Source organism: Leuresthes tenuis, unplaced genomic scaffold (genome assembly GCF_036924035.1).
Source record: "Leuresthes tenuis unplaced genomic scaffold, fLeuTen1.0.hap1 SCAF_22, whole genome shotgun sequence".
Classification (NCBI taxonomy): Eukaryota; Metazoa; Chordata; class Actinopteri; order Atheriniformes; family Atherinopsidae; genus Leuresthes; species Leuresthes tenuis.
In genome coordinates this window covers 17,005,576-17,224,556 of record NW_027325376.1, presented here as the reverse complement: position 1 = coordinate 17,224,556, position 218,981 = coordinate 17,005,576, and the positions used below count along the sequence as shown (strand labels likewise).

Here is a 218,981-nt window from a genome sequence, read left to right as displayed (position 1 = left end):
AGTGGTTTAAGGGGAAATGTTGACATGTGTTGGAATGGCATAGCCCAGACCTAAAGAGAATACATATGAGTGCAACACTTTGTTTTTTCATTTCCTGAAATTTTACAACCAACAAGTTGAAATGCAAGTTGAATACTTTTGCCAACCATTGTATTTGTAAGATATTTCAGCATGTTGGCTTTCAGTTCCCTGAGTGGATGTTTTTCTGTATGCTTCCTCTGCTGCTCACATTTCTGTTGCCATTCTTAGCATCCAGCCAAAGGAACTTCAAAGGAAGCCGCTTTGTGAATGTGTACAAGAATCAAATGTGATTTTTGCTCTGCTCACAAGGGGATGCAAAACAGGACCGGAGCTGAGCAAAGCATGCGCCTGGTGATTTTCAAATGTTTAAAGACTGTGTTTGTGCATGTGTGAGTTTGTGTTCTCACACATGCACAGGGTCTTTAAAAATCAGCCCCTTTTGGTTTGTTATGAAACCACAACCCAGGAAACTGCCTCAATGATTTGCTTTCATTTCATAGCTTCACCTCAAAATACAAGTATTACCCATGAGTAATTTTATTGCCAGTGTGGTCTGTTTCTGATTTGAACATCTGCCAGTCTTGAACAGTCTCAAACCAATCAAACCGCTTAGGTCATAGTTCTATCAATTACAATGAATATTTCACAAAAATTATTAGCTGAAATCCAGGAAACTCACAGTGTCTGAAATAATGATCCCAAATGGCCATCTAAAAAGATGCAAGTCAATTGTACAGCCAGATTGTCACAACTATTTCTTATAGAGAAAAACCCAGAAGCAAGGGCGCTCTAAATATCAGTAATCATCACTGTAGAGGAAGACTGCAGATACAGGATAACAAGCACAGTCTATGTTGCAGCAAATCAAAATCTGTAATAAACAAAAACATTTGGTTCCTGTCTAATGTTTGCCTGCTATTCATTACATTGTTATAGCTTTTATGAACATGCCAAGATTTGTACTCTTTAAGCTAATTATTTGCTCATTAACATGCTAACTGAAAGCTTGGAATATGCTCACATTAGCATTTCAACATGCAAAATATCACTTACTGAACTAGTGTATCAAAAGTTGTGCTTTTGTACATGTTCTACAATTAAGCAGGATGCTGAGTTGAATGCAGTCCTTGTTGATACACCTAAACCTTTTTAAAAATCAAGATGTCTGCCATGAAAAAGGTCTGCTGTGATGCGCCTTAGAGCTAAAAGTTAAAAGCTGGTATTTCAGCTCGCTAACATAGCAGGCTCGTGATCGCAAGCTAACTTGCTTACTCATATATTTATTATAGCCATTTCGGCATGCTAATGTACTTGTGTTATAACATGCAGGGTTTTTATGCAAGCATATTTTATGCAAATGTTATGCATATTTACACAAATTTAATCTGAAAGTAAAGATACATCGGATGTTGCTATTCACATAAACACAGGACACAAACGATTGAAATGTTAGCTTACTAGCTGAGCAAATGACGAGTAGAGACCTCTCTCAAATATTCTTTCAAACAAAGAAAGACTGCAGCAACATGGTTTACCATATTACGTAGACCAGGTCCATGGAACTGGCCTGATGGAACAGTGACAAAGTGTAAAATTCCACAATATATTGTTAGCTCAAACCACTATAAAAAAATTTTAAGTTTGAGTTTTTTAACGTTGTGAAGAATGTGCCTTTCTGGTGGTCCAATCTCAGTAGCTTTTAGCTTTAATACTCCATCGGCTAGTGAGAGTACTTTGGACAACCCCAGTCAAAAAAAAACAACAAATATCCCTTTTTGAAATATATATTATATATAACTGGAAGAAAACTGATTTTAGCACTCAGCTAGCACATAGTAACAATGCTCAGTGTTTACATTGAAATGCATGAGCTTAAATTGTCATGTTAGCAACATGATAATTTAGCAATTTAAAGTTTTTATGCTTATTTGTCAAGATGCTTAATTTCACACAACAATGTTTACATGATAGGATACTTATGTACATACATGCCATTTAGTATTTCACCCTGTCTGCTTGTGGTTATCTAAATTATGTCAATTTCAGTTACTAAGGTGCATGGTTAAAATGGTATTTTGCCGCTATTTGATACTCAACTGGATTTATTTTATTTTTTTATCTTTTTTAAATACAAACTATTCACTGTTCTCACACACTATCTTTACTTGTGTCTGCTGGCAGTGATGGAGTACAGCACTGCTCAGGGTGTGGGAGAGCAGACGGTCATGGGTGTGAGCCATGCCTGAACACTCCGACTCCCATTGTCCTGCTGTGCCATGTGATAAAGAGGCAGGGTTAGAAATGAAAGTGTCGGTGGGAGGTGTGTGGATTTGATCCTTTGCTCTTTTGCTTTCACTGCTCTGACTCCCACACTCACACGTGAACGTGAGGGCCAGAACAGAAACGCAGAAGCTCACATGAGCACAGGAGAGCAGTGTGGGGGATCAGTGTTTTATCTGAGGAGATCAACAGGATATGACAGTAATTTGTGTGAAGCTTCTAATGGTTTGGTTGTGACTTAAAAGGGTCAGAATTATGTCTTACAAGAGGAGAAGTCATTCATTTTCCATAGTTAACCGTGTGAAATTCATTGAACAACAATCTGTTCCAGATTCTCAGAGCTAAACTAAAACCTATCAGATAAATTACAACTGAAGCTGAGATATTCAACTGCGAAGGACTATGAGACTATAACAAGCTACCAAAAGCATACCTATCACCAAATTGTGAAAACCAAAGATAACCTCTTTTATCTAATAAATTCAGTTGAAGTAATTGTGTTGTTTTAAACATATTGTTGTTCTGGATGAAGCAGGTGTCAAAGTCCCCATTTGATTCCTTCAGTCTAAACCCAGTATGTTTCAGTCCGGTACGCTGTTGCATTCAGTGTGGTTGGACATCTTTTACAATCAAAGTCCTGCTAGCACCAGAAGGGAGTTTCTATCCAATCAGATTCAGAAGGGATTTGAATTTTATACGGCGCAGCAGAGGCTAATAGTTTGTTTGCCTGCTCCAGACTTCGTTTATTCAGCTTTCTGGCACATAGTGTGGTGATTTTCCGTTAACTTGCAAATTAACACACGAATATCCAGATTTTGTTGTTGAGGCCTTTGAATAAGAAATTGCAGTAAAATATGACGGGTCATACTAACAACGATGAGAATTTGAAATAAAGGCCTGCGTCTAACAGAGGTGGTTGAGGTAAATAAAGGCCTCAACCTCTATTTGAGGACATACGGTATCTACGTTTTTTTCTGTCTACATACCTCACGTACCGATTTCCTTTTTTTATATTTTTGTTCGAGGACAAATATAGCTGTACAACAGATTTTAGACTTGGGTGACTGTTAGCCTTAAGCTAAGTTCATGCTAGCTCTTCTCAACCTCACAAATGGCAAAACTGATGTCACAATAATTGGTGAAACCGGCGCTTTTGGCTTAATTTCGGCCTGTTGTGCACAAGTGGTCCATTTGTAAAACAGGAAGAGCTCCGAGCTCCAAATTCTCCAGATCTGAGCCCGACTAATAAGTATCTGTTCGCAAACACCTTCAAGAGCGCTGGAGAAGTTCAATTCTTGACGGATTTGAATGGTTTTAGCTGCTGGTATTGTTAATAAAAGCTGGAATAAAATCTTCACTAAGTTTCCTAAAACTATGTTGTGTAGTTAATATGTAATAAATAGTACATATGCGCTGGAGCTTAACTTGTAAATGTTGTATAACTCCTTTCTTGCACATGAAATCGATTTCCCCAACCTTCACCTTGACACAGTTTTGAATAACTTCTTACTTAAATAATACTGTCAGGGTTTTTACTTAGTCTACAATCCCTAGGGACACTTGTTATACTTAATTAGATATGCATGTACAGGTTATTGGCAGGTTAGCGCTGACATGAGAATATTTTTTAGCAGTATTCATCTCTTTTAAGGTCCATCTGAATCTGCTGTATTTACAGACCAAACAAGTTTTAAAGTTTGGAGAATACTGATGGGTTTACTGTGTAAATTCTCACAGTCGGTGCACTAAATTTGTGCAGCACATTTCTAATCATGTTGACCGCACAACTCTTTGACAGGACAAGCCACATTCACACAGCATGGAGTGTGTTTTTCTGTTACACACTCACACACGGTGGTGTTGCCTGGCCAGGTTTCTGTGGCGCTCGAGCAGGCTGCATCCCAGCAGTCACCATATGGACGGACACTGAAGTCAGGACACACAGAGAATGTGGAGAGAGGGAGGGAAGGAGGAGGGGGTTGGAGCGTCACACGGGGGGATAAAGGAAGAGGAAGCAGATAGGGATCTGAATGAAAAGAATGAAAAGAGAATATTTACAGTAAATAATAGATGGAGAGAAGGAGAGAGAGGAGAAAGGTGACAAAAGGACAGGTTCGTGGGGGACAGATGGAGAGAATGGTTTATGATAAAGGAGAGAAAGTGGGAATTAGACTGGAAAATAAAACAGGAAGAGAAGTGGGTGGACTTGGATGGGAGCATAAACAGATGGATGGATATAAACCGCATACAGAGCACAAAAATGGAGGAATTTTCAGATAAAGATGAGGATTTTTTTTCCATTGTCAGCTATATATATAGATTTCTTGCCTGGTGTTAATGGGCTGAGGTGCATTTTTGATCCGATCGTCTGTCAGCTGTAGCAAAAGTTACCATTTTAGCATCTACCCGGTCCAAAGTTTAGACACACCTGCTGTCAGACATGCAAGCTGAGTGCGCTCACTTATCAGTCCCAACAGCTTTTCACATTCTAAAGAAATCAGGGAAGTCAGAGGGAGAAGGTTCCTAAACCCAATATTCCTGATTATTTCAGCATTTTTAGAAAGAAAGGCAATTCAGAGTTTCATGTTGGAGTATCAAAGTAATCCAGTTAGCTGTCGGAGTATCCAAAGAGTTCATGAACTCAGGTCACCCAAGCTTCTCTTTCAAGTGCCATAAATTTAGTAGAAATTTTAAGTTTGCCCACAAACTAGATGTCTTTATATAGACTATAAAATGTTTTGTTTCATTGGACGCATAATTGTTGACCTTATCAATTGCACTGGGGTTCAATAATTCAAGACCCTCTCCAACGTCTCCAGCTGCCCCTCGTGCTCCCAGTTTCAGCACAAACAACAACAACAACAGTGAGTGTTTTGTAAATAACAGTTTATTTGAAAACCAGGGGTCAGGCTGTCTTTTTCTGGCCGGTTTAGCTGCTGCCCTGTTTGGCGGCCAGCCTCTTGTCTCTCTCCTCGGCAATGGTCAGACGGATTCCCTTGCCTCTGGGCACGGACACCCATGGCTTGTTGCCCTGGAAACAAAAGGAGCAAAGATCAGACTGATTAGCAATGATAGAAGGGCTCATGTTTGAACACAAAAAAGGGTCAAAATGGAGCTTTTCAGTGAAATTATCTGTTCTGCTTTCACATATCCTCTCATTCCATTTAAAGATGTTGCCGGCTGCTCACATCCAACCTGATACTGTTAAATAAACCACATTTGTAGACACTGTATTCTAGAAAATTAAGAATGAAATATAATCTGTGTGTAACCTTTTCAGCACCTTTTTGCATTGGGTTTGTTATGGTGCACGTTTTCGCTGAGTTGGCTTTAATCCAGCTGGTGCAATAAATTACACGGCTTTAAATTTGTACAATTTTAAGGGGGGGGGGGGGGAGAGACTGTGGTCACGGAGCTCAGAACTTCTTAGAGGAGTTGGTCGTTTATTTTCATTGCTGATCATAACCAGTAACGTCATCATTGCTCCAAACGGGCCTGTTCTCTGGATCAGAGACTTCTTCCAACTCTAAGCTAAAGATAAAAAATATCAGGTGGTCTGACTTTCATCACTGATGGGTATATCTGGGAAGTGCTGCTCCAGATGGATGTTCTGTAAGCTCAGCCTCACGCTGTGCACCCACTGACCCTAAAGTAGGACAGTGCTGCTGGATTTATACTCCTAAAGCCTGTCCTCACCTTGCCAATGACGAAGATGTTGGAGAGCCTGGTAGCGAAGCTGTTGCCTGTGCTGTCCTTGACGTGCACCACGTCGAAGGAGCCAGGGTGACGCTCCCTGTTGGTGATGACACCGATACGCCCCAAGTTAGCGCCGCCGGTCACCATGCACAGGTTACCTGTGGGGGGGGGGAGGTTGCAGGTCAGAGTCGTTTTTCAGTAAAACGGGTATGACCAAGAACCTGAGGGACCTGTGCCGAGTTGAACCTACCAGTATCAAACTTGATAAAATCCGTGATCTTGCCGGTGTCCAGGTCGATGCGGACTGTGTCGTTGACCTTGATGAGGGGGTCGGGGTAGCGGATGGTGCGGGCGTCATGGGTCACCAGGTGGGGGATTCCCTTGGTGCCAACGAGGAGCTTCTTCACCTTACACAGCTTGTACTACAAAGGAAAAGGTGGGTCAGAAAATGCCATGGATGCCTGGATTTTACCTCATCAAAACACTTTAGTACTTCTAAATGAAGTCAATCGCACACAACCGTCAAAGTGACTAAGCACCGTGACTTTCTCCTCTTCTTTTCAAGTGAACCGTATATCAGCATCGGAGAGATACAGTGAGAGCAAATACATCTATAACATGTGCTGGAGCGGATCAGCTGGAAGGATGTACTGCAGCTTTGGAACAAAAGAGAAAGTTCTGCATGTGTTTAACTGTATCGTGTGGTAAAAAACAAGCAAAAATGTTTTAAAAACCCCTCATTAAACCAATATTCTGTTTTTTCCCCATAATAAAAGGTCAAGCTGCCAGATAACGATCATACAGTGCTGATTTCTGGGAGCATATAGCAAAGTATTCAAGACACTGTTCTTAAAGATGTCTTTTTAGTGTCTTTCTCAGAATTATTGTACAGAATCCACATAGAAATAAAAATGTGTTGTCATTCCAGCTCAATATCGTATTATCGTACAGTTTGCTGTCAGCGTTTTATTGTCTCTTCTGTTCAGACCAGCTGGAAGGAGCCGAACACTAACAAACTGAAACAGGTATTAAAAACACGACCCCCCCCTCCCCTGCACGCGTGTTGGACCCGGGACCATAAACGCTGCTCAGCTCAACTCAACTGTGAATGTTCAGAGCGTGATGCCTTCTGGCCTTTTAAAATGACCAAATCCACAGAATCCATCAAGTGAGGAAGAGAGGTGCAGCAGGACTGTTTAGTAAAGAAAATCATCGTCTTAGTAATCAACAGCACTAATCCCAGCGCTCACCTTGGCCTCCTCAGCGGTGATGCGGTGGACGGTGAAACGTCCCTTCACATCATAGATCAGACGGAAGTGCTCACCGGTCTTCTCGATGCTGATAACGTCTGTGAACAGAAACAGGAAACGTGTTACAGTCGCTTCAGTAAATGTGCACTTCAACCCGTTCATAATGTATTGAAAGACAGAAAACAGCAACACTATTTATATCATTCATAACTTTAGGAACAAACATTCAATTCATAAAAAGGGTTTCTGGTGTTCCATTTGACCACAATAAATCTACCAGCTCCCTGTAGTTTTACATAATAATGCCACCGGCATCTGATTCCAGTTATATTCCAGTGAGTCGGTGGAGATCTGGTCAACACAACACTGCTGCGCTGACAAAATCCACCTTCTCACAGTCGGACATCTTCACATGTTCAGGTGTGAAACTCATTCGAACAGCTCAGGTGTGGAGCTCAGCGACTAACAACAGATGTCCAACAAAGGGCCACGCAACGTTCTCTCCGAGTCGTGTCATTAATCAGTTCACAGAAAGCCGACGTGCTGCACCGAACCAAAGGGAAACGCTACCTTTCAACAGTCGCACACACTGACTGCTGGCAGAGCTTCCCAGTGTTCGGATATAAATACACAACTTCTGACCTGCGGCGAGGGCTTCCCTTGGACTTGTGAATTAAAAAGCCACACCTCCATATGAGGCTGCTGCGGCGGAGGGGAAACTGACAGCAGCGGAGGAGGCATGGTTGTTAGTGATGTTCTTTATCCAACTACACAGCTCTGCTTTGGCCGTCACCACTGACAAACAGACAATCAAACAACACATGACCCCAAGCTAAACATAAAGGCTGCCCTGAGGCATCCACACAAAAGTGACCGACTTCCACAGCTGGACACCTGCCAGAATGAAGGCATTAATGAAAAAAAAAAGGCCATGAAGCTATGAGTTATGGTTTGTTTTCTGAGCTGCATATCAACGCTGACACTGACCTTAATCTAAGTGTTTCCCAACCCTGTTCCTCCAGGAACACCTGATTCAGACGAATGAGCCTTTATCTGCAGAGCTTAAAGAGCCGACACATTCATTATGAATCAGGTGTGTTGGAGCAGGGAAACATGGAAAACATGCGGGGCCGTGTGCCTGAGGACCCGAGCTGGGAAACACTCGACTGACATCTCAACAGGAGATAAAAACATTAGTTTTACATCCAAAATCAGTCCCAGATTTGACTTCATGTGAATGAAGCAGATGTTGTCTCATCCAGTAAACCCTCCTTAAGATGCACAGACTGAGAAATTCTGGGTGGATGACGACGTTAACGGCCCCATGACGAGAGAGCTGACACCAGATATACAGTTTATAGTCCCTTTAATGCCATGGAAACCATTAACTCAACCGTTTTAAAGTATTACTTCACACCATCTTACAATGAGCACCAATTCATTCGCACAAATCTATTAAAAACTTTATTGCAGCCATTCATCCAAAGATCAAAACACCCCTTAAAAAAAACAACTTACAATTACCCTGACAACTGCTCACATGGCAACCAACAAACCAATAAATGCTGTCGGTTTCAGGGCAAAGTAAATGCCACATAAACATGACCCATCTGATAAATAAACATCCACCACTTCTATGGGTTCACATCAGTGCATTCCTAGGCCACCCTGCTCAAAATGGCTGCATCAAATAACAATCATGAACTTTCTAAGTAAGTGAACCCCATTCCGGCCTTGACTCAACTTGACACCTGAGGTCCCAGCAAAATGTTATCAAATAGTAGCTTTGCGAGAGAACTCTCCGCTTTCACACAAAACCAACAAGTTATGGTCTCAAAAAACCCCAAAATAAATTACAGACAATTCACAACTGGAGCTCAGAACTTCTTAGAGGAATTGCTTGTGTAGTTTCAGCTCATTGCTGATCAAAGCCACAAATTCATCACTGCTCCCGCCATCATGGTCAAACCCTTCCAAGCAATTTAAAGACCTCCTTGACCTCAAATCACGACCTAAACGCCCTTGTGGAGGCAGGACAACTACCCGGGAACACAGTAAACCCCCTCTAAACCATCAAACCCGTAAAACTCACCCATGAATCCAGCAGGATAAGTGATATCAGTGCGGACTTTGCCGTCGATCTTGATGAACCTCTGCATGCAGATCTTTTTCACCTCATCCCCTGTCAGGGCGTACTTCAGGCGGTTCCTCAGGAAGATGATGAGGGGCAGGCACTCCCTCAGCTTGTGGGGACCGGTGGAGGGACGAGGAGCCTGAGGAGGGAAGATAAGTTAAAAGCGAGGACAGTAAAACGACTCCGTAAGGCTGGCTGCGTGTCCATCCTATCCTGAGAGCAGTTTCTTTGTAGACAAATGTTCACCAACAGAGAGAACTGACATAGCATTAACCAAAAGTTTGGTGATAACCTGCTACCTCTGATCCATGGTATTAGCAGTACCTGGATCACATTATACTGTAAGGTGACAACCACAGATGTATTTAAATCCTGTTAACACTCTAATATAAAGTCCAATAAGCTTGTATTTATTGAACACCGTTTAAATATATGTTCAAACCAATAAAAATCATGACAGCGGGATAGATGCTAATGAGATGTCTACTTACAAAAACTCCAGTGAGCTTGTCCAGCATCCAGTGCTTTGGCGCTGCGACGCGCTTCAGGTGCTTCTTCGGTCCTCTTGCCTGGAGGAGAGCGGAAAAAGCCGGTGAGTGGAAGTGACAAAAAGTAAACTCAAATATGGTCTACGACACGAAATGAAGCAAGTTCTGTACATGCTGGACGGATAACATGCGGCTGTCCAACGAGGAGAAGTTGATACTGGCACAGTTTTGCTAGCATGGCGCCGCTTCAATGGCTTGCCAGAGCCGGCTGCGGCCTAGTGGCGCTACCGTTAGCACGTATTTCGCAGACTTTTGACGCGTAATTTTTCCGTATTAACGTCAAACTCTTCACTGTTATTTACATAAATAAAGCAACTCGTGTTCTTCGACAGCGTAACTACACAACTCCGCTTTCTCTGCGTGCTAACAGTGATAGCCACAGACAAGCTAGCAAGCCATGGGTGATAAAAACCAAAGCGGGGCTAGGTCAACTTAAATTATGATTTAAAATCAAGAATCGGTGAGTTGAACTCCAATATACACGCCTGTTGTTGAACAATATGTAGTATTTTAAAGTAGGACAGCTACGTGTTTGAAATTACAACTGTAAAACGTGATGTTTAGTGATTATTTCAGAGAAGAATTGCGAGGAAGAACAGCTCACCATGTTGGAGTCTGCGGGGAAAAGGACCTCTCGGCTTCCGGTAATGAATGATATCGCCTACGACGGCACTACAGGAGGGACATAACTAATGAAAGTCGCAACAACATTCGTAAAAGCTTAATAAATTCGCCCCTGCCATGGTCTGCAAATAAGTAATTTTATTGACTAGTTAACATTATACTTTAACTGGGTTGATACAAGAGCTACAAAGAATACATTTGTGGAGGTATAAGAAAATTAACATGGAAATATCTGAATTGTTAGACCAACTGTGTGGAAACAAAATAGTAACTGCTATTATTTCATATAAGTGAATACAGTTTGAAATGGGATTTTTTAGAAACATGCCTTTAGTTTTTATCCGCAAAACAGAAACAATCTACTGATCCGAGTATTTCTGCTTGAATTAATACAACTCAAAGGGGGAAAAGTTCAATTAAAAAAGTTGAGTGGACCAGCAATTTATGAAATTAATAAAGGATAATTAGCTACACTTCCATTACACACCTCTCTTATTTACACATTTGTGCATAGTTCTCAAAATATAATTCCAGCAAATCAGTCTACAAGGTTGTATGACATACAAGGGGGCATTTTTATGCATTTGAAGTATTGTCAGTGTGCCGTTTGGTACTTTATTATTCTGACTTTTATTACACACAGCTTATATCACAGTATACACACGGCCCTAAATGAAAAACAACACCGTGATATAAATGTGTCACGTTTTATATCTTACATATTTATACATTTAGTCATTTTCTTAGTGCTTCATGTGACCTCATCTGTCTCACTCTTTGTTTCAGACAGCTGATCCTAAAAAAGTAAATGTCATGTTTTACTTTTTTGGTCATGTTTTATGTTTCCTCCCTTTTCCTGTGTTTCATCCATTGTCATGTTGTTTCATGTCAGGTTTTTTCAGTCAGTTTAGGTTTTTTGGTATTCCGACTCAGCCGCGCTTTTTGTTTGGATCCTTGGAATAAATCCAGTTTTCATTTATAACTCTGCTTCTCTCCTCACCTCCACACCACATGGCTTGACAGTAAACAGCACAATAGTGGCTGCAGGAATGGCAATATTTTACCGTTATATTACAATGCATTTACTCACATTCATTAATCTAATATATTGATGCTTATATTTGTTTATATTTATACACCATCATTATTCATATTGTCAATTTATGGGTTGAAGTCAGCGTAAATGAATACCTCAAGAGTCAAATTTGCTCTGTGGATCATTTCTGCGGGGTATCGTCATCAATCCAGCAAAGTACCACATTCATGGTGTAAATGAGTGCCAGAAAATACTGTTTAATGCTGGTTAATGATCTATATTAATAATATATTGATATTATATATTAATAATAAGTTTTCCAGTCTTATTGTTAACTTGTGGTATTAACTGTTTACACTTCTATCACTACATAGAGTAAGAAGCTGTTGTATTTTCACCGTAAATCACACGGTAATTCATCAAATTGCAGGAAATGTTTGCGCTGCAGGCAGATCTCAGTCCTGTTCACACTTCCGGAGATAAAACTCCTCCTGGGACTGTGTCATCCTCTTCCAAAGGATCTTAATCATTGCACACATGCCAACTCTCTCTGAAAGTATCTCTGAATCCCTCAGGCTGCAGGAGCGAACCCCAAATTTCAAATGAATGAACCTCGACTCATTTCTGTGACTAATACAAATGCTCCAGTGTGTGTGCTCTTACAACTTACTTTGTGTTTTTGTTTCCTTTCCTTGGATAGATTGGTCTCTTATCCAGGTCAGTGTTGCAGGTTTTTCCAACAGAATTCACCCACAAACTGACATCTTAGTCTGTGAGTTATTATGGACAAAGACTTTCAGACTTTGCAGAATTCAGCAGCTTTGGGTGCAGCCAACAGCAAGTTTGGAACCCATCCTTTGCATTCCAGACCCCACTCTTCATAAAAAATGTGATAGAATCAACTTTTTTTTTTTACTTTCTAGGAGGAATAAACAAATTTCTACATGAATACAGAAATAAGATGTTAGTTTAAGAGTTATCCAAAGGCTAATTACTGTTTAACATGGGTGTGGAGCATTATTATCCAGTCAAGCTGGTGGATGTGCAGAAACACACACTGTGGCCACATAAATCGTATTCAAATGCTTTCACTTCTTAATTTGAAATGTCGCTGACAGATGAAGCATCCGGTGCTCTTGTTGTTGTGGAATTGTGTCCAGAGAACGTAGCTTGTGATGACATAAACACCACGAGGGCACCTAATCACCATCACAAATGGCAGTTTTATTATTTCCCCACAGACACCCAGAAACTGATCAGAGTTCAAGAGCTGATGTGATAAGTTGATCGGCCGTTTGAGAGAATATCAGTTATCCTAAGAACAGTTTTGCACAATTACAAAAAGGCCAAGTCAACATTTTATGTTTGCAACAAACAAAATGTTTTAACATTTTTTACCCATCGATCCATGGTCTTATGTCATCCAAAGGAGGCCGCAGTCAGAGCCCAGGGTCCCTCTCCCAGGCCACCTCCTACAAACCAGAGTGTCTTCAGGCACCAGAAGTGGATCCAAGTATTTAGAATGTTTGATTTGCAGGCTTTGTGCTTTCTATCAATCTGCTGATGAGTTTTAAAGGTCAAAGGGCAAACAGCGCAGCAGGTGGGGGGCCCTCAGGTATTCGGGCACCGAAGCAGACACAGTAATGTCCTTCTCTGAGTATCTGAAGAAGAAGCAGAACTTTTTTTCTGCTGAGTATGAATTTAGGACGGCAACAGCTGAACAGATACCTGCTATGAGTTTCATGAGATGTTTGTCCTGTTTTATACAATAGGTCAGTGAGGTGACCCTTGAGACCATACACTGATTTCTGTCTGAGCAGAGGATCCTTTCAAACTTATTGGCCCCAAAAAATTGTATCTTGCTCCCTTATTATTTGTACACCAACGTGGCATTCTACCTGCTGAAAAACCAGTAACCTGCTCTGGGTTACTTATTTATTTATTTTTTTGTTGCATATTACACAATAATCCCTCCATTTACTCAATAAAACCCACTAGAAAATGTTGTTTTGTTGCATGACCACCAGAGGGCAGCATGCTACTGTGAACACATGCAGAGAAAAACAAACGTTGGACAATATTTTGATATATGTCCTACGTAAATTTCAGTGCTTAGCAAAGACTGTTATTACAATAAATAAAGAAATAGTGTAAAAAACAACATCCATTTTCTATGGAGATTATTTATTCCCAGCAAGTTTTCTGTGTCTGACCACTTTGGCTGCATGGTTCTGATTGTCCTCTGGGGTGCTGTAATGCTGCAGACTGCCTGACATTTTCCTCCAACAGTGGTATTTTACGAGAATCATCTACGTACCAAGGATCAACGCAGGTCAATCTGACTGAATTTGGAAAAACTAGCACCAACAGCTATAAGCAGACATTCGAACAGACGCTGCACAAGGTTGAGCCCACTGGAGGCCAGTCAAGAAAGACTCATACAGGCAGGTATGCAAAAGCTCATCTGGCTTTTGAATCCATGGGAAAACTTCTCCCTCCATCAAGACAAAGGTCTGAAACATGCAGGAGAAGCGCTTAACAAAGAACACTGTCAACATTTTGGAGCATCCCATCCGGAACCTGTGGAGGAAAGATCAGAGTAGCTCAAAGACCGGGAGATTGGAGCAAAAGTTACGCTTTGTGACACCTTGCTGTAAACTGACAAAGAAAACCGACCATTTTGGACATGGTACCTTTAATAAAGAACTGAAAATGCTGTAAGTTTCTAAATTTCTAAGGTTCAGGCAAAAGGATGACCATTTCTTTTTCTACCTCAGTTAATCTGCGCTCATCCTATTGACATTTCATACTCCCTGTCCTCTATTTTACGCCTGCCTGCCTCAAATCAGATTAAAAAAACAACTATTGATATAAATCTGCACCTTCAGAAAATTCAAAGACGAGCGGGACAGGAGTAATAACACTTTCCTTTGAAATTTTCATTTAAATAAGTACTGATTTTACAGTACTCTGTCTCCATCTGCTGGCCAGAGATGGGAAGTGCACACATTCTCATTGTGTGACTGCTCGACAGTGTTGGACAAATTAATGCATGAGTTAATGTTCCAAAAAAGCAGACATTTATCTTATTTTTATAATATATGCAATAAGGCTGTCTTGTGGACCTTTTCTGTAACTATATTGTTCTATAGTTTGGAAATCTGCTTGAAAATGCTAATTAAAATGTGTTAATATCACATATGAGGTGTGTATGTCTTGTTTCTTAAACAAAAATTCCCTTTGACTCAGTTTTCACTTTCTTTATTTTCCCACAATCGTTAGAGCTGTAACAAAAATACAAGCATTTTTCTTCCAATATGATCTCAGACATTTACATATTCATATAGATGTACAAGTGAGAGCCAGTGAGCAAAAGTGCTTTAAAAATCATCTTTGAATAATAGTTATTTATTTATTACAAAGAAAATCGAGGAGAATAAACTTGCAACTGGAGCCAACAACATATAAAGATTTTAATCTACAGATTGAAAGGAAAAGTATGATGAAAGAGGCTGAAATCAGTGCAGAGTGTACTTCTGTCTCCAGAGTATACCTAGCAGCAGAGCAGTGGCAGAAGCTTTTCTTATTCGTTACTGTGGAGGAAAAAGCTCAAAACAGCAGCCTTTTTTAGCAGATGTATCACTGCTCGTGTCAAAGCTTTTCACAGCACTGGATGGGTTCGGGCATTCCCAATGATGCCGAGGCCCAGAGACAGCAGTCAAGTGTGTAAAAAAAAAACAAAAGAAAGAAAGAAAAAAGGAAGAGAAAAAAAATCCCACTGCTGACACGTAAAAACTGTAAATCTACTTCATCAATGGAGACCATGTCAGTTTCACTTCAGACGCTTCTAAAAACAACAAAAACATTAAGGATTTTGGTGGTACTTTCGGATAAGGCACCATTTATACACGTATTTATAAGCTGTCACTAGTTTACATTTACAGATACCTCATAGATCAGTTAGTGGTCATTCATGAGTACATGCCAGTGGCTCCTCCAATGAACTGTTGAAACAATTATGGGTCACTTATCTTCTGACCTTTCATGCACACTTTGTCGGTGGCTTACCAAGAATTTCCTGAAAAGGTCTTTTTTGACCCTAGCAGAACCCAATTGGATCACATTCGCAGGCAAACTTTTTTTTGACCGAAAGCAGGTTGGATCTGAGCCTAAAGCGAACCGTTTCTCTGCAAGAACAAAGATGGCGGATCTCAACAGGAATTATGAAACGATCAGCGGGCCGGGATCCCCGGTCACCCGAAGACCAGTTTTCAGTTTGGACATCTGCTCAGTTTGAGCAGAATCTTTAAGGTTCTACTTAGAAAAGCTACTGTGCGTAGAAAGTGGAACTGCTGTTGTGGATGAACTGTGCAGCTCTGTTGGAGGGCGACTGGTTGCGCAGCCCAGAATCCCCAAAAATCCGAAAAAAAAGAAACAAAAGTTAGAAAACAAGGGTTTATTGTGGAGAATATTTTGGTTTAAGATGGTCCCTCTTGGGGTTATTTTTGCACTGCATGGGGTGAAGTAAAAAGAGGAAATGAAAGCCCTCAGATGATTCAAGCAACTCCATCAGGCAACTTCTCAGGGGAGGAGAGGGAGAAACCTCTGGTCCACACAGCAAAACAACAAAAAAAAAGAAACATAAAACAACATCTGGGATTAAGACTTGACCGCGGCGCAACACACACACACACATACACACACACACACACGACAGAGGGCTGAAACAAACACAACGCTCCCTTCGATGAGAGGAATGTTGTTTTGACCCACATCAGCGACGAGACAGAGGAAGAGGAGAATCAGAGTGTCTGTCTGTTGGATTTGGAAGCAATGAGAAGCATCTTTATTTCTTTCTCTGTGTCAGAGAGGCGATTGTTAGAAAGGAAATGCCCAACAAATCCCTTTAAAGGGAAAAAAGGATTCCATCAAATTACCCCTTCAACAGGTTTTCATTAATCACTGCGTCTCTCGTTTCATTAAAAGAGAGAAAAGAAAGCTGGTGTGGTAACTGAGACCCTTATCAACTGCAAAAAGTGGTACTAGGCAGAGTGTGTGTGTGTGTGTGTGCAGGGAATTATCTGCAAAGGAGGAGAAGTATGTGGCTGAAGTAATGTGTGCAAGTAAGCTGAGCTGCCTATATCTAAATGAATAAATGAGGCTCACTGTGTGCTTTCCCTCTACAAGCAGGATTTATGTGGACAGAGCAGTGCATATTCAGAAAGAGCATTTTTTATTTTCATCACACACACACTCACCCACATGCACGATGCAAACCCAAAAGCCTCTGAAGTCTGTGTAACTACTGACATGTGCCTGTTTCATGGCCGCTACTCCCATTTCCCTGCTGTAATACCATCCCTGTGCCACTGCTACTGTGTGTGCATGAATGTGTGTGTGTGTGTTTGCAAGGATGCGAATGCACACGTAGGTGTGTGTGCAGGTGCAGGAATACAGGTGTGTCATTTTGTGTGGTCCGGCGAGAAACCCACAATGTGCCGACGACAGACGCGCCGACTCTAGGGTGAAAGGCCTTTGTTCCTGACGTGTAGTTTGAGCCCTCCGTCTCCTCTTACCACAACAGGTACATGTCAGTTCCCCCATGCCGACTGCGTCCGTCTACTGAAAGAAGCGGCCGGGTAAAGCCCCTTTAGGTGGCTGGAGGATCGGGTGTCAGTTTAAAGCCTTTTTCAATCCCGAAAGCTGCCAGAAATATATACCATGCTGTAAAAAAAAGGCCAGTAAATATTCCATTCACAATCATAGTGTGAGAAAGGTAAACCAGTGGCCACATCTGGTGACGCGTCAAGTGTGAAAAAACGTTATGGTCCTCTGAGCCGGAATGCTTGAAGGACTGTACCATGACAAGGGAAGCGCATGGCCAGCCATAATGCAAGATGAAAATATCAATTCATTGAAATTTGTGAGTTTTCTTTAGGTTTTCCAGCCAAATGATAGATTCCTCATGTAAATACTGGTCTGTTCTATCTCTAAAACATATTCAGACCTCACTGACAGCTATTTTTTTCACTGGTGATGAAGTCGTGTGATTTTCAAGCTCTGACGTCTAACTTAGTGTGAAAACGACCATTTAACCCTTAATATAAGATGCTAAAGAACGTCCTAAACAATGTCACCGTCAGGTCCGCTCACTGGTTTTTCCCACAGCTTTCAACCGTATCACATGGCACAGACGCCGATTCGATATCTAAGCTCGGGAGGTGTTATGATGTAACCCCACACTTTCAGGGACTTCTTCAAAGTAAAGAGCAAAAGTTCATCTGCGTGTCACAACTGAGAGCTCGCAGGAGGCAGTTTTCAGGGCTTTATCTGAACTCTATCGAGTCCCAGAAGGTGCGCAGGATCAGGTCAGATCTGTTAAAGTCTTCACAGGATTTAAAGCATCTGCTGCCAATACCTTAAAGTATGACACCACAGGATAACCCTTAAGATTTGCGTCTATCTCTCAATGCTTTGGTGATATCAGCTAGACCTATGCAACACGATACAAGCGGTTTTGATGCTCTTTAGCGTTGTATATTGCTACCAAAATAAAAATAATTAGATGATTACTGATTGTTGGCTTGGTAGCAAAGTGGGAGTGCATCCAAATGTCTAATTCATTATGATCAAGGACAAGTTTAAGAATGGAACTCCAGTGTTGCTGCCAGTGGGTTCATTGCAAGCTTGTGAAGATGTATTTTCTCTGCCTTCATAAGACCGGTGAGAAAATACAATCTGGTAAAAAAACATCTGCTAATATATCTTTGCAGCAAACATCTTTTATTAAGTTGATCCTGTCTGAGACTTCATTTTTTGCCTGATCCCAGACTTGCTGACACAGCTATCTGTAGACCTTTTCCTCATCAGGAACATGGTAGGGCAGTGATAATAAGGTCAGTCTGGGCTGGATCACCTGTTTTGACCTAAAGGTTAAAGTGGCAAAGCAGGAAAACCAAAAGGCGGGAGGTGTGTGAATCTGGTGAGATACCGTCCAGGATCACTGGCTGGATCACAGTTTGACGAAGCCAATATTGAGTCAAAAGACAAAACATACATGATCAAAAGGCTCTGGTTGTGTGGCTCTAACGACACCACACTCCACAACCAGACACAATTTACTGCATTCATGTCACATGCTCCAAAAGATTCCACAATTCTTAATCTAATCCATTATGTTCAGTAAAGTTGAAGTGACTATAGAAGCGCTACAGAAGTGCTCCTTGTCCAAGTCTCCTGATGGATATCAGCCACTGTCTTAAGTAACACGAATACGGCTGGTTGAACTAAATTCAAACAAAAAAAGAAAGAGAAGTACATTGAGATAACCAGTTCTCAAACAATCAGATCTTTGTGAAACCAAGAGACAGGAGTTTCTTTCCCATGAGACCAGAGTCTAATATTGTCTATTAAGAAAACAGGAAGCGTAGTGTTTGCCATCCTTTTGCAGATCTCCCATTATGTCATGGCTCCCATTTTCGTTTTTCTTTATGCACCAACTTGATCAACAGAGGACAGCTCTAAGAAAAGAGGGGATCCAAGTCCAACAGGTGCATCTCACATGTCTTTATAGTTTTGCTTCCAAGAGGCTGGCTCAAATGTCTCTTTGAACCCTTCTCACATCAATCAACTTGTTTTCATTAAGTCAGTGATGGAGTGGTGGAGGAAAAAGGACAGATTCGAGATATCCAGCTAATGCTTCGGCGTTTCTGTCTTTTAAAGGAACAAAAATCAGAGTGAAACCGTTACTGGTTTGATCGCAGGAAAGACAAATTCACTGATTAAATGAAAACCAACTCCATCGCAAATAAACAACAACAAAAAAAGCAAGCTGTCCTTTCCTTTGTCACCCGTCTGCAAATAGAGAGAATGAGAGCAAAAGAGAAACAAGAGTGTGCCTCAAATCCCTTTAAAACTTAGTCTCTTCTGTTTCCTCAATGTATCAAACAAGAAAGGGAAGAAAGAGAAAAATCAATGTTACTTGATTTGTTAATCAACTGGACTGCATCTGCATGTTTTAGTTTTTTCATAAGTCAGCATCCAGCTGGCACGTCTGACATGAAGTCAAACTCATTCTGTCCCAGCCACAACTCAGGCAGCTCATTGGCTCTGTCCAAACCCAGCTCCACCACCAGAGACATGAGAACTTCCTCGTCCACAGGGTCAAAGTCAATAATTCCACCTGCACCAGAACCCTGGCTTCCCATGCTGATCCCCACACCCATGCTGCCACCTCCAAGGCCTCCGGATGGTCCAAGGAGCTGGTTACCCGTGCCCAGCGGTGAGCCCCCGAAGCCTCTTTGAGCTCCGCTGGGTGCTGGATGTCCTGCGGAGGCGGCGCCAGCAAGGTTCTGGTAGTGCGAGTTGAGCTTCTGCAGTTGCATGCTGGCGATGAGATGCGGCCCCGTCTGCAGGCAGAAAGGCTGTGGTTTAGAGAGCGGCGCCGACGTCAGCGAAACCCCAGGTGAGGAGGTGGGACCGGTCGATGGAGAGAACGGCACAACTGAGGGTTTGGAGGATGGGTAGTGGAGAAGGGAAGTGAGAGGAGAAGAAGAAGAGGAGAGGTCCTTCATTGCAGCGTGGGCCTTGCCAGGGAACAGCAATGAGGTCATCACCAGGAAAACCCAGAGCCTGCAAGAGGAGGAGGAGGAAGAGGATGAGGAGCCAGAAGAAAAGGAGGATCATATGCAATTTAATCAAACTGGGACATTTTGGGAGGAAACTGTGAGGAAGAGATAAGCTGGATTGATAGAAAGTCCTGATCAGTTTGAGCAGATTATATTAATGATAAGACTTCTGTGTAAGAGAGACTCACTGAACACCAGGAGATGCTACATCTACACCTGCTGCAGAACAGCATCAATGTAAAGAAAAGAAAAACTACTCATCCCGTCACGGTTACCTCTTACCTGTAGAATTCTGTCATAATCCTGAGGAACAGCTTTTTCTTTTTCAATTCTTGCATGGAGTTAGTTGAGAAAACTGATACCTCTTTCGTTCCTCATGAGTCGTGTGTGAGCTGCAACGGCACCATTTCCCATCCCGTACCCCACATAGATATGGAAAACCTAGAAGCCAGTTATAACCTACTTTTTGATTTTCATTTTACAATGGGAGTAAAAAAAAGAAGAGGAATTTACTTTTCCACTGACTTAAACTTATTTGGCAATGGGAGACAAGCAACCTTGTTAAGGAGTGACAACAGTTTTCCATATCAGTGTCACCCAACCCAACTAAACTGGGTGCAGTGTGTGATCAGTGACTCACATCAGGCAACATTCACTGACAACCACATTTTCATGCCTAAATGTGTAATGAGAATTGTTATGCGAATGAAAGCGACAGGAAATGGTCAGCAAAGCTCTGTCCACATCTTTTTTAAAGACGCAATCTCAATAATTGGCACATTTAACCGAATTGGGCTGAATCAGTAGAAAAACATTATGAAACCGCCATAAGAGAGACAAGATTAGCTGTAGAGTTTCCAGTATTTTGGCTAAGCTAGGCTAAGCTAAACTAAGCTAAGCTAATTCTCTAGCAAAATAGTCTTTTTCTAAAGGACTTTTTCTGGCCTGCATTAAATATAGTTTCCATCACACTAATTTTCAACAAGACAACAAGCTATGTGTCGGATAGAAAATTTAGTATTAAGTCCTCATAATAAAAACTTATAGTACGTGACAATAAAAATACAAAAAACATGCAAGTATTTACTTTATTACTGTATTACCAGTATTAATCAAAGCCTCAAGAGGCCAGTTTAGCTTATTTTTAGCACAAATCTTAATGTCTGGATTGAAAATCGAACAAGAGCCAAGGTGCTAGTGGTTGGATTTTTTACATTAGGAGGGAGCCAAGCTTGTTTAGGTAATATGTTCAGAAAAGTCACACGATAGATAGTCTACAACTAGCCCACATAGTCAAAATGATTAATTTTGAGGACCAAAAACTGTTTTGCTATCAGTGAGTTTAACAACCTCTCTTGTCTGCCCTAATTCAAGCAGCTCAGACTCTCTCTGTGGGCCAATGGTAAACCCATACCACTGTGTTTTCATAAAGGATTGGCTTTGAGGCTTCCTCTGATTTGCCGTGACATTTGTTTGCACAGCATGAGAGTGCAGTCAAATGTCACGGCAAATCAGAGGCGTGAGAAAGAAAGAGACTAAAAGCAGGTCTCACGGCGAAAGCCTGAGAATTGGCAACCCTGATCAATTATATCTGGTGTATGACAGAATTAGGGGACAGATTTATTATTATGATGGTATCTCAAGTTCCAACTAAATGTAAGTGAAATAAAATGTAATCAATCAGATTTTCCGGATTATGCTAGATATTTTCCGATGCTTTCGATGTCTATGCTAAGCTATGCTTGGACAGAAATACAGAAAGACAATGAAAAGCAGCTGATTGAAAAAGTCCACGTCTGCTTATGGAAAAAGCTTGTGTGTAGCTTGTTCTTTCAGGCTACTCCAACTTCCTCCCACAGTCCAAAACATACACGTTAGGTCAATTGGTTATTATAAACTGACTGTAAGAGTGAGTGTTTTTTTTTTTCATTGTCTATGCGTTGGCCCGACGATGGACTGATGAATAATCCAGGGTCTACCCTGCCTCTTACCCAATGGCAGCAGCACTAGACTCCAGCCCCCCTGCAACCCTGAATAGGACAAAGCTGGTGTGGAAAATGAATAAATGAATGAAAATAGCTTTCTCAAAGTGAGGTGTTGTTGGAACAACGTGGATATATGAGAGAGTAAAGCTGAGACTAGCTGCAAAGCCCATTTTTATTAGCCCTCCCAACGAGAGAGTGTGTTAAAAAGTTTAAGAAGTTTAATGTCTGAATTTTCTATCTTAATGCAAAAAAAAAAAACTATTTTCAAAAGTTTCACACAGAAAAGCGAGGAAAGAACGAATGCGGCAGCTTTAGAATGCGACAACGAAGGAATTGTTGACTTTACTCATGTCCTTAGGTCCCAGTAAATGGCAAAGGCACATCTGTCTGGAAAATGAACAACAAGGTGACCCTGGTGCCTGGACAGCCTCATGACTCTGCATTTCAGACTAATTTTGCGTGTGCTCATTTGATGTCTGCTTTTCCTCTTGACCTATTGAGCAGCAAATTAACCGTGAAAAGGCTGTGGGGAGAAGGCTTGTGGGTACCAGTGGGTTTAGTGAGTGTTTATGGGTCTATGTATGTAGGCTATGTGTATGAATGGAATTCACAACACAACAGAGCCTTTGAGGATCTCAAAGAGAGATTGGGTCACATGGGAGGATAAATACATATGGACCCTGAGAACAGACCATATGTCGTGCTTTGTCTTTTCTGAGTGGGTGTGTGTGTGTGTGTGAAATGAGAAATGTTATTGTAGAGTGTGCGGTGGTAAAAAGGGCGAGTGAAACGTGTGTGTGTGTGTGCACAACAATACTCCTTGAGGCTCATATTATGGTCCCTGAGCCGTCTTATGTTACATTTAGTTCAAACAACATGTGTGCCTTAACTTCCACACACAGCACATCGTGCAGCTATCCTTTGAGTAAGGTAATCACTTTATAATGTGTACCAATACGCACACTCAGACACACACAGATGCACACATATGGCCACTCCTCCTGGTACTGGCTCTTATTTAGCACAAGCATAATTGGTCCAGGCAGACATGCAGCTGCACTCAACTGATAGAGTTAACACACAAACAAAGATTCCAAACAGCTGTCAGTGGCAGGTTTGTGCATGTGTGTGTTCATTATTCATTGACCGATTACTGTCAGGGCCACGTTGCACATGGTGTCTCTGCTCAATTGCTTTCCGCCACATGTGACCAGGAGATGCAAACACAAAACACTCCCAAAGCCCTCACTTTTTTTGAGATGTGCTGTCCTTTAAAGCTGCAACTCGGCAGTCAATTTGCATCTTTAAGGGGCAAAATTCAAGCAAATTGTAATTTTCAACTAGGTCCAGTCAGTGTGGCCAGATTTAGATTTAAATCTGGGTTCAAATGTAAATCTTTTATTATATGTTTCTTCAGAATGTAAACCAAGCCAGAACATTTAGAGGCTGAAATGGTTACCCTGGTTTAAGATGTCACCAGACGTGAAATGAAAATTCAGTCTGCGCATCAAGCTACTTAAAAAAACCTCCTGAAGGTTTGACATCTGTGATCAGCTTGGATTGCAAACATTTTGTGTAACCCTTCTTTTCTCAAAATTCTCTGCAATGGACACAAAGAGCGCAAAGTTAGTAATGAAAACTACAACAAGCTGAAATAAGCTTGCAATTAAGTCCGTTTAAAACGTATGGCAATCTGTTTACAGGAATCAGATGTAACTATGTTTTCATAGTCTAGAATTGTGTGTTTTCGTTAGCTTAGAACAAGGCTTCTCACAGTCTGCCATGTTGCAACACCATCGTTCCCAAACAGGCACTGAAAAGACAAACTAAACCAGTTCCAGCAAGTGCTTTCTGCATATTTTGTCGCCAGGTTGTGAAGGAAAGGGTGAGACGAGGTGACTTCACTTGGTTGCAATCTGCAACTTTGCCATTAGATGTCGCTACATCCTGCACAAGAAAACCAAAACGGAAAATATGTACAGTGGCCTTCTGAAATGTACGTAGTGATTTCACGTAAAAGTCTCAAAAACTGTACAACAGCTACATTTTCTCTCTGCAGTTTTCAGCTGTGATACACCTCCCATTGTGCTACTGGTGATACTTCCAGTTTTGTCACAGTGTGACATGTCGACACTTGTGAAGTAATGATGTTAACAGTTGCCAACATTCGAGGGATAAGTGGATTATTGTAAAACCTCAGCCTTCAAATTCATACTGGATCCCACCACATGACGAGACACGGCCCCACACAAAACAACTGTCAACTAATACATTATGTCACGTTTTTCAAGTCTGGATAGCTAAATTGCTATGCATTGGAAGTGTGGTTAAAAAAAAAAGATTAGTTTAATTATCATTATACAACCTGAGGCCATATAACAAAATTCAAGATGAAGTACCCTTGATGCTACCCACAAACCCCTGGTCCTACGCCTATGCCTGCTGTTGATACTTCTGAAACACTTGCTTGATGCTAGCAGGGTAAAAAGGCTGTGGCTGTGCAGGCACGTCACCTCCCTGATGTCTCTGAGGTTCAGGAGTTGAGTATCAGTGATGTCCAGAGAAGCGTTAATCACCCGCTACACAGGCTTAGCCCGTGCGCATCCCATGCCAGTTTGTGATATTTCCAGTTAGCATGCTCTCTGTTGCTTCTCTTTCAAAATTTACAAGAACTTGGCAAGCAAGTTGTGGGTTCTTATGTTTTTTTCAGGAAGTTCAGTAAGTTCTTGGAGCTTGGTTTGACTGCTAATCCAAATTGTTTAAGGTCTGTTTGAGGACAAGTTCAGAATCCAGAATGCAGAGTGTGGTATTGAAACTCTCTCCTCAAAGCACTTCATCAGTATATGGGTGTGTGCTTCAGGGCTGTAGTCACTTCGACTGGAGACACTGCAGACTTTGTAGGTCCAGGAACAATAGTGGCTGTCCTCAAACATGTGGGAACCCTCTCCTGTGCCAGCCACATGATAAGAATGCCAGCAAAAACATGATTGGCAAACGATTTTAGTACAAGGTTAAGTATGTCATCAGGATGTGCAGCTTTTCTTGTGTTCATTTTTTATTTTTTTTGTCATTTTGTGTTTGTTCCCCACTACATTTTTTTCAAATTAATCTAACATTCAAGAACTTCTTTGGCAAGCATACTCCTGTCAGAGTGAAATTAAAACCATTTGGGTTTAAATCAACAGACCACATGTTTTACAGATGTCACAAGTGAAGAAATATGGGTCTTTTAACTGCCTATGGAGGGCACCAATGTGCAAAAAAACGAACCGGTTGAAAATAAGATGAGGCTTCTTTTTCTTCCGAGTATGAAAGCCCCACATTCAGAACTCAGGAATGATATGAAAAGAGCACAAGAACAGTAAGCCTTTAGATGACAAGAAATCCATCAATAGGAATCAAATTGCTCAAAGAATAATCTATTCCCCCTCCAGGGAGAATAAAGTGTTCAGGAGAATCGTAGGTCTCCCTGTAGCTCAGACATGTAGCAACCTGCAGACGCTTTTTGTGTGAATTGAGGATGAAGCAGAGAGACTCTTTTTGTCTCCGGCAGCAGAGCACAAGGGCAGTTCAGCGGAGTTAGGAAGGATGCTGTGTGAAACTGCTGGAGGAGCGCCAGTGTTTTTTCCTGTTCACAGCTGACCCGACTTCATTCTGTTCCTCCACCACCTTTATGAGATTGTGAAATCAGCCCTGGCTTAGTTTCACCCTGTAAATGATTTCATTAGCAGTCTCGGCTGCTGTCTTGGCTGCCGTCTGGTCTCTAATTATCAGTAGTGAAAGTCAGCCAGGTTCGGTGCTCTGACAGAAAACAACAACAAGACAGACCAAAAGCTCAAATATCAACAGATATATCAAAACCAAAAATGCTCATTTTGTCCACTTATTTTAAATAATTTTGATAAAAATCAAAGAGATATCAGCAATGTTTTATCTTTCCCAGAGAAGAGCAAAGTGGTGGTGGCTAAACTCGCTTTAAAATCTTCACAATGGCCAAAAACAGCATTGGTAAAACGTGAATATTATCGTATAACAGAGCTTTCAACCCAAACATGTGTTCATTATCATCTCACATATGACAGAAAAATCTCCAGTTTTTATGAAATGGACCAAATGGACTGACACCAGCCATTGAAACACCGCCATAACATGAATGTTACAGGAACTAATGGTCCAATAAAAATTCATTTTAAGAACAGTCTGCTGTTGTGGAGAATTACAGCGGTGTTATATGAGCTCATGCACAGACACACAAACCGCCGACAACAGGGGTTTCAATTACACAGCTAAAGCCTGAAGAGCAAATTGAAACGTCAGTCTGTCTCTGACCCTTTCACGCACCATATGCTGCTCAAAGTGACACATTCACCACTTGCTTTAATTGCCTCCATATTGATGATGGTTAATGAGAAGCCAATTAAAAAAAAGGGAAAAAACAGGCGGATTTTACCTGCAATCCCCAAACTGTTTGTCAGAAAAGGATCAAACTTTCTTACTTTCTTTGAACACCAAAGCAATAATCCAGTGCTCTATTTGGATTGCTTTTGAGTTCAATAAAAGCTGCAAACACACAATCATATAAAAAATAACACAAAGAAAGTACATCAGCAGCTTCCATGATGTCTTTTGGAGTGCTAATGACATTTAATTTCAATAAGATAATAACTAACGGGTGCATTATTTGCTCAAAATGTAGACTTCAATGACTAATCATCAAGAACCCTTCAGGTGGAGAAAGAAAGGTGATGACCTCATTTATAACTTTATGTAAACCCTTGAGGAGTGAGAGAGCCCATTAAAACTTTCACTAGACATAAGATTTACAACACAAACCCTCACTGACAGCAACTGTCAGGATGTGAAAACATGTCAGTGATTGACCTACCTGTGAGAAAAGTCCAGTGCTGGGTTTAAACTGTCCAATCCAAAGAGGCTGTTGTGGAAATAAAAAAACGGTGAAGTGTTAATGTCAGAGAATCACAGGCTAAAGTCCGTTAGAATAGTGTTCACAGAGTGTCTGCAGAGGGTCTGTCAGCTCCTCCGTGAGCTTGTTGCTGAATAAAAAGCAGTTTGTGCCTCTCTCCTCCTTACTGAAAAGCCTTGTGTATGTGTGTGTGTGTGTGTGTGTGTGTGTGTGTGTGTGTCTACAGTCTGCCATGTAGAAACCACGGGCTGGAGTCTCCCTGGATCTGGATTGATGCAAAGTCTAAGAACAAATATGATAAATGATCTGAGTCAAACTGCAAAGCCAATCACAAAAAAATAAATAAATCAAGAGTTCATGAAGTAGCATTTTTATGCATTTAATTTACAGGATAGGTGCTACAATAGTTTGCTAAGTTTTTCTTTTTTTTCTGTCCAGCATTATGACAACAGAATTGTAATCTAAATACCATTTTATGCCAAACACATTTGCTTTGCCAAGGGAGGCTTTATGAATGTAAAGCTCCCCTTATTTCCCAAGTACTGCTTATCTATTTATTTTTGTTACAATACTTTGTATGTCCTGTATAGTGCCGAACCTGACAGGGGGACAGGGAAAGAGGGAGAGTAAAGAAAAAGAAACGGGAAAGAAATAGAAAGAAACGATCGAAGAAAACAACGATAAACCAGACAAGCAGACGCTACCACGGCAGAGACCAAACAGAAGACTTCCCACGACCTCTGTGGGAAATCCAGACGGAGAACCGCCAGGAGCACCTCGGCCAATAAACAAAGAGAAAAAAAAAAAAAAAAGCACAAGCAGCCACAACACCAGCAGCAAGCACATACAACACAACTGTGGACACGGATGGCTCGAACCCACAGCAACCATATCTCTAAGTTTCTTAAAAAAGAAGCACTAAAAGCACTCACAGGGCTCATTGTTGGTCTGATCTTATGGTGTGTCACTATCAGAATCCACTTTCTTATTGAATTTGAACAATTTTTTTCCCTTTTTACTACAGACCAGTTGACACCACACTGGATTAAAAGTGAGAACAGTGGCTAAAGCATTGTCCAGGCAGCAAACAGGATCAGTTGGGAAACCAGAAGTAAATCAATTGTCTGGTCACATGGGAGAAAGATCTGATAACAATTATCATGTGTTTTCATGTAAAATTTAAGGAACAGACCTGTTCCAGTTAAATGGGTGCAATGTCGGGAAGTAATATAACCAAAATAAATGATAAAAATAAGAATAAATACTGATAAAATATGATAAAGAGGACAGTGACTGCATATACATTTGTACAGAAAACTAAATTAAACGCACAAATGTGCATTTTTTGCTGAAGAAACTTTGAAGCCACAATATTTGACTCCACTCCTGAGTCTTCGAGGATTGTTCAACTGTCCCCCTCCCCAAAATGTGTCCATGGGGCTTTCATTCATGCAGGTAGGTATGGGTAACAACTGAAAATGTGATAAAAGTCATGTGAATGGTAAAAAGAATGTTTTTTAGCTCTAAACACAATCATTTCTGACCTGACCAAAGTAATGTTACTGTCTAAACCCAGCCAGAAAGTGATGTGTTGTTGTGTCATTGAGGGACCATTCGTTGGCCTTGATCTCATGTCACTGGCAGTGCATTTAACTGCTTCATCCACTCCCCTCCTTCCTCCATGAGGACTTTTTGAAAATGAAAGACTTGTGGATGATGTCTGCTCGGATGTGGAAATACTCATATGAGTCATATTGTCCTTCTGCCAATTGCAGGGGCCGTACCTTACAGGATGCCGTTAGGAGCCATGTTGAAGGGTGTGAACGAACAACCTGTCTGACAGTTTCAGTTGGAGAACTTGTTGCATTGTTCATTCAACGCTAAGTATACAGACAGTTTTTTTTCTTGGCAGGTAAACCCGCATTTAAAAACAAGAAAGAAGAGGAACACAATGTATTTTGCTGTTTATTTGTTGTCAGTATTTTTTTATTTTCCAGTGTAAAAACTCCAATGTCCAACCAAAAGTCCAGATATATGAATTATCAAAATGAGTGAAAAGTGAGTGCAAATCATCATTCTTTTAATCATGGAAGAAGTTTCCCAAAAAAGTCCATTTTCAGTTTATATTCTATGAAAAAAGAGAACCCAAACAAACCCATGTTTGAAAAAACCCCGAAGCTGCTAAACAGAGTCAATCCAACATTTATGTAATTCCCATCAACAACTGTGCATTTTCTACTGTAACACGTCAAAACGTGTTTTGTCGGAGAAAGTTCACCCAGATCCGAATCCGACCTCCGGAGTTTGGAAGCTGCTGCTCTGCAGGGCAGATGTTGCTCATTCTGAGGCAAACCCTATCAGGAATCAAATGGACCATTTCAGACCTCTCAGTCTTTGTCTGTGTCACTCACCCGGAGACAAGAGACCTTGGTGGTCTGTGGATTATTTGCATGACTATAAGTTCTCTCTTGAGGGGTCTTCATGTCACGAGAGACACCGATGAAAGATGGGCAGAAAGATTTATCAAGCAGGTTGAAACATGTTTCAGGAAAAAGAAAAGAAAAAGGATTTTAGGATAAGAATATAAATAAATAAAAAAGAGGAAGATTTTCAGTGTAAGCCTTTTCAAACCAATTTTGTAGGTTTACGGTCCTTTTATAAGAGGAAATTGTGTTTGGTTTTATTCCGTAATAAATCAAATTCCAAGAAACAATGAAAGCACAACATTTCTAGAGAGTGACTGGTGTATGAGGAAGGAGGCAAAACACACATGATGTAACAATCACACATCGTTTGTTTATTCGCCATTCCCCAAATTGAATAATGATTATTCCCAATTTCCTCAAATTGTGAGTCTACATTGTGCCAAACATTAAATATCAGAGCTGAACGCCGACTGTCTAGTCACAGGATACGGTTGTTGGGACTGGTAAAAAGTTTAAAAGTTGGTCTCCGGGAGCGGCTTGGACTCAACACCAGATCTGCTGACAAACCTGATTTTCCTCTCTGAGCTGATCCAGCGTCAAGGACAAAACAAAGCATGTTTTGTTTAAAACACGGGGGAAACCCTCCATAGAATAATTTAAAAATATCTCTCTCTCGCCAACGTCTTACTAAAAAAAAAAAAAAAGGACAAATCCATTTAACATTCACCATTCAACTCAATAGCCTTTGGAGGGAGGACATCATTAGGCGCCAACAACATGCTTCAACGCGGTCAAGTGCCACGCGCTCAGCCTCTCTTCCGTTAAGCAGATAAAAGGTGGCATCTGTCTATATTGTGCGAGTAAATCCCCTCACCATTGACCGCGGACTCTTCACATGTTGATGGGGAGGAGGATGTATAGACGGCGGCCCCCCCGCTGCTTTGTTCCTCTGGGTAAGGACGTTATGCAAATCAAACAAGCCGTTTCTGATTTCCATCTTAGCAGACAAATAATCATGTCATGTTAGTCAAACTGCTGGCGTGCAAGGTGGACTCTACTTTCAGGATTGGAAACTGATAAAACTGCACTGACATTTCAAAGATAATCAGGCTTGGCAAACGCTACTTTTTTCATATCAAGTCCACTGCATTGTGCTTTGATTTGGAGAGCATCCAAAGTGTAACTAGGAGACTTATGCAAATATCCAGTGCAGCTGGCAAACTTTTTAACAACCAGGACCCAGAAGACAGGATGGCAGGCCATCGACTTTATCTAAACTAATCAACAGCAAAGGTCAAATCACACTCTATTCAAAGCACAGGCTAAGTTGGGGCTTTGTGATGATTTGCATTGCATTTTTTTCTTTGTTTTTCCATGGAGCAGCAAAGGTGTGCTCGATACAACCCAGAGCAGGGACACATTCTGTAAATGAGATCCTCGTGGATCACAATTATTTACCCAGTAATAACTCTTTTAAAGAAATAATAGTACATGTTTTCCCAGATGTATCTAAAAAATGTATGACTTCATCAGACTCTGATTGAGTCCAACAAAATCCAAAGCCTTACCTCATATATTCCTTCCCCTTTCGTATTGGAAAAAAGAAAAAAAAGATCTTTGTGTATCCAGAGGAAGACAAAATTGAGCCAAAAAGAAATTACGAATAAATACTGGCAGAGAAACCTCTATCCTTTACTGGTGGTGAAAGATTTTTTTCCTTTATAGAACATGTTGCATTATATGGCTGGTTTATGTGGGATTCTAAAAACACAAATGATCTCCATAATCGTGCCTATTCAAATTCCACGCTTTAACAGGGCTGCAAGTAGACAATTAATATTTAACATTTACTGTGTGGCGACTTGGAATGTGAATTTTGAATCGCAGTGTATTTGGTACATTTATCTGTCAGTATAGGGTTGAGAATAATGAAATGACATTGTATGTGGAGGATGTTCTTTTTTGTGCAGGGGTGAGTCTAAAAAATACCATAAGGGCAATGAATGTGTCTTAAAAGATGTATGGAAAACAAGGGCTAATGTTGAACCTATATGTCAGCATGTAAGCCCTGTCTGGGTTTTTCATGGCCGGACCGTGTACGTGTCTCTTTCAGATGCTGAGCTATAAAGCTCAAAACAAGCCACGTTTTCCTAAACCTTATCAACTGGGTTTTAATGCCTAAACCTAACTGAACAACGGGTGAAAGCATGAGTCAAGTTGAAAGCAAAGTGTAAAAAGTACCGGGTGAGAGGCGAGACAAACTCAGATCTGAATCCACCTTTACACACTCCTGCCTCCAATTATCGCATTTGGAAATTTCAGCTCTTTTTTTCCCCGTTTCACAAAATTGTGGTAGTTTGTATTCTGCTGTATGTGATCATTTACGTACACAAAAATAAAACCAGAAGATAGTGCCCTCAACACGAATTAATTCATTGTTTTATCGCAGTTTTATTAACTTTAATGAGAGACTGTGTTGCACTTAAATAGGAAGAAATGGGTTAATCTGGCTAACTTTCACCCAATAAATCACATGATTCAAACAACAAACATCTCAAAATGTATGCCTTTGTAAAGACCCAGAACATTTCAGGACATAAAGTTGACCCTTCATTCTTAGTTTGAGTTGTCCTTTTGGTTTAATAAAAATGTGTTATGAACTCAACAGATTTCAAGCGAAGCGGACATCCAATTATGTCGAAAACTATTTGACAGTGCTGGAATTGTAGAGGCTGCGCAAGACAATTGGTGTTGGTTTTGGCCAAGGGAATGGAAGTGAACGATAAAACTAGATTTGAAATCATTTTCTTTTTAATTCTCCACACTGCTCTATAATCAAATCCACATTCAGCTCCCTCTGGGACAGACTGTTATGTCAAACCACAAAGACTCGAAATGGAGTTCTTCACAAGGAGGTGTAATACGAGTACATTGTAAACTTCCATTCAGCAGTCTGGGATGTCAAGTTTTTCATTATCAGCTGCTGCTCAATCTTATTTGTCGGAGGAGTCCGTGTACATACAAGTTTGTTTCCAGTGTAGTCAGACAGTCAAGGTACTATAGCTTTTCAGATCTATTGTCAAACTGAGTTTATAGAGCAGTCACAGTTGCCATGAAACTGATAGCAGAGTCCAAGCTACTTGCGCACATTTACATGTTAACTGTAAAAACGGAAGCCTCTGAAGTGGCCTGAGGAAGAACTCATTCTGCATTAGCTCTTCTAAAATTTGAGGAAACCAAATTTCGATTGACAGAATTAGTACAGGCCTCTGAAAGGAGGACGAGTAACCAACATTTTTGGATGCTTTTTCATATATTACAACTGAGACTATCTCCAAAAAAAACTTGTTATTGCAAAGAGAGATTTCACTGTACAGGTAACTTATTGTAGAAGATATTAAGTAATTAAACGTGGTATTTAATTTAAAAAAAGTCCGGAGAAGAGTCCATGATAGTGGTTGACTTTGATGATCTGGTGTTTTATGCCAGTATCGGTAATCTGAGGTCTAACTGGGGACAGCAACTCTTGTTTTCAGCAGCAAAGTTGGACTTGACACTGTCCTGTTACCCAGCCAGATCTACACTTACTTTCTGTTTACTTCGCCAAGCTGCAACAAACAACTTCCAGCCTTTGCATAGGAAGCATCAGATATCGCCAGATGAAACATGTCTCGGACTGAGTGTGTGGTGAAGCTGGGCTGTCCAATACACACACATGCAACAAACCATTAACACGAGCCAAAAAGATTAATTGCTTTTAAAAGTTGTTTTTTTTTTTTCCTGTTTTACTTGGCCTCGTTTTTAACCACAAACGACTTTCAGGTCCAGATCCTAAAATAAAATAAGAACCCAAACTTGGCGTTTTTGCTATTTGTGAAAATAAAGTCCAGCAGCTCCAGCGGTGCCATGAATCCTCTTGGGGGCCCCTGTTTTTTTTTTGTTTTTTTTTTTTTTTTCTTCTTCTTGCTCAACTGAACGGCGCACAGAAAACCACATAAACACACACATGTCTCTCATGTTTACAGCCCCTGGCCGGTACCGTAAGCCCCCCGTCATCCCCCTTTATGAGATAGAATTTCAATCGTCTCTCCTTTTCCGAGCTCGTAAACGGTGTAACGAGCTTCATTTGCTTCGGGTGCGTGGGGCTCAAACTGCCACAATGACCGCAGCAGTGTTCATAAAGATCACAGGGAATCCTCACACACACACACACACACATTTAGAGCTCACTTCTGTTCAGCACATGCCAGCTTAGACTGGGGACTCCTACATTTGGTGTGAATTTCCAGGCCATTAATTTAAGGAACATCACTTCTAAAGGAAGCTGCATGACATTTGTGGTTTCCCTTTCAAACGCTCTCCCTTAAAGCCTCCATTTACCAGCCCGCGCCGTATAAATCACAGCTTAAAACAGCACAGAGACACATGACAACAATATGTTCTCCTGTCTTTTATTTCAACAAACACCTGTGGTTTGTACATGGGAACATGCAAGTAGGTTAAGAAAAAAAAAAAAGTCTCTCAAAGTCTGTAAAATGCATATAAACACCAAACGTCCCCTTCCGAAATTTCAAAATTCTCAGACATGTCAAGTTTGTTTACAGTGGATTTGGAAAATATTGTGTGGGTTAAACATTTCTGGGGGGAAGTTGCCCTTAAAATTGCTGGTTGTATGGTCAGCAGCTTTTCAAATGACACGAGACAGTGGAAATAACCCAGTTTCACCACTTCTTCAGAAAGAGAAGCAAAAACATGAAAATACAACAAAGGCTATTTCACAAAATGATTCACATCTCTTATCCTATAAAGAAGCTGTTGATGTGTTTGACTTCCACAGAAGTATCCTGCAACAGAAGAAAAGATAGAAAAAAGCTTTCGATAAAAGCTAGTGAGCAGACTGAAAGTTTCTTTGTAAAACCGCACTTTTCAGTGGTCAGAAAAACTGTTTAAATGCAATTTTGGAGAATCTTTTCATAGACTGCGTTTAAACCGATTACCTGAAGCACTTTAAAATGTCAAATATATCCGTGATTAAACTTGCAGAGGTCAAATGTTTCCTAGACCTGTTTCTTTCAACTGGTTTAAAGTGATTGAACTGGGCTGGGTTTGCATAGTGTTGCCAGAGGGTGGTTGTAATTCAGTAGAAGAAGTAGTTATCCGAATCGGAAACAAACTCCCGAGGAGGAAAACACAGCAACAACCGCGGTGGACATCCAAAGGAGGGAAATAGACAAAGTTCTTCATCAGGAATTACTTTAATCTCTTGGAATATTTGGAATGTTATATCATATTTGGGTAGACACCAGTCAGTCCCAAGAGTTGGCCGTTTTCTGGCTCAGACTGGAAACGGCTGCTAGCGAGTTAATCTTTGCCAGGTTAGACGTGATTTGTAAAATCAAAGTTTTCCGGAAAATAAGTACCTCAAGGGAGTGTGGAACTTGTTTTAGAAGTTTTTGAGACTTTTATCATTTCAATGGACCTTTTCTCATTTGTATTTTATGGATGCACATCAAAGATTGAAACCTGTGCTAACGACAGGCAGATTATTAGCATCACAACTGTGGCCATTCAACAAGATGTTTTTGTTGTCCAAAACTTCTGCAGACGTGCAGTTTTCACACTTGAACAATGGAGATGTTCAAGGCAAATGTGGAGAGGCAATGTTGTGGTGATTTGCATTCTCACGTGCCGCTGGTGTGACTCCGGTGCATGTGTGAAAGCAGTTTAATAAATACGCAAATGCTGCTTGCTTCTCTCTACTTTAAGGTCTTAGCAAATGCAACAGCAACTTTACAGACTGCAAAATGTGTTCATGAGCTTTGTAGACACTTTTGAAAAACAAATACAGTGGATTTTGTGTTTATTTAAAACATTTTTTTAACAAAACAACTATTAATAAACCAAAATACAATCTCCCGACACTTCAGGTTATGTTTGGGGTGATATTCAATCAATCAGCCACAACATTAAAGCCACTGAGAGGTGAAGTGAGTCTCATCTTGTTACAGTTCCACCTTGGGTCCTACTTTTAAAGTGGATTTTACTTTGACATGTATCATAGTGCTTTCTATAAACCCCTACACATGTCAGTTCAATAGGACTCCCTGACGTCCTTCATCTATACCAGCGATTCCCAATCCTGATCCTCAAGGCACAACGCCCTGCGTGTTTTCCATGTTTTCCTGCTCCAGCACACCTGATTCAAATGAATGAGTCAGGTCTTTAAGCTCTGCAGAAGCCTGAGGACGACCCATTCATTTGAATCAGGTGTGCTGGAGCAGGGAAACATGGAAAACATGTGCCTTGAGGACCGGGATTGGGAAACACTGATCTATACCATCAAGACAAGGCCAAAGAAAGCCAAAGGCACCAATCTAGCCTGCGGATCCATGAAAGCCCCATCCTGCGTCCTACAGGGCGCAAAGATCTGTTTGGCTGGTGGTCTTAATGTTGTGGCTGACCAGTGTAAAGAGAACAATAAACTCTTAAACTATTAAAACTTCTATAAAAAGAAAAAAAAATCAAGATTTGTTCAAAGAACAAGGCAACACAAACTTAACTAAACATGTTGCTGGACAGCTTCTGGTGCTTTAGATTTAACTTGGCAACAAAACAGGACTGTAAATAATGTGGACAGGACTGTATTATGCCACACAGCCATGTGACAAAGCTGCATTTAATCTGGAAGCCAGATTCTGAAGAGAATATTTGACCTACTTCTCCAATTTGGGGCTGCTGTTCGTACCCAAATCCAATTTAAAGATGTTTTATACAAAAGTCTCGTCGCTATTAAAAATGACAAAAGTCCAGATGTTTTACGGATTCTGCCCAGGGCTAAAAACAATATGTGAGCACCTATTTTCCAGACGACTCTCTGCAGACTGTTTGTGAACTTTCTGAGCTTCCCCAGACATTTCACACACTTTTCAGGACTTTCCAAATCTGTTGTGAAACCAAGGTTTGAGGGCCTATGCGGGGAACTCGGCTGCTCTGTCTGTTTTAATGCTCATCTGTCCTTCAGGGGCTGAAATCACAGCAGGACTGGGGTGACCGTGAAACTGGAACCCTAAAAAAAAATAAATCTGCTTTTCCATTTATGCCTTTCTGGATACGCAGCATTCAGCATATTCTGTTGCCATCCAGTTTTACATAACCACACTCAACATTCTCCGAACTCTCATTCACACAAACATACATAACTTTTCCAAAACACAAGGAATTAAAAACAGGGAACATCACCCCTCCTCCCCCCCTCCCCATTTTAAACCGTTTACCCGTGGAAACACACAGCTAATGTTTTCCAAAACCCTCTTGTTCTCTCCTCTCCTGCCTCGCTCAATCTGTGCCTCAGGGCTGGAGGGGTCCACTCCATATTGTCTTCATTAAAGCGGCCGAGCGTCGATCCGGTTCGGAAACATGAGGTGTGTGTGTGTGTGTGTTCACCCGTGTGTTTGGAGGAGGCTCAGGGCTGCAGAGTCCTAAACCACATTCTTTAAATTCCCTGTAAACAACAGAGAGACAGAAATGAGAGGACTGAGTGAGGTTACCGAAGGTGAATGAAACGCACACGCATTCACACACACACACACACATTCACACACACACACACATTCACACACACACGCCAGCACACACAAGGTCGACGAAGGTCAATTTCATCTCATTAAACGGGACTAACATGGTTATTAGACACCAAGAGAAAACTAAGATGGAAGCAGAATGGAGGACACACACAGGCACAGTTGTGCCAATAAAAATGCAAAACAACATCTGGCTGAGGTAAGCCCCGTCACTCCTGAGGAAATACAAGCATGCAAAAAGGGATTCAGTATGGAAATGACAACGTAGAGAAACACTGCGAGCTCATTTGCATGAGGACTCAGGCTGGCTTCCATATCTCACACACACACACACACACACACACACACACAAGCCAGGCGAGTGCTGGGACACAACAACTGCATTATAAAGTGTAGTTGATGGTTCACTTTAGGGAAATAATGCTGCATTGTTCACCCTTTGTTATGCTAAATGGACGGATTGAGAAAAACAAACACGGTGCACGCGCAGCCCTGGGCTGAGTAATTGCCCTGACGCACTGAGGGAGGATGTCCTGTTTGTTGGCCATTGTGGAGCTGTCACTGAAGCCCTGTCATGTTCTGCCTACAGTAACAACAACAACAGTTTTATCCACGCTGAAATAAGAGCCTCTTCAAGCAGAATTACTCGTAACACACATGAAAATGGGCCTGTTTGCGAGGGTTTCTGTTGTGTTCAGCCCAACAGAATCTTCAAGGGGGGGGGGGGGGTCACTGCTTTTTGCAGATGATGTACCCCCCCCCCTGCATAAGGAAAACAAAACAAAGCAAAAATAGAAAGAAACACAACATATGCAGAGGGTCATTGGGCCAAAAAAATTCCCAGAAACACAATTAACTGCCAAAGCGCTTCTTGCTGTATGATGGCAGTGGCGAGTCTATTTATGTCATAGAGCATTGCATGTGAACTGATATTACACTGAAAGTTAGATATGTAGGAAAACATGAGAAAATAAGCAACAAAAATGTAACAACAACAACGGGAGCGATGATGCAAGTATTTGCACTGCTGTGCCTTCAAGCTCGCTGCTTTTGAGGTTCCCAGCATTCGTTTGACCAATATTCCCACACATCCCGATTTGACAGGCTCCAACACCCACTGAGACAGGATGGTTTCATGGAACTGATTTATAACTTGTCACCGCAGATAAAGCCCAGCGGCAGCGAGAATCTGTAGACAACAAAATGCTCATCCTGGCAGGCCTCGATGCCTTTTTTTTTTTTTCTTTCCCCTTCCTCAGCGTTCTATAAAGTTTGCATTCCTGCAGCTGCCAGAACCGCATGTCTGCCACACATGATGGCAGGAAACAAAAAATGCCAGTCTCATCTATTCAAAAGAAAGTTTCCATCGTCAAAAGCTCAATACGAGAGTTTAAAGGCATTTAATCCTAAACATTCAGTCTTTACTTAACTCAGGAAATGCATGTTATGTACTGCTGTTGTCACAATCACGACATGATTCATTTGATGTCAGTTATTTTTGGCTGATTGCAATCACTGTATAATGGTTAAATTGTCATTCATGCACTCATATAAAAACAGCAGAATTGGACCTAACAGAAATGTTTTTCTATCACTATTTCCATGTCATCTTTTTAAGTTGGTGCCGCATTCTCTCTCTTGGCGTCACGGATTTAGTTGCAAAGCCAACGACCGCAACGCAGCTGTTGGCACACGTTGGTTTTAAGCCAAATGAAAAGAGAGAGCCCGCAAAAATTGCAGGATCTGACTTTTTCCAGCAAATAATTGAACCTTGGACTCAGAAGGAGCAAAGCAGTTTTTGTCCTGGCCTTGGAACACCGGATCAGCTCTTTAGCGTCACAGGGATACTGGAGGCTGCGTGAAAGTTTTACCTCTTCGTGTGTTTTTTGTACTTCGAGAAGGCCTACAACTGCGTCCCTTGTTGTGTGCTGTGGGAAGAGTTTTGGGAGCAGAGGGAATTGTGCCCTTTGCTAAGGGCTGGATACCCTACACTCCCATAGATTCTATTCATTCCGTTACTGTACAGCTGGTGAGTCCTCGGTTTACATTACTGACAGAGACAACCTTTTGTCTAAGATTCTGTAACCTTTATTGGGACCTCTGACCTTTATTAAGAGAATTTCTTGGCACAGCAAAGGGGCAAGGGTCTGGTTGGCAGTGTTTATAGTGGTCCTATTGGCTTCCAGACCTCCAGCAGGCAGTGAGGTGGTTTGAAGCTGAGAATTAGCCAGAATGAGAATTAGCACCCTCAATAGCCCTTGAATCCATGGTCCTTAGTCAGATAAGGGATTAGACTGTCCTCTACAAGTTGGGAGTAAGTTGCACCCTCAAGTGGTGGAGTTTATCTTGAGGTCTGGTTCTTGAGTGGGTGTTGAATGAAGCGGGAGACTGACAGGGAGATTGTGCCGGTCGGCTGATCTACATTAGTTGACCTATACTCCAAAACTCACCAATTTTCATGAGCTACGCGTAGTGACAAAAGAATCCAGACAAGCGTGATCGCAAATATATCAGTAGCTGAAATGTACTTCCCTTAAAAGCTGTCTGAGCTCACCCTTTTGTGAGGAGGCAAGCCAGGTGGCAGAGGAGAAGGAAGTCTGGCGGATCTCTGCTTTGACTGTTGCCCAAACAACCTGTCCCCAGATTAGCCGCAGCAAATGAATGAATGTTGTATGTCTTGTTGGATTAGCAACAAAGAGTTGGAAGTCTGAGTTGCCAGTAGCCCTTAATGTGAACCATGTCATGGCACAAAAATGAACAGAAAAAGACAAGAAAATTGTCAATAGATTCAATTTGTACAACAATAAATTGTCAGCTACAATTGAATAATTATAGTGACTTTATTTGTTGTCACTGCCAGACTGCCCGTAAGGGATCTTAACTTTTAGTTTTTACTAACTCGGTTTGTGTATGTATTGTTCATAGTTTTATTTGCGTAAATATTTATAAGTAATTGTCTTTCAAATTATCTAAAAGAACCAGCTCCAGCAGCAGAGGAGCATGTCTGAATAACTTTCCCTCATTTAGTATGAGCTTCAGGGATGGTTAAAAGGAGTAAGCAATGACATTAACCTCATTTACTTTTTTAGAAGTCTGGAGGTAAGCCTGAAACAGAATCCAACCCAATCATACAAAACACCGTGAGGAATGAGTTTTAGTGATCAACCTCTGTGCTCTGTGGGAGGCTATCCAGGTCATGTATGTAAAAGTTCAAGTGAGAAGTGTTGATTCCAAAGAAAAGATTGCACAGTTTTTACTAGATATAAGGTATAGAAGACAAAGGTACAAAATAAAAGTTCAAACTATTTGTACTGAGACACTCATGTGATCTCAGAGCCTTGAATAGTTGTAACAGATGGAAGGTTCTGAGGTTCTGTAAGGCCACAGACGTTCGAAACGTTTTGTAGCAATCATCATCAAGGCAGTTTGTAATACTTTCTGTAATTTCCTCCTCCAGCCAATTCTTTTGACAAATTAGCCGGGCAATATTTTCTGGAACACTGTGAGAAGTGCTCAGTTACTTACTGTACAGGTGTTCCCCATTAGAAGACTCATTAGAGTTCCTCATTTCTGCATCACTCATGATTAACCTTTTGAATTGAATTTCCCAGTTGTCGCAGTCTGGGGCGGGCTGCTCGAAGGTTGTCCTTCGAGTTATCCACCAGGTCAAAAAGACATAAACAAACTTAAAGTATGGCATCATTTTTAGGACTTTCCCCTTTCCAGCTTAGATGATTTGTAAACGCCAACCGCAGACAGCGCTGACAGTGAATCACTACTTCGAAAAGCAATTACAGCTAGAGGTGAGTCATATTATTGCTGCACAGCGAAGTTCAGATACAGTGACTCTTGGCACACAGAACAATCTCTTCTGCCAAGTGTGACGAAGGGAAACTCAAAAATCATGACATATGCTAAAAACAGGAAAGGGGCATCAGAAAAGAGGGAACATCCGTCACGAGTGGGTCCAACAGGATATTTGCTGTACAACTTTACAAAATTGAGTATCTGCAACTTTCCGCTGTTTTCACATCTGTCTCATTTGTCTTATCTGTCGTGCCTCTCTTCCTTAATATGGTCGGGGATGGACAGTTCTTCAGACTCATTGAGATCACCCACCAGCTTACAAAACTTTAAAATAATGTGAACGCTCTAAAATAACGTCCTCCCCCCTCCCCGTTTGTTGCGATAGCTTCTTTTGCTACACCCATTTTTCCGTCACTCTTTGCTTTCTAGAAGTAAAAACTCAGGTGATAAGTGCTAATGGGGGGCCTCGAACATTCAACATCTGCAAAGAGGTACGTGTGTCATTTCTTAGGCGCGTACATGTGTATTTGTCGTGTTTTAGGTCAATTTCCGTGTGAATGTCAAGCATCTCTCCATCATCAGGGAAGAAATAACAAGCACAATCAGCACGATTTGAAGATGATGAAATATATCCTACAGATACACTGAAAAGCTGGTAGTTTACACACACACAGTAACTTTACACTAGTGACACTGGATAGGCGTCTGCAGCCTCTAGAGAAATACTGCTATCAATCTAGTAAACACAGAGCTGTGAATGTACAAAGACAGAGAGCTGCTGGCAGCCATGGACAAACACCTAATAAAAATCACAATTTAATGTACACAGTCTCAGTGTGCACTTGAGAAACATTAGGAAGGACTGACTAATTCTTTAAAGCTATAAACGCTATAAATACTTGTATCATTTTGTTATTTCTACTGTGTGTGAAAGCGTACCAACTGGGCTGATCATAAAAGCCGACAAGTTTCTGATGGCTGAAACAGGAACAATTAGGATTTTATTACTTTTATTGTTCCTGCAACTTTAACTGACTTGCTCATAAAGGCTTTTTAGAAACACTAGTGGTTTCGCTCTGGTGGTGCTCATATGTCTGCACACTGTCTGTCACAAATTAGAATAACAGTTAATTTTCTAAGAATTGCTCTCCACTGAATAGAATAAGTCTTGCTGACTGGAGTGATTCCTTGACTTTTCCTTAAACACTATCAACAGGCCGAAATTTAAGATGTAATTCTCAGCTAGCTTGTAGTAACTTGCTATAATTAGCATGTTAAAATTGTAGCTCTGCACGACAAGCCATCTGTCACAAATTAGAATTACAAACCATTTGCTGACACTTTGGACTCCACTGAATAAGTCTTGTTAACTGGAGTGATTCCTTGACTTTTCCTTACACACTATCAACAAGTCAAAATTTACAAAAGCTAAAATTGCTGCTCCTTTAGAGCAGTAGCTCTGCACGACAAGCCATCTGTCACAAATTAGAATTACAATCCATTTTAATCCATTTTCGGACACTTTGGACTCCACTGAATAAGACTTGCTGACTGTGGTAATTCCCTGGCTTTTCCATGAACATTATTTGAAAATTTAAAATAAATTCCCTGTTGGCTTGTGGTAACATAATTTGCATGCTTAAATTGCTGCTATTGTAGAACAGAAGCCTACTAAGTTATATAAATAATAACCCTTTTGTATGGTTACTGTAAACTGAGGCCTTGTTAGCATGCAACTTGAACTATCTAGTTTGCTTTATTTATATTGCACTTTTCTGATTGGAGTTTATAAAGTGATTGAAAAGAAGGCGGACGACTAAAAAGATGCATATGAGAAGAAAAGGAAGGGTGGTGATAGTATCAAAAATGTGCATCATTTTAAGATATATCTAAAAGTACAGAGAGGCTTGAAAACAACTGATAAGGTTGTGTTAGTTTGGGTGAGATACGTTCCAAGAACTGTACAGTGAATATGAGTATAAGAATATAAGACACCATGCCACAGTGGAGTGATTTATAATACAGTTCAATTTAATTCAATAACACTTAATGAAGGAAAATTATACCACTGCAGTGTAATTTATTGTTGAAGATATGCTATTGTTTTACATATAAAATATAAATCAGCTGACAAACCTTTAGAAAGAAGTGTTGCAGAAAGGAAAGTGTGGTAGAGTTCACCTTCAGTGGGTTGGAGTGTTTTCTTTGTAGCATGGCAACAACTTAGCAGGTGAATGCAAATGCAACATTGTCAGGTCACAGGTGACCTTCCTTCTCAATGACATGTCCAGGATTTCACCATCTGTCGTTAACAAGCACTGTAATCCTCCTTCTTCACTCTGCCGGCAGTCTGTCTACCTGTATTGTCTCACAGCTGAGCAGAGATGTATTAGAGTTGTTCCTGCAGCCAAGTTTCCATGAAAAGATCTTGATGTTCCTGCTGAGTCCTCATCAGGGGCCCAAGTTTGTTCATTTTATGAAGATCATAATGATGAAAGGAAGAAATGGTTCAAAATTCCTCCTCCTTTTTCTACATTTTTATTCCTGCTCTGCATCCCAGATGTCTCCTCTTCAACTCATGGTCTTAGGTTCTTATTCCAGGCATTACTTGGGTTTTGGAAAGCTCAGTTAGCTACTTTAAAAGGTAAACAACTCTCCTGTTGCCATGGTTATGCATCATCAACAGATGTTAAAAAAAAAAAAATGTCCAGATTTACCAGCAGAAGTCCTTCCAGTAGCACATCATCCAAACCAGCATAGATAAAGGTTTCAGAAGTCTACTGCAGCAGGCTGCCTGCCTCTAGGGCAACAACATTTTAAAATATATACGTAGTAATCAAATTGACTCGTGCTTTCGGAGCCCTTCACCATTTTGCTCGTGTTGTACAGAGAGTGAACCAATGGTTAAAGTTGTTACACTTCTGAGCTGGCAGTAAAGGTAGTCACATCATACATTTATAGATAAAAAAGTGGATATTGTGTATTTATCTGGAAAATATTTTCTATGTAACTAACCACAGTGGTTAGGCTGAGTGAAGTTCAAATGCTGTGGGCACAAACTTTTGACTGAGCAGAACTCACTGCCCTTGTCACTCGAGCACTTTGGCTTACTTGTCCACAATGCCTGTCTTTATAAGAGATTATGAGTTCGCTGGAGCTTCATCAAACTGTTGTGGTTGCTCCCCAAAGTCAGGTCAGTTTTTATATAGCTATAAGCTAAAGCTTTACATTAAGGCCTGAGTCTCACGGATGCAGTACTTTCACCGCTGATGGTAGGCGGACCTGACGTTTGGAACAATCAGTCACAAGATCAGACACATGAATAGTCAGGCTATTTGACTGGCCCATGCCTCCACTGCTGCTTGGAAAGTTGGACTGTTCCCAACTTTCCAATGCAAGCTATGCAAGCAAAGCAATGCAAGGGGCCAAGAATTCAATTTGGCAATGCAAGACGTCAGCCCATTGAAAAAGAATAGGAAATAAACCCGTTAGACACCTGAAATGCATACATGTACATCCTGTCTAACGGTTTCTCCTGATCTTAACACCGACATAGCGCAAAGTAACCACATGCATGCCAAACATTACCTCTAAATTCTATGAAATGGTGCTATCTGATGAGTTGTGCATGTGTTTAGTTTTAGTCAAATATGTGGGTTAGGAACATTACATATGCTGAATGAAGAGAGAAGAGATTCTTGAGATTATCACTTCAAGATTTAAATGTCTTTGGTCTGTTCGTGCCAGCAGGCAGCAGATGTGGGCACACGCTCTCACGCTGACCAGTTTCTCTGGGAAACCAGTGTTTATAAGCAGCACTTTGTTTCCAAACCAGAAAAACACTTATCCACCCCAATGATGTCATGTAGATATATTTGCCTAGAGGTAAGTGTGGGAGCATGTGTGTGGAAAAGCCAAATCCTGTTTAGTGTTTGTGTGTAAACATTAGTTCAGTGAGAAGACATGGAGGTCTTTTCTTTAACTAGAAACAGAAGGGGGGAAGAAGGCCAAAATTATGAAAAAGTATGAAAAAAACAGCTTGTCATTGAGACTGCGGAGTCTAGCGTGCTGTGCAGTACAACTTTTTTTGGGGCGAAGTTGCCTCTGACTAAATGTGAAATGACAGAGAGCAGAAGCCGTTCAAAGAGATGCGGAGAGAGACTGAAACGAGAGGGGACATAAAACAGATGTGACAGGTTGAAAGAAACGACTCTGAAATGCCAGCGGTAGGAGGAGAGGAAAGGGGGAGGAAAATCCAAATGATTCATTTGAAGAAATGGCTCAACTGCAGAAAATAAGAATGTGCAGAACGCAAATTTGAAAATTTCAGCTCTTAAATCCAACATTCGATCAAAAAAAAACAACAAAGGTTTATTTATTTTTACATTTTGAAAGTTTCTTTCTTCAGTTGGGGCTTTAAAAAGAGCACGGGATCAGATAAAAGGCCCCGAACACAAATGTCCCCCATTTCTCTCCATCTCCTGCTTGTCTGTGTTAAATTTTTCCACCCTTTGATTTACTCTATCCACCCGTTCATCCACCAGTTTCCTCTGTTGCCCTTAATAAAAGCCGTATGACTGAAAAGCAGCAATACTTTCGAACCCTCTCCATGTGATGATTTCATGCAAGCTAACGGACTAAGTGAATTTCAGCAGATAAACTGATCCCCTGATTTGACATGACCTGGAGAACTAAATGCTGTTTGGATTAACAGAATCTACATCCAACAAGCATCCTGTCTTATGCTACATTACGATGACCTGTTCTGTTCGAATGTATGAAGATTAAGCTGCTGATCGATACCATGTCCACCCTACTGTGTGTGAAATTTGAGAACACAAATTTGCCTCTTTCCCGACATTCGATTCACATTATTTTTGCATGCACAGATAAGTCGAGCCATGTTAAAGCTTGGTAGGTTGGTAGGTTCTCCATTGATGCGAAAATAAAATGCAATTACCTTCTAATTTACATTTCTAAAACAAATACCTGCACCAGTCTAAATGTGCAAATGAGTCTGCAGTTAAAAGGGTGTAGAGGCTGGTAGAGCTTGATATGCTGCTGCATCCTGCTGATCGGCAGGGAACATGACCCCAACGGCTGTCAGTGGAAACAATGGAAAGCATTTAAAAATAAGATAATTCAATGCAAAGTGTGGCAAAAGATGCAGGTTGTTCCCAGTCGGTGGGAGGGTGGTAAAAGGGAAACATACAGGTTGACCAAGAAAGGCATCAGAGCATCAGGGCAGAAAACTCAAAGGAATATGCCTGAAAATAGAAAATTCCCTACTAAAGCAATTCAGAATAAATGGGCAAAAACAGGAGTCAAAGTTTGTGACTGAATTGTAAGAGACCGGCTGAAGGAAAAGGAATTTACATCCAGAAAATTCAAATGTAAACCATTACAAAGACAAGATTACAGTGGGCTAAGAAGCAGCAGTCCTTAACTGTGATTGATGAAGTGATATTTAGGAATTAATCACCAGCTGGATGGAATTTGGTAGGGAGATGATGCCAAGACTTTTGTTTGGGGAAGTCCAATGAAGGAGGTTTGGTGATGCTGAGGTTCGTTTTCAGGAAGGGTCCATCCTGCATAACTCATCTGTCAACTGCTATACAAGAGAGTTTGAACCTGACTTATGAAGAACTCTGTTTTAAAGCCGTCATAAAAGCCAGAGTAGCTGAAATAAAGCTCTAACTGTGATTTTGTTTTGACTCCATAATTGTTTCCTCTACTTCGTCTGGAAGGAAAGGTTAAAAAAATGACGAAATGCATTATCATTTAATACTGTCATTTCTTTACTAAATAAAAACGATGTATGAGCACCCAACAAATGTGGTGAGTCATTCCATTTGGCCAGGGTTTGTAAGACTCTGCAGTGAAGCGGTGATATGCTCCCTTTCAGCTGCAATGTCACAGACCAAAGCAATTAGAAAACAATTTAGTTAATGAAAAATTGGAACCATTTTTTACCTGCTCCTTCAATTACTCCCATGAAAAATCCCGGGACAGGAACTGTGAAGCATGTGAAGTGAGGCCAGTTTGCATCCAACTGAATCTATACATTACGGTACAATTTCACTCTCAACTGCCTTGTCTGAGTGTTTTAGGCTCCCTTTAAAAAATCAATTCGAGTGGATTTTAGTTGGAAGGTGGAGGTCCTGTCAGTCTGTGGTTAACACATCTACAGATTGGCTTTTCAACAAGTTGGATTACTTTTTTCTCTAGATCTTGTAACTCAGCCTGTAGACATGCGTCATGGTCATTTTTGTTTTGGTGATTTCCTTACAGTAAGTCTCTTGCTGCTCAACTTTTCACCTAAGCTTCACCCTGGTGCAGGATTTCTCCTGAGAGCTGTGGGCTGTCAACACTGAGACCAAAGACCAAGCTTTAAGCTTCACCACAAGTCTGCAAACATACACAAATACACTCACACGGATGAACATACGGTTCAAACATAAAGGCATATAAAGATAGAGATGCAGAAAGAAAAAATACCACACGAATTAAGACCCAGACTCAGGATGAGAGGTTGTAGGTACAAAAAAAATGAGATCACACACACACACAAATACACAGAGGATGTTAAAAGCCACAGGGAGGAAAGAATAAAGAAGCCATAGTTTTATCAAAGACAGACACGTTTAGAAAACACACATTAAAAGAACCACACAGAGACAAAAGGCCCAGTGGTGAGTGAAGGTTCAACACAACAGAGACAAACGCACATCTGCTTATGCTCCACACCCAAACACACAGATGCACCTGTGCATCCACCAAACACAGAAACATTACACATACCTTTGATGGTGCTGATGACCTGGTCCAGGTGTTTGGTGTCGTTGCGGTCTGGTCGGCAGCTAGGGCTGATCTCCATCGAGTAGTCTGGTCCATATTCTGTAAAAAACTAACACACATGCATACAGTTTTTGTCAAATAAACTCTTTTTTTGGTTTGTCTGCAGCACACCGCAAAATTGCACGGCAATCTATTGGTCTTTCTTTTTTCCTTTTTTTTTTTTAAAGGGAATTCAGCTTCTTTTCTGGAAAGGTTCAAGCGTAGTTTGGACTTTAAATATTCATCGTCAATCAGCTTCACATTTCACTTCTTTAGAGAAACTCTCGGGGGTGACTTAGGGCACACAAAAAAGCTTTTCTTGCATATCCAACACAAGTGGGAACACACCTGTGCAATACTTGCATAACCTGAAGAGCAACACTTTGTAAGATAAACTGAAAGCTTTAGTTTCACAGCTCTAAAGACGCAAACCCCATAGTGAGAACTCGATTCAAAAAGTCTGCATGTGTGTCATTTACCAAATCAACTCACACAGACCCATATCATCACACTCCCACCTCTGTGTTTCACTGTCAAGTCTTCGCACAAACTGTGGTAGTCTTTGCCAGGCTCATAAACCCAAACATGCAGGACCCCATCTGAGCATAGAGGACTTCTCTGACTGAAGAATGAAGCTTCTTTTCATTTTCTTTCGCAACATCTAATCTAGCAGTTTTAACCAGAAGAACAAGCAAGGGGTTGTTTTCTTTCTAATCTGGAGGATTCCAGTGTTGTTTCACACTGTCTGAGCTGCCACAAAACCTGATTTCCATGGAAAAAATAACTTTATCATCACATTAAAGCAGTTTGGCAAGCGGAAATCACAGATGTAAGTTTGATGTTGATGATATTACATCAGGACGTTGCATATAATTGAGAAACCATGCAGTAAAAGCTCACACTAATTATATTTTCTCCCCTTTTAGACTGAAATCTGCCCACTAGTTTCAAAAGTAAAAAGTGTAGCTCAAGTTGATAGCAATGCTATTTTATTAGTAGCTTTTAGGTAACAAAAGTTAAAGCGGTGATAACATGAGATGATGATGATCATTATTGCAGTTTTCACAGATGTCTGAATCAAATTCATGACAATAGATCCGCTAGTTGGTAAAACTATTCAAACAACCACAAATATGAACATCCTGATAGCACTACAGGAACGTCTGGACATCTGCACAAAATTTCACGGCAATCTAAACAATATTTGTTGAAATATTTCAAGTGTTGGACATATTAAAATCCCCATCCCTGGAGCAAAGAAAAATATCAGATGGCTACATTATAAATACCAAAGTCTCCTGGCCTCTCATAGGGAGTTAGACACCACAGCAAACAGAAAAAAAGAAACAGGTGGAAATCCAGAGTGGGTTCAAACAAGTTAAAACAAGGGCAAGTCAGTTGAAATAAGGGGAAAAAAAATATTTCCAAGGATATCGTGAGGCTGTGACGCAGTAACATGAGAGCAAAACAAACTGTGAGGCCAGGCCTGACCACAGCGCGTCAGCCCGTTTGCTGCGATTGCTATGAAAGCCTTGGACTCAGTAGAACATGCCAAGTGAGTCAATGTGACTAAATACTAAAACAAAAGAGCAAGACTTGGAACATGGTCGGGGGTGAGGAGACATATAGAGTGGATCTTCCCTTAAAGGACCAAAGGACGGATTTTAATGAAGAGCAATCGAACCCCCCTGAAACATTAAATTCACCGTGACAGCAAATAAGTACAAGCTGCAAGCAAACGTGCATAACAAAGAGGCTGGAGCATGATGATGCTTGTCGTTTTTATGACATGGATATCTCGTGTTCAAATCCCAAGTGGGGTAGATGGAATCAGAAAAGGTCTGTTGGCAAAAAAAAAAAAAAGGCAAATGTACACATAACAGAAATCATTCATAAGCAACAACAGTATTCTTCTGCTTATTTGGAGACAAAAAGAACTCGATGTTTGTTTAATCGGCGCACTTTGTGAGTGAGACAGAGGGAATGCATGATCGTGTGTGTACTGCAATAAATGCAGGTGAAGGTCCGTGCATGTGTGTTGGCGTGATTATCCATTGACATATGCCTCTGTGCAAAGGAAAAAAACCTGTTTTAATGTGTGCGAGTCTGTTTTCAATTAGCTTCGATGAGTTTCTGTGTCTTACCTCCGGTCTAAACATGAGAGTGGTTACTTCACACACACATTCACTGTATTCCCATGAACCCAGTGCTCTGTCTCCTGCTGTCCAGTAACACACAAAAAAACACGCACACAGTCTCCTGCTGGCGGCTTGTTTGGTTTGGATGATTACGGAGAGGAGACAGAGAGGAGGCGAGGGAGAGGAAAGCACAGACCGTCCAAATATATCCATATTTTATTCCATATAAATAGGTGTCGAGGAGCAGGAAAAGATCAACATCAATGAAGTGAGCACGTGAGAGAGAACGCGATGGGGACAAAAGATAGACCACAGTGCGTGATCCAGTGACGCAGCACAGCTGGGCAAGGTCAAGAGACAGAAAATACTGACTGGCTCCGGTGTCTTGGGTAGAAACACACGGGGAGATGAATAGGGAAAGGTCTCTGGTTATTTACCATGGTCCTTCACATAGACCTATATGAGGTCCTTCACTACTCAGATGAACTCGTATGATGGCGCAAAAGAAAGTTGCGTGCGAGTGTTTATACGAAATGAATGCTTTTATCTAGCAGAAGAATTTCGCTTTTCAGTATGAGTACTGTAGGTACTTCTCGCTAAATTAACTCAATCTTCAGTCCACAGGAAACCGAGTTTGCTTTATTCTTTCTCCACTGAGGTGGACTTAATTTCATTTGGTAGCCCTACTTGGACTTCCACTTGAAGCTGTGATGCTTATTATGGCTCATTCAGTGCCAACTCACCCAACCCAACCAGATCATATCATGGAACTCCTTCAGGATAAATTCATCTAAAATTGGAATCTTTAGTTTTCAAAAAAGAATAACATCTCCACTGTCGGTGAACTGCACAGGTGTCTGGTGACTTGGCCTCCGGTGCTCTCCGGGTCGTCAGCTGGAGCCACATAAATACATAAATAATTGTCTGTAAAAACTAAATTGCCCTTTCGTTTTTTATATCACAATAAATCACTGTTATAGTACATGAATAAATGACATAACCTTTATAAAGATTAATAGTCAGAAAACTACAGAAAAAAAAAACTGTAAGTCATTTTGCTTTTAGGGCTTTCGAAGCATTTTATGTTATTATTCATTAGAGTTATAAAAAAAGCTTATGAAAACAGTCCTTTATTTTAAGTGGAATTGTATTAGTTTTCACTGGATACAATACAGTCAGTGGTCTTCTGTCACAGGCGTATATTTGTAGGCTACATGGTGGGAAAATATTATTTTGCAAAATGTACAATTCATTTGCAAGTCAATTTGCACAAGTTGTTTTGCTTGAAATTTACTGAAGCGTGCACAAAAGCACCAAAAATATGCAAAGCGTATCGAATCTCGTGTTACTAACATAACGAAAGGAGACGGTACAATAATTCCAAGAACGGTTGACTTTAAAATGTTCCGTCACTGCCAATTTCACTCAATATAACAGTAGGACTCGTTGTTCTAAGAACTCCAATAAGTAAGAACTTTGGTCTTATACCAATAGTTGGAATGCATGTGTTCACTGATCTTTTGTGAATGCCAATTGAAGTGTGTCTGAATGAAGTCATGAAGAACATTTGGGTTAAAGGGATCGATGTCTGAGCGACAGAATCTCAGTGCTGCAACAGGCTGATGTTCCAACTAATATCATGCATCCCATATCTGAAAAGGGCTTAATAAAGCTTTTCGTGTGTGCTGCCCTCGGGTGGCCAGCTCCCACTGGACCCCAGGTTAGTAACAATGGACTTAAGAGTGCAGCTTATGACTGTTTAACCAGGTATGTTAGTCGGTAAATTAAGGAACAGTTGGCACTAATCATTTTAAATTAAATGATCACAGAGGAGATCGACCCCAAGTTGTACAATGTGGGAGCGAGCTATGGCATTGGTTATTAAATTACTTTGTGTTTGATGAAGCATGAACAAGACAAGAAAGAAAGTTTTTAAAAAAACAACTAGACCTCCATGGAAAACTTCATCACTGAAAAGACAGCAAATAGGCTCCCGTTGCTATAGTTTACAGGTTTGCCGTGTCGTCGGTAAAAACATTGATTAAAAAACGGCCATCCATTCTTGTCAGGTGAAAAACATATTCATCTTAGGCTGAGTAAAGTTTGGCTTTGACTAACGGGAACATGCCTGAGAGAAAGTCTGGAGTATGTGCTGGTGCACACGAGCCCATCTGTGGACAGACGTGATGCGTGTGTGTGTGTGTGTGTTTGTTTTTACAGCGATCAGCAGGATCTCCTGCTATGAAGGATGCCGAGCTGCACAGCGGAGGGGAAAATGTCTCGGAAAACAAATGAACTGCGTCTGCTATCTAATAAATGTTTTTCGAGAAGGAAAACAGCTCGATGCCCAAAACCATGGTCACATCGCGCACGTACACCTCACTCACTCAACATCTGGACTATTACTCACCCGTCTACTTTTTCATCAATCCATCTTTTTTAGATCCATCTGACAGTTCTCCTTTAAAAGGGCATTGTGACCCAAAAATACCGTTGGCGTGCTTTTGAAAATCTGGCAAAGTTAAAAGCAAACATGGGATATCAGATTTTTGCCATGTTGCCATAGAGATACATTTTGTATCATGCTCCGACAGGCTTTCAAACCCCTGCTCTAGTCCTCCATATTACACATTACTAATATGTGGCCTGCAAGCACAATGCATCTAATGGTGTCCAAGAAATGTTTGGCAATCCATTTAAAATGCATGTCGTTGATCAAAAGAATCGTAAAACATCCGTTTCATCTCTCCTGCTGGGAATATGCGCTCATGAGTGCACATGGGTACAGCTTAACTGCCCGCTGTGGAGAATCATAGTCATGTCTAAAGGAATTAAAGAACCAAATTAGAAGAAAGAAAAACTCTAAAGTTCAAGTATTATGAAGACTGGCCAGCTGGCTTAGAAAAGCCTCTTGCCTGACAGGAAAATGAAACGTGAATCATGATCCTCTTGGATCGAGCCCGTCTGTGAACTTGAAAAACAAACAGGCATTAACAAAAAAGACAACCGTGAAAAAGGGCCAGGCTCCCAAAAGGGAGAATCTACGGGAAACTAAGCCCCTCAGATCATCTGATAGAATCTCAAAGTTCACTCATCACAATAGCACAGAACACTGTAATAATCAAATGATCGGCTTTATTATTTGTTATTTTCTAACGTGCAAATTCCCCTCGCGGCCTCCGTGTCCCTCTCACACACACACATACGCAAACTATAGCCTGATGACGTTTCCGGTGATTGAGCCCGTGACTCTGGGAGCCGCCGTGTCCCCGACGGCAGCGAGGGGCAGGAGGGGAAGTGGATGCAGACAGGAAAAGAGGAAGTAGGAAGTAAAGAGGCGGGACGCTTCCCTGCTGCCAATCTGGGACCAGAGACGTCCTCCCTTCCTGTGTGGCTCTGAGACAGACACACATTTGTATTTATTTCTGCTGCTCTCACCAGAGATGAGGGGAACTCAGATAAGCTGTTGGGCAGTTCCTGATAAAGTTTTGGCCGGGTTTTATCACTCTGTGTATTTTAGCAGTTATTTATCTTGTATATTTGTAGCAACCTAGGTGACAGCGTAGCTTATTCCCAGGTGTCTGAATCTATGCCGGCACAGGTTTTCCAAGTGAAAGAGAAGCGATAATAACCTTCTCTTTCTCCAGATTTCACCGTCCGCTGCCCAGATGAGCAATTATTGCTTCTGGAATTAAATTTAAATCAAATTGAATAGGAAAGTAAAAGAGAAACAAAACCTGTGATCCAAAAAACAGAGGTTGTCGGTTACAGTTTGATTTACACACACCGGGAGGCGAAAGTCATTAACCCTCTCCGTCGACTTGTATTATTGTGTTTTCCCATATCTAATCACTGGGATTTTGTCCTATTTTCTCAAGGCAACACTGCTCCAACTGCCAATATGAACATCGCCACAGCATGATGCTACCACCACCATGCCTCACTGTGGGGATGGCGGTCTGGAGACAATGAAGGAGTTTGGGTTTGCCACCCGTCTGACTTTGGGTCATTTCAAGCCGTTTTCCTGACCGCTGCAGCCATACAGTCGCACTCTGTGGAGTTTAAAGCACAAAGTGGTCTGCTGCTGAGCTTTGCAGTAATGGCTACGTTCGGCCTTCTCGTTACTGCACCGATTAACGGCCTTCTGGCCCGGTCCACGGGTTTTGGTAGTCTGAGCTGTCTTAGCAGGTTCCATTTTCTAAAAAGTGAATTTAGGCTCACTCGGATATTCAGTTTAGATGTTTTGATCATTTAAAAGAAAGTCTGCAATCGTATGCTTTGGTCTACCTTCTAAGCTGATAAGTTGGACTGAGATAGAAGTTTTACGTTTCAGCATATGTTAATGAAAGATATGTACTATCCCAATCTTACAGTCTGAAGCCTTGTTGTAATCAAAGTCGCTTTTAAAGTTGCAAAGTCCTTCTTTGAAAGTAACTAAAAGAAAAAAATCACGTTCGACAGGTCCAAAAGAATTATTTGGACACTCTCATTCACAATAGTGTCGAACCTGTAGGGAAGATGACGATCCCTTTTACGTGGGACATTCTCAATGGCTGTTCATTTTTATGGGCCAAGGATAGCATGTGGACATCAAATGTTCCACGTAGAAGCAACAAAAAAGCCAGTACAGTCAGAAACACTTAATTAATAACCTTATTCTTAGCACGCCGCATATTGTTGCCCTTCGATTCACACACAGATACACTCTGCAGCTATCACACAATGGAGGGTCAATCAAGATCAGCTGTCTCCTATCAGACAATACAAGTCATGCGAGAGGGTCAATTACTTTCGACTCCTGGTTCGAGTTAAAAAAACAAACAACAAAAAAACAAAACACTTTTACTTGTGTTTTTATTAGATATTGGAAGTGAAATAAGTGTGGCCCAAGCAGAGCCATTGTGTGGGTTATCTGCATAATAATTTGTCTGGTAGTCAGTGAATATTACAGCACCATTGTGGATGTGACTGGCAAAGTTTGACTGATGATTGTGTTCTTTAGACTACTATTTTTAAAGTTTGTACAAAACAGGAAAAAAAAGAAAAAGAAAAAAAAGCTTTCATTTCAACAAAAACAAAAACTTTGAGACCAGATACGTTTTATCCAAGCAAACCAGCACAAGTTTGTTTGGACGTATTTCGGTTACACGCGTTTGTACTCGCCGTTTTTAGAAATTAGGGGTTGCTGTCAGTGAAAGGATATATTTGAAACGCAGCGACGCTAAAAAAAACAAATAACAATTTATTTTGCTTACGCTCGAGTATCTCTCAGGAAAGAAAGCACTTTCAGTACTTTCCCATTTGAATAGCAGTCGTTTCCTCCACATCGGCGGCATATTTATCAAACAATGAAACGCACGAAAAACGCTATAAAACAGGCCAGTGCATTATCTGAAGGCAATGAATGTGTGTATTCATGTGGTGTACAGTAGAGCAGGCGGGCTGAAACACACACTCACACTCTCTCTCTCACACACACACACACACACACATGTGCACACAAAGGTAGTTTTTGTTCCCCATGTTGCTGGGAGTTCAGCTTTGCTTGGTCATCATGGATAAATGCCCCTCTTATGGGGCACAGACTGAGCCACAAACACACTCGCTCACGCACAAATGCATCTGCGCCGCTTCAGCTTCAATAGGAAATCACCTGAGAAAATATACAAATGAAGACATAAGCACTTTAACGAAAGTGAAGAAAAGCCATTCATGTGGTTTTTGATTTCTATGAGAAAACGTGTGTGTGTGTGAGTGTGTGTGTGTGTGAGCGCGCTTCCTTGTCTTCATCATCTGCGGCAGCTGTCTGCACTGATAGTTGCTTTGTTTTCAGTGAGTGCTTCTTAATGAGGTCAAAGGCTATTTAGGGCCATTGAATGCTGACAAGGAGAAACAAGAGGCACCTTCATCTCGTCATAACACACACATAGACGCACACACACGCAGGCACTCACAGCGATTCATTACATTTGACCAAGATGTGGTCCAAAAATCAGTTGCTGGAGAAAGGGACTCTTTGTCTGCGGGAGCGCATAGGCCCAAGAGAGACAGATGGTCCGACTGATTTCTGTCTGACGGGAGGATGGGTCTCTTTGACAACCCCGTCTCCATGAAAGTTGGAACACGTAAAAGGAAAACGAAAACAGAACACAGTGATCTGAAAATCATTTTAACCCCACATCTAACTGAAAATCTCACAAAGACAACAAATCGGATGCTGAAATTTCAAAGTAAGTGTGCTCATCGGGATGTTGTTTCTAGTCCATGCTAGCTTTAGGATTCCACAAGAGTTTAGGGCCTCCGCTGTCGCGCTTTTTGTTTCATAGTGAACCTTGTTTTTTCCGTAGATGACATACCTGGACTGCAGGGAGGCCAATTTAGTCCCTGGACGGTAAAGTAATAGAAACTTCTCCCGAAAAGAACACCTGACCCTAACCCTAACCCTGGACAAAAAACTGTATATGTCATTCAGTGTTAATGACACTCCAAAGATGAGCTACTTCCTTGTGCTGCTTGCATTAAAGCTGGTTATATGATTCATGGTTTCTGTTGGCCCACATAGAGATTTTTCAAAATTCTCTGAATAACATAGCAATATTATCCAGCGTGAACCCCCATTTTTTTCAATTTTACACTGAAAGAAAATGAAATTTTATTCTTGAACTGCGTAAGTGGTGAACTCGTCCCCATCTTTACTTCTGGAAGGATGCTCGTTTTACACCCAATCATGTGTTGCAAATGATCCAAATCAGCTGTCGAGTCATCAATAAAATGTAGTTCTCAGATGACTGGAAAGTGCTTGTATTTGTGCTTCATTGAAAAACATTGGATTTAATGCCTGATTCGCACATACGGGCACGTTTGCATGCCAGTCAGGATGGAGTTAATTATTTCCATTGAGAATCATTGAAATCGCCAATAAAAGTGGGACACTTCGCCTTCTTTTTTTTTTCCCCACTTTGGGAATTAGGAGGATTTAGGAGCAATTTGCCAGGAAGTGCGATAAACAAATGACCGATTAGGTTAACTACTAGCTTTACAGTCAAACTATGTTTTGAGCACATTCAAGTGAAAATTTCTGGTTTAGGAATAACGGGATGCCGTACAGCATGCATGCAGAGCGGTTCACATGTCTGTTAAGTCTTCTAGGCAGACCAACCTCTTTTAATTCACCTCTCCCCTAGTATAATTAGTGACATCCTGTTGCGACAATTCCACATATTATACAAAAATGGATGAAAAGAATGGGGTTTATTTGCCTACATAAAATGAACTGAAGTGCTCACGTGGTTCCTCTTTCAAAAACTTAAACGACTGGGTCCTTTTCCTTCAATGCTAAATGAAGTCAAGGGTGTACACCCTTGTTTCATTAGGAAAGAATGTTCGCATCTTAACTTTGACCTATTGAACCAGACTGAGCTTCGTTTTAAGTGTTGAGCTGCTGTAAACACGCCGTTTGTCCGCCCTGTGAACGGTGGCCCAAAGGAAATGCTTTACCAGCACCGCAATACAAAAGGAAAATTAGTTCACCTGCTTTGTCAGCTGGCCTCACATTATTTGATTATCTGCCCCTTCATTCCTCTGCACCATTCCACTCATTCTGTCCATAAAACTGACTTCGGTGCCCGCAAAAGAGGACTGTGGGTTTAACCCGACGGATGGAGGGGAATCGAGGAATTGTCAACACTGCTGCGCCTCTGACTCACCTGAAAACAAACCCCTCTACTGGGAAACAGGCATCTTTGATTAGACGAGTGACTCAGCAGGCGGTTTTCAGCGAGTGTGTGACAGTACACGTGAAAGAGCGCATTTGTGTTCATGTGGGAATATGTAAAAGGGACTTACAGTGGCGGTGCGAGACAGAGCGTGGGTTTGGGAGTGTTGCCATACCTCGTGATCGGGTATTTCAGAGGACAGAGTCTTTCCAAGCACTGCTGCGGTCAGGTACGTCCAACAACGAGCCGTATTAGCCAAGTTATAACCTCCTGTAGGGACCAATGCAAGGAGAAGTCAGGAGACAAGTTAGACGCTTGAAGTTCCTTAAAATCTAAAGTTTATGGGGGACTGCTTTATTCAAACTCGTCAGTTGTGAAGACTTTGGATTTTTAAATGAAGGTGCACCACATCAAACTTCAGATGACACGCTGTGAACTCTCTTCCACACACAAAAGAGACAGAGGGAGTCAAGGATGAAGAGGTGGACTTGAGTAAAATCGAGAGAATGACAAGAACCGGGAGGGAGAGGAGGATATAACGCAGAGAAAAAGTATGTAGGACAGAGAGGGAGGGAGAGAAAGGAAGAGAGGTCGGATTGTAGTGGAGTAAAATGGCTTCATTGTGTCGTATAATTAGTAGCTATCATCTGGCCAAGGGCTGAGGAGTCTGGAACAGGGCACCGTGTGTGAGTGTGTGTAAAAACTGCACACAAGTGAGAGCTCAGTGAAATTCAAAGTAAATTCGAATACACAAAAGAAACAGTGCACTATCCACATTTCATCTGGGGTGTTTTAACACTTTGAGTACGAGTATGTAAGCAAATACATGGAGGCGTACGCATCAACTCATGAACAGGCGAAAAAACACAACATAAGCCGGAATAATAAACCCTAATAAATATACCTCCTCCCAGCAGCAACGTAGGTAGCTGCCACTGCAGGACATACTGCAAACATTTGCCCACCCCCACCGGGGTCATGTTGAAGGAGCACATGGGATCTCCCGCCATGGTGTCGGCGCCCAGCTGCATCACAATCGCCTCCGGGTTGAACTGTGCCCGCACCTCCTGCATTACGCTGTGGAACAAGACGGCGGTAAACATGTTATCGCTCTCTCAGGATGGATGTCAGTCAGGAGTTGGAGCCATTTGAAGACTCCTTCAAATAAGAGTGAGTCATTCAAACATGAGTGCAGGTCATTTGAGCAGTGCTCCAAAAAAAACACTCCTCCACCAATGTGTTATTTCACATTACACGAGTTTTCCTGCTTCGGCGCTCAATGCAGTATAAGCGACAGAGAGGCGTTGAAGGTGATAGTTTTTGAGGACATTCAAACTCCAGCCATTCAGGCCACAGAATCCATGGTTTTCCTTGGTTAAAGAAGCTAACAGAGTCCATTTTCCTGCCTGGATGCACTTTGCATGGCTGTTTCAGGCGTAAAAAGTGGCGACGGCTGCGGTAGCAATGTTTATCAACACATCTGTCAGTCTGTGTCTCGTTAAATTTCTTTCATCTTAAAACGTAGCTTAGCTTTGTTAAACAATGTGCACTCTGGCTAATAAGCCATCATTTGACTCTTGGGGGTTAGTTTCTGTTTTTTGGTCCTTTTTAATCCTCCATTAGTGAACAAACACCCCTTCTTTTTGTTATACCTTAAAATGTGACAGCAAATTTAACAGTTCGGTAAAAAAAAAAACAATGTTAGCAATTGTAGCTTAAGTTTGCTAACCCAGCAGGACACCTGCTAAGTTCTCCACTGGTTCTTACACCACAAAATAATTTTTCCTTGGTGGATGATAGTCTTTTTTACACCTATCAGACTGGCAATTGTAAGCCTGTGTTTTTTTCCTTGTCCTTGTGCATTTAAATTTTTGATATCTTCCATATTTCCTATTGCTAAACTCGTCTTAGCTTAGCTTGGCTGCTTTTCTGAGCTGTATATTTCATTAAATATAGACATTATTTTTCAGTACATGTTTCTATGTTCTAACACGGTTGCTATCCAGAAAGCAATGCTTAAACGTATCCTCGTGAGTTTGTTTGTTTCCATGGTACCAAAGAGATAAATAGCTAACACTATGGGTGAGCATTTCTGCCAACAACAGTCTTAAAAACAGTTTTAAGTGGAACAAACCAATGGAACCAAAACCAATCCTGTTGGCCAGTGAGGTGGGGACTAAACAGGGTTTATCTAAAATGAGCACATTATTAACTGTTTGACAAAATAGTTGAGCCATTGATTGCTATAGATCATTCTCAGCAGACATGAAGTAATACTTCAATCAAGCAGATGGTTTTATAAATCAGGCAACATCTGTCCACAGCCAGTTACACAGAACAGAAAAAAAGTGTCATTATATTATTTAACTGCAAGTGTAGAAAAATAAAACTTGCCACATGGAACAGAAATTCTGGTAATAACCATCGGTGTAACACCCAGTGGGAAAACCCATGACTTTCCACAAACCTGTTCCCAATAAAATGTATTAAAAATGTGTTTTTCCGATAAAAACTTTTGATATCAGTGGACGAATGACTGCTGCATTCTGATAAAATTCTAACGAGGCACGTCTCTATTATTGAGCAGCTTCAAAAACTACCAAGAAAGCTTTGAAACAAATCTAAGATTGGCAGACTACACTTGCCTGCGAGCATTATACACAAGTTCAAGAAAATATCATGTAAAAATAAGTCTTAAGACTTATATTTCTCTTACACTTTTGTGTTTTTGAGTCCACATAACTGGGGGGGGGGTAAAAAAAGACCCTGATGAGCAAACCTCAAGCCCTCACAATGAAAGGATGTCCCTGCTCAAATGTCCTCCATAAAATGCTGAAACTGCATTTGCTCACTCCTCTATGGACGACCGTGACCTCTGATCTTTTGGAACGATGCAGTCACGGGAGGAAAGGAAAAATAGAACATCTCCTCAGGGATCCTTAAGGAAGACAACTCTCAAAGGTTTTGCTCGGAGTTGCGCTGGCGTGTGTGTATGCGTGACTGCGCGTACCTGGTGAAAAGCTGGTAGTATCGGTCATCTTTGATTCCATCCTCAAGCGGGACATTCACAGCGTACCAGCGGCCTTTCCCGAGCCCGGTGTCACTAAGGTCACCCGTGCCTAAATGCACGTGCGCATATAGTCATATAAAGTGTCATCTGAGAACATATCATATCTGAGACATCAAGAGAGACTGACCAGGGAAGAATCCAGGAGAAAACTTGTGCAGCGAAACCGTCATAACTTTGGACGTGAAGCTGAAAGCCTCTTCCACACCTATGAGGGAGGAGGAGAGAAACCGTGAGGTACCTGTAATGCTTCCTGGAGAAACGTTTCAATATGTACCTCCACATTAAAAAATGCTCTCGGGATCAGAAAGGGGCAAAATAAAACATATGCTAATTCATTTCAGCAGAATATTAAATAAGATATGGAAAGTGCTGTCGATGAGCCAAACTGCCTCCTCGCGACAGCACAGCTGTAGCTTTTATCATGCCTACCATCTCCGTGATGCAGGTCCACATCCACATAGAGCACTCGCTCGTATTTCTCTCTCAGCTTGAGGATTCCCAGCACAGCATCATTCACGTAACAGAAACCTGAAGCCTCATCCCTGGGAAACACACACACAGGAAGTTTGAAATTCTGTGATTTAGCTTCAATAGAGCCCGCTCCTCAGGTCATTTACTGTGACTGACGGGGACATATGAAAGTGCCTGAACACCGGTAAAGCTGGCAGTATTTGTTAAAGGGAACACGCTATAGAATAATCGCCTTTTTCTGTATTTAGGAGTTTTATGTTTGAGCGTCGGAAGTCAGTACAACCCAAAAACTCTGAAGAAATACAATCATGCCACTTTTTTGCCAGTGAAAATATCTCCCTAAATGAGCCATTAAGATTTCCAGTGTAAACTTACGTATGTCACTCATCAAGTTGACCCCGCCTCCTCCGCTATGCCAAAACCCTCAGAGCCCCGCCCGCTCACATTAAACCTGCTACAGCGATGAAGCCAGCTTTGCGTGGAAATGTTCTGTAGTCAGCTGTACTGAGGAGCATGCATCTCACATCCAAACCACCAGCCTTGGAGGATATAAGAGTCCAGTGGATACAATTTGTGTGTGGGTAACGCTCCAGCAAGAGTTAGCTAAAGACTGCGCATGTGCAGCAACCATTTTCCATCGGATTTACCAACTTGGTCCAGATCATTTCCAACCCTCAGTGCCTGAACTTCAGACGAGGGAAATCTTAGTGAAATCTAATCTGAGAAATAATTCATCAGGGTTTATTTTATTAGCTCATTTTTTTCGTCGAGCACTAGCTAACGCTAACAGCTTAGATAATGAACATGACGTACACCAACTTCTAAGGAGTTACTGCTGTTTCTTTTTGAAAGTCTAAATTACTATTACGCCATCGCTTTGTTCATTGAAGACCCGCAGTTTTGTGTGAAAAGGTGTGTTTTTGGCACATCTTTACAACACATGTATGCTACACCGCTCTCGGTGCGTTAACGTCCCAAAATTGGCATTATACTAAAAAAAGATGTAGGTTTTCTGATTACACATATCTAAAGATGTTAATATGCGCAAAATGTCTAAATGCAGTTATTAATCGAACAAGTGCATTACAGCTAGCTAAGCCGTGCACACTGAGGCTTGCTCCATCACTGTTGACGAGAAAGTCTTCTTTATTAGCATCTGCGGCTAACGTACAGCACTACACTTTAAATAATTTCCCTTTCAGATCTAAAGAGTAACTATGTACATACATACATGTATATACATACATGTATATATATATATATATATATATATACACACGCAAACACATGCGCAAATATCTATATATAGAGCTGGAGTGCTTTTAGTTGTGATTGGAGGAAGAGCTTCATTATGTTTGAATTTACTGCTGAGTGAGTGGCTGCTTTTCTCACTAAAAGGGAAGGAGTGGGTGGAGTGAGTAGTTGCTCACAATCTCTGCCCTCACTAGGGGTGAGCGAAAGGCCATTGTGCTTAAACTAATAGATGTCTTGACCGAAGCCATTTCTCATACAAATCTACATTTCAACAAGATTTCAGGAAACATGTTAAAAAAAGATCTAATATGTCACCTTTCATTTTAAACAAGGGGATGTATACTTTATCGATGGTGCTAAATAGACCCTAAAACTTGAGGCACAGCACCTATTAGTGAAGCTTTAACACTCAAGTTTCCATTTATGCGATCGCCTACTAAATGGGACGGCCTGCGGTCACCCATTCCTCTCATTTAAAGGTAAATGCCTCCCCATAACTCCTTCCAACCTGAACATTAAAAGTGACTTCCACAATGTCACGCTAACCAGGATGGATGTAGATAAAGGTAGGTGCCATTAAAACGTAATTACAGCTCATACAGATGCCGCTTCTCTGTGGTACTGAGGGGAAATCTTCTCTTTGCACCACAGTTATCTTTGGTTAGACCTTCTGAATTTCTCCTGATAACGGTTTCATGGTCAAGTAAAAGTGCCAAGAAAGTCACAGGATGGTTTGTTTTTCTTCATTTTTTATTCCTGATGACATGATAGTTTGACATTATTGTTACAGATATAGAAAAGATTTTATTTGTGTGTAAAAAAAAACAAAAAAACAATGCGGGGAAACAGTGCATTTATATGAGAAGTGATGCTCTTACTTTTTGGCATGGTGCCAGCCTCCTGCCCAGTTGATGGCTACTTCAGACTTTTGTTCCAGCAGACACTGAGCTGCTGTCAGTGTAGCGCCCCCTACTGCTGCCGCATAGTCAAATATTCCCTCCACAACTGGACAGTCGTAGCCTGGAGGGAGAAGTGCGGGACATGAGGTGAAACGATGACAAGTGGCTTTCATAACAAACCAGACAAGACAATGACCACAGACTGTGTTCGGTAATATTTTTCAAGTACAAAGCTGTACAAAAAAATATATTTCCTCCTTGTGGATTCCCTTTTGATCATTTCTATCTCCAATTAACACTACTGCCCTGTGCGAGGAGGGATAATTCGTGCCATGAGATTATGTGAAATAAGAGCGAAATGGAGAAGAGCGTCAGAAAAGAGACTAAAATAGAGAACATTAAGACAAAGAAAATGGGGACAAAGACTGACGGATGGATAATGGGTGTGGAAAAGATTTATTCCAGTGAAGAAGGAAAGAGAAGGGAAATGTCTGGATCCAGAAGGAGGTGGAGAACTTTTCTTCTGTAGCAAGATGGAAGGATGGACTCAAGAGGTGTGAGCAACACAAAAGAAGGAAGCGCCAGTGGGAAGGGTTGAGAACAAAGAGAGGAGGCAAGATGACAGCGAAAGGAAGGAGTAATAGATATATAAAGATAGGGAATGTGTCAAGGGCATCAAAACAAGTGGGATGAACTACAAGACTGGACTAAAGTTAGAACCTCCAGCTGGCCCAGTCAAGAGCAGAAAACTGTGGTGGGATCTCAGATTTTTAGAAATGTACTGCTTTGTTTCAGGTAGGAAAGAAAAAAAATCAAAAATAGGAAGAGGTGAAAATGACAACAAAAAGGGAAATGCATGTAATACTCTGGTTAAGGTGGCATTTTTTTAAATATCAATGCTACACTGCCCTCTGGTGGCCACTAACAGTTACATGCCTTGGCTTTATTCACTTCGTCATTGCTGCATTTTCCCTTTTTTTGTGACATTGTTGCAACATGTCAGAGTCTTTATGTCCAAAGACAAAAAAAACAAGCATCAAATCCCAAATTAAAGTCTAAACAGCCGCAGGTTCTTTGCTTTTCTCACCGAGGCCGTAGTCAACCGACTGGGGGTCATCATTGTCTCCATCCTGGCTGATCTTGTGAAGATGCTCCAGGTAGGAGTCTGTGTGGAACTTTGCCATTTCCTCTATGGTGGCCAGGCGAGGTTTCACAATGCTGGAGAAAAAAAAAAAAACCACATGCATCGTACGACAGGCTTCCACAGTAATGTGCCATGACCACTGAAACCTGCTCCACAGCAGCAACTGTGCAGAGGCCGCCGCCCTCAGTAAACCTTTAAATGCATCAAACGAATAAACACTGATGGACAAGGAACAGAAAGGGTGGAGAAAAATTTCCTTCGGTGCAAAGAGCACTACTTTTTTATTACATTATTTAAAAAAAACAATGAAAAACACACACAAGCAGAACTGTCCAAAAGTCTTTATCCACCCTTCATTTCTTTACATTTGGCTTCCAATGAGTCTTTTAATCTTTCAAAGCGGTCTTCAGCAATAGCTGTCAGTTTTCTGAAGGTTTCTCAGAGTTTTTGGCTGCTTTTTCACTAAATTTCAGTCCAGTCCTTGAAACTGACCATTTTTGAGGGGAGCCTGTTTGTTGTTGCCACTGTAACACAATCCTCTGAATCAACCAGGCGTAAAAAGGCATCAATAACTCATGTGATGAACTAGTGATGTGTCCGAACAGAACCGACACTTAGCAAAGAGCCAAGTTTTAAAAATGTGTCTTTTGGCTCTTTGTTACAAGCAACCTGTCAAAAGCACACTGAGTTTCTTTGCTTTTCTTTAGTCGCATCTGTTTGACAGACATTTCTACATCAACAAGGCGATTCCCCAAGCGCTATGAGCCGAAAGCTTGGTGGAGCTCAGCATGGAGTGCAGTGTGCTCTTAAAAAAAAGTTGGAGGACAAAAGAAGAAGTGCCAGGCCTATAAAAAAAAAAAAAACGTCAGATGAGCAGATAAACAGGCTCTGAAAGTGATGTCCGTAAGGAAAAGGAAAAAAATCCAGCAAAGACCTGACACAGGACCAGAGACATGCATCTGGACTTCAGCTGATCCATCTACTGTTGGCCCAAGCCTCATCAGAAATGGTCTCCATGGAAGGGTGGCTGTCGAGAAGCCCTTCTTAAGGAAGGGAAACAGGGAGAAAAGGCTGAGCTATGCCAAATGACACAAGAAGTGGACTGAAAATCAGTGAAAACAGGTCTTATGGAGGGATGAATCCTCCCCAGAGCCCGGACCTCAACATTATTGAGGCAGTGTGGGATCATCTGACAGAGAACGGAACAAAAGGCAGAAAGCAGCCAAAGAAGAGCTTTGGGATGCCCTGGAGAACTATTCTTGAAGACTACTAAAAGAAATGACAGAAAGCTCGTCTGAGGCTACGTTCACACTGCAGGTCTTAATGCACAATTCTGACTTACTGCTCAAATCCGATGTTTTTGTTTGGCTGTTCACATTACCTCTTTAAATGTGGCCTGTCTACGGATTGCTGTGTGAACAGCTCACGCTCCTGAAGTGACCCGCATGCGCAGTTGATCATCGATGACATCACGCCCACAGACCACGCCACAGTGGTGTTTACTGAAGCGACCATGGCAACGGCAACTGCAGGACTGTATGGTTTAATGCTAAAAATCAGGGCTCTCAAGTCTCACGAGACACACATTTCAACAAGTTCTCATGCTCAAACGCCATAAAAAAGCATTATACAAATTTCTCTGACGCGCCACTATCGCTATGGAAACGGCAGGAAACAAGCACGTCTCCCATGAGTCTGAGCAGACCAACACTAATAATAATCTAAGTAATAAAAGACCCGTCCAACCCCAAAATGTCAGATCCAATGCGATTTGTGCTGTTCACACTGCCAAAAGCAAATGGGATATGGGTCACATGTGAGCGAAAAGATCGGATTCAGGTCACCTGCAAGTGCAGTCTGAACGTAGCCTAAAAGGGTTCAGGCTGCACTGGAGAACACAGATGCTCATAAAATACTGACTATACTATATATACATATACTGTACTTTTATGTTTGCACATGCTTCAATAAATCGCTGCGTCTATTCCCCGGGAATGCATCAATAAATGATGAGTGACAAAACACTTTTGCAAAGTACCGGAGGACTTGTGGTCAAATTAATCACTAACGTCCCCACTGGCACCTAGGAATTCATGGGAAAAGGAGCTAGGTGGTCAGACGGATCGCGGGTCCTTGACAGGGTTAACTCCACCTCATCTTGTGCCAGTCTGACATTAATTCAGTTCAAGGTCCTACACAGGGTACATTCCTCCAAATCTACCGGTAAACTTAAAAAAAACCTTTTTAATGCAAGTGATACATGCGACAAATACTCTCAGTCACGGTTTTTTTTTTCCTGTCCAAGATTAAGCTCATTCTGGTCCTCTTTCTATAATACTTTTTCGTTGGAGTTCTAAAAGGGGGGGAAAATGGGTGAAATGTATTGTGTCTTGGTAACCCAATAAAGATGTGTATACATTTTTTTTAATTTTCTCTGGTTTCGTGACCTATTACAGAAAAACTGATGATATTGTAGGTTACTATAATGCAGACACATAAGCTATTCTAAAGGGGTTCTCCAGCTTTACAGCTCCAGTGCATTTCAGTTATAAATAATGTAGCTTTCCAAAGTAATACACTAAATATAGCTGAGACATGTGAATAGATGCTGTCACATGGATCGTAGTATTAAAGAGGGTTGCTGCATGTGAATGTTTTTAGAAGGGACGTTATGAAATATAACACTACAAAGTATGAGGGACAAAAGAAAAATGACAGAAAGCTAAAAACAGTCTTGGATCTCATAAAGAATGTATTACCCTTATGGATGTTTCATAAGACACTGTGTGTATGTGATGGGGGGTGAATGGCTCGTATTAGAGAAACCTACAAACGTCAAACTGCTGTGTAGTACATTGATCTATTACTATCTGATCCCAGCTCTTTTCTTTCTTTGTTAAGTTTCCAGAACAAACAGTAACAACGACCCACCTCATATGCTCAAGCAGTCCATAGGCTTCTATCAGTGAGTGGACCATATTCGCCTGCAGAAAGTGAAAGTATTGTCCATTAAATAACACTTTGTGCCAGTTAAGATGAGTAAAAATGTAGCTGATCAGTCAGAAGCTGACTGAAGGCTTTTACATTCAAGCCCGCTCACCCGGTTTGGTACTTTGGATAAAGTATCACAAGTCTCGATGTACTTTGGGCTGTAAACGTACGCGACTCTCCGTTTGCTGCTACTGTCATCGTCACTGTCCCCTCTGCTAGTCATTTACGCTGAATTAAATAAATAATGATCAAATAAGGACTGCTGCTAAATCAAATTTTGTAGCGAGGAGGTGCGAGTAGCTCCTTCGTCCCACTTGTGGTGTTACGATGTCAACATTCCCCGGCAGATAAGAAAGCAACTGGGTTTAACCACGGTGTTCGAAGCTAAAGGCTAAAGTTAGCCTCATATTATATGTGTATATCAGGGTGACTTTGGTTTGAATTATTATGTTTTTTTAAAAGGATGTTGGAAGTGGTAAAAAAAATTAAATAAAAAGAACGCCTCAAAGTCAAACCCAACGTTCCGCACGCGGAGACTATTTAAACAGTAACGGACGAGAATGCTGATGCATTGTGGGATATTTTGGAGTCTTTTCACCAAACACTTGAAATCAGCAGATTCTTACCTAAAAACGCATTTTTGTGGTTATAATATATACATATGACAAAAGGGATGAAAAGGGCAAAAAAGACCAAATTCAAAAAATATATATTTAAATTTCTTTCTTTATGTAATTTAACATAGAACATATTCCTATTTTTTTATTTAAAAAAGTATTTTTGTTTGTTTCGTCTTTCAGTGTTATGTAACAAATTACATTATATTTCACTCCAGAAGATATTAGATATTGTTTGTCCTGAGTTACCTAAATGTGTTGTGCATTATGACTAAAAATCTCCACTTTGCTGTCATCTATCCAAAGGACATTGTTCCTGAAGTCTTGTGGTTGGTTCACGTGAAACTTTTTAAACCTAAATAGACCTTCTCCTGCAACTCTTTCCAAACATGGCATGCTAGCTCAGTCTTTTGTAATTGTGCGGTCAGGAACTTTAATATTTAACATGATAACCAAAGCCTGTAGAGGCTGAGATGCAGCTCCGGGTTGTTTTTGCAGTTTCTCTGAAGACTGCACAATTTGACCCCATCGTGAATTCCCTGGGACATCCACTCCTGGTAAAAGATTGACAAATGTACTAGTGAATAATCTCTTGTCATTATAGAACAATTACCTTATAAAAGTAAAAAATAAATGGCTTTATAGCCCTTCCCAGATTGATGGGCAGCAACAATAACTTCCACTGCTGATGGTCTTTATATCTTGGCATTGTGCTAACACACACACACACACACACATCTGAACCAGCAAAGTGACAAAACTTCTGCTTTGATAGAGGTGCTCACGCTTGCTGATGATCAGTTAATCAAATGCATTTGATTTGCAGCACCTGGCTGCTGGCTGCCATTTTAATTTCTGCAAAAGACATGGGGTGGACATAGTTTTGAAAAAAATGTTTCTGCATTTGGGCTTAAATAAAACAGATATAGTCAGTGTAATATGTAATACATTTTTGTTAATCAGGTTATGTTTTCTGCGTGGAGATGGCATGTTCTCCCCATGTATGTGTGGGTTCTTTACGGGTACTCCAGCTTCCTTCCACCATCCAAAAACATGCATGTTTGGTTAATTGGTGACTCTTAATTGTCTCTAGGGGTGAGTGTGAGCGTGGATGGTTGTGTGTCTTGTCCGTCTCTGTGTGGCCCTGTGATGGACTGGTGACCTGTCCAAGCTGTACCCTGCCTCTCGCCCAATAGCAGCTGGGATGGGCTCCAGCTCGGCTTAAGTGGGTCTTCGTTTCTGCGGCAAAACCTGGGACAAGGAGAGCAGCTACCATCATCTATGAGTACTAAGGATTTTCCTTGCCCTACATTAAGATAAGTCTTATAGTATCCATTCCGTGACAATATAATAAAAACAGTGATAACGCTGCCATTGGACTGTATAGTGAGTAACCCGAGGCTTCTTTGTTGTTCTTAAGCCGAGCCATAGATAAATCAGTGAACAACAGTGCCATCTATTGGAATCACAAGCTATTTGTTTGTGGATCTGTGTGGATTTGCGGAAAGAATGTCTCAAAAATACGAACGTGTGATTGGTGATCCACAAGTGCTGAGTCACGATTCACAAACAGAATTTTCAGTTTCACAAATGGCTTTTTGCTTTACAAATGGAAAATTATATATCTACAAATACAAACATTTTTGTAAAAACCAACATACAAGTTACAAATGGGAAATTTATATTTGTGGATAAGAAAACACGTGTGCAACTCAAGGCACATTTGTAGATCACCCTCTGGGCATTTGCAGTTATTTTTGAGACAAATTTAAACCAATAAAAACATGTGTCTTACTGCTATTCAGCATATGTAATAAGACGATAATACTCAGTTACAATATCCAAACTGGATTTTATTGAACTGGAGCGAATTTTAAAGGTTTCTTTGGCGAAATCCCCCGAGAGGACGTTTGTTGTGAATTTGTGCCATCAGTAAAACTGAAAACTGATTTCTTTACCCGTGAACGTTTCAGAGAACTGAGGAAATTGTCATGACCCGTCCAACAGATAACTGCTACTCAGAGATGTGCTACACCTGTTAGATGATATGGAGTCTCAGTGTATTTGAAGTCCGTAGAGGTGTGGGCTGTGGTATGATGTGAAGGTCAAAGATAGCTGCTACAACCCCAGAGAAGCTGAGTGAAACACACTGACACACATTGTTGTAAAAATACTGGATATTTTGCACAGCAGTGTATCATTCTCAATTAATACAGTTGAGTACTGTAAATTCTGATGTCTTTGAGGAACAAAATATTAACGTCAAGCTTCTGTAAAGTCTTAGCTCGCAAGCTAGCATACTACCCTCATTTAGCAACTGTGTGAACAAAAGTTTAGCTTCCTGTTGAAGCACATTACTTAAGTTGGCATAAGTTGGCTTGGTCATTTGATTTATCTTTTGTTGTTTTACTTTTTCAAGTGAAATGGTTTATGGGAGTTTATAGGGAGAAGTTTGTTATGCAGGTTGATGCAAACAGCTAAAAAGTAGCTTCAAATATGCACTAATGTCATATCAGTGACCCTATCTTTTTACCCCAAGTAAGTGAGAACCGGCGTAAGCAGAGGGGTCTCTGCTGTCCCTTTCTGAGTTACTTCAGTGTTCTGTGTACCTTGTTGTGTCCATGTTATACAGATGTCAGCCGATGTTGGGAGCACCCTGACCCTCCCAACCAGTCCATGACTGATTCTACTGGGTAAGTGTCATAAAAGCATGACATGGAGTATAGAACAAAGTCAGTCTGCCTTTCTGTCTCCATCTGTCGAATTTCTCTTTCTGTATCTGTCTCCTAAACCTAAGTTTTATCGTGGTCTGTCATGGATATGGTTCTCTCATCATTCTTTTTGCTGTCTGAAGTTGTGGAAACCAATGATTTGCAACAAGATGATTAACGATACTTGACATAAATACAGTAGAAAATGTGTGGATAGGTGTTGCACACTTGAACAGAGACCCAGTGTAACTTTTTGTCTTCTGACTTCAGTGCGTTATTCTGCTAAATACACAGACATTGCAGTGAATATATCGAACACATTTCTGTCCAGCTTTCCTCTTAGCACCACAGTTCAATGTGTGTGTATTGACCTAAAACACCAGTTAAACAACAAAAACATAGCTTCCAACTAATGCCACACGAACGCATCAAGTTGCACAAAACATCACTGTTAAAAAATATATATATATTTAAGGGGTGACTTTCTCTGTGAACTTCTTATCCTCATATATGACCCTTATACCCATATTTGTCTTCCATAACTGTTTTCTGCATCAGTTGCTGGCGATGGAGTCACATTGGACCATTGGATGATCAGCATTGAAAGCCAGGTCATCTGTGAACGCATCCAAAAAGCCTTCATCGCAGGGCTTGCAGCAGTTTTCGCCACATACTATGTGTTCAACCTGCAAAACCAAGAAGAAGCTGCAAGGACACTGGAGTTTGTTCAAAGGTAAATTTCTGCCAGAAATATTGTTTGAGTATGTTACCCCTCTTCCCACCTCTGTTCAGAAATATTACCATTTATTAGAAGCCATGCTGCTATATTAACTTCTACAGATGTTGCACCCATGTCCTGCACATCAAAGCATAGCCTGCTTCCTTTTGGCACCCATCTTAAGGAATGGGGCTGTTCAGACTGACCATGTAATGGTTGAGGAGCCTGAAATACAATCTTCAAACAGTATCTATATGTTGAACTTTGCCAAAGATAAAAAAAAAAAAAAAAAGAAAAATGAAAAAGTAGCTTCAAATTCAATGAAATTCAATGAAAAACTTTATTAAAGAATGGAGGTCCAAGAATAAAAACACACACAGGCGTTTCCTCTGAAACATCCTCATAGTCTGTAATTTGTTCTGGAATAAGATGACCGAGTGTATGTAACCCTGTTACAGACGCTATAGAAGAAAAAAAAAAATCAGGGTATTTAAGACATTCGTCTACAAACCATGACAACGCTCTTATTGACATTACATTTCATATCATGCTCCATCTGCAGAGCGGGAAGAAAGAAGCTGATGAAGGCCAGCGCTACTAGGCCCAACCCTGTTTGACAAGCTCACATCTCTCTGGAAACATTGACTGTGTTGACATTAAAAAGAACCATCACAAGGGGCTGAGACTCTATTGTCCCGCTTTATCTGCATAGTCTGATATAGTCCAAATATTAGGTCTGTAAAGTCCTAGTCGACTGGTCGATTTATTGCTCGGTACGTTCTGGGTCGACCAAAATTCTGATTGGTCAGTTTTTTGCCGCGTTAATTTCATACAGTGAGTATGCGGTTAATTTCATCAGGAGGAAAGTACCAAGTGATAATGGGGGTGTTTTCAGAGCACCCGTTTCACAGGTAACAGCCTCTCTTCAGAGAACACCCCCTTTTTTTCACTATTTTGGATTAGCCCAACCCACAAGAAACAGGTAGATTGAAGAATATCCGATGGTTTGCTGAATATTTATTTTTATTTTGAGCGTTTCATTTACAGTGAGTCCTCCTCTACCATCCATGTCAAAGACGTCAACATTGTTGCAGAATTTTACCAAAATAGATGGCGGGAGTTTGCATATCACAGCTCAACTACAAACATGGCGTGTCATCTAAAAATGGTAATATTTCAATATTATAAGCTTTTAATATCATATTAAACGTATTTCAATATTTAGTCTAATAATCGTTTATTCATTCGCGAACACATCACTTCCGTTCTCCAATCTCTCCACTGGCTCACCATTAAACAGCGCATCAACTTCAAGATACTCATCCTCACTTTCAAAGCCCTCCACCACCTGGCCCCCCCTTACCTGTCTGACCTCCTCATCCTCCACCGTCCCATCCGTGCCCCCATATTCAAGTCCCGTTTAAATCATACCTCTTCTCCCAAGCTTACAACCTCCCCTACCCATAACCAGTGTTTGTACCCCCCCCCCCCCCCCCCCCCTATTGAACCCCACCTTTTTGCTCATCGTTCTGTTGTCTCTCCCTTTTCCCACCCTGTATGTCTCTCCCCCGTTCCTTTGTAAGCGTCTTTGGGTTTTTGAAAAGCGCTATATAAATCAAATGAATTATTATTATTATTTGTTGCACCAACCCGTAACAACGGCAGCATCCCTCAGATACACCCAGACCACGCTGGATGTTAAGCCTCCTCTATCATCCAAACGTAACGCAGTAATGCACAGCTTTATTTCATTCGCACTTGTCTTGATCTGGGATGTTTAATAAAGATAATTTTCCCTGAACCTGAATCGCCTTTTGTGCTTTAACTTAACTGCCTGAGATGCACTTGAGGCAAAACACTGTCAGAGCCGTCAGACTCAAGTTTGCCCCACCCCCCCCATTAAGCACCACTGGAGCCATTCAAAAGTCCCATCTTCACAGCTGTGGAAGGTGCTGCAGCAGTGGGTCCAGATGTGGAGTTTGGTCTGCGTGATACAACCCACCAACCAAGCCAAGCCAAACCAAACACAGCAGAGATGAGAAGAGTCACAATGAACAAGGATTTCCACAGTATGACATCCTTGGTGTCCTGCGGTGGCTACAGTGGGGACAAAATTAAATGGAATTCAATTCAAACATCACATACACTGACAACGTGGCTTACTTTCACATTATTACAGATGTTCCACTGGGTTTATAAGGATCTACTCAGAGATGCAGTCGGTGGAGTGGAGGTGGTGATCTGATTCGGGTGGACTGTCAGTCTTGTAACAGCTGGGATCCCCCTCTCCCTTTTCTCTTTCTGGACAAAGCAGAAATAATCACCTCGATCCTCCGGCAGGACCCGCTCCAGTGTCAGCGAAAAGTTTCCAGTTGACTTCCAGTCAGATGGTAAAGACACTCGTCCATCGAACCCCATCCCATATGTGAGATTCCCGCTGGAGGTGTTCAGTTTAATCACAGATTTGTTGTTCATTTCCCACCAAACTGACTCCACGGGCTGACCCGCAGTGAAGGAATAGCACGAGAGTTTCACTGTGCCTCCCTCAGACCCTGAGATGTTGTTGTTAGAGAGGATGAAGACCTTCAGAGTGATATGCAACACAACTTCGCCGCCACAGGTGAACTCATACAGTCCATCATCGTTGTAGTTAACGCGGGTTAAAAGGATGTCTGATGGAGAACTTTGAAACCGGTCTCTGTATTTTTCTTCTGGTTCCCAGACACCATTGACGAGTGTTGCCACAGTCAAAGGGCGGTCATCTTTCAGCCGACGAATCAGTTCCTGAAAACTTGACAGGGTCTCCTAAAACTACAGTAACGCGTTTGACACCCCTGGTGTGTTGATCGTTGGCAGTGACAAAGGAAACGAATGCAAGGAGGCAGATCAGGCACCACATCCAACCCATGCTCAGTTCTGCTGAGTGGAGAGCACCTCCACTTCTTCTCCTTTGGAAATCTGTAACAAAGGTGAACTTCTTACAGCATGTTATTGGATGGCGCTTCTTAACAGTGTTTGAATGTGTAACTGACAGCATGGTTGGTTTGTCTCAGTACATGATGACAGTCTGTCTGGATATGCAGGAAAAGCAGCCTCATAGATCTTCAGGGTTCTGTGAAATAACTGCTCTGATGTTTGCCCTCTTGTTAGCGCATTTAGTGAAACAATGACATGACAGTATGATGAGCAGAGCTCCTGCTATAAGTCCCAGTGTAGCATAGAGTCCGATCCTTCCTCTGCTGTCTGGTTGTGGACTGTCAGTCGGTCTCTGAAGTTGGGAGTGATCAGCAGCTGCTGTACAGGACAAAAAATGAAGGTGATTTATGGAAATAGAAAACATTTCCCTCATCATTAGCAGGTGTTAGTGATTCTTCATCTGCTGTCAGAGAAACTGTTGTTCTGTTAAATCTCATGTTAACTCTCAGCAGGAAAAATATTAAGAAGATTAAATCTACTATGTGAACTCACCGGTGACGCTGAGTCGACATCTTCCAGAGCCGGAGCCATAATCATTCTTCACTTCACACAGATACAGACCAGAGTCCTCAGTCCTGAGCCTGGACACATGAAGCCTGATTCGTCCTTCTCTGAGGGCGTCTTTGTCACCCTGAACTCGTCCTGAAAACTCTTCATCCTGAGACTCTGACACCTCAACACCTTCATGAACATGATACAGGAATAAGACTCTGTCATCAGTTCTCAGTTCACAGAGGATAAACAGGGAGCTGCAGGAGCTGTCAGGTTTGGTTGTGAACATCCACTCCAGAGTGATGCTCTGCTCCTCCTCTGCCTGATAGGAGCTCTGTGGCACATTCACTACAAATGTTGCTGCTGAGGAGACAGAGAGGAGCAGACACTCTTTAACATGTGATGGCAATAATCTAAGCAAACACAGAAGATGTTCAAAGTCTTTGGACTTGATAAAGTGAAGATGAAAACTGACCACAGACACATGAAGTGAGGATGATGAGCAGCAGGATGCTGAAGATCATCTTCTGTCTCTGATCCACCACAAGACAGGAGCTGACTGCAGGGTCAAGGAGATCAAGTGCTACTCAACAGCAAAGGTAGCAGCATGAGGGGGCGGAGACAAACAGCTGGAATACAGCAGGACAGCTAACAGTGAGGCAGCCTTCAGTGGAAGACACACAAGCATTCACATTCACTTACAATTCTCCATTTAATCATTTATTAGGCCACCCATAGGCCACATCAGGCACCTTCAGCTCGAGCCCACAACTGGCCCACAACTGGCCCACAACTGGCCCAATCCATCAACTCCACAAACAAAATGTATGGATTTAACGGAAATATGACCAGTAAGAATGAATGTATTTTATGCCAGAAATAAGGTCCAGGTTTTTAAAAAAAACTAACTTCCCCATCAAGGCAAGGCAGGTTTATTTGTAGAGCACAATTCGTACACAAGGCAATTCAAAGTGCTTAGCTGAGGCCTGTCTCACGTCTTCTGGAAGACTGTTCCAGCGTTTTGGAGCATGCAACTGAAACGCAGCCTCACCTGGTTTAGTCCTGACTCTGGGCACCAGCAGGAGACCCCTCCCTGAGGTTATGGCTCTAACGTGTCAGAGATGTACTTTGGTGCAGGACCATCAAGAGAAAGCAGAGCGCTTTTAAAGTCTATTCTCTGAGCCAAGGAAAACAATCTCTTTCTTCCTCCACAACGTGAAGCTGTTATTCAGGCAAGGTTTGGTTTATCCGCAGCTTGCTGAATAAGTAGCGGATGTGGCCCATCAGATAATATTTAGATCCATCTGCATTGTTGCTCTGCTGGAACTGTGATGCTGTCTGTTGTAGCGACAGTGACTCTGCACTGACCGCGTCTTCGTCTCCATGGCAAAGCCACTGGAGCCTGTTGATTTAACTCAACTCACCACGTGATGAAGAATAATTCAGTCAGCGTTCAGAGTGATGTAAAAGGAAGGCAACATCACAAGGGCGTCAGAATCAGTTTAACATTGGAGGAGAGACACATATGGGAAACCTGACAGATCCGTAAACATTTGGGCATAAATATGTCAGAAATTAACAATACTGCAAAACATTCACAGAAGGCTATTGACGTCTGCTTATTATTATTACTGTCAGTTTTTTAAATTTGGACCAGTTTAGACCCGGTTAACCCATACTTTACATTGAGTTTCGTATTATATTTTCTAATGACCTAATACAGCCAATTATAACTGAATCCTTTTCCCCAGGCTGACAGGATGGTCCTCGATGACCAAGACTTCAGTATATTGTTGTGCCAATACGTATCTGGATATATAGTTTTAACTTTTGCATACATAGCTTTACAAATGCTGTTTATTAGCGAGGACATGAAGATGATGAAGGGATTTCCGTACACTTACAGTGTTTCTTGGGCCTGGGTCTCGTTTTATTCGCTCCACCCTGTCCAAACTGTGTTAGTTTAGCTCAAAACAGAACTGCTATCAATGTGTGGTGTCTGTAGCTGTTTATTTGTTAGAGCACCTACTTAATGATCATTTTTATTCTTTTTATCCCTGACCATTTTCATCTGTTTTGATTTATTTATCCATGTTTCCTTATTTATTGTTGAAATTAACTGCACTGATCTCCAAACGGTGGATGTGGGAAACACAATTTCGTTTTTATGTGACGCATGAGAATGACAAATAAAACCTACCTTTATTTTATTTGTTGATATATTAGCTGTCCGTGAATACATCCTCCTGTAAGTGTAATTATTCCGGCTCCCTCCATTCGCCTCGGCGCTCTGATTCGATGCAGAAGATGTCAGTGGGCAGTGATCTTTCAGGGTGAGCTGTTGTTCCAAAACAAACTTATTTCTCCGTTGCCTGCGTGTATTTCCTTTATAGAGTGTTTCAGAAGCGAAGCCGGAACAAAAGCTAATTAAAACAAACAAACAAAAAGGTAGCCTATGGTGATTTCCGCCGGTTGCGGAAGCTACAGTGACAGTAGCGTCCTTAGTAACCACCATAGCAACGTTCGAAAGAAAAAGAAACTTTACAGGTTAAAAACTAACAAAATAAAGCTTGCATACATTACTTGAAATTTGGCAAAGTTGTACAAGAGTACCAAAACATATTGTCACACACGTATGAGGGTGTATATAAATCCTTTTCTTCCAGATGCACCCTTCTGACTCATTCATGAATGACGGACCAAGGTACTACTACTTAAATATCTGTATGTGGTGTCACACACAAATAACAGAAGCAAAGGGCAAGAAAAGATGATCACTTGACTGCACTTTTCAAAGAGAGGCTTACAGTTTTGACCCACCAGCATTCCAATCATATTTTCATCACAAGTCAGCTGAATCATCTTCCAGTCTATAATATGGAGTTTCTTACTGATACATGGTTGAATAAATAGTTTTAAGAGTGATGCTTGTTTTTTTGCCCCATTTTTCTCAGCATCTTATCTGTAGGATAATGAGTGCCGTTGAGCAAGGAGGGATTCTTGCAGTTTTGTTCAAGGAGCAGATCAAGGTCAACTTTTAATAGACTGTGTTGGAAGTAATTACCTTCATTGACCGTGATTACATGTTCAGCCTTTACTCTATGGTTTTAGAGCTTATATGTTGGTCTATTGAAGGGAACGATCCGTTCCAATAGGATGTTCCTATGGCAGCACCCATCCACTTCAATCCAGTTGAAACAGCATTTAAAACTGAGGGCCATCAACCTCAGTGACCAGCGGGTAAATGAAATTGTCATCAGTCATGTGTATGTTTTTGCAGCAAAACTGCAGCGATGCTGCACTGCTTTCTGAAAACTTGTTGAAACTCGCCGTATGTGCGCATTAAGATTTCCAATTCGAAGTTGGTGAAAAACGTAGCCCTCCTCTTCCCCGTTGCCATGGTGAGTTGACTAAACTAACTCAAATCAGCGTTTCTGGAAACAAAAGCTCAGAGTTTTCCATCTCAGAGTAGATCAACTCAGAGGTTAGGATTAGACTCAGAGTTGGTTGAACCTGCTTTGTGAAACGGAGCCCTGCAGCATACAGTGGAGGTACTTTGTCGTCCAATTCCTGACCTTCAATCTGTTTAGAGAATGAGAGAAGTGTCCGTTCTCTGTCCCGCTCAGAATCACTAACATCCATCTTCACTTGGAGCGGTTTCCCAGATGCATGGTCCTTTATCATATTCTCTTTGAAAATGTTGGCAGCTTGAGCTGCTTCTTTAATATGCCTCAAATCTAGACAACAACAACAATAAGGTTGAACTATTGCAGAAAGCATCAGGAAATTATGAACGCCTGAAACATTTGATAAATCAAAATAAAAAAAGAGCCTTGAACTAAATCCCAGCAAAGTCAAAATACACAGTTTCTGTTCAAAATACTCAGGTTTGTTTCCCACTTCACTGAGAGGCTTTATTTTGTAAAGATGCTTGTTGACCTGTGCTGAAAAACTGTATTCTAAAGTTCTGTGTGTGCTGTTAACAAGTAATACTACCAACAGCAAATGGACAATCTTAAGGCAGCCCGATGGTGGGGACACAAACCACCGTCAGCTTCTTCGTGATCAAACGCCCCCCGTCCCCATGAATCCTATTTATTCAATGAGTTTCAATGATCTAGTCATGATCAAATAGGGCCTATAAAGACTTAAAAGTTTATTATAAAGTAAATATTGTCCAGGTTTGTCCACTGTCCATGTTTTCGGGAATAATTCTTGAGGCTTGTAACTCAACTGTTTTTATTTTGAAGCAAGTCATTAAATGTACAATGATTATTTGCTGCTACAACTGGGACTGGTGATGACAAGGTCTCATCAAGACTTTTATTAAATTACCCCAAATCCCACCAACAACTTCAGTCTTATCAGTCTGCAAATCTGGCAGCAAAGCGCGGACCTCCTCCAATAGGCTGAGCAGCAGTCTCCTGACGTTGAGCAGAGAGAGACAGAGAAAGGTCTCATACTGCAAAAAAAAAAAACAACAAAACAGCACAACATGTGATCTGCTCAATTAAAAACAAAAAATAAGTCAAGTTACATGTACTTGCAGTGTCACCCAAAGGTCCATAAGTATGTAAACTGAGTGCAACACGTTGCTTTGTTATTAATAATTCCAGATTTTCATGGTTTTTGTTTTTCCTTTTTAAATCAGAGGCTGGGTAAATACTGATCAGTAGTTGTAAGACAACAGTAACCTGTCGGTTTACCAGAAGTAGCTTTAGCTAACCTGAATATTAACAAGCCACAAAACCTTGACATAACTTACCTGCTGTCCTTTAACCACTTAGAGAACCTTTTTTTCATCCCTTCAAACTCGTTCTCCTTCTCCCTCCTCCGTTTTCTATGTTGAGGCCCAGAGAGCTTTCTGGGCTAATGGCGTAACATTCTGTTCTATTCACATTTCTGTTGTATCTGTGACATTAATCTTCACAGAAAATACCAATCAAATGATGACAGTCTACAACGGGGGAAATGTCAATAAGAGTAAAATACTAATTGGTGTCATGAAAGATCCAAAATTAGGAAATATGTTTACTCCTTGTGGATTTCCTTTGAAACATTTCTACCTTTGACTGAAACAGTTTCTGCATCATAATAATCAATGTCCCCTGGCAAGACAAATGACAAGAAATATAATGGAATATATTGTTAAATTTCTGGTTGAGGCATTTATTTATCTTTTTTTTAAAAATCGGTGTTACACTGCCCTCTGGTGGCCACAAATAAACACTTTTAAACCCCTCATTTTCATCCCGGAATTTCCCTTTTTGTGTATCATTTGTGTTAATACCAATCGGCACGAAATATGTCTCAGGCAAGCCCAACGTCCAACGCGCGTGGATGATGTTGAAGCAGCGATGACAGGACGGTGAAGCATTGTGGGATATGTTGTAGTTTTTTTCACGCAAACTGGATAAGTGATGAATCCCAATCACAGATTTTACATGAAATTTTGCCTTTATGGTTATCATACTTTATATGCATAACATATCTGATAACAAAGCTTTCTAAATTACATTTAGTGACAGTCGGCATTTTTTAACTACCCCAAATCCCACCAACAACAAAGGGACTACCCTGATGACAATCGTGACTATCAACAACATGATCCCATCCTCTGCCGGACCAGAGACTTCACAGATCCGTCTGTGAAGTCCCTACACACTGTCGGGTAAACGCTCAATTCTGAGGCTGCTCAGCAGTATTTCCATTTTCAGCCGTGCTTTCGTCACTGCAAAGGCTTTTAGGTAGCTTGAAATACAACTGTTGCCCAAAGCAGACCCAATTATACGTCCGGAGGCCGTAAAGCAAAAAGCTGTGAAACAGTTCACAGATTCCGACAGTTGCCATGACAACAGTATGCGGAAGTCACATCAAAGATTCAGGGGTCTACTACGTCATATTCATATCCTCCAGTGTATGTGACTGATCGCACAAGTGTTTGTGACGTGAGTCCTTTGTGACGTCAAACGTGCGTCATTTCTCAGTATTCCATGCTTCTAGAGGTTACTCCACATTCCAGAGAACAAGCAGCAAAGACACAGAGAGAATCGGACACAGAACATTTATAGCAGAAAGGATCTTTTCACAAGAAGAAATTTCTACCATGGAGGAGTTCAACTTACAAGAGGACAGAGCTGTTCTCATCACAACAGATAACATTCTGCCCATTATCAACAAACACCTGGATAAAATCTCTCCAGCTCAATGGAGTATGCTTACTGTAGGGATTTCCGATTCTGCCATACAAGCCACCTTGATTGATATGGTAACAGAAATAATACAAACTCTTTCGACAGATATTTTAAAGGTGTGCCTTCCACTTATTGAGGAGCGCATCAGTCAGAGTGAACCTCTAACAACCGAGGCCAACTTCAATGCTTCACTAGGAGACTCCATAGGTGCCAGCATTGCTTTTGCTCTTGATGTCCCAAAGAAAGAATGCCAGAGTGCTGCAAAGCTGACAGAACTGATCCAGGATGAAGTCTCTCAAAAAGTTAACTCAGTCATTTCTGGAGTCATTAACAGTACAGACCGGCCATCGAAACCTGCCGTTTATGTAGATGGTACCATAAAAAACATGAATGCTCTTCACTGCATGGTTTTCCATGTTATTGCAAGTCTTAGAGGATATTTAGTTAATCTGAAGTCAAGATGCCTGGGCCGGTGTTGGCGAAAAAATAGGAACTTGGTATCTTCATACCAAAGCACAGCGTCTGACCCAGAGTTCCTGGTGATTACAGTACCCGAAGAATGTGAGTCTCGGCGTGTGAAATCTTTAATTTCTATGCCTGAAGCCACAGAAAGGATTAGTGAGATCATTCAGAGATATTCTAGTGAGCCAGACGATAAAGAAAAGTCTGAAGACATTTCCCAGTCTCCTCAACCCACTCAGGAAATTCACGATACAGCCACTGAAATTGTTGAAGCCATTATTGATGACCTGCATAATTCAGAATCTGAAGATGCCGGCTCATCCGGAATTCATTTCAACTTCAGTAAAATTGTTGACAAGGTGAAAGACATTTTTACCTCAAACTCCGAAACCCCCAAGACAGCTGATGAAGACAAGGAAACAGAAACCAAACTTCAGTTTTTCAAGTTTGCCCAAACCGAGTATGACAAAATGGTGGCAGAACTAAAAGGATCATTTAAATCAAAGAATACAGATTTCCTGGTGACTCTTAAAGAGCATTCTTGTGTGTCCCCCAACGTTCAGGAGATCTTACCAGGATATGTTCCAGAGCCCATTCCTTCACCTTCATTTATGACCAGTAAACCAACACTAGCCAGTGCAACCAAACAGCATCGCTCTAAAGCTGATTTTGAGACCATCAAACAACAAGTTGACAATTTGTTTCATGAATTACACCTGCTCAGTAATTCTGTGGAAGGTACCAAAAAGATTCCAGAAAGCATCAAGAACAATTACAAAATCAGGAAGTTTTCAAAGGACCTGGTTGATATAGTGTATGATAATTTAATGAAGGGCCCCACATATCAAATTCCCATAGTACCACAGGGCAGAGTTCTCTCTGACTCTGTCCTCTCTAAAATGAGGGGGAGGATGGACACCAGCACTCACCAACACTTTTCTCCCGAAGTCCTGTATGCCATGACAGAGGATGCAGTAGGAAAGTTCTTACAGAAGATACTATTATGGAAAGAAAAGAAGCCGTCTGATAGTAAGCGTAATGAGAACGTGTCTTACGCTTTGAAAGACATTGGAAACGTCATCACACAAATGGTGGTTCGGCCAACTACCCGCAAATATTTGCCAGGACTATGCTGTGGTTCAAGTCCGGGATCATTTGAATCTCCTTTCGTTTGTCACGTAGACTCGTTGACTTTGCATGAAAAAAAAACAGTAAGGAGTCACAAGTCACCAAAACCCTCTTGTTCAGGTCTCCTGTCACCTCCCAACACTAACTCTAATGGTAAAGTAAATCTTTCATCGAGCTTTCATCCTAACTCGCCAACTATGATCGCACAAAAAGAGGAAGAGAACATGTTGTCGCTCAGTGACTATTTGCCAACATCTGTTAACCCAGGACTTGTTGCACCTCCGAATTCTAAAGCTGAAAGTGAACACTCGCCAACTTCTACCCAACACGAGGAGGTCACCACATCAAGTTATGACACATCAACTACGGATATGAAAACCACGCAATTTGTAACATCATCCTCAGTGACTGAGAGTATGACCGACAACATAATTACTGCTCTCTTCATGAGGCTTATCATTAGATCATCCAAGAGAAGTAAAGGCTCCCTAAAAACATCAGAAATCAAGAGCATCATGTCTCGCTTGTCCAGCAAGGTGCTGGAAAAGGTTGATGCAACAAATTTCATCCAAGTAAATGATGACAACATAAAACAAATCACAAAGGCAATGGTTAAAGACCTCTACAATGAGTTTGGTTCAATAGAAAATATACTACAAGCTGCAATGGACCCGAATGACACATCTTTTGGCCATGCTATGGTGAGGTGTCTGAAAGCCCATCTGAGTCCAAGTCCACTACCGAAAAGGAGTGTGGTTGCAAGGTTCTTCAGAGCAGTTGGAAAAGCTTTAATCAAGCCTTTCCGATGCTTCTAGAGAACATCCTACAAATACAAACACTTTCACTCATCTCAAACAAATTGAAGCATCACATTCACATTAATCCAAAACAAATCAATTACAGCTAATCCCACCTTCCCAGTCAGCTGACTTGAAGGGGGGAGGGGAGTCGAAACGACCAAAGAAACATTTCCAAAGTGGGTATTTTGCAGTTTAGGCAAAGGCTAAACCAAAATGTCCATTCTAAGAGATGCTTTTATCCCATTACAACAAAAATATCACATTTTGATACAACATAAAAAGTTTGTCAGGTTAACCCATACAAAGTTACAAAACATAAAAAAAAGACAAATAAAAAATTAAATGTAGTTTGACTGTGTTGTTTTCTCTTGTGACATCAGGTTGACTGTGGAACAAAAAAAAATAAATGTTGTCGAACATGTAAAAGAAAATGTTGTTAATTATGTATTTGGTTATCAAGACAATGGTTTCGTTTTACTTTTTGTAAAAAAAAAAATTAAATGTTTTGGAAAATCTGACATTCTGAGTCTATGAATATGATTGCTTTACATGTCTCCTTTCATTTCTGTAACCAACACTAAACTAGTTTCAGAACCACCAAGTCATTTATTTCTTATGTACAGAGAGAGAAGTTTTTCAGGGGTCAAACTAACATCTGGATAAAGAGATATATCTATGCTTCCAAGCGGTTTCACATTTCTACTGCTCAACTTCTCCCAATCAACAGATTTGACCTAAAATTAAACTATTTATGATTTTAAAAGATGAGACAGAGAGGAGATGAATAGACCAAATAACGAGCAAACATAAAGACTAAATGTAAAGAATAAAACAGTTTCATTTAGTCAATTTGCCATACATGCAGGACATGCAGCTGAACTGAAATTTCTATCCTCACGGACCCACGGTGCAACATGCAAAAAAAAGTAATGGTAGAACGTGTAGAAAAGTAATAGAATAAAATAATACTCACAGTAGAAAATATTGACATCTGAAGACTGACATCTCAGATATTGAAGGGGAGGCAGGGGGGTGAGAGTCCAGAGTTTGTGTGTGCAGGGGGCAGAAGGGGGAAGGAGGGTAGAGCTTGGATAGACTTGAGTTCCCTGACAGCCTGGTGGATGAAGCTGTTCTGTAGCCTGCTGGTTCTGGACCGGAGGCTTCGCAGTCTCCTTCCTGATGGCAGCAGGCTGAAAAGGCGAGAGTTTGCACAACCAGGAACTTGTTGCTTACCCACCAATCTCTCCCCCCTGGGAACACCTTCTACCACTTCTTCCAACTTACACCAGAATGCCTGTTTCGCCACTTCGATTTTCAGCTTCAAACTCACGATCCTGTCTGACACTTTCTTCACCTCCAAAACACTTCACACATTCACTCTTCCTCAAAACTTCCCCCACTTTATTTCCCTTCCTATCTACACAATGGTAGAACAGCTCTAATTCACCTTCAATACTCCTGGCCTTGCTTCCCTTCCACCTGGTTTCCTGCATGCACATTGGATCTACCGTCCTCTCCATCATGTCTGCCAACTCTCCTCTTTTACCAGTTATAGGTCCTACATTTAGAGTCCCTACTCTCATTACCGCACTCCTGCCTTTCCTTCTCTCTCACTGCCTCCTTACACACATCCCCGCTCTCCTTTACCTTCGTCTTTGGCCAACAGTTTCCACCAAATCCCTGCTGACCAGCAGCACCGGAGGCAGTCATTGCTGATTTGGCACCATTTTACACCAGATGCCCTTTCTGATGCAAGCCTCCCCATTTATCCAGGCTTGGGACTGGTATTAGGAGTATACTGGCTTGAGTGCCCCCTGTGGTTGGGTTTTATTTCTGCCCACAGTAATAACCCTATATAGTAATTATTGTAGTTTTGTTGACATTTAAATGTATCTATTTAAATTCTATTCTATTTAATTTTATTCTGTGTGGAATGTGGAAGTCCATACTAACTGGTGTCACGAAACAGAAGGACATGACTGCGAAGAGGACCATAGGAACATAGAATAAATCATGCTTTGACTACATCATCATCTATCAACAGTTTGCAGAAGAAACATTTTTGGTAGACGTCTGACAGAAAACTGTACCCTCTGTGAAAAAGAGGAAGAACATCTGGAACAAAACCCACAAAGCAATTAGTTATTAACATTTACATCTGGTGAACTGATGGACTCTGACGATGTGAGATCAAAGTAGCTGTGATTTACTGTAAAAACAAATGCACACTTTTCTTCAGTCAGTGGACTTTTCATTTAAAATCCTTGTTGAGCGATTTGTTTAGCACAGTTAATGCATTAGGCCTATTTAATGTTTGAACGACGATAAATTTCAATGCCACTTGAAAATCACTGTGACTTTAAAAAATAGCATAGTTCAAGTCAGTGGTGTAGTCCAGGTTATACGGCGTATACCTACTTATTTTTCAGTCAGCATTGCGTATACCCATTTCTTAATCCCCCTTGATGCAGCTGGTACTCGCTGACAGGGCCTTCATACCATTTAACATTTAGAAGCTAAGTTTGACTATCCAGAATCAACATTGTAGACATCAACAATGTCTTTCTGACGAGTAATTACATTTTGAATCGTTGGATTTTTCATTCAAGATATCTGTAACGTAATCGTGACTAGTCAAAACGAAATATAGAGATATCTGTAATTCAGTTTTGCACCTAGGGACAACTGAATTACACTACACTCTAACTACATTCTTCCTAGGACAAATGACGTCACTTTTACCATTCATTGTGTATGTGGTTTGTCATTACAGATATCTACAATTCAGTTGCAGATATGTGAATTACGATCGGTAGTAATTCCAGTTTGAGATATCTTTAATTAAAGATATTTTGAACTAGAATTGTGACTAGTTAGAATCAGATTGGGCACAGTTCTGGAGAAGACCACAGAGGTTGGGGTGTTCACAGGACCACTTTAAGCTGTGCAATCCACCTTTTTTTGAAAGTTGAAATTGGGACAAGGTATTCTGGTCCTGAGACTAAAACTGAACTTTTAGCCCATCACGGAAAAGGCTGCGTGTTGTGGTGTAGAAACCTGCCTTTTTACTGAAAGTGGTATTTTCAGAAGTGGAACTGCTGAGTTTCTCAAGAAAAGACACAAGCCTTACTGCACAATTGAGAAATTTTAGGCCAACTTTGTAACTTTGGACAACTTTTGATCATGCAATGCTTAAACATTTGATCTTCCTTGGATTTATTCTCTTAAGACTGGAGTGCTGATGCCACCTGATATTTACTTTGAAAATCAATTATTTTAACTGTATTTTAATTATTAATTCTACGCCGAATATATCATTTGATGACATACAAGTGATGATCAAGTCCGCTCAATTAGTGAAAACCCTCTATCGTGGTGTGCCACTGAGTGATTTACAACTTTCTAGGCAAGTCACAGGATATAAACATATCAGTTGAAGCGTGTAAATTCCTCTTCTGCCATTAATACTCTTCTAAGTGTGTTGCCATAATTCGTCAGAGTTTGGCGCAAATATTTCAGGAAGGAAATGAAGAGTTATGAAAGAAAGAGTGAAAAGGCACACCGTAGAAACCAATTTTTTTCTGAAAAAGAAAAGGGTATTTGAAGTCACCTTAAGGAAGCCTTTATGGTTTTATTTCTTTTGATTATTCTGTATGATACATTCTTAACACTCAACAACTCATAAAATTCCACTAAAGTGCGCCAAATACAACATTTGCCCAAAACAAAAAAAGAAAAAAAAAGTGCTGCATTTTAGAAACACAGTATGTTACTTTATGGAAGTAACAGATATGGTACAAAAAGTTTAACGAGCTTCGAGGGGATTCGGTGTCCTACTTCTGCACTGGTGCAAATTCACCAACTGGATCAGTGCATCTCTATGTAAAATATCACATGACTGCGTTGCCTCGAACTGTTCCTTCAAGTAAACAACCTCACATCTTATGTTTTAAAGAAAACTTGTAAAATACGACAATATAAAGTGATAACATCAGCCTTATTCTGTGCAGACAGGATAAAAACACAATTCAAAAGAAATATTCATGGGTACAACAAAGAACAGGGTTCTCAAGTCTCACAACAATGAGAATACATGTAAAGGTTGGAGTGCAATATATTCAGCAGATCTGCAGACTTTCCTAATCAATTCAATTTGTTGCATGAACTTGAGCATATAGAGGATGTGTACACGGTTTTTGCTGCAGAATTTTAGAGGATCGTCTGTTGGTCTGTTGCAAGCAGAAATCTAATTCAGAACGATAGGAGGCTATGAGCTTCTGTGAGGAAACAGATGCATTCTGTTGCTTCTTTCTCACTGGGGGATCATCAAACATGTAAATACAGCCAAAATTACAGCACAGTCATGTTATATGTCTTTAAATTAAGTGGCTGGCAATCGCTGAGGCCATTGACAAATGTAGGCTGCTTCTCTATATCAGAGAAGAGCAACAGTCTCAAACTGCTATGACAGAGACTGTGGGTTGGCATGTCTCTGTGAGACTTTTCAAACTTTCAGACATGTTGAACTGTGTGACCACAGAAGCAAAAAACACGTGTACGAGTGCAGATTTCCTGGGACTGAAGTGTGACTAATAAAGCAAATATGAACAACTGATAAGCAGCAGCCTGTATCTACCACCTCTAAGCACATCATCGAAAACATTCCGGCAAAATGTAAACTTTGGTGGATAAAAACTTTGAGCCAACCTCGACATGTTCAGAACGCACAATGCATTTAAAGAGCACACGTTATACGGACAGAGGCTGAATGTAAAGAAGCTGAAGCTCCTCGATTCAGGCCTGTGGCTCTATACTAGATGTATAACTACATTTCTATGGAGTACGGACCGAGCTAATGAAACGCCCTTCAGGTGATTTCCTGTATTTCCCAGAGCAGAAATACAGGAAATCAGCTTAGAGCTGCCATCTCTCTTACAATACAAATCAATATTTCCTGAAGTGATTGTGGTATTTCTTACCCCTCACATTCAGCATCCTGGCTAACCTTTCAGTATTTGGTATAGAGCTGTGAATGGAGAAGGTCCAACACAAATGTGTCACTGGCTGAGAAATTTGGGGCGAGAACACAAATAAAATGCACTTGCAACCCATCATCGACATTTGATTTGTTCTTGTAGGTTTATGGAGAGTATGTCACATTCTGATGGGGAAATCTTTGCAATCTCTCTAAAAAGGGTTGATGCTACATAGTTTCTCTGTTAACAGTTACTGACTAATTGTAGCTCAGTCTGACTCAGCTTCTCCTGCCAAGAAAGCTTGTTTTTCTTTCTTCAACAGAGCGAGGAGTTCCCCTGATCTGACAGAAAATAACAAAGAGTTATGGAAGTGTGGGCTCATCCTACTCCTGCTTCACCACTTCAGCACCACAAAGAGGGAGCCACTGTCATGAGGTCTTTTCCTTTCGGCTGAGAAAATTCCAAACTGGCATCTTTAGGGTAGCATAGAAGTAATACATTCATTGAAGCTTGAAAAAAATAATCAGCACCTTGGTCTTCAGTTTTTTGTGTTTTGTACTTTTTGTGAGTTGAGTCCCCTGATTGCTTGTTTGACAGGGAAACGGCTCCTCGGTCAGCAGAGAGAATGAAAGTGAGCCAAAGTTAAACGCGGCTTCTAAAAAACAGTTAGCCTGACGTGAAAAAAGAAGAAGATTAGGAAAGAAATCTTACTAAACATAAATCTAAGTTGCTAAAAAAATATATATATAAAAAATCGCAATGGCAGTGGCATCTGTGGGACCTCAGCTAATGCTAAAACATTTTATACTCTGGCGTGTGGCTGATGCAGCTTTGTCTTGGTTCGGCATCACCTTTCAGCCCATGTATGTCCATATCTGATGTAGCTCTGAAGCTGATGAGTAGCTACGGTTTCATGCTTCCAACAGGTCTCACAGAAGTAGAGCCTGACACACAACAGCTACATTCCAATCTCCACAAAAGGAGCACTCCCTGTTTGTAAGCACGGCAGGGTAATACTGATCAAATTAAGTCGGATAAGGCAGATTTGCTGGGTTTCTCTCTTTTTCTCTTTATAAGGCCTGTTCTTATGGTGTAAAGTGCCCTGAGATTACTGACATTCTAATTTGGCATATCTGTACCACTCATCTCGGTCTAAATCACCGTGTAAACACTTTGTGACGTTAGATTTCAGCTCAATTGGTCTGTGCACAACGCAGAGGACTGCAGAAGAGGTTTTCTCTTCACTGGTGGAGTAAACTGATATCAGAGGCGTGTGAGCAGCCTAGTTCGCTAATTTGGGTATCTGTCACCAGAGTGACTTTACAGTTCTCTTCTTCCTCCGCCGGTATGTACATGTTGCAATGGGTGCTCTGAGGAAAAGTAGACAAAAGAAAAGCGTGAAGCACAAAGATTACACCACTGTTGCAAAAACAAGGCCTGTGTCATGTACATGAACACATAAATTAAAGAAAAGACTAATGTGCAGGCAGGGACAGTAAAAACAGACAGGGGCATGTCATGTAAGGCCACAATTACACCCAAAAAAACAAGGAGGGAAGAAAAAAGAAAAAGAATTACCTCATTGTTGTTGTCAGAAATATCAGTGAGGAGATCCTTGGGTTTGGGTACTTTGGGGAAGATTTTTTTCTTATTTCTGTACAGAGGGAGTTTAATGTCAGAGGACAACCAGAAAGCTAATAGAAATACACAAGATCCAGACAAAAAGAAGACTTTGCATACTTCCAGTAACAATTGAATGTCAAGGCTGCCAGACAAGCAATCACCAGTGGGATGATAACTGCAGCGTACACCAGCCAATTAGCATCAGCTTCTGCAAGCAAAAGCATCAGTGGCATCACGTTCAGCTGAGAGTGATAAGATGGCGGCTAGACTTATCTGTTCAAGTGACAATTTGAATTTTATCATTTCACAAAATCCCATTACTGCGTGCCCTAAAGATAGCCTAAATTTAATATCATTATCAGGTTCTCCTATGCAGAACTTCATGATATGAAACAACACAGACAGAGAGAAAATGACCGTACCGAAACACTTCTGGTCGCTCCATGGCGTGTTGCCTTTGGAACTCAAAGCTCTTATGGTGATGCAGTATGAGCAGTGTGGAAGCCAGTTCATCAGATGCGATGTTACTTCTTGGTTTATGACGAAACTCTGTAAAAAGTATTGGGGGGGGGGGGGAGGGGGAAGGAGGATTAGCTGAAGCATCATCAAATGATTTTGGCTCATACTCTCGGGACATTGCACCTTGTGTATGGTACATGATGGAATGTGTTATAGACCCCATATCGAGAAGCATGTGGATAAGAAAGTTCTTTAGTTTTCTAAAACGACCGAAAAATTTCTTGTATGAAAATGAAAATACTAAATAGACAGACGGGCGGATGAGCAGATAGATAGAATAATGGTGCCTCCTACCTTTATCTTACCACACTCGGTGTAACTGATGTTGAACGCCCAAAAAAACGGGCTCAATACTTCAGGAGGAGTCCAGCTAATATTGAGTTTGCTCCCACTCTTAGTGGCCTTCCATATAAGGGGAGGGGGCTTTACTGTGTGGAGAAAAGCATTACAGACGTTAGCAAAAAAAGCTGCTGAATGTCTTTTTAAAAATCCCCCTTCCATGTGCAGAAAGGTTTCTGGGTTTCTCCCGTGAGAGACTGAAAGGGGAAACGCAGCCTATCCTAAAAGAAAGGAGTTTTGATGCTAATTCGCACCAATAAGGCCTCTACATACCGTTGTCTTTGAGCTGAAAGGTAAAGGTGTTTCTAACAGTAGCGTTGTTCAGTGTTCCATTCAACAAGATATCAATGGATTCTTGGGAGGTTGCCTGCAGATCACAGCCAGTCTTGACACCACCAGTGTTGATATACGAGGAACATTCTTTCAATTGCGAAGAAGGAACGCTGTCCAACATATTCACCAACCTTGGAAACATGAAGAAAACGGTTATAGACTTTATTGCTTCACAGAATTCATGAAATGTTGAGATGGATAAACTCCTAAATATAATCATATCAATGCAAAACATTTTCATTTTAAAACGTTTGCATTAACCCGTTATTTCAGATTTTGCTGCATTAAGCAACGTAAAAACGCAAACCAGCAAACACTGGTCCAGGAAGTTTTCCACATCTGTTATGTTTTAGACCCATCTGGAAAAAGATTTCCATTCCTTTTTCTCATTAGTCTAACCCAAAGAACACGTTTTGGGGAGTTTAGCTAATCTACTTTAAATCAAAGACAGAAATATCCCATTATCCTGTTGTGCTTTATGGCAAATTGAAAACAAATCCAAGGCAATGAGATCATTGTAAATACTGCACACATGTGAGACCGGGTTTTGTTGAGGTTACAGTGTGACCGACAAGCCAGTAGTCACAATAATGAGATCCAGAGTTTTAAAGTGGTCAGACTGAAGCCATTCCTGAATAAATGGCACACTGGTGCATGATAGACCACTGGGATTTTTTCCAAAGGCATCTGGCTCCAAGACAACAAGTAAAAAGTGATCTGATGGAAGAAATTTTAAACTATTTAGTCTCAATTCCCAAACCAAGCATCACCTCAATAATACAGTCAAACGGTGGAAGAAACTTCCAAATCACAGACACTTTAAGTAAGTGAAGGGTCTTACAAAAGATAAGCCTGAAACTTAGCAAATCAAGAAAAAGGTCTGAAAACTGTCCCGTGACATTGTCGTCGTGACAACGAGAATCCCAAGAAGATAATGGAGCTGGTCAGGAAACGATTACACAATAAAGAACAATAAAAACCTCGCAAGAGGTCTGAACGGGTGAATTTACAACACTGGTTCACCCACTGAGGGACCTGGATGAACAAATGCACTTTCGATACTTTGGAATGTCAACGGGCCGATTTGACGAGCTTCTTCGCTGTGTACAGCCATACAACTGCCGGAAATTACGTTCTGAGTGGACCAATCACAGCCCTTGCGGTCCGCGTCAACTTGATGGTAGTTAGGATTTTTTAGAGGTGCACGTCAGGCTACGGCGTCGGGCTCCACGTCGACGTCGTAGCTACGTCATCGAAATGACGGAGAAGCATAAACGGCCCTTTACGGCTGCGCAACGGTTTTGCTCCGTCCTCTGCCGAGGACCGGGGGCTCACACCAAAAGCGTCGTGAGCGGCCAGCTGCCATTTATTTTCAATGTAAACTGGCGTCGATGAGCGGCCAGCGTTGTGAGCTTCATGACCTTCGAGAGTTGAGAAAAGCTCAGCTTTATGCAAATGAGCAGTGACGCGACGCGACGACAGCCAATTAGGGCCGATCTGGATTCCGAAGACGGAAAAAAGGCGGGAAAAAGGCGGAAAACGGCGGAATACGGCGAGCCAGCCGCATTCACGCGAGATCCCGCGATAAACTGTGTCTAAAGAAAACAACAACAAACAGCTTACTTTGCTTCTCCGATTTAAATAACCTGTTGATCTGACCATCTATCCTCTACTTTTCTGCTTCTATCATAAGTGTGCTAGTCAGTTTCTATATCTTTCCAACTGTCGTTTTATTTTTAAAGGGGGCAGAAGTTTATTTTGTTGATTCTGTGTCAGGTTTCCTGTGCTGGTGCAGTCTACTCTGTTGAGCTTGACGCGGTTCAGCAACGGCTCCGTCAGAAATAGAAGTGCAATGTAAAGATAGGGTGAGCCGCTGTTGAGATGCTGCTGGGACGCGGCTGCGACGTTACGCGGCGCCCCCGGTGGGTGCACTCTCATTGACTGGAGTGGCATCGATCAGAAACGGTGACCGTGACGCAGCCGTTACGTCCCCTGTGGAAATTAGGCTATGAATTATCCCCCGATCACCACTCCCACTTGAGGTCAGTTCAGCTGAGTTGCTTTTAAACCTATAGCATTTCTTCTCGGTATCAATTTCTTGACCAAACATTTACATACAGTATACACAGTTCCAGTCAAAAGTTAGAGTATGCAAATAAATGTGCGTACTTGTAGAAAAAACCGAGATCAGTAGCGTTACTGGCTGGGGACCAAGAGCAGTGAGCTTGTCTGGCTGTGGAGATGTAGCAATTCAAATTCGTCACCAGATCTGGGAGGAACAGAAACCGAAATCTTAATGAACAGACAAGTCAGTCAACATGCTTCAAAAAGCTTTTGCACACATCTTTCTTCAAATTTAGTCAAAGTTTTTTGTTTACGAAATAAAACATCTGAACTTAAAAAAAAACAAAGGAGAGTTGTTAAGAAGTAGACAGGCGGCAAAATGGCCTACCTGTATAATTGACATTGTAGTGCGCAACCTCACTCTTGCTGCTCCCACAATCAATTTCAACATGCCAACGCAGAACTCCTCCCTGCATTGCCAACTCTTTTCTGAATTCACTGATTTCACCACACGTCTAAATGAACAAAAAAAAAAAAAGAGACAGCCTGACATGCAAAAACTGCTACTGATATGGAGTTGAATTCATAAGACAGCTCCGGTGATCTTGTGCTTTTCAGGTTAGAAAAGCTCAAAACAGCAACAAATCTAAACAAGTCTAAACATCTCAGCAGTCCAGAGAAAGGGTCGTTTATCAAGACTTTTTCTCAGCAGTGTACACATAGATGAGTCACAACCCCAAATACTTTCTGAGCACAGTACATGCCTAAAATCTGCTTATTTCTCAAAGGAGACTCATATTCCCGTACTTACATCACATTCAGTGGTGGAAGAATCCCCTGCATCTGTACATACTTTATATATGCAGTTTGTCAGGGGAACATGTGGTGGATCCCAGGTCAGCTGTGGTTCAAAGTCACTGATCCACAGCAAGGACAGATTTTGTGGTGGCAAGATTTTGCCTTAATGTAGAGAAGAAAAGAAACACAGAAAAGAAAAGTGGTCATTTGTAACCTTGGCTTATTGATCTTTTCATTCATTTTTTTCATTCCCTGTAATCGTGTCAGATGATTAAGTTCCTGTTTGACTACAGCAGTTCAGCAGGACATCCGAAGGCGGAACTGTGCTTTGTGGAAAATATGTGAAAATGATTAGACCACCAAACAAACAGCTGGCAAACATCTGTGTTGCTTAGAAGTGGGCCAATCAAGAGCAAAGGAGGTTCATTTAAAAATGGCCACGTCGTCTTTTGTTTATTCCTCGTAAATAAAGTCAGAATAACACACATCAACTCATTAGTGGTAGCCTAATGGTGAGAAATCCACCTTTACTTTGACCAGCCAATCATCCGAATGCTTCACGTGAGCTTTCACGCGCTCCCACTTTTCCCATCCCGACTCCCATTATGATGAGATGTGATGTCTTTACGCTATTCTGGGGAACGTCACCAAAGACAGAAAAAACGTCCAAAAAAACCACACATGGTAAAGCAAAGTTTGTCTCACCTGTTGGGAGTTCAGCCGTTGCAAAGAGACAGTTTAACACGAGCAGCCCTAAACTTCGAAACACCGCCTCCATCCCTTTTAAGAGGAGCTTTTCCTCAAGTTTTCACGTTGAAAAAGAAACGGTCGCCTGGTGCCCACCTCGGCTGTTTATGGTGGAGTAAAGAGGAAATGTCCGTCTACTTTCGTTTCGAGGTTCTCTGTGGGAAAGGCATTACAAAAAGTTCTGAGGCGGGCAGAAAGTAGGCGGCGCGCTTCCTTCTCTCTGGGGACTCGACAGTCGGGAAGGGGAGTGATTTGAGTGGGTCCCTTGTTTGTAGGCAAGGTAAACATCAAAGGCTAGGATTCAGTTGCACTGTGGCCAATAGACTTTTATTCACATGATTACAGAGTACACGCAAGTAGTAATAAGTCGTTACGACATTTTGGAAACGTGTTCTCTCCGTTCTCAAACGGGGTTTACAAGTTCATCTTAAGCTACCCTGTGGACGATAAATAGCATCAACAAGGATGGTATCCTTCCACCTTTCATGTGCGTGACTTGGGTTCAAGTCTCCTAGAGTACGAGAGGTACTATTTCCAGTAAGTTCCCGTTTCTGTTCAGGTTTGGAAAACCACCAATAGACTAACAGACTAGATACTACAAAGCAGAAGAAGAAACGCGTCTGAGGAAGGAAGCACTTGTGATGATAAGGCGTTTTGGATTGGGTTGTGCTCAGTGATAAAGTAACAGACAGTGTTACGTGTCTCAAATATTTTCACAATTTTCATCGTCTTTCTCTCAAACAGTCTGCATTTCAGGAATGCAGCTTCAGTTATTTTTTTCAGACTCATTAACTTTCGCAATAAAACTCATTTCCAGCCAAGTTGTGCAAGATTATCAAGTGAAGAAGGGGGTAACGGAGGTGTGGGGAGGAAGAAAATGAGGAGATTTTGTATCTACATCTATTTCTTCAATGTATTTCTGTCTCACTGGATGCGTGGGTTCGATTCCCACTTCTGACACATCCTTTTTTCTTCTTCTTTTACTATCAAGCTCAGATTTAGGATATTTACATACTGAACATGGCAAATTCCAATGGTTAAAGTTTAAAAAAAAAACAAAAAAAAAAAAAACAGAAGATTGCAAAAAAACGGCAAACACAGAATGTGAACTTACTCAACAAGTTTGGGTTCATTTACAAGCAGGAGCTAAACATGTTCTTCTCCTCTGAGCTGACATGGATGCAACATTATGTCTTTTTCTTAATCGAGCCTGGTTCGCCTTATGCTGTACTAGTACTCTGTTGACAAACTTTATACTTACAGTACTGACGGTTGGCTTCTCTCTAGCAAAAAGATGAAAAAGTGAATTCGGAAACAATTATATTATGTTAACGTGTTGTTTTATTGCAATTATTTGACAGATACATCTCACCTGATACATGCAAACAAACCACAGACTGTAGTGTCTTTCAATCCACATGTAGCCTATCAGAAATCTTAGCATGTGATGCTGTCAGTTACCGGTCTCTGTGTTCTCCACTCGGTGGCGCCCCTGTAGCATTAAGTGTTACTTTTCTAGTCCACTTTCAAAGTTTTTTGAAAAAAGGAGGAAAAGAAAAAAACAGACTGCAAAGAAATGTTTGTGATCTTTGTTAAGTGATTAATAGCAGTAATACAGTCATGTGAAAAAGAAAGTTAACCTTTAAATTCTATGGGACAGAAGTCGAGAGCAGTCTTACAGTTTCTGCACTTGTTTATTTTCATGCCACTATCTTGAGACACAAGGACCCACTCTACCACCACCAGGTCAGAGTATTCAAAGGCAGTTAAATGCATCTCCAGTTTATCAGAGAGAGAGAGAAAGAGAGAGAGAGAGAGAGAGAGAGAGAGAGAGAGAGGGAATTTTATTTAAGGTTAAATATGAACAAGGATGCATTGTCAACTTCAGATTTTAAGTATTTTATTTAAATAAATGCTCAAAAAATACCTGAAACACCATGTTTGCCTCATGTTGTATATATTTTACATGCATGCAGGCTGTGACCAGTAATATCTATAAACTGCACCTAATCAAGTCATGATAATTTTGTAATAATGAATGAATACTACTGACAGATTGCTGGGTAAACTAAATAGAGTAGTCTTACATGTCACTGTATCTAAAACTGTATCTGAACTTCTTAAAAAAGGGGCAAAATTGAGAGTATACCCACTTCTCCAGGGACCACTACACCGCTGGTTCAGGTGTCTAACGCTTGAGTTAACGACCGTGTCGTTTCCTTTCCGACGTGCTTTTAATTTGAAGGAACCGTATCTGTACATCCGGTACCACTGCTGCTTCCGGGGACTGATTTACCGCAGCTTCAGGTTACTGCTTTTGTTGCTCGGTCTCCGGTTGCTGCCGCCGTTTAGCTGTTTCACAGCTAGGCTGCAGCTTTACTGGTCGAAGTGAGAGCTGCCTTCTCGGCTTTTTGGTGGTCAGAAAAGCGCAAAGAAATGCACTTCCTCCCCAGGAATTAAGGAGTTTTTGTCCTTTTCTACCTGAAGAAGTGAAACGTTTACTTGTCAGAATGAGAAGTAGGAGCAACTCTGGCGTTAAACTGGACAACTATGCCCGGGTAGTGCAACAAACTATCCTGCGGTACCAAGTACGTGTTTAAACTTGTTTTATATATTATATTTTACGACTTCAACTGTTAAGCCGAGACGTTGTCGTAGCTGCACGCAATGCGGCGCGTGCGAATCTGATGTTTTCATGCATGCAGTGGGTGTCGTGAAGTGACATTTCGCAAGCTTGTTGTGCTCTGTCAAGCACATTTCTGCATATTTCTGTGTCCTCTCAACGACTGCAGTGGAGCTATGGTTTAATGTCTGACTTTGTGAAGTGGACGTATTTTTGACATTTTATGTGAGCGCCTAATAACCGGATATAAAAGTAATGTTAGCTTATGGAGCCTTGCAATAATTCCATACCAAGTAATTCAATGCTCCCAGTTCATGTCTTGTTTTTTGTTGGAAAACACATTTGTAAAGTACTTTTTTGATGTTTGCGGAACCTTGCAAAACAAATCCCAAAAGCTCTACTTTTTTTTTTTTCAAATGTTATTATCCATGCTTTCTCTTTGAATTTGGTTAACATTTTTACTAATCCATTAACCCCTTTGGACGATTTGCATCTAAACAGTCGTGTCAGAATCTTTTACTGATTAATTCTGGTAAGAAGGTTTCCAGAATTTTCAGATATGTTCATATCTCCACTAATTTCCAGATTGTTGTGATCGTGTTACCATTCAGTGCAGGATGAGGAAAGTTCTATCAAGTGGAAAACTATGTGGAAAACTACAAACACCTTTTCCAGAGAAATTGGGAAGATTAATGTTGACAACCGACATTGTGACCTATGCTGTGTAGATGTTTAAAGACCAAAATTCTGTGCAGTCTTGCACTTTCATTGGTTTTCCAGAAGCTATTAATGATTCTGTGATGGAGTTTTGCATAACGTGGTGAGCCACCACCCGTCCGTGGATGCTCCTTTTATAACGAACCCTGGCGCCCATACCTGCCACCAGTTACTCTGCTGATTGTCCGATCTTCCAGAACGTTGTTGCTTGTGCGTTCTTAATGTTGCCAGCATCAAGTTGTTTTTTTTTCAGTTTTCCACCCACATACAATAGACACTGAAAATCATTTAGTTGGACGCACAGGTTCACTATAATTACATTTTAGATTTGGTTTGACTTATGAAGAATGTCTCAACTTTTTTGGAAATGGCTTGCATACATAATGTCCTCCCGTACAAAAGCCCTTGGGGCTGTTAGGATCTCAGAACTCTGCTTTATTGTTTTGCAAATGGAACAAAGTGGACGAACGGAGTGTGAGGTCACCTTTTGAATCGGTCCCAATTGGCTGCAAAGCCAGCTGGTTGTTCTGTCCGCTTCACTGCATCAGGCATCACATTCGCTCACTGAGAGCAGAGCTTTCCCATAGCCAAGAGTCACCGTTATTACACTTTATTCTGCAGCCTGTCCCTCCGTTCTTAGTGGGTTAGCACGTCCTTGTGCTGCCTCCGAGCATTTCTTTATAAACAGCTTAACGCACACTGCCTTTGGCACGTCAGTCACAAGATCTTACAATATCTTAACTCTCCTCGCAGTTTATGTGCTCAGTTACCCACAAACCACCTGTTGTGACTTTTCTGCGACGGTGGCGATGGCTGCCCTGATGTTGAAAGAGCCGGTTGCTACGGTGTCTCAATGGGCTGCAATCAAAAGTCAGCCAACCGCAAGAAAAGCTGAACTGTCAGGAGCTCTCTGGGCAGCAGTTTCAGCAAGACGGGATCTGTAAAAAAGAAAGAAACTTCAGGTTTTTCTCAGAATAAAACATATCAAATGAAAATGCATATAATCCTTAAAAAATGTCACAGATAGAATCAAACATTAGGACATTTTTCAGGGCATTTAATGTGTTTCCAGCCGTGTTTGATTGTAGACGGCCCCATTTTCTGCAGGTTTTTTGTAAAATTGCTCATGTTACGGTCACCACTGGTGGTTTTCTTAGTCTCGTAAAGGCAGAGTTTGGATTTTTTCATGATCGACGACTCCGTTGTAGCCCTTCTTCATGGAACTTCATGGCATTTGGCTGGTTTTCAGCTTTGTTAGCCATGGCTGGCAACGAGCCGACCAGCTTTAGATACACTACTGTGTAAAAGTCTCGAGCCACCCTTTCTAGTAATCTTTGAAAGTGGTCTTGAGCATTAGTTCTCCAGGCTTTCTGAAGGTCTTGGAAATGGCAGACCCAAACTCCTTTTAATCTCTCTCCTTTTTCCCCCATTTAACAAAAAAAAAAAAACACACACACACTCCTGCAGCACAATGTCCCGCAGTTGTCATCCGATTCGGTCTGTGTTTTCCAGGATCCGGTGACGGGTCTTCTTCCAGGCAGCACAGAAATGCCGGACGCCTGGGTCAGAGACAACGTCTACAGCATCGTGTCCGTGTGGGCCCTCAGCCTGGCTTACAGGAAGAACGCCGACAGGGACGAAGACAAGGCCAAGGCCTACGAGCTGGAGCAGGTGGGTGTGCGTCCGCGTGAGATGAAGATTTAAACTTGTTTTTTTTTTCTTTTTCTGTGTTTTTTAACCACGTCCTTCTTTGCAGAGTGTGGTCAAGCTAATGAGAGGAGTCCTCCAGTGCATACTGAGGCAGGTAAGATGCCGCTAAAGTTTTTCTCTTTTCTTTTTCCAACTGAGGCGTTTATTTGACTTCTGTTGTTTTTGAGTGTCAGATAAGTCCAAGAAAAGTGCTCGCATCCCCGTGGGCAAGTTTGGATTTTAAGCCAAACTGCCAAAGAGTCCAGACGGATTTACAGCCGACCGTGTTGTTATCGTGAGCTGAGAGTGGCTCAGAATGAAAGAAAGTTGAAGAGTTGAAAAGCATTTTCACACCTGCGCTGGAGTCCTGAAACGTCCTAGAGATGTTCTCCGGAGTTCTTCCACTGATTTCCCACCCAGCTCTTTAGTGAAATCTCCGGAATATTAAAGGGGTGCGGCAGTGGAAGAACTTGTGAGCAAATAGTACAGAGCATTCTGCGTTTTTTTTCCTTCAAATATCTGATGCTCATGTGTGAAAACTGTGTTTTTATCAACTTTTTCTCTCATGTCGTATCTTTCACTTAACTGAGCCTCATAAAGTATTTGTATCCTAAGTTATTTTTTCACAGAGCAGGGCATTTGCATTCAGTCACAAGTGCTGACTTGAGATGCGTTGTATTGCCAGGGGCCTGTACTACGAAGCGGGATTAGTGGCTTATGGAGATAACTTCAGGTTCAACTCGGGGTTTGCAGTGTCGCAAAGATGGTTCAGTTCTTACCGCGGTTCAGCACCGTAACTCATGCTGGAAACTTAATCTGCTCCAGCGCAGAGGATAATCTGGGTATGTTGAACCTGCTTTGTACGACAGGTTCCTGGTGCAAACTGACCTGCTTAAAACTGATCGGATCACTAAATGCACTCTGATCTGGCTCCATTTTTCTGCATCACCTGCGTTTATTTATCGCATCTCCCAATCTCGTTAGACTACTTTCACAAGTCTAGTCTCGCGACATTGAGAAACCAGAGTCACTTGAGAGCCCATCGCCTCCAACTAAACCTCTCTAAAACTGAACTGCTTGCCTTCCCAGCCAAACCAACCATACACCACAGCATCTGCATCCAAACTGAATCCCTATCTCTTGCTCTATCAAAGGTAGCTTGAAACTTGGGTGTCATGATGGATGACCAGCTGACCTTTAAAGATCATGTTGCCTCCGTTGCCCGATTCGCATTGCTAAACATTAGAAAGATCAGGCCATACCTAACCCAACACGCCACCCAGCTCCTGGTGCAGGCTATGATCTCCCGCCTTGACTACTGCAATGCTCTCCTAACTGGTCTCCAGCCTGTGCTGTGAAACCTCTGCAGATGGTCCAGAACGCCGCGGCGCGTCAGGTCTTCGATCAGCCTAAAAGAACACACGTCATCCCTCTGTTCACTGAGCTCCACTGGCTACCCATAGCCGCCCGCATCAAATTCAAGTCACTGATGTTAGCCTACAAAGTGCTTAATGGAACGGCTCCCATCTACTTGAATGCTCTCGCAAAGGCTTATGTCACAACCCGGTCCCTCCGGCCGAAGGATTGTCCTGTAGCCTACACTACACTGCCTACACTACGCTTTTCATGTGTCATTCCACGATGATGGAATGACCTACCGAGCGCTACAAGAATAGGGGCGTCCCTGTCTATCTTCTAGAAACTCTTGAAAACCCAGCTCTTCAGAGAGCATCTCCTATCCTAGCACTTACCCTGTACTTCCCAACCCCCTCTACTGCACTTTCTCTTTCTGTACTTCCCTCTATGCCTGCATTCTATCTCTACTCTGTCACCTCTGACAGAGCCTGGCTAATGGTTTCCTTCTATGTAGCTTATTGTTAGCTTTGGTGTTAGGTGTTATATCCTCTATGTAAGTCGCTTTGGATAAAAGCGTCTGCCAAATCCATCAACATAAAAGTATTGGATTAATGAATCTTTCGCAAAAGCGACTTGTTTGGTCACATTGAAAAGTCATTTGAGTACCAGTGGCTTTTTTGCAAATCAGAAATTCTCCCCACCTTTATCATCCGCAGGTAGACAAGGTGGAGAAGTTTAAATACAGCCGAAGTACCTCAGACTCGCTCCACGCCAAGTACAACACCAGAACCTGCGCCACTGTTGTCGGTGACGACGAGTGGGGTCACCTGCAGGTCGACGCCACCTCGCTCTTCCTGCTGTTCCTGGCTCAGATGACTGCATCCGGTATGAGCCGCTTTCTCACTTAGATGCAGCTGTTTATTATCGGCCTTTATTGACAATTGCCACTAAAATGATGTGCTTTTTATGGGTGAACGTTCCTGTGTCTCTGTGCTTCTCTGTATTTGCCAGGTCTTCACATCATCTACACCCAAGATGAGGTGGACGTGGTTCAGAATCTCATGTTCTACATCGAGGCAGCTTACAAAGTGGCTGTAAGTGCTGCACTTCCCTAAAGGCAGTAGCAGCCGGTGTTTGGTTACGTTACCCTTACTGTGTTTTTCTTTTCTGGTTGCCCACAGGACTATGGGATGTGGGAGAGAGGAGATAAAACCAACCAAGGCATCACTGAGATTAATGCCAGCTCTATAGGCATGGCCAAGGTTAATACACAAGCGCACAGTTTGAGTAAAGTACGAGTATGAAGTATGGCAACAGGCTCAGGAGGACAGTGGGAAACGGTCTCAGTGAGAGCTGAAAATCTCAGCACCGAGGCGAAACAGGTGCTGCAGTAAATATCTCTGGCACGGTAGACGGATCCCAGTCGCTGCGGCGGCCTTTACGCTGACATTTAGACGACCCGCACGCTCCATGCTGACCCAGGATCTGATAGGACGGCTTTGTTTTGGTGCCGAGAGTTGATTAGCAGTAGCGTGTCTTGATATTAGTGTATGGGGGGGTCTATATGGTTTAATATGGTCTTTTTTTTTAAAGGGGTTTTACAGGCTGCTGGTAGCTCCACCTAAAAAATAAATCTCAGTCCATGGGAATCCGTGGTTTCAATAGTTTTGTTGAAAATGAAGCGTTAAAATGACTCACAAACATGCTGTCGCTTTGCTCAAACTCTTCCTGTGTCTGCGGCTGTCCTTGGCTGGCAGTGAACAGCAGGTATCGGGTTCTCTTTGGCCTTCTAAGAATGGCCTCTCACTCTGAAATAACTTAGTACTCGCAGTACCCACTGCAGTGAACACACAGACACACTCAGTTTAATTTAAGACTTTGGAAACGGGCACCACTGCAGGATGTCCCCTGCTCTGTAATGACATACATTTATTAGTATTCACAACAGAGGCCCTGAATGAAGTAGCTTTCAGTTGCACTTGACATGGTATGTTATTACACTGTGTTTTAAATCGTGACCGACGCTGTTGGCTATTCTGCACATCAACTCATGCTCCACCTTTTTACTTGATGTGCAATCATATATCTGTCAACCTGTCATACTATTAACCCTCGCTGTATTGTCCTCCAGGCGGCTCTGGAGGCGCTAGATGAACTCAACCTGTTCGGAGCCAAAGGAGGACCCGGATCTGTGGTCCACGCCCTCGCCGACGACATACAGCACTGCCAGGTACACACAAGCAGTCTTGTGTCACGCTATGAAGTATTTTCAGCATCTTTTCACTCAAAGTCACCCCCACTTTGCTTCATTTTCCTCCCTTTCAGTCCATCCTGACATCCATGTTGCCCAGAGCGTCCATCTCCAAAGAGGTGGACGCCGGAGTCTTGGCCATCCTCACGTACCCTGCCTTCGCCGTCGAGGACATGAGCATCGTGAACATGACAAAGGAGGAGATCATTTCTAAACTGCAAGTAAGTAAGGAGGGAGATGCAACTTGGGCTTACATTCATCACCCATGGGGCACAAGCGTAGGACTACAAATAATCATCAGTTTCAGCGTAGATCAAATATTTATATTTTCTACATTTAAATTTTGAAAATAAGTAAAAAGTCTATAGTAGATCCTTAAGCTTCTTCAAATTCCTTTTTTCTTTAAAAGAAACAAATATTCAGTGTACATTTTACGGTGCTGGGGGCGGCCAAATCGTTGCTTATTTTACAGGATTCTGGTGCAGCTTTCACAGAAACCTTTACGCTCTATAGTTCGTAAATGTTTTCGATGACCGTGTTTTTTCTGACCCCTGCTCTCTTTGTTCAGGGGCGATACGGCTGCTGCAGGTTCCTCAGAGACGGACACAAAACACCTAAAGAGGTAAAGGACCTGCAAAGTGGCGCACTGAGTTGGTCCGTGATCCTTGAAAATCTTGAAAATAAGGTGCTTTCAGGACCAGAAACCTTTCGTAGAGGCTGTAACTATGGAGGCAGTTCCCCCTTTTTTGTGTCTGATTCAATGTAGTTCAGTGATCTGCTTTTAGAGGGTCTTTTTTAGCTCCTACTTCAGAATCAGGGCTTTGTCAGCCAGAAGGAAACAATCTGGGATGTAGCTGTCTGGTAATAGGTCCAACTATATAAGTGTGCAGTAATGGGTTTAATATATTAATATACAAGCAGAACCTGGTAACCCACCATTACATACTTGTTTTGTCACCAGAGAAAAAGCCCCTGAGGATTATTGGCCTTTGTGAGCCCCCCTGTCCCCAAAACTGTCATAGATCCTTTAAGAAACATGCTTACATGGAAGGTGGAAGTTGATCCATAATGGCTGTAAGTCGGTACCGATTCCACCACCATCTAAAAAGTATTTCAGTGTATCGCATATTGACACAATGTTGATGAGTTGTGGCTGTTTTAGCTGTCATATTTAACCATTATGCAGGTGAATCAATGACATTCTTCCAACTAATCCACTAAAAGGTAGATTCATCGCCGATTCTTGACTTTCCGAGGCAAAGTATATTTGCAAACCTGTGAAGCTGTATGCGTGTTATGCCACCAAACAAAGCCACGGGGTCACAGTTTATGTGTTGTGCTGCCACAGGACTTTGCATGCAGGCAGCTTGTGCTGCAGAAAATGGACCACAGATTAGAAAATTAGTCTCAAGGTGTTTGGAATAGAGAATACTCTGTAAGTAAACTTATATTTAACTTGATTAAGTCATTAACGGACATTATCAGACTGATTGTCATGTTTAAGCTGAGAGACAGACTAACTGGACTGTTTGTAAATGCAGTGTTTAAAGTTGCAAAATCAGAGAGTCAGCATTTATGTGATAATTAACAATTCTGCACCTTCGCACAACCTCACGGGAAGGTGCTGTATCGCCAGAGTTTATGCGAATGTTCTGCTGAAGTTACTTTCACTGGGCTCAGTAAGTCAAATGTTTGCAACTGGCCACATATAACAGAAATGAATTAATCTGTAAGCATGAGATATGAGTGACAGCTAGCTTAGTCTGGGACAATGGCTGGTGCTGATTGCAACGTCAAAGCCAATTATGTTGTATGACCTATGTATATCGTCAGATATGCAGATGTCATTTAGAAAAGCTCATGCACATGTATCCTTAGATGCATATGATTATGTTCTCTGTTTTCACAAGAAATAAAGTTTTCAGAGTGGACAAAACATGATTTCCCTCTCAGCCAATCAATGATCTTCTCTTGCACACACTGAGCTGACTGGTGTTTCTGCTTCTGTAAAGGACCCAAACAGACTGTACTACGAGTCCGCGGAGCTAAAGCTGTTTGAGAACATCGAGTGTGAGTGGCCTTTGTTCTGGACCTACCTCATACTGGATGGCATTTTTAGCAACAGCCACGAGCAGGTAAATCACACCCTCATGTGCGTTTCCATGGTCCACATACACACCTGTTATACTCAGTGGATTTTAACAGATGAGACCTTTGCAACAATCCAGGTGCAGGAGTATCAGGAGGCACTGGAGGGGATCCTGATCAAACAGAAAGATGGGATTCGACTGGTGCCAGAGCTTTATAGTGTCCCTCCTGATAAGGTAGTGCCTTTTCTTCACGATAACACAGCGGCTTACTTTTGATATTAAGAATCATTCTAGGTTATCCGATCACAAGTGGACAGGCAAATGTGAATGAATGACCTCAAGAGGAGTTACCACCGGGATGACAGCTGACTGCGTGTGACTAAGGCTGCATGTATATGGAAAAGTATTCACCCAGGATGCATGCTGGGACGTATTGTGATGGCAGGAACGCATGGAGCTGTGTGCTTGCGATCAGATCATCCAGAATGGACAAATATAAACAGGGCTTGTGAAATATTGATATTTTCTAATTCTACAAGTGTGAATTTGTATGTCTATGTGTTACTTTAATGTTATGTGTTCCTTTAATTAAAACAGGTAGAGGAGGAGTATATGAACCCTCACTCAGTAGAGAGGGTCCCAATGGGTAAATGTCCCGTGAAATGGGGACAGTCTCTGTACATCCTGGGAAAACTCTTAGCTGAGGTGAGCAGTTTTTTCATTCTCACACCTAAACATGAAGAACATCTCCACCGAGACAAGTTTCCGTTTGATTGTTTAGCAGCTGGCTTGGTTAGCATTAGCTCTGCTCCGCTGGCTGTCTTTACAAGTTGTGTTTTCTTGCAGCAACACACACACACACACACATACACTCACACACAACCACACACACACACACACACACACAGTATCCTTATAGCTGACCTCTTTTCAAAACGGTAACGATACGTCTCGTTGCCTCTTTGGCATTTGTAACATCCACATATGAAACGTTTAGTGGACATCTTTGTCAGCCAATGGGCATGTTGCCTATTAGTTGGCATTGATTTGGTCAGCTATATTTGCATCTTAAAGTATTAAGTTTCGGTTTGCTTGTTTCAAATGTAAAGAAATTGTACAGCCCCTTACAGGTGGGTTAATTCCAGGAAACCATGAGGCTATGGTAGACTAATCAGCAAAAAACCCAAAAACATTAGGTTTCATGGAAAGTTATTGATAGTTTATCAGTTTCCAACATAAGACATATTTTCTTTTCTTTCTTCACTTGTAATGTTTAGTATTTGGAGTTGTGTTAAACTCTGTTCCTCTTCTCGCTTTAATAAATTTTTTTGTAAATCTTTTCATTAAAATCGTAAACATTTTTTAAAAATGCTTTTTAAAACTGATGTTGCATCGGTTGCATCAGTTTCTTCACACTGCTTTTCAAAGAGCCAACAGTCAATTAGCCAATTTTTAAATTTTTTTATTTAATTTTTTTTTTAAACACGTCAGATGGCTCTGATTTTAATTTTGATTTTTTGTTTTCGGAAACAAACTTGCTGTTGAAATGCTACGTGTGGAGAAACTTCTCAAATTGCAAGTTTTTTAAAAAAAGTTTAAGTTCGGGTTAGGGTCAGTTTCCACACAGATGGCTTCAAACAATGTCAACAAAAACAATGTTTTTTTGCACAGGTTTGTAACATGTTGTTATACAACCACAGACTTGAAAGCACATTTATTTATTTATTTATTTTAACAATAGTTCAACAAACTGATTGCTTGTTCATTTGGGAAGTTTAACAATTGATTTGTTATGTCGATTCATTTTCAGGGGTTTCTCGCCCCCGGAGAGATTGACCCTCTTAATCGACGTTTTTCCACCATCCCCAAGCCTGACGTGGTCGTACAGGGTCAGTTCCTCCTCGATGTATTTCTTATCTTTTTTTTTTGGCGCCAGCCGTAAAACATTTTTTTCCCCCTTCATCCAGTGTCGGTCTTGGCTGAGACGGATGAGATTAAGGAGCTGCTGATGAAGAACGGTATAGAGGTGGAAACGGTGGCCGACATCCATCCCATACATGTGCAGCCTTCCAGGGTCCTCAGCCACATCTACGCCAGACTGGGTACAATCTCAGGATGGTTTCGATCATCACGGCTCACAAATGTTCTTTTTATCTTATAAGTTGGTTTGTTTTCCAAAAATCTAACGTTCGAAAGGCTGAAATCTCCTTCTATCCGTCTGCAAAGCTGTCAGCTATATGAAAACTGTTTCATGATTTAAAAAGATGAGATAAGATAGAACTTTATTAATCCCGAAGGAAAGTCGTGTGCCAGCTAGCTCCAAAATTCCAATCCCAATATACAGCAGGGTGTCAAATAAATTATGTATAAAAATAAGTGTATATTTGCTTGTGACGGTTCTAATATGTTCCCGTGGTGAGGTGAAAGCTTTTCTTACTGTCATCTGCCCACAGAGGGCTCATTTCAACAGCTTTTTACATTTAAAGACATGTTCATTTAGTCTGTGATGTCAGGGAGCAGGTCTCAAGAGATGAGTGGTTTGTGGTCAACATGCAAGATCATGTGTCTGATCTTGTAGTCAGAGCTCTGCATTAGTAGCTTCATTTACTTGAAAATAACTAATAGCAGTAATGGATACGGTCTCGGCTGAGAATAAGTGTTTAATTCTCCAAGTCTTTTCTCCCCGACTCGCTTCAGGCCGCAACCCGAGGCTGGGTCTGACGGGACGACCCTACAGGAGAATAGGAGTGCTGGGAACCTCCAAGTTTTACATCATCAGAAACACAATCTTCTCATTCACGCCTCAGGTGGTTTTCTTCCCAACAAAATGACTCCACGATATTGTCATAGTTCTGTACCCCTGATTTAAAGAAATGTTTTTCTTCAGCTCGTATTAAAAAGCTCTGTTTCCTCCTCTTCCCTCCGTTTCACCTCTAAAAACCTCTCAGTTCATCGACCACCAGCAGTTCTACTTGGCGCTGGACAACAAAATGATCGTGGAGATGCTGAGGACAGAAATCGCCTACCTCTCATCCAGATGGAGGATAACTGGACGGCCAACAGTCACTTTCCCCATTTCACAGACCATGCTGAGTGAGCAGCAATCACAACACAATCTTTGCACCTGCTGGGTGACGCCTGAGAATCAAATAGGTTCCATGCGTGATACAAACCACTTTGATTGAGCTATCGTTTCTGTGCTTCAGCTGAAGATCACACAGACCTGGACCCTGCCGTCTTATCCACACTGAAGAAGTTACAGGATGGATATTATGGAGGAGCGAGGTGAATTTCTAACAGATTGTCCTGGTTTTAGCTTCCAGGCTTTGCCGTTCGCAGAACTTCTCACACAGACCTCATCTTCCTCTGTAGGATCCAGACGGGGAAGCTGTCGGAGTTGCTGACCACCTCCTGCTGCGCTCACCTCAGCTTCCTGGACGGTAAGGGTTCTGGCAGCATGGCCCGCCACGGCGAAGAGTATGATGATGATGATGAGGGTGACGGCGATGGATACGTGCATGAGTTACGTTGTGATGATGGTAAGAAAACAAAGCGATGGATTGATGATGAAGAGGAATGGTGACACCAGCTGTGGAAAAGTTGGATTCACTAGGAGGCTTTTCTTTGATTTTCATTGTCAGTTTTGAGCATTCCTGGTAGAATACATTTTTAAAATGCAGACATGATCCCTGACTGTTGAGTTGAATGTGGGTACATACAGGAAAAGGAGTCTTCTCTTGCCTTTATGCACTGTTGGTACCACAGTTAACCAACTAAGACACAAAATTGCACAAGACCCTCTAAACATAGACAGGACAATGTTTGTGTTTTCCTTTTTCTTTTAATATTTCCTGACTCATATGATGGAAATGAGCTAACCAACTACCCCCCCAACCTCTCCCAAAAAAGGGAGCATAAATTTAACATTAATTACCTGTAACCTTAGCAGAAGCACGCCGGGAGACTGAGCAAGCTGTTGCTGATTCCCATTTATCACCAGTTCCTGCTTTATTCTGTCACTTCATCACTGACCTTCCTGCTGTTGAGTTTTTCCCATTCTGTGGAAACTTTGGGGACTCTTAACTTTGGGGACTCCCCGTGGGGTAACTTGCCATCAGGTTTTCGTTAACACGACAGGTATTTGCACGTCCGATTGAGTCGTGTTGGCTTTGCTTGGCTTGTTTTGAGCAGCAGACGAACTGAAGCGGCGGAATGAGAGAAGCATGAGCAGACTTTGGTTTTGTTGCACGACTGGTTCAGCTTCAGAACTGTTTGTCTGATGCCTGCTGCGTGTTCCTGAATGCATCGTAGTCGATAAGTGGTTTGATTGTGACACAATTTAAAGGGTCAGATCACCCAACTGTTCATACACACAAACTCTTAACCTTTTTTTTTCTAAGTCTGCAGTTGCTTCCAATCCTTAAACACTGGCAAAGAATAGGATTTGTTGTGCATATGACACGAAAACTTTGAATGTGATACAATCCTTACACTGAATACACATTGCATGCAAAACTTCAGGCTTTGGAATGGGTTTGATTTTCCACAATGACAAAGCAAACAAGTTTGTCATCTTTTTTTTTTCATTAGTTCAATATATAATTTTTTCTGTTCTTTTTACTTTCTTTTATTTATTTATTGACAAAAAAGAAAAAGACAGTTCAAAATATCCCGTTTACAAAAGTGCTCGGACCCTTCACTCGGTTCTTTGTTGAAGCACCTTTGACCTTTGAGTGATGGCCTCGGGTCTTCTGGGTTGCTGCTACTTTTCGGTGTACTTTAAGTTTGCTTTTTTTCATTCGCCTCCAATGCTCCTCTGCTCGACTCCGGTCCAGACTGCGGCCGGGTCGCTGTAGCACTGAAGTTTTCTCGGTAGTCGGGCCATCATTCTTTTGTCCCAGCGTCTGATTTTTGGTTTTTGGTTTCAGATCACTCAACAACAAAGGCCTTATTGGTAGATGCTGCGTTGTTGGTTGTTCTGGATCTCATTGACGATAATCTATAATTATTGCTCAGGCTGTAGCGATACACCAATCTCACGATGCGATACACGGCATTCAGCCAACGATTCGATTCGATACGATTTAATACGATTTAATACACATAATTTTCTGAAAGATTTTAAAGGGACAGTGTAATTTGACATAAATCGTCGCTGATTGGACTGGTGGACCGTCCTTTGAACCGGAAGGACAACACCGTCAGACAAACGGAAACAAACAAACAAACATGTCACAAACATGTCTTCAGCATACGCAGACTCATGTTTATGTTGTGAATATTACATGTTTTACTTGTTAAATACCATGTACACAAATCCAAATTCTCTAATCACAAACCATCTTTTTAAAATTTTTGAGAAGGAGCTCAAACAATACATTACAACAATCATACATTCTATAAACAGAAAAGACATCAAAACCACTGAGCTTTGCACTTTATATAACATTTTTATGAACTAATTTATCACTGTTTTGTATAATGTGACCCCCCCCCAGCATTGTTTCGCATTATGTTAATGTTCTGTGTTTTCACTAATTGTAACTTCTGACTTTTCAATAAAATTTGATTAAAAAAATCGATACTCGCAGCTGAAAAATCGATACTTTATCGGGAAACAAAATATCGTTATATATCGCGGTATCGATAAAATCGCCCGTCCCTAATTATTGCTCAGTTTGGCAGCCAGATTTAGGAAGTCTGTGCCGGTTTCAAAACTTTTCCACATCCTTATAATCTGCGCCTTGACTAAATGCTTTTTCTTTGGTGTTTGGCATCAGGTTCATTCGAATAAAAGGAAAAAAAAAACACACATCACATTTGAAATCTGGTATCTTCAGGAGTGTGTTAAATGGATGCAGTTTGTTCAGTTGGACTCCAGTCAAGTTGTAGAAGCATATCAAGAACCACTGGCAGAAGTAAGCCGTGTCATAATGAAGGCTCTGAATACCTTACAAACAGGAATTTCTGTCTGTTTTTCTAATTCACTGACAAAACACTCACTTTCTTTGCTTTGCTATTGTGGAGACTTGGGCGTAGACTGATGAGAGGAAACACGAACCGAACCTAAACATGATAAAAATGTAGAAAACCTTAAAGGTTCTGCAAACCTCAGTGTGTGGTAACACTTCAGATGATAAACCGACAACAGCAAATGCAATATCTCTGAATTTACAGTTAGATTTGGATTTTAACACATTTTAACCCCAGATGTGAAATGAAAAAAAAAACAAACATTTTTGTTGGATTTGGGTGAACTAATCCTCGGAAAAACTGCACGTCACATGATAAATAATAACAAATCACTTGCAAATCTTCAGACTATTATCGTAAACTTGGACAATTTGGATGGTTTAGTTTGAATGCTATAGTTTTGCCATAGTTTTATTGTCCTTAAGGAAAGGTGAGCCGAATCTTCTGAGTTTACGAAATAAAAACATTTTTTTCTCTTCTTTCTGTATTCCACCTGCCTTCATCCCTCTCCGCTCTGTCCCTCCCCCAGAGGCGGACGACCTTGCGCAGTACTTGGACCACCTGTTGGCTCAATCTGCCCCCAAGAAGCCCAAGCGGCAGTTGGGAGCTCTGGGCAGATTCAAGGCTGCAGCCACCAAAACCAAGGACATGGTTTCCCTGATGAACAAGGCACAAGAGCTCAATGTACAGAGTGAGTCAACCAATCAGCTGACACTCAAGAAGGAAGTGGTATTTTTTTTGGGTTCTGAGACCATGATACTCTTTTTAAAATCTTTTTCTGTCCAGACGTCAACATGTACCTGCCAAGCAAGCTGTTTCGTTCTCGTCAGGCGTCGCTCAACCTGAATCTCCCAGAAACCTCTGAAGAAGAGTCTCAGGTTCTTGTTGTTCTTTCGTCGCTCCCGCTCTACCTCTAAATGTTTGCATGCGCTTCGCAGGGGTTGAGCACTCTCATCTTTTGCTCACCCTTGTCATTCATTACCCCCCCCCTGTTTCTGTCCTATCCAGAGCTCAGGCGTGCAGATCACAATAGAGGGCGGCATCCCCAAAGATGCCAACGGAGCCATCAACCACAGCGCTTTGGTCCAGCTGCTAAAAGACACAAAAAATCTCCAGGACCAGGCTGATATACTTTACATCCTCTTCAAAGACAAGTGAGATTTTAAAGGAGTCGTTTGAATGTTAAAAAGAAGCGGATCACTGGCATCCAGCGCTGATTCTGAGTCTTTGTGATGATGCTCGATATTATGTTTAATGGAACATTCGGAACATTCTTCTGAAATTGCTCCACAGGTTTTTGCAGGCTGCTGATCCTCTGCAGATCTTTACTTCTGAGAGACTCGGCCTAATTATTTGCAGCATATTCCTCCAGTTAAATCAAATTCGAATGATTTTGTCGAATGACTCTGCTTCCCTTGTCCCAAATCTACTGAGACGTGTCGCTGCCATCGAATGAAATTGTCTTTGTTCAGTTGTGAAGTGAATGTTGGTCTATGAGAATTTCAGAAGACGTTGTACTGGTGAAGGAACCGCAGCACAAAGCCTCGGCGTTGTGTTTGTCCCTTTGTTTAGGGGGATGGAGTGGGACACCCAGCTGCACGGTAAAGGCTCCACGGTGAAATGTCTGCTGACTGAACTTTACGAGAAGGCAGGCGATCTTAAACACTGGGGCCTCATCAGGATGATCTCTGGCATGCTGAAGAAGAAGGTGGAGGAGCTCGACTCGGTATGACACGCGTGTAGATATTACAGGTCCGGTTGCCATGTTTTCTGGCTCATCTGCAGTGTTAAAACTCTTAAAACTCCCCCAAAGCTATATAAAAGATTTTAAAAAAGCGCTATATGTTTACTGATGTTAGTAGCTTTCTACTCTTTTTGTCCTGTAGTCTTGAGCTCTGCTTGCAGGAATTCTTTTCTGTCAGAACACACTTCAGCCACATCTTCCCTCCTTCTCTCCCTCATTCTGAACTAATTATAAACATTTTGGGGGTAGGAATGGTGCAAAGCTAATGTAGGGGTGCCCAGATTAAGAAAATAAAAAAATCTTGCCCCTCTCATATTTCGTCAACACTCTTCTCTAACTGGTTGTGATCTCTGGTCAGGCCTGCTCTGATTTGTTGGCACACCAGAAGCACCTGACTGTGGGCCTCCCTCCTGAACCGAGGGAGAAAACCATCACCGCCCCCATACCTCCGGACCAGCTGGCTGCTCTCATTGATGAAGCCAGCGACAACAACGTCAGCGTGGCCATTCTTACTCAGGTGGGTTTCATCTTCCTCAAGCCTGTTTGAAACCATCGTCCTTTGTTCTTTTTTTGTTTTTTAAATGTTCAGGACATTGGTCGATTGCAGTTGCTTTTAAATGTGCTTCATAAACAAACTGGACTTGACCCCACCAGGAGATCATGGTGTATTTGGCCATGAGCATTAGGACTCAGCCCAGTCTGTTCAGCGAGATGTTCAGGCTGCGAATCGGGCTCATCATCCAGGTCATGGCCACTGAACTGGCTCAGTCACTCAACTGCTCAGGTAAGACAGGAAGCTGATGGGACTTTGAGACAGCAGATCTTTTCTCACCTGCACTCCAAAACACAATGATTTTTAGTGCAACCAGATAAAAGCCTGTTTGCTCAGATTGACGTGCATTTGTGTGTGTGCTTGTGTTTTGTGCAGGAGAGGAGGCCACTGAGAGCCTGATGAGTCTCAGTCCGTCCGAGCTGAAGAATCTGCTGCACCACATCCTCAGCGGGAAGGAGTTTGGAGTGCAGCGCAGCGGTCAGTCCTCTCATCTCACGCAGCATAAGAACCAAACGGGAACTGTGTCACACACCCGATGCCGTTGCCCCCGTTAGGTTTTCTGAATGCGTGGTCATTGCAGGAAAACCTTTAACTGCACTACTTATAAAGCCCTAACCAATGGAATTTAACACTGGCAAACACTTCAGATATGTATGCAGAAATGGAGTTAATGGAGTCCAAAGTCAATATTTGGTATGAGCACCTTTATTCTCCAACACAGCCTGAACCCTCTGAGACAAGCTTTTTCGTAATTTCTTTAAGCAGTCTTCAGGAATAGTTCTCCAGGCTCCTTGAAGGACATCCCAAAGCTCTTCTTTGGATGTCGGCTGCCTTTTGTTCCGTTTTCTGTCAGATGATCCCACACTGCTTCAATAATGTTGAGGTCCGGGCTCTGGGGAGGATTTATCCCTCCATAAGACCTGTTGCCACTGATTTTCAGTCCACTTCTTGTGTCATTTGGCATAGCTCAGCCTTTTCTCCCTATTTCCCTTCCTTAAAGGGGAACTCCGGGATTTTTAAACCTAGACCTTATTTCTGGCATGAAATACGTTTATCTACTCACCGAAAACAGTTTGGCGAAAGTCGGCGTCCTTCGGAAGGTATTTAGATAACTCGCGATCCATATAACGGAGTGAATGGGGCAAAAACGATGCAGTCTCTAAATAAGGCATTATCTGTCTTTATTTCACCAATACTTTCACCAATACACCAATATATTCATCGACACGCATGGCTGCAGCACAACTCATTCACTCCAGTAAGAACATCCATCTTACTCAAAGTCGTTGTTCACATTGTCAAAATCTGATAAATATCCTGCCATGTTGCACAAAACTAACTCCGTGTGAAGTTAGCCGACTGTCACAGAGAAAGGAGTATATAAACTGTGCTCCAGGGGGCGTGTGGATGAAGTGGTCCCAGTAGGGTGCCTGTGTAGAATTCCCTCCGTTAGCTCTCCTATAGCCGCAAGTAGCCACATAACAGTAACTATGAGCTAACAGAGCTACAGTACATGTTTGTTATCTAAATAGCTTCTGAAGAACGCCAACTTTCGCCAAACTGTTCTCGGTGAGTAGATAAACGTATTTCATGCCAGAAATAAGGTTTAAAAATACCGGAGTTCCCCTTAAAGAATGGCTTTTTGACAGCCACCCTTCCATGGAGACTGATGAGGCCTCGCTGAACGGTAGATGGATCTGCTGTAGGGCATCTCTCAGGTCCTGTGTCAGGTCTTGGGTAGATTTTTTATTTTTTTCCCTTTCAGAGATTGCTCATATGTTGTAGGCAGTTTTTTAGGTCTTTTGTCCTCCACTCTGATAAACAAATGAAGCACATTTTCCCGTTCAAGAACTGGACCAAAAACGGTGAAAAAGTCGTCACTGTCCATAGACTGGGAAAAGCAAAGCAAAAGCAAAGATTCCTACTCTGCCCTTAACTATGACGGAGGGAGATAATGAGTTGGTTCTTGTGACCCAGGATGATGTCATGAGCTCTGTGACCTCTTTAATTCTTTAAGGACACAAAGCACACTATGCTGAGATATGCCAAGGTTTAGGAGCTGCTGTGTGACGTTACAGTCCTGCGTTCAATAAAAGACCAGGGACCATATCTGCTGTACAGACAATCAATGTTGTTTTCTTTAGCAGTTTAGTCGTCCAAGTTATCTGATGACATGCCAAAGCTGTAGTCCAAGGTTGCAGTTTTCATATTTCTAAAAATTCATAATAAAGGACCTTCAGAAGTCTATTGGAGAACTATTGCTCATGATCGCTTTCAAATATGAATAGAAAGCCTGGCTGCTTGGCAGCACAATGTAAAGAAATGAAGGCCTCCGCATTTACGCTTTGTGTGTATTTTGTTTCCTTCTCCACAGTAAGAGAGGTCGATGCCGGCGTCAGTCCTGCCATCTCCATTCATCATCTGGGTAACGTGGGCGCCACCAAGAGCGAGAGAGCCGGCATCAGTAAACTGAAGAGCGACATGAAGATGGTAAGAAGCCGCGGCTGGAAAGTTAAAGCTCAGAGGACTAGATACACCAGACTTTATTGTTTTAACACACTGTTAGAGACACGATTAAAGGTCAACTTTAAAAAGAAAAGTGCTAAAAGCGAACGCGTAGAACCTTGAAGCCGTTGAGGGAACCGAGGCGACTTAGGCAGGAGGTGGTCGTGTTTTTAACACTGCTGTGAACTGACTTTTGTGTTTTTACAGCTGGAACACAGGTTATCTTTGACGGACCCGAGTCAGGTGATGATTGTGATTAAAGTGGGTGCTAATTCACCTGACGGGTGCATGGGCTGCACTGGAGATTTGAGGTTAAAATCTTGAAAATTGTGTGAAGATGGAGATTTCAATTTCTGCTCCCACTGGGTTCAGAATCGAGGAAACGCGACTTAATTCTCGCCTCCGATTTAAGCGTCTTATCTGTTCAACTGGGTGGTGTCTGTTATTTATTTATAACCTGGTCTTTGTGTTGCAGGCGGAACACAGGTTATCCTTAACGGATCCATTTAAGGTGATGATCACACGAGGGAACGTTAACTATCACAGGATAAAAAAAGTGGTTATTTACTGTAAAAATTCAGGACATATCAATTGTGGTAACACAAACGGATCGAACAGTAGAAGTCCTCAAACGGCTCTAAACTTGTCAACAACTGAGCTGACTTGCAGAAGAAGAAGAGTATGTGCTTCCGCAGTTTAGAGATCAAGCGCAATCGGAGACATCAAGAAGTAGGGATGCACACATTGATCAGGATAAGCACTGTGAGATCCTTACCAGAAAATACGGCGGCCTGGTTTTTCCACTTTGACTTAAGAAAAAGAGGAATCGAAGCTTGCAATGTCTAAAACCCTAGAGGAGAATATAAGGCGCTAAACTTTTTTTTTTTTTTAAATATTCCAAATGAGAATAAGACAAGGACATTTCCATCGGTGCGTCTCGGTCAAGAATATTTTCTGAATCTCAGTTTAATGATGCTGCTTGTTTTGTTTCGATCCAGGAACCGAGCCTGTCTTTCACAGATCCAGCTGTCCAGGTGATGACGATGGGAGGAGTCAGTTCAGCTGGCTGCTATCAGTGATGCTGAGTGGGGAGATATGAATGTGTCGTTTGCTGTGCTGCGAGGATGGCGAAGTTGATGCTGCAGCTGGGTGCAATTAAAAGTGTTGATTTTGCCGTGGTGCGGGGAAATAACAGGTGGCCTGCGACAGTGCTGATCAGAATGATGACAGTGATGGTGTTTAGGGCGACGTCAGTCACACCTTTTTGACCGACGCAGTGTCAGAGCTGTTTAGGAGCCGCTGCCCAATCTCAAACCAGTTCTTTATCATTGTTGGCAACATAAAACGGTTCTCCCTCAGCCATGAAACCGGTTCCAGTGCTGGTCTAGAACCAAGAACCGCTTCCTTGAAGGTATGGGTTTATAGGAGAATCATGACCAGTAAGACCACAACGACTTCTTAACCCCCATGTTTTTAAAAAGAAAAAAAAAGCAGAACTAGTGTGAGCGTTTGTTTAAACAGGTGTATATGCACATGTAAAGATGTGACTGGTATTTAAAAACTTCCTTTGAAGTAACTCCAAAGTGGCATTAGCCCAGAACCAGCACCTGGCTTGAGTCTGTCAAAAAGGGATTAGACATTTGTCTTGTTTTGTTTTTTTTCTTCTTCATTTCAGCGCGATCAGTCGGTGACGCCCTCTCATAAGGTGACGGTGAATGTAACCCAGGGTGCCGATTACACTGAGATGTTTTTGGCTGCTGTATAACTCTATATCACATCAGTACAGCTTGCTAACAGCTGTACTGATGCAGCTAACCATTGTTTCATTGCTAATGTGCCAATCGTTTTATTGATTATACGATTGAAATCGACTGTTTCTAACTAAGTGAAATCAAGTTTCTTGGACTAATCTGCCCATTTTTATCAGCCGCAATTAACGTCATCAAACTAAAAGCTGCCGTAAGCTAACGTACAGAATTTGTTAGCTGAAACTTTTCTCATTATTTGTTTTTGATTTAGAAGTAGGAAATTGGATAAGCAAGCTGGTGTGTTTAAGTTCTTGTCATTTGAAACTAAATGGGGCCCCAGAAGGCTGCCTCTTAATCTTGCTGTAGCACGATGAAGGTGGGGGCCAACTAATCCCCGACAAGCTTGGTCTCAAACACAGGGAATCAATCCGTTCGTTTTGCTCATATTTTATTCTTCGCAGAATAACTTCTATTTAATTCCTGCAGGTAATTTGCTCTGCTCCTGCTTCAGTTCCTACCATCTCCTGCCCTGATTGGTTCAAGCATGTTGGAACTCCACCGTCTTTTGGGCTGCTCGGAACCGTCATTCATTTCCCTTTTACTTGACAGGCTCTTTCATTTTGACCCTTTTTTTTGTTTGTTTTTTCTTTCCCCTCTTTTTCTATTTGTGTTCTTTGCTTCTCAGGGTGCTCCAGCTCAGTCAATGGACACAGAACACAACGAATCTGGGGTAAAGATTTGCTTTTGTCTGACATTTTTTGACCCTCTAATCGGGGCAGTTCCTGGATTTTTCTCTTTTTCTTCTCGTTTTGAAAGAGTGGGGGAGGACGAGTGAACGCCACACGACACTAATCACTTCTTTATGCTATGAGCCACCATGGATGCTTTCATTATGCTAACGTATGTCATTGATTGGTTCGTGTATCCCAGAGATACATGTGCGTTTACTTACTAATTCATGTGTTTCATAACTGCCTCGTGTATCCTGAGAAATTAACACTTCAGAGGGGGTGGGAGCGGACACGAGGAAGCATGAGTGACCATAATGACAAGCACCTGATGTCAGAATTAGTTTGTGGGGTTGCATTGTGCTTCTAAAGCAGGTGGAGGGCACTGTTCCTCTAGAGCAAACAGAGCTGCAGTGACTTGTCCTTTTTTCATGCTCCCTGCTCAGAGGTACAGACTGCCATCTGTAGAGTCCCTCGGCATTCCGGAGAGCATTCCGGCTACCAAGGATACCAGACACGGCCAGTGGCTGCGCAGGAGGCGGCTGGACGGAGCGCTGAACCGAGTGCCTATCGGCTTCTATCAAAAAGTGTGGAAGATCCTGCAGAAGGTCTGAGAAAGACACAAACACCAAGCTTGTTCAGCGTGTTCTCCAGAGTCCTAAAAGAAAGCTTGACCCGTTTTTCCTGACAGATGACCATCTCTCTGCACACGTTACTGAGGAGTGTGGCGTGCTGATTATATCGCATAAGCTGACTGAGTTACTTGAGCAAATTAGATATGAAATTAGATCACATTAGATATGAAATGACACCATAACACCTCTGAAAAGTTTTTCCCAAAGTGTCATTCAGTCATATATAAAAAAACAGATGAAAACACAAACAAGAACACTTATTTTGAATAGGAGGGCGACTAAAAGACTGTTATAAATGCATTATGTTGCAGTGCCACGGCCTGTCCATAGAGGGATTTGTCCTTCCATCTTCAACCACCAGAGAGGTGAGAAATCCACTGGATTCATGTCTTTTTTTTACACACTACATGAAAAAAATCCGGGTTAAATAAAGTTGCTTCCCTGTGGCTTTTCTTTGCTCTCGTAATTTTTCTTTGTTTGTGACGATAAGTTACGGCGCAGTTATAATGAAAGTGACAAACAAAGAAGGAAGGAAAAGGGAAAGAACATCAGAACAAGAAGGAGGCAAGAATCAGATATTGGAACAGAATTGATATCAATATATATTTATAATATACATATATATATTTTAAGTGTTTGAAAATATGAGTACCATGGTGAATCTGCCCTGCTTTACAGTTATTCTCGCTCCTGAAATTATCCAATTTCTTTTTTTTTACATTTTGCCCGGTTCCTTTAGATGCTCCTCGTGATATTTCATATGAAGGTTTCTTTACTCTGAGAGAGTGATGGGTATCTACAGGCTATTATTATGCATCTGTTTTGTTTTTTTTTAAAAGTAATTGCGTAGAGTTCTATCTGTGGACAGGAATGACCTCCTGTAACTTTCTCTGTTACAGCAGAGCTGCAGAAGCCTCTGTCTGAATACACCTCTGTGTTTGGGCACTAATTTATGTGGAGGTTGTGTAGAGTTGACCATTGTGTTTTGTAACTTGTAACTACCAAAACAGATGGAGGCAAAGAAAATTGCACTCTGCACTGCAGACTTAAGGAAGATATGCAGCATCCTGGAGCAAAAATGAAAGGGACCTGTCTGTCCTGTTGATTCTTAGATTACGTTACCAAAGTTGGCAACATGAAACAGTTCATTGGTCCAGAGGGTGTTCCTGGGTCAGCTTTTTTTTTGCATAACATAGTTTGTGGGTGGATATAGAGGCACGGATTTCATCTGTATGTATTGACTATGCGGCACAGTCCAAGTTAAATGCATGGAGTTACATCTCAGCAAGTTATGTGAAAACCACAGTCACAGCATGACACAATTACTGACATCTAAATATCAAAATATAGATGGCAACCATTTCATACGCTGTACAGTCACGTTTTTGCAACAAACTGTGTCTCCGAGTACATTTGCATGACACTAGAAACAAACAAAAAAGAAATGATTGTGTTTGTTGGACCAAGACCAGACTTAAATGCATGTTAGTCTGACCGAAATCGTACAAGATTGAGCTTCTCCAAGTCGGACTAACACACCAGAATCACTCTGCATGCATACGCTCATTTAGACTCAGATGTGTCTTGGTGCTCTTCACACGCTCAAAAGTTGCATCTTTTTTTAAAAACAGGGAAGAGTAAGTGTTCATTAATACAGCCAATTTCTAAATAATGCTGTTCTTTTCTTATTCACATACTTTTCAGTGTCCGACATCTGAATTTGTCAGAAATTGTTAGACACAATTAGCCAGACTTTGTCAGCTCGAGGTGAATTAAAGCATTTCCGAACTGTCGCTCTGCTCTAATAAAATCCTCATTTCATAACAGCACAGTCATCTGTGCAAAAACATGAAAACATCATTTAAGTAACGTCCGTGCGGTGAATTTAGCTGTGCTTACATATACGATGATCTCTCCTGGAGGCAGTATGAAGCAGCAGAATGTCTAGAACGTTTTTTCATGTTAGTTTTAATATTTTTTTGTCGCACCTCTTATTTAAATGACACTAGTCTGTTGTCTTTTCTCATCCTCCCTTTCTTTCACCTCCAGATGACCCCAGGAGAGATAAAGTTCTCCGTCCACGTGGAAACAGTTTTGAACAGAGTCCCGCAGCCTGAGTACAGACAGCTGCTGGTGGAGGCCATTTTGGTCCTCACCATGCTGGCTGATGTGGAGATCCCTAGCATCGGCTCCATCATCCACGTGGAGAAGATCGTCCACCAGGCCAACGACATGTTCTACAAGGATCAGGTCAGCATCAGTAACTCTAAACACCAGGGTCATCTTTTTATTGCCATTAACTCGGACTGATTTCTTGCTCCTGTCTACTGCAGAAGGACCTGGGAGCCGAGGAGCACATCCTGGAGAAGGACCCGTCCACCGGAATGTGCAGGCTGCTGTACGACAGCGCCCCCAGTGGCCGCTTTGGGAGCATGACCTACCTCACCAAGGCGGTGGCGGTGTATGTGCAGGACTTCCTGCCCAGCGGGTCATGTGCTGTGCAGTGAGAGGATGCCGCAGAAAGAGAAAACCATGCAAGAGTTTTTATATTTAAGTAAGAATAAATGGAACAGTGTTTTAGTGGGTATCTGCTTTACATTGTCACTGTGTGTGCTAATGCAGAGTGTGGTGTTGTTGCCCTTCTAAGGCTGCGTGAAAACGGTCATTTTTAGCTTTAACAACACTGACTGGCCTCTTTATTTTTGTTTCTGGCGTTTTTTTTTTTAGTTTCTTTGCAGTTTAAGGAAGCTTTTACACATGTTCACCATGCAAAGCCCTCAGGGTCAAATCCTCTTCATCAGAACAGAGTGTAGCCACAGTGATGTCAGCCTCAGTCCTAAAAAAAAAAAACAACAGGATTTTAAAAATGCTCTGATGATTAAAACTTCAAATATTTTGTCACCAACTTAAAAGTCATTTGTTTGAACCGCAAGGCAGAGTAACTGTTTTTTTTAGGATCTGTTTCCAGCAGCAGACGAATACACATCTGAAGCCATAGTATTTCTTTTATGACCATGCATGTGCACACAGTGCCCACACAATATCGTCCCAATACTGTTGGATCTTCTTCAAAAGTGACAGATTCATGTTCGTCCTTTGCTTATTTGTGGGATTTTTTTTTTTTATAGGAGTCTATCATTTATTGTCTAAATGGGCGTAATTTATTCCCCAGCTGCCACATAAAGGCCGGTCTTTAAATTCAGCAGCAATTCATACAGTTTTCCCTCAAAATCTTACCATCCTTGTTTTACTCAGCTCTTTTTCTTTTTCTTTTTTTCATGTTTGTTTGTTTCATTATTGATTGAGCAACTTAAACATTAAGTTTCAAAAGGATTTTTCTAAATAACTCCTGATTTATAGTCCTATTTAGCACAATAGTAGCTCACCAACCATGACTCGTTCGTGTGCCTCCAAACTGCAGTGTACATAATGAAAAGAAGGATTTGAATGCATTTATGTGTTATCTCTTATTTATTTTGTAGTTCTTAACTGAAAATGAAAGAAAGCTAAAGTAGATGTCAGAAATGTCTTAAAAGCGAACGCGCGTGTTTGGGAGAATTCTTGAATGCTTTAACCTTGTTGCACTTAACTATAGGAATGCTGTTTGGGTTTTTTCTTTTTTTTTTAATCATTCAAAGGTAGCACATAGTGCACATGGACATGAAAACAAGTGAATTTCAGGTGCCTTAACGTGTTCCTGCCATTGACTGAACTGTGACCTCATAGAATTGCAGTAAGTTTGCGCTCATCTGTTGTTTTACGGGATTATGAACACATTTCGCCCTGAACTGCTGGTTGTTTAAAGGCTCAGCGTCTTGAGTACACTGTGAGAGAAGTGGGAATAAACTGAAAGTAAATAAGACGACTGATCGTACTTTTTGTTTGTTTGTTTGTTTTAATGCACTGTAACCAGCTAGCATCAGTCATTTTGCGATATTTAAGCGCACTCCATGTTAACCACAAACTGTTAACCAAAAACAGTCGTGACAGGATAAAAGTGATTCGGAATCCTCTGAACAATCTGGTTGTTGAAACTAATTCTGTAATAAAACAGTTTTAAAAAAAAAAACTTTAAAAAACTGTTGTTTTCTTTAACCATTGAGCTGTTCTAGTTATTTTGAAGCTTCCACAATTTGAAACCCGTGCTTGCGGTCTTCTGGATGGATTTTGTCCGTTTTCTTTGTAAAGCAGTGAAGGTCAAAAGCATCAAGCATGTGGAGTGAGGCACATTCTCAGCATTTCATCTCATGCAGACCACATTACCAGATGTCAGGTTGCATCGGTTGCTGGGTGTCAGACGATGGGAATATATTACATTTGCTGTCTTGCTATAGTGCATTGGTGCGGTTTTCTACCCCGGTGGACGGCCACAGGTCTGCTGAGCATTTATTTTTTTAATTTCACTCTTTTGATTGCATTTGTTCTTATATTATCTGTTCTTTCTGGCCTCTTTTCAGTTTATTTGTACAGGGAGAAGCATGTATCACGAGCCTGTGCCTCGTACTGCACTGAAACATAATTGGAGTTGATTTCCTTTCACCACCCTTCATGAGGCTTAACAAACCACATAAAACACAGAAACTTGAAGTAAAGTATTGCGCAGTGTAAGACGTGCATATAGAACAGCCCTGATAATCCACACAAGTGTATAAATGTGGATTTGAGGAATTCCATGAAACAAGAAAGTGGCTCCTTATTTTACTGCTGGCCATTTAAACGTCTTTGTTATTATAAAATTTTGCATTTGTATGTGGATTAAATCACAAATGCTGGATAAATATTACATCGAAGACATTTTAAATATATACTTTCTGTAAAATTGTTAACAGATTGATACAAATTTTTTTTTTAAAAAGGAAAAAAACAATGAATGCAGTGAACAAGGGACAACCAGCTTGTGTATCGTAGATATTGTTCATTCTAAGAAAGCAAATTCATCATACTGTGTTTGGATGAATAATGGTACGTGGACTGCCTGACGAGCTGTCCTGAAGAATACATTTGATTGACAGCCAAGCCATGTGTACTTACCCGAACATACATTGCTCAAATGACTTGGACAGTGAGATCATGCAGCTCACTGGGGTCATTTAACTCTTCAACTCTGCACTCTACGGTTGCACTGATGCTGGCAACAGCAGTTTTCAGCTTTGGTCCACAGATACCAGTGTGTTCCATGTGATTTTAAATGGCAGAGTTTGAACTAGGTAAAAGTTCAGACTCTTGACAGGACAGAATTAAAGTCAGTTGGGATAACAACTGAGCTGGGTTTAGAAAATTACACAATATCACTGTATCTAACTGAATCCAGATTTAAAACTCCACAGCCTACTAAAAGCAATAGGAATGATATGCAGATGGTTTTAATCTATATTTAGAAAACCTAGACCATGCTTCTTATCTACCTTCCAATGTATTAGACATCCTAATTGTTTATCTGCCTGATAGAAATATGTTGCTTTACAAGCTAGTAACAACAAATAGATAAAAAAATAAATAAAAAAAACCCCCAGGAAACTCAAGGTTTTGCCCAGATATAACAGCAAGGACAAAAAGAATTCCATGATTATACGACCACAGAGGCAGGTTGGTCCTCTCGTGCAAAGTCTGGAACACGATTCAGATCAGGGTAAACGAAACACTCTTTGGTTGTGCAAAACATTACATTTACATTTACATTTAATTTAGTCTGAAACTAAATACTGACCAACAATGCAGTCAACTGATTAGAAACACCATGAGGAAAACAAAGATGCAAAATTGAAATCTGATTTGTTGGGAGATAATAAAGCATCATCTTTCCCCTGATTAACCTCAAGGTGGAAAAAAATCAATTCAACCAAGTAACATAAATGGAACACGTTGAACTGATCTTGAAGTGTTTAGTGTTCAAAGTTTAGCCGTGTTAACTAAACCAAAAATGCATGACCTGGGTTATGTACATCTGAAAGGCAAACAGACAGGAATAGACACAGACAGATGATGTAGAGACCTGAAAATATTGACTTCGAACACCTTATTTGAACATGAGCACGTGCTCACACACCTAGTTTTTTAAACTAATACATTTAAAATGATCCACATGGACAACATACCAGCTGTGTTTGCTGCAGTCAGCAGAAAATGAACAAAAAGCACGTAATTGCAAATCAAATTTAAACTAATGCATTTAAAATGATCCACATGGACAACATGCCAGCTGCTTTGCTGCAGTCAGCAGAAAATGAACAAAAAGCATGTTTAGCTGTATTGTTCATTTAAAAAAGAATGCTTGTGGTGCACAAAGTGTAACCAGATGTTAAGTGAAATCTGGGTGAAAAACACTTCACAGTTGATCTTATTTGAATAACAAAAGTCACATACTTCAGCACAGATTAAACAACTACAAAGAATTTCTATAAAATTGTATACCATTTTTGTAGCGTGACAATTTTTGTGCATGAAAATAGTAATGATAATTATAATAATCCACTCTAGTGTGTAGTAAATAAAACTTTATATGGTTACTATTCACAAGTTACCAATATTACCATTAGGTTAGGGTAATGCTAAGCTAGTGTAAATAATGAATATCCAATGTAAACACTTGATGTAGGCTAATGTGAATAATGTGAACAAAATTAGTTAGGGTATGCTAAGCTAGCGTGAAAGATGAAAGTTTAAGGTCAATACATAATTAGTTTAGAATAGTGCTAAATTAACTGAATAATGTGAACATAATTAGCTTAGGTTGATGCTAAGCTAACATAAATGAATATCTAATATGAATATAATTAGCTTAAGGTGTGAAATGTTAAAATATTAACTTAGAAAAATGTTACGCTAACGTGGATGATAAGTATCTAAAGAGAATATAATTAGATCCAGGCAATGCTAAGCTAACATCTGATTGTGTTTTTATGAACTTTTTAATTAGTTTTTAAACTGTCAGAATCATGCATTTTTCATTTTGTCACTAATGTGATGCTTTTCTTTTTCCTGCTAGCTCTGTACTTAATGGTATTTGTCAGTCACCATCTCACCACATTTTGGTAGTGTGCCAGAAAACTAGCCACCGATATATCTTAAATTATATCAAAAGAGACATTTGTCTTTGCACGGCTTTCAGGCAGTGCAATATTATGAAGTGTGAAGTCAGTTTTTGGAAGAGTTTTCTGTCATTGGACAAGAGGCAGGGTAAACCCTTGACAAGTCGCCAGTCCATCACAGGGCCACATGGAGACAAACAAGACAAATAAACCATCCACACTCACAATCAATTTAGAGTCACCCATTAACCTGCAACATCTGCATGTTGCAGAAAGGCCAGGAACCCTCTTGGTGTGGGGCGATAGTGCTATATATATATCTTTATTCATAAGTTTTATACCTCTTGTCTTCCGAAAGCCTTAATTGCAGCTTTTATTCTTAATGCTGAAATAAAACTGCCACTGACACCGGCTTTGAACTAAAACTGACAAGAACAAGACAAGATGAGAAACAAAAACAGACATGACAGAGCAGAAGTTAATCACCCGCACTGTGTCTTTTGTGCTCTTTTGACAGAGATAGAACTTGCTTCTTGAATCCCATAAGAAGTCATTAAACAATTGCAAGTCCAGCACAGCTTACCTGCCAATTGCTCCCTCGAGACGGGACCAAACTTCCACACAGAGTGGAAGATGGCAGTGAGCTGTCCAGTAGAGTTTGCATGAAGAACACTATGTGAAGGTTGAGGGTGCCAGATGACTTCTGCCCAGACTGGATAAGAAGCAGCCAAGTTTTACATCAGACCACAGGAGCACAAACATTACACAGTAAGTTACAAGGGAACAGTAAACACATCTAAAAACAAGATTGGTATGACACCGGGCCATGGTATGTGATTTCATGTGTCTGTTAAGTTAAAGGCTGTACTTGACATGTTTAAGTGGTTTTCACATTATGCCACCAGAAGTATGTAGACCGCACATTATTCTGTGAGCTGAATGATTTACTAAATATAGGAAGAGGAACACTCTGGGAGGCATCAAAGGCCTACATTAGAGACCCGCTTATTTGGGTTGTCTCTAACATGTAAAGAGCATAAATATCCCACACTGCAGATTTTTCAGAAAACGAAAACAATGCTGATGACAAAAACTCTTCCGACCTCAGATCCCAACCTCTTCAAAGAACGCTTCAGGCTACAAACAGACTTTGATTTTGCATCTCCAAAGACAACACCAACTACAGCCAGTGAAATCTAAGCAGTACTTCTTCAAATCTGGTGATTAGGCTGGAAACTTCATGGAGATCTTCAAAGTGGATTGATGTGTTGTTTTTGTAGTTTGGCAACCACTTAGCTGATGAGTACATGCACAGCTTCAACAGGTGACACAGGTGAACTCTCTCAGTATATAACATATATGCTGGAAGGAAACTCACAGCCAACAACTAGGGTTTAGAGATGCCCCTTCTCAGGGACACCATCCAGGACCCCATTTGTTGTAAAGAAGCCCCACAATCCCTCTTCCTTTACTGTTACCTCTCAGTCTGCAGGCGCTGTCTTCCCATATAGTCTTGAAGTTGAAGTTGAGTAAAGAGGTGTTATCCATTTTTTATCATCCATTTTTTTCACCAGTGATCTCACACTTCCGATAATAATCAATGGAAGAAATGGTATAAACTTCCTCCTCCTTTTTCTCCATTTTCTTCCTTCTCTGCGTCCGAGACATGTCCTCTTCTACTCATCTAAAAGAGGAACTTATTCCAGGCATAACGTGGGTACTGGAAAGCTCAGTCAGCTGCTCCCTTACATTTACAACTTTCCTGTTGTCATGGTCACAACAGGTGCGAAAAAGCACCAGAACCACAAGCAGCACAGCATCCAAACAGCATAGAAAACCATTCAAATAAATGATTTGCTTTTTTTTAAAACCTTACATCACTGAAAACAGATATTCTCATAACATGCTGCATACCTTCAATGTCCATCAGGTTTTACCTTTTTTTGCAAAAGATAGACAACATACATGTGACAGGAACAATTCAAATTAGTCCACTGAAATACATTTCCTTGAAAATTGTACAGTATGATGTGAAAAAATGCACAATTGGTGTCCATCAGCACAAATACAAAAACGTTGGTTTTGTCAATATGTTTTGTTTTGACCCAGTTGGATGTGAATATGATTGCACATGTAAACGGGTGCTCTTCGTGGCTTCTGAAACATTTCACCAAAGCAAGATGTAGGCAAAACCATTTTTGATTGTTTGTTTCGACATTTTATGTAAATGTTCTCAATAGAACTATTCAGTATTTCCACTGTCCAGATTTCTTTGCTGGAAATGAATGCAAATAGTTGCATAATGGGACAGATGACACCTAATTTTATTTCAACAAAAATATCAACTGTGACAATCTAATACATTAGTATCTACTCAACGGACATGAAGGGTCTCCCTGCCAGAAGTGGAAACATTCCTCAGGAGTTATTCCTCTTAAATCAACAGGACTTTAAGTACTCACACACTTGGCTCAGTTTTGTTCTTGCGAAAGACTGAACATTTGAATGCTCACAGCTGTTTGGCTTTGGTAGACAGGCCGCAGCTTCAGTCCCTTGAGTAAAAAATGCTAAGCAGATGAGTCAGAGTGTTCTCTTGGTTGTGCTGTTTCGGAAAGCATTGGCTTATCTTTACTCTGCTGCAGTTGTCAAATATAAGTAATATTGGTTTTATAGTGTTTGATTAAGCCGAACTGAAATCAAAATGTCATGAACGTTTACATGAACATCCACCAGAGTTCTGCTGAGCAAGCTGCTTTTCGTACGTGCTCAGTCTGTGTTTAACCTGCTTTTATGCTGACCCTCCCAAAAATGGAAATATAGTTATATTTTTTTGATTAACAGAAAAAGAAAAGAGAAAAGAAAAGAAAGGGAGGCTATAAAATAAATGTCGCTGCTGGCAGTTTTGCATTAGACACTGCTGTTCTAGGGTCTAGGGATTCCCGTGTGGTACCATCGATTCAGATTGTTTTCCATTAATTGCTGAAGCTGTGGACTGTGAAGCCAGGTAAATATCAGCCCTTCTAGTGCAATCCAGGGTTAGGAATCTCACAATCTCAACAGGCTAATTTAGATTAAAAAGATGAAAATTAATTTTGGTTCTGGCAGGGTTGCAGTAGTGAGCCAAGCTTTGTCCAGAAGGCCAGAGTACGGCCTCAGCAAGAGAACATTGTCTCACTTTAAGACAGTTGTCTTAAAACTCTTTGGTTGGGTTTCTACAACAAAACTACAAAGTTAGTGTTCGGAAACTGTCTTGGTTTGGTGTAAAAAATGGCCTCGCAATTACCTGAATACGTGTCAATATAGCTGTTTTCACACATGCACTGCAGTCCCGAAAATTTTCAGAGGTGTTCTGGAAGGGTGGCGAGAAACAACGCAGATGTCCGCAGCATTCAGGTTGGACACCTTGCTGTGATTTTCCAAAGTGTTCTCAACGAAAATCTCTGGAAGAAAGGTTGAATGAAACCATGTGTTGATGTAGCTGCTGTTCTTCTGAGCATTTATTGAAAGTGTGCATGCTGCTAACAGTTGCTGCTTCTCACTCTTTCCCATCTTATTCTTCCAAAAAGTAGCCAACACCCAAAGAAGAGCTTCAGAATGTTCTGACTATTTAAAGAAGTTCAATATTTAAATATTTAAAGAAAAGATAAGAAAGCTTGTCTATGAGGGTTCAGGATTTGTTGAAGGAAAAAGGTGCTCATACAAACTACTGATCTTAAACTCGTTGGAACTGGTCAAACTCTTATTTTGACTAATATACTGCATTTCCATTTCCATTTGTACGTGCTTTTATAAATCACTACATCTATTTCCAGTATGCGGAGGTTAAGGAAATGAAGGCTAGCTCAAGACTTTTGCAGATAACTGTCTGTATCTGTAGCTTAGAAACACTGAGGTGACACTTATCCCCATTTTCTAGCAACATAAATGGCAACATGTTTGCTCTTAGGACTGGCTGACAAGGCAGTTTTTTGCAAAAGAATAAAAGGAAAGAAAGAAAAAAACCATCTTTCAGCTGTATCATCCGGTCTAATAAACTTTGAAATGGTAAACCTTATACTAACTAAACTTTGATCTGCTGGCAAAAAATAGTTCCCAGTAAAAATTATTTAATTTGTTGAGTAATATGTTGCTAAAAACTTCCGTTCCCAGCAGTTTTAGGAAATATGGGAGCCTTAAGCTAACCTAAAGGATTACAGTAAACACAATGTGCTCAGGAAGAATCCCAAGACATATTTCAATCTTACAATTGGAATGAAAATTACTTTTTAGCCTTGGAGTTATGTGTGTATAATGTCCACATCATGTCTCTGAGGTATAAGCGAAGTAGGAGATCATGCTGTATGATGATAAATGTTGCAAAATGTAAGGCTTTTCTTTAGTTTCTATGTATTATCAAAGCCAGATGTGTGCCATGACCAATAATCATAAAACCAGAATTAAAAGTGAATACACCACAGACACTTTTTTCTTTTTTCCAAAGTTTTTATTCCACTTTTTCTTCATCCCTCTACATGCAGGTAACACAGTACAGTAACCAATTGACAGTACAAAGATAATTAGGGTTTGAAAGTGCAATCCTACTCGAGCATTTCTCAGACACGCTGAGTGTACAAAGTATCAGCAACCACCTGTCTTGTGCATTAAGTAAACTCTGCAGGTGAGTCAGAGCTGATTTGAAGAGCGCCTTGCAAATTAAGGACAAAGATGTGCAAATAGAAAAGGCTTTTACAGCTCATTGTTAACAATCCATTCCTCATTGTACACTCAGTCCAAGTTCCAAACTAGTCAGGGTTATGTTCAAATGCAAATCTAACAAACAAAATTGAACAAGAACTAAACAAAATGGGAACATGTTGACACTTAAACAGAAGTTAAAATAAATAAAATAGAAATATTTGAGAAACCATGCAGTACATTAAATCAATATGCATGCATTTAAGATATTGAGAATAATCTAATGTATGTATGCAATACTGCAATAATGCAAATCCCATCTAATCTAAATCATGTGTATGAAAACACCTTTTTTTTGTTGTTGTGAAATGTTGAGACCTTCTATTCAAAGACCACAGTAAAGTGATAACTTATCAACTCAACATGACACACATAAATATGTGGGACAACTTAAAGGTCGGGGGCCCTTAAGTGTCTCCCATGTGCACTGCCTGCTCCCTGTTCTTTCCAGCATGTTTCATTCTCATATCACTATCAACAAAGCTGAACTGTCAATAAAGTCCTGTTATCGGGCTGTTTGAATAGCAGGCTCCATTGCCTTATTTGTGGAATTAAGTTCAAGGCTGCGGTAACTTGCAAAACTCAGCCTCTGAGTTTAAAAATGCTTATTGTACTTTATTAATTTTCACACTAAACTTGGCAGAAAGCAGTTTGTAGCAGCCAAAATGCAAGTATATTTGGTTGTTCACACCCATTGTCTGGCAGTTAACACTACAGTGTGCTGTATAAATGTATAAAATTATGTAGTCAAATCGATATATATTGACATATTGGTCATAAATAGAAATTCCGATGAAAAAAAAAAGTATTAAAAAGAAAAGGGGGACATGTACAAATCCCAGTTACCATAACCCATCAGCATTATGGTTGTACACTCATGTAAACACACTGGTTGTGCCTTTGGACATCTAATATTTCGCAGGCTCTGTCGAGGACCCTCGGTTTGTCGAGCAGTGTCCCGCCCTGAAGACAACACAAGAAGAGGAGTTTTTAATTTCACAGGAAGATTTGTTGGAATTTGTACAGTGATCAGCTTGTCCTTTGGAAAAGCTAAGAATAGTGCAATATAAAGCACGATGTGGAGTTTGTCAGCAGGCAAAGAAACAAATCAGAACATAATATTTCTGAAAATATGTGAATAGTTAAAGAATAACGATAACGTATCAACACAGCTAACCGCACAATAATTCAAAGTGTCTTGGAATCATGAAATTGAGAAATAAGCTCAGACATTTTGCCTGTCATTAATACAGATATTTTTATGTGTGTGTGCTTGTTTTTTGTACATTAAAGGGAGAACAATCTGACAGCACACCAGCTTTTGGGAAGATTTCTTAAATACGGGGACAGTCATTTTGTCCTCAAGGGTACAAAGTGAATTTTGAAGGTTAAGATTGTTCTATGGTTAGGTTTAGGGTTAGGGTTGGGTTTAGGCTTTCTGCTGTGATGGTACAGTTCTACTTCCTTGTCACTCATATTCGTTTTTCCTTCATAACAATTTAAAAATGATTAATTCTGAAACAGAATCTGTAAGCTAATATGCATTCTAGATAATTCTGCTAACGATACACGAAACATTTAGCAACCGTTTCCACTTTACAGCAGAAGACGTTCAAGACTTAATTCCTAGATGTTTGCCACTGGAGGCTACTTTTGAAACCCACAAACTGTAAAATGTAGGGTGCATATTTTTTAGATTTACTTAATCTAGTTAGTCAGAATTATATTTATCACAATCAGTCATGACTTGATTTGTTTCAAGTGACAGCAATGCTAATAAAAAAAAAACAACATATTTTATTAGGCTATCAGAAGTTTTACCCCCTACTTTTACTTTACTTCTACACATTTTACCTGCAGAGTCCCGTGGAACATTCAAAGTTGTTTTGGCAGAAAGCTCCAGATGGTTTGCTGCTGATGATCCTCCACAGTGGGGTCATCCGAGCTGTTCTTCTCAGCGCGTGCACACTGTGTTCTCCCCTTGAATCTGCGCTCTGGTCAGAACCGGACTGCGCCTGAGAGACCAGTGGACCTGCCCAGACCTGGTTAAAACACATGGGCAAAAATGTTCAGAGAAAAATGCAACGCTGCACGATAGCCGTTCATTCACAGAAAGTGATCTCTAAGTGTTTGCTGAACCAAAGTACAGAGAGCCAGGAGCAGCTTTTTCCACATCTTATGGTGCTGATCAGATAGTAAGCTGGACTTTACCAGAATTTCTATCTACTGTCTTTAAACATAAAAAGGTTCTTTGAATAATCCATTCTCGATGACTTATCAAGACAATCTACTCACCTGTTGAGCGAGCATTAACAGTACAATGGATATTGCCATTGCTGCTTTCCTTTGGACGAAGAAGCGTTTCTCTTGCATCTTTTCACAGCTCTCTGGTGCAGAAGTTGATGACTTCTTTATTTCTTATTTCTTTCTTTCTCAAAAGTTGGTCTGGTCCAGATGACTTCCCGTATCACCAACACTCTGTTGAGCACTCAACCAGATGTCCACGAATTGAATTTGGAGCTCTTGTGGAGTCAGTTTCACTCAGGCTTTTTCTATTAGTCACAGATTTGATGAAAGTCTTTTAAGATCAGCCTGACTCAGCAATGTCAAGAGGGCTGGGTTCTCCTTTATATAGTGAGGCTGTGATCCCAGGAGAGGCAGCGCACGAGGGAGGGACAAAGTCACAGAGTTACAGTTTCAGCTGTGAAGTCCACCCCCCTCGTTCCGTCTCTCTGTCTTTATCTCAATTATTCAACTCATATTAGATAAGCTGTGTCTGCAGAACGTTGTCATTTTCATAAAGCAGGCCATTAAACATGTGAATCTGAATGTGTGGAGTCACCTTTTTTTTTCGCCATACACTCACTGTCTTTATGCTATACAACATGAGGTGGACCAGACAACACGCACGTGATAGTACGACAAAAAAGTACAAGGGTTAGAGGGTAAAGGGCCCTTCTCCTCCCATACATAGGCCTACACTTTTTTCAATACTGTGGTGCATTTGAATGCCCTTTAAATATGAGAAAATCTATAGCATCTACAGTACGTTCTGCTGCATATCAAATAAATCCTCTTTTCTATTGCAACTTTTAATCCCAATTAACAGATCATATGAGCGCAGCAGGTGTATTTTGTCTCAGTTTTTAGAAGGCTCATGTGATCTCGGCATGTGACTTGTGTGCGTGCATTATGTGATTATATGTGCTCCATCTGTTTGAGTATTAGGACATAAGAAGACCAGCCTGAGCTCACTGATGTTTGTTTTCGGATTGTGTAAGAATATTTCTAAATTTAAAGAAAGCTCTGGAGTGGGTAGTAAAGTCCAAAAATAGACGTCTTTTGCATACATGCCTGTAAGAGGTAAAATAAAATACTTAAAGATCTGTTAAACTTTTATGGTTTTGGTTTCAAGAATAATAATGTAGAAGTGTCGTAGACAACTACAACAAATTGGTTCTAAGTGATTCCCCAACAAAAAGTACACTTGTACACTTCTCTTTAGAAATAAAACCGCCACAAGGCCATTTACCTGGAGGCACGAAACCATTTAGGACAAAGTTTAAAGAAAAAAAGTATAGAAATTGTGCAAAAGAGTCTTTGCCTAAGGGAGAGGTGGAACACCTGGTATTCAGGTTTTAGGGTTTCTATCCACTGACTAGTTCTGCACATAACACATGGTTCGAATGACTGAATTTTGAGGCTTTGATGGGCAGATGCTTCATGTAACCACATGTTGATTTATCTTTTTAAAGTGCCTCCCCTTTTCCAAACGGTTTCAACTGAGGACTTCCCAAATGGTGCTGTGAAAGAAACTATTTCATGTTTGTCACAAGATACTATAGTATGATCTCTGTGTGAAACAGCTCAGTGATGTACCTGCTGTTCTACCGTCTTTGAAGTAAAGACCGTAAACTAACAAGACCCGTATGCTGTCGCGCTATGTTTGCTGTACCTTCATTCTATAGTTTATTGAAAGAGGATTTTGTTGTCCTCTGGACGTGTCTCCAGCTCACTGGTATTCACACTGATTTGAGGCTGTGGGGATTTGATTCCAAAGTGTGAATTCAGTCCCCCATATTCCTTAAACTTGGCTGATGATGAGTGATTATGTCCGATATCAACCGGAAGGTTCATCATAACTTATACACGTACATGTGCTGTTGTGGGTATTTGTACCTGTTATTAGGCTAAATACTGTGGGGAAAGTGATTGGTGAATGAGTGGCTGTAATGGAAAATTTTATTTAGCCTTATACTTATGTCTCATCATGCTTAAATCACTTGTAAGACTTGATGTTAGTGAGGCATTAGATGCACCAGATGTTACTGTACAATATTTATTTTGTTACTTGTGAAACTTGGTCTCCCTTTCCAGGGTACTAGAGAGATAAGATATTTCCAATCAAACAATTCTGTATTTTGGTTTGTGCTCTCCACAAGGCCGTCCAGCTCATCAGGAGATAAGAAGATGTCAGCTTGCATGATCTGATACGAAGACATTTTTTTCTGCTCCTATGTTCGGGTATAATACGACATGCACTGAAACTGTAAGTCAGAGCTACACTCTGACACAGGTGCTCTGTGTGGAGGTTTTTGCTCTCTCTTGTACAATAAACCTGCCTGAGTGTTTTTCACCTTAACAGTGCTTGGATAATCATCATTATTTTTTCCACCACAGTGGCTGTGGAGTTAATGACCAGAACTGGGAAACTGAGAAAACTACGAGTGAGAAATTGAAACTCAAACAAAAGACTAGACTCCATCCATCATCTGCCGCTTATCCGAGGGTCGGGTCGCGGGGGCAGCAGCTTTAACAGAGAAACGCAGACGTCCCGGACGACAAGACTAAAAGACTAAATCAATAATACCAAAGACAAACCACAAGAGTAACTAAAAGTCAATAAAGACCAGACTAATACTAACAGAATAAAACCTGATTAAGCTAGTAGCTAAACACAAACAAGAAAACAGAAAAGAAACACAAGAACAAAGTCCATCAGCCCGTAACAAAGCTGAGGTTTGGACTTCGACTGGACTATTGCAACACCTTGATTCTGTTCTTTTTCAGACTTTACATTCTAAAATAGTTGCTGTGGGATCATTGTCCTGTTGCATGACCCCATTTCAGCCAAAGCTTCAGCTTTTGCACAGGTGGCGTCTCATTTGACTCTCGGATACTTTGGTATACAGTGGAGTTCAAAGTCGACTCAATGACTGCAAGGTGTCCAGGTCGTTTGGCTGTAAAACAATACCTCACTTGACAGTTAGTATGAGGTGTTTGTGCTGATATGGTGTGTTTGTTTTTGTTCCAAACGTGGCACCATCTGTAAATAAAGACATGGTGTAACATTCCATGTGTTTTTTTTAACTGTGGCTATATTTACCGAATTTAAGACTTTAAGAATTTTCTTCCAATTAAAAAAAACCTACAACTGAAAGGTGGTTTACCATCTAATGTTCTTATGACTTAAGTTCTATGAATATGTGCATAACCTACGTTGATAAATGTCAAGCAAACAATTGCTTTTACTTAAATTACTGCAAATTTGAAATAGTAGCATTAATCAGACTTCATCTGCTAACACATAGCTCCAAAAAGAGATGATGGCACAGATTATCCACTGCAACTCAAAGCTTCAAACAATTTATTTCCCCATTTTTGACTTCAGTCCAGTCCAGTGCAAGCTGGAGAATCGTGTCACATCGCCAAACAGCCAAACACACTGTTTGCGTTGTATGTATCACAACCTTTGTGCTAGTTAGTCTAATTTGAGTGACTTTTGTTGCAAAAGCAATTTTGGCCAGCCTTAGAGAGAATTTTGTTTTCCAAAGGGTGGATTTTACTTTAAAGGCACATCACAGCGGCGGTAGGTTTAAAATTTTCACTATATAGTTAACTATAACTATAACTGAACATTTGGAAGGCACAGACGAAAGTACAGCTGATTGAAGGAGCATGGAAAATTCCTCTGCTAATTCCTGGAAGTTTTTTCATCGCTGAAAGTGTCCCCAGTGGACAACGACACTGACAGGAATCCCGAGCCACACAAACACAGAACATGTGCATCATGGTTTATCGCCAAGCGTGACTCATCGGGGTGAGCCTGACAAGCTTCAGAGAAAAGGAACAAAGACAGTTTTCCCATATTCCCTCTGTAGCTGCTGTGCCTTGCAAAATGTTGGTCCGCTGCGAATAGTTTAAATATTTAGCTGCAATTTTTTAAATAGTGCATTTTCAAATATTTTATTTTATATCTATGTAATCTCTAAAATGTCACACAAAGACAGTCTTCAGCAACCTTGCAGGCTGCACGGTGCAATTGCTCCAGTTTTATCTCCAGCACAGTCCACTGGCCTCTGGTGAGAAAACTGTCTGACAGTGCTGTGATATTTGAACTTTGGTTGAATTCCGTTGGGCAAACGGATCGAAGGATAGTTGCAGATATGACCTCATATGACCAGTTTTCAGTCCATGCATGGACTGTGCAGGCTGATGTTCATCGCAGTGGAGTACTCAGAATGTCCCTTAAATGTGGAGCGGCCTTGAGTCAGAGCCAATCATTTTGATAGTGTGGTGACAGTTCAGCAGCAGCACCTTATCTTTCTGATAAAAAGTATTAAGTAATCAAAAATTCGATAGCATAAACCAGAACATATAGTTTTCCAATATTTCCACTAGGGATTTTTCTGAACTCACTTTCGCTTACATTTCTAAATGGCATCGTATATTTTGATTTTGACTTTAATTTAGTAGTTTTGATCAAAGTGAAATCTGGAAGTTTATTTTTTTCAGTACTTATGACCTGCAGTGGAGAGCAGTCAGAGTTTGGAAAGTATAGGAAGAATTCTGATAGGGGAACGAAGCCAACAGATACTCAAAAGTGTGCCACACAAGGGCCAATCTGAACCTTCTCAAACCGCACAAATTTCATAGCAGTGTGAGGAATTACTCCATATAGTGTATTTTACACTGCATCACTTCTGCATCAGACAGTTCTTGATTTCGCCTCTGTTTCTCAATTGGAGAATGTTCGTGTTGCTACGCATTATTCCATGCACTGTGGCTGAAGAACATACCCTGCGACTGATTAGCTGTGACTCACAATTCCACAGATTGATACCCAAAATAGCAACAAAAAAATAATGACAAAACCCTGGGAAAGCACGAACACAATTTTTTATATCCTTATCTACAATAATGCCTGACACAAGTCAATCCAACAAGTCTGAAACAAGTTCTGACAGACTTAATGACAGGATACATTGATCAGCCCCGGTTCATGCAACCACTTTTGCAATATTGACATTTCTAAACAATTTGGAGGCCACTATTCTACAGTAAGAATGTGGAAGACATTAAAGACAGTTGCCAACCTTTCCCAAAGCAGATGTCTAAACAGGTTAATCCCAAGGTCAGACCTGCTCAGAGAAACCACAAAGACCCCAAGAGCTACATCTCTAGAGTTAGCATGTTAAATGTCAACTTTTATGACAGTACATTTAGAGAAAGGCTGAACAAGTATGGCTTTTTTGGAAGGGTTTCCAGAGGAAAGCCTCTTCTCTCTAAAAAGAACGTAGCAGCACAGCTTAGGTTTGCAAAGCTGCATCTGAACAAACCCCAAGACTTATTCAACAATGTCCTTTAGACATACGAGACCAAAGTGGAGACCTTTGGTGGCATTGCACAGCAACACATTTGGAGAAAACCAAAAAGAATATCAGCACAGACATCTTCATAGCAGATGTCAAGCACGGTGGTGGAGGGGTTATGATATAGCCTTGTTTTGCAGCCACACGACCAGGGCACATTGCAGTCATTAACCCTTTTCACACAGTCTGTTTCAAGGCAGGACTGATGTGCCTTTGTCGGGCATCAGTGTCCTTAGTATAAGTGTAGAGGCCACTGATGTTCCTCTGAGCTGATGTCATAAGTGATCACAGAGCTGGTACTGCTCTTGTCAGTGATGCTGTCGACACTCAGCTGATTCCACGCCACCACCGTGCTGTGTGTAAGCACACACTGATGTGGTGCTGAGTCCCGTGCCTATGGCTTTTGTATATTAGCAAAGGGGACCAGCATTTTCCAAGCACATCAGCATCTATAGCAAAAATGAAGTGAAAAGAATTGTGTTACAATGGCCCAGTCAAAAAACTCAACATAATTAAAATCTCTAAAATGAATTTCAGTATTACAGTCAATAGACATGTACATGAATGCATGGCTTAAACAATTAGTTTAATAATCTCCATCCATCCATTTTCTATACCCGCTTAATCCGTGGGTGGCTGGAGCCTATTTCAGCGGTCATCGGGCGAGAGGCGGGTAAGGAGGATTTTAGAGACACCAATTAACCTAACATGCATGTTTTTGGATAGTGGGAGGAAACCCACACATGAGTGCTTATTTTCATAGAACAGAGAAAGTATCATTAACTCCCAGCAGAGTGTACAAAAACAGTGACACACAACAGTAACACTATAATAAATACAGAGTTCCATGTCACTTTGACTTTGTTGCGGACTCACTTCACCATCATCACACTCCACTGGATGCAGAAATAGAGATTGTACTTGAATAGGACTTTTTCCCAAATCAGTGTTATGACTTCCTGGCTGGCTTACATGAGTCACCTCCTCCCTGTGCGACACATTCGAGTGGGATGTTCCCGCAAATGTGTTTGCAAATCTTTGTGTGGAACAGTACATCTGTCGTAGATTAGAATGACAGGGACAAACCTGTACACTAAGACACGGACAAAATCCCTTGAGGAAACGGAAGGTGGGGTCAGTGAAGGATCTGAGAACTTCCAGTCACTCAGTAAAGTGTTGGTTTGGGTGTGTGTTTTTGTTTGGCTTTACATCTGCGTGTAGATATGTGTGTATGAATTCATCTAAAGCAATGTGCAAAAACCTTGAAGCACTCCTTATCATAAATTGCCAGATAAATGTGAAACAGGTGCAGTGATTGACTACAAACATAGTTTGAATAGCTCTAATGAGCTTGAGAATCAGTATTTGGTATGCGTACATTTTTCAACAAAGCCTGAACCTTTTTTGATAAGCTTTCTTGTTGTTACTTTTAGTAGTCTGCAGGAATACTTCTCCAGGCTTCTTTAAGGACAACCCAAAGCTCTTCTTTGGATGTTGGCTGCCTTTTGTTCCGTTTTCTATCAAGATGATCCCACACTGCTTCAGTAATGTTGAGGTCCGGGCTCTGGGGAGGATTCATCCCTCCATAAGACCTGTTGCCACTGATTTTCAGTCCACTTCTTGTGTCATTTGGCATAGCTCAGCCTTTTCTCCCTGTTTCCCTTCCTTAAGAATGGCTTCTTGACAGCCACCCTTCCATGGAGACTATTTCAGATGAGGCTTCAGTGAGCAGTAGATGGATCAAGTGAAGGTCCAGATGCATTTCTCAGGTCCTGTGTCAGGTCTTTGCTGGATTTTTTCTCTCCATTTCCTAAGGACATCGCTTTTGGAAACTGTTTATCCGCTGTAGATAGTTTTTTTTAGATCTGACAATTCTTCTTTGGTCCAGTTTCCACAATTTGTTTTAGAAAAAATTTCACATTATGCAGAGATATACCAGGTTTCAGCAAATAGCTCTGTGAGAATTACCTTCAATTATTCAGACTGGATAATATTTTGCATCTAAAGAAATAGGAAAAAATGATGTGTCTTTCTGACAGGTTGCTTGTAACAAAGTGCCTAAGTAGTCTGTTATGTGTAGACACAACACTTGTTCATGCCTTGAGTGAGGCACCTGTTTTATACTTGAATGATGCGTAGGTCAGTGTTAAGTGGCTTTGAAAATGGTCAGGTCAAAAGACCGGACTGAAAATGAGTGAAAAAGCAGCTAATGTCCAAAGAAACATTTTGAAAGACCTTCAGAAAGCCAAGAGAGCTATTGCTGAGGACCAAATTAACAGATTATAAGAAAGTCTGGTATCTTGGATGCAAATTATAAACAAATGAGTGGCGGATTGAGACTTTTGCACAGTATTCTCATACTGTAGATATCCATGTCAATGACGTGCACGACTGTTGTTGAACAGTGATGAAGGACTTTTGGGAGTGCCCGACTTCCAGTGGATTTCAGTACACACACGCTGACTCTGTAAATTATCATCAAGACGAAACAAACAGTTTCTAAACTTCACACTGGAATTGTGAAATGGCAGGGTATCGCTTGTTAACATTCTGCCTTAGAAACAGGTTTTTGAAGAACTGTTACTTGGTGGAGAATTTCATTCATTAAAAATACGTTGCTCTTTAAATTCTTTAAAACATTGACACAGGCTGCAAACGTTACTTCCATTAACTCATGCATTTGTTTCTACGCATATGACTTTTTTTTCAAGTTAATTAACAGAGTGTGTTGTGTTTACACAAATATGTGTGCATTAATCTGATATATCTTCTTATTAATAGACCAAAAATTATCTGAACTGTGACTGCAGTACAATGAAAAGGAAGACATTGATTTCCTAAGACACAGATTTCAGGGCATAGAAAGAAAGCTGGCGGCCCCTTCTCTTCCTTTGGTGTCAGTAGGTTATCTGTTGAAGGTTCCCATGCTGGTTCTACACATGTGATATATTGACTCCTTGTGATGGGCCTCACATTCCTCAAAGGCTTTCCCCGATTGCGAGGTCAAGAAAACATTGACATGCAGAGGCCAAGGAGATTATCTGTGCAGAACAGGCTACAAACACAAGCTCAGTTATAAACCGTTGAAGGGAGTTTTTGGTTAATTTGTCTATGACCTAACAAATATTTCTTTGCATCTGGACTTATTGTTTCGTTCCAAAGCGAAGAGCCCCATCTGTTGGACATCTGTTGCATTACCGAGCTTTCCAAGACTTTTTGTTTGACATTTCTAGACCTGTGACTTAAAAAGGCTTTTACTTTCAAGTGGTATTTATCCTTATGATTGCACATAAACTTTACTCTTGAAACATTTTTTGTTTGTGGAACCTTTTAGGAAAAACTGGTCTCGTTTTGGTCTGTGTTGTGCTAATGTATTGGTTCTTTAATTGTTTTTTGTTCTCATACATAAACCAAATTGTATTCCAGCATACTTATCTGTCAGGATCAGAATTGACACAAATTTCTTTTGTTGGCATTTGAGCTGAGAGGTCATGTGTCTTGTTGGCATTTTGAAATACAGCAATGAGGACATAATGGTACAATATTGAAGAATTTAAGTCACTTCCTACTTTGAATTTAATTTATAATGGAATTCAGGGGGTATACATCAAACTGAAAATTATTTGGCACTGCTAATAAAAATCCATCTACCACAACCCCTAAATCTCATTAATTCCAAATATCTTTGTCTTCAATCTCTTTTAAAACATGGATGTAAAGAAATGCAAATCTAAACTCAACTTAATTTTGATCTTTGTTTTACTACTGTTGCCTAGTACTTCATCAGGCATTAAAAGTATTCAGTTAGTTAGATATTTAAAGTACTGAAGACTAAGCGCTGATAAACTAGGCTCCTTACAGTAACATGTCTGGAATGAACCTTGTTATTAAGAAACGCTACATTCAATCCTTCTTTACTCTGACTGCATTTATTATCAGAAAGTTGTGTAGAGAGGTATTGGAGTCCAGAATATGTTCCTGCAGCCATGACTATTTGCCAAGGATCTCAGTCATAATGGCATTCAAAAGGAGGAAAACTTCCTCCTCCTTTCTCTCCATTTTGCTCCTGGCCCTAGATGTCTCCTCTTCAACTTGTCTGGATTTGGAATCTTTTTACCCGCATTGCTCAGGCTTTGGCAGCTCAATCAGCTGCTTTCCCCATTGGCATAGATACTCAATGGTCGTAGATGTCAAAAAGTCAAGTAGAAATGCAAGAAAGGTAACCCCCTCAAACGACCAGAACCACGGAAATGGGCTGATACGACTGAGGCACCAGTCTAAAAACTTTAAAGTATCTAGTATTATGATGCATACACTTACCATGCTAGCCTACCTTCAGTTGTAGACATAAAATAGACAATCACTGGGCAAGATGAGGACACATCTTTGCGTAAAACATTCCATATTTATTTTTGCTGCATTTCCAAAACTAAACTGGGGGACGCATTTGAGCTTTTAGAGCCTTCACTGGACAACACATGAAGTGTCAGCATCACCCTAAAATCCCTAATTGTAATCCATCAAGTCTGTAAGTGGAAGCTAAAGCACAAACCACGAAAGGCACATCAGAAGGCATCCGTTTACTGAAAGGGAAACATACTATGGTGAAGATATGGTTTAACATTTGCCGGCAGTACTCGTCTACACACTCACCCACTGGTTTTGAGTTTTACTTTGAAGTTATAATCACTTCATCTCGAAACTGAACAGTGCCAACTGTCAAACTTTTCGATCTCATCACTCGACCCATGCAGGAATTACTGGAGAGCGTTTCCACACGAAGACTGCGCCGTTTTACGCACCAAGAGAAAGCTTTTATACTTTTGTACAAAACACACAACTGGTTAATCTTTAGAAAATATGCATTTTTATTTTATTATTGATTTCACTTTTAATAAAAAATTGCATTCTTTCCCACCACAACATCCACTTTCTTTAACATTCAACACTGTCACAGCTCATTATCCAATTCCATTTTCTTCTGTTAGACAGACCAGTAGTCGCACAAGTTTTTAAGTAGACCTCTCTGATTACAAAAAAAAAATGTACACACTGCAAAAGAACAGATTGAAAACAGCAAAAATGTACCATTTCATTGTCTGGGTGGTAACATCCAACATGGCTAACCCTTTGTCCATTAAAATATTTTAAAGCATCCAATTTTTCTCTCCCCCCCCCCCCCCCCCCCTTTTCCCCTTCACATGATTCTGGCTTCACAAAGTGGCAACCAATTATCCAAAATAATTTTTTTTTTCCCTTCCTTCTTTCTTTTTATATATATACACACACACACACACAGAGATACGTCAAGACTTTTCTGATTGACGTGCAGCCTGATGTGAAACACGGATCAGGTTTAAAACACAAAAAAAGTGAACACACAGTAATTGCCTTTAAAGTGCTTTAACAGGAAATGTAAAGATCTGAAACGACAACTTCCTCCTTCTAGTCTTGAGATCATTATCGCTAGCTGCCAAGTTCTAGGTGGCTTAATCATAGAACCAGTCAAAAGTGCCTGGGTCAGTCTCTTTTCCTCAGTTCTAAGCATAATCCAGTCTTCAACGACACGTGCAGGACTCAGCCACCATGTCCTCCAGCTCCCGGTACTCCACCTTCTCCTTCTGCACAAGCAACACACTCATGGGCATGTACTTGTAAGGCACGCAGGAAGGAGGGGGGACATCCCCAACGCCAAGCTCACCGATGCGCGTCTGGATGATGGCGTGATTGGGGGAATGGTAGCCGTAGGTGAGCACCCTTGGGCAGTCACCTTGGCAATAACGAGGGTTGTAGACCGGCGGGGCGAGAAAGTAGTGGCCCCAGCCAAGCTCGGTGAACGACAGGCGGAAGGAATGGAGCTTGCAGCGGTTCTTGGGCATGCTGGTTTTGTGCTTGTAATTAGGTGGATCACGGATGATGGAGGCAGAGGGGGACGTGGAGAAAGACGAAGAGGAGGTAGGAGCATTTTTTAGCATATCTAGCAAGAGATCTTTTGGCTCTGACGACGAGTCCTCTTTAGAGCTACGGCGGTGGCGAATCACCGGGTGCCACCAACTGACCCGCCTCATGATGTTTTCCCCTTTAACCCCGAGCAAGTCCCCCATCCACTCTTTCGCCTCCCTCTCCTCCTCCAAGTACAGAAGAAGAGAGGGGGCTTCCAGCTGAGGATCACTGCTCCATTGTTTTCTCCCTCGAAGAGCAGTCCACCACCACGAGGGGCCGCTGTGCTCTTCCGGAACCCCAGGTTCTGTGCACCAATACTGAGCAGCGAGGGTCAAGTGCTGCCCCTCGCCCTGATCGTTCCCCTGCAGGATGTGAGTGCTGATGTGTGCGGTTATGTCCGTCTCCATCCACCGCTCATGAGGCTCCAGGGTGACCAGGCTCTCTGCGCCCAGCGAGGTGATCTGAGCCCGGCAGCGGGGTGGCTCCACAGCCAGAGGGGTGCTCGAGGGCGAGGTGGAAGAGTAGGGAGAGGAGCGCAGATGGATGAACGAAGCTCTGACAAGCTGCTCTGAGGGAAGAGTGTCGAGTTTGTACTGTACTGTGAAGGTGTAGCAGAAATCTGAGGAAGAGAAGAGATGACACTCGTTAACTTTTTCCCACGTTGAGTCTCTATTAGAGGATGCACAATATACTTTCTAATTATAAGAGTAAAATCTGAGGCAACCACTTCATTTTGCAGAAGTAACATGCCCCTTTTCTTTCGGGTAGTAACAATCTAGCACTTAAACTGTAGCATTGGAGGTAATCTGGAAGCCAAGGCCACTTCTCCTTGATCCAAAGAAGAAAAAGGACATCTTACTTTTACAAAACCAAGGAGGTCGGGCCCCTAAAAGACCACTTACTCAACTGATGTGGCTCCTGTAAATAAAACAAGACATTTAATACAGTGCTGCCCCCGTGTGGCTATTATTAAGCCATTCATTTGGCACAGGACTGCAGACCAAAGGCCATACAGGTGTGCCTGCCCGTGACGTCTGAATCAGCTAAAGCATCTGGCTGACCAACTTGTGAGTTTATTGATTAGTTGAAGCTGGTCTGGATTGGACAGATCTGTCGATAGGATCAGTTACATATGTTGGAAGATGCGTGTTTGCAATGCTGGACTAACAAATGCACAATGCAAGTTTTCTTTGAAAAGAATTTTTGGGAAAACCTCAGTGCCCTACCATTTGGCTCTACCCCTTCATTTTGCAGAGGTAAGATTCCCCTTTTATTTAAGGAATTAAGCAGTATTGGTCATCTCGTCCTTCAATTGGGGACTGTGTGGACAGGTAGAAGACCACTTCTGCTTGATTTCCAAAAGAAAAGGAGCCTACCTGCAAGGATGTTAAATGGAGGGCTATCGCCAGGTGGTAGGGGGTCTGGGGGAGAAACTGGGATTAAACCATTAATATTCATGAGTTAAGTGCTACCTGACAAACTTTCAAATAAGGCATGAGAAACTAAATTTGAAAAGAATACATCAGCAGGGATTTGTTAGGGATCGGATGCAGATGTCATCCAAAACCATGAAGAGCTAAAGTAGTGTAAATCATACCTTTGACTTCTCACTGAAAGAAAACTACTTTTTTGCTTCACACCCCCCCCCCCCAAACATTAACTCTTGTTACTATTCAGTTCAGTGTAAATGTTTAGTTTTCTTTCATAGTGCTCCTTGAGACTATCTGAAGGTCTTTCAAAGTTTTTCTTTGAACTTTGGTGGCGTTTTCACAAATTTACAGTCCAGTCGCTGTAACAGACTTTTCAGAGGTGTGCATTTTATGCCACCTAACACTGATGCGTGAATCAACCAGGCATGAAAAGGCGTCCAACTCTAGGAATGAACCAGTGTTGCGTCTACGTGCAACAGATAACTTAGCAAAGAACCGGTTTTAAAATGTAGGTTTAAGCCCTTTGTCAGTAGCAGCCTGTCACAAAGACACATTTGGATCCCATTTCTTTGGTCACATCTACAAAAGAACAGTTTGAAACTTAAGGAACAGGGAAAAGTTCTGCAAAGACACAGGACCTGAGAGATGTAATTGAACCTTCAGTTGATCCGTCCACTGGTCTCCATGGAAGGGTGACTGTCAGGAAGCCATTCTTAAGGAAGGGAAGCAGGGAGAAAAAGCTGAGCTATGCCAAATGACACAAGGACTGAAAATCAGTGGCAACAGGTCTTATTGAGGAATGAATCCTCCCCAGAGGCTGGACCTCAACATTACTGAAGCAGTGTGGGATCATCTTGACAGAGAACGGAACAAAAGGCAAAAAGCAGCCAAAGAAGAGCTTTGGGTTGTCCTTCAAGAAGCCTGGAGAACTATTCCTGAAGACTACCAAAAGAAATTAAAAGAAAGCTCATCAAAGAGGGTTTAGACTCTGCAGAAGAATAAAGGTGCTCATACCAAATAGTGACTTTCAAGCTCGGTAGAATTGTACAAAACCCGTTTTTACCTTACATACTGCATTTTTCCATTTGTTTGCGCATGTTTCAATAAGTCGCTGCAGCTGTTTCCCATTTCCGTGGCAACACATAAATAAATGAGGGGTGGCTCAAGACTTTTGTACAGTAGTGGAATTAAAATAACCCAATTGTGACTGGTGTGACACGTGTGAAAAAAGTGAAATTGGCTCCTTCACCTCCTGTAGTGGGCCTGTAGTGCACCGAAGACGCCACGGGTCTCAGCAGTCGCACCGTGTTGGAGCCGAACTTCCGGTGCTGTTTGGGCCTGCCGTCTGGTTCTGCTGCGCTGCGGTACAAGCTGAGCATGAACTGCAAGTTCTGGTCCGCTTTCTGCTCGTCCGTCAGCGGACGGTGGTGTGCACCTCTGTGTTTTGCGCTCTGGTGGCTACGCCGGCTGCGCTTCAAGGTGGGGTGATGGGAGGCCGTTTTCCGCCCGGTTACCACTCCGGCACAGGTGGAACACAGCAGGTAGACAAAACAGGTCAGAGCGCAGACACGCAGTAAGCTTGGTTTTGCGCGGGTCACCGTCATGTTGGTTATAAAACCTCTGGTGCTAGCGAGCTCCACCAATGAGGCTATAGTCGGCAACCATCGTCCTCACGGCGCAGAGCGTGACTTACAGGCGTACCTGACGGCTGACCATTTTGCCAGTTTCAGATCACTTCCTGCTCAAATTGACAATGGCGCCAATTAAGTCTTCGGGGAGCAGCCAACAGGAGCGCAGGAAAGCCACGTGAGGGTTGCGTAAAAGTGCGTCCATCTTGGAAGATGAGGGAGGTTTATCATGACTCATGCTTTACTGTGAAAAATACCTCTACATTGTAAAGTTTGAATGTATAGTCCTGTGTTTAAAGTATTCCTACTACCCTTCATTTATTGTTATTGCCGTAAAAAGTGAAAACGTGGATACATGGAAACATCTGCAGACATGCATGGAAATACAGAATAAAAGACAATAAGAATGTGTACAATTCTGACGAGCTTCAAAGTCAATATTTGGAATGATCACTTTTATTCTTCAACACAACCTGAACCCTCTTATACAAACTTTCTGTATTACTTTAAGCAGTCTTTAGGAATAGTTCTCCAGGCTTCTTGAAGGACATCACATCTTTGGATGTTGGCTGCCTTTTGTTCCTTTCACTGTTTAGATGATCCCACACTGCTTCAATAATGTTGAGGTCCGGGCTCTGGGGAGGATTCATCCCTGTTGCCACTGATTTTCAGTCCATTTCTTGTGTCATTTGGCATAGCTCATCCTTTTCTCTCCGCTTCCCTTCCTTAAGAATGGCTTCTTGACAGCCACCCTTCCAATGAGACTATTTCAGATGAGGCTTGGGCCAACAGTAGATGGATCAACTGAAGGTCCAGATGCATTTCTCTGGTCCTGTATCAGGTCTGTGCTGGATTTTTCAAAATGTTTCTTAAGGACTTAACTTTTAGAACATGTATATCTGTTACAGATAGTTTTTTAGGCCTGACCCCTCTTATTTTCTCCACAACTTGTCTAATTTCTTCAAGTTACGCTGCAAACCATGCTGACAAATGCCACGTTTTTGGCTAATAGCCCCTTGAGAATCACCTTGTTGGTGCAAAAAAAAATCTCATGTCTTTCAAACTGCATTATCAGCATTAATTTTGTTGATACAAATAAATAAATGGGGAAAAAGATGCTGTCTTTGTGACAGGCTGTTGGTAACGCTAGTAACACTGGTTCAAACATTGAACGAGGTGCCTTTATGTTCAAAGAATGCATAGGACAGTTTTGAGTGGCTTCACAAACAAATAATGATAATAATAATTTTCACCAAAAATAAATAATAGTCAGGCACACAAACTGGATTTAAAACTCTTGAAATTAAGCCTATCTTCATATAAAAACATTGAAAGACCTTCAGGAAGTCAGGAGAACTATACTGTTCAATATACTGCTTGGAAGCTAAATATGAAGAAATGAGGCTCAGCTCGAGATTTCTGCAGAGTAATCTATATATTGTGTATTTAATTGGGAAAGAGCCAGTTTGTCAACATCAGTACATAAATAGCTATTGAAGGTTTGCTAGTATACATCCATTGTACCAAGTCAGGTAAGAAACAAACATTAAAAATGAACATGATGTGTTTGTTTCAGAATGTTACAATGGAGGGAAGAGGGTGGATTTTAAATGACCAACTAGTGATGCAAAGAGGGGTGAAAAAAGATATTTAATTAATTTACAGTGTTGAGCTCCTCACCTCTGAGGAAGACATTAGGATGCGATGGGATTCCTCAGCTGTTCCAACACACAATCATTTATTACCATGAAGAAGTTTAGTTTTAGTTCAGTTTAGTTTTATCATGAATACATTTACCAAAAAAATTCAAATTACTTTGAGCCACTGAGTAGATGTCGGAACATCATAAGTTTGCTCTCTGTTTTCTTCCGTACTTTTAATCTTCACTGTTCCACCCATGGCATGTGATTATATATCGCTTAAATTCCAGTTCAAGAGGGTGATAAATCAAAGTTACGACAGCGTGCTCACGTTTGGCTTCACATGTTTGTTTGACATATATGAAACCACTTTAGAGGACTTTTGCCGGTGTGAACTTTGACCCTTGCTCACAGTTGAAATCAAAATTCCACCCCTGCAAACAGATGTATCCAAGTACAGAAAATAACTGCAACACGATTGTTCAGCTCCACAACACATACAGAATGTTTAATGATACTGCCATTTAACAACCTAAAAAAAAGTTACTGTGGTCGAAATAAGACTAATTTGATTGTATTTAGCTGCCATCAGAACTACATTTGGACATCAAGCATTTCAAATTTCATTGTGCAAGACAAAATGGACTTTACCATTTACAGAAAAACTCTCGCACGCAAATCTGTCAGCGAGAAATTCTTTGAAGGGTGGAGCTGGGTGAAGAGCAGGTCTTTAGTTTGAGTACACATCTGCTGTTTGGCGCCATCTGGTGGCACACAGGTGCATTACGCTTCCCCAGGAACGGAGAAGAGCTGGAGATGTGTGGCACGACTGCATGCGATATGTTTAAATGGAAATGTTGCTGTTTTTATGAAACTGTTGAATACATCCTCTGAACTTGGCGACTTTGTTTTGTTTTTTAGAAAAAAGTACAGGACAGTCAAGGTGCTGTGTTGCAACATTTCCTATCTAGGCATTTCGTTTGCCATCGGTTTACTTTTTGTATCTAAGCTCGTCCCACCTTGACTGTATTTGCAAAGTCCAATTGCAGTGTTTTGACACGTCTGTTTGTCTTTGAAGCCTTTGCGTTTTGCGATCTTTGGGGCATCTAAAATGAAAAGAAGGAAAGAAACACGTGCTGAACTCAGTCCTTTGTTGCCCCCCACCTCCTTTAACTTGATCTCACATGAAAGCACCAAACCAAATATTACAGTTTAGACTTTCTGAGAACAAAAGAAGAAGAAAGAGAAGGTCTGACCAAAACAAAGTCCTTGTGGTCTGGATGAGAAGTGAGACGTCAGGGATTGTTAACATCTCCCCTCTTTCTCTTTTCTTCTCTATCTCTTCTACTTACCTTGTTCTTTCTCTTGGGACACACAAAAATAGTGACTTACGCACACGCACGCACACGCACAGACGCTCGGTTAAGTGGTGGAATTCTGCAGCAGTGATTATCTACAATCCCAATCATTTCAGCCTGCAGAGAGAGTGTGGGAAAGTGAGGCCGCGAGAGCCACTCAAGCGGGAACACATTTAAAAGGGTTCATCGCGACAAGAGATAAAGCAGAAACGGCTCAGCCTTAAGTTGACACACAGCAATTCTGCCAAGCACCGCTTTGAGATCTTTCCATGTTTGTGTTTGTTTTTGCAAACTATTCAAAGTGGGAAAAGGGATATTTGTTTTAAAGCAATGATACAACCTGGAAAAGCCATGTTTATTGGAAAAGAAAGCAGCTCAAGATTCTGAGAAATATGCATCTCCTGTCAAAAAGTAGATCTTAATGCTTAATAATTCACATAACGCACGAGTGGGGATTTTCTTTCTTTCTTATTTTTTTTAAGTAGCTGCCAATGTTACACTTTGAATGGGTTAATAGCTTAATAGCAAAGTTGCGGCCGGGGACCGGACAAATGCAACAAGTAAACCGAAAAAGCAGGAAGATTTCTGAAACGATGACGAGATGCTTTGTGAATTTTTTTCTGTCTTTTCTCTTTTGTTGATGTGTCCTCTGGTGTTGTGTTTTTTTTGGCACACACACACACACACACCGTGTTATTGTAGCTGATTATCACCAGAGCAGCGTCGACAAAAGATGCATTAACGACGGCTTATGAAACAGTCTGATCATGTATGCTTTCTCGTTGGAATGCGTCTTAATATGGTGGTTCAGAACTGTGTGGGACGTGATTGGAAGTGTTGTTGTTGGCCTGCGGGCACATGGACTTGAAGGTGCTCGGCTAGGTCTGCAAAGCGTCAGTGTGGAGAGCTGTCAGCTTTAACATTCTCCACTTTTCCCTTAACAGTGAGAAGTGTGGCGGTTTGGGAGCACGATGATGAAAATCCGAGGAGCGTTCTCAATTTGACCGACCAGGAGAGAAAGGAAATGTGCCTGTTAGAATGTATTTAAACCGCTCCCAAGGATTTCATTTGCTGTACAACACAGGTGTTGTGCTTACTCCTGAAAGTGTTTTGTGTAGTTATCTTGGAATCTTATATTATTGTCATACAGTCAACCATCCATTTTGTGTAGCCACTTTATCCAGTTCATTGGGGTCAGCTCTCGTCCAGGTACAGTACACAATACAGGTAAGTAAATGTGACGATGAAAGCCAGCTTCTAATGACTGGTCATTAGTGCTTAAAATGAACTAAACTGCCAAAGAAGCGAGTCTCGAGTTACACCACTCACTTCTGATATTGCTATTTGTCCGTAGTTACCGCCTAATGCTGTAGCCCAGCCGTGACTGTCATGTGGCTTATCCTATTGGATGCTGCTTGCTAAAGGGACTCTGCTATTGGTTTGTAATGCTGTCAATCAAATCCCCGTTCGGAATAGTGGGAGGGGCTTCTTACCTTGTTTGGGAAAAAGTTTTCCAAAGTTTGCTGCTGCGTCCAGTTCGCGAAAGTACTACAGGAAGTAACTGCTTTAGGTGTCAAAATAAAACGGTTGTTAAGCATCCTTTTAGGAGAAATCACTAGAGTTTGCTAAAAATGTAATATAGAATGGTCATTAGAATTATTTGACAGCGTATTAAGCAAGAGTGAAGTGGTGGAATATGCTAAAGTTGGCTTTTCGGTAACAACATGACCGGAAGTAGCGAGCTTAGTTCTTTCCGTAACTTGGACTAGCTTAACGGTAAATAAAAGTTTTTGCCCTCCCCCTCTTCCTCTCACTCATTCCGTCCCTCCACCTTCCATTCGTTGTTGATGGTAGAGCGGTGATGGAGAGGCCGAGGGACCGCTACCGGCGCCGATAAGCACGCAGCGACCCAGCCAGGCTCGGAAACGGAGAGAGAGGAAGGCACGCGGACCGGCGGGAGAGAATGGAAACGGTTGAGCAGCTCGTCTCTTTCCACCACATTCAGGTCCAGTTGAGCGGGGGCGCGCCTTGGGGGTTCACGCTGAAAGGAGGTCTTGAGCACGGCGAGCCCCTCATCATCACTAAAGTGAGTGGACCATGTTAGTTCGTAACACTCCCATTAACACGTGTGAAGATTATATTTTATGCTGTGAAACGGCATTCATTTGAAGCTAATTACAATGAGCTGATACGGCACCAAGTTTTATTTCTGAAGTATATTTCTGGATATATTGATAGTTTTGCTTTGATACTTGCGCAGTGACTGAATCAAATTGCCTGTAGGGATGTGTTTTGTAAAGAAGTTTACACAAACACACAAAAAAGTTAGTTTAAAGCTATAAATGTCTTTTTTAGGGTGAACTCTTGCAATAGAGCTTGGAAAACTGAACAGTTGTATGGATTTGACTTGTGCACGGCTGGAATATGAAGGGCCACTCTTCCTCCTCCTCCTCCTCCTCAGCCGATGATAAAAGGTTATTGTCCAAAGCTAAAGCAGATATCCGGTGCTGGTTGAAGTTTGTCAGCTGTCACTGTCCATGAACAAGAAGCCCTACTTAATCTAATGCAGCGTTTGAGGTCTCAAACCTGAAGGTCAAAGGGCCTACCCCCCCCCAAGGGGTGCTAAAAGGGGTTCCCCCGATGACAAGAGGCTCTGTTCATGTTCCTGTTACTTCAGCTCGTGCAAGGCAAAAACGCCCATGTGTTGACAGATGACTAAAACCACTTCAGATGGCTGGGTTTGGGACAGAAACGATCCAGTGGGGGTGTCTGTGGGACGTGGGAATCCCTCAAAATGAAAGATGGTGATTCTCTGAAGTGGCATTCTTAGAATTTCGCTGAGCTCGCTCCGTCACGTGGCTCTTGAGTTACTTTTTGCAACTGCGATGAACTTGTTTGGGGGGGGGTGCAAAGTTGTCCTCTCAGCCTCCTCTGGTGGTTTCACACCGAGAGCGGTCAGCTGCTGGAAACTTGGAGAGCGCCTTTGTGTGCAAAGTAATTATTAGTGTGCGTTCTGCTGGGGGTGGTCTGAGTGTGTGAGATTCGTCCGGTGCATAAGTAGGACAAGCAGTCTCCTGCCCTCTCCGTTGAGAAGTCCTGGCAGCGGTGGCGGTGCATCTAGATTCGCCCCAGCGAGGAATGGAAAAGCTTGGCTCAGTCATCTGGAAACACACACAGGGACTCAGCCCCTGGGAAAATGTGACTGAGGGAGATAAAAATCAAACTGTGCTCTATGGCTGTTTTGTGTCCAGTCTCTGGTTAAGAAGCACACACGGCGTCGCCGGCCGGGGGCGGTGACTGACTGCTGCACGGGGAAAAGGTGGTGCGGGGAGGCATCTTGGCTGTTGGAAAGATAAGAATCAAGCAAAAGAAAAAATATGCTCAAAGTGAACAAAGGAGGCCCCCAACTTGCACACACACCTCTTTTTTTTGGACTGGCCTTTCTCACATTTCTCACATCGTCGTTGTTTAGCAGCACAAAGGCGCCGACATCTTCCGCTGATGATGCTCCTCGGAGCCGGCAGTAGAGGTAGCGACAGCAGTGAAGCGGTCCACCTGTGCACAGGAAAGCTGGCACCGCGGAACACCCTCACATAGCTGCCACATAAAAGCTTATTGTGTGTAGGCTCTTTCTACCTTTTGTATTACAATTGTTCAAGGTCCAAGGTCGTCCATTAGGTCCCGGTCGGCCCGAGGCTCCTACTGGGCAAATTTGTAGCATTCCCAGGTCTAGACCAGGTGTATAATCGGCCACGGGTCCATTTTGCAGTCTCATTTATGAAGAAAGCTGATAAAAAGCTTCACTCTATGAGAAAAAGTGTTGCTCAGCCCTGTGGTTTGGCAACTTTAAGTCTTGTGCCGTTTCCTGGAGGGTTAGGAGGTCCACGAAGTGCCGGTTGCCCTTTCAGGATGGCCATGTTTTGGAGACTTGGTGAGGGTGTGCGCAGCCCTTTGAGAGTGTGCACGCTGTAGGAGGGGGAGGGGCGGCTTTTGTAGCCTCAGACAGCAGAGGGATATAAGCCATTTGGTCAACATTCCACCAGGAGCATAACTAATTACTACTGTGGAGTGTGTGTGCGCACATGGGTGTAAAGGTTTCTAAACACAACTCTCAGACTGGAGGACTTGCTCCTTGCAGTGGGTGATCAGCTGTGTGACGAAACGGTGAGTCTAAGGTTTTATCTGCTCCACTAGTTAGTCAGCTAAGCTGCTCAGTCATTTACTGAGTTAGTGTTTTAGCCGGTTTGTGGCCAGTAAATCTAAATGAAATAAAGAAAGTGAAAATTGGGGCATAGAAAGAGCAGCATTGGACCAAGGAAAGAGAACATTTTTAGCAGCAAACGGGAAATAAAAAATACAGTTGATTTATTTTACGTTTTGATCATTTTTGTTCTGGTTATTTTTTTCAAGTTGAAGCACGTTTTCACACATATTGATTTTGTTGCATCAACATCATGGTCTTATAATGGAAACTGTCCCCTCGTGCATTTACTGTGTTCGGCACATATCCACTGTCCACTGTGGCAGGTTTTCAAGCCAAAATTTGGAGTCATTTCTACAACAAATTGTCGTTGACTTTTGGAAGAAGGAGCTGCTTCGTTTTTAGTTTCTGGAATTTACTGTTCTGGGTTCTGTTTTTTTCTTTTTCCTTAAATGTTGTCTGAAATGATTAATTGGGACTAAAATATTTGGAATTGGTCCCATATTGAGCTTGAATGCAATGTCCAACAACTGGTAAACAGCTGCAATTTCCCACATGACAGTAAAGTAAGTGTATGTGTGTAAAGTAAGATTTTCTTCTTCCTGCTCCTTTCTGGTCATGGAATACTTTAGTTATAAGTTCCTGTTATTATATGAGTGAATATATATTTCCTACCTAGCATGCCTGCCTTGCTAACTGTTATCTACATCCACTTTCCACTTATATATTGAAACATATTGGTTATATAACACTTTCCTGTTTGTATGTGTCCCCTCTTATTCAGTGGGTCTACATGATGAGATTAACTCGATTATAGCTATAGTTGGGTTATGCTCCTTATCTGAGGGTAATTATCCTTGGATATATGGTGGTGAATGAATCGAATCACTGGCACAAAGCATGCAATACCACAGTACGATAGGTGGCGCTGTACCCATTTCAGCTGTTGCTAATAGAGCCACTTCCTGTTTAACGTCTTCACCACAAACAACAACAACAAACTCAGGTATTCGAGAAAGACGGCGAACGAAGAGTCAAAGTTGATCCGCCCCTGAGCCAGCAAGGGGGGTACGAACAGAGGTGAAACAGGCTATGTTTGTAAGGGAAAGCCTGCATCCCAGAACTTGCAACTTTAGTCTGCTGTGCTGTCGTTGCTCAGCTTGTTTCAGGATGCCGGGTTGTTGTGTGTCAGCACACACTGATGTGGCGCTTATCTCTTCTGTTTGGCAAACAGCGACAGGTTAATTAGGACATATTTTTTGTGCCGAAAAGGCACAATCTTTAAGTAAAAAGATCTACTAACAGACCCGACACTTATTCCATGTGTCTTGCTGAGGTGTAGCAGGGCAGAAGGTACACAGTATAATTCTTTCTAAAATAATTAAACTTCCTAAAGTCCCATAAAGAGGAGGACAAATCTGCTGAAGCTAATGTTGCAGATATAATGTAACTTTTTTTTTTGTCAGGCAGTCACCTAGGAATTCATAGTGTTGTGACAAATTGAACTCGACTCAGCTCTTTGAGTTTTGAAAAAGTATTTTTTTTCCCCAAGACACTCCATCTTCATCAGACACTGAAATCTAACTACATACAGCATAAAGGTCGATCTTATTGATTAATGACGCGAATAAAAAAATAAGCAGAACCTTATGTGCGAGTGCGTTGATGTGTGAAAACGACGGGGCGTGCTTCCAGTGCATGTTCACTGGCATACAGGCATGTTTTAGGGTAATCTGTCATTTGAAACCACACCTCTTGTCAGTTCACATGTGTTTTGTGACAATTGTAAGTGGATTCGCGTCTGTTGTCAGACGTGGTTATGATTAGTAAGTGCTGAGTTCCTACCATTGTCCCGTTTGACAGAGCCGCTCCTGTGGGGCTGACGGCTCACTTTCATATGTGGTTTTCTGATCTACTGTGAGATGTCTGCTGGTTCGTGATGGGGACATATTTCTGTTTCTGACTGCAGTGTGGCCCAGAATGTGAGGGCCTTGGTCCTTGTTTCATTTCAGTGTTTGACTTTCTTTTTTTTCCCCAACACCAGTCCTGTCTAAATGTTTTTTTTTATATATATAAATCCCTCTTGCTCAAGTGATCAGCCTGGACTGAAGTGTTTTTTTTCCCACCAGAGCTCTTGCGGACGTCTGTTATCTAAATGACTGCCACTTTAGATGAGAAAGAGTTTGTTATAGTGGAGCAGATTTCCACTGCTGCCAAAATCTGTATTTTCTCCCTTTGAGTCTACACCAGATGTCTTCTGTATGTACAAGGAGACTCCACGAGGCCTAAAAATGAACGTCAGTTATTCAAACCAATCTCTTTTGTCCAAAAATAGAGGCCCGGCCTCTTCAAGAGCTGAACACTAGCTTGTTTATGAAGCATTTTTCCTCGTGGTCCATCAGCATCTTCATTCTCCGCTCTGTCAGCCCACCAGCAGTCAGCCCGTCTGCGAGCCTCTCCCACTGCTCAAACCAACAGTGCTTCACTGACCGCCAGTAACTCAGAGTCTCTGAGTTGAGATCCCAAATAGGAAATTTGTGCTAATCACGAATTCAGCAAACGACTCTGATTTTTGGGGATGTTTTGCAGAATTTAGGGTCATTTCTTTGCTCGTTGTTAGATTCTGTAAATGGACTTCTGTTGGGGATGTTTGTTAATGCTTGATGTGCCATAATGTAGTTACTGCCTGAATTGCCAACTTGACTGATAACTCGCATTGTTCTGACTTTCGAACTCCTCATTAAGCCACCAGGATTCATTGGGTTTGTCACTTGGATGAGATGCTTTTCTTTACTGCTGAGCCTCTGGGTTTAGATAATCTGAAATGAAGTAGGGTTTTGGAGCATCTTCGGTGCTTGGGATCAAACTGTGACTCATTTCTTGTTGCAACAAAGGCAGTTGTCGATCAGTCGTCAAAAGAAGAAGACGTTCTCCTTCTTTCTCTGCCAGACACTGATTCTCCCGTGTTGAGCACTCCAGCAGAAGAGGTTTGAAAACGTTGAACATCGAATTTGAACAGATGAGAACTTTTCCCTCCTGTATTGCTGTTAACAGTGAGGTTTTGCAGAGGAATGTTTTGACATTTGGTCGAGGGCATGCAGCCAGTTGTCTTGGTCTGGTAAACAGCCGTGTGTGTTTGTGTGTTTTCCGCCTGCATTCCTGTAAAGGTAGCCTCCAGTAGCAGTCTGCACAGCAGGGGGTAGATGAGGATCTCTTCAGATAGAGATGCTATTGTCCTTGCCGTGTGTGTGTGTGTGTGTGTGTGTGTGTGTGTGTGTGTGTTTCCGCGACTGCTGCATTGCTTTTCTAACTGTCCTATTTAACAAAAAACACATGTTGTGAGGCAGCACAGTACACCATACAGCATACTGATGATGGGGGCAGAAGGAATGTTTCCAGCAATTTACGTTAAGTTTTGCATCAGTAACAGGATGGAAAAGGAACACTCGTGTCAAATTGCATCCTAATTTTGATCACGTTAAGCCATTCATAAGGGAAACGTTCACCACTTAGCGCTTTTCAGATGTTTACGTGCGCATTTCTTTTCTTTTCTTTTTTTGTTCTCAACGAGAGAAAACCAAATGAGGTTAGCTTTTAGTCCAAACAGGCGACCCAAAGACGTTTCCATGTCACAGCCAAACGCCCATTAAGAAATGAAGAAAATGTCTTTACAAAGCCAATAAAAAACCCCTTCCCAGTTTTGTTCTTCTTCTCCATGTTTCCCAGTAAAATACTTCTGCCATTACAGATGACTGTAGACCTTTTGATCAGTCGTCTTTTCAATTAACAGACTGTAAAGAAGAAAAACTTAAAAACTAAAGATCAGTGAGATTAAAGTGCCAAGAGGCTAAACTTGTTTTGTCCACTTATTGTCCACAAATTAGTCATCTTCCCGTGAATGATATAAAACTAAGTAAAGAAAAGGGCATTCTTCACTTTAAAGACATTTCCATCACTGTATCGTTGCAGTTTTTGATGAATAAATGGTAGATTAATGCCGATTAACATCTCTCGTGACGTTTCACAAAAGCAGAATATCTAGCTTTACGCTGCTGATAAATGCTAAAGTGATGAAGCTCTGCATTTGCTGACAATAACCTTAAAGGTACCTTATTTATTTTTCCTTTTTTTTTTGAGTATCTGCTATGTCAGTTTTCATTTCCCAAATTACAAATATACAGCAGTTTATTTTTTTAGTTTCAGGGTATCTTGAAAATAACTGGAGTCGGCCAAAGAAAATGCAGTTGGTGCATCTCTTGTCAAATCATGCATCGGGTATTAAGATGGTTTGATCTACCCAGAAACTCCCAAGAGGTTGATTTGAATGCCCCCATCTTGACATCCTTTATTGTAAGCTGGCTGAGATAGTTTCACAGGGCTTGAAACGAGACGTTGGCATATTTAAAGAACAATGGCAGATTCTTCACTGAATCATTGAGGTTGCAACAGAGTAATCGGATGAATTGTTTTTGAGATAAAAAGTTTGTTGCAGAAACACGCAGTTGGTGAATCTGTGTGTGTGTGTGTGTGTGTTGGGTGGGGTTGGAATGCATCTATCTCTGATCTGCAGAGCCTTTAGCTGTTTGTTTTAGGGTATGTCTGGAGGTTTTCCACTCACACACACACACACTTTCTATCTTTGTGAGGACCCACCCATCCTCTGATTTTTACATGCAAACCCCAACACTGAAACCAACGCAAACCCACAGATGACACTAACCTGCCTCCTAAACACAAATAATACCTCTCAGACAGCTCAATGTGAGGACCGGCCCAAAAGGTCCCCACTTTGTAAAGCGTCCCCAACCTCCTTGTATCACAAACGTATGGCCCTCACAAATGTAGGGAAAGAAAACGACTCCTGTGTGAGTGTGTTCGTGAGGAAAGAAGCCCACAAGTGTGAAAAAATGTTATTACTTCAATCTATGTGTGTTTGTTTCATGGAAAAAGGGAAGAACATAAAAATACACGGGTCACACATATCTTTGTGTGTGTGTGTGTGTGTGTGTTTGCGTGCGTTATGGGTGAAGAAGTCCTGACCTGAGGCTGCAGCAGTTGTTATTGTTTTTGTCAGACGCTCTTGAGTCTTCAGAACACTCTTCTCTTCACCCTCTCAACGGGGGAGCAACACATTCACATGCATACACCTCAGGCATGTTATGTTAACTCAGACTACACACAAATTACATCTTGATGTGACTGAGAACAGTTTTTAGCGCTTTCTTTAGGCTTTGTGTTGCAGTAAAATGTGAAAAAAAGAACATCTAGCAGTTAGCAGAACTTAATTGAATTTATCTATTTTAATTTCAGTTTAGAATAAATCTTACACCCTGGAATCTGTTGGCATGTTGTTGTTTTTTTTAATGATTTAACAACTCTAACTGTTTTTGCACGGCCGAGCCCTGGCCTTGTGTATAAAAGAGCTTCGATACTGAAAGAGGGTGTCGTCGCTAAATCTGAGAAGTATGTCCTGCAGGGAATATCCACATGAGTAAAACCGTGTGGACGCCCGATTATGCGCACCTGCTTTTTACAAGTCCCGCTGGCCTTAGAATCGAGTGCTCACCACGAGTCGGAAACCCTGCCTACGTTCCTCCCAAAAGGGACCATGCAAAGTACTGCAACTGTCACAGATGGTTCGATCTACAACGGCAAATCCTCCTGCAAAAAACAACAAGAAGAACTTCACAGAGGGTAAGATTGAAGTTGTGGTCACAGAGGTTGAGGCCAGAATAGAAATGGATGAAAATGGGAGTGTCACGTTTGTAGTTATTGCAACCAGCTCAGCCCACAGAGATGCACAGAAGCTGAAAATGGGTCACAGAAGTAAACGGTGAGAAATGCACCATTTAGCTTTATAGCTGCTACATTCATCAGGGGAATCTGTGGACAGATTGATCTGCAACAGCACCTATGCAGTCGCCGATGTAATATTTGCAGGTCACGTGAACAGAGTTCAGCTTTTACTGACAACTGTGGATGTCGCAAAGGGAGAAGGCGTGTCAGTGGGAAAATGATGTTCCACATGTGTTCAGTGTGCTCGTAAGATGCATAATGTGGATGAAATGTTTGCCTCTGGTACCACGGAAACACTCATTCGGAAAAAAGAAAATGTCAGGTTGGTTTGGGCCTTCTGACGATAATTTTGACGACTCCTGTGCTTTGTAACTTACCGCTGGCAGCTGATAGGAGTCAGCCGGGATGATACACATGTATTCACAACCGCTCGAGGCTTTACAACTCAACCCGCACATTCTGGCACTATACATGTGGCCCAAGATGTCCTCCGTAATTAGGAGGAATAAGCTGAATCGTTGTTGTATTGTCCCAGAAAATTAACATTTTGAAATGCATTTGAAACTAGAAAAAGCTGTTCCTGCGAAATAGCAGTGAGAATGCTGATGAAGTTGAATGGGGATACCTGACAATGCTAAAAAACTGGAAAATCTTTCAATTGGTGAAGTTTTGAAGTTGAAATAACAATAGTGGAATGATTTTTTTGTCATGTTTTTTAAACGGTCATATTTAAAAATTGGCTTAATATTTGAAAAAGCTGACCCATTGGTAATAGCTTAATGTCTTGTGACCCATTTAAAGTTTGAATGGCGTCTGTAGCTTAAAATCTGCAGAAATAGTTATGTTGGAAATAGTAGGACGTTTTTGAAGTGTTGAAAGCACTTTCCATTAATTTGAATGAGGAAAAAAGTTGAATCAAAGTTGAATAGTTTAAAAAGTGTAACAGATATAAACACCAAAAGATATACCCACATCTCCTGAACGAGCTGAACGTTTTGATACCAAAATTGTAAAAATCGGTGAAAGATTGCAGAAGTAGTTAGCGGACAAAAAACGTACGGAATAATAATAATAAAGAGAAACAGGAAAACAATGATAATTGTGAGAATGCTTTCCAGCATTCTCACAATAGACAATCGAAAAAATTTGACGGGATCGAACAACGTACCCCTTGTTAGTGTTGGCCATTTTACTAGCTTTTATAAAGTACACCTAATTGAAGCTTTCGTGATTATTAGGTTTCACGCTTGAAACACAAGTTTCCTCCATTTCCTCCAACATTAGCTTCTTTTACTGAGAGGTTGCCAGGAAATGCAGCGGGTCAAGCTTATGCTAGTGCGCCCTCTGTGGGATAACAGGGCGAACTGTTTCTACAATCTCATATATTGTTGTTTTTTTATTTTTTATTTATTTTTATTTGAAATTTTTTTATTTCTTCCCCTTCTACTTTTGGACAAAACAAGCCATCAGGCTTAATGGACGTTTTGAAATATTCACCAGGGCTGGGGGAATAGAGACTTGGATGCAGTGAGATGCTAACTATGGAGATTCTGAATTAATTTACAAATGTCAAGAATCGACTTTCAACATTTTCATTGACGAGGTAATTTAGATGTTACGCAAAAGGCGGAGCTAAAGCGTCTAAGCATCATGGCGTGCACATGACAGAGGCACAAGATGGCTGAGAAATCTGCACTCTGCATTGAAAAGCTAGCGCTGAACGTGATTGTTGCAGGACAAACACGAGAAGCCATATTTCATTGACACAGCAATCCTCACGCTGAGGATACGAGGCCGTATCTGATGAAAGCAAGTGGGGAAACCAGCTAACGTGTGATGTGTGGATATCAAGCTAACAAAATTTGATGTCACAGTAACTTTCATCGCAGCTGATTGGCAGATGGAGTCTAGTTAGCGAGTCTGGTTCACGCCTGTTAGCATGCTTCTTACGAGCATAGTTTGTGTGCATTTCTGTGCATCTGTGTTTTTTAAATTTCCAGTTTATTGCAATCTAGCCATGCCCCAGACCAAAGAATGTACAGAATCACACGCATGCACAAACACATTCCAGCATGCAGTGTGGTCTGCTCCCGTGGCGACCCTGTCAGGGTTACTACAGACTGAGGTCTAAAATGACACAGATCTCGCTTTGTGTACTGAATCATGTCTTGTGGCCTTCTTTCCCCTCTGTCTGTCTGAACCTCAGTGTGGGGAACCAAAATATGGGAGGCTGTGGGGAGGATGGTGACAGTACATATGTTGTATTGCTTTATTTATTTATTTGTGTTGGATTTTGGTTACTTTCTGGTCAATATTGAGTGCATATATGTTGAAAAATGCTCAGAGCTCTTAGGGACCGAGCTTCATGTCATTTCGTAAGGCATGCAAAGCACGATAGAAATGTGTAGATAGACTAAACAAAGAGGTGGAATATGATGAATGGATGTGAGAGAGTCGGTGTGTAATAGAACTGATGTCAGAGTGAAACATGGGAAAGATGGATAAACTGAGACAGACTGATGGAGAAGGGAGGGAGATAATGGATTAAGGAGGATGAAAAGGTAATTGATGAGGAAAGACCGAAGCAGGATGTGTCACGCCTTAAAGCTTCACCTAAAAGGAAGTGGCAAAGCTGAATGATTTGAAGTGAAAAGAGGGTTGGATTGTCTTGAGTTCGTTTAGCTGTAGACTGATGAATGGATGACAAATGGATGGAGAGATAAAGGATCAAAAAATGGAAGAGGTGGAGAAAAAGGAGATCCACAAAGAGGTTTCAGATTTGTGAACAGTTTATAATGCTTTTGTTATCTCTGAACACATGATTAGCTCTTTTCACTCAGTATTTTAAGATAGATTTCAACCCTTTCCCAGGAAAAACAGAACCCCAGCAGAGTATTTATACCGCCTCGGCGTCTGCAACGTTTGCACGCGGTTGCCCCCCTGGCATCCGTTGGCATCTTACCACCTGACTGCTCTCTTAAGAAGCACACAAAAGCTACGGATTGGAATCACTACAAGTTCAAGACTGGAAACAAAGTTGCTGAGTAGCGCGACCTAAATAAACGACCTAGGGCCCATGTTCATAGGCAGAGTTTGTTCGGACCGGAAGCTCTTGTTTTCCGTAAAAGTCCAATGAAGTTGGGTGTCATCAGTACAGAGATTCCGTAGTCTTTCTGCCCTAAGACGATAAATGAATAGCGCTGGTGTTCATGGTCTGTAAAGCTAACGGCCCTTGAGTGTCAGAAAAGAATCGGAGCAGCTGGTTTCTTGAAGTGGTTGGTGTGGGTACTAAGAGAGATGCTGCTCAGTAACACAACCGGGACTCCAAACACCGTCACGCAGATGCCGTTGCTCACCTGCACATGCTTCGTTGTAGGCTCTTTGAAAGCAAGCTGTCACCCTACGGGCAGCTTGGAATGTCAGAATTCCGTCTTAATATACTGATCCCATCCAGTTGAACTGAGCTCGGTGTTAGACGGATGCATTTCCCTTCCCACGTGTCAGTTTTCTTTGTCTCCGGTCAAAGTAAAGCCTCTGATGATGATGCGATTATGACTAAAACCTGACACGTTATGACTCTCGTGAAAACAGCTGGAATTAATCCCAGATTGGGTTTTGAATTGAAAGCTGGCGAAGCTGCTTTGATCTTACACACAGTGAGCTCTGTCGCTCACATAAACGTTTTCATTCAGACGTGGAACCGCTCCAGAGACACGGTTAGATGTCCATGTTGAAAAGGCGGGATTGGTCATTAGGGTTTAAAAAAAAAAGTTAATGTTTCACCGGTGCTGAATTGTGTGTGTGTGAGAGATAAAACAGCGCACACATTCATGCAGAGCTTCTTTTTTTTTTTTAAAGACATTGATGGATCAATCCAGTCGATCTCTGCTCCCACCGGGCCGCCGACCCTTTAACCCGCGCTGTTGTCAGCGCTGATCACCGGATCTAATGGCTTCCATACCACAGCAGAAACACACAGCCAGGGGTGGGTGTGTGTGTGTGTGTGTGTGATGATTTAACAATCGCACATCTTAAAAACTCTCTGCCAGCTGTAATCACTGCACGCAGTTCCCGTTGTTTGTCCGGAAATTGTTTTTATCTCCCCAAAAAGATGTTTCCAAATCCAAAATTGAAACCGGGCAGATTTTGAAGTCGGCCTTTTTTGCTCTCTGAGGTACTGTTTCACCATCCAAGTCCCACGCATCGGATCTTACTCCATCATATGCACGCAAACTTACTATAAATACGTAAAAAGACTTGATGTTTTTCACATCATGTGTTTTATTTGGGCCTGTTTATTATCTCTGTATCATCCCCAGGAGCTCCTCCATCCACTCAAAGTTCCCCTTTTTAATGTGGACATATAAACAAGCCCTCCTGTGAGTGTGTGTGTGTGTGTTTGTGTGAGAAAAAAAAGAGCGCACCGCATAGTTTTATTTCTTTTCTTTTCTTATTTTATTTTATTTTATTTTATTTTATTTTATTTTATTTTATTTCGGTGGAGCAGCAGGAGCGAGGCGTAGTAGAGGATTATGGGAGTTGAAGGCTGGTCAATCATGCTCCGTGATGGATGGCTCTTAATGACAGGTTGGTGTTGCTTCAGGGGTCGGGGGGGGGGGTGTAAGTGCGTCTCTGCGTCAGCCGCTGCGGCTGGCGGAGCCTTGATGTGGCCGACAGCTCGGAGGTCGTAACGAGGGGCTTATCTTCGCAGATTAAGTGCGATTTTGATGGCATTAATGGAGCTTAAGGTGCTAAGAACATCTTTGGTGTAAAGCTGTGGGGTTTCTGCTCTGGATTTCCAAAGGATCACTTGTCAATCGAACGCTGGGCGACGTCTGTTTTCTTTGAAATTTCTTTGAATTAACACCCCCCCCCCTTTATGTGTTATCTTTTCATTCCCTTATTTGTGAAAACTCTTTCTAATGTAAGACGGTGTGTTAGACTGCAAGTCTGTTGCTCTGTTTGCCCTCAGAAAGTTGGAAATCACTTGAAGCTCACAGAGACAGAGGAGGAGCTTTAAGGATTCCATCTATCATTTAAACATCCTGCGTGATGGAGCCTGTAGGTTTATTTCACATTCAGTATATCGTCGCCGTTCTTGTGTAGTCTCTAATTTATGTGGCGCCGGAGTTGGGGACAGTGTGTATCGCTGCCATTTTTTGGCACCTCTTCAAACATTAAGTGTGGGAGACTTTTTTTTAGATTGAAATTAAAATATTTGGTCTCGTCCTGGGAGCGCAGCTAATGAAAATATACGAGGGGGGAGACCCACCAGAAGGCGACCGCAGCGCTTTTCTAAAACTACTCTGGATTCAAAAATAAACAGGGGGAAGCAACCGCGTCAGCTCAGATGTGCTTAAGGATTTTCTGCGAGTGGAGGAATGCTGCAACTGCTTTTATTATTGTCAAGTGGACACATGACAGAAAGCAAGACTCAACTGCTGCATGCTGTAGAACATCTCAGGATGAAGGAAGTTCAGTTCAGTTCTGCCATTTCAAAGTATCAAGAATGAAATCCCCAGTCTGCAGTGATAGAGGCATCAAACCATGTCAGTTTCGCATCTTTTTGGCACCGTTGGCTCCCTTAGAGCCTTTGCCGTCCAATTCAACACGTTGGATTATCTTCTGGTCTGTCGCTAGCTGGGTCTTCTTTGCCCCTTTTTGATTCGTGTGATGAAGATAGAAGTAAGAAAAGGCGAATTAAAACTGTAACTGTGGTTAAAATTGGACTAACTAAAAAGCGCTGAGATCGACACGACTCACCAGCTGTTTCTGGTCTGAGGTGGCAAAAAGCAGACTCCCCTGACTGACCACAATCTTCCCAGATGTGATGTAATACCCTGAATATTCTGAAAGATGCCCGTGAGTCCTGAAGAAGAGCTCTCTCCAGTTTCCTCTCGTGGATGTCCGCTGCAGTGTTTGTTTGTTTTTTTTGCTCGATTGGACGAGTTTACGCGCTTCGAGCCGCTCATGGTGTCTGAGTCAAATGTTTTTTTGCTGCTTTTCAAAAGATTGTGAATCTTAACACAGGTTTTTTTAAATCTATATAGATTAAAAGATCCCTAATGGAGGTGGAACCATGTTGGACACTAAAAAGCTAATGATGGCTTAACGTTTCTCTTGTCCTGTTTGAGTAACATTGAGTTTGACTCCTGCTCCTGGTTCCATGAAGCTGCTGTGGTTCGGTGCAGAAGGGCCCTGTGAGACTGGGTCATCCGACTCGGGTGATTTCTTCTCACCGAGCTTCAGTGTTTCTCCTTTTTTAGCGACGCCGACCATTCGCCCGGCCTGCACTCTGGCCCAGGTGATCCACCTGCTTCACGATGTCTTTTCGGCGTTGATCTTCATTGATCCCGTTATTTTCTTCCCGCTGACTCCCGTTACGTTCTGAGAGAGAGAAAAGACTCGTTTTTACAAGCAGCTGAGCGCTGATTCACATGCTGGTCTCCATTCATGTGACCGAGCTCACGGGCTGTTTCTGCGGTTTGAGAATAAGGAGTGAATGAAGAGTCATTGTTGGGATTTTTCCTCTCTCGTCTCTCCTTTTTGCTAACATTTTCTTTTCTTCCGTTGCAGTTCTTTAACTTTCCTTTCCTGCCTCCTGCTCCGTCACCCTCCTTTTGAATTTGATCCAACTGTGTCAGTGACCCAGGGCTTCCAGCCTCTTTCGAGGCCGCAGCACTGACACCTCATCCAGGACGGGCTTATCCGCCTGGGGCATCATTGTCTCGTTTGCTCCCTTCAGTGTTTCCATGGAAAGGCCGTTTAAGGACAACACACCCCAGTTGCAACACCAGCGATCAATGGAGTTTGATGACTGCATACATACAAACACACACACACACACACACACACACAGTCATGTAGCTGTTGATGCTTTTGGTGTGAGCGTGGGAGCTTTTTTTTTTTCTTTTTCCATTTCAGCAGCTCCCCTCCTCCCGCCCTGATAAAGAAGGCCTTGTGCAGGCGTGGGTGTGAGGAAGGGAGGAGAACCTCACAAGGCTCAGACTGGAGGGCAGAGGTTGGGGAAGGGTGTGTGTTTCTGTTTGTGCAGTTGTGTGAGAACGAGAGTGAGGAAAAAGGAGCTTATTTGTCATACATGCGAGACATCGGCAACATAAAGCCGTAGATTCAAGAAAAGGGGCCCTTATAGCACAAGTGCCTTGTTTCATACATGTGGAAATCAGTCTGGAGATCTCAACCTCAGCATAGGTTCCCAGAATAAGTCCAAAGAAAATAAGTAGAAAAACGTTTGTGTTAATAAAGTTATTTTCCAAAAGGATTGATGTAGACCTTTTCCACTTTGACTCTTAAGAGTTAGTTCCTCTATTTTTCACCTGATACAGGTCAAATGAAAGTTAGTTTGAAGCAGAAAGTGGAAAAACCTGACAGAGTTCACCTTAAAAAAGAACAAAAAAGGAAGTGTGCCTCGACCATCGGCCTCCCTCCTTTACTTGCTGGCTACATTTTCTGCCCACTAAGCTAAGCAGTCAGCCAGGTCAGGCCAGCTTTATTTTCATTGATCGCGTGTTCCAAAGATAAACTTCCAGGTGCCGTAATAGGCGGACAGAACCAACTCAGAGATCTGAACCTTCGGCTCTGGGGTTGATAGCACTTTAACCACTCTCCACAAGTTGACTTTTTATTTATTTCACACTCCTCCAACCTCATTCTGGAGAGTAGGTCAAACACAGAGTGACTCACACTTGTGGCTATAAGCAGCACCGAACCTCCAGTGGAAATGAAGGTGAATTCAAACACTGTCAAAACAGGAAATGTGGGAGCAACTTATAGAGCTAGAAAAAGAACTGGCAGTGCAGGCCTCCAGCTCCAGTTATATTTCCATGTCGCAAACCGCTGTTTCCAAATGTATTCCTGTGTGAAGAGTCAGGCATTATGTTTGGCAGCTCAACAGTGGCAGTGCAAAGAATAGCAGAAGCATGAAACTGTTGTGCAGCAGGAGGCCCTGGGAGCTTCTCCTCCCTCCTCCACATCCTCCTCCTCCTGCTCTCAGGATCAGTGCCCCTGGGGGGCAGTGAACATTGTGGGGCTTTCTGCGGCGTCTCGAACCATGCGGTGGCCTGTCAGCTTTATGGCTCTATTAAGGACCCTAATATGCCACGCTGACTGTGAAGAGATGGGCGCCACTAGACCCCATTCAGTATGTCTACATGCCATTATTTACATTTAGTGGCCAATTTGTGGAGACGCTGTGACTAAATTTTATTGCTAACAGCATGAATGTCACGCTAGCATGGGAGTGGAAATGAATGGCGCTGTACTAATGGCAGCCTGCTGCAGTATCTCTGGACGTATCTTTTCTTTCTTTACATCCTAATCAAACTTTTTCGAAGCCCAGGAAACACCCGGAAAAAGACCCCAAATCCAGACGAGTTGAAAAGGACTCATCTCGGATGCGAATCAGGAACAAGAGAGAGATGGAAGTTTAAACCATTTCTTCCTGTGATCGTCATGGGGAATGTGAGGTCACTGGTGGATAAGATTGGAGCTCTGATGAGGACGCAGTGGGAATATCAGGAGGGTAATGTTATTTTGTCACTGAGACATAGTTGCAGGAAGAACTCTGACACCTCTCTATCCGGTTGTTTATAACAATAATTTGTACTACAGACATATTTTTTCCCTTTGAGGATAACTGAGTAATGAACACAACTCTGAGCAGGTTGCAGTCTATCGGTGGTCAGGTAATGGCTCGCCTACTCTCTCTTGACCCTTTGAACTTTTGGTGCATTTATTCAAATTGTCAATGTGACCCAGCAAAACTCTTAACTACATGTAGACATGAGCAGTGGTGGAAATGCAGCGTCTACCAACGCATCTCCCCGGCAGGAATCTACTGATTAGAAGAGGCTGAAAGGACAAACCAAGGACGGAATTTTTTTTACGAAAAAAAGAAAGAAAAATAACCAAAATACAGTGAATCTGAGATAACGTGGCAAGTTAATTGACAGTAACGCGTATTTGTCAATCTTGAAACAATGTGTGCAGCATTCCCATCTTAACTGCTTCAGAGACGAATGCTTTTGGTGATAAATATACATTTTAGCCTCTTCTTGGAGCAATAAACGGAAATAACAAGGTTATGTTTTCTTTTCCATGATTAAGATCGGTGGATTCATGTCTTTGGTGATGTTACAAACTGCTGCTCAACTCACCTCGTTAGTCCGTTCCATTGGACTAAAACAGTTTTATCACTGAAGCATTTGTTCAGAATACGGACGAATGCTCCGCTGGTTCGGCCAAATTCTACTAGTTTTTTCAGTGTTTCTGACCGATGTCCAGCAGAGTGGGCAAAGAAACGCGCCAAAGTCAATGTGGGGTGCTTCAGTCCTACTGAAGGAAAAAAAAGATGCTCTGAAGCTGTGAAGCAAGACTCAAAATACGAGCCCATAACTGATTCATTAATATCTCCTCACCTATTGACGACTGGGGTTTGTTCCCAGGGTGGCTTTTTGGTCTGGTACGAACGAGCAACACTTGGCACGAAGCGATGAGCTGTTTGTGGTGGGTTTGATTTATGTCTTAATGCTAAATTAAATTTAAAAAACGACTGTATATATTATTGGTGAGATAAACGGAAATAAGGAGCGCAGCCTGTATACCGCAGCTTGTATTTTAAATCCGTCATTGCATGTTCACAGCCTCTTTAAAAAGCATTCGGACGGCCTATTTGGGAAGTGTAAACTCTTGTAGAATGACCATTTAACTATCAGCAGAGGCTTTTTTTTAAACAACATCTACATCGGCATGCTGTGGAATGGACAAACTACTTAAGGAATGGTTATTTACTCCATCATTTCTTATTTAGTGGGGAAACCCACAGGGTGACATATAAGCTCACAAAATGATTTATGAGACAATAAAAGAGCTCATGGTAAAGTTTACAGGACACTTAGCAGAATCCCTCATGAGCGCGCGTTTCAAAGGCCTCTTGTTTGTGTCATTTCAGTGACTGTGCGCTTTTCAGACTGTATCGGCATGTTGGAACCAAATTTGAAATGCACACACCATTCATCCATGTGTGTGTTCTTGCAAGTGGGTGTCATGTGCAGCTCAGCTGTCAGTTAAATCCTCCTTTAAGCCCGTTTCACGCACAAACATGACACGGAGGGTTCCTGATGTTGGAGTGCGAAAGCGCTCCCGAGTCCTGCGTAAATCCCTGACTCTCTGGAAGTCTCCGCGTAAACACACGAAGAATTGTTTCCTTCTCTTAGTTTCTTGCCAACCTTTGTGCTGTTTTGTGTCTGTTTTGAAAATGTGTGTTAAAGCAGATTAGATTGTTGCCCCCACAGTTAAAGCTTTTCCCAAAATGTTTCCAGTGTGAGCATTTTGAGCATCCAGTGTGTGTGTGTGTGTGTGTGTGTGTGTGTGTGTGCTCCTGTGCGTTGCGGTGCTTGTATGCACACACTCTCTCTTTCAAAGCCGTGTAAACTGCTCGTTTTCTCCGTAATGTGAGGTTTAAGCACACGTGCAGGCACCGCCTTGCAGTGGTAGACCGACGCAGAAGCATATTTCCATCACTTCAGAGGCCTCACACAGACCTTCATTGAACGATAACCACTACTTTCCTGCCCCAAAAGCATTACCGAAACCTTAAACCAAATCTGCAGCGTAAAATGTAATGATTTATTTTTCGAGGACGGGCTTTTTGGCCCTATGAGAAAGTCAAGTCCCGATAGTGTTAAACAACTGTGTCCCCATAGCATGGGAAATACTAGCACACACACACACACCCACACACATTTGTGTGTTGTAAAGCAACTAGGTTCACTCCTGCTGTTTATTGTGGCCGTTGCATGATCATTCCCTGTCATTTCATACTTTTAACTAAAAATTGTTTAGTTCCCCCCCCGACAATGAGAGGATTCGGCTAAGGCGTCCTCCGATTGGTCTAATTCACAGAGGCTTGCAGAGCACGCTGGGAATGATAGTGACTTGTATACCTGTTTTTTCCTTAATCTCCCTGAAAAGGGAGCATCGAACTGGGCCCTGTTCATCCAAACGACAGCCAACGAATCCAAACATGAAAACAAGGAAAAAACTAACTGCGTCGAGACCAGGGGATAAAATGTGTTCCACCTTTTTTTTTTTTTTTTTTGACATTTAAGGTGTTAACTCATTATTTTAACACTCCAAATATGCCAGAAGACATGGAAAAACATGACTTGGGCCCTTTAGTGTTGAAGTGATGTTTGTCTTGTTAAACATATCCACACACACACACACACACACACACACACACACACACACACACACACACACACACAGAGGTTAATGATCTTCAGACTGAAGCTCATCGTTTCACCCTTTGATAAATAGACTGTTGTTCCATACAGTTGGCTCTGTGTGTGTGTCAGGTGATAGTTAAGTGATGACAACATGACAACCTGTGACCAGCATGGGGAGTCCTGGCTTTTGTCCTTTTTTCTTTTAGGGCACTTTACACACACACATGCACTCACACACACACACCAGGATGAAGTCACCCCTCAAATCTAAATATAAAAGGGTGTGTCTGATCTGTGTGTGTGTGATTCAGCACACAGAGAGGGCATTCTTCTCCATCTCCCCAGCGGTGACCTCACCCCGTCTGGACATCCCAGAGTAGCATGGCGCACACAAACACACACTGTACAGCAGTGTAGGTCAGACTGGAGTAAAAACTAACCCCTGAAACAACAAAGAAACGGCTTCTTATATTCATACGAAGAAGAAAAACTCCTTTACCAGCAGTTAAAAATCACACGGAGCCATGCTGTGACAGATCATTATCACTCACAAACTGGCATCTCAGTTGTTTTCATCTGTCATGTGTGCAGACACTGTAGGCTGTTCTGCCTTTTGCCCGATCGGTCTTTTTGCAGATTATTTATAGCTGTCTGACACGCGAATGAGAGCACATGCTACTGAGTATGTTAAAAAGGCTTTAACTCTGCAGTGTTGCACATGGATCCCTGTACAGTACTAAAGCTCATCCTCGCTTATATAGTGCCTTTTTTACCTTGTCTAAGTATTCCAAACATGTTTCTTGTACCCATGCATCTATATATATCTTCTATGTACAGTATGCTGAGCTTTTCCTCTAAAACCACGCACCAATGAACTTATAATGGGGGGGGGGTTCAGTATCTCGCTCAAGGACACTTCGACATATAGATGCTCTGGGGATGAAAGCATAGACCTTTCATTTGGAAGACCACCACCCAGCGGAGCCATGGCCACCCCAACCACCATTTCTACTCTAGTGACTGAATATATCATCAAAAAACAAAGTAGTTTGGCCTTTTTCAAAGATTTCTTTTAATCGGTTAAACAGGCACAGCATTGGGATCAACCCCAGATGTTTATCCTGCGTCATTGCATCGTACCCCAAAGTTTCGTAGAGTTACGGAAAAAAAGACGGTGCTACTCGAGCTCATCTTTGATGGTCCGAATCTGGCCCAGTTTCTGTGGGGATTCAGGCTTAGATTTGGGCTGCGAATGGACACTTATATTCACACAGCTAACCGATATTAATGACTGCTCGTTGCTATTGAAGTACTAATATAGTCTGGTTTCCTTTCACTCACGGAGCAAGTCTAAGGCTATCTTTTTAAGGCCTTAAAAAGGCAATCAGGCGCATTTCTGTTTCCTGGCTTGAAGTGAATAAAGTAGTCTGCGTAGTGTTGCCAGAGGGTGGCCGTACTGATGGTGGGTACAGGCTACCTCACTCGTGGTTTTAATTATGCAGAAGTGGTTCTTTTAATCAGAAACAAACTTCAGAAGGAAAAATAAAACAAAAATTGTGGTGGACATCCAAAAAAGTGAAGTGGGGGAAAATCTTGTCTACAGAGATTACTTTAAATCTCAGAGAATATACACAATATTATATCATATCTGGGAAGACAGTGGCCGTTCACTTGAGTTTATTGTTTGTTGGCTCAGACTGAAAACAGCTGGTTAGTCATGTCATTTTAATCTGAGACAGTCGTTTCCATTCCCCCTAATGTGCATCACATTCTTGAAAACCACCTCAAGTGATTGACTTCTTTGAGCATTGCTGGAAATATTTCGTTTTATATCATTTCTTCTTGCTCACATTTATTAAATGCCAATGAAAAACAGCAATGGAAACCCAGCTGTTGACAGCTACTACTGTTGGCACCGTCATGGTTCTGCGTCTGCTCTGTCTTGATGCTTTGTGGACAGATGTCTTCGTGTTTTAACATGTTTCTGCCACTTGGGGTCAGTCTCATATGTGGAACAACCTAACTTATGGTCTGCTCTTGGTTGAGTTGGTCCCGTTGTTGGTCTTTTAGCTTTGCCCTGCCACTGAAGAGACAAAAGTTATAGTGGACAAAGAGCTGCCATGTGGTGAAGTGGAACTATTTGCTATGTTTGACTTTTTTTCATTGGGAGTGCGATTGCATCTTCTTTGGTACTCAGTGATTCAGGATTTGTTCACCCACGTTGCACCCCAAACACATGATACTGTCACAGAGTGAGAAAACATGTTCCATTTCAGTAGAGCTATAAAGTCATGCCTTTGTACGGATTTGAAGGCCAGACTCGGTGTTGAGTTGGTGCAAAACGTTCAACTGTAAAGTCAGATGACCGGGGTTTTAATATGATCCAAGAAGCCTAAATCTTCACTGCTCAAGCTAATTTAGCTAGCAGAAGCTTTAAATGTCGGTTACGCCTTGTGGAAACTTGGCCCTCTGTTTCTTGTCTGCAGAGGTATGATGTCAAGACCAACGACTAATGGAAATGAGCTTTGGTTAATGACTTCATCAGCCATACATAGAGACATGCATCTCCTGGCACTGTTCATGGTAAACTCTATTATTATCCACATAACTGCTTGCTGGAGTGAAGTATATAAAATCCACAGGTGTGCGGTTTTGCATGTGTGTGTGAGACAGATTACAGTTTGTTTCCCTGAGGTCATATCCTCCCTATGTCCCTCTCTCCCTTCCTCCCTTTCCTTCCCTTCATCTCATTTTTTAAGTCCTTGTCACCTTCCTTTTGTCCCACGTTTTTTTCTTAACTTTGCAAGCACCGAGCAGCAATGTTGGTGCGTTCTAATCTCCCATCATCAGCGTTTATTTAATGGGCCTTGTTCTTTTTTTTTTTTTTATGGCTGGAAATGAAGAAGTCACATTATGGAAGCTGTGTTTGGGAGCTTTCTGAACACAGTGTTCCTCTTTGTAAGCAGTGTTAAGCATTCCAACCTTTTCAGCCTCTGGTTTGTTTTCGTAATGAAAACCTCATTAGGAACAAATGAACATAAACACGGCGTCACATGCGTTCAGCTCAGCCTGGTGGTCTTTTTGTGTGTGTGTGTGTGTGTGTTCTCTGTGGTTTTGGGGAAAAATAAAAATGCAGACTCGGGTTTAATACACACTGATTGCTGCACTACCATGTCAGATGGCACTTCTTCTCTCTAGGGTTCTCCTCACTTCGCTTCTTACTCTCCAACCTCTAGTTTTGGACAACAAGGAGCCTGATACCACATAATGTAAAGTTATGTTGCCACTTTGACGCTTGAGTGTGCCGTCCAATCATCTTACAGGTCTTGATCTGGGTACCGGTCAATCTAAAAGGATTTAAAACCAGTTTAGAAACAATTTAGCTTTCACTAAAAGGACCCAACCGGCCTCAACACCCACAGTTGCGATAAAGCTGCCCACTTCATACGTGGTCGACCCTTTCCGTGTTGTAGAGTGGCGTAGCAGCATTGAAATGTTAACCTTTTGAATTCAGCATTAGGCCCAGGAGAACGACCAGCTGGAGTTGATATGTGAAAGATCTCGATTTATGTTCGAGTTGCCCCAAAGAGCACGTTGTGTGTCTGTAAAATCCTGAAACCGTGAAATCAGACCCTTGTTTCCATGACATGGATTCCTTTGATTTTTGCCACAGTGGAAGCAGGGAAAGTAATTGAGCGAATGACGGAGGGAGAGGCATGTTCGTGCTCCGATCCACGCTGTGTAATCAGGAATTTGTTCCTTTAGAAATCTCCCTGATGCTTTACTTGGTCTTTATAGAGGGTAAAAAGTGGAATTCAGCATGGCTTGAAATAAGAAAGGGATGACTAATAACACCAATGCTGACGCACGGAAAATCCAGGGGATGAATGAACTTTGTCTTGCTTTTTACGTAAGAGTTAAATGGAATTATAGTAAACATTTATTCTTGCATAGTCCGACTGGTACCACTCATCCATCCATATACTGTACCCTTTATACTTTTATTAGACTATTCTTGGTCACTCATGACATCACTTACTGCCATTCAGCTAAAACTACCAGTGATGCAGTGGAGGTTTGATTTCTGACCTTTGGAGCAAACCAGTACCAGTTTGTTCCATTTGCCTCTACAGTCAGGATCTGGAGCTGGGAATGACGCCATGCCCAAGTTGACGGCATTCCACTTACAAAGTGGGGAAACCAGTAAGATTGTCTCACTGACCAGGCTAACTCTTGTTCCCTGTATTTTGGGCATACAAACACCATAGCAACGATTTGACTGATTTTTATGTGACACAAACTGACAGAAGTGTTGATTAAGAGCTTATTATTGCAGCTTTTGTGAATTTTTATTCAGGGTAGCCATGTTGGATTTTGAGGCCTTGTCTTTCCGAGCCTTAAATTTGACTTCAGAGGGCATTCTAGATGAATCTTTCCTTCTGGGATCTCGAAATTTCGTTTCAAGTCGAACGCCACCAGCATGTGAATATAATAAAAACCTGCTTTGGCCCATTTAGACCATCCACACTGCAGTCCAGGCCAGCGTATTGCTTAATTTATTTATTTTTCTTTAACCTGAAAGGTTTGTACCATCAGAAAAAGCCTTATTTTATTCATTTCTAAGTTCTTCAGCTGTCCCATTACGGCAGAAGCTTGTCTACAAATGGAACAAACTAGAAGTTCCGGCCGTTCCAGTGGTTCTGTGTTGCTAACATCATCATGCCAACAGCTCAGTGACAATGCGGCTGGGCTGTTTAGCAGGGATGACGCGGATATATTTGTCAGTGTGGTTGAGTCCACGTTTGTCTTCTCTGCATGTGGGATTTATGGCTAATTTCAAACTTCACCGCAACTCCAATCGGGTTTTTAACTTCTTTGCAGCCTAAAAACCGCACTGAAACATCCCAGCAATGTATTAACAGCGCAGACTTGACCACTGTGTGACCCTCAGTAACCACTGCCAAACACACACACACACACACACGCTTTAAGGAATTTGATGGGTGTTGTTGAATGTTTGGTTCGGGCTGTTTTGGAGATGCTCTAGGGCACAGTTGCCACGGCGACAGAGAAAATCTCACAAAAATGTCTCCCAAAAAACTGGGTTTTAAAGGAGTCGTCGTCTTGGCAGCTCAGAGGTGTCCTTCAGTGACCTTTTTTTCCACTTTAACTCTTCTTTCTTGTCAAAGTGTTCCTTTTTTTATTTCTTGTCTGAATGTCCTTCTGTTCGCCTTCCAGCTTTGCTCTGTGGTCTGAGCCGATTCATGTCTTTGTCTTTAGATCGAGGATGGAGGGAAGGCGGCCCACTGCAAGAAGCTGAAAGTTGGCGATGAGCTCATTAACATAAATGGATCCGCCCTTTACGGCAGTCGACAGGAAGCCCTCATCCTTATAAAGGGATCGTACAGGATACTCAAGCTCACAGTGAGGAGGTAAACACACATTCTAACAGCAGCCTGAATGGGAGCCACATACAGACACGTGTGTGACAAAGCTCCCGCACCAGCACAGAAGGGTATTATCCCCACAAATGATTTGTAGGAGGAGTCTGTTTGTTTCAGGAACAGATGTGCTGTCGGTGCTGGTGGTGTTGATGTTGACTCACAGTGGTAGGAAGGAAATGAAGGTGTCCTTTTCCTGCTCTGTTAAGAATCTTTGGACGGGGTATTTTCAGAGACAGAATGTGTCACAGGAAGTCGACTTTGTCTCTTGCGGTGTCAGAATGATAGCCGACGAACACAAATGAGCAGGAAGGAGTCGATTCCTGCCTCGTCCTTTGACTAGCACTTGAAGTACTGAAGCTGAGGCCCTGATGATCGTCGACAGAATGACAGAAATCTGAGAAACTTGTTGGAGAAATGATTAAATGTTGAAAAACTGCCCGAGTTGAGTGTAAAAATGTGGGATAAATATGAAATATGAAGAAATTACGCAGCGCCAACACATTTTTGCCTTTCAAAGGTTGTAAAGTAGTGGATGGCAAAGACACCCGGGACATTTTGAGTTGTGTTTCTGTCCACCCGTTAAACCCAAGTCCAACAGTCACTTCCTTTTTCCTCTGTTTTTGGTCTCCACCACCCCCAGGCTTAGAGATGTGGCTCCTCAGCTGCTGCATCAAGTGTTTGTCTGTCTGCTTTTCGCAGCCCAACAGGTGAGTTTGCCATGTTAGCGTTTTGCTAAGACTAGCTTAAAACAACATGGGAGATAAATAACATATTTAAACTGACCTAAGAGAGTCCGTTTGGACCGGAGTGGCATTTTTTTTTTTTTTCAGGTTACACCTGAAGTTTTGCCTAATTGTCTGCACATTTAGTTAATTTTTGGCCTTAAAACCACAACAACGAGCTCATAGACGACGAAAGGTTTGATTGTTAATATGAAAACATGAACCTATGTTTGTGGAGCACACCGAGCTGAGAGCAAAAAGTTGATTATTTTAGTCAATATTTAGATCGTAATTGAAAAGGAACTCAGTTGTTCTTTCTGATAAGCGAAAGAAGCATCATGCACAAGTATCATTTAATTTGAACGATCTTGTTTTCATCATCATTAAAAGCCTAAATTCGATTGCACAGCAGCCCCACGACCTTCGCTGGTGCGGGGAAGGGAAACCGTGTCTCCCCTCTCTCCACATTTTCATCCCATCATTAGTATTCTGGCTCTGGGAGCAGAGCTAACAGCAGGAACATTTCCACTCTGTGAAATAAAGTCCAGTTGGCATCTTAACATTTAATCAGAGGATGTGGGTTAAGAACTCCACAGCCGATCCGAGGTTAGGCTTAACAACATTTCCACATTTAAACTGGCTTAAGTTTATTTCGTTTCGTTTCGCTGGGCTGCAGGAGGCATATATCTGTCTCTGTTTGAAGAGCTGAAACAAAGTGAATGTTTACTCACTATGAAGATTTATTGCCAGCCATTATTTTTGTACTTTGCAGGTGTTTTTCTTTTAAAGTGTAAATTTGGAGTCAGGCAAATGCTGCAAAGTTAAACGGACATTGCATAGCAGTACAGACGGACACTGACCCACGACATTTGCAAAAGCAACCAGTGTCATTGTGTGCAAATGGCTCTCCACACTGTTGTGCTTTTTTCAGTTTGTCACTTCCTCCACGTGTGAGAGAGATGACGTTCCTACTGTAAACCCCTTCCTTCTTGGATGTGATAACAGTCAAATTCTAAGCTCAAAGCCCCTGTTTATTCCTAAAACTGTAACCGGAATCTGTTATTCCAAATCTCTGGATCCAGATACTAGGTGAAAGGAGCAGAGCTGGAGCTTTGGAAGTTTTTGGGATCAGGTTTTCTTCAGTTGTTTCACTGAAGTTTGCTGGACCACGAAGCCTTTTGTACCTTGTGCTGTTGCCCCTCAGTGGATGTTGATTGAAATGCAGCACATTTCACAGATAATGCTTCCCTCTGCATAAAGAGGCTTCACTCTTTCCATACATTTTTTTTTATTTTTTAATTTAATCAGTTTTCCTGTCACACGGACATTGATACTTTCTCTAATCCCTATTTGATGAAGATCTCTAACTAGTGTGGAGGATTTTCACGGGTGTTACAACTATTACTTTGTCTCCTTGGACAGCTTCAGACAGCTGTTTGGCAGTGACGCCTCTTGTTCTGGCCCTGAAACCGGGTCAGGCGTCCAACTCTCAGAGGCTTTCGGGGGAAGCTCCTGCTTCTGTAGCGGCAGAACCCCGTCTGACGGGGATGCAAACGACGCCGTATCCCGCACATTCACGTTCACACTCGGACTCAGACAGACGGACAGACCAACAGAGAGACAGAAATGGTCTTAGGAATGCGACTGGTTATGATGAGAATCTCACCCAGTTAATCCTCTGTGTGTGTCAGTGTCTGGTATGTGCTGCATGTCTGACTCTACGGGGCTTTCCCAGTGTTCGTGTGGGAGTTTGCGGGCCTGAGCAGACACAATTCATACATGCTACACATGTATTAGTAACATCTGGGTCAGAAAATGATTCGCATATTAAAACCCAGGCATGTCCAGCTTAAGAGTCAAGTAATTTATTTTTTAATGAACTGATCCCTCGGCTCTAAGTTGAGTTAGTTTCAGCATAGTCCGTCAGTGATATTTCCTGAAGGGTTTGAGTTGAAGAAGTTTTTTGGGCAGGGCCCCACACTGCAGCTAAATAGAATTATTAAAAAACTAGGCCCGAGAACAAGGCCGTGTAAAGCTGGCATTCTCGGTTGGAGCCACCTTTAATCTGCACAGGTTTCTCTAACAGAATGAGACGCTCTATACGTGTTGTGCCCATAAAGAGTTTTTACTTGTTTTCTTTGGCAGGAGAACGCTTAATTTGGCCCCCAGACAAAAATGAAACGCAGTTCGATTGACAAGTGACTGACATTAATAGCCAATCTCGGCCCACGGTATTAGGCGGGTCCCAGCGACTCTCTGCCAGCGTTCGCTCATCTGATTTCAGTCAAGACTGGAGGAACAAGGAACCTTCTGGAAGGTGCTGTAGGACTCTCCTACTCTACAACACACGCACACACAGCTCGTTTAGGGATGATGAAATGCTCACATTTGCACACTTGGCTCTTCTTGTATAGTTTTAATGGTGGAAAAGGCCCCTTGGTCAAAAGCCAGAGCTCGTTACCACCTCTTTTAGTGACACAAAGGGATTGTTGGAACGAGGATGGCATGTGAATGAATGGGGGTCCGTTTTTCTTATTAGGTCTTTATTAGGAGCGTGTAAAAGCATGACACTGTGTGTTGGGTGTATGATCGAGGTGTAGTGACACAACATTTTCCTGCTAAGTTCCAATACGTTGGAAGAAAGCGAGCCAACCAAAACCTAACGTTTACCTTTCTTTCTATCTTTATTTGAGTAAATTGTACACAAAGAAAGACAGGAAATCAGTATGTAAGGTTATTAACATTTGCAAAGAGAATTTTGTTATTTGCTACCTAACAAACGCAGACCAACTGGTGCCCTGTCTTTTCATGCAGCTTGATGCCATTGAAGAGACGCACACTTTTTTTTTTTTTTGGGTGCTGGAACAGGCTTTTTGTGCTGGTACTTTCAGTTCAAGCAACTCAGCACAACTAGTTTGTTGCATATCCAATCATGGACACACCTCCTTATTCCAGAAAACCGAACAAGACTAGCTTTTCTTCCTTTTCCACCGGCTTTTACTACTTTTACTAGTTTATTGTTGGCCAGCAGAGTTCACGCAAGCCGGTATCTCAAAGCAAACAGCTTAGAATACTGTCGGAACAACAGAGAAACGCCGACATTTGAGGGACAGCAGCTTGATTTTGTGTTTTGAAGCAGGGTTCATGTTAGCAAGCATCGACGCATCTGCTCTTATCCCATGCAAAATGAAGGCTTATTGGTATACAACTGACACAGATGGGCCTTTGTGCGGTCCTCCAAAAAGCTAAGCGTGTGACCCACAGCAGAGATGGTATGGGTAGGCCGAATGTCAATTGGCCTAAATCATTGGCTTTAACTGGTAAGAAAAAGGTCTCAGCGGAGGTCAGCTCGGAAAAAGAAGGAAAAAACGCTGACTCAGCAGCGTTGCCTGTAAACATGTTTTTTGAGGTGATTCATGCTCTACTACTTACACTCTCGGCAACAGCAAAAACACTGAAATGAAAATAGCAGCTTATATTTCAAGTTGCCCCACATATCGTTAACAGTGCCCCCGTGTGGCCATAGCTGCGCATAGCAAACAACACAGTGCAGACCCACAACAAGGAAGGAGCCCTCACACATTTCTTACATGGCTCAAAAAATTGCGTTGAGTGTTTTTAAAGTTGTGAAATAGCAGTTTCTGCACCCAGCACAGCGCTGTGAACTTCAGACTTGTACGATTGGGATAGATTATCATCTACAAGCTACACTAGACTACTGCATGGATACAGCCACTAAGCAACCGCCAGGGGGTATTGGCAAAGTAAATGCAGATGCTTGGGTCATTTCCTGCATACAGGTGGTTCTATTTGAAATATTATAACCCCTTTATGATACGTTTATGGATAATCAAGGTCCAGGGATAATAAAGATTGGCCTATCGTTCCCTCTGCAGAGCATATTGCTGAAGGTCATATGCAACACTTGTGCCTCACACCTGCTGTGGCCAGTTTCATTGATAATAGTGGAGGCGTAGTGTTGCATTACAGTTTGCCCACATGACCTAAAATGCGTGACTGAAACCTTCAGTGAAGAAATGGAAAAACCGCAGCAGGTGTTTGCGGCGAGGCAATGACACTGTGATGTTGCTGAATGATTTCGTCTTTCTGTAATGTGTTTTTTCATTGCTTCCTTTTTGTTACGAGTTTTGACTGGTGCTCTTTTATAGGATCACCCTGCAGAGCCCCTTCGGCCTGAGATGCAGCAGGCCACAAATGCTGTTTCCAGCCCTTCACCGCACCATTTTTCTTTACGGTCGCTTATTTTTTGACATTTTGATGACATCTTTGTGGCCTCTCCAGCATGACAAAAAGATTCACGCGTATGGCTGTGCATATACAGGGCTTACACAGAGATTTGTTGATTTATGAGCATTATTTTACACCCCAGAACTGTAGGGAGAGCCAAAGAGCAAACAACTTTGCCAGATTTTCTGGCGTTACTTTAGATAGTTTATATGTACAACTGAATTTTCAACCCAACCACCCGGTCTTCCACGATGGCTTCCTTACAAAAAGCCTGTAATACACCTTCTACATGTATAGGCACACGTGTGCATGTATTTTTTGTAATAGTAAGGAATTTTCCTACATGCCCCTCTGTAAGTCTAAGGTTAAAGCTCAAATGACCAAAATGTAAATGGGTAACAGCTACATGGTTTTCATGTGCTTTGTGGGTTTGTCTTGGAAACACCAGGGAATCACTCACCAGGGCTCCCTTCTACAGTATTTTACTGTGAGCCTCTGAATAAATTGCCTTTTTCAGCTGATCAAGCAGGCAGGGAAAAGTGGATTTAATTATATGATGTAAATGCAGAGGAAGGAAATGTGGAGTTGGCGAGGAGAGATGATTTAAAAACGGAGCTTTTGTGTAGTGTTTATATGGAGTTCCTACTTCCTTTTGGCATGGAGTTTTGATTTATGAGAAGGTTACATTCTATCTGACGAGTCTCCATTACATTTGGTGTCAGTCAGATTGATGTTAAATCTCTTTGTTGCAATTTGTTCTCTTAGTTGCACTAAGTCTGCTTTTGGTTCTGTTTACCAGCTCAGTCCTTACACTATTGTTCATCTTTGAATAGAATAAGTTCAGTACAGAGTCGCTGCATTGTTCTGTACTGCTGAAAGGGGAGCAGGCCAAAGGAAGGCCTGCAGGCTAAATTTGGTGAACCACAGGAATTTACTGGCCTGTCCGGCAGTTCAATGCAGGGTGAGGCAGCAGTGTGTTTGGGTCCATTTTCTTGTTTTTATTTCAGGATTAATGCTTTATAAGCATTTTAACAAGCTAATGGAGGGATGAAAAGCAACTAGCACTGCGTTTGGCTCCTAGTTAAGGCAGCCGCTATCTTAAAGAATGCAGTTAAATCTGACAGAAAACACCTGTAGTGAAAACTAAACACGATTTGAAGAAAGTTGAAGCTTCAACACCAGCAAACAGCAGTGATGGGTACCTGTTTGTTGGAGGTGGAAGGACATATAGAGCCCAAACATTACTTTATTTCCATCCATGATTTAGAGCTTAAATATGCAGTAGTAGAATATGCAGTAGACTTTTTCTACTGTAGACATTTTGATGTTTTACAGCAAGAAAAACGCAAGGTATATATATTCTATTCCATATTCAATTAAAGTGAACCAGTTGATTAAAAGCCTAATAGAGAGGCCTCCTGGGATGCTTCATGCAGCAGAGTCGTTGTTAAAGTTCCACCTCTTGTCCTTCTATGTGAACAAATTGTGCCCTTAAGTTCACCGATTCTCAACCTGGGAGTAGGGCCTTGCAGCAGCCCGATCAGGCGGAATCAGGAGCCTGATTATTGGGGTGAGGGGGTTTACTGTCTGTTTGCTAACATTCCAAACTTTTTAGTTTCTAGATCAAACACCAACCGTGCACTTAAAGTTTATCTAACAGGAACAAAATGTGAAAGCAGTGTTACAATCAAATGATTAAACCTTTTGAAAAAGGTTTTCAGGACTTTTAGCTTTGGCTAATCTGCAGATCTTTTTGCTGGTCAGGGCTTTTAAGGGAAACGGTCGAAAACAATTTCTTTAAAAAAAAAAAAAGAAACTGCTTTCCTTGAAGTGGATCCTGCACTGCTACGTTTTTGGATCATTTGACCAAATAGTTCCAGTCCATTTCAAAGCTTGTTTGTGTAAAGACATCAGGCTGACTGGGCATGGATGTATAACTGAGCAGCCTTTATAGCAGGGATCTCCAACTCCAGTCCTCGAGGGCCACTGTCCTGCAGGTTTTATGTTTCCCTGCTTCAACACACCTGATTCAGATGAAATGGATCTCTTAAAAAGATTGTTAAGTTCTGCACAAGCCTGCTAATGAGGCATTGATCTGAATCCCTGATCCCTGCTTTATAAGGCAAAGCATGATATCTTTTGTTTGGGTAGGAAATTTTCTTTCTTTAATTGATTCCCTCATTATTCCTGATAGCAACTCATGAAATGCACATATTTTGCATAAAATGTTTCATTTGTGAAACTTTGGTAACCATTTCCTTTTTGCATTGTTATACCTTTATTACGTCACTTTTTTCTTCTTCCATATGAACAGAAAAGCTTCCGGTGTGATCTTTCAGCCCTTAACCCATTTTCATCGAAGTGTTTGTCACTTCTGAGTATTTTTATCTTTGTGACATTATAATGAGGGTGTTTTGAAGTGGGTGAAGATTTTCCAACATATTTCTGGAAGGGAGTGTTTTGTTGTCTCGACCTGGAAATGTCTCTTCCATAGTACTTCCTGTTTTCACAGGCCCTTTGTTAGCTATGTTTTGAGTGTGTAATATGTGTGTGTGTGTTCTTGTTTTTGGTACCCCATTAGGACCTGTTGTGGTATGATAACTCGCCTTGTTGGGACCAGGAGTCATTATGGGCACCGAAGCTTGGTCCTCATCTGGCAGAACGTAATTGTAGGAGACCTTGTTAGTGTTATATTTTGGGGTTAGGTTAAGGGTAAGGGTTAGGGTTAGGGTTAGGTTAAGGATAGGGTTAGGGTTTTGGCTATCCACACGGTGTGAAAGTCAATACAGTGCCCTCAGAAGGATAGCTGTACAATGTTGTGTGTGTGTGTGTGTGCGTGTCTGTGCGCACGCTGACTGGTAAGTTTATCTCAGTGGGCAGCTATGAACGCAGCAGAGGGGCATTTTTCAGCTTGTGCATCATTTCCTGTTCTTCCCAAAGTTTTTCCTCTCTACTTCCTGTCCAACTTGGACATAATGTGTTTGCAAAATTTGTTTGTGCGAAGAGAAGCAGCTTTAATTGAAAGCGAACAAAGACTAAACTGTTTATTTCGGGCTGCTGATAGAACAGGGAGCTGCTCTTTACATGCAGGTGTGCTTGTTTGCAGTTGTATAAGGAGGTAATGATCACAGTAATTTGAGTGTTTGTTTTTCTTTTTTTTTCCCTTTTCTTCACTTAGCCCATCTTAGATTGGCAAGGAAAACATTCAGTCACTAAAAACTGTGTAAAAAGTTTAATCTTTAAGTGGATCAACTTGTTTCGTCTTTTTTTAATTATCTTTTAAATAAAGACCATAGCATGCATTTTTTACAGATTCTTATGACTGTAGCAAGCCATAAAGAAAGACACGCTCTATGAAAATACAGGGCAACAAAGGCTGAAATATCCCACTGACTCAGTCAAAGGCTGGAGTTACGTGGCACCACAATTTGCTTACAGTGGCAACAGGAGTGTGCATAAGGAAATTAAAATGATAATTACAAGAGAGGCTGATATCATGTCTGATGTTTTGACAGCGTAAACAGAACTTTATGACAAAGCTCTTTCATCCCAGCTCACTCTTTCATCTCTGTGCCACATTAGTTAAACACTGGATTTTGCCAAAGGCTGGCCTGGAGGAGATGAAAGAATGGAAATGGGGAAAGTGGGTGAGAGACAAAGGAGTTGAGGTTTGGGGGAAGTATTTTAGGTACTTAGGTAGAATAAAATGTTGACTTGCACTGACATGATGCCTGACTCAGATATGAACATGAGCCCTTTAAAGTGGCAGATGAGTCTTTATGAAGTCCGTCGAAGCACTTTGTCAACACGGATTTGACACGGGATACACATAACGTGCTTGTGTAACATAATTTCCGTTTACCTCTTCAGTGCCAGGGTTAGATATTTCATAACAAGAGACATGATTCTGGAGACATGGTGACTTTAATTTTGTGCAAGTGAAATTGCTTCCTTTTTGTTTTGGATCCAAAACTGTAATCTTGTTTACTTATTTCCAGTCAAATAGTTTCTCATTTAATTTAACATCTTTTGGAAAACTAACTGTAAACTAAGGCAGTGCCTGAACCAGAACCTCAAAGCAGTTCTTTACCTTCCAATACCCAAAGCAGTTTGTGATCGGCGGGGGGGGGGCTGTTCGATTGGTTACCACCTCTTTGCTGGTTTACAACCAAGAAATAGCATTAGTGGATTTTATGAGAGTCCCCGTTCAGCTGATAGATCCTGAATGTGTGTTTTAATAGAGACGAGCTCAGAAGAGGAGGAAAACGTAGATTTTAACTGGATTTTAACTGGTGCAGCTTTTGGACAGTAGGGCCACCAGTAGCGACTGGTGGCCCTACTGTCCAAAAGTTGCACCCTGTAAACATCCTGAATGGAATCGGCTAGCAGGGAGCTTCAATAACAGAATCAGTGTTGTAACAATGTAAAAAAGTGGCTCCACGGTAACTGAGAAGTTAAACCAGCTCAAGACATTGATTTGTTTTACTCACTGAAGCATTTCCTTGCACACTGATTGGTAATTTATAGAGATGTTGAAATCCCATAGACATAGACCAGCTAAGGCTAGCTAAGCTTTAGTTATGCTGTTTTGAAACTCTTCGTCATGTGACCGAGCCCGTCCACAGGTGCCGGTCACACCAGTTAAACCTTGTTTCCTGCATGTTATGCAGCAGATGGGCTGTGCGGCGGTGTCGGGCCTTTTTGTGTGAACTTTGCATGTTCTCCTCATACGTGCGCGGGTTCTTTCCGGGTACTCCAGCTTCCACCGAAAGTCCGGAAACATGCTTGTTAGGTTGATTAATATGGCCATTGACTGTAAAGAGCAAGTGTGAGCGTGCGTGGTTGTTTTTCTCAGTGTTTGCCCTGTGATAGACTAATGGCCTGTCCAGGATGTTCCCTGCCTCTTGCCTGATGCCCGCTGGGATAGGCTTGGGATAGGATTGACATTTGACCGTTAGTGATGTACTACCTTAGTTGCCTTTCGAGTCTGACTGATCCAGGTCCAGTGAAGTCTGCTTGGAATGTTTTTTGCTCCTTTCCTCGACCCAACTTGGCTCTCCTGCTCTTCTGTAATGTGTCATGCAGTTTATTCCTCAGCCTGGCTGCTTGTGCAGGACGGCACGGTTTGCTTGTCTGTGTTCTTATAGAACACTTGTGTTCATCTGTTCTCCTGGAAGCGAGTTTGGCACTTCAGCCCATCTCCGTCTTGATGCTGACTCGCTCTTTGTTTTGCACTTTTGTGTTTCTTGTTAGTAGAATTATTTCAAGACTGCCAGAGAGAGGTTTCTGGACCCGGACAGCACACATGCCACACAAACGCACATTCATCCAGTTGTTTGGAATTTTACAGCGGACAGATGGATAGGTAGAAAAACTATGCACGCATACACACACATCCCGTTGTTTGGAGTTTTGTACCACATGGTCCCTGGAGATCGGGGCAGACTGAGGTCTGCGGTGCCAAGAACTATGAAGCACAATCGTCTGCCCCCCCGCCATCGCTCCTTCCCAAGCCGAACAATAGACATTCTCTGCATTCTTCAAGACTTCTTCCTCACAAGCATGCACGCACACACACATGCGTACACCTTTCCCAGACTGATTAGAGGCCAAAGCTGTAAATAGTTATGGCAGTAATGTTGCCGTGGGAGAAGAACGGAGAAGAATGTGCTTTTCTGTGCTGCCGCAACACGTCAGGTGAACGGACAGAAACTGGGACCGAGCAGGGACTTTAGGGAACTTTCAGTTTCCGTGCGTGATGGTTTCTGTGCTGAATGTCAACAAAGAAAAAGATGGAACTGACGCGTCTGGAGGGACCATCATGCAGCACGGCTGGTGCCTAAGATAGGTGGTCTTGATCAAAGTCACTGTCAGATTAAAACACTAACAGATGAGGTATTGCTGGATTAACATACTTGTAGGCCCTGGAACAAAAACTGATCTGAGGTCAGCTACCGAGCCCCTGATTAGGGTGTGTCGCTAATTAGCGGGTGTCGCTAATTCATCAGTGTGACATATTACAAACCGGGCCTGCAGTAGCTGTCTGCTATCTCAAGTTGGAAGCACAGAAAAGCATGCTGCCTGTTGTTTTCAACTGAGAAAACAAATTGATTTAGATTATTTAGATTGATAACGAAAATACTGCCGACTTCCAGCCCGAACACTGGTTCCTATCAGCACGAGAATGAGTGCGTCTCTCCACTACGCGTGTGGTCTTCTACAGTTTATCTGTCTCCTGTGGCCTGGTTTTTATTAACTGGACCATTAAGCTGCGACTCCATGATACATGACACCACACACACACACACACACACACACAGACGTACAGGCATTAACACAGACACTGTTGTCTCCAATACAAAAAAAAAAAAAAGAACCTACAGCTCAGTTTGGAGGGAAACGCATGAGGCAAGATGTGCTTTTATCGGAGCAGTTTTCACGGTTCTGCCGTCGATATGAAGGATTTTTTTGGTCGAATGCGTGTTTTTCAAGACGTGTGATTCGTAGAATTCTTACGGTCAAGCTAAAAGTTCCCATCGCTTTTGACACCATCCATGTGGTGCAGAACTTTCAGTATGTAAGGTTTATTCAGCTGAGGAAACGATACTGAAATGTCCCCACTGAAGCACTAAAAGCACTGATTTAGATGTAGAATCGGGGGCAGATACCTTCAGTCAGCGTGAGGGTGAGTCTTGAGGAAAAAGTGAGAGGTTGTTGCTGTTTTGAAACCAGCTAAAGCTCAAGAATCACTCACAAACAAAATCAAATACTGTACGATAAGAAGGTACTGCTGTGGAACAGGAGGAAATGGGAATGTACACAGGAAGTTTGGACTTGGCCATTGTGTTTCGTTTCAAAACATTTTGTCACTTTACGAGAAACACTTCATTGAACGGCAGGATGTGCGGTCAGCAGCTGCTGCAGACCTTTGAAAACCTGACATACTATCGATTCTTTGCAAATGGATCGCGTACTTGTTTTCTTCATTCCAATTATTACCAGTTAATTGAAACCTATAATTCAATGGATAACAGCGGTGGTTTCGTCCACTAGTGGCTCGTCCTCTGATGCCTTTTGCACTTCGCACACTGGACAAAGGTCCAAAAAGTTTTCTCTCCCCTGATACGTTACAGCCGTAACGTTGCAAATTGAACGTGAACGCAGTGGAAATGGGTATATTAGCTCCAGTATTGGTAGCAATGTAAAAAAAAAACAAAAAAACAAAAAAACATTTTTTACTTGGCGGGGGGCTGCAGTCAGGGCTGAGAGAGTGGGCACAGTCAAGTTTTTTTCTCAAGTAACACGTTTACAAACCAAAGTATCTAACATGAGAGTAACCATGCTGCTGGTTGGGGGGTGGGGGGGGGGGTGTATTTGTTTTGACACCTCTGCTCAATGTCAGAGCCTGGATTTCCATTACCAGTGTCGGTCGCTTCTTCAGTTTATGGTGAATCCATTGGGGTGAATCCCATCTGCTTTAAAACACTCCAAATGTACCTGCCACTTGGATGTAGTAAATAGCTGCAGACGGCTGATTAGAAACACACACATGGACGCGGTCTGGGGGATCAAGCAGTAACAAACAGTGCATTGTGCTGCTGAGGCTAACTGGACTTCACCCTTCCTGCCATCGACCTCTGGTATGGGCCTAGTCTCACTGTACTGATTGCCTGGTATGTCCAAAGTGTGTGTGTGTGTGTGTGTGTGTGTGTGTGTGTGTAAACCTGGGTACAAGCGTAGATGCCTGTCTGTGTGTGTCGGAGCGGTAAATGTATGTCTGAGTGTGCGTTTGTCATTCAGAAATCCATCATCAAGGGTGATGAGGGCCTACAAGGCAAGCAGACAGGGGTCTGATTGCATGCAGATACACACACACACACACACACACACACACACACGAGAGAGAGACCTATAAAGCAAACAAATAGATCCTAATCAGGCGAACACAGAGGGGTAGAGGGGAGGAGGTGAGGTGAGGTTGTTTAGGCTTTCTCGCATAGTTAACCCTTCACCTTAAAGAGAAGACAGGGAATGTTAGGAATCTGCTCACATGCGTGTGCACAACACACAGAGACACACTTTCATGGAATCTGCAGGAGATAGAAGTCACCAGGAAGTCCTTTGAAGCCCCCTCCGAGGGCCTCGTGTTATTAAGTATGTGCTGTTGTGTGTCTGGTTAAACTTTAACACCGTTACCATCAGACACTCGCACCTCTCGCCTATAAAGGGTCGGCCAGTGAAGTACAATCTGAAGTCTTAAGCGGGTCATCAGCACGGCGACGATGCCGAGCCGAGCAGCAAAACGGCTTAAAAAAGGAAAGGATCGAGGTGTCGCAGTGGTCCAGTCAAAGTCTGGACCTCAACCTGGCTGAAAGGCTGCCGAGGTAGAGAAAAATAAATGCTTATAAAGAAGAAAGGGCCAAAATTCCTTCCCAACGATGTGAGAGACTGATAACATCTTACAGAAACTGATTGCTTCCAGTTATTGCTGCTGCAAGCTGTCGGTGTGCATAGTTTTTCATGTCGCGTTCATCCGAGGTTACTTTTTTTAGCACTTGTCTGGGATCTTCTGAAGCTGATTTCTATCCCTCTTTGCATCCCTCCTCTGGTTTGCTTTTGCAACATTCCTGCCAGGATGGAAGTTTTTGGGAATGTCGTGGACTTTGAGGCTGACGCTGCACAGGGAGCAGCGGTCAAAGCCATACCTCTGTCAGTATTTCCCTGTAACACAGCTGCTTGTTATGGGAACTATATCTCATTGATAAGGACGGTGATAAAAGTCTCCTGCTCATCCATCACCCTCGGTCATTGTGTTTGTCTGTAATTATTCCGCAGGCTCTTTTATACTCCTGCAGACCTCCCATCCTCTCTTAAATTCCAAATCTCTCACCACATCTTGTTTTTCTCTGCCAAAGTGAAAAAGTCCCCCGTCCGTCCGTCCAGCAGTCTCTGCTTTCTTTACCCTTTTCGATCTCTTTTTCATGCTCTACAAACACACGTGCATGCTTACACACACACACACACACACACACATGAGGAGGAAGTACCTTTGCACCCCCCCTCCGTTAAACAATAACAGCGTAGAACTCTTGGTATTATTTTAGCAGCCGTCCACCACTTTATCTGCCCTCCACAATACTTCCTCTCTTGACTGACTCACACATCCTGCAGAAGAGGAGACGAGAGAGGCAGGGAAAGAATGAGATGGTGGAGAGAGAGACCGAGAGAGAGGGAGGGGAGGGGGAGAAGTACAGAGTGCAGGAGAGAGACATAGCCATGTTTTGTCTTCCAGCGAGAGGAGTAAAGGAGGAGGAAGAGAGGAAAAGGAGGGAGAAGGGATGTGAGGATGATCGGCTGGTTTTTCCCTCTTTGGTCAGGACCTGCCACCTACTTTACTCGTTCACGGAGACATCAGCTCTCAGATTTTCAAGCGTCACACCTTCGCAGCACAGCCCGGCTCTCCTCCCACGACTCAGCCGGCTCGAGGGCGAACGTTTTTACGAGCCGGGCAGCTCGCTCAGAAACCCCCGCTGAAGGTTAATTAGAGAAGTTTGTGTTGCCGTCTGGGCACGACTGAAGGCTTCCGAAGCAGACACACGGACAGTTGAACTTGAACTCTTTGTCAGGGATGCTGACGGCTGAGCTTGGATCAGTTTAAGAGTGGATGCTTCAGCCTGTGGAGTCAGGTAGGTCGACAGCTTAATGTGTTTAACTATAGGGAGTCTTTTCTAAACGGACAAGTTTTGACACATAGAAATGAGTTTCCTCCCATCTCATGTGTTTGTGTCCTAATATGTAGGACGGCTTAGAGTCCAAATCTGTCCCTCTGTCTGGCATTTGTTCTGTGCTTTATTGAGACTGCGTGTGTGCGATTATGCGCGGTGACCTTTGCGGTATCAGTCAGCTGTTGCTGTTTCTGACCATTAAGTGGGAGATTCCAGCAGAGCCTTTCATAGACGCCCATTCAAATCAGCATCTATGGTTTTGTCGTCTCTGCTCTTCTGTCGTTTGACCTTTTCTTTCATTAATGACATGCATCAGTTTCTCAGTTTCAGATGCTCAACCTCTACACAACATCCCGAGAGGACATTTATAAATAGACTCTATCCTCGTCTTGCTAACTTTATTGAATTTCTTGGTCAGTCGTGGAGACACGGCAACACAAGTTGTGGATTATCTCATTATCTCTATGTCCATGTCAAAGACGTGCTGTTATCCATCAAACGCCAGTGAGTTCTTTAAAAAAACGTGATTCACGTGATTCCTCTTTGCTTGTTGTTTCTGGCAGCGATGGATTGCCAAGTGGGTTACAGTGTCAGAAACGGCAAAGTACAAGTTCTGTGGATTATGCTATTACAGGCTTGCACAGGCGCTGCGTGTCTCTGTCGGTTATACCTCAACCCCGGGCCAAAAAGACGGTAGGAGCTGGTCCTGTACATGAAAGAATCAAACACTTCCCTGGAGTGTGTGTGTGTGTTTCTAAATGTGATCCTGAGCGCTCCCGAGTTTCAGGGGCAATTTTAACACTTTGCTTTTGGAAATGCAAATACACGCCCAGCAGATTTTTATTACCGAAAGTAATAAAAAGTGAGTGTGTGTGTTATCCTGACGTGTCGAATGAATGCTTGTCCTCACTTGAAGTTGAACCCAAAAACCGTCCAATTGAGGAAGCGCCTTAGTTTCATCGCAGCCTCTCGATTTAACCCAAAGCAGACCTACACGTGAGGTCGGCTGAAACATCTCTGTAAGCTTGTCTAAAGACATCTAGGTTAACTGCACACCGACATTTTCTTTTGTAATGTAGGAAACACCCTTTTTAATGGCTGCGCATTTCAATATTTATAGTCACCACAGCTCTATTGAGGTTAATGTTGTTGAGGGTTCCAAGAATCTCTCTCTGCTTTGACATCTTTTACGAATCATGCATACTGGGATGAATAAATGCATCCGTCAAGCTTTTCCTACGCATTCCTTTGGTAAAATCTGTTAGGGAACCACTGAAATGACCAAATTGACACGGTGAAATAGAAAAACCCACCGACTGATGTTTTCCAACCTGCTGTCACATTCTCGCTTCCTCCCTTCTTCAAGGTAAAGCTCCTAAAAGTGTAAATCCTCACAGTTGTGGGATACATGATCGGCGACCCCTCCTCAGGCCTCTAGGAATTTTTTGGGAAAGCAGTTATGGGTTATGCGGTTTCGAAGAACCCGGCCTTCCTCCCCTGCATCGCTGCAAAACACTGCGGAGGAGAGTTTGAAGTCGGGATATTTGTCGACATTTCTCTTTCTTTATCGCACAGTCTGTGTCCGTCTAACTTAGCAGCCTTTGTTTTGATTTGAACAGTCATCAATCTTTAAAAGTTGAACTTTGAGAAACGAGAGGTGGCAGTGAAGGGGACTGTGAGGGGGGGTGTCTGCTAATGTTTGTGGTATGTTCAATAATGGTATTTTGTCTGGTTGACTTTGGATGGTTCCCACACATATTTAGGTACACGCACACACACAGAATCATAGACACACATACACTGGCTTTACATAAACTTTCTCAGGGGATAATTCAGGGACATTGTCAGCGGAGTTGAACAATCAGTGGGCTAAGATAGAAATCCTTCTTTAGGAGCCAGAACCAGGAAACTTTGGTGTTTATTTTGGAAATGGGTCTCCTGCTCCTGCTTTATCACAAACAATAATACTCAGAAATGGCCTTTTCCTTTCCCTCGTGTTGCCAGGATCCGCATTCTTCTTCCAAAATTGTACCTCCAATTGTTTTTTCTTAAGTGCTCAGAATAGTGTCATTTTACATTCTCGTGCTTTAAGTTTAAAGAACTTAATAGTCTTCAGTTAGACTGTTGTTGGGAAATAAACCTTGCGCCAGCCAACTGTTATTTCTGGGCCTTTCCGAGAAACTTTTAGGTCTTTTGGGACATTTCTAAGTGTTGAGTCAGGTGAGAAAAAACTGGACAAATTTAAAGTCGGCAGAGACGAGCCTCAAGTCACTGCAGATGTGTCACTGCCTCGAGGCAGTCGCAGCAACTCCTAAGTAGGGATTCGACGAGACAAATTCGACGTAACATATCCAATGCAAAGTTTTGCGTTACCCGAGATGGGTTCAGTTCATGTTTGAATTGTGAGAAGTTTCAGTTTAGACAGCCGAGATTAGGTCGAGTCATCATAAGTCTCAACTGAATCAAATTCAAGTCTCTAGTCTAAGATGACATCTCAAACTATGTTTATTCATGACGAGTCAAGAGGAAACCAAGTGAAGTCTCAAGTCAAATGAGTCGAACTCGAGATAAGCCTGACAAATCAACTGAGAAAGGTCCAAGTCACAGATTAACCAAGAAATCGTCGATTCTTGAGTCCGAGGAGTCTCAAGTCAACTTAATACAAGTCCAATTTAAAGTCAAATGAGGAAAAGCCAAACTAAGTTATTTTCTTGTTGTTTTCACATAGATTGATACAAGTTCAAGTAAAATCTAAAGCCAAAGAAGCCAAATCAGTTGAGCTCTCAGTCCACATCTCGAGTCCTTGAGTCTAGTCACAGGTCACCAAAGGTTTCTTGTGGCTCTGATGTTAGCTGGACTGAACTGTTTTTTGTGAACTGAAAGTTTGTGCTTTCTGCAAAGACTAAGAATCAATTTGCTTTACTGTAAATGCTTGATAATAATTCTATGTTGAAGATTTTTGGCTAAGCAAGTCCCTTTTTGATGTTGTGGACCCTTTTTTTTTTTCTTCTTCTTTTCATTCTTCTGGGATTTGACCATTTCCAAACTTAATACTTGAATGTTTTCGGCTTCCAAGCTTCTTTGTGAAGTCAGCGTCTCCCAGCAGTCAGACCTCATATTTCTAACGCAGGTCCGGTCCAAGCTAACGTCTGGAGTCGGCAGCTATGGTGGTTTCCGTTCTGTCTTCGACTTACTTCCATCCAGCAGCAGTATTCCCTGCAGTGTGTCCGTTTAAAACGAGATGAGATTACTTTCATAAAGGTTCATTCAGACCTCCAGAATGAAACATTTCTGTCGCCGCTCTTTTCCCTTCTTTCTGTTCTTTGTTTTTCCATCTCACATTCACACTCCTGTCTGCGGGGGTCCAGCTGAATCTGGCCGGCATGTGAGATCGGAAGTCTGTGTAAGGGAATTAGAGAATATCTTGGGATGCAATGGAATGTTCAGCCTTAGATCAGACCGGAGGCCTTACTGTACATGGTAGATGAGTTTTTAATGGCGCTGCGGTGAACTTGTGAGGAAGCCGTCTCCACAAAGCTTGGGTTGGCACGGCGCTGCTGCTGTTGTTGGTCCATGTTTTATGTGAGCCCCGACGTTCCAGCTGTTGCTGCAAGTCAGGATGTCATCTTAGCCGTCTGAGCTGTGGTAAATCATATGAAGGCAAAAGAAAAACCTACGGTAAAGACACCCCAGTGTAGGCAACAAAGGAGAATAACTATAGGAAATGCAATACCACCGCAGCTTCTTCACATTTGACCAGAATTCCAGCCGTTTCCATGTTTCCTCACCCGAATCTTCCCCTCTCGTCCACACAGGCGCAGCGTTCCTCTCATCAGGCCTCACTCCTGGCACCTGGCAAAGTTATCGGAGCTGCCCCTCCTCCCCCCTCCCCCTCCTCCATCCCCTCCACCTCTGCCACCCTGCCTCCCCTCTGCCGACTCCCCTCCACTCCCCCCACCTCCTCCTCCATCTGCCATGCAGCTCCACCCCGGCCCTTACTCAGTACCCTGGCACACAACCGACAACAGGTGAGACCATATGTGAATGAACTGTCTGTGAAAGTGGCTGTTAGGTCTTGTTTGTTTCTAACCAATCCCAGTCCAGAGTTTTTGCTACTGAGACATGAAAATGACAGCGACATTGAATCTTCACGGTCCATTTAAGGGGAACTAAAGGAGCTGAAAATGTGCAGTGGAGTAAACTGCTTGTTCAGTAGGGACCACTCACAAGATTTCTCCCATGAGGGTTTATTATGTCAGAAGTCATATTTGTGTTTTTCCTCATTCTAAGAAAATTGCGCAATTCATGAAAATACACAGAGGCGAAGGTACCGTCTGCTGATGGCTTGTTTTGTCTGAGCAGTGGTTGCAACTAATCGGGTAACGTATAGAAAGAGCCCCTTAGAGGTTCAGCGGCCTGCAAAATAACTGTGGAGCAATTTCATGGCGCTCCACATAAAATGGTTAAGTCTCTGAATCACAAACAGTACAAGATATAATCAAAATACTATTTAATGAAGCCCCAGGACTGTTGAGCAGCTAGAATCTGATGTCAGACGAGAATATAGATATGTTGCTTCCATCAAATTCATGATATAGTGAAATGATCACTTTTAACATCGGACATGTTTGATATGTTCCATTATTTTCAAAAGAAAAATAAAATCCTCTTCTCTGGTTCTTTCTAATGGCAGCCGATAAGGTTGTGTCATTGTCACAAAGTGCTCCGGGTGCTGCCTTTGCCGACAGTCTTACGGCGAGTGTGTCATCCTGTAGGTTCGAGTCACACTTTGTGATCCTGTGAGCGACTCCGGCGAGATTTAGGCTGCGGTTCAATGCCGTGAAATTTTTGCTCGGTGCGCCTCCAAAAGTCCACAATCGCCAGGAAACCGGTGACATCACTGTGCTTTAATGTCAGCACAGCCCACACAGGAAGCACAGCGATCTATTTTTGGCTCCTATTAAAACATTCTAAAGCGTCGACGAATCGGCTGACGAGAGACGGTAAAGATGGAAAATGTCTCTGTCTTATGGAGGATTTAAAACAACGCTGCCCACAAAGTAGCCCAAATTTCCAAATGACATGAAAACAGTAGCACAAGAGACATCAGCCAATTCATGAGACATCAGCCAACATGCTGCTGGACGTACTATACTGTGTAAAAGCCTGAGCCATCATTCATTTCTTTATATTTAGGCTCCTCGGAAAATCTTTTAAAGTGGTCTTGAGCAATAGTTCTCCAAACTTTCTGAAGGTCTTTCTAAAACGGGTCTTATCTTTGGACATTGGATGCCTTTTCCCTCATTTTCAGTCCACTCCTTGTACCTGACCATTTTCAGAGGGATGTGTTTGTATTCATTAGCCCATAGGGCTATTCATGTTATAATATGGCTTATTCAGCTTGATAAAAAGACACCAGTTTGTCCCAGTTTCTTTAGTTGTATTTATTTAAAAAAAGGATAAGATACAGTTTGATAGACGAAAAATAGTATTTTTTTTACACCAACGATGCGATTTCCAAAGAACTAGTTGGAGAAACTTGGCATATCTCAGCATGTGTGCTTAGAAAAGGAGGTTTTGAGGAAATGGGACAAATGGAGGACAAAAGAAGAAGTGGCCAAAATAACTTATCTCGAGCAGATGAACTGTATCTGAAAGTGATGTCCTTAAGAAACGGGAAAAAATCCAGCAAAGACCTGATGCAGGACCTGAGAAATGCATCTGCTGTTCGATGACATCAGAAATGGTCTCCATGGAAGGGTGGCTGTCAAGAAGCCATTCTTAAGGAAGGGAAACAGGGAGAAAAGGCTGAGCTATGCCAAATGGCACAAGAAGTGGACTGAAAATCAGTGGCAACAGGTCTTATGGAGGGATGAATCCTCCCCAGAGCCCGGACCTCAACATCACTGAAGCAGTGTGGGATCATCTGACAGAGAACGGAACAAAAGGCAGCCAACATCCAAAGAAGAGCTTTGGGATGTCCTTCAAGAAACCTGGAGAACTATTCCTGAAGACTCCTTAAAGAAATGACAAGAAAGCTCATCAAAGAGGGTTCAGACTGTTGAAGAATAAAGGTGCTCAGACCAAATATTGACTTTCAAACTCGTTAGAATTGTACAAACTCAGTTTTTTTTTGTTGTCTTCACTGTATTTCCCTGCGTATATGATTTGGATTCCTGGTAATATAAAGAAATAAGTCCTATAGTTTGACCGAAAGTGAAAAAGGTTTGGTTTATTGGTTAAGTCAACTACAACAAAGGAATGTCTGGTATTTCTCCTTGAGCAATAACTTGCTATCAACATGCTAAACGGTTGATGCTTATCGGAGTCTGTGATGAGTTAATGTAATAATGGCAACATTTTGGTCTCAGTGACACAACAGGGACGGGACATTGGCGGGCTCAGTTAGGTTGAACAAACAGAAGTCCCACTCTGTACACGCAGGAGCCTTTGTGTTACTGTATGATCTCACCAAAGTAAACTCGAAACCCTTAAAGAGGAAGTCCCCACCGTCTGTATATTGACTCACAATAAAAATAGCTGCTCCGTCCTTGTTTGTCAGCCCTGTGGCATCATAGAGATTTGTACTGTTCTCCATTTGATAAGAATCGGTGATATAATGCACCGCTGTTAGATTTAATAGTCCCACGAGGATGAAATCGCAATGTGCATGTGTGTGTGGGTCTCTTATTCCCACAGTTGCTCCTGCCCGATCCCGTTACACACACACACACACACACACACATCTGATGAGGAGGCAGCTCCCGGCATAACTCTGGACAATGGCATGTGACTCCCAGAACATGTGGACAAAGAGAGGAAGACCTTCAATAAACTGATTTTTGCATGAAGGAGAGAGACATTTTGTACAGTGTTTGTGTTAATTTCCACACCATGCAAGTGTGTTTTCAATTAATCTCTGACACGCAACAAGAGAGTTAAAGAAAGTAGTTTGTCTAATCTGACAGTATCAGTTGTCTTATAGACGTGGGTGAGTGTGTGCTTGTTATAATCGACACACCGATAATGGATCCAGTCATCTCCAGAATGCCCCATGGTGTGTTTGGGCTGGTGTATGTGCGTCAAACCCTCACATGTTCCAGATTGCCGTATGATTGGGCAAGAGTGACTGTCATTTCCTGTCCAGCTCCCGTCTTATTTCCTCCTTTCCTCTCTCTGTCAGCCAGGTCAAAACTAGACAGAAGCCTCTTCTTTCTCATTCATTGCTCACTTCCTTCAAAAACCAGTTTCCCATGCAGATAGGGAAGCCCCCCCACACTAGTCAGGGTATTATCTTACGTTGTTTTAAACCAGCAACGACTTATTAAGGAGTTAGTATTTTGCCATGCTTGCTGGGAAGATTTTTGTGATTTTCTTACCACTCGCCAGTCCTTTTGGGTCCACTGTTTCAGAAGAAACAACCTTTTTAGGTTGAAATTCTAATCCTAAACTGTGATAATCTCTTTTTATTTCATTCATTTTTGTAAATTGGTTTTACAAAATTACAAATTGTAAATTTGCTCAGAGTTCAAATTCAGATTGAACGTCAGCTCGAGCTCAGATAGGCCAACAGCTACTAGATTTTATCACAAAGAGGACAAAGTACCAAACGTGAAAAACAACAAAGAAGCAAAGGTGAAAAGATCAGACAACAGTTATACTGGATGATTTTCACCATTTCTCACTTAACTGCACTGCATCGTGTCTTAAGTCTTTTCCAAAGCTAGAGCGCCAGAAACAGACCAACAACAACAACCAAGAGCAGATTGTTCCTCCTATTTATGAGACTGCCTCAAAAACTCAACAACATGTAGTTTGCGAAGCCCCAACAGAGAGCTTTCAGATTTATGTTCAAAGTAAAAAGAGCTTTGTGTACATAGAGCCTATTTTGGTAAGAATGTGAAAGGTTACAAGTTCTACAGACTCTGAACTGCTAAACTGCACAAGTACAAATTCAGTATTTTGATGCAAGTCAAATGAGTCGGATCGTTTTACAATGGGAACGAAACCCATCAGTTTTGATATTGTTAAAGCCTGAACTGTAAAACCGTAAATACCACAGAAGCAGCCTGGAGGTAGTCCGCTGGTTTACCTCTCTGTGCTGGTTTCAGATCAAAGCTCGTTAGAAATGTCTCTCTCCCGTTACTCCCCTCCTCTGTCTCCTTGGAAACTTTCCCTATTGTTTGAATAAGACACCAAAAGAAATACGGAGGGTGAGTGACCACTCTCTCCTTTTTTATTGGAAAAAGAAATACCACAATAAAATGTCTGCAGATTTTGTGGGGGTCTTTACAGGTTGGATTTGAACCAAGCACAAGAACACTGCGTGCCTCCACCCCACAGCGTCAACACTTAGAGCCAGCATGTGTCGAAGGTATTTTTGCAGCCCAGTTCCGTAAGCTCCGCTTGTGATCCCTGTCATTCATCAAGAAAGTAAGTTAGTTTGGAAGTCCTCACTTCCAGATGTCCCAGAAAGATGTTCTTTCAGCGTGCGGCCAGTTGAGGCTGAGAATTGGAAAATGTTGTCGGACCGATGATGGGACCACATGTGTCGAGCTAAATTTGAGCAGGATGGTGGTAGAAACTTTTAAGTTTCAGCACCCTGACTCAAACCGTTGTCCTTCTGCCAGTTATGTGGCGTCACTCATGCCTTAGTTGATCTGAGTCATTTCTTCTGGCCAGCTGGACTTGTGCCATCGCAGAGCCAGTTCGTTGAAGCTGCCGGGGCAAGCTTTCAGAGGTATCTTTCTAAATTATGCTTACGAGTGAAGGTACTTAAGGCTGTGCGGATTAGAAGACATGAAAGTGAATTTAATGACTTAGTGCTGTGCTTTTTCCAAGTAATGTTTATTAAAAAGTAAAACATGAAAAGGTTCCTCTGTAATCTTTGCCACGTAATAAATGTCAGACTTAATGACCTATTACACTGTAAAATTCAAATTTACATTTGATGTAAAGGAGATGAGATGGGAAGAATCTAAAAGTGGAAAAAAGGGAATGACTGGTAAAGATGGAAGGAGGATGAGAGGAATCAAGTGATAACTTCAAGATTTTGACTTCTGGCAGAGGGAGTTGATGAGGAGGAAATCCCTCTCCGCCAAAAGAGGCTTTTTCCGTTGGGCTTCGAAAACACACGAGGCTGCCGTGGATCTACGGCTCAGCACTAATGGAAAGCAGATTCCTCGGCCGTGCAGTTGAAATTTTATATCCTAGAAAAGATGCTGTGTATGTTTTGAAATTTAAAGATAATTACGTCTGTGTAGTTTATAAAAGTATTAACTTTTGTTTCAGTCAAGAAGAAATATAATGAGTTTTGCTTCAGTGACATTAAACATGACTTCGATGCTGGTGAAACTGAAAACTGAAGTTTTCTTAAATTGATCGTCTTTGTCTCTCGTCTCTCTGCAGTGACTTGTCCATGCAGTGGGCTCAGCTGCCCAGGCCGTACTCCTCCACTGACCGAAGCAGCTCCCTGGGTTCCATGGAGAGCTTGGACACGCCGACACCCACTGCACAGCCCTACTCCGACTCCCACAATTCACCCGTTGACCCGACCCTATTCAACAACAAGCGAGACTCGGCCTACAGTTCCTTTTCCGCTAGTTCAAACACGTCTGACTACGCAACTGTGCCGCTAAGGCCCGGGGAAGCGTGCTCCATGGATAACCTCCTCCAGAGCCTTGGGCCGGCTTCTCAGAGCTACCCTGGTGACGCCTCAGCACAGGGGAAGTCATCTGGTCAAGCCCTAGGTGAGATGCAGATGATTGAGTATAAGTCCAGATCACTGACCAGGCCGAGATCAAGGCCCAGTAGGGTGAAAGAGAGGCCCTCGTCCTGCTGTTACGAGCAGGAGCGGAGGGGAGGAGACTTTCAGATTGTAAGAAATGGAGATTCTGGAGAGGGGAAGAAAATGAACCCCCCGCAGCCCCCAACGAGGAAGGACAGTTTTAGAGCAACCCGAAGTCGCACTAATGCTGCCAGCAAACGTTGCACATCTGCTCCTATTGAGAATTCCAGTGTTTCTCATTATGAGGAAAACAAATCCTGTAAGAATGTTGAATCAGGAATTCGGAATGGCTTTCCTGCTCCAGAAAAGGATGATCAAATTGATGCGGATGACTCGAACTTTATCCAAAGACAGAGTAAAGAATTTAGACATATCAGATGTGATAGCAGCGTGAACAAAGACTACAAATCAGAGACCGCCTCAGAGTCCGTGACAGCCCCTGAAGTCCATATCAACTCTGATCCTGATTCCTTATCCGCTGAATTGCCCATGGAAGTTTCAGGCCAGTCCCATACTACAGATTCCCAGACCAAGCATTCCTCTACAGTGCTGCATCGGCACAGTGCCCCCGAGAAGCTTCTGGCTACACAAACTCAGCTATTGCAGTTCGATAGTAACGACTCTTCTCTTGAGCCCTCTGATCCCTCTTCATCTTCCTGTAGCAGCCACTGTTCCCAATCTCCATCTCTCCACCCCACGACAGAGGTCCAAGAAGCTTTTAACAGCCACCCTCCTCCTTCTGTTAAATGGGGAGGTAGCCGATGCTCGACGCCAGGATCTGTGTTCTTGGAAGAGGAAGGTGAGGATGGAGATTCAAGTGAAAGGCTGGAAGGGATGAGTTCAAATGGCAGGTCCCTCACACCAGTTCATCATCACATACCTTGGGGTCGCTCTGTGAGCGTACCAGGTGAGCCCACCGGAGCAACCCAGGAAATATTAAGCTCTGACCAGCTGGTGGTGGGTGATTTTCAGCCTCTGAGCACTGCTGCTAGTGTGGATACTTTACTTGAGGAGCAGACAGAATTGGACAGGGGTAGAAGTGCGCTTAAAAAGGAGGACAGTGTACAAGGAGAGGAAAACAAGAAGAGGTCAGACTCATCTAGGAACCATAGACGGAACCGGCGGCGTAGTGAGCGATTTGCTACCAACCTCCGCAATGAGATTCAGAGGAAAAAGGCCCAGCTTCAGCGGAGTCGTGGCCCAGGAGGCCTGCTCTGCAGTGGAGAAACTGTCCAGGAGGAGGAAGATTCAGATATCTGCGAAGAGGGGACAGACCCTCTTGCCTCACTTGCAATCCCTGGAGAATCTCAGACCTCAGCAGAAGTAAAGACATCAAACACCTCAAGTGAGTCAAACTGTGATGTCTTGCAGACTCAGTCCACAGCGAACACCAACAGATCCAGGTCTGTTCAGATTTTGGACCCAGGTGTCCCTAGTTTCGGTGTTGGCATCAGAGTTGTGGAGGAGATGGCACCTGCGGGCAAAGCCCGCCGCTGGCGTTGGACCCCTGAGCACAAACTCCAGCCAGAGCCAGATGCAGACCGGCGGTGTGGAGTCTTGGGTGAGCGATTGTTAGGGGTCACAGGGTCGCGTCACGGGGTTTGTGCCTTCACCGCCTCATCCAGCTCCTCCTACAGTCGCTCCTCTTCATGTTCTCGAATGGAGGAGTCGGATATCCTTCCATTTGCAGACCGAATGAAGTTTTTCGAGGAGACGTGCAAAGCCAAGTCTGTGTCAAATGTCTCAAATATGGCAAGTTACAGGCAGAAAAAACCTGCGTGCCATCCGGAGCAACAGGCGAGAGAACTCGGTCAGTGTCCAACTTATAGGAGATACTCCTACCAGGGTGGACTACAGCAAGAAAATGTCCAACTTTCAAACACTGTAGAGGCCAGGAGGCAGTCTGTGAGCACCATCAGGGAGAGGCAGAAAGAAAAAGAGAGGGAGCAAGCCAGAGAAAGGGAGGAGAGGGAAGAGAGGTTAAAAGAGGAGAGGCGGCAGGAAATGGAAAGAAAAGCGAGGGAATCAGAAATGGAGAAGCTGAGGGAGATTCAGCGGGTGAGGGAACGAGAGGAGAGGGTGAGACAGTGGGAGAGGGAAAGAGAGAAGGAGCTTGAAAGAGAAAAGGAGATGGAGAGAGCCAGAGAGAAGGAACTGCTCAAAAAGGAAAGAGAGAGGGAGCTTAAGAGAGAAGGAGAGAAGGAAAAGGAGGAGAATTCTCAGCTCATCTGTTATCAAGAGTGTTACAGCATCAAAGAGAAAAACCAAGACTTCCAACTCAAGGACGGCTTCCAGCCCAAGCCTCAGATGTCCTCTTACAGTCCAACCCAGAATCAAGTTCCCCGGTCAGCTTTCTATCCAGTCAGCCCCTCTTTCCAGCTGCTAGACAACCAACAACCTCTGCATCAGGGATACACAGCGAGGAGCTACACACCCACAGAGGTAAGAGTACCCTGTGCATGTTTTTACCATTTGAAGAAATTCCTGCATTTAAAAGGCTCATAAAAGAGCGGGGGGTCGTCAGGCTCAGTAGGAGGCTGCTGAGTTTTAACTGAACGTTGAGGCAAAAAGACGATGTTGCTCATCTCTACGCCTTCACCGCTGGGCCGCCAATTCGTTCAGGCTTTAGATCTCAGAACCTCTTGCATTTGAATGGTTTTGCTTTGAACTCTTGAACTGTGAGAGCTGTTAAAAAATGCTCTATTTTGTCTTCGTTTCAGTCATTTCACCAGTTCTTTCAAAGTATATGTTGGTAGTTGTAGATCCTTTATGAGACCAGTTTTCAGGCCTACTCACCTCAGAACAGCTTTTTAGCAGCAGGCCCGTGTCTGAGCGGCATCGAAAACACGCAACGCCTGTCAGAGTGAAGGATAAACGTTCCAGCCTCCTGAAATCAGACCGTGTTTTTTTTGGAGTGGACTGAAATGACCATCGAAGAGCAAAAACTGACTGTTTTGTCAACCAGCACCGATAAGAGATGGAGTGGCCACACTTTGACGTTGACGCTGAGTCACCACTCTGTGGAAGTGCTCTGTGGTCGCATGGTCGGTTTGAAGTTGAACATCACGTCCTGCATGTGGTAAAAATCCTCATAGAAAATCCAGTGTGTCATTTTGGATAGTTCATGGAATTTGGGGAGATTTGGCAACGGTGTGCGCGGTAATAGCAGTGTTGGGTTGCAACTTCACCGCAAATTGATTCTGGGCCGTGAGGAGGGGGCGCTGCCCCTTCGCTTGAACTTTTCCAACTCACGTGAACTTTTAGTACCCTTATCATTTGACAATGAGTAATGCAAAGTGACATTTGCTTTGGACTAAATGCATCTTAAGGTTAGCAAATATTTGGCCCGAGCTGATAAAGTTTTGTTGTGTTCGTGTGACTTGGCCATACAAAGGCCTTGGGGGGGAGTCTTGAACCCTGGAGCCCTTACATAGTGGGATCCTTTTCAAATCAAAGGCTGCTGCTCTGATGCCACGGCGATAACCTCGTGTTGAAATCTGCCGCCGACAACGTCCAGTAGTTTTAATGGGAACAGATGTGCGGAGCGTGTGCTTCTGCAGAGTCATGGAAGCACAGGCACCAACACTCGCATGTGAACACACCTCTGCTTGGAATGCATTAACACATGTTCACACAGTGCCATTGCAAATGAAACAGGAAATTTAGGTTTTTCTTTTTGTGTGTGTGTGCGCCTGTGTTTGTGTGTGTTTTTTGTACATTGCTATTAATCAGAATATGATGTTATTGTTCGAGGTCTTTTGCTCAATGCCCGGCTTTATTTTCAGACAGTTCACTTAGATGGTTTTTGGCAAAATTAGACTCAGACGAAGCGATTGTTTCACGAACAGCACTCTTTAAGGTTTAAAATGAAACATGTTCACAGTTAGAAAAATGGAATTCACAGTGTATGTTTTGCCAGTCGGATTACTTCTACCACAGCTGTTCCGTTTGAACTCAATAATGGGGAAATTTCTAAAGTAGGAACTCGGAACTTTCCGACTCGTTAAGCCAGAAGAACGCCGCTCCGGTTCAACGCGGGTGTGCTGTCATTCCTGGCTCCAAGCTCGGACTTCCGACACAAAAGGAACTCAGCTTTGGTTTTATATGTTGTACATGGACAAGAAAGCGCAGGATGTATTTAAATGCAACACTGCCTGTGCAAATATCTTGATGGGAAAAAAAAACAGTCGTTCTGTATAATTAACTGGTCAGCTACCTACCAGCTGCTTGTAACACCATTATAATGAGAGCACAATCAATTTGTTGAGCAGCTCCTAGGGTTGAGTCAAATTCTTTTCGGCCCAAGCATGTTCCCACTATAAGTTAGTGTAGTGAAAACAGCTTTAGACGGCTGCTTCTAATGATTATTTTCATTATCTATGCCAGTCATTTTCTCTCTAATCTTGTAATGGCCCACTCAATCTTCAGAAACCTTCTTTCTTTGTTGAATCAACACTACAGACTTCAAAGATATTCAGATGCCGGAGAAAACAACAAATTCTCACACTGAAGAAGCAGCCGACAGATCATTTTTAGCTATTAATTGTATACTTTTTTTTTCTTTTTAATTAGTTGGCAGTTAATTGACTTTTAATAAATCAACTAAAAGCATGTCGGCTCTGTGAGCAAAGCTATCAGACCTCCTGTTAGCGGAATGATTCCTTTTTTATCAGGGTGTATCTTTCAAACCTTCACTGATGAACCTTCGCTGTACATCTGTGTCATGTGCGAAAGTACATTGGCAGCAGGAGGCACCAAAGTTAATCCGCAAGGGAGGTAGTAGTGCAAGTCGGTATCTCGTAACACTGCTGTTTGCCAACAATGCTGTGATCACTTACCTGATTCCACGATGTCAGCTTGATGTGATGCACACATTGATGCAGGGCTGAGTCACCTCTGACTGGCATGTGTAAATTACCAAAGAGAAACAGAAGTGGCTTTTAACAACGACATCTTTTTTTCTGCCAAGAAGCTGCAACCTATACGTGAGGAGGACTGTCGACTGGTTGCCGTCTGCAGAGTGATTGAAGATGTGAAAGAGACTGATGAATTGCATTCTGTATTTATAATGATGTCGGTGTTAAACCCCAAATTGCAAAAACGTTGGGACAATGTGGAAAATCTAAATTTAAGAATGCATGTGATGATTTGTAAATCTCATAAACCAATATTTTATTAACAACAGAACATAGAAAACATCTACATCGAAAGTTAGACATTTTACTATTACTATTAGATATTCGTTCATTACGAGTTCGATGTCAAGGACCATGTCTTAAAAAAGTTGAGATGGGGGGGCAACAAGTGTCTGGAAGAGTAAGTGGTACAGTTCCATGACTGGCACCAGTCTGTGTGACTTAGAAACAAGTCTGAAGCACTTTATGGGAGCACCTGGACAAGGGTAAAAGGTTTCTCTCAAAGTGTGGACTACCATTAGCATTAAAGAGGGTTGGGTGTAGAGAGCACCTTAGAGAGGCAGAGTCTCAGAGGTAAAGATGGGCAGAAGTTCAGCAATCTGCCAAAATAAATCTAAAAAAAAATCTACTGATTGTGGAGCAATTTCAGAATAATGTTCATCTACGTAAAATTCCGAAGACTTCGAATATTCCCATCATTGACTTTACATAATGACGTGATAAGATTCAGAGAATCTGGAGACATCTTTCAGCCCTCAGGCAGCACTGCGTTATCAACAGACATGATTCTGTCGTGGAACTCACTGACTGGGCTCAGGAACACTTCCAGAAAAGAATTGTTTGTGAACACAGACGGGCATTTGTGCCGTCCACAAATACAGATAAAAGCTCTGTCAGTCAAAGAAGAAGCCAGAAGTGAACATGGTCCAGAAACGCCGCCGTCTTCTCTGGACCTAAGCTCATGGACACTGTCCTCTCCACACTATGGGGGAGAGGGACAAGAGGGCTCGTTATCGGCGCTCACTTCAAAGCGTGCATCTCTGATGGTACCATCGGTGCTGAAAGGCATCTACAGGGCTCAGAGCATTATATGTCCAGATGATGGCTTTTTTTAGAGAGCCCTTGTATGATTGGGCAGGACGATGCTGAACCACATACTGCATTTATTACCACAGCACTGCTTTGTAGTAGAAAGGTCCAGGTGCTGGACTGACCTGCCTGCAGTCCAGACCGTCTGGCTCATCATCAAACACAAAATACAACAAAGAAGAGCCAGGACTGTTGAGCACCTGTAATCCTCTATCAGACAAGAATGGGACAAGGTTCCTTTTCCAAAGGTCCGGCAACTGATCGCTGCAGTTTCCACACGTTTACGGACCATAAGGGAGGGACGGAGGGGGGACAATGCCCTGTCCCCACGTTCGTGAGACGCTCATATTTTTTCATGAATGAAAAATTCTATTGTGTGTGAAATATTGGTTGATGAAATCAACTTTTTATTCCAATCGGAATTTATAATGAAATAAAAACGACCAGCAGCCTCGATGAGTTCGCCCGTGACCGAGCTGATTCGGTTTGTCGAATCTAAAAGCTTAAGAAGGTAAAATCCCAGAGACGGGGCACGTAGAAGTTACACTGCAAAAACCCAGAAAAAAATGCATTGGGATTTGAATGATCTGCCAATGGAGCGAGAAAATTTGGCTTGACAGGATTTTTTATTTTTTTCCCCCACAACGAGCTCAAATCTCTCCACAGATTTCTTGAAACTGCATGCTGTGTAGCTCATTCTGTACAAGTGTACTGGATTATGTTGAAAAGGAACTTGTATTCTAAAAATGCTCCAGATCGAGATCCAGATTAGAAAACAAGTGGCGACTGCAAGGAGCCCAATTTCAGCTGCAATTACCTCCCCCTCAATTAACCTCGTTACCGGTGAATATTGCAGGGAACACGCCTGCTTCCCTTCAGCAGAGTCTCGTGCTGACCAGCACTTCCAGCAGATTGAAGCCTTCCTTTCATTCCTGCAGTGTTATTAACTGACATTAAATTCTCTCCACAGACATATCACGCCCGGCAACAGGAAACAACCAAACTCAACAGGAAGTACAGCCTGACCGAGAGGTGAGCCACTTCCCTTTGGCAGCCAAATGTGAAGAAACACATTTTTTCACTAACCAGTTTTCTCTAACATTTGTGACGGGGCCTTTCTGATACGCGCTCGTACCGTTTCTGTCGGGATTGTTTCTGACTGAGCCTCGGGAGACGTGAGGCGGGTCCGGCCCATTGTGCGCTGACAGGGCGGAAATCCCACTCAGCGGTGCCTGGCCGGGATTGGACTTTAATGAGACCTACGTGTGCGGAGCGGTCGTCCATGCTGAAAATGTGACCGCGATGATATGTATGTTAGCATGTAGAGGGGGGGGGGCCTCGGCTCATATTTGACCTGCGGTGGAAACGGTTCAGTGAACCTGGAATGCAAAGAGGAAACTTTCTGCTGTAATTTCACCTCTTTCTTGTTTGTAGCGTGCGTTTCTCAGGAAATGTCCGTCCCCAATTACAACTTTATCTTTGTTTCTTATTTTCTCCCGAATATTTAAAGGAAAACAAATAAACAGCACTCGCACTCAGTCTTAAATACTCTGAACTCAGGCCCTCTGCATTATTCAGGGGGGTTAAGGTCATTGAATAAATGAAGATATTAAAGGAACCTTTTTTCTCCACATCAGAGACTATTCAAGCTGGAGGCGGGAGTCCAGACCCCCTCAGAGCGTCAACCAGCCCCACCCCCACCAGGCGCCGTGGGACTCCAGGCAGGCCGACAGCAGCGACGACCGTAATGGCCACGCCTTCGCCCCCCCGCCCGCTCCTCTTTTCCTCCGAGGCCGGGCCATGTCCGAAAACGACCTCCGCTTTGACAGCAGCCAACGCTGGTCGCCGTCGATTTCCGCGGCAACCAGCCAGATCCTGAGCGAAGCGGAAGAGGGAGCAGACGGCGTCACGAGAGGAGGCGGAGCAGGCAGCGGCAGGAGAAACAGCAAGAAGATGCCACGTCCTCCGAGACCGCCGCCGCCGAAGTGGGAGCAGTTCCACCGCCGGCGAGCGTCTCACCACGCCCTCCTCTCCTCCTCCTCTTCTTCTGCTGCTCTTCAAGACGCTTCAGAGCGACACCACTCGGCTCACTCCTCCTCCTACGTCCCTCCACCCGACACGTCCAGGCAGAGGTCCTACAGTCTTCCTCCAGAGAGGCAAGAAGTGGCGGAGAGTTGCCCGCGGTGCAGCTGCAACCAAGCTCCAACCCAGGAGCGCACGTTTCCCCACGCCCCGTCCAATCAGAATCCAGCTCAGGACTGCTCCTTTACTGTTGCTCCGCCCAGTCCTATGTTCTCCAGGAAGGCCTTCAGACCGGTGGCTCTGCCCCAGAGTGAGAGGGAGGTCAACCTGAGGTCAGAAGCAGCACCTCTACCTCCAGCCCCGACGCTACCGCCGCCAGAGAGGCCAATGAGCAGGTGAGACAAAAAAGAAATCTTTTTTTTATTTCTTCTTCAATTCTTTAGCGGGAGAAAAGAGATGATTCTCAACATCATGAGGAGACATTCATCCCAGATCTGCAGATTGCTAAATTGGGATTCCAAAAGCACCGTGAGAAGCACCGAGCTTCCACGACTGCTTTGACGTCACGTTCGTGTCGAAGTTCAGCTTTTTATTGGCTCTCTTACATCCATGTGTCCTCATTTGGATCATCTGACTCGGCCCACATCCAGGTAGGCTGGTTAGGGTGGGGGGGGGGGTCACTGGGTGGGACTTCTAGTCCATCCATCTCCACCTTCACCCAGGCCACGAGAAAGGGCTCGTCTTTAAATGAAGCTGACGAGATGCCACGCTGGCTCCGGATGTTTAAACAGCATCATTTTTACTTGGTGAGGTTGGTCTCCATAACTCCACCCTCAGCCCCCAACGCTTTGGTCTAAAAAAACAGCTTCAGGTCGCTAAAGCTGCAGATGCTGATATTTACTCACTAAATATAAATCATGTGCAGTTAAACTCGTTACTGGTTGATTTGTTAGTCTTTTACGCCTTTAGTTCCCGAGTTCTTATTTGAATTTTGCTAAGCAGACTTAACCTAACGCAGTAGGAGTCTCGATCCGTCTGATGTTTGATTTGTGTGTCTGCAGTTCACCGGCGATGGATGGGAACCACAGTCCAGGTCAGGACAGAGAAACAGTGAGACCTCACAAACCGCAGCCCGGCGTGAGACCTGGAGCAGAGTGGGAGAGAACGCCATCTCCCAGAGTTCACAGCAACGCACCGGTTCCCACTATCTTCGAAAACGGGGGCGTTTGTTCCTCTGAAACTTATCGGAGTCAAATGGATTACGAGCAGCAGCGGCTGCGCCTGAGCAGAGGCTTCCAGGACGAAGAGCAGCAGAAACCCCCGGAGCCAGGAACAGAATCTGAAACTACTCTCAGCCCGAGCCCGGCGCACAGCCTGGAGGATGTTCCCATAGAAACCGACATAGATGACTTCCAGGAGGAGGAGCTCCCGGCAGCAGACCTCCCGATCACCAGCGAGGTGCCGTGCTTCGCTCTGCCGGTCACAGTCCTGGAGACTGACATTGACACGCTGCCGGATTCCGAAGCCTCGCCGCCGGGCAGGACGCGGGCGGAGAGCGGCTCTCTGGAGGAGGAGCTGGAGGCCGGGGAGATCAGCGCAGAGAGGCTGAGCCTGGAGGAGCTGTTCCCCCCCAGCAGTGAGGGAGAGTCGGGCTCGGAGAGCTGGAGAGGAGCCTTCCAAGCTGTGGAGCACAGCACAGACAGCCTGGATAGGTGTGTGTGTGTGTGTGTGTGTGTGCTGCTACCTGCGGTTTCATTTTGGCTTTCCATCCTGTTTTTGCTGTTTTGTTACTTCAGTTAGAGATTCTCCATATGCCCCTTGTTTTCCTTTTGTCACACTCAGCCCACGTAATTGATTGAAAATTGACTGAATGTGTGTCTGTTTTCTACCTCAGCCCTTTGTGTTTCATCACATGCATAAATTAACTGTCCTCCCGGTGCTTCCCCCACGCAGGCGGTCCGGCGCGAGCTCCAGCTGTTCATCCTATTACAGCACATCTGCAGCCAAGGCTCAGCTCCTGTCGCAGATGAAGGACTTCAGCGACAGCAGGGAGAGGGACGAGGACGACGAGCTGACCTACAAGGTAACACGGGCCGCTTCTGACAAAAGGACGATGCAGTGCTGTCAGAGATGTGCGCTGCTTCATGCTTTTACTGAGACTCTTGAACATCTGTTCCCCGCTGAGCAGAAACAGCTGATGGAGAGCCTCCGCAAGAAGCTGGGAGTGTTGAGGGAGGCTCAGAGGGGACTGCAGGAGGACATCAGAGCCAACTCGCAGCTGGGAGACGAGGTGGGAGCAACTTCTTCTGATTTAAAGGGTCCTTTGAAACAGCTTGTGCAAATTAAAGCCGGTTTTTATTCAGGAAAAAAAAAGGAAGAAAGTTGGGAGCGGATAAGCTGCACCAGCTGGAATGTTTCACTTCCAATCAGCTTAACTGGCAACAGGTGAGAGAAGTGATTGGGTAGAAAAAGGAAGCTTGTAGGCTGGATGAGTCTGTCAGAAGTGAAGACTTTGGGGGGGAATTCATAATCAGCAGTTCCTCGTGTTTTTCTTTAGATTTTTAAAAAAAAATTTAAAAGAGAAATCTTTGTACGTAAACCAATATTGAGCGTTTGTTATCTTTAGGCCCTCGGGTGGCACTGCATTAAAAGCAGATGTGATTCTGCCATGGAAATCACAGCAAAGGCTCAGGAGCATTTTGTGAAAGCAAGAGGCAGCAAACACAGCTCCTCACTTCATCCTCTAATGCAGATATAAAGGCTCGGTGGTGCTGAGGAACATCACATGGATGAGAAAGATCCAGAAACTCTGCCCTCTGTGGTTCTGAACTCATTATCTGTGTGCAGCTCAGAGGCCTGCCACTGATGATGATGGTACGGATGCTGGCTAAGGAAACTGAGAACATTGATGCATTATGTGACAAATATAGGGGAACATAAGTACAGATTGATGCAAAATCCCCACAGTGTCATTAGGGTGTTCCTATAAGGAAGGGTACATATACTCTCTGGTAGCTTTACCCTATGAAAGTACCACTTGAAATCTAAGAACATTCTCCACATCATGATAGGACGTCATCAGCCACTCCGTCTCGTTCTTGAATTCAGGTGGAGAGCATGGCGGTGGCGGTGTGTAAACCCAACGAGGTGGACAAGTTCCGCATGTTCATCGGCGACCTGGACAAGGTGGTCAGCCTGCTGCTGTCGCTGTCCGGGAGGCTGCTGAGGGTGGAGACCACGCTGGACGCACTGGACCCTGAGACGGAGCACCACGAGAGGGTGAGGACGAGGAGAGGGGGGAAGATAAACGGGGAAAAGAGCGGAGGGGAGGGGAGAGCTTCGCGGTGTGGCGCAGCCTGTTTTTAAAGCAAATTAGTGGTGTCGGGTGTAATCTTTGCTTTTAAAGTGAGAAATGTTAGTAAACTGCGGAGGAGTTACTCCAGTTAAAGACACTCAAAAAGAGCAGTTTGGAGAAGCAATGGCAGAGAGTCTCCACTGATTAATCCACAAGGTTATCTTTGTAATCATGGGTCAGGGGAGCACACCTTTTCCAGAGAGGCAATCCCGTCCATCCTTTCTCTTTCTGCCCTGTAGCTCCCCCTGCTGGAGAAGAAGCGTCAGCTCATGAGGCAACTATCCGAAGCTCAGGACCTGAAGGACCACGTCGACCGCAGAGAGCAGGCCGTCAGCCGGGTGCTGGCCCGGTGTCTCACTCCAGAACAGCACAGAGACTACAGGTGCAGCTTCACTGCCCATCACATGAGAAGTTACTCATTCCAAACCCAAAGGGTGACATACTCTAAGCATTGAGTAGCATGTCTTCAGCCTGTGTTTTTTTTTTTTTTGTCTTTCGCAGCCACTTTGTGAAGATGAAGGCTGCCTTGCTGGTGGAGCAGAGGCAGCTGGAGGACAAGATCCGGCTGGGAGAGGAGCAACTCAGGGGGCTCAGGGAAAGCCTGGGACTGGGCTTGGGAATTAGCATGGGAATGTCGCTAGGATACGGACATTTTTGACAAAACAACAACAACAAAAGAAGCTAAAGATATGAAGGAGAAGCAGGACCTACTGTTGCATTCAGTTCGAGTTTAGTGCAAAGTTCAAAACCTGGAAGAGAAATAGAAAAACAAGTCAAAATGCAGTTAAAGACTTTGATTTGCACAGTTTGTTAGAAGCATTGTTGGGCTTTTTGGGACTTATGCTCATTCACTTTCTTGACAGTTGTCTGAAAACACTAAATACGAAGCTACTGCTTGAAGGCAGTTAGCTTACCTCGGCATGAAGATGGAAAACGGAAAAAGCCAGTGTGGCTCTATGTAAGGGTAACAAAATTTTCCCGCCAAATCTCTGTTGAACCAATGGCATCTTGTTCCCCGGTGGCAATAATCCAGTTTATTTCTTAGCTAGATGCAGTTACCGCATAAATCTTCAGATGTAGCATTCTAAAACGTCTAATTGATCCTGGAAGGATTGGCAGACATTTATGCAAACGTCTAAAAGGCTCCGAAGACGTTTAGGTAGAGAGAAAGAAATGGAGACCAAACAAACCAACACAAATTAAGAATAAATAAATTTTGATGTATTTCAGCTTCAGAGGCCATCATAAGGACTTAAACTGCCCCACGTTGTGCCTGAAACATGTACTGTACAACCGTACTGACACTATATCTTCTCTAGTCTAAAAAGTTTCACACTCTGTTGCCAAAGATGTTTTTATGTGATGACTGTGTCACTCACTTTTTTTTTTGTTTGTTTTCGCCTGTATTTAAACCTCCTGGTTCAGAGAACCAAAGGGGGGGGGGGTGCTTCTGTTAACTACTAAGCCAACATTGTCAAATGCCACTTTCAACTTTACTAACTGTTAAATGTCTAATTTTTTACGGCATACGGCAACACATAAACTGTATTATCTCACATAGTATCATTGTATCATTTGTATTCTTATATGACTTCGATGTGGCTGTACATGTGTGGAGTTCGACATTCCACTGACTTATTGTCACATAATAACCATTATGTACAGAAGACACTTGTTCTTATGATGTCTACGGTGTGTATATAGTGGTTTTGATGTTTGAAATTACTGGAATTGGTTGTAAAAGATGAATGAGAAGACCTGGAAGAGTCCAAGTTTACGGAAACGGTCGGTTTGTGTCGAAGCATCTGGAGAAATGTTCTGCCTTTTGTCATCACTAGCTTTGTCTTCAGCTAGCTTGTACATTTTATACCGGAAAGGGTGAATATTTACTTTTTACGTGGAGACTCGGCTAGGAAGATCGGATCTACTCCCAGGTGGCTCTGAGGTGCAAAACAAAACGGACCATTCGATAAGACTTAACTAAAAAACACGCATTTCACTTTTTTAAGGGACACATTTTGGGAAAACACAATGACAAAAAGAAATCAAAAATTAGCCAAATGAAGAGAAAACACATTTTATTGAACACAATGACATTTCAGAAAAACAAAATGTTATGAAACCGAAGAAAAATTAAGAACAAGCTGCTGCACATGGTCACTGCTCAATCTTTTGAGATTCTGCAGTAAATGAGACTGTGGGAGGAAGCTCTTCAGTTCTTTCAAGTTTGGCCTTTCTGTGACACACCTGGCGTTTATTCAGGTGTGCAGATCACTTGGTTCATCAGTTTCGATTACACAACAACAAACAAACAAACATTTTCTGTTGTGGTTTGTCTGTAACGTCATATTTTGTGTGTTATGTTTTGTTTAATGGGATGTTTTACTAACTGTTGAGGCGTGTTTTCTTTCTTTTTTTATGTCGAAGCCTGCGTTTTGTGCTATTTTGTGTTTTCTCTTTTTTGAGGTTGTTTGTCTTTTTTGACCTATGTATGGTTTTGTTGTTGTGTTTTGTCTGTTTTCTTATGTTTTCCACCTCAGGGCTACCTCAACAATCAAACATTTCTAAAGTAGATTAAAAAAAAAAGAAGCTAGTTCATTTAGCTAGCACAAATGCTAGAATCAGTAGAAACAGCCAGCCTGGCTCTGTCAGAACATAACTGTCTTCTACCAGCAAAACTCACTAATATACATGTAAAATTGTTTCATCCACATAGAAATTTAGAACACAAACGAGGACTAGCCACCTCTGTTCAGCTGGCCTGTCTTGCTAGTCTTCTATCATATGCGCTTGTGTCAGTTAGCAAAACGAGTCGCTATCAGATGTTTTTGCATTGCTAACAGTTCACATTAAAGTAGCAGTGCAAGTGCAAAAAGGAAGCTAGTCTCTATAAATAACCACATACCAGTTAGCTGAATGTTTTTTGCACTGAATTTTCCATGGATTAAACAAACACGATATGTCCCGTTATTTTAAGAGCTGTGCAGTTACAGGTGGATGGAATTTGTTTGTAGTTCGGGTGCAAGGCTAGTGGTTTTCCTTCAAAACCAAGCTAATAAGCTTTTTGGGAAAGAGTATCTGGTTACCAGAGGGACCAGAGGGACCAGGATCAAATATGACCTCCTGAAAGTTCAGAGGAGATGCTGAAGCTCTTTCTAAAAGCAGCTGATGCTTTTTCATTTGGCTAATCTTATCAAGTTTAAAAAGTAAAAAGACTTTCAGTTTAAATTGATGTAAATGTGGAAAAAGCCTTTGTGTTTCCCCCCCCATTGACCATACTGAATTCCTGAAAGGGTAGAATCCTGTTATGCTAGTTAATTATCCACCATCGTACCCCCTCCACTAAACTTTGAATAACGGCCATCTTGTGATTTGTGATCTTGCCAAAGTCTCCTGAGCTTTATCTTAAACCACTGACAGGAAAGGTTAAAAAAGTCAGAACTGCCCGTTTGAGTAAATCAAAAACGCAACAAAAAACTACAACTCAGCCGAGATGTTTAGGAGGATTGTTGAAGTCGAGAGAAAGTTTCCCCATTTCTGGATTCACTGTTGTGACGTTTGCTTTCACTGTTTAGCTGTTTATGAAGTGGTTGTTTCCTTGTTAGACGCCAGCTGAAGGTTTTATTAAAAACTACACTTGATTTTTCTCACTTGGTTGTGTGCAAATGATTCTTGCTGTTTTTGAACACCAAACAACCCTCGACTTAAATCTGTTCATTGTTTATTTTTTTCTTTCCCTGTACATATTAAATGCATTCTTGTACCATAACAGCCAAATCCTCTGAAATGTCTGGAAACGTATGAGTTGCTTGTTGGACCAGTAAGAGAGCATATTTCTGCTGTTCATGTTTTCCTGTGTAATTTTTCTTCTATTCCAAAAACTTTTTTTTATTTGTAACTGCAAAAACACTTGCGTGAGAAAAGTACCATAAATAATAATAATAATAATAGTATTTAAACAAGCCTAATGTCTCCCGTTGTGATTAATGCCCTTGTGGGTCTCCTCGATGTCTGGGTGCTGACATGCAGGCCCTCCCGGGGGAGCCTGGTGTTTGAATGTGGTGGAACGGTTGAATAAACATGGCCGAGGGTAAATGGAGGTTGACAAATGACAAGTGCAGCGCTGGGAGCCGTTTAGCCGCTCTGCGGGAGCTAGAGGGTTTTATTTAAGAGACAGACTGAAGGGAAGTTGGTGCCTGTGTTATTGATACTGATGTTCTGTCAAATGTGGGATCCTGAGAGCAGGACACATTAAAACATTATGATGGTGGAGGCTGAAAATCAACGAAATGGAACAGCGGGGGTCAACGGGAAATGCCGGATTTTGGTGGACGTGCTTGTGAAAATCATGCGTGTGGCCCCCCAATGGCAAGCATAGAGCTCAAATGAAAGTCTCTTTAAAGAAAGATAGTGGCAATGAAGACAAAATCATGTGCTCAGCTGCTGTGTTGCAAGTCAGAAATATCCATCTTCATTCTGAGCTTTTGCTCACAGATTTCCAGGTTTGGCGCGCAAAAAAGTCTCGATGGCGAAACTTTGGAGAAAACCGAAACACTTGATGAGAAATCTGAACACTTAAAATACCTTTTTATATGATCAAAATAACAACATACTAGCATGTGGGTTGTTTCGTATCGAACAAAGCGACCGCTGGCTGCTTCTGCAGCTACATTCTTTTCAGTTCCTAACATGCCCAACCGGAAGTTAAATCAACCCATCAGCTTGTTTGGTACACAAAACAACCACAGACACAACAAATAACCACAGGGACACAAAACAGCCACAGAGACTCAAAGTAGCCACTAAGATGCACGTATAACTATGATCAAAACACCTTCGAAGGTGTACAAAGTAGCCACAACAACAGAACAAGACAACCTTCAAGATTTACTAAACAAAAAGATACCAAACAACCAAAAGAAGACACAACACTACCTGAAGAAATACACAAAACAACATGGTAGAGCAACCGAAATCACAACTAAACCACGCGCAGCTCTCCTGTTTTAGTCGATTAATCTTGCTCCTTGGGGTGGACCCCTGCCTGCGCCCAGGGGCCCATTGTCTCCTTATCTGTGCATGTGTGGGTGTGACTGTGAACCACGTGATAAGCCGGTTCACTCGTTAAACTGTAACAGGCACCATGGCCCCTGGCAAGATGGAGAACAGAGGAAATGTTGTCAGCTGAGCTAACATCTGAAGGGTGTGAAAGATCTCAAACAGAAGAAGAAAATTGATGTAGGATAGAAGGATTTAGTCATCGTAGCATCGTTTTAACAGGAAGAAAGAGATGCTGGATCATTGACTTTAGATAAAAGTGGGGAAAAAAGAGAGAGTTTTTATGTCAGACAGAAAAGAGGTGAGAGATGAATGAGTGGGAGGTATTCAGAAAGACAACAGCGAAATCACAACTCAGATGTAGTTTACTGGAAATGTATGCCCCCACCC

General features: G+C 42.1%; 7 protein-coding genes and 2 non-coding genes across 17 annotated transcripts; 2 read left to right on the top strand and 7 right to left on the bottom strand.

Moving 5' to 3' along the window:
• Positions 1–5,170: 5,170 nt before the first annotated feature.
• rps4x (ribosomal protein S4 X-linked) lies at positions 5,171–10,558 on the bottom strand. The gene is made up of 7 exons (XM_072375991.1): positions 10,534–10,558; positions 9,873–9,950; positions 9,340–9,520; positions 7,248–7,345; positions 6,248–6,419; positions 5,998–6,155; positions 5,171–5,332 (listed from the first exon to the last, which is right to left on the bottom strand). Exons 1-7 carry the CDS (start codon positions 10,534–10,536, stop codon positions 5,231–5,233), a joined length of 792 nt encoding a protein of 263 aa, XP_072232092.1. The 5' UTR covers positions 10,537–10,558; the 3' UTR covers positions 5,171–5,230.
• Positions 5,714–5,785, bottom strand: LOC140282453 (small nucleolar RNA SNORD61). Its single transcript, XR_011909886.1, has one exon. It is a non-coding gene; the product is annotated as a small nucleolar RNA SNORD61 (small nucleolar RNA).
• Positions 9,121–9,196, bottom strand: LOC140282452 (small nucleolar RNA SNORD61). The gene has a single exon (XR_011909885.1). It is a non-coding gene; the product is annotated as a small nucleolar RNA SNORD61 (small nucleolar RNA).
• Positions 10,559–19,622: 9,064 nt separating the features above from the next.
• cited1 (Cbp/p300-interacting transactivator, with Glu/Asp-rich carboxy-terminal domain, 1) lies at positions 19,623–20,201 on the bottom strand. Its single transcript, XM_072376210.1, has one exon. The coding sequence runs from the start codon at positions 20,199–20,201 to the stop codon at positions 19,623–19,625; it is 579 nt and encodes a 192-aa protein (XP_072232311.1).
• hdac8 (histone deacetylase 8) lies at positions 20,103–67,796 on the bottom strand. Of its 2 annotated transcripts, none has more exons than XM_072376120.1 (11): positions 67,567–67,796; positions 67,398–67,450; positions 64,410–64,540; positions 63,302–63,443; positions 61,128–61,240; positions 60,826–60,903; positions 60,639–60,747; positions 58,533–58,705; positions 57,804–57,898; positions 47,740–47,845; positions 20,103–20,220 (listed from the first exon to the last, which is right to left on the bottom strand). In XM_072376120.1, the coding sequence occupies exons 1-11, from the start codon at positions 67,678–67,680 to the stop codon at positions 20,201–20,203; spliced, it is 1,134 nt and encodes a 377-aa protein (XP_072232221.1). In that variant the 5' UTR covers positions 67,681–67,796; the 3' UTR covers positions 20,103–20,200. The 2 variants fall into 2 exon arrangements, with proteins under 2 accessions (XP_072232221.1, XP_072232220.1); XM_072376119.1 differs by lacking the exon at positions 20,103–20,220 and adding an exon at positions 33,989–37,052.
• Positions 67,797–97,250: 29,454 nt separating this feature from the next.
• phka1a (phosphorylase kinase, alpha 1a (muscle)) lies at positions 97,251–123,426 on the top strand. Of its 8 annotated transcripts, none has more exons than XM_072376784.1 (31): positions 97,256–97,542; positions 99,807–99,965; positions 100,051–100,098; positions 102,056–102,224; positions 102,351–102,433; positions 102,521–102,601; positions 103,471–103,569; positions 103,665–103,811; positions 104,159–104,212; positions 105,603–105,725; positions 105,819–105,914; positions 106,278–106,385; positions 107,491–107,569; positions 107,648–107,782; positions 108,378–108,487; positions 108,629–108,773; positions 108,887–108,965; positions 109,053–109,120; positions 112,183–112,344; positions 112,440–112,531; positions 112,662–112,807; positions 113,226–113,379; positions 113,756–113,914; positions 114,052–114,181; positions 114,326–114,427; positions 116,325–116,440; positions 118,889–118,933; positions 119,378–119,539; positions 119,878–119,931; positions 121,616–121,816; positions 121,900–123,426. In XM_072376784.1, the coding sequence occupies exons 1-31, from the start codon at positions 97,465–97,467 to the stop codon at positions 122,071–122,073; spliced, it is 3,558 nt and encodes a 1,185-aa protein (XP_072232885.1). In that variant the 5' UTR covers positions 97,256–97,464; the 3' UTR covers positions 122,074–123,426. The 8 variants fall into 8 exon arrangements, with proteins under 8 accessions (XP_072232888.1, XP_072232889.1, XP_072232886.1 ...); XM_072376782.1 differs by having other exon boundaries at positions 109,053–109,219; XM_072376783.1 differs by lacking the exon at positions 118,889–118,933 and having other exon boundaries at positions 109,053–109,219.
• A 7,629-nt stretch (positions 123,427–131,055) lies between these two features.
• Positions 131,056–133,946, bottom strand: leap2 (liver-expressed antimicrobial peptide 2). Its single transcript, XM_072376525.1, has 3 exons — positions 133,624–133,946; positions 133,183–133,370; positions 131,056–132,291 (listed from the first exon to the last, which is right to left on the bottom strand). Exons 1-3 carry the CDS (start codon positions 133,699–133,701, stop codon positions 132,237–132,239), a joined length of 321 nt encoding a protein of 106 aa, XP_072232626.1. The 5' UTR covers positions 133,702–133,946; the 3' UTR covers positions 131,056–132,236.
• Positions 133,947–144,538: 10,592 nt separating this feature from the next.
• Positions 144,539–147,957, bottom strand: bmp15 (bone morphogenetic protein 15). The gene is made up of 2 exons (XM_072376493.1): positions 147,603–147,957; positions 144,539–145,542 (listed from the first exon to the last, which is right to left on the bottom strand). The coding sequence occupies exons 1-2, from the start codon at positions 147,955–147,957 to the stop codon at positions 144,539–144,541; spliced, it is 1,359 nt and encodes a 452-aa protein (XP_072232594.1).
• A 4,839-nt stretch (positions 147,958–152,796) lies between these two features.
• On the top strand, positions 152,797–217,467 carry shroom4 (shroom family member 4). Its single transcript, XM_072376282.1, has 12 exons — positions 152,797–153,065; positions 177,506–177,657; positions 196,180–196,392; positions 201,773–204,593; positions 209,127–209,188; positions 209,794–210,573; positions 211,240–211,890; positions 212,132–212,261; positions 212,367–212,468; positions 213,287–213,457; positions 213,773–213,915; positions 214,035–217,467. The coding sequence occupies exons 1-12, from the start codon at positions 152,943–152,945 to the stop codon at positions 214,189–214,191; spliced, it is 5,505 nt and encodes a 1,834-aa protein (XP_072232383.1). The 5' UTR covers positions 152,797–152,942; the 3' UTR covers positions 214,192–217,467.
• Positions 217,468–218,981: the final 1,514 nt, after the last annotated feature.

Coding starts and splice junctions, on each gene's coding strand:
- rps4x (XM_072375991.1), bottom strand. Junction 9,521..9,872: donor ACAAGCTCACTGGAGTTTTT/GTAAGTAGACAT, acceptor TTCCCTCCTCAG/GCTCCTCGTCCCTCCACCGG. Junction 6,420..7,247: donor TCACCGCTGAGGAGGCCAAG/GTGAGCGCTGGG, acceptor TTTCCTTTGTAG/TACAAGCTGTGTAAGGTGAA.
- cited1 (XM_072376210.1), bottom strand. CDS start 20,201: ATGACCTCATTGCTGTTCCCTGGCAAGGCCCACGCTGCAATGAAGGAC.
- hdac8 (XM_072376119.1), bottom strand. CDS start 67,680: ATGACTAGCAGAGGGGACAGTGACGATGACAGTAGCAGCAAACGGAGA. Junction 63,444..64,409: donor GTCGGTTGACTACGGCCTCG/GTGAGAAAAGCA, acceptor TTCTCCCTCCAG/GCTACGACTGTCCAGTTGTG. Junction 47,846..57,803: donor CTGAAATACCCGATCACGAG/GTATGGCAACAC, acceptor CATGTGTGTTAG/TTTTTTACAGAATATGGACC.
- phka1a (XM_072376782.1), top strand. CDS start 97,465: ATGAGAAGTAGGAGCAACTCTGGCGTTAAACTGGACAACTATGCCCGG. Junction 100,099..102,055: donor TCCAGTGCATACTGAGGCAG/GTAAGATGCCGC, acceptor TATCATCCGCAG/GTAGACAAGGTGGAGAAGTT. Junction 107,570..107,647: donor GCCTGACGTGGTCGTACAGG/GTCAGTTCCTCC, acceptor CCCTTCATCCAG/TGTCGGTCTTGGCTGAGACG.
- leap2 (XM_072376525.1), bottom strand. CDS start 133,701: ATGCAAGAGAAACGCTTCTTCGTCCAAAGGAAAGCAGCAATGGCAATA. Junction 133,371..133,623: donor TGTTAATGCTCGCTCAACAG/GTGAGTAGATTG, acceptor TGTTTTAACCAG/GTCTGGGCAGGTCCACTGGT. Junction 132,292..133,182: donor TGTTCCACGGGACTCTGCAG/GTAAAATGTGTA, acceptor TGTTGTCTTCAG/GGCGGGACACTGCTCGACAA.
- bmp15 (XM_072376493.1), bottom strand. CDS start 147,957: ATGACGGTGACCCGCGCAAAACCAAGCTTACTGCGTGTCTGCGCTCTG. Junction 145,543..147,602: donor CTACAGGCCCACTACAGGAG/GTGAAGGAGCCA, acceptor TCTCTTCCTCAG/ATTTCTGCTACACCTTCACA.
- shroom4 (XM_072376282.1), top strand. CDS start 152,943: ATGGAAACGGTTGAGCAGCTCGTCTCTTTCCACCACATTCAGGTCCAG. Junction 196,393..201,772: donor TGGCACACAACCGACAACAG/GTGAGACCATAT, acceptor GTCTCTCTGCAG/TGACTTGTCCATGCAGTGGG. Junction 210,574..211,239: donor CCAGAGAGGCCAATGAGCAG/GTGAGACAAAAA, acceptor GTGTGTCTGCAG/TTCACCGGCGATGGATGGGA.